The 255,077-nt window shown below is 40.9% G+C and overlaps 1 protein-coding gene across 1 annotated transcript; it reads left to right on the top strand.

Moving 5' to 3' along the window:
- Positions 1-11,642: 11,642 nt before the first annotated feature.
- LOC145394480 (uncharacterized) lies at positions 11,643-121,608 on the top strand. The gene is made up of 11 exons (XM_080268333.1): positions 11,643-11,889; positions 12,032-12,094; positions 12,611-12,693; positions 14,952-15,136; positions 17,621-17,763; positions 26,714-26,883; positions 57,197-57,267; positions 82,379-82,518; positions 110,734-110,861; positions 117,940-118,279; positions 121,475-121,608. Exons 1-11 carry the CDS (start codon positions 11,643-11,645, stop codon positions 121,606-121,608), a joined length of 1,704 nt encoding a protein of 567 aa, XP_080124459.1.
- The last annotated feature ends 133,469 nt before the right edge of the window (positions 121,609-255,077 follow it).

Genomic DNA, 255,077 nt, shown 5'->3' with positions numbered 1-255,077 from the left:
CAATGTCAAAGGGAAAGGCCAAGTGTTAGGGTCGCTGGGCAGGTCAGCTCGAGTGATTTTTGTCAGACTTGAACCAACTTTGTTTGAAGGATTAACGGCTAGTGGAGCATGAAGTAATTCAGTTTTCAGAGTCATCAGTCGAAGGTCAAGGACACAGTCTAATATCTACCTATCTATTGCCAGACTCCTTAATCCCGTAAGGGGTGGCCACAAACAAATCGCCTCCATGTCGCTCTGTCCCCCGCCATTTCACTGTGCTGCTCCCAGCTCACACCCCCCTCTCTCATATACCTCTCCACTCCATCCCTCCATCACATCCTCGGCCTCCCCCTCCCTCTCCCTCCCTCCACCTCACTCACGTATACTCTCCTCATCAGTCTTTCACTCTCCATCATCTCCCCATGGCCAAATCACCTCAATGTGTTTCTCCTAACGCTTCGTATCACATCCACATCCACACCACAAAGCTCCTTTACTTCCTCATTTGTCAGACTGTCTCTCCATGTGACTCCACAGGCTCCTCTCATATAACTCATTTCCACTGCTCTCACTCTTGATTTCTGTCACTCCACCAACGTCCAAGCTTCACTTTCATATGTTAGAGTTGGTATCACAATACTGTCGTGTAGTAGATTTTTCACTTCCATGCTCACTTCCTTGCTTCTTATTACTGTTTTCAAGGAACCAGCAACCTTTCTTCCCTCCTGCACTCTTTCAAGCACTTCATCCTGTAAACTTCCATCCTTACTCATCACACTACCTAAGTACTTAAACGTACTCACGTTCTCCATTTCCTCCCCATCCAAACTCATCGTACAGTACATTCGCTAACTTCACTTCTCTCGAAGACCATAACTTTACTCTTCCCTACATTCACCTTTAGATTCCGTTCATACACACTCTCCCAAACTCATCCACTAAGCCTTGGAGCTCCCCTTCGTCTTCACTTAACAACACAGTATCATCTGCAAACAACAGTACAGGGAGTTTCCAAACACTACTCTCTCTCACCAGGGCCACTCCAATATCCATTGCCCTACCTTGTATCTCTTTTATAACCCCATCCATATTCAGATTGACCATGGAGACATGACACATCCTTGTTTTAATCCAATCTTCAAATAGAATAATTCACTCAGTTCACCATCCACAAGCACTGCACCCTCATACGTACTCTTCACGGCATTCAACAACTTCCCATCAACTCCATATATTCTTAATACTTTCCACAATCCTTGTCTATCCACCCTGTCATATGCTTTCTCCAAATCCATGAAGGCTGCATACAACTTATTTCCCTTCTCTAGAAACATTTCCACTAAGGATCTAAAAATGAACATTGGATCTATACAACCTCTTCCCTTCCTAAAACCTCCCTTTTCTTCTCCAACTAATTCCTCTGTTATTTCCCTAACTCTGTCAAGAAGTAACCAACCATATACCATTCCTATTACACTAAGAAGGCAAATGCCCCTATGATTACCACACACTCCTTTTTCCCTTTTTCCTTTGTACATGGGAACAATTATACCTAACTCCCAGTCCTCCGGGACTCCACCTTCCCCCCAGGCCAATCTGCACGTCTTCCACATCCATTCTACTACTATCTCTCTGCCATGTTTCAGCATTTCACCACACACTCCATCAATTCCTGGGGCTTTCCCCGATTTAACTTTCTTCATGGCTTCCACAACTTCCATCCTACTGATTTCTTCCTCTCTTCTCACATTCCTCCTTCTCCCAGCCATTCCCCAGCCACTTAAACTTGCATTACTTTCATTCTCTGTGTTCAACAATTCATTGAAGTGTTCTCCCCATCTGCTCACTTTTTCTCTCTTCTCCACTGGTAACCTACCATTTTTATCTTTCACTCCCCAGCTAACTTCTTTGGTACCCTGTCTAACTCTCTGTACCTCTTTCCAGTACATTTTCTTTCATTCCCTCCACTTTACACACAGATTCCTTCCAAATTTTTCATCCACCCTCTTCTTACTCTCTCTCGCTAATCTTTTCACCTCTCTCTTCGTCTCTTCATATAACTCTCTCCTCCGTCTCTCAGCTTCTTCCACGCCCGTTTCTCGTCCACTCACTATATGCTTTCTTCTTTTCTGCCACCGACTCTCTCACCTCTTCAGTCCACCATGCTGTTCCCTGCATGCCCTTTCGTCTTCTCTTCAGCCCACACACCACCTCACATGCCGCACAGATTTCTTCCGTGAATATCTTACACACATCTGTCATGTCCCCCATCTGCTCCAGTCTGCACTTAACCAATTGCTCCTCCACTTCCCTCTTGTATTGTCTTTTTTCTATCCTCTTGTAACTTTTCTCCCCTCCTAGTAAGAACTACTTCCTCCTGTCCTTCCCTTCTTCTATTTCTCCATTTTGTTTGGACACTGATTCTGACCACCACTTGGTGGTGGTCAGAAAGTCCACTCCCCCGCCTCTATATACTCTTGCATCCATCACACACCTCATCCTTTAATCCACACTCACATAATCAATCATTGCCTTTCGTTCATTCAGTTCACCATCCACCCTTCTCATCACTCGCCATGTATACCTGTGGATCATTTTGTGCCTGAAGAGGGTATTAGCTATCACCAACCCCCTCCCGGCACAAATGCCCACTAAGGCACTGCCATTATCATCCACCTCTGCAGGCAAACCCAGCTCACCAACTACTCCATCCATCTTCACATTCCCTACTTATCCATTCATATCTCCAATCAAAAACACTCTCTCATTCCTTTAAAACTTGTCCATGCACACTTCCACGTTTGTCCAGAACTCTTCTTTCACTCTGCATACACGATCTTGCGTTGGTGCATACACACACATAATCATCCACATTTGTAGTCCAACTTTCACTCTTACCCACACAATCCTTGAGCCAACTGATCCATACTCTTTTATGTTTTTCTTCCATCTGTTACTCACATCAATACACACTCCTTCTTTTGTCCTCTCATTCTCACCTACTCCTGCACATATACCTCATCCATCCTCCCATTCTCTCATACTCTCACCTCACCATTTAGTTTCATGTAATCCACATACATTCTCTTTCGCGCCCTCAAGCACCTGTACAATCTCTTTCACCTTATCATTCGCACCCCTTACATTCCATGTCGCTACCCATACCAAGTCCTTTGTTCAGTCTTTAGTCGTCATCTTTTGGTCAGTCCTGGTCCGATATGCTGCCCTTAATAGACTTTGTAGTCTTTTTGTGCTGCACTCTTACTGCTCCTTCTTGTTCTTTTTGTATTGCATGATTTTAAGTTAGAAATTAACTTCTTCAACCCTGAGACGTAATATATTTTATTCTTGCTGACTCCACAAGATTTTATTGACCTTCAGATAAACTTTTTCGTTATGGAGTCAGATGTCCTTCATTTACCCTTCATTGCAAGTGGTCTTTCAGAGCTGAAGAAAGGTGTATGCAGATCAATGTTGCCAACCTCAAAAATTTCTTCGCCTTACAGACACTGAAAACGCCCTACATTTCCCTTCAACGCCCTACGGCTCAGGATGAAATTATTATTCTAGAAGTTGGTAGTTTATATAAATATATATACTGACATAAAGGTATTATGGTTTCTGTTGTTCAGTGCAGGAATACACCTACACCTTATCTTCCTATAAACATAATTTTAATAAGTAATGAGTGTGTGCATTGTGTGAGCGCTTGGTCATGGCTACCCTCGTCTTGGGGAAGTCAGCTAGGTATATGTATATGTACAGCATGTACTCATAACCTGTCCTATTCCTGTTCACTTTAGTCACATCAGCGGTCCAGCAGCTGATGCGCTGTCAGCTGCCAGATGCAGTCATTAGTTATCATTTAACCAGTTTTTCTCGAGTGTAATAGAGAATATTAAAAACTACGCCTCTTTTAATCATATTTCCTTCCTGCTTATATAATTTATCTTATGCTGCAAAGTAAATATAACTCGTGCCAAAAATTCAAAATCGCCCTACGTTTTGCTCAGTTTCTGTAAAATCGCCCTACCACCCTACAATCCATGATCTGATTCTTTATCGCCCCACGCGTAGGGCAATTGCCCTACGGTTGGCAACACTGCTGAAGATAACAACAAGATGCAAAAATATGTCATCATTGTAAAGAAGTTAACTGATTCCAACTAGTTTATTTCTGTTGACTGTTTCCTTGAGGCCAATGATAATTTTGCAATGCTTGCATTGTCTAGGCTTTTTAATCTCTTTAGGGAAGCCTGTGCGTACTGGAAGGGTTAGAAATAGTTTCATTAACCCATTAATTCCAATGGCTATACAATATTTCACTTCATTTTTGCTAGCTCCCGACAGCTCACTTCAGCTGAAGTTTTTGTTTCTGTTTTCAGACTGAACCAATGACATGTCTCCATTAACAATTTTACTTCTTTTTTTTTTTTAAATAACAGAACGGAGGAAGGAAAAACAAATGGGAAAAAAAAAAATCCATACACCAGATTACTGGTGTCCTCTGTTCATAAAATATCTGTAACAGTTAGACTTGAACAGTTGTGGGTTGAAATTTGGAGGAAAACAACTCTGGGGAAGCGAGTTCCAGAGAGATGCAGTTCGGGGAATGAAAGAATTCTGATAGGCAGAAGTTCTGCAATATGGTTGAGTGACATTCCAGTCATGAGCGCTACCAGATGCCCGTGTAGCACGAGGGAAGGCATGGAGAGGTGGCACCAAGGACGCAACTTCGTCTGAGCATTTGCCAAAAAAAATATCTGTAAAATAATGCAAGGGAGGCAACATTCCTTCTTACTTGCAGGGGAGGTAGTTTATATGTAATGGCAGGGTTGTTAATGATTCGAACAGCTTTATTCTGAATTTTGCCTAGTTGTCTTAATGCAACCTCTCCACAACCATTCCACAAGGGTGAGCAATATTCAAGCTGAGAGCTCACATGACTCTTATAAATTATAGCTAACTGCTCATCGGCGAAGAAGTTACGGACTCTGTACAATAATCCAAGTTTCTTTGAGGCGGTTTTAGCAAGTGATCTGACATGAGAGGTCCAGCTGAGGGCACTGTTAAGTGAGACACCAAGAATTTCAATATTTTTGGAGATGGGAATATTAGTAGCACTGAAGGTGATGTACGAATCTGGCAATATCTGTCTATTAGTAAACTGTCAGATTACCTGTGTCCTGAATAAAATGTGGACGCAGCGTGGGTAGGCTAAGCGAACGTCATCTGAATGATGTGGCGAAACTCTTTAACAACAACAACAACAACAACAACAACAACACAACTTTTCTAGATTGAACGTCATGGTTTGGAAGAAGCAAGCAAAAATAAATGAAATGCCTCGTTGTATTCAGTGTGTTATAATATAGTTATACTGTTACCAGGTTCTGGCAGAGTCGAGACAATGTAAATGAACATTTGACTCTGGCTTTACAGTCTAGGAAGTTGGAACATGATGATGATGATGATGATAATATGTCCGGGGATGCTGATTATTTACCCTCTTCTATATAGTTATCTTGTGAATTCTTTCATGTTCTTATTTAACTATTTATTTGCTTATTTTTTGTTAATTCTTGAATTTGCAATGAAAAATTTTCAAATGGGGATGGGAGGCTTTTCGAACTTGGAAGTGTAAGATATTAGTCCTCACTAACATAGATTTATCACAAGCTTAACATAATTGTTGTAACACAAATATACTAAAAAATAAATTTCCTCCCCACAGGTGTGAGGGGTCTCGTCTGTTGTCGCGAGGAGAGCTGGTGGTGAGGCATGGGGTCTAGCACGGGTGTGATGTGGGGGATACTGCTTTTGGTGCTGAGTAATCTGTGTATGGCCGGCATGGCGAGTAAGTACTGTATAGTACACACTTTGGCACCTGTGTGTGTGTGTGTGTGTGTGTGTGTGTGTGTGTGTGTGTGTGTGTGTGTGTGTGTGTGTGTCCTTCCTCTTAGGCTAGTATGACTATACTACAATATCTAGGAAGGTAAAGTGGAAACCATACCCATTTTGTAGGATGAGATGCTTAAGATTATGAGACCTGATTAGACTGTATCACACATCACAGACTGTAGATGAGGGGTGGGCAACCCACGGCCAGTGGGCTTGGCCCAGATCATAAACATAATTTGACTGGCCTGCCAGTATGCTTCACAAATTATGCATATATATAGATAAATAGATAGATAGATAGATAGATATAGATATATATCATCATCATCTGGACCTCCTTTCTCACCCTGTGGTGATATATATATATATATATATATATATATATATATATATATATATATATATATATATTATATAGGTGTGTGTGTATTTTTTTAAATAAAATTGTATTCAGTATAATTTTAGGATATATACTTTAAAAAATTCCTATTATTACCGTGTATTCATATATGTTCATATTCATAATCATATTCATATTCATATTATGGTCGCGGCTCACGGCTCTGAGGTTGTCATTATCGTACCCTGGCAACTTACCATTCAAAAGTGCGACCGATTTCGTATCATAATATGCACGAATCAAAACATTAAGCACGAATATATTATACACGAATATTATTATACACGAACATATTATACATGAATCACATGCATCTCATATAATACACAAAATCAGATGTACTTTTGAATGGTAGTTGCCAGGGCACGATAATAACAACCTCAGAGACTCGCGCCGCGACTATAGTATTGGAGGTGGGGACTGTAGTCATTAACCCATGGAGAGCGACCATGGCTCCGTTGGTACCTGCCGTCAAGCAAAGACTTGGCCGAAATTATAAGTCTTACAGAGGTGAAGGAAACACACATCATCGTCTTGGAAATGTTCGCACTCATCTGGCAGTATATATATATATATATATATATATATATATATATATGACCACATAAAGTCATGTGGTGGTGAGATAAGATGGCCAGCAGATGAACAGCCGGTGGCACGAGTTACCCACCACCCACGGTGAGTGAGTTAGGAAGGGCATTGTCCGGCAGCCTACATTTACAATGGCCTTGAGCAAGGATCACGTGATTACTGTATCATCAACCCTCTCTCTCTCTCTCTCTCTCTCTCTCTCTAACTACGATAAATTACCTTACGCACTGCCAACAAAGCATACATTATTGTACAATTTACTCGTAACTCTCTCTCTCTCTCTCTCTCTCAAACTACGATAAATTACTTTACGTACTGCTGAGAAAGCATACATTATACAATTTACCCATCTCTCTCTCTCTCTCTTAGAAAAATGCCCTTTATCTCTCTCCCTCTCTCTCTCTCTCTCTCTCTCTCTCTCTCTCTCTCTCTCTCTGTCTCTCTTAGAAAAATGCCCTTTATCTCTCTCGCTCTCTCTCTCTCTCTCTCTCTCTCAAACTACGATAAATTACGTTACGCACTGCCGACAAATCATACATTATGATACAGTTTACTTGTATCTGTGTGTGTGTGTGTGTGTGTGTGTGGGTGTGTGCGCGCAGGTCCCCTTTCTCACTCTTTCTCTCTCTTTCTCTCTCTCTCTCTCTCTCTCTCTCTCTCTCTCTCTCTCGTGTGTGTGTGTGTGTGTGTGTGTGTGTGTGTGTGTGTGTGTGTGTGTGTGTGCAGGTCCCCTTTCTCTCTCTCGTGTGTGTGTGTGTATGTGTGTGTGTGTGTGTGCATGTGTGTGTGTGTGTGTGTGTGTGTGTGTGTGTGTGTGTGTGTGTGTGTGCAGATCCCCTAGCGCCTGCTGTGTGGTTGGTTGTGTCACGGAGGAAGATTTACGTGCGCACTCCATGATGTCTGCACGCGCATATTCTGAGTGTATATGGGTAGTGCGTTGGTAGTATCGAGAGTTGCCACCTGTCCCTATTTCCCATACAAATTTCAGCCACCTACTCCTCATGGCGCGGTTTTGGTACATCTTTGAAAATCGCACTCATTTGAGGCCTATTGCTTTTGACTCTGATAAGTCCCAAACGAGGCCTATCGCTCTCAACAGGTTAACAGGTTCAAACCATGAGGTCCACCAGCTAAGTAACAATGCAGTTCTGACCCCCAGTCCATCAAAGGTTGCTGAACCCTGCTGTAGATGAACGGTAGGCTACCAAGAAACCAGTCACATTCGATTTTCATCAGATGTTTTCGAATGTCATAAAATATTGTTAGCATGACATCAATAATACATGCATAGTATTTTTTTTTATGAGTTTCTTGTCTGGGTAGCTCCTGGGGTGCAGCACCAAGAAACCATATACTATGTTGGGTCTTATCCATTTAATAAATTCCTGGGTTAAGGGAGAATGAACTTATCCCTTGTATTCACTGTGGGCACAGGTGAAGTGGAGGGAGTGGCAGGGATTAGTAGTACCTCTCCTTCTGTTCCTTATTTGCAGGAGAAATAACAGATTGCCTGGGTTTTCTGTTACTCTATTGACCTTACCTAACTTGATTCCTGTGTTAGAATAAAAGTCAGGAAGATGATGATGATGATGGTAATGATGATGAAATGTGCTTAACCTGCCCTGTGCCAGAGACGTATATGTACATCACACCCTGCATGTGCACAAAATGCCAGCGACGTACATATATGTCATCGATTTGAAATATTTGCCAATATTCAGGAATTCAATTTTTGCATGAGATATTTGCTTCACATACTCCCACACCTGTCTCTGCTTAACCCCTTAACCGCGGGGCATCACTTTCATGACGCTTGGGAGCAAGGGATCATACCGCGGGGCGTCGCTTTTGTGATTCTGTGTTATTTTGAATTCACCTGGGCTTCCAAGTGGGGGCTTGTATCATCTATCAGTACTGCCAATGTCCAACACTAGTCAGCACTCCTAATCTCATCTGTACTCCCATCCATTGTTGACAATTTAGCCATTTCTCCCCGTTCTTGACTCCCCTCCCTACCCCTCCTCCATTACCCTATCCTCTTGCCTGCCCGGCCGTGCTACTCTAAGTAAATCTACCCTGGAATTTTTCACTGATTTCACCCATTGAAATAAGCCCTATGCCCTATTCTTATACCAAATAATATATACAAGAAAGAAATGAGGTAAGTGAGAGTGCCATACACCTGGAATTGGCTAATTATCACCTGACAACACCTCACGTGCACTCGTTCGCTAATTTTCGCTGTTTATTTCCCCTTGAAATATGCCGTATAATCTATTTTCGTAATAAATATACATATAAGGAGGGAAGGGAGAAGCCTAAGTGATATTTACATTCACCTGGAACTACCTAATTTATAATGTATTGTCTAGATTTCTTGCCAGTCATTTCATTGCTATATATAGCTGTTTCAAGAGGCTAACATTGGTAGTAATGAATTTCCCTAGGTAGGCCACCACCCTGGCCCACCCTTATCAGTTCACTCTCATCTTCTAACGTGGAGGTACGTCAGTTCGCTCTTGCTAGCTTCAGGGACTTTTCACCCCCATGCAAAGGGCCCTGTGACCTTTACCCCCTACTAAACCTCGTGTGGAAAGAGGTAAAGGGCTGACAATTGATAAAAGAGTGACTACGATCTTTCTATTGAGTAAAACAGTGCAAGTGGAATTGTAATTAATGTGTAAATATTGTGTAAACAGCAAGTGAAAGTAATGAATGTAAATATACGTGAACAGTGGAATATAGTTTTATAAGTTACTTCAAGTGACAGTGCATAACACAGTGTAAATAAAATAGAAATGTAAATAACGTAAATAAAATAGAGAACGTAAATAGAAATGTAAATGAGTAGTATTATAAGAACACGAGTATATACCCTACGAGTAATGAAAGTGAAAGTTTCACTCTAGCATGTCTGAATACTATGAGTTATGAGAATGAAGGTGAAAGTGACATTCACTCTCAATGCTAGTATACAGGACGAGAAAGTGAATGCTACGTATTTTACTGAAAGAAATTGAATCCCTACAGTGACAATAAACTAATACTACTGAAGGAAACTTATGGATAAAGACTGTAGATATATATATGTTATATAGTAATAGAAATATAAAGTGTGAGGGGTTTTATGAATGATAAATGACAGAGTACGAAGAGCGAACTAGCGCAAGTGCGACGGTCAGACGCGCTCGTAATTTTCATTGCTTTCACAGTGTTTTTTTTTTGGAGTATGGATCCCAAACTACTTGAAAATCATAGAGTAGTGTTTATAGTGTTAATATCTGGCTGTGGTAATCATATTACGGGTTGTCGGGAAGTGTAAAGTGGAGACTTCGTTACCCAACTTCAGAGGTCTCCACAAGTCCTACGGTAACGACGAAGGCTCAACAAACATTCCAGGAGAAAGCTGAAGGTATGTGCCATAAGCATATTTAATTTTAATATTCTAGGACTAATAACTGATTTTTGGCAAATATTTTTTGAGAGTCTGTCGGAGCCCGAATAACCCCGCGGCACACGCAAGTCATTGGTAAACATGCCCGCAGTGTAGGGGTTAATACTCATGCTATGAGTCATCTCTGCATCCCTCCTCCTGCACTGGGCCCCACCAACACAGTCACACTTTGTGAGTGAAAGAGTGAGCACCATGGCACTCCCCAACATGAGACTGGCAAGCTCCTGATGGAGGAAATGATTCTCCAATTAATGATGAAGTTGCTGATTGAGACTTTGTCTAACCTGAGTTGGAATCAAGCAGCAAGGACGAGATTCCATCCCCAAGAAAGACGAGATATATGGCTGTCTGCATGGCTGTATCTCACCCTGCACCACCACCACCACCACCACTTCCCACCTCACCACGCCACTCTCGCTCCATGGACGATTCCTCCTGTGATGAGGAATACGAGGCTGGCTCCTCAGGTGAACATCAGCTGCCTTCTTGGGTAGGATCACCCAGGAAAACCCAGAGGAGTTGGGAAGAACTATTTAGTAAAAAGTATAAGGTGAGCAGTGCTTTGTTCTATTCATGTGGTGTGCGACAATACCCGCCACCTCTAGCCCCACGCCACACTGCTTTTCGCCAACCCAGCACCTGGTGGCACCTGAACCTCCCCACACTTCCTCCCCCGACTTGCTCCCCACACCCTAAAACAATGGGAAAAGGAGCAAAACGTAAAACAAAAGGGAAGGAAAAAGGCAGGGGGAAGAAAAGTGCAAGTTGTGGGGAAAGTGAGGAGGCAAGCTCTATTCCCCAACCTCCTCCCCGACCTACTACCGAATTTCCTCTCCATCCTGACGACAGGTACTGAGGTAGCTCCATTGGTGACAAGGGCGAAACTGAAGAAAGGGATGAAGTCATGGGGGAGTGGGAAGACGTGAGCATTTTCGTTCCCATCATTCATTCCTTCACTGGCAATGATACGGCTGGTTGTACTGTGCCAGAGCTGACTTCTTCCTCAAGGAGAATTGATTTCTTAAAAATGAATTTTTACGAGGGAGCCAGTATTGAGATTCGTTCTCCTCTCCAACATCTATGCCACCTTCTGCCTTGGCACAACCCCACAGACACCCCACAACCAACTCTTCAATGTAGACATAATGAGTAACGAATTGTACTCTTCCTGGCCTTGGTTCTTCTGATGCGACAAATCAGTAAAAATCAATCGCCTTCGTAGTGACCTGATGATCCCCTTATATCGACGCCTTTCTTCGGAAGTTATGGGGCAGAATAGGTTCAAGTACATACTAAGCCGCCTTCATTTTTGCAACAATGAAGACCCCCAGCAACATTGACAACACTGACATGAGGAGGAGGATTAGGCTCGTGTTTGATCATCTGAGGGTGTGGTTCTCTGCCTCTTTCTATCCCTACAGAGACCTGGTCATTGAAGAGTGTCTCATGTTATGGAGAGGAAACATCGTCTTCAGGCAGTATATCCCAAGCCAGAGACACCGCTTCAGGTTCAAGATTTTCATCATGTGTGACTGCAAGACCGGGTATGTACTCCTGTACACAGGTGCGCAGACGTTGTGGAAGATAGAACAGACAGGCTGTCAGGGGCTGTGGTGATGACGATGATGGAGAAGTACCTTCATTGTGGGCACGTCCTGTACCTGGACAACTGGTACTCTGGCCCTATTCTTGCTTGGTGCTTTCAGCAGCAGAATACAGGTACCTGTGGGACAGTAAAGAAAACTCAGAGGCAGAGGCACATGGTACAGGTGGGCTGGAAGCTGCAAAGGAAGGAGGTGGTGTTTTATCAGGCAAACAATATCCTCACTACCACCAGACACCACAACCGAGAAGTGAACTTGTTACCGACGGTTCACCTCCCCATGATGCACTTCACCAAGATCCTGGACTAGTGCAGTGGGAAACAAGTTCAGGTTCACATTTGGAAGCCAGAGCCAGTAACTGATTATAATATCAATATGCTGCAAGTGGACCAGTCTGACGCCATGATTCAAGTGAGGACTGTGCCAGGCCCACGATGAAGTGGTACAAGAAACTTCTCTTCCATCATGTGGATACAAGTACCTGTATAACGGCACTGAACGCCCACCTCCTCCATTCCAGCACCACGGGAACCAGTGAAACTTTTGAGCGATTCATCAGAGCTGTGTAGGGAGCTGATTGGCACCCATGGACCTGATTGTGGGTCTCACTAACATCCACATGGGGATAAATTACCCGTGCGCCTCAATGAACACCACTTTCCTAAACTTATCACTGCACAGGTCACAAAAAAATGTCCCCAACGCAGGTGCCACGACTGCCAGCACAGCACAGCACAGCCACAGACCCAGTGGAAGGACACCAGGTACCAGTGTGTGAAGTGTGATGTAGGGTTGTGCCTAATCCCATGCTTTGAGGAATATAACACCCTCCTCCACTTCTAACTGTTAGAAACCTGTGTTGTATGTGAAAAAAGACTCCTATGGAGTGTTACAGTAATGTATAAATAAATTAGTGCACATTATTTCGTAAGTAACTTTTATGTCTACAGGCATATAAATTAGTGTAAATGATTGCATATTAAGTGCAGTGTAAGTACTTCATATGTAACTTGTGTCTTGTGTGTTCAAGAAAAGCCACACATAGTAAGTACAATGTCCAAGAATAATTCGTTGTGAAAAAAAAAACGCAAATATAAAATATATATATGTAGGCAAACACTTACGTGAAAACTAGAAAATCCAATAATTTGAACATTATCGGAAAAATGCCAGTCACCCACTCAGATGTTGTAATGCGCCCCACAAATAATTATGCTTGAGGACATCTCCCATATCATATACATACCTTCCTAGAGTGTCCTTGGGTCAGCTGGGATACCTATGAAGAAAACGAAGATCTACATCAACTCATTGGGTGTCGGCAGCAGCCGATGAAGTCTATGGGAATTACTCTGAACATTTCATTCACTTACTGAGAGAGAATCTACCTCAAAATCGACTTTCTAGGCTTCTGTTAGTACTTTTATGGTTGTTCTCCATGTTTTTTTTTTTTCATCATTCCGAACCTATCTAGCAAAGAAAAAGTTGAAAATTGGCCGGCACTGGGGTGCCATGAAGGTCCCAAGTTGACTGGCACGCGGTGGGTTAATGCAGAATTACAGCTACTATCTGTGGAAAACATGCCCCAGCAAGCCTCCACCAAAAGTGGAACTGAACCAGCAGTGTGAAAAATGTTGTGATAAAACGGAAATACTGTGATCAGTGTTATGAGTACAGTTTACAGAGGAAGAGTGATACAAAATGTAAACCAGATTTCAGAACTGGTAAGTGATAAATTGAATGGTGCCTGGATTGGTTAATGGTGTGATGTTATATTTACAATAAGGTATATGCTGGAGGAAACTTGATGTGCTACAGAAATTTTATAGCATAATTCGAACTGATTATGTAAAACATTTTACAGCGAACAGCAAGAGGCAATGCAAGGATTTACACATAATAGCTATGAGAGGAAAACTGTTGATGCGATAAATTTTAATTGGTACTTGCAGGCAATACTTGTATCCAGTGGTATACACTACAGTCTAAGGATTAAGCGAAATGATACATTGCGGTACTGATATATATATATAAATATATATATATATACAGTATACATATATATATATATATATATATATATATATATATATATATCATCAGCCGTTTGAGTATCCACTGCAGGACTAGCCTATCCCAACCGAAGTGGGGACGATACAGCCAATGTATCTCTACCAAGTGGCTTAGGCTGTCTGGCAGAGATTGAATGTACGGTGTGAAGTGCTTGTAAGTGTAATTGTTGTGTTGGAGTGGCTTTGGATGTGTCTGTAATCTGTGAACCAAGTGTAATCAGCCCGCACAAGCCGACTGGGTGCAAGCATACTATTATACTAAGCGACACTGGTTCAACCACAGCACCCCTTATGTCCACCAAGCAGTACGTGGCCAGGAGAACGCTCGCCAAGTTTTTTACCCTGGCGGGATGCAAACTCTCACTCTCCAGTGTGCGAAAACGCACTCTTTACCACTGTACGACAGAGGCTCATATATATATATATATATATATATATATAATCACCAGTTTTTATGAAAAGTATCGAGCTGCATTTTATTTTTCGTAAACCAGTAGGTGCAAGAGGATGCGTCTTAGTGGAGGTTGACCTTGAATCATTGTGCGTATTCTTGAACATGTTCAACACCACTGCCGAGCAGTGTGCGGTTGAGGACTTACTCGTCTTGCTCATTGCATGTTCATTATGTCATGATGATTGACCGCTATTCCATAGAATTTTGTCAAAAACATTGTGACACACAATCTGAATCGATCTGGAAAATCCAGTAGGCTTTTGGCTATTAAGCTATGGCTGTTATGGAAAGATTCTGGTACAATGACATAATAAATGGTCAAATGTCAATGGGAAGCAGGAAGCGATCTGTAAGCAGAAATCCAGAAGTGACTGAGAAATCGAGTGCCCAAGTGAAGGAAAACTGCTGTATAATAATAAGAGAAATTGAAAATGAACTCGGTTTTGTTCATGGCTCGACACAAGTAATTTTGATTGAAGTTTTGGGCATGTGCCAGATTGCAGCTAAGTTTGTGCCAAAGCTCCTCACACCTGAGCACCAAGAACTCCGCGTCGATGTCACTGGGAATATGATTAACTCTGCTAATCTGCATTCGGACTTCATGAAGAAGGTAATATCCGGTGATGAGTCTAAGGTGTCTGGATATGACCAAAAAACGAAAGCTCAGTCATCACAATGGAGGTCATAGAAATCACCAAGGTCAAGAAAGGCACGACAGGTTTTGGAGAAAGGTGAATTTCATGCAGACATGTTTTCTTTTATTTTTTTTCTTGAAAAATACCAGGATGTTGTTCATTGCAAGTATTCTCCAGAAGGCCAAACAGTAAGTACTACCTGGGAGTTTTCCATTGCCGATGGAATGCAGAATATCGCAAGAAATGAAAGTTGTGGGAGGCAGAGGACTGACAGCTCCACCATGACAATGCTCTAGCCTACTGATCCCATCTCATCCAGGATTTTTTGGCCAGACACGGGATTACACAGGTCTGACAGGATTCCTGCTCTCCTGACATGGCTCCCTAGGACTTTTGTGAATTTCCCAACCTGAGGATGCTGGTGAAGGGTTTGAGATTTGTGGACAAATTAAATAAATAAATCAAATGCGGCAAAGATCTTGTTGGTGATCCATAAACTGACTTTATAAAAGTTTCCACCATGGAAGGACTCCTTGGCTAAATGTGTTGAGTCCTAAGAGACACTTTAAAGGAGATTAATGTCTGAACTCAGTAAGCTTTTTTTTTTTTTTTTTTTTTTTTTTATAACCAGCTAAAGCACTGATATATATATGCACAAACTTCACTTCACTGTCAAGATATGTATGCAAAATAACCACAGTTATGGGTCATTTCTCCTGTGGTTATTTTGCATATATATATATATATATATATATATATATATATATATATATATATATATATCAACTCATCTCATCAGCCGTTTGAGTGTCCACTGCAGGACCGGCCTATCCCGACCGAAGTGGGAATGATACTGCCAATGTATCTCTACCAAGTGGTTTAGGCTGTCTGGTAGAGACTGTATGTAGGGTGAGAAATGTTTGTAAGTGTAATTGTTGTGTTGGAGTGCCTTTGGATGTGTGTGTAGTCTGTGAACCAAGTGTAATCGGCTCACACAAGCCGACTGGTTGCAAACATACTTTACAGTATGCGACACTCGTTCAACCACAGCACCTCTTGTGTCCGCCAATGCAGTACGTGCTCAGAAGAACGCTCCCAAAGTTTATAACCCTGGCGGGCCGCGAACTCTCGTTCTTCAGTATATGAAAACGCACACCTTACCACTGTACCACAGAGGCTCCATATATATATATATATATATAGATATATATATATATATATATATATATATATATATATATATATATATATATATATATTGTTACGGAACAGAGAAAGATAATGTACACTTTAAGTGAGAATACGAAGAGTCACTACTGTCCCGTAAAGTTCCAGGTTCAAAACAAAAGAGTTAGGTAAAATTACAAGTTAAAGTTTAATGCTTAAATTAACAACAAAACATTCAGGACTCATAAAGATAATGTAATGGCAAATAAACAGGTTAAATATATGGTTAACTGCAATAGCCTCTATTAACACGAAATTAGCAAGAATAAATTTATCTAAGTCAGCCCTGATAAAATGAGATACCAGATAATACTCAGTGAATGCCAGATAAATAATTACAGATACAAACTATTATCAAAAATGACTGACAAAGAACTCCACACGAATTACAAAAACTTCACTAGGCCTACAAATTAAACTTATGCTATACAGTACAAGAAAAAATGCAACAACAGTTATACTCAAATTACACACAGCTGCTAGATGGTTGGAGACTTCTTGAGCACTCACAATAATAATATCTGTACAGGGGAGGACAGAGATGTGAACAAAATGAGGAGCAGATCTAAGTGGCAATGATGCAGAGACTGAGCTCATTATATAGGGGCCGGCAGAGCCTGACACAACTTGTAAGAGGGACGCGCAAATGAAGCGATGGGGACAAACGGTCGACAATCCCGCACTGAATAACAGAAAGGACGACTTACTCTACTATAACGGTAGAAGGGGGGACTGAGGCAGAACACGCTCGCGATCAAACATGCAGCAACTGTGCGTTAAAATTACACAAAGGATGATGAAATCATAGGCTATGTAACAATATATATATATATATATATATATATATATATATATATATATATATATATATACAATCAGGACAAAGGCTAACTATGCTAAACATACATATATGTATATGTATGTATGTTTAGCATAGACTTTGTCCTGATTTTCTGATTTTGCAAGGATTAAACATACTGCTTTTATACTTTACCCCCTTTTATATCGCTTTTCTCTTTTTATTTCTTCCTACTTTTTTAATGTAAACTTATGTTTTGTATCTTTGAAAAACACAGGTTTTATATTCCTCCTGACACTTTTAGACCCACTGATGATGGAGATTGTGTCTCCGAAACGTTAGGATTAATAAAAATGCTGTACATCACAACGTTGGTGCTACTTTTCCTGGCAAGACGGAAATTGTAGAATTGTTTTTGGCATAAATGCATGAATAGCTACTGTCATGATAAAAATTAAAAAGATACTATTGAAAGGTAGTTCAAATGTTTGTGTCATCAAGCAGATATTGCAATAATGATGTTAAGTTCCATAAAGATGTAGAGTCAGCTGTTGATAAGGGAAAGGAAAACTCTGCAGTGATCATGGATGACTTCAATGTTAAAGTAGGACAAAAAGTAGCAGGAGACATTTCAGTTGGGAATAAGGGTATAGACTCATGATATGAAAGATGTCAATCTCTAGTAGAATCTGGGAGGTGAAATATAGTAAACAAACTTGGAACATTCGAGACTGCATAAAAAATGAGACTTATATCATACCACAAACCAAAATGATCCTGTGAAAAATGTAACAGCCACTAATAAATATAAGTAATATTCACAGAATGATTAAACGTGAACTGAAAATTCATTTAAGAACAGAAAGGAATAACCCTGTACAGACGATGCTTCCTGTCTTACCTGACTTGCATAATAGGAAAGCACAAACTAATATCAACATCCATAACAGGTATTCAGTCTTTAACAATGAAGAATGGTTTGATTTTGACCAACTAAATGATAAATTCACCAACATAATGAAGCAGTGTTTGAAATAGCAGGGAAGCCAGTAACGCAAAAGAACAGTAAACTCTCAAACGAAATGAAACTGTCAATGCAGAAGCGTAAAAATGTAGAGGTAATAACTACTAGAAATAATGAGCAGTAGTAGAATTACAAAAATATATATACATATATATATGAAGAATTTCAACATACAGATAATAAACGAAGCTTTAAGTTCAGAAGCTAGTGTAAAGACTGCCAAGAGGAGAATAGAGATATGGAAAAGTCAGATGTATGCTTTAAAGAATGCAAATGGTTTAATAAAATAATTATAACAGAGAAGAAACTAAGGTACCGGTGGAAGAATTCTATGGGCATATATGCAACTCAAACAACAGACCGCATCTAAGGAAGTCCAGTATCTACAGAAGTTCCAGCCATAACTATAGTTAACTATATATATATATATATATATATATATATATATATATATATATATATATACATATATATATATACACCTTTGAGAAGTATGAAGACAGGTAGAGCATCTGGTGAAGAGTTATCACAGTGAATTTAATTAAAGATGCACGAAAGAATGCCCTGAAAATTTTTCAAAATTCTCCATGAAATGTGTCAGAGAAGGAAAAGTCCAAACAGCCGGGAAAAATGCGGTTATAATCTTAATGCATAAGAAAGGATACTTAACGATCTTCAGAACTACCGACCAATTAGCCTGTTGTCAGTTATTTACAAATTATTCACGAATTATATCACCAACAGAATTTCAGACATGCTAGACTCTAACAAGACTAGGGAAGAAGAAGAAGAAGGCTTTCAAAGTGGATACTAAACCATCGACCACATACATGCAAAAAATAAAGGAAATGAGACGACAAATTTGTATAGGAAATCTTGTGTATGGATGTCATTGACTACGAAAAAGCACTCGACTCAGTAAAACCAACAGTAGTCCTGAGTGCAATTCTCAGGAAAAGTGTAGATGAGATGTGCTGTGGAATATTGGAAGACATGTAAAGACAGGACCAGCGACCTTTATGCTCCAAACCAGATACTGGAAAAATCCCGATAAAAATTATGTAAGACAGGGTGATACTATCTCACCAAAACTGTTTATAGCATGTTTAGAAGATGTATTTAGAAAGCCTAACTGGTGTAATAAAAGAAATAAATGTAATCTCAGGTTCGCAGAAAACATTGTCCTCATGAGCAAGTCAATGGGACAACTGCAACAGTTTATGGAAGACTAAACACAGAAAGCCTTTGCTTAGGACTGAAGATGAATAAGAAAAAAAAAAAAAAGGTCATGTTTAATACCCACGTTCAAATTGAGGAAATAAGAATCTTAAATGCAGTCTTAGAATTAAGTGATTAATTTGTATATAGAGTAACCCTTCATTTGAACCTGAAATAGTAGACGTATAAAGCTGGGTTGGAGTATGTTTGGTGGACAAAGTTGCATCTCAAAGGGCACTTTACCATCGTGTTTATTACGGAGATTTTTAATCATTGCATTGTCGTTGTCATGACTTACTGTTCCAAGACATGGGCAATGACCGAACTGCTGGAAATAAATTTAAGAAGTTCCCAGAGGGGTATAGAAAAATCGATGGTTCGAATCATTTTAAGAGATAAGAAAGAATCAGCTTGGATTATCAGACAGGCTGAAGTACAGTATGTATTAAAATCAATCAAAAGAAGAAATGGCAGTAGGCGAGCCATATTTGTATAAAACCTGACAGGAGAAGGACACAGAAAGCCAAAGACTGAGTAATTACTGATTCAAAAAGGTCAAGAGAAAAACAGGGAAGTAGGTGGTGTGAAAAAAAGAAAAAGTTAGGAAATACAAGATCCCAGAAAAAAAGGCACGCGATGAAGACAGAAATTTCGTTTGACACCTTTGGGTTCTGGACTGGAAAGATATAGCTTATGACAGAGATAAGTGTAAATGGTTGGGAGGAGCCTGTGTTCTGCAGTGCAAAGTTACCAGAAAATGTAATAGGAGCGGTAAAGGTTGATGCCAGTTAAGAATGTCAGTGATGGCGTATTACTTGCTAAAAGTGAACAGGATCACTGCAGATTATTTGAGTTTTATATATTGAAATAGTGAGATCTGAAAGCAAACATAAAAAACTCAGGTGCTGATGAGAGAAAAGGGTGACTCACATTTAGATCTGTTATTGGAGAAAGAGAGAGAGAGAGAGAGAGATTTTAGAATTTGTGAAAGAGCTTGTGAACGGAAATTAAGCTATAGCAAATGAATGTTAATTGTAAGGACTTTTATGGTCGAGTTTGTTCTACCCTTTATCATAGCTTGTGTTTGGAAGGGAGAAAAAACGAAAAAATAAAAAAATGAGTATAGAGGCACTGTACAGTACAGTGCAAGTGCCTTCATTTTTGTTTGAATCAGACTTTGGTAAGACAAGAGCAAAAAATAAATAAATAAATAAATAAAATAAGCGTGATTGAGGGTGGTCAGATAAAGTAGCCTGTTTATGTGGTTTATTTACACTGCAGAGGAAGGTATATGTACAGTAAATATCCAGTCTCGTCACAGGTGGTACCAGAGAATCAGAAGCATTGGACACACCAAATTCCTACATGAACCAATTTTCTTTCAAGGATCTCTTTCCTCCATGAACCATCATTGACCCATTTGACATATGTATCATTCTGAGCTCATATCCCCCACGGATGTATCCCCATGGAACTGCATTTCCACGTAGACACATCCCATCCATGGACCTATTTACCTTATTAGTCTGTTCCCCAGTGGACTTAATTTACCTCATCTACCCACCAACCGACCCATATACTTACCCATTCACCCACTTAAGTTAACCCATTCTTGTTTTGCTTGTCCTCTAAAACGATTCACATCAATCCATCCACCCAAAAAGCCTACCCGCCCTCTAAGCACACTTACCCATCCAATAATTTCCACCCTGTCATCCACTAGACCGCCTGAATCCACTCACTCACCCATCCCACTACATCCTGCCGACCCATCATTTCATACATACCCACCCCACACACTCACAACACCCACTTCGCCCACTCCACACACTTGTCCAAGAAATTAACCCACCTTATACACTCCACTCTCTCCATCCTTTCTACCTGTCCTTTCACCCTCCCACCTACGACTCGTCTGCCCACCAACCTACTGACCCGGCCACCAAACTTAGACCACCACAACTTGGCTTGCAACTTTAAACACACACACACACACACACACACACACACACACACACTAAGGGACAGCTTCTATTATAGTACAGAAGAAGCATGCCGTTCTGTTTGCCTATTGTTAAGGCACTCTGAAACTTCTAGGGAAGCTACGTATATTATCTCCATTACTGTGTAGTTGCACTGAAGGACTACTAAATTTCTTGATAACCCAGGATTTATGCAAACTCTATGTTATTTCACTTTTTTTTTTCGGCAGATAAGGAAATTTGAGAAAAACTGCTAAAGTTATAAATATTTCTTGTCATATGCTTTTTAATTACTTGCATAGGTCCACTGCAGTTTTAACAGTTTCCGGGATATTCTAGTTGTGGTGGTTAGTTTGGCGATTTTTGGCATTTGTTTTGATTAATTAACTTTTCTATATACTCTCCAGCGATGTGCGTAGGACCACAGTTTAACACATTACGAGATAACACACGTGTAATTCTTACCTTGAGTATTTTGTTCTTTTGTTGGCTTTGCCTTCTCAGCATTGTGGCGGCTGAATTTCGGAGAGGGTTGATGAGGTGTATGCAGGGATGATTAAGTGTAGTGAAGAGAGCGGAATGAAGTGCTTGTTGGAGATATGTAAGAAGGCATGGATGAGTGAAACTGTGCCAGGAGAGTGAAAAACCCTGTGATTGTACAAAAATAAAGGTGAACGAAGTGAGTGTAAGAATTATCGTGGCATTAGTTTATTGAGTGTTGTAAGAAAGGTGTATGGAAGAATTATTATAGAGCAAGTAAGAGAGATATAAGTCCTAAAGAGTGATGAATAGGGTGGCTTTAAGAGTGGCAGAGGATGTGTGGATCAAATTTTTACAGTGAGACAGATTGTGGAGAAGGCTTGTGAGAAGGACTACAAAATGTTTATGGCATTTATGGATCTGGAAAAAGCGTATGACAAAGTAGACAGAGAAGGATTGTGAAAGGTTTTGCGCATGTGCGGTGTAGATGGTAAGCTGCTAGGTGCCGTCAAGAGTGTTAATTATGGTAGTGAGGCATGTGTAAGGGTAAATGGTCATCTAAGTGAATGGTTCACGATCGTTATCCTCTTCGTATTTTAAGTGGGATGATGAAATGCGCAGACTGGGATCAATGAAGTTTATTGTGAGAGTTATATCGAACTGTGATTTATAGCGTAACGTAGCTTGATGGCAAAGCCTCGTAGCTGACCCTCGTGTTATCGGGCCTTTTCTCCAACCCCTTTTGACCTGAAGGGATTCTCTCCGACATTATATACAGCTTGGAGAGGATGTGTGAGTGTGATCTAATGTCTGGTAGATTTCCATTCACGTGGACTAACCAACTTGGCCTGGTTACCTCACGTGTTTGAATACTTCTTGAAATTCTTGGTAGTCTGGACTACAAAGAGATTGAGATACATCATAGGTTAAGGATTCTTGATGGTCTGGGACAACAAGATTATGTATATACATCATGTGAATTGACATTCGTAGTGAGAAGTTGTGTATGTCTCCAGCAGACACTACATCCTCTACATTGTGTTATAAGATATATACTAGTGCCTATATAATGTACATATATATATAGATATAGATATAGATATAGATAGATAGATAGATAGATAGATATCATCATCATCATCAGCAGCAGCAGCAGCAGCAGCCATTACAAGTCCAATGCAGAACAAAGGCCGCCCCCAACCTTCTCCACGAATTCCATGACTGAGCCAATCTTTGCCACGTTTTCCCTGCAAATTTCTCTATCTCATCTCTCCACCTCCTGTCTGGCCTTTTTCTGCTACGCTTACAGTCTCGGTGTCCAGTCAGTCAACCTCTTGCTCCATCGGTTATCCCTTATTCATGCTCCACGGCCTGCCCACCTCCATTTCAGTTCTTTTATAACTTCTATAATATCTTTGACTTTAGTCTGCTCTCTCAACCAAGTTAATCTTTTGCTGTCTCTTAAAGATATTTCCAACATCGACCTTTTCATTGCCCTCTGAGACCGGATTAATTTACTTTTCATCGATTTTATCAGTTTCCAGGTCTTGCAACCATACATCATAGTGGGAATTATACATTCATTATATACTTTTCGTTTCATACAAACTGGCACGCCACGTTTCATAATGTCTTTATGTTTACCGAAAGTTTTCCACGCAATTGTACTGCAACTTTTTATTTCGCTTCCATTATCTTTCGTTAATTTTAGTATTTGTCCCAAGTAATTGTACTCCTCGACTTCTTCAAGAATTTCTCCGCTTACTCTGATGACGCTGTTTGGTGTTTGTAGAGTGAACATTAGTTTTACTCAGGTTCATCTTTAGCCCTACTTTGAGACTTTCTCTGTTCAGGTCATTTAACATTTCTTGCAATGTCTCTGCTGTTTCTGAGATTAGGACGATGTCATCTACACATCTTAAATGGTTAAGCTTTTCTCCATCTATGTTCACTTCTTTGTTTTCCCAGTCTAGCTTTCTGAAAATACTTTTTAGTCATGCTGTATATAACTTTGGTGAAATTGTATCTCCCGGACGCACACCCTTCTCAATCTTAATTTTTCTGAGTCCTTATGTAATTTAACTGTAGCAGTTCCCGTTTTACATATGATTTCGAGCAATTTTACAATATCCTCATTCACCCTTTGTTCTCGCAATGAAATTATAATTGCTATGTGCTTCACTGAGTCGAAAGCCTTTTCGTAATCACCTAAACCTAAGCACAGTGGTTTATTATATTCTGTAGTTTTCTCCATTAGCTGATTCATTGTGTGTAGATGATCAATGGTCGAATACCCGCTTCGGATTCCTGCCTGTTCACCAGGTTGGTTTTCCTCCAAAATTGCTGTTATTCTGTTCGTAAGGACTTTAGTGAAGAGATTGTACATGGCAGATAAGAAGCTAATGGGTCGATAGTTACTAAGATCTTTTGAGTCACCTTTTTTGTAAAGTAAAATAACTATTGCAGTACACCATGTTTTGGGAATTTTCTTTTCCTTTATAAATTGAGTAAATACGTGGGGAAGCCTATTTGGTACTTCTACTCCTGCATCCATCAGTAAATCTGCTACTATTCCATATTCCCCGGGAGCTTTCCCTCTTTTCATATCTTTAAGAGAAATATTTACTTCGTCTGGTGTTCCCTCAGGTATTTCACTTGTGTCAACTGAAAAGTTAGCTATTGGTACTACGGTCTTTGATGCATACAGTTCTTTGTAAAATTATTCAACTATCTTCAGCATCATATCTCTGCATTTAATGTCTTCACAGTTTTTGTCTTTCAGTGATGTAATTTGTTGCTTTCCTAGTGCCATTTTACGTCGGACCTGATTCAGACATTCCTTTTTTGATGGCTTCTTTTCTCTGATCTGTGTTTCTCTTTCTCTGTTCTTCTCTTTGTTGCTTGTTGAAGAGCTTATTTACTTCCGCTCGTTCTGCTTCATCTTTCTTTGTTTTGATTTTCATTTCTTTTTTTTTTTTTTTCATAAGCTGTAGTGTCTTTTCTGAATACTTCTTGGCTGTGGTTGTATTAGGTTTTCCTACTACTTCCGCTGATTCTCTTAGCACTCTTGCTAGTCTGTCATTCAGCTGATCAATGTCTCATTTAGCATTACTTAGAGTCTGAAATCTGTTCCTAATTTTCAACTGAAACGCTGCTTTGTTTTCGTTTACTATTATTGGGCATATCTTTTTATTTTAATCATCTTTCTTTCACTTCTGAAACTGAATATATATATATATATATATATATATATATATATATATATATATATATATATATATATATATACACGGATAGGATAGGATAGGATAGGATGATGAGAGAAGTAAAAACACGAGTAATGGAGAGAGGGATGGCGTTGGTAATGAATGGTGATGGATGGAATATCTCAAATTTGTTGTATGCTGATGATGCGGTGCAGCTTGCAAGTACTGGACAAGAGCTTGGTAGAGTAATGCAGAATTTTGCTGATGTCTGTGAGCGTCGTGCCTTGAGAGGAAAGTAGAATGACACAGCGAAGAAAAGTAGCTTGTTATATAAAGGCCTTGATAAGAAACAGAGGCTTGTGTGTTGCAGCTGCACGAGGCTTACATGAAGGAGTGTTAGTGTCAGCTTTAATATATGGATGTGAGACAATGGTGTGGCATGAAAATGAAAAGTCAAGAGCGAGAGCAGTGGAGATGGGATTGTTCAGGAATGTATGTGGAGTAGAGAGTGGACAAAACACGAAATAATGTGATTCGCGAAAGATACGGTGTGAGGAAATCTGTGGACACCAGGATCGAAGAGAGCGTACAGAGATGATATGGTCATGTGGAGAAAATAGACGAAAATAGAGTGGTGAGAACGGTACGTCTGAACGAATTTGAAGGAAGATGGAGGGGAGGTAGGCCAATGAGAAGGTGAAGGGATATAGTGGATGAGTGCGTGAGGAAGAGAGGTATGGAAGTCGGTGTGGCTAGGGGAATGACAAGAGTTCGAGCCGGCTGGATGGATGTTGTGTGCATAAGTGCATGATCAGGGATTTGGCACCCCTTTTTAACGTGACAGCCTTCGGATTGACTCTGTCGGATACGTTTATGTGAAGCTACAGAATGTGATGAAAGTTTTTTGGCGTATCAGAGCCAGGATTCCGGGGGCTTGAATGGTGGGCAAATGGAAGCGTGACCCACTGGACTGGGCAAACTTGGGCTGTCTGGACGTTGCTACTCCTCACCGTGCCCTTCTGTGGGAAGCGAGATCAGGATGATGATGATGATGATGATGATCCGTCCAAAGCCAATGGGATTCAACTGTTTTTATATGATATTTGCATTTCCTCTCCCACTAATATTATAATAGCTATAAAATGATAGGTGTTCACGCTGGATGGCTATATTATTTGGGCCTTTGTCGATAAATTTCACGACGACGACAAAGCAATGCATGAATTGTTAAGAGCGCAAGAATTTTCCCCAAGATTCATTAACTGCCTTGACTATCATTTGCCTTGTTTTTACGAAAAGGTACCACTTGCCACAACTACTTAGTTGTAGACAAAGCAGCTTTAAAGTAGGATATGAAAGGTTTGGTTAGGTTAGGGTGGGTTGTGGTCAGCATGCTAAGAAAACTTCGAGGTAGCCAACAACGGGAGCAATGTTGTTTTGTTTTTATACCCAAGAGTATATTTTTCACCCACACATTTTCTCTTATATAATTTCTGAAGATAGTTCTGATTATATAAACCTTAATTACTATACGCCATTGAGCAGTTTGCAACAGAAATGAAGTTCAGAACTGAATGAAAGATAACATAAAATGTCTCCCTCCTCCTACATACAAATTTAAATGGGGCTATAAAAATTGATGATTATACTCAAGCATACGTTAACCGTTTTCACAAACTGTTTCTAGGTAGAGGTGGATCATCGAGGGAGGTGCCTGCCCACAAGCGTCAGTCAGTACAATACTCCACCTTGGTGGGCCCGTCCTTCCTCAACACCTCTGCCCACGCCTACTCCCAGGCACCCATCGGGAAGACTGCCCACCTCACATGCATTGTCAAGAACCTTCATAACCATACAGTAAGGATAGCAATAGAAGTGATGATTCTGGGTTATGGAGCACCTTTTTGTGCCTCATTAATTCTGCATATTAAAATTCAATATCCTTTGGTATGTTGGTGTCCACATCGTTACAGTACATTGCCATACATTAGAGGAAAATGTCATGATGTGTTATGAGCATGCAGGAATATAGGATGCTAAAATTCGTTGTGTGTGTGTGTGTGTGTGTGTGTGTGTGTGTGTGTGTGTGTGTGTGTGTGTGATTTTACTGTTGATCTCATAAAACCATTTTAATGGTCTAAATACAAATAAGTGTCCTGGGGCATTTTAACAATTGTACAAATTTTGATGTAAAGTGGTGGATAGATAAGGCAATGACATGAAACAGAAAAATAATTGGAAGAATGATGCTGTGTAAAATGAGCAGATTTCCACCATAGTATGGCATCATACCGTTACTGTAAGTTGTAACAAGTATAATAAATAATTAGGAAAATGGTGCTACATCCACTTATAACATCAGTCTCTCTTGGCTTTAGGATCCATTTTCATTTCATGCTTCCTGACCTGTTATTTTCTGGTCTACTGGATGCAACGCCTCAGTCGAATTGGTGGTCTTCTACAGGTTCAGTTCTAGTGAGAGGACTAAAGGGTTTTCGATCATGTAATGCCACAAATTGTACTTGACCACAGGGGTTTAGCCCTGAATATATATATATATATATATATATATATATATATATATATATATATATATATATATATATATATATATATATATAATATATATATATATATATATATATATATATATATATATATATATATATATATATATATATATATATATATACAGTATATATATATATATATATATATATCTATCTATCTATCTATCTATATCTATCTATCTATCTATCTATCTATCTATCTATATATATATATATATATATATTGCCATACGCCTCAATCCCGTTTGGGGTGGCCACAAACAAATCGCCTCCAAGTCGCCCTGTCCCCCGCCATTTCACTCCCCTGCTCCCAACTCACACCCCTTCTCTCATATACCTCTCCACCCCATCTCTCCATCTCATCCTCGGCCTCCCCCTCCCTCTTTCCCCCTCCACCTCACTCACATACACTCTCTTCGTCAGTCTTTCACCCTCCATCCTCTCCACATGGCCAAACCACCTCAGTGTGTTCCTCATAACGCTTCCTATCACATCCACATCAACACCACAACGCTCCTTTATATCCGCATTCGTCAGCCTGTCTCTCCATGTGACTCCACAGGCTCCTCTTAAATAACTCATTTCCACGGCTCTCACTCTTGACTTGTGTCCTTCCAACAACGTCCAAGCTTCACTTCCGTACGTTAGAGTTGGTATCACAATACTGTCATGTAGTAACTTTTTCACTTCCATGCTCACTTCCCTGTTTCTTATCACTGCTTTCAAAGAACCAGCAACCTTTCTTCCCTGCTGTACCCTTTCAAGCACTTCACCCTCCAAACCTCCATCCTTACTCATCACACTACCCAAGTACTTAAACGTACTCACATTTTCCAATTCCTCACCATCCAACCTCGCTGTACATTCACTGACTTCACCTCTCTCAAAGACCATCACTTTACTCTTCCCAACATTCACCTTTAGATTCCGTTTCTTACACACTCTCCCAAACTCATCCACCAAGCCTTGCAGCTCCCCTTCGTCTTCACTCAACAACACGGTATCATCTGCAAACAACAGTACACGGAGTTTCCAAACACTATCCTCTCTCACCAGGGCCACTCCAACATCCACTACCCTACCCTGTACCTCTTTTATTACCCCATCCATGTACAGATTGAACAACCATGGAGACATGACACATCCCTGTTTCAACACAACTATCAAAGAGAAAAATTCACATAGTTCACCATCCACACGCACTGCAGCCTTTGCACCATCGTACATACTCTTCACAGCATTCAACAACTTCCCATCTATTCCATATATTCTTAACACTTTCCACAATCCTAGTCTATCCACCCTGTCATATGCTTTCTCCAAATCCATGAAAGCCGCATACAACTTCTTTCCCTTCTCTAGAAACTTTTCCACTACATATATATATATATATATATATATATATATATATATATATATATAATATATAATATATATATATATATATATATATATATATATATATATAATATATATATAATATATATCTATCTATCTATCTATTGCCAGACGCCTTAGTCCCGTTTGGGGTGGCCACAAGCAAATCGCCTCCAAGTCGCCCTGTCCCCCGCCAGTTCACTCCCCCTGCTCCCAACTCACACCCCCTCTCTCATATACCTCTCCACCCCATCCCTCCATCTCATCCTCGGCCTCCTCCTCCCTCTTTCCCCCTCCACCTCACTCACATACACTCTCTTCGTCAGTCTTTCACCCTCCATCCTCTCCACATGGCCAAACCACCTCAGTATGTTCCTCATAACGCTTCCTATCACATCCACATCAACACCACAACGCTCCTTTATATCCTCATTTGTCAGCCTGTCTCTCCATGTGACTCCACAGGCTCCTCTTAAATAACTCATTTCCACTGCTCTCACTCTTGACTTGTGTCCTTCCAACAACGTCCAAGCTTCACTTCCGTACGTTAGAGTTGGTATCACAATACTGTCATGTAGTAACTTTTTCACTTCCATGCTCACTTCCCTGTTTCTTATCACTGCTTTCAAAGAACCAGCAACCTTTCTTCCCTGCTGTACCCTTTCAAGCACTTCACCCTCCAAACCTCCATCCTTACTCATCACACTACCCAAGTACTTAAACGTACTCACATTTTCCAATTCCTCACCATCCAACCTCGCTGTACATTCACTGACTTCACCTCTCTCAAAGACCATCACTTTACTATTCCCTACATTCACCTTTAGATTCCGTTTCTTACACACTCTCCCAAACTCATCCACCAAGCCTTGCAGCTCCCCTTCGTCTTCACTCAACAACGCAGTATCATCTGCAAATAACAGCACAGGGAGTTTCCAAACACTATTCTCTCTCACCAGGGCCACTCCAACATCCACTACCCTACCTTGTACCTCTTTTATTACCCCATCCATGTACAGATTGAACAACCATGGAGACATGACACATCCCTGTTTCAACCCAACTTTCAAAGAGAAAAATTCACTTAGTTCACCATCCACACGCACTGCAGCCTTCGCACCATCGTACATACTCTTCACAGCATTCAACAACTTCCCATCTACTCCATATATTCTTAACACTTTCCACAATCCTAGTCTATCCACCCTGTCATATGCTTTCTCCAAATCCATGAAAGCCGCATACAACTTCTTTCCCTTCTCTAGAAACTTTTCCACTAAAGATCTGAGAATGAATATCTGATCTACACAACCTTTTCCCTTCCTAAAGCCTCCCTGTTCTTCTCCAACTAATTCCTCTGTTCTTTCTCTAACTCTGTCAGTAAGTATCCTACCATACACTTTTCCTATTATACTAAGAAGACAAATGCCGCTATGATTACCACACACTTCTTTTTCCCCTTTTCCTTTGTACAAGGGAATAATTATACCTGACTTCCAATCCTCCGGGACTCTACCTTCCTCCCAGGCCAATCTGCACATCTTCCACATCCATTCTACTACTATCTCTCCCCCATGCTTCAGCATTTCACCACACACTCCATCAATTCCTGGGGCTTTCCCCGATTTAACTTTCTTCATTGCTTCCACAACTTCTATCCTACTGATTTCTTCCTGTCTTCTCACCTCCCTCCTTCTCCCAGCCATTCCCCAGCACTTATACTCGCATTACTTCCATCCTCCACGTTCAACAATTCCTTAAAGTGTTCTCTCCATCTGCTCACTTTTTCTCCCTTCTCCACTAGTAATCTACCATTTTTATCTTTCACTCCCCTGCTAACTTCACTTCCACCCTGTCTTACTCTTTTCACCTCTCTCCAGAACATTTTCTTACAGTCCCTCCACTTTACACTCAAATTCCTTCCAAATTCCTCATCCACTCTCTTCTTACTCTCTCTTACTAATCTTTTCACCTCTCTCTTTCTTTCTACATATAACTCTCTCTTTCGCCTCTCAACCTCTTCCACGCCCCTATTCCTCATCCATTCATTGTATGCTTTCTTCTTTTGTGCCACAGCCTGTTTCACCTCTTCAATCCACCACGCTGTTCCTTGCCACCCCCTCCGTCTTCTCTTCCTTCCACACACCACATCACATGCTGCACATATTTCTTCTGTAAATATTCTACACACACCTTCCACGTCCCCCATCTGCTCCAATTCATATTTGCCCAATCGTTCCTCCACTTCTCTCTTATACTCTGCCTTTTTCTCATCCTCTTGTAACCTTTCCACTCTCCTTGCAACTACTCCTTCCTCTTGTCTTTCCCTTCTTCTGTTCCTCCATCTTACTTGGACTTTAATTCTGGACACCACCAAGTAGTGGTCAGAAAGTCCACTCCCCCAACCTCTATAAACTCTTGCATCCAATATACATCTTCGCATCCTTTCATCCACACACACATAATCAATCATTGCCTTCCTTTCATTCAGTTCACCACCCACCCTTCTCATCACTTGCCATGTATACCTGTGGATCATTTTATGCCTGAAGAGGGTATTGGCTATCACCAACCCCCTCCCAGCACAAATGTCCACTAACGCACTGCCATTCTCATCTATCTCAGCAGGCACACCCCACTCACCAACTATTCCATCTACCTTCACATTCCCAACTTTACCATTCATATCACCAATGAAAAACACTCTCTCATTCCTTCCAAACTTTTCCATGCACACTTCTACATTTGTCCAGAACTCTTCTCTCACTCTTCTAGCACGATCTTGCGTTGGTGCATACACACACACAATCGCCCACATTTGTATTCCAACTTTCAACTTTACCCACACAATCCTTGATCCAACTGATCCATACTGTCTTATGCTCCTCTTCCATCTTTTACTCACAACTATACAAACTCCTTCCTTTGCCCTCTCATTCTCACCTACTCCTGCACATATACCCCATCCATACTCCCATTCTCTCACACTTTCTCCTCTCCATTTTGCAGTTATTCCACATACATCCACTTTCGCATCCTCAAGCACCTGGACAATCTCTCTCTCTTTCACCTCATCATTCGCTCCCCTTACATATATATATATATATATATATATATATATATATATATATATATATATATATATATATATATATATATATTATATATAATATTTATAATGTATATATAGAGATAGATAGACAGATTGAGTGTATATATATATATATATATATATATATATATATATATATATATATATATATATATATATATATATATATAGTCTTAAAAGGTATGAAGATATTCTTGTGGGGAAATACATGTATAAATATGTATGCACACTGACACACTGATGCCTTTTATTGGGAAATCAACAGCATGCACACAAACAGGAGGGATGCACTAAAACTGCTTGTTGTAAATTAATATCAAATTTTAATTTAAATGCATTTCTCTAGTTTCCTAGATCATCAGTTAAAAGTAGTGGTCCAGGAAGATGTGTGCTTCCTACAAGTGATTGATAGCCACTGATATTTGGTATTAATTGTCCACTGTTGTTAGTTTCATTTCGAGTTGTGTGAAGCTTCAGTTGCCCCACTTTCGTAATTCGAAAAAAGGTTCGTTTTTTGAAGCTGTAATTGGTTCAGTGTCTCATAGATCACTGTTCAGTAATTATTTAAATTTACTTATGAAATATTATTCCTTTGATTTTCTTAATATAGGATCATCCCTTTTTACTTTATAGAAGGGCATAATATTGAAGTTTGGAGAACAGTTTTTTGCACATTTAGCTATGTGGGTATTAACATATAAACCTTTACTGTGATTAATATGATCCCTATGTAGGTTAGTACGAAGCCTGAGATTTGAGGTCTCGCCTATATAAATCTCTTTGCATCCACTGCAGCGAAACATCCACTGCAGCGGATTACGTAAATGCAGTTTTGTGTCGAGGATATCATGTTTTCGTTAATTTGGAATGTATAGTTGGCACTGGGAAAAGTAAATTGACTGCCTTCAATTATTTCCATTCAGAGTTTACATTTTTTGTCTTCACATCTTCACTTTCAAACTAGATATGTTATTAAACCTAGCCCTTGTTAAAATTCTTTTTAGATTATTGGGTTGCCGCTTTGCTTAAATTAAGGAGACATCTTTATATATTTCTTGTGTTTCGGATGCTTTTTGAAGGACATTAATTGTACATGAGACTTCTTTAAAGTGATCATCATAATTGAGGTTATAGGTTGTCATATAATTATCGTATTGTGTGTGGATCACTGGCTGTTCCTGGGCCACTACTTTTAATTGATGACCTAGGAAACTAGAGAAATGCATTTTAATAAAACTTTGATTTTCATTTACAATAAACAATTTTAGTACATGCCTCCTTTTTTGTGTGCATGCTGTTGATTTTCTAATAAAAGGCATCAGTGTGCATATATATATATATATATATATATATATATATATATATATATATATCAATCATCTCATCAGCCGTTTGAGTGTCCACTGCAGGACCGGCCTATCCCGACAGGAGTGGGGACAATATAGCCAATGTATCTCTACCAAGTGGCTTAAGATGTCTGGTAGAGATTGTATGCAGAGTAAGAAGTGCTTGTAAGTGTAATTGTTGTGTTGAAATGGCTTTGGATATGTGTGTAGTCTGTGAACCAAGTGCAATCAGCCCGCGCAAGCTGACTGGGTGCAAGAATACTTTAATGTATGCAACACTGGTTCAACCACAGCACCCCTTGTGTCCGCTAATGCAGTACGTGGTCAGAAGAACGCTCCCAAAGTTTATTACCCTGGCGGAACGCGAACCCTCGTTCTTCAGTGTACGAAAACGCACACTTTACCACTATACCACAGAGGTTCCACATATATATATATATATATACCTTATATTTATATATATATATATATATATATATATATATATATATATATATATATATATATATATATATATATATAAAAGTGGTATTTTGATTAAAGCAGTGAGAAAAACCGAAAAATAAACAAAAATATATTTAGTATATATATATATATATATATATATATATATATATATATATATATATATATATATATATATATATATATATATATACTGAATATAGTTTTGTTTATTTTTCGGTTTTTCGCACTGCTTTAATCAAAATTATTTTTCTAAAAGTCATTAAAAAGTCAATAATACACATGTAATATAAACTAACAGTTACTTTTCAAAAGTAGGCTACTGTGTAAAAGACAAAGGGGAAAAATACTGGGTTTTGCTTGACAGACAAGCGGACAATCAGTTATCTCTCTTAACTCATATTTGTGTCACAAGAAAGAGACTAGGAAGAATTCAGGTATATACTCATATATTTTTTACGTTTCCCTAATGTATATGGATTAAACCTGGCGAAAATCCGTAACACGTTTCAGCTCAGTCGATGGAAATATTGGGAGATTAGACGGTTGATTTGACTAGTAACCATGGTTACTCATTCCTGCGACATAACTGAGCTTTTTCGAATTTGACACCTTGTCAACATTATAGTCAGGTTCTGGATGTGACCCAGATACATCAAGCTGTAGTTACGTAAGGGGTTAAGTTTGTCAGTTTTGGTCCACTCATATGCAGATGATTCAACACTTCACAGTTCATTCACACTCAAACACCCATTTACAAAGACTAATATCTCTTACTTTCAACTCAGTACAGCCATCTCCATAAACCAAGACTTATCTATGATCAATGAAAAACAACCTTATCTCATTTAATGCTATTAAAACCAAATATATACAAATTACTAATAGGCAAATATTGCCAGATTCATATATTGTACAGAGTCCGCAACTTCTTGACTGATGAGCAGTTAGCTATAATTTATAAGATTCATGTGCGCGCTCAGCTTGAATATTACTCACCTTTGTGTAATGGATGTGGAGAGGTTGCACTGAAACTACTTGACAAAATTCAGAACAAAGCTGTTGGAATTATTAATAACCTTGCTATTATTAGTAAACTACCTCCCCTACTAGTAAAAAGGGATGTTACGTCTCCCTTGCATTATTTTACAGATATTTTTATGGCAAATACTCAGACAAAATTGCGTCCATTGTACCACCTCTCCATGCCTTCTGTCGTGCTACATGGGCATCTGGCAGCGCTCATGACTGCAATGTCGCACAGCCATATTGCAGAACATCTGCCTATCAGAATTCTTTTATTCCCCGAACTGCATCTTACTGTAACTCGCTTACCCGGAGTTGTTTCCCTCCAAATATATATATATATATATATATATATATATATATATATATATATATAGTCTCTCCAGAGGCATGAGTATGTGGTAGGTGGGGGCTCTCACCATCCACTCACTCGATGTAGTGCTGCTCACGGATGTCTGCCCTTTCCTCTTCTCCATCCTTCTTTCCTTCCATCCTCCTCTGTCTTTCTTTCCTTCATTCTTTCTTCGTCCTTCTGCCTACAGGCAACTCTACACTCTCTCTTCTTTCTTTCCTTCATTTTTTGCTCTTCCTTCTGCATGTGGGTGAATCTACACTGAGCCAAATGGAAATGGTTTCCTGTACACCTGGAAACCATTTACTACACTGGGTGGTAACCACATAACCGAATTATGGCGTCTTGTGGTTTAGTGGGTAATTACGGTGATTCAATCGGATTGAGCCAGTGGAAGTTTGTGTCCAGGGGATGGTTAGGGTTTGTTGCTCTCATGGTGCCACTCTAGTATGAGTTAGGCAGGTCACTCTCATCTCAGATGTCAGGAACAGCTTTTTTTTATACCAGGAAGAAGGAACCAAAGGCCATGAGCCCAAAAACTGTTCCTACCAAGAGAAAAACAAAATAAAAGAGCCAAATTCAAGATCCGATCAGTTCGAGATGCCTGGACACAGTGCGTTTGAAAGGCTGGAGGTCATAGCTAGCAGGAAATACAGACAGAGGGAGACAGTTCCAGAGTTGACCTGTTGCATATGTGAAGGACTGGGAGTAACATTTAATTCTTGCATTAGAGAGTTGGACAGAAAAGGGATGAGAGTTTGCTGCCAGATGGGTGCTGCGCACCCATCATAGATGTGGAGGAATGCAAGCAAACAGTTCGGAGGAATAGTGACCATTGAAGTAGCGATAGAAAAAAGATAAAGATGCAACAGTGCGGCGAAGAGAAGAGGTTGAATGCAGCCAGTAAGAGGAGGAGAGTTAATGTGACGAAAAGCCTTTCACTCCACCTTATTGAGAAGAGTTGTGTGGGGAGTCTCCCCACACATGAGAGTTGTACTCTACACAAGGGCAAATAAAACCCATGTATAGATTCAACAATTGTGCAGGGTAAAGAAGGAACGGAGTTGGCTTAGCACACCCAATCTGTTGGAAGCAAATATGACGAGAGATATAATATGATCTTTCCAAGATAAGTCCCGAGAAATGAAACCCCAAGCATGTTCAAGGATGATGCAGGATTGAGCTGAATATTATTAAACAATGGTGGGTACACTTGTGAAAGATTTTGTCGGGTTGACAGGTGTAAGAACTAAGTCTTTGATGCTTTAAAAACAACAAGATTATTTTTACCCCAGTCAGAGATATGAGCCAAGTCAGACATTAGGTGTGCCATAGCCTCATCCCTTGTTTGTTGAAGTAACTGCTGAGATGGATGTTGCGGGAACAAAATGGAAAGGAGAAGGGTGGAGTCATCAGCGTACGAGTGGATAGGGTTATATGTACAGCTTAGAAGGTCATTGATGAATAAACAGAAGAGAGTTGGTGATAGGGCAGAGCCCTTAGGAACACTACTGTTGATAGATCTAGGAGAAGAACGATGGCTGTCTACAAAAGTGGCTATAGAACGACCAGAAAGAACGCTAGAGATGAAGGCACAGATAGAAGGATAGAAACCGTAAGAGGGCAGTTTGGATGTTAAAGATTAATGCCAGACTCGACCGAAAGCCTTTGAGATGTCAAGTGCAATGGCACTTGACCCGGTGTCTGAAAGGAAGGTGAGAAGATTGCCAGTGGGGCGTCCCTGACGGAACCCATTCTGACGATCAGAAAGAAGGTTGTGATAGGAAAGATGCTATAAAATTTTTCTCTTAAGAATAGACTCGAAAACTTTTGAGATACAGGATGTAAAAGCAATTGGACGATAGTTAGAGGGTTGGGAATGGTCACCCTTCTTTGGGACTGGCTGAATGAGAGCAAACTTCCAGAAAGAAGGAAAGGTACAAGTTAATAGACAAAGGCAAAAGAGTTTACCTAGGCAGGGTGTAAGTACAGAAGCACAGTTCTTGAGGACAACAGGGACTCCATCAGGCCCATATGCCTTGTTAGTATTGAGGCCTGTGATGGCAGAAAATACATCAGCTGAAGAAATTTTAATATCCATGAGAAAGTCAGAGGGGGGAAGTGATGGAAAAACAGCATGAGAATCATCTAAGGTGGAGTTGGAGGAGAAAGTCTGAGGGAAGAGATCTGCTTTATCAGTAGAAGTAATAGCTGCAGAACCATCAGAGTAGAAAATGGGAGGGAAGGACATTGATGTAAAGTTGTTAGAAAGTTTTTTGGCAAGGTGCCAGAAGGAGAGGGAAGAATTCGAGTTGGAGAGTTGAGAGCATTTATTAGGGATGACATTTTTAGCAGAGCGAAGAGCAGACTTAACACGATTCCGGGCAGAAACGTAAAAAAGATGTGATTCAGGGGTGGGTTGGCTCCAGTACCTTTTATAGGCCCTCTCTTTGTTGCGAACAGCATTAGAACAAACGTGATTAAACCAAGGCTTTCTTGCATTAGTCAAAGGATATGAGAAAGGAATGTATGCTTCCATGCCCGAGAGAATAACCTCCATAACGTGCAAGGCACACTCAGATGGCTCACGGCCATGGAAGCAATAATCATTCCAAGGAAAATCAAAGAAGTACTGCCTAAGGGCCTCCCAATCCGCAGCTCCAAAGTGCCACAGACGACGTTTCTTTTGAGGGTCAGCAGGCCGTACTGGAGCGTTAGGACAGGTTAAGGTAAGAAGGCTGTGATCGAAGGAGCCCAACGGAGAGAAAAGATTAACAGTGTATGCAGAAGTGTTAGTTTCAAGGAAGAGATCAAGTATGTTGGAGCTCTCTCCAAGGCGGTCAGGGATACAGGTAGGGTGCTCTACAAGCTGCTCTATGTCATTAAGGATAGAAAAGATGTAGGCTTGTTCACCAGGTGGATCAGTGAAAGGAGAGGAGAGCCAAAGGTGGTGAGGAACATTGAAATGTAGAATGGAGATTTCAGAGAAAGGAGAAATAGATAGAATGTGTTCCTTTGTAGAAGTAAGATAGTCGAAGGATTTTTGATAGTCGGTAGAAATGGGGGATAAGTAAACAGCGCAGATATATTTAGTCAGAGAATGACAGGAAAGCCGAAGCCAGAGTGTAGAGAATTCAGAAGAATCGATTTGAGGAACACGAGAGCAAAATAAGTCGTTGCATATATATACACAACAGCCACCTTTGGCTTTGAAATTAGTATTGAAAAAGAAGGAGGATACAGAAAAGGGTTTGATGTCAGTTGCCTCAGACAGCTGAGTTTCAGTTAGGAAAAGAAGGTGAGGTTTAGAGGAGGAGAGGTGGTGCTCAACGGAGCGAAAGTTAGAGGAAAGGCCGTGAATGTTGGAAAAAATGTAGAAGGAGTCAGGCAGTGCTTCCAGGCAGCTCGAGTCGTCACCACGAGAGGGGCATAAGGTGGGGGCATTTATGGTCCCCTCCCCCCTCTGGGGACTTCGAGGATGTGTGTTGTGAATCCATGATTTGTTTTTGAATGTTCGAAAAGGAAGTGTAGTGTGTACTGTGCACGTATTTTGGTGTTGATAGAGAAACTTGTAGTGGAGAGCATGATGGCCTACTCTATGTGTTACTGAGACACTGAAATAGTTCAGCAAAGGAGGATGGTCAGGAACTAGTCCCGAGGAATGATGAAACGGGAGCTCCAGCTTTCCCTGTCATCAGGTTTCCATCCACCTTGGGAGTACTGCCCTGCTCGACTGGTGCTACAGTCAACGTCTGCTTGCCTGACCCCGGGCTCCTGCGCTTCTCGTGGGGCAACTTAGGATTAGATGATTTTATATATATATATATATATATATATATATATATATATATATATATATATATATATATATATATATATATATATATCCCTTCGTGGGCCAGAGGTTACCAAGTCATATGGAAGGCCAATGGGGTCCTGGTGGACCCCAGAACTTAATGGTGGATTTCTGCCATATACATAAAGTTATATATACTAAACTTTGAACATATGTTGCCCAGAACACGGCACGCAGAGCCAACCCACCAAGTGTCCCTTTCTGTTTTTGGTTTTTTATTATTTAACAAAATTATTTCGTTTTATCAAAATTTTATTAAAGTTTTTTGTATGGAAGGACTGATCCTACACTTATTTGAATGTCTGTTAGTGTTCTTGGAACAGGTTCTCAACATAATAAGTTCATGTAGGAAGTAAATTAGCATGCTCATAAAATAAAACTATCGTTGTAATGTTCAAATTTGATACAAAGATGTTTTGTTTTCAGTATTACACAAATATAAAGAAAACTTAATTCTTTTCAGGAGAAAACAACTAAATGATCAGTACATATCTCATAAATACCAAGAAAATTGACTTCTATAAAGAGATGACAATAGAAAAACTATCCTTATAATGATCAAACTTGATACAAATATTTGTTGTTTTCAGTATTACACGAATATAAAGAAAACTTAATTTTATCAGGAGAAAACAACTAAATGATCAATACACATCTCATAAATACAAAGAAAAGGGACTTCCATAAAGCAAAAACAACAAAACTATCCTTATAATTATCAAATTTATTAAAAAAAAAAAAAATGTTTCACATGGCAGGCCCGATGGGGTCCCGGCGGACCCCACTAATATTTATTGCAATGCCACTCCTAAATGGTGCGAGATATTTTGCTCAAATTTTATGTGCATATAAAATAACCATCTACAATAAAAGTCACGGGAGGCCTGGATGTGAAAATAAAAAATAGCTTAATGGCAACATGTTAAAAATGTGCTGCGGTCATCTATATATATATATATATATATATATATATATATATATATATATATATATATATATATATATATGTGTGTGTGTGTGTGTGTGTGTGTGTGTGTTAGAGAGACACACATTACACGTGTCTGTACAAATGTTTTTTACGTTCTTGACCCATAATCGAACCCCAGACCTCCAGACAGAAGTCAGGCACTGATGCTACTACACCACGACGTAATAAAAGCTGTGACATCTGAATTTTTTGATGAACCAGGTAAATCCATTATGAGAGGATATATTTCAGTCACAACACATTAGGATATTTCACAGCCCCACGCAACTCAGCAAGTGACAGAGCAGTTTTAATCTATCCCAGACACAACACGAGCATCTTTATATGTTGAAGAGACACATTTTATCACGTCGTGGTGTAGTGGCATAAGTGCCTGACTTCTATCTAGAGGTCTGGAGTTCGATCGCCGGTCAGGAGTGTAAAAAAATATTTGTACACACGCGTGTAATGATCTCTCCAATATATATATATATATATATATATATATATATATATATATATATATATATATATATATATATATATATATATATATATATATAATACTAGCAGAGGTACCCAGCATTGCCGGATCAAAAAGGCGAAAACTCAAATCCTATTTGTTTTTAGTTCAATCCTCCTTTCTATTCCAGAAAGACCATGTACCTCTTATGCTTTCTGAGAGGAATTAAAAGAGGTTCAGGAACTTTCCATTTCAGCTTTTGCAGACTAACGCGCAGTATTTGTGCGGACTTGTTTAATTTTACCAGTGAGCTCAAATGACCTCTAAGGTCAACCTCACACAGCCTATGTCTGGACTGGAGGTCATGTGAGTCCCCATGCCAAAAATTGGACTGCTGGGTCCAGTCGTTCGAGCGTGTATTACCAGTGACCTCAAATGACCTCGGAGGCAAACCTCACATAGCCCATGTCCGAAGTGGATGTCATATGAGTCTCCCTGCCAAAAATTGGGCTGTAGAGGCACCCGGCGTTGCCCGTGCCAAAAAGGTGAACACTTTATCGGTGACCTTAAATGTCCCAAATCTGAATTTTGACCCTCCCTAAAACCATCCCTCAGTCATCCTGATTCAGAACATATGTGGGTCTGGGTGTCTCTGGTGCTTGTTTTCGGCGTGACTGAAGGTTAAACAAGCAAACAATCAGTGAGGCTCATTTATATATATGTACTATACATATATATATATATATATATATATATATATATATATATATATATCCCCCCTGTGGGGACTAAGATGCGAATGAATGTGTTTGAATGGATGAGTAAATGGGGAGTGTGTCGTCCTGTCTCGACTACCTCCCTTTCCTTGGGGGAAGCAGCCTAGATATATATATATATATATATATATCTTTCCCCCCTGATTTTATGTATATATATCTATATATATATATATATATATATATATATATATATATATACAGACTTAGGAAGACTTAGGATTTTTTTGGAGGTGCTACCCAAATATTTTTGGGCATTATTCAAGATCCCTTTCGTCTTAATACCCTGATTTTTTTTGCCGAGTAATGTAGTGATCCCCCTTTATTTGTTTTTTATTTACCCTTGGATATTGCAGAAACGGATTAAGTAAAGCTCGAACGAAAATTGAGACACCTGCAGTTTATTGAGCTCAATACTATTCATACGTCATATAGAGAACAAAAAACATATAGTTACATATGTTTATAATAAGGATGCAGACATTCAATAATTCTCAATAGGCCGTAACAAAATAGATTAACCAATCAATTACGATAATCACAAACTGTCAAACTGTGGCATGTAACTGAGCTCCATGTTACATACTCAACTAAATAACACACAATTTGGCTCTTTATTACATTCAACTATTTTGTGCTCACTCATCAGCTTGGTCGGAGAGATACACAAATTGCATTCGTCGGCTGTGTTTCCTTGCCAACACATCAATGACTTGGATTATCAGAGAGTACACGATCGTGGATAATCATTAACGCAGGTCCGTTTAGGCGTTCATTTGTCATCGTGCTCCTGAGTCAAGTCTTCAGCCTACGCATGGCGCTAATACTTCACTCATTCTAACAGTTGGTCGCGGGAGTAGTGCATACAAGGCGTAAGATGATCCTGATGTTTGGATAAAAAATCCTCATCCACAAATGGCAAAGCATCTCGTGGACTGCTAGGTACCTCTTACTTCCATGCTTTCCGTTTTCCCATTTCCTACACCCACAAACTGAGCTCAGCTTCTAGTGCATGCGTCTCTGGAAGATCATGGTTGAATGATGTTACCAGATACTGAGTTAACTCCTTGATTCCAGTATCAGATTTCAGGACAACTGCATTCTTTGAATGGCATTCTTCTCATTCAACAGTTGTTCTAAATGATGAGGATATTAGGATGGTAACATTGCGTTCGTTGATGTCCGTTACAGATTCAGCAGGAGCACTGTTTCGGAGTGTCTGTCTATCTCACCTGCTGGGGATTTTGACGTCCAATTCAAGTGTTCCAGCAATGTCTTTTGCTTGCTCAAAGCATCCATCATGGAAAGAATCTACATCTTCCCTCATTGAACTAACCAAGTGTTTGATATCATTGACATCTTCATAAGCACGGATGATGTCAATGCCACTGGTTTGTAGCTTCATACACAGTCTTTTTGTAGCCGACAACACTTTACTGGTGAGAACACTAATTCAAACTGTGTAATGGACAGGCACAGGCTTCGAGCAGCACTGATAGTTTTCCTGTTCTAATCATTGGGTGAGGTCATTATATCCTCCATGCATGCAGTGATTGTAGGTAGTAGATCCAGGAAAACTTCCTTAGCATCAGACAATTCAATCCAACGTGCTTTTCAAACATTGGGTAGCTTGGTTCGGCTGGATTGGCCGTCATCAGACCTCATTATTGAGCACTCCAAATGATTCTGGCGTTTTGGAGTTATTTAAAAAAATTCTGGCCTTACTGATAACAGTCATCATATTGGACACTGGTATGACTTTGCAAGCCTTCATTATGCATAAGTTCAACTGACTGGATTTGCAGTGAACGTGAATTGCCTCAAGCTCTACTTCCAGACCTTGAGTAGCTGCACCACGTTATTTTCATGCCATGTTGCCTGCTCCAGCATTAGATTGTCCACGGAGATTCGCCATATCGAGTACTAGTTTGGCAGGTATAGTGTACAATATTTTGTCAGCACTGGCACGTTCAGTTGTCCCAGTATCACACTCCGCAAACTCCATGAACACTTCTTGGATGTTATCGAGAGAATCCACAATGGTTGCATATATCTGCTGCCTCATCTGCACAAATCGAGAAATAACGAGCATTATTTTTTGGCAGTGAAGAAAGTATCCTGTATTTGCCGATCAGTTATAGAAATTAGTTCAGTCTTGACTATTTTCGATGTGTTGGCTGCATTCCCAGTGTATTTCTGTAAATAATTCGAGAATTGTTCGTCACCGCTTTTGGCTCGATATCTCAAGCAGGAGATGAAGTTTCCATGATTTCGGTCTGGTTCTTTGAAGATATCTTTCTTTGAATCTACACACCCACGGAGTGCCACATTCTGCTCCCCATTTGACATATTTGGCATAAAATTGTGGAATTTGGCAGTTTTGCTTCTCAGGAATCTGACAAACCTGGCTCTATGGTCACAACTACCCACACACACACACACACACACACACACACACACCGTTGTATCATATGCTCCGCTAAATACTAGCAGTACCGTATGTATGACCTTCTGTCATCGTCTGACATAGTTATTTGCGTACTTTGGCCAGTAGATTGTGTTTGGTAGGTCATTGTTTGTAGTACATAAAGCCGATACACACACACACACACACACACACACACACACACACACACACACACACACACACACACGACAAGCATTCACACTAGCAAGAAAAAAAAAATGCCCGTGCAATGTTAGAGAGTGAAACAAAAAATTTAGTTGGAATGGAAAAATCGCTCCCCCTGTGAAGATAGCTCACTGGGAAAGAAGGGTGTTGCCCGGGCAAGTAGGGCAACACCCCCGCGTCCGTTTCACACACACACATATATATATATATATATATATATATATATATATATATATATATATATATATATATATATATATATATGAACCAGAGGTTTGAATCCACACCTTTATTGTGGCATTTCGAAAGAAGTGGTTGCATCATAGGGCCTGTAAGTCACAACTGTAAAAATGTAAATTAGAGCTTCGAAAAAAAGAAGAAAAATAATATCATTCTTGCCAGCAACACAAAGGACAAACATCCTCATACCCACAAAATACAACGATATCATTATTGTACACCTAAATATTAATGAAAAAGTAAATATTTTAAATAATGATAAAAATACTAGTAACATAGTAGTGACACTGACGACTCACAGTCACCAGTTTCAGGCCTTTGTATGGGCTGAAAAATACTTTGCAAATCGACAGGTCCGTATCACTCCAGTTATGAGCTAAAAGTTTTTATTTTCTTTTTTTGCCCATCGTCCATCGGTGACGAAGCCCCTAGTCATTAGGGCAAATAAATGTATACACACACACACACACACACACACACACACACACACACATATATATATATATATATATATATATATATATATATATATATATATATATATATATACCTAAATATTAATGTTGTTTCATTTGTTTTCATTTTTCTATTATTAATATATTTTTAACAATTTTTCATATTTCAAAACTTACAAAATAAGGAAATAATATATAATTTAATAACCTCAGACTCACAAACTTAACATACAAATGGCAATACTATAGCATAGCCTAAACCTACACTAATGGTGAAAGTACCTCGACCACGAGAACACCATCAACTGCAGATATGTAATGCTTTTCTACATTACACACCTGCACTCATCGCCTTCTGACTGTCAGTCTAGGCACAGGCTAGTATAGGAGACAACCAGGGGAGTCAGGAACTATTCCATATAAATCAGCTGTCGACCCGCATTAGGATAACTTATACAAGATGATTGAAAGTATTTACATATGTACAAAGAGGGAAGCACCTCACCCAACAGAACACCATCGACTGAAAGTGCCCAATACCTTTGTATTTTGCACACTCGCACTCATCAGCTGTTGACTGTCAGGCGAGGCACGGTTTAATGTAGAGGACATCAATATGAGAAACAGATCATTCAGAAGCGGGAACCATTTCAAATGCGTCAACTGTCAACCATAATTAATAATACACTATATACATATTTACAGTCAATAAAAACCAGAACCACAAAGTAATAAAGTCACATCACTCTGATCAATCCGGTCTCTCTCAAGAAAACCAGTAATTTATCAATCATAAAGATATCCCCATCACCCAAGATGGTGCAAAGGCTGAAGGCATCGTCTGCTGCACTGCAGTAATTTGTACGTGAAGCGTGTTCACAAATAAACAGCCAACAGCACAGGATGATAATGATCAATAGATAACACCACACCACAGATGTTACAGTGCGTTGGAAATCGTCTTTCAATGTATGGCAACATATCAGTGAGACGTGAGCAATTCATTCTCTGTCATGCAGACGGTCTCTCTTCAAGGCAAATGGGATGATTTGCTGCAGCCCAGTTGCCTAGAAACGGGTTACATGTTGGAATATTTAGTCCGGTCCACTGACCCTTCTGAGGGAGAGACTCAACTGTACATCACGAGGAATGTCCCAAGTCTCCAAGAGCTCCACAGCCGACGTCGCAAGTAAGTCAGCCTGCTCATTGCCATAAATACGACAATGACCTGGCACCCAAATCAGCGTGAAGGACTTGTTGCATGAATGCATTTTATTTATAATGCGGCCCTGCATCTCGTAAGAATCTTGTGCAAGATGCAATTACATGAAGGGCTGACTTCGAATCTGGGAATATGACAAATGAGTCATACCTAGAATTTAGAGCATAGTCTATGGTTTTATCAATAACAAAAATATCGGAGGTAAACACAGATGTATGAGTCGGCAACCGATACCTGAGGGAATATTCAGTCGACCAGACACTAACACCTACACATTCACTCAACTTGGAGCCATCAGTGAACAGTTGGTGAGACTCCCAGATGACTAAAGATGATGTTACAAAACAAGTGGTGGACTTTCACCTCCGGCGCCTTGGCTTTCGATACTGGGAAGCATGAGACATCAACAGTGAAGCCGGATGGCTCCCAAGGTGCTGTATTTTTAATCGTCAACTAGTCACAGTCACTGAGTTCCACACCAGACTCCTGAGCCAAAAAGTGGAGGAGAACAGCAAGTGGCCGATGAATCCCCCTGCATAAGATGGTGGTATTGATGCAGAAGGGAACAGGCCATATTGCCGATATACTTTTTCTAAATGTTCTTAATCCATTAATCCATAGGACATTGCCACGTGGTCTTTACAGAATTTGAAAAAGGTACCACCTGATTATCCAAAGTCAAAACACAGTTAGGTACGTTAAAATTAGTAAAAACTAGAGCGGCACACTTAGGGATGGAAAACTTAAATCCCCACTGCAAGGCCCACTGGTGGACAGAATCAAGGGCTGCTTGAATCCGCCCAGCTGAAAATTGTGCATTACGGGAAGAGTGCCACATTGCACAATTGTCAGCACGGAGTATTTAAGATTCCTCTGGATTGGGGGCTGATGACAGAGTATCACTGATCATAATGGTAAATAAAGTGGGACTAATCACACTTCCCTGAGGTACTGGATAAATATATCCCATGTTTCATTACGGGGCAAGTTGACAGAAAATTCTGTCCCTCAAGAAATTTGAAATAAAAATAGGCAAATTACCTTGTAAACCATATGTATAGAGCTTCAGTGGTATACCGTGTGACCACGTCATACCGGTGGCTTTATGCATGTCCAAGAACAAACCTATCATGGATTCTATATTGGCAAATGCCTCTGAAAAACAATGTTCCAAACTCATTAAGTGATCTAGTGACCTTTTGTATTTACGGAAACCACACCGTCGATCATTAACAAATTCTTTGGCTCTAAAACAAAAAGAAATCTATTATTAACCATTCGATCCATGACATTACATAGACTAGAAGTGAACACATCAGGACGAAATGAAGTGGGATTCATAACACAACCAGCCTCTCTGGGTATCGGTATATGATGTGCGCAAAGTGCAATGAGTTTGGGAACGTTCAGGATAAACAAAACTCACTGTACAATGCTAACAGCTTCATCACGTTTTCCTGATTATGATGCTGGATTGTAATGTGCGTGCTAGTGTCTGGTAAGGACTGATGTCTACAGGATTTAAGGGCAAGGAGCATTTTGTCTAACGTAAACTCTTGGTTGTATGGGGAGTCTACGTTTTCTGTGGCAGAGAGTCTACGTCTTCTGTGGCAGAGTCTATTTTTTGTTGCTCAGCCGTGCATTTATGGTGTCCAAAACGCTGGTCGTAATTGGCTGAGCTTCTTACATGACAAAAACTCTTGGCGAGAATGTTAGCTATGTCCACGGGATCGTCATGGATTTTATTATTCATTTGCAGTTTGGTAACAGGGATGTAAGGGTTTTTATTATCTAATATTTTAATGGTGGATCAGACTTTACTTAATGGTGTAAAACCATTCACAGTGGGCACAAAAGAAACCAGAAGTCATGCATAGCCCTTCGAATAATTCTCCTTGCCTCAGCACGTGTCAGTTTGTATGCAACAAAGTTTTCCTCAGTTGGCTGACAGTCAAATATCACGCATTTCCTATTACTTTTCCTTAATGTTTGTCGGCAATCTAGCCTCCACTAATCAACTCTATGCTTCGCATGAACTGTAAAAGTCATAGTAATAGCAGCCACATCCCCGTGTAATATGGAATTGGTTTAAATTTCTACTTTTACATTTATGGTCTCCCAAGATATATCTAAATCGGCGATCCTTGAGAAGGATTTCCAGTCTGCTTTCTTATGGTTAAATTTTGGAGGTGCAGGGTTCAAAACAATGTCGCATGTAGCCTATTGGAAAGTCAGATGGATAAATGGTCACTTCCCAAGGAGTCATCATAAGGGTCCTACGAGAGATGTTGACGTATACCTGGGGAGGCCAGAGATAAGTCAATAGCCGAGAAGTTACCAGGACGATTATCTACACGAGCCGCTCTACCATCATTCAGAAGACAGAGCTTGGACTTTGGTATTAGGTCGGCTGTTCCCTCCCCACGACCATCGATCAAGCTACCCCACTGCTAGTGATGGGCGTTAAAGCCGCCCAACACTAACTTATTCCTAGGAAAATGTTCCAAAAGTGAATTCTGAGCATCACTATCAATGGGACCATGTGGTGGACAGTAGAGAGAGCAAACAGATACGTGGCATTAAATTTAACATTGCACGCGACCGCTTCCAGAGTAGAATTTAAAACCACTTTTGTTTGTGGGTGTGATTTGTGTGTGCATATGGCAACTCTGTGACCATCATATCTTCAAAAGGAGTTTTAAAACATCTGAGTCGATATGATAAACCCGGAACGTTAAGGTAGCTACTACAGTCCGTTAAAATGTTAAAGGGACAAATGATGAAAATTTTTTGCTATGCCCAGTGAAAGTGAGCTTACGATATAGGCTACACTCAAAACCATGGTTATTGCGGGTTAACTTAAGCTAAAAAAGTGGGAGAGATTTCTCATGTTCTGTTTCTGAGGTGATCTTAATATCTGAGTGTTAACCATTGAAATAGTTAAGAAAAAGAGGGACATGTTCTAATGGTTTAAAAACAAGAAGCGTGTCATCAGTATATGTTCGATAAAAAAAAGGCTTAAAAGCAAGGGGGTAAATGGCTAGCCATAAGGATTCATAAATGCACAATAGAGCATTGGCTAACGTGGGGCCCACTGGGGACCTATAGCCACACCGTCACAAAGCTTGTAAAATTTACCATTAAACATGAACACTGTGTCCTCAGCTGCTAACCATAATAACTCCTTAAACTGATCACGGTTAATCTCTCTGACACATTCTACTCCCTCAAATAAGTTGTTTATACAAATATTAACAGTTTCGGCTAACTGTATATAGGTAAACAAAAATGTTACATCGAAACAAGCCATAAAGCACTCATTCATAGAGAAATTACAAATATCCTTAACAAATGAAAATTAATAAGTAGTAATATACAGAGCCCTAGTTTTTGGCGATATTAGGGGTACACGAAATTCAGCCAAGTTATAGTTGAAAGTACCGATAGCCGAGAGAATGGGCCGTATGGGAACATGTAGTTTATGAATTTTGTGTAGACCGTACAAAACATCCGGTGAAGAGCCAGTACTGAATGGTAAATAAATTACCAATTAAAAGGAGAGAGAGAGAGAGAGAGAGAGAGAGAGAGAGAGAGGAATATATTGTCAAATACCTCTTGGCTGGTAGTATCTGCATCTCTTAAGGGCACGTCCACACGCGTGCTTAAACAAGTGTTGGCAACATGTGAACGTTTGTTCGTCCAAAGATTCCCTGCACCTATAGTGCAGGCCGGGCCATACATTAGCCCGGTCAGTGGGTTATGGGCTGGTTAAGAAGCAGTAAGTGGGGAAGACAGGACCTAGGGATTGCCCAGCACACACGTCCTGTCTCCTGACTGGCTTTGTGGTGTGTGTAACATGTAAGCAACACAGTAACGAACTCGCTGCAAACATGTTGGGAACAGCAGTGTCCGGATCATGATGGCAACATCATGAAGTCTCAGCTGCCTGGTATGGACACACTTATCCCGTCATCTCTGCTGCCAGTGTTCGAAGCTGCACTGAAACATGTTTGCATACATCTGTCCAAATACTGCTGCAAACATGTTCCCGAACATGTTGCCAGCTGTGTTGCCAACATATGTTCGATTACACGTGTGGAAGCGCCCCAGCTTTCTCAAACACCTATTAATTCTATCCTCAAACTTCAGAATAATAGGGAAAATATCACCAAATACTGAGGATATATATATATATATATATATATATATATATATATATATATATATATATATATATAAAGATATATATATATATATATATTGGAGAGAGAGAGAGATTTTATACTAAACGTAAAAAATCATGTATAATCAACAGGGTAATTCACTTAGCCGTTGAAGTCCGTGACATATATAGTATCATGATTTGGTTTCAGCTGACTATTGTATATAACTGCGGAGATTATTTTCAGCTGTAGTGGTTAGTTATACCTTTCATCACCACATTCACTCAAGGTCCAGTAAATAGCCTGGTAGTTGAAAGAATACTCTAAGAAGGCAAGCTATGAAACCTTATCCAGATTAAGATATCATCAACATCACAAAAATCTTTTAAAGTATAACAAAGAACGTGGTTAACAGAACCGAGGTATTTACATAAATAAAACAGGACACATTCAGATCCTTCTTTGACCTCTTATTTTTGCTTAATACTCGGCAGGACCAAGCAATTTCAATTAAATCCTAGAATTGGAGTACATTTTTAATGCTCGTTTGCTCTGACAAATACTGTGGCATTCCACATGTGTGCATTAGGAGCGCTCCGTAAGTGGATTCCACAATTTATCTATATGGTTAGTCACAAACGTTGAATGGGGTGATAGTGATAAATATGACGGTACAGGACGAGTGCTTTCATAGAATATCGTACATTATATGGACCCAAGAAAAGTTGATCGTTAAATTTTTCATAGTAATTTTGGCATTCAGATATAGCACAAATGTGACATCCCACAAATGTGGATTCCACATTTCGTATAGGTATATCAAATGCTGCCGAGTGCAACTCACGGCGTCCACACTTCGGTTTAACCATACGGCCATTAGCCTCTTCTTGCTGCTTCACCAGCGATAAATTTGTTCTTTGGTGAGACATTTGGATCCGTATGGTTTATACAAATTTCATTATTCTTTCGCCTTTAGAAAGCTCTCCCATCTTGGATAAAATTATTTGGAAATAGTAAGCAAGTATGTGATTGGGCATTTGGACGTGAATTATTCTTCACGCATCACTAGAATCCGAAACTACGTTCTCTCCTGAGCGTTATACATATACCTGTACATATAATGATGTACAACCGAAGGCTGTGTGCATTTACATAATTCAGCATTCTCGATTATCCTGGGATGAGGCACAAGACAGCACGTCAACAATTGGATGAACGACCCTAGTCTCTGACTATCCCTATTGTCTCTGGCATGTAATTCCACTATTGTACTGTACTAACCAGCTGAGCAGAGAACCGTGTCACTTGTATGAACCCCCGCTGTCCCTCAGCATCATATTAATAGAAACAAAGGTATTTACGTCCTCAGGCACATGCCAAATAATAAGAACAACTTGTTTTATACTCGTCTGCGTCTTCTATGACGCGCAGCTTATTTTCTGTCAACTTGTAACTACACCTGTTGAATCACTGTAGAGAATATTGTTAGGAGATACTTTCAAGATAGAGCTGCAGATTGTTCTCGTACAGTACTATTGGCTGATATGCTAATAAGTACGCAGACTTTTGTTGGCAATTACCATTGTTTGAGGCATCCCTATGTTTGTGTTTGTATGTATGTATCTCTCTATGTATGTGTGTGTGTGTGTGTGTGTGTGTGTGTGTGTGTGTGTGTGTGTGGAGAGAGAGAGAGAGAGAGAGAGAGAGAGAGATGATTACCGGTGATCGACGATTAACTAGTTCAAGAATTAAACAAGAAAACACAAGCAGTTCATAAACAGCCTTCAACCCCTTATGTTAGATCACCAAAATTGCCAGCCCGTCTGCTTCATGGTTCGAATCCTGGTGCGGGCAGGCGGCGTCACTCGATTCAGGTCCTCTCACCCTTAATTTGTTGGTAGGTAAAATAAGTTCATAGAGTAACACCCAGGGAAAGTAACTGCAGTAACTAGAATGATGCAGGGCCCTTGTATTCCACTTTATTTGGTGAAAAAACATGCCACAGGCTCAAAGGCCTAGGTTACGGCGAAGAGCACCGCGGCTAAGAGCCTCATGGCGTTGTCCCTCACCTTGAACTTTTGCCGAATGAAAATGTAGTTATAATAATAATAATAATAATAATAAAAATAAAAACAATAATAACAATTATAATGATAATAATAATAAAACCAATAATAATAATAACAATAATAATAATAATAATAATAACAATAACAGCAATAATAATAATAATAATAATAATAATAATAACTGATAAAAATAGTAATGATAATAATAACAATAGTACTCTTATCTATTGCCAGATGCCTTAATCCCATACGGGGTGGCCACAGACAAATCGCCCCCATGTCACCCTGTACCTCGCCATTTCATTGCCCTGCTCCCAGCTCACCCCCTCCCCCTCTCTCATATACCTCTCCACTCCATTCCACCTCATCCTTGGCCTCCTCCTCCCTCTCCCCCCCTCCGCCTCACTCACATACACTCTCCTCGTCAGTCCCTCACTCTCCATCTTCTCCACATGGCCAAACCACCTCAATGTGTTTCTCCTAACGCTTCCTATCACATCCACATCCACACCACAACGCTCCTTCACTTCCTCATTTGTCAGTCTGTGTCTGCATGTGACTCCACATGCTCCTCTCAAATAACTGATTTCCACAGCTCTCACTCTTGACTTCTGTCCCTCCAACAAGGTCCAAGTTTCACTTCCATATGTTTAGTGGAAAAGTTTCTAGAGAAGGGAAAGAAGTTGTATGCGGCTTTCATGGATTTGGAAAAAGCATATGACAGGGTGGATAGACAAGGATTGTGGAAAGTGTTAAGAATAAATGGAGTAGATGGGAAGTTGTTGAATGCTGTGAAGAGTATGTACGATGGTGCGAAGGCTGCAGTGCGTGTGGATGGTGAACTAAGTGAATTTTTCTCTTTGAAAGTTGGATTGAAACAGGCATGTGTCATGTCTCCATGGCTGTTCAATCTGTACATGTATAGGGTAATAAAAGAGGTACAAGGTAGGGTAGTTGATGTTGGAGTGGCCCTGGTGAGAGAGGATAGTGTTTGGAGACTCCCTGTACTGTTGTTTGCAGATGATACTGTGTTGTTGAGTGAAGACGAAAGGGAGCTGCAAGGCTTGGTGGATGAGTTTGGGAGAGTGTGTAAGAAACGGAATCTAAAGGTGAATGTAGGGAAGCGTAAAGTGATGGTCTTTGAGAGAGGTGAAGTCAGTGAATGTACAGCGAGGTTGGATGGTGAGGAATTGGAAAATGTGAGTGCGTTTAAGTACTTGGGTAGTGTGATGAGTAAGGATGGAGGTTTGGAGGGTGAAGTGCTTGAAAGGGTACAGCAGGGAAGAAAGGTTGCTGGTTCTTTGAAAGCAGTGATAAGAATCAGGGAAGTGAGCATGAAAGTGAAAAAGTGACTACATGACAGTATTGTGATACCAGCTCTAACGTACGGAAGTGAAGGTTGGACGTTGCTGGAAGGACACAAGTCAAGAGTGAGAGCTGTGGAAATGAGTTATTTAGGAGGAACTGTGGAGTCACATGGAGAGACAGGCTGACGAATGAGGATATAAAGGAGCGTTGTGGTGTGGATGTGATAGGAAGCGTTATGAGGAACACACTGAGGTGGTTTGGCCATGTGGAGAGGATGGAGGGTGAAAGACTGACGAAGAGAGTGTATATGAGTGAGGTGGAGGGGGGAAGAGGGAGGGGGAGGCCGAGGATGAGATGGAGGGATAGGGTGGAGAGGTATATGAGAGAGGGGGGCGTGAGTTGGGAGCAGGGCACTGAAATTGCGGGGGACAGGGCGACTTGGAGGCGACTTGTTTGTGGCCATCCCAAACAAATCTATCTATTCCGTCTGGCAATAGATAGATAGATAGATGTTACAGTTGATATCACAGTACTGCAATGCAATAGCTTTTTCACTTCCATGATCACTTCCCTGTTTCTTATAACTGCTTTCAAGGAACCAGCAACCTTTCTTCCTTGTCGTACCCTTTCAAGCATTTCACCCTCTAAACTTCCATTCTTACTCATCACACTACCCAAGTACTTAAATGCACTCACATTTTCCATTTCCTCCTCATCCAACCTCACTGTACATTCACTGACTTCAGTTCTCTCGAAGACCATAACTTTACACTTCACTACATTCACCATTAGATTCCATTTCTTACACACTCTCCCAAACTCATCCACCAAGCCTTTGCAGCTCCTCTTCATCTTCACTTAACAACACAGTATCATCTGTAAACAACAGTACAGGGAGTTTTAAAACACTGCCCACTCCCACAAGGGCCGTGGTACCTCAGGCAGTAGAGAGATGACCTGCATCCTACTGGACCCAGGTTCAAATCCCCGCTGGGGCAGGGCACATTTTAAGGATTTGAATTTAATAAAAACAGACTTTACCGATCTACCAGAAGACCCGCCGACATGTCGTAAAAATACCCCCTAATGCCAATACACCAGTCCTGTATGAGACAGCCCTAGCATGTATTCAGTATGGACTGTGGGTGTTAGCGCCGATGTGGTGGCATGTAGAGGTGTAGGTATGTAGGAGGACTACTGGGCTTGGGAGGAGGCAGTGAAGCCTATGCCCAGAGTCGGACACACACACACACACACACAAATCCACTGCCCTACCCTGCATCTCTTTTAATAACCCATCCATATACATATTACCCCATCCATATACAGATTGAACAACGATGGAGACATGACACATTCATGTTTCAATCCAACCTTCAAAGAGAAAAATTCACTCAGTTCACCATCCACACGCACTGCAGCCTTAGCACCCTCAGACTGTATATACTTCACGGCCTTCAATAACTTTCCATCTACTCCATATATTCTTAATACTGTACTTTCCACAATCCTTGTCTATCCACCCTGTAACATGTTTTCTCCAAATCCATGCAGGCCGCATACAACTTGTTTCCCATCTCTAGACACTTTTCCACTAAAGATCAAAGAATGAATATCTGGTCTACACAACCTCTTTTCCTAAAAACCTCCCTATTCTTCTCCAAGTAATTCCTCTGTTATTTCCCTAACTCTGTCGATAAGTATTCTACCATATACTTTTCCTATTATGATAAGAAGACAAATGCCTCTATGATTATCACATACTGTACTTCTTTTTCCCTTTTCCTTTGTACAAGGGAATAATTATACCTGACTTCCAATCCTCCGGGACTCTACCTTCCTCCCAGGCCAATCTGCATATCTTCCACATCCATTCTACTACTATCTCTCCTCCATGCTTCAGCATTTCAGCACACATTCCAATAATTCCTGGGGCTTTCCCCATTTTAACTTTCTTTATTGCTTCCACAACTTCCATCCTATTGATTTCTTCCTTTGTTCTCACATCCCTCCTTCTCCCAGCCATTCCCCAGCCACTTATACTTGCATTACTTTCATTCTTTATGTTCAATAATTCCTTAAAGTGTTTTCTCCATCTGCTCATTTTCCCCCCCCATCTCCATTAGTAATCTACCATTTTTATCTTTCACTCCCCAGCTAACTTGTTTGGCACCCTGTCTAACTTACTTTACCTCTTTCCAGAACATTTTCATACATTCCCTCTACTTTACACTCAGATTCCTTCCCAGGTCCTTATCCACTCTCTTCTTACTCTTACTAATATTTTCGCCTCTCTCCTCCTCTCTACATATAACACTCTCTTCCGTCTCTCAACTTCTTCCACGCCCCTGTTTCTCATCCACTCACTATATGCTTTCTTCTTTAGTGCCACAACCTCTCTCACCTCTTCATTCCACCATGCTGTTCCCTGCATGCCCTTACGTCTTCTCTTCACCCCACACACCACCTCACATGCTGCACAGATTTCTTCTGTGAATATCTTGCTCACACCTTCCACTTCCCCCATCTGCTCCAATCCCTATATCCCCAATCACTCGTCCACTTCCCTCTTATATTCTGCCTTTTTTCCATCCCCTTGTAATCTTTCCACCCTCTGTGTATGCACTACTTCCTCCTGTCCTTCCCTTCTTCTATTTCTCCATTTCATTTGGATTTTTATTATGGCCACCACCAAGTGGTGGTCAGAAAGTCCACTCCCCCAACCTTTATGTACTTTTGCATCCATTACACATCTTTCAACGTTTCATCCACACACACATAACCAGTCATTGCCTTCCGTTCATTCAGTCAGCCACCCACCATTTTCATCACTTGCCACGTATACCTACGGATCACTTTGTGCCTGAAGAGCATATTGGCTATCACCAACCCCCTTCCAGCACAACTGTCCACTAAAGCACTGCCATTCTCATCCATCTCTGCAGGCACATCCCACTCACCAACTACTCTATCCACCTTCACATTCCCTACTTTTCCATTCATATCTCTAATCAAAAACACTTTCTCATTCCTTTTATATTTTTCCATGCACACTTTAACATTTGTCCAGAACTCCTCTCTCACTCTGCTTGACGATCTTGTGTTGGCGCATACGCACACACAATCGCCCACATTTGTAGTCCAACTTTCAGTCTTACCCACACAATCCTTGGGCCAACCGATCCATACTCTCTTATATTCTTCCATCTGTTACCCACAACAATACACACTCTTTTTTTTTTGCCCTCTCATTCTCACCTACTCCCGCACGTATACCCCATCCATACTCCCATTCTCTCACACTCTCACCTCACCATTTAGTTTCATTTAATCCAAATACATCCACTTGCGCACCCTCAAGCATCTGGACAATCTCTCTCTCTTTCACCTCATATTCGCACCCCTTACATTCCTCATAGCTATCCTTACCATGTCCTTTGTTCGGTCCTTAGTCGTCACCTTTTGGTCAGTCCTGGTCCGAGGCTCCTTGTTTTATTTTTAGTTAGTCGTTTTCCAGGAAGGGGCACTAACCCTCCGCCAACCCACTTGTTGTCACGTAGGGAACACGTGTTCGTTGGTTATAAGATTACCACCCAGCGTTGTAAATGCTTTCTTGGTTTACAGGAAATCATTGGGCTTGCCACTCAATATAGAGCTACCCTGAAAAAAGATTACCACTACACTTAGTGTGTGGATGATGTGCGTCCCCACCTACATAATAATAATAATAATAATAATAATAAAGTGTACCATCTTTTGTGGCGGTGACAGGTGTCGTGGGTGAGGGCGAGGGACATACATCTGCTGACAGCCGGCCTTACCACCTACATATCAGACAACAGGTAGGCCCATTATGGCCTGTTTGCGTGTTTTATTGTGTGTATCAGTGTGTGTGTTTTCCTGTCTGTGTGTCTGCCTGCCTTCCTGCTTGGTTACCTGTTTGCCATGGGTGAGAGACAAGGACTTTAACCTGCTGGCAGACGATCTTACCACGTTCACATTTGAATACAGGTGTTCACTGGATCAAAAAATTGTCAGTGATGACTTAGGGGGAAACAATGTGACACTACAGATCGTGGGTGCTGCCAAATCCCAGATAATTCAATTCTATGTTGATATAAATGGTTTCTTAACAGTGGCGTATATATACTGCTTGCTTAACACGTCCTTGACAATACTTTAGCATACATATATCCACATGATAACAGATAAATTATCTCCGAACACCAAGAGCTTTAGTCTTTGTTTAAAATGTCATCGGACCACTCCTTTGCAATATATATATTTTTTATCCAGTGTACCCTAAGGTCCTATGTATGCTGTTTCGTTGTTTACCTCTTTGGTTGTCAGTCTGCTTGCCTGTGTATGAGTTGCCCTATTTGTATGCTGTCTGTTTTCCTCTCTCTGCCTGCCTGCTTGTATGTCTGTCTGTCTCGGATGAGGTCGAGGGACACTGACATACCAGTACTTCCATCGGCCTTACCTTCCGTAGCTTGGGTGATTTATTATGTCTGTTTTATAGTCTGCCTACCCGATTTACCTTAGTGTAAGTCTGTCTGACTTACTGTCTTGCAATTTGTCTGATTTCTTTTTTACTGTCTGTGTTTTTTACCTTAATGTCTCCCTTACTAGCCTGTCTACTTGTTATCTCCACCAACGGAGTTGAAGGAAGTTATGTATTCAGCCCTATTTTTGTTTATTTGTTTCTCCACCAGATTTCTCAGAATACCATTGTTGGATTTCAGTTAAATTTTGTGGATATATGGGTCATGCACCAAGGAAGAATTGAGTATATTTTAGTGATGATCTGAGTTCGAGTCCGTGTCAGTACTCTTTTTGTCTGTGTACAAGATATTACAACTAGTCCAGGGGCTTGTGTAGTTTCGTGTTCAGTGAATGAAGAAAGTTACCAACACATTTTTTTAGTGTCAGTATGGTGCCCTATCACGCAAAATATATGTTTGGAATTTTTTATGTCATGACTTCTGTCAGTATTTACGGAAAAGCAAGATGGCCACCACAAAGTGCATGTAATATTTTGCCATAACTCAGCCAAAGTGCAGCCTTTTTGGACCATTAAATGTTCTAATATGGGGTTTTTGGCCTTTAGCTTTTATTTCTTACACAATCTAAGAATAAATTCTTAAGCCTAATTTACATAAAGCCAAGACAGCCGCCTACAACATTATAATTTCTCATAGCATTGGTCTCAAATGGAATATGTATATTATATCTCATTGCATTTTATTTATATGAAATGGGATATGTAAGTCATTTGAGATTCTAAATTGGTGTTTTAAAACATTAACTTTCCAAATATTCCCTTTCCAATGGCGTTACATTTATTAAACTACTCTAATTTTGCCTTGTATTATCAAGTACACATTCTTTACGGTGAGTCTCAGTCAGGCTTCTGTAGGCTAGACTAAGATCCTGGGACTAAGATGCTGTCAACTTAACTTTAAGTGATACATGACACCAATGGAATCGTCTTAGTTAATATCCTTTATCTTTATTAAAACAACAGATTTATTTAATGAGAAACATGAAATTTGACATCTGTTATACGGATATTTACCACAATAGTATTTTTGGTAGGGAAAATTGTAGAGCAAGTATGTATTTGATGTAATCATATAAACAAGTCTCTTACATTAAAACTTTGATTTTAAAGAACTCAGCAGAAAAAAAAATATTTTATTATTACTGTAACAACAGAAGAGTCAATATCTCTGGTGTGTTATTCCTTGTTACAGTTTGTGATCCAGAACCTAGTAGAACAGCTGTTTTAATGCGTGGGTCAATATGGCTTCCACTCATGATTCATTACTGTCAATTTGCTCCTCAAGTAGGGATTCCAAGTTGTTTTCCATTGTGTTATGGCAAACATTGCTATCAGAGCCACATTTGCACATCTCTGTGCAGTAGAGTTTGTGCTGCTTGGAGGTGCATCGATTTTCACATCTGGATTTGGAACAGTTGCACATTACAAGTTCCAGCACTGCTTTTTGGAGCTGGTGGCTCCAAGGTTGTAACCGGCAGATAGCTTCCTTCTTCCTTTGTCCAGCCATATGTCTCTGGTGGTGGTAGGTTGGGCATTGCTACTGTATTAGATTCCCATATCATTGACTGGTAATGTGCTCGAAGTATTGCTTGTTTGAGAGCTTGTCTTGTCGGTGGCAGTTTCTCTCCCCCCGTTTGCTTATTGCAGAATAGCTTCCAACGTAGATCAGCAACTTGGCGGAGAGGTGTGTTTGGGCCATACAGTTTACAGACAAACTGTTCAAGTTTGTCCTTAACTTCCGGTGAAGGCACATCAGTTTTGCCCAGTTCCTTGAAGGAGTGCTTGATGTCATCAGAGGCTGACTGGAGAGTCTTCCAACATGATAGTTTGTTCTTTCCAGCAAATCTGTCTGTCTGATATGCTCCTGTGAATGCGTGAGAGCCTGGCAATGCTTCTGCTGTCATTTTCTCAATGCTTTCATAAATTTGTTTTAGGGAGATCCTTCTTCTTGAACCTTCATTTCCTATAATGAAGTTGGTTTCTGCAGGTAGTTGGGGATATCTCCTGAGGCTTAAAACCAGCACATCTGTATCAGGGGACTGAATATCGAGTGTGTTGATTCCTCTCTCTGCAGCATCTTTCGCATGTAGAAGAATCTTGGTGTCCATATCTTCATATGAGCTGAATAGATGTTTGGTTGACAGGATCTCAGCATTTGTCACCACAGAATCTCGATATGCCACAACAAAAGCTTGCTGTGAGTCAGTGTAATTATCAATGCCCTGAGCCAGATATGATGTTAACTCATCCTTTGTATGGATGTCTGAGAGGAACTTCTTCACAGTAACCTTTGTCAAAGGGGTACTATCACAAACAGAGTACCTGATAGTCTTCTGGCCACGAACACGTCTCTTGTGGGTTTTCTCCTTGTGTGAATCCGGGAGATCATATCGGTCCACTTCGCCATAGGTAGAAGATTTCTGTTGTAACTTGTTGCAGAAGTGGGTAGCTAAGTCAGAACAGGTTCGTACCCGTTGGGGCTTTCCCATTTCTTGGACCAGTGCCATTCCATCAATATCTGTGCTGGTCAGTCTTCTCTTGTCTCTGGGTTACACTGTTAGGGTCATCACTTTCTGTGCTGTCACCACCAGTACCTTGGTCTGTGCCTTCTTTTGTTGTTGCTTCAAGATGTGCATGATCTTGCTTTTCTCAACCATAGGGAGTAGCTCACCACTGCTGTCAAACGAAGATCTTGGATGGAAGGAAAATTCATATTTGCCTAGGACTTTTCGAATATCGATCTCAGGCCGTGACCTTGCCACAATTAAGCAGCGTGCAAAGAGGTTCCTCTCACCCCTGAGCTGTATGACCTGTGATCCAACTTTGTGTGTCAATGCCTTGTTTGCATATTTCCAGGTGTGAAGGTTCAGGCATTTCATCAGTGCCCACAGGTTGATCTTAGCCTCAGTAATCTTATCTTTTACAAATGATGAGTTAGCCGTATCTCCATGAGCTGTTATATTGCACATGTCCTCTACTACACTGTCCAGCATATATGTCTGACTGACGAAGCTCACAAAGCCTTCCCCGGCAAATGTGAATGGGTTCTGGGCTGAGATAACATTCGGTAGCTGGTTTACTTCTTTGTCCTGGCGCTCTGTCAGACTGAGAGTTCATGATGCCGCTGCCTCTCGTTTACTTGTAAGTGACCATTGTCTCTGCTTCTTCTGCAAGTCGAGCTAACTCAGGTGCTGTGAAGAATAGTCTTATTCTGGCACTCTCATTCAATGTGACCCCAATAAGGCCACCAGAGACTTTCATCCATCTGTTCTCATGCTCTATGGCATGGTCAGGTCCAGTGGCACAATATAGTACTTCATTTTTCTTGATGACAAAGTTTCCATTTTTGAACTCTGACCAAATACCATAGTCTGTCTCTTGTAGTGCTTTCATCTCTACCAAGTACAAGGGGACCATTCTAGCATAATGAATTTTGTCTAGAGCAAAGAAGTATCTTACAAGGCATTCGAGAGATGAAAGGTGGAGGTCCCAGTTTCCTTATCGTGTTGTCCTGATGAAGTTCAGTATCGTCAGGATCAGCTCAATATAGTCAAGGTATACCTTAAACATGGGCTTGTCTGAATTCCTCTGGTTGAAATCATCTAGTCGTTGTTCTTAATGTTCATCTGTTGTGCCATTGACTGATGAGCCTCCAACAAACCAATTCCTTTTTTACATGCCTCCTCCACTGAGTGTTCTAATGTTTGAAACTCTGAGGCAAGGTCTGGGTGATAAGTGAAGAATGCCTTTTCATACAGATGGAGGGGGGGCTTGCAGGCTAACAGTATGTGCATTCAGGGCTCTCTTGTAGTGCCTGCACTCAAGGATCTGCCATACTGTTGCTGGGCCAAATATATCAGCTTCGACCCATGCATCATCAAGTCCACTGGCTTCCATCAAAGTTCCGGCTGCTCTCAATGCTGCCACTGCGTGTGAAGTTCTCTTACCCGAAGCACCCATTGGTTTTTGCAGTCAAGCCTGCTCATCTCTAGTTGCTTGGCTTTCTCATACAGCTGCATGTCAAGTGTAATGACTTCCTGGTCCAACAACTGCAGCATATATGCCCTGTGCCTGCTTAAGAACTGTCAGAAGTGTAAACCAGTCTGATGCAGGAGCCATGAGAAGAGGAAGAGTACAAACTTGTGTGAGTGGTTTGCTCTTTGACATCAGGGAATTGTAGGCAGCCCAGGGGTGGATGTTTCCATGCTGGGTAGCAGTATTTTCAGTTGTAGCAATTGTACCAATTGTCTTGGAAAATAGCCACACCATATCATCCACCCTGTACTGCATGAGAACAGCTTTGTTTTCTCCAGTCACAAATGTTTCATGCGGTGGAGATTGGGGTTTGACTTTGGAAGAAATAGAGCACTGTATTAGAGGAGGTTCATTTGGTGGTAGAAATGACTTTCTTGGAGGTTTCTGTAGGATGATGGCTGGAATGGTATCACCTGGAAACTTCTGTTGAAACACTGCTGTGGCTGTACCATGTGTTGTGCGTTTGCCATCGGGGGTATCTTCGTTGAAGTCAGAGTTATCAATGGCAAAAAAGGTGACGCGTCTCTTTTGGATGGCCTGTGGTACATGCAGACCTCCTACTGTTGTTTGTTGGGCAACAGCTTCAGCTAGCTGTGTCAAGACGCAAAATTCTTGAATAGTCAACATACAGGCCATAAGAATACAAAGGGTCTATTAGCTGCTTGCTTCGGGTGGACTGATGCACTGCAATGCCCAAACTGAGCTGAAGGAGCCATGCTCTATATGAGCGAAATGGTGTCGGTGATTTTTCTGCTTTGCCCTTGTACCCAACTTGTCTATGTGACTTAAAAACTTGCAGAATCACGTCTGAAACTTCCCTGTGAACTTCATCATCGCGATCTTTTGTGTCAAGAGATGAAGTTGAACCAAGCAGAAGCCATCTGAAGAATGAATATTGCTCAGGCGGAACGTGGTCATCAGTGTCTTGGAGTGAGCCTTGAAAGGTCCATCCTGCACAACATTTTTTTTGCCAGGACACTGTGCAGAATTCTTCCACACTTGAAAACAATTTCCATTGTATCGTTTTCTGATGTTGATGTTCTGGACAGCTGCATCACCTACAGATTTGAGAAATATTCGCTCAGACTCTCTAGTATTGGATGGCCTTGCAAACTGGATGTTGCTAAAATATTTCTGCAGCTTGTTTTTTTTTTATTGTTCTTCCGTCCATCTCTCCAGTCTATATGTCATTTGCCGCTCTAATATGTGTGAAGCTCTTTTGGATGGTTGCCATATCAAGTACTAAATCCGCTTGAAGCATATCTTCTATCACACTGATGAATTCGATTTCTGCCAGAACAACCTTTTGTTTTTCAAACTGAATCCCTGAAGCCATAGTTTAATCTACTGATAATTTTGGCCTCGTAATAAAGGATTCTCAACATGAGTCATCCAGCATTTGCGATGATATTTCACATCGATGGCATGGGCATCTGTAGGATCAATGGGAGTAGAGAGTCGGAGAGGGAATCTGAGCCAAACTGGTCCACAGACTTCCTCAGTTTTGTTCCTGCATTGCCAGTCATACCATGAATTTCAGTTTTGGGATCACCTTTTTCGCAGAAGAAGCACAGGTCACTTAAATAAGGTGTTGAAGATCATCTGGTGAATGGTGCTGTAGGGACAGTTTGAGCATTTAAGCACAAAGAGACAGTAGCTGTTGAAGGTCTTCCTGGAACCCTGAGAAGCATGGACTTAACAAACTGTCTTTTTACTGATTCTAATTCTTTTTTTTTTTTTTTTTTTGTGGCATGTCTTGGAGTAGCATTCTTTGTGATAGATTGCAGTTTTCTCCTGTAACCTGCGAGGAGTCACATCTTTCAGCATTTCACTGATAATGTGGGAATGTTCCATCATTGTTATTAGCCCTTTTGCTGATGTATTCTAGTATGTTTTCATACGAGGATATTGTTAGGATTTTCACTTATGTTCCTCCCTTGGTACCTTGACAAATGAAACACTGAGTGTAATCAATGTCCAGTCTTGCTTTTTTCTGGGAATTTCCACTTCCTTGAAAATCCATCATCCCAGGCTGATACTGAAATACCTGATAGAGAAGAAAAAAAGAATTATTAGCTTAGTAGGATTATGTTATTGTTATATACACAGAACTACAAATGGAATAGTGGATAGATGGGTAGGCTGAAAACACAATGCTCAATTACTGAGGCACATATTCAGGTGGAAACTTTAGGAAAGCACTAAAACAATCTCAGCAACAAAGCAAACAATCATTAATGTATGCACAAGCACACTGCGGCAAGGTTCGTCAGGTAGACTACCATACTCGACCGATCATCAGCCATTTTTTCTATAAAGTACAGTATGACATTCCCTGCCTTATTTTACTACTCCTGACATAATTTGATACAAGTACGTGCAAGGAAACAGTGTAGAAAGGATTTCATATAGCAATTCTGAGCCCTCGCTTAGAGAGTTGGGGGTAGGTCACAACAATAGTGAATTAAATCTCCTTAGTGTTTGAGAAAAATTCCCAACATGTATTTTTAAACACCTTAGATGTTAGACAATTAAATGGTACATGTTGTAAATTTTCTTAATCAGTTGCACACGAAGCCATTTTTTGTGACACATGGCCCTACACTAAACCATTATTGATGGCTTTCGATGCAGTTTTCTGGATAGGCCTATGTGCTCATACGCCAAGAATTACATAAATTCTGCTGGTGATCCGAGTTGTCATCTATGGGCCGTCTTGTTTTGTTATTGTTAACTCCGGTCTGTCTAGCTATGTAGACTCATCGGTCACAGGTAAGCAAAGCTTCCTGTGGACCCGTCCCACAGGTACGTTACAGTACATACACCGTGCAGAGAACCGGCACTACTATAAGGTAAACAGCATCTCACAGGGATCGGATCAAGGTACATTCCACGGAGAGATGCAGGGAAAATTGGGAGGTTTGATTCCAGGGTGGACGCAGAAGCTGCACCACCCAGGGTGCACAGCGCCATCACTTGTAATCTACTCGTGAACACCATTATCTGACTCTCCTCCTTAAGATCTGTCTCCCTCCTTTAATATCTGCCTTACTCGTACTGTGTTGCATTTTGCTGTCTTACCTGCCGCACTGTTAGTGATCCTGTCTTAATAATACTGTGTGCCTGTCAAGGTATGTCTGCCTCCCGAGATACCTGTCTGAGTGCCTGTCTAAGTGCATGTCGACTTTTCGATTTTCCTTCCTGTTTGTGGTTGGTGATTGGCCTTACCAACTTCACCTCAGACAACAGGGGAAAGTTCCTTATACGCTGTGACTTGAATTTACAGTGCTATGTATTGTACAAATCAAATTGTAATGCTCAATAGAAACACCATTGTTGAGAAAATAAGAATGTTCTGACCGATTTTGTCAAAGTTGATGAGTCTTCTCAATGAGTATGGATAAAATTTCTCGTTAATTATAATCTCTCGCGTTCTCTGTCTACTTGCCTGCTTTATTGTTTATCTACCATTATTACTGGTTATTTGTCTGTTTTACCATAATATATGTTTCCCGGCTTTACGAACTTTCTGTCCGTATGTTTTAATTTCAGTTTTAATAGATGTTCCTCAGTCTACTTTCTACCAGCCACTCCTGCTGTCGTCCTAACTACTTCCCTGTTATCCATACTGCCGGCTTGTTGGTTATACTGTTTATCTTCCTGCCTTAATGTCTGCTTTCCTGTTTTTCCCTGTGTATTTCTGTCTTTTGCAATCTGCACATCTGCCTTACTGCTTCCCCAACTCTGTGTACCTACATCACCAACGACAGTCCTTTACGACTGTGCGTGCCTGCTCCTTGATCAAACTTTCTGTCTGATTGTCTTCTTGTACCTTATAAAATGTCTAATTTTCTTCCTTTATGTGTGTGTGTCTATGTTTTTATAGCATTCTGTTTGTTTTTCTGCTTTAATGTCTGCCTTCAACAATTGGTTCTTTTCTCTCTGCCTTATTACCTGCCTTGCCTTCTGTCTGTTTACCTAGTTGTCTGCCTTGTTATCTTATTGTATGCCTTTCTACCTCAGTGTCTGCTTTTCTACGGTACTGTTTGCCTCATTCCCTGACTGTCTGCCTCCTTATTTACTCTTTGCCTCTGTACCGTACGTTCCGCCTCTCTCACTATTTACATTTCTGTCTACCTTGTTATCGTCTTTCCGTTTACTATCTGTTAGCCTTATTGTTTACTTTACAGCCTACTTTGCTCTCTGCATTACTGCATGCCTCACTGTTTGCCTTCCTGTCTTCCTTACTGCATATCGTACTGCTTACATTACACGCTATCGTACTGTCGACCTTAATGTCTATATCAATGCCTGCTGCCAATTCGCCAGTGAGGCTGTTTGGATATTAATCATCCATAATATCTGTTTATCTTTCTGTATAAGGAAACACAAATGAAACAGCCAGAGCAGCAGTGATATTAGCTCACGCATTGTACCTCTAGATGATCATGTCAAAATTTTAGAAAATTTGTGCACTTTCATAGGACCAATAATTTCGATTCTGATGAACTTTGAAGGAATCTGAGATGTCTGAAAAAAAAAAAAAAAAGTGAATGGCTGATGATTAATTGCTATTCTAATAATCTTAATTCTTCTATGACTCATGCTTTTGTCTGTAATAAATTACGAAAAGCTTCCTTACTTGGTGATTTGGGATTAAAGGGAATTCCTCGTAGAGTCCTGCATATCTAATGAGTCTACGTAATTAAATGCTGTGGTTATCACAATGTTTCGTTTTAGCTGAACTTGTAACATTAAAGAAAAATATATATAATGTTGCTGGATAAATACGTGAATGATCATTGTGGCCTGGTCCACTGTGCATGCTGTTTGATAGTTCTGCTCATGTGCTTTTTATGCCTCTATACACCAGTGGTGGAAGAGGCATTGATTGGTATGTTCGAGTGTGCGTGTGTGGGTCCGTGTGTCCGTTGCACTTTTCTGGGCGGGATATCTCCTGAACACATCATCAGATTTCCACCAATCTCTTGTCATTTATGCAATATGGGATGATAAACTGATTAGGTCAACAAGATCAACGGGTCAAAGGTCAAGACCATATGGGTGTGGGAACCATATCTCTTGGACTTCGCGACGGATTTCAATCAAGCTTTTGTCAGTGATACAGTATGAAGGGTATGAAGGGACGATGAACTGATTAGGTCAACAAGGGCAAAGGCATATGGGGTCGACTTAGTTTGACTTGAAGCCTGGTAAACATTCGAGTTTTTTTTTTTTTTTTTTTTTACGCTACCACATTCGTGGTCATTACTGTCTATCTATTGCCTGATGCCATAATCCCGTAAGGGGTGGTCATTTGACTCTGAGTTATTTGTTTTACAGGGAGGGGCACTAACCCTCCACCAACCCACTTGTTGACACGTAGGGAGCACCTATGGTTTGGTTATATGGTTACCACCCAGCGTTTAAATGGTTTCTTGGCTTACAGGAAACCATTTGGCTTGTCACTCAATGGAAAGCCACCTGTAAAGGAAAGAAAAGCAATAAGAAGTGACAGGAAAGATGGGAGAAATAGGAAGAGAGGAGGGCAGGCACAGAAAAAGAATAATAAAGGCTAAGGAAGAAGTAGGCAGCACTATATCAAGTGAGTGGATGATGGTCGCCACCACCTACCACTATGTGTACCAATAAAAAAAAATGGAGTTGTTTTTATTAAACTTAAAAGGTATGGACTTAACTCTTAACACTACAGTTTGAAAAAAAAAAAAAAAAAAATAGTGTAATCCTCCAAGGGTAACTAAGGACAATTTTTAAAAAATTAAGTGGGCAGTGGGGGGGTGGGGGGGGGCAGCAGGTCGACTCCCAGTCTCCTGGCAGAAGAACATCGATCTTGTCCATGCACTCGATGTCTAGTACGTAACACATTCGTGGACACTTTCATAGCCCACACCTGTGTTATATGAAAAACCTAGCCAAGGAGTGCACACCAGCTACCTTCACCCGACACAGCGCATCATTTTAGGAAGCTACTGAGAACACCACCCACTTGGGCCACATAGGAAGCAAGGGCCATGTGGCCAAAGTTAGTGTGGGTCACAACAGTGTCCTCGAATGCGTTACAGGGTTCTCATTTTAACCATCCTTTCTTCTCACCTTCCTCCTTCCCTCCACCTCCCTCCTTCTCTCCAACTCTCCTCCCTCTCAAAGGGTATGGGCCAATGCAGCATCCCAGAAGTGGCAGCCCAGTAATCACTGAGCTTCCCTCTGTCCTGTCTTTTTCTCTCCAGTGTGTGTGTGTGTGTGTGTGTGTGTGTGTGTGTGTGTGTGTGTGTCTTTGGCTTGTATTTTCATTGATTTAGGGACTAACTGGCACCTCTTCTTTAATTGTTTAGTTTGGCTATTTTGCCTGTATAAGGCTTAGGTGCCAATATGGATAAATAATATGACAAGAGGGAGGTGGGAGTGAAAGCCATTAACAAATGACAATATGAGCCAGTGATGAGCAGGTGTGGTGGGGGGAGGGTTGTGCATGGGTTTTGATACGGCTATCCTGTCGGGATTTCCGGGGATGACCTGTTGGTGGGGTAATCTGTTTCCCCATCTTGGTCCCAGCTCATCACCCTCCTCCCAGCTTTTTACCTTGCACTTCCTCCACCTGACCAGGTCTAGTATGTCTCCCTTCCCCACCCACCCAAAGCCTCCATCAGGAGTGGTCTGGCTCAGTCCCCTGCCCCAGCCAAGATGGTGGTGCTGGGATGAACCGATTATGTAAAAAAAACTCACGAAGGTTGTATGGTAAGTCCATGCGCAAAGCACTGTGGAGGCATACCGAGTGATGCTTTGCATCGATGGCTCAGGGCCCGAGTTCCTGGGGTTTCATTTATTCTAGGGATCTGTTGATATGTTTTGAATGCCTTTTGCTTATAGATTAATTTTTGTTAGTTATGCCCTATCCTAAATCAAACAATCACCAAAGAACTAATAGGTAAGTTGCTGTATGGTTCGTACTTTGTTTCTGTTACCTGTCTCCCTTCATCTCCCTATCTGGAACTGGGAAGATGTGATGATGATGATGCTGAAGATGGTGTTGGTGGTGGTGGAAGACGCTTCATTCAGTGAGTAAACCTATTCCTTCTTAGAGGAAGAGGTCAAGCATTATGATCACAGGGCTAGGTGAGTCATTATAGCAAAATGAACATCGACAGTTTTAATCATAAGTTGAGCAATATGGGGACAAGTTGAGAAAAGGGCCATAGTGAAGTGGTTAAGTTTTGAGAATAATCATTTAATGTTCACATGGCAATATAAATTTTTGATCCACATGAGTGATTGATAAAAGAATAAATAAAACAGTTAAGATCCGATTTCAGTGAAACATAAGAGGGTGGCCGGGGGTCATCCTATTTTTTTTAAGAACAATAGGTCGAAAATCAAGGTCAAGGGACAAAGTCAACTCAACGTTTTATCAGTCTGAGACTAGAATTTGACCAAAGGATAAAGATACAAGAAGAAAAAAAATCATTCAATTTTGGAAACAATCAAAGGTCAAGGTCATAGGAAAAGATCAAATGCCACGGTCACAGGGTAAGTTCAACAATACAGTTCTGACAGGATTTGAACTTAAGTTTGTGAAGAGTTATAGATCAGGTAAAAATTAAGATATGCACTGTCACGAATTGGCGCGATTCATTATCAAAACAAACTCATGACATTGAACTTCGGTGGAAAACCACTAATTCTAGTGGAATTCCGACTATTTATCACTCAGTTTAACCATCCCCATATTCACCCGATCGGGAGTGTTTTCAGAACATTTTTCACTGTTTCATGAGTGATCGTCCCTGTGCGTGACATTGGCGCTTTCGCTGAGTGAATTGTTGTGGGCATGTATCACTCACATTTTTTCCGTTGGCAGTTAGTGGGTGCGGCTGGTCCCAGCCCTTGCCTCGCAGTTTGAATTCAGTCAGACATTGTGCGCCGTGATAGCAGGTCATTGTTCATTGAGTTCCTGAAATCTCCACTCAGTGTGATCCGGCGTAGAGGTTCAGCGTGGTGCAGCGTCCTTCCTACGTAATGATGCCCAGTTCATCCCACCTAGCCCCTCCCTTTTCTGACCAGTATTTCTTTTCATTTTTCCTAGGCTTAAGAGTTTAGCTGTTGAGTGAGCGAGTGAGTGTGTTCTCCTTATTTTGAATTCATTTGAGACTCATGTAACGTAAATTTATTTAATTGTAATTAATAAATTTACAGTTCTTTTTCTTGAGCTTAATGTAATGTAAACTCGTGTTTTTTTTTCTCCACATTAAGCTTATTTTAGCTGCCGCTCCTAGTTGCACGAACGCTTTGCATTATTCATAACTGGTACTTAAGCCAGTCCTTTTGTATTAAGCTTAAATCTGTTGTCCAGCCAGGAATTAATGCACCAGCAAGAATATTGATTGTCAGGGGTGGAGTCACTTTCTCGAGAGGCTAACAGTACTACAAACAGCACTCGTGAGAAATTAGTCTCTGCTGTGTACTGTTGAGAAAGTTTATAAATTCTCATCCTTAGAGAATCGGCGAAGTAAGCCGCATTAAGTAAAACTGCTTGATTTCACAAGTCAATTTATTGTCCATATTTACAAGCAACATTTTAAAGTATCAAACAATATTCAGTTCTCATAACCCCGTGACATCTGGCAACCTCATTCCAGGATATTAACTCCTAGCTCTTAAGTTATTCATGAGATAATAATTACTCACTCATACTTAGGTATTTATCATTAAAGTCTATAGGCACTATTTTATTGGTGATTATTGAGTTAGTTCTATCAATTTTAAGTAATAGTTTTCACAGTCAGTTTGTTTAAATTTCTTTCTTTACCAGTTTAACTAGATAAAACTGGTCACCACTGACCTGTGCCTATATTCTTTACTCTTGATTATTGGCATTTCTTTGCAAAATAGCAGTCAGTACTTAGTCCTTAGTTCACTCAGACTGAGTTAGCATCATGGCTGCCAACATCTATGTACAGGAAGCTAGAGATATGGGGCTTAGCGACCCTGAGAAAATCCAAAATTAAGTCCTCTCACGGTTTAGTTACGAGTAACAACGTGAGAAAGATGCTCGTGAAGAACGTGAAAGAGAATGTGAACACGAGCGAAAACAATGCGAGGAAAGTGAGAAAGAACGTGAACACAAGCGACAACAACGCGAACTCGAGTTAGAACAAGAGCAACAACAACACAAATTATGGGCAAAAACAACGCGAACTCAAGTTAGAACAAGAGCGAGAACAACGCGAATACGAGTGAGAACAGCGAGAGAGAGAGCAAGAACATGAACGTGCCGAGCAAGAGGCATGTGAAAAACATGAACTTGAGATGCTGAGGCTCAAGCGAGATTCCTTGGCTTCAGACACGTCTGGTGCAGCTGACCCAAGCTCCACGAGAGCTCTCCCTGCAAACGTTTTGGCGACCCCACACATCAAGCTTCCTCCATACAAGGAAGGCGAGCGAATTGAGCCATTCATAGCTCGTTTTGAAGACATGGCTCAATTATACGGTACCAGCTGGATGATGCAGCTACATGGCTCCAGTTCCTTAGCTTGTTTGAGGGCCCTGCTCTCTATATTCTCCACAGAATTCGTGGAGACAATCTCATGTATGAGATGAAGTCCGCACTTGACAAAGCGTACGGTCTCACAGTTGACAACGCCAAGAGTCAGTTTATGAGGGCGCATTTACAAGAAAAAGAGACTGTCATTCAGTTTCTTGACCGGCTTACTGCTTACTTAGGTGAGTGGATGGAGAAAGATGAAACTCCTTCCATGCGTGAGGGGATAATTGACCTTATGCTGCGCATGCAGCTAGAAAAGTCGTGGCCTGCCGAACTTATGGCTCAGCTTAAGATCTGCCAGGTAAGGGATGCCAGCCAAATGGTGGAGAAGCTGATGCATTCTTCACTGCATACGGGTATCAAACTCGTAAGCCTCATACCTGGAACAGGAAAGCTGATAAATCTGGGAAACCGTCTCAGACTGAACCCCAGCAACAAGGCCATTCTCAGAATAATGGCCAAGGTCCAAGCAAATTGCAGAGGAAGGATCAGGGGCAAAATACCCAGAAACCTGAGTGAAAGCGGTACAACAGGAAGAACCCTAACCAGCAGCAGTACTGGTATTTCAAGCAGCAGCAGGGCAAGGACAAACCACGTAACCCTCGATCAGGACAATCGACTCTAGTGTATTGGAGGCAGGATGCAAATGCTGCCTTCATTCCCCAACAAGCACACTGTGGTGCCAACCCCACCAGTACAGGTGCTTCCCCTCAGTTCACTAGCTCCCCAGCAACAGTGAACCCTCCATGTCAGGTGGTCAATGCTCCAGCTCCTCAGATGGTGAGCACTACCCCCAGGCATCAAGTTCTAAGGGCACCACATTTGCTGCATCGTTTGTTCCGCAATCTCACCAATGACTGGCTGCTACCTCCTCAGACCCTTCCACCAGTAACACTGCCTTTCTTGTTCAGCCAAGGTTTGTGGGAGGTATTTCTGTAAATGTCCTGAGAGATAATGGATCCTCAGGTTGCTCTGTCAAGCAAAGTTTAGTACGGCCCGACGAGTACACGGGTAGGCAGATCCAAGTTAGACTTATTAATGGATCAGTGAGATTGTTCCCTGAGGCATGTATCCAGGTGGCATCTTCTTTCTACACTGGCTTGACAGCTGCTATTGCCATGCCAGAGCCCTTGTTTGACCTCATTATCGGCAACATACTGGGCGTCAAAAACAGTTGCGCCGTAGATGTTGCTACTCAGACTTCAGCTGTTGCAGTAACACAAGCCATGGCCAAGGCTCCGAATCGTGTCACCCCGTTGACCATTGCAACGCCGCAAGATTTGATTCGTAGTCAAGATGTTGTCCAAGAACAACAGTCTGACCTGACACTTGCCTCAGTGCATAAGAAGCTGGAGGATAAAGTGATTAAGTATTCACGGGGAGGTCAAGCCAGGTTCCTTCGCAAGCGAGGACGGCTATACCGTGAGTCACAAATACCCCAGGTCGAGGTTTGACTGCAGTTCGTCGTTCCCGGGAAGTATCGCCTGGCAGTGTTCAAATTAGGTCATTGTTCAGTGATGGGAGGTCACATGGGCCAAAAGAAAACCTCTGATCGCATCCATGCAGACTTTTTCTGGCCAGGAATGGAACAGGAAATAAAAAGGCTTGTGCGTTCCTGTGATGTGTGTCAGCGTACCACTGACCAGGGACGTGTCCGTCCTGTGCCATTGAAACCAATGCCTGTAATCTCTGAACCGTTGGAGAGAGTAGCAGTTGACATTGTTGGGCCAATCTCTCCTAGGGCAAGTGATGGATCAAGGTACATCCTCACTATTGTTGATTTCAGCACACGGTGGCCTGAAGCCGTGGCCCTTAAGAATATAGAGGACGTCACTATTCCTGAGGCATTGATTGAAGTGTTCTGTCGTGTAGGTATCCCCAAGGAGATCTTAAGTGACCGGGGTTTGCAGTTCACCTCTGCAATGATGAACGAAGCATTCAGGTTGTTGTCCATCCGAGGCCTGCGAACTACGCCTTATCATCCATTGTGTAATAGGTTGTGTGAGAGGTTCAGTGGGACTCTCAAGAAGATGTTAAAGCGCATGGCCGCCAAACAGCCAAAGGAATGGCTGCAGTTCATTGCTCCTCTTCTATTTGCTTATCAAGAAGCCCCACAGCATTCCTTGAAGTTTTCACCCTTTGAACTGGTGTATGGAAGGTCGGTCCATGGACCACTTCAAGTCCTTTGCAAGTTATGTGACAATGAAGAACCTGACCCTGAAGTCGTGACCACCTACACCTACGTCCTTGATCTAGCTGACTGCCTCCAGTCGACGTGTGAGTTAGCTAAGGAAGAATTGATCAAGGTGCGCAAAGTTCAGAAAGCCTATTATGATAAGAAGGCAAAACTTTGGAAGCTTAGTCCAGGCGATAAGTGCTTGGTGTTACTCCCCACTGCCCAGAACAAGTTGTGGCACAGTGGAAGGGTCCATTTGATGTAGTAGAGCGCATTTCAGACCTCAACTACATAATTCAGATGGGAAATCTTCGCAAAAGGTTCCACATTAACATGTTGAAGGCTTATCATGAGTCAAACCCCGAGGAGACTGGCCTACGAGTAGCTGATGATAGTGACCAGCCACTGGAAGAAACCGGGGCAGCCGCGGTGATCCCAGCTGACGACCATGATGACGAGCCCTTAACTGTTCAGTCCCGTCAGGAGGAGACTGTCGGAGATGTTTTACTTAACACTGACTTAGCATTAGGTGACCAGAATGCCATAAGGTCACTGCTCTGTCAGTATGCTGACGTCTTCTCTGACCAACCTAGACTTGCAAAGGTTGATTGTCACAAAATAGAGCTGACCAGCAATACTCCTGTAAAGGTCAAGCCTTATCCGATTCCCATGTGACTACTGGACGCAGTAGACAACAAAATTGCTGACGTGGAGACTGCAGGTATTATCGAAAAGTCCTCATCTCCTTACTGCAGTCCAATGGTAGTGGTCCACAAGAAGGATGGTGGAGTCAGGATTTGTGGCGACTATAGGAGGCTAAATGCAATCACCAGAGTGGATGCTGAACCGATGGGTGACCACATTGCCATCTTCTCCAAGCTGGCAGGGTCACGATATTTCACAAAGCTTGATTTGGCGAAGGGATTCTTTCAGATTCCCCTTCACCCCAAGAGCTGTCAGTTCACTGCCTTTGCTACTCGTAGGAGGTTGTATCAGTATAAAATCCTCCCATTTGGACTTACCAATTTCCCAGCAGTATTCAATCGTGTCATGAGACAAGTGCTCCATGGTATTGTAGGAGTAGATATGTTCGTTGACGATGTCCTCGTTCATTCTGCCACGTTGGAGGAGAACCTCAGACTCTTGGAAGTTGTCTTCAGTAGACTCCAGAGTTTCAACATGACTGTGAAGCCTAGCAAGTGTAAAAATTGCTCACAGTGAGGTGGAGTTCCTCGGACATATTGTTGGTAACAATCCCTGCAGGTGGCAGGGTGACAAGATCAGGAAGGTTAGAGAAGACCCATGACCAAGAAACAGGTTAGGGCATTCCTTGGCCTAGTGGGGTATTATGGGAGTTTTATCCCCAACTTTGCTCTCGTTACCCAACCGTTGTATGAGGTGCTACGAAAACATGCTCCAAACACCATTGAATGGGGAGAAGCGCAAGAGAGATCTTTTGCCGCCCTTAAGGATATGCTGTGTAAGGAGCCTATCTTGCAGTTGCCTGATTCCAACAAATCTTTCATACTGTGCACTGATGCTTCACAAGATGGAGTAGGTGCCGTATTAATGCACGAATCGGAAGGTGGAATCTTTCCAGTGGCATACCACAGTCGTAAGCTAAAACCCGCCGAGAGGAATTACAGTACCATTGAGATGGAACTCTTGGCCGTGGTTGATGGTGTTAAGAAATATTACAGTTATTTATATGGAGCACCATTCACTCAGGAAACTGATTATATCCCACTAACTAGTCTCAGCACGACTAAGACGGCTAATGCAAGATTAACACACTGGACACTGTATTTGCAGCAGTTTAACTTTGTTGTGAGATACATCAAGGGAAGTGACAACGTAGGTGCAGACCTGATGTCTCACCTGCTAACTGCTGACTAACATGGGCAACAGTTGTATGCTGGGTTCCGTAAGACAGGAGTCCTCAGAGATTTGAGTAATCCAAGGACCAGCCTGGTTCCCAGTTAAAAGTGTACCAGTAATTGCTGACGTCTCGCCCGTTGGTCCCACAGGACACGTTACTTCCAGGACCTGTATATACATGTATACCATAGGTTAAGGGGAAGTTTGAGACCCCCGTAAGGACAATCTGAGGCTGCGTATGAATTACCTTGTGGTGTCTCGAGCTGTGGGCCTTCTCGATAGGATTCCCGGAGAATGTACATTATCCACATGAGTGTTCAAACCCACGGTGGGTGTTAAAATGTGACCTGCTGAGATTGCGTAGGGATTCTCAGCTTCCTAATGTTAATTGTAAGTGTTGATTTAGGTTAACCAGTAAACTGCCCGTTCTGAGAAATTTGAGCAATTCAAGAACTGGCACGTTTCCTGGTTAATAATGCTAGGTTAACCAGTAAACTACAAGGGTCCTGAGAGATTTGTGAATCCTAAGACTACGATTCCTGCTTAATAATAAACATAAGTACTGATTCCTAGGCAGAGAGAGAGAGAGAAATAACACTTTTGATGCTCCACCTTGATTCCTTTCGCAGGTGCAGCTGGCGGGTGCAGCATTGTCGTGCAAATCAGCTGATCGTCCTTGCCATATGCTGCTGCCTCTTCTCTTCTGCCTTGTCGTCTCTTTTCTATTAATTTGTATTATATAATTTTACACATAGGCACAGATACACCACAACTGTCGCACCTACACCGTGTATTACATACATCACGCTACATAACAGTTAGTTGTTAATGTAAATATAGCAAACTTTTCGCTTAGTTTGACCTGAGTACAGGATTTTTCACCATCGCCACAGAGTTTTTTCCTCAAGCTTGCTTCTATTAATGTAAATACGAGTTTTTTACTCTCATGGACGACTGTGACTTTCTCCTGTAGCAGCTTAGCACACACACCACAGTGTGAATCTTGTGTGACTGAGTTAGGATTTATATGTATGTATATTGAAATCTTTCTTTTCCTGAAGAAAAAAAAATTGATTTTGATAGGGCGTCATGTCACAAATTGGAGCGATTCTGTATCTAAACAAACTCTCGACATTGAACTTTGGTGGAAAACCACTAATTCTAGTGGAATTCCCATTGTTTATCACTCAGTTTAACCGTCCCCATATTCACCCGATTGGGAGTGTTTTCAGAAACATTTTTCACTATTTCGTGAGTGATCGTCCTTGTGCACGACATTGGCGCTTTCGCTGAGTGAATTGTTGTGGGCATGCTTTGCTCACATTTTTGCCGTTGGCATTTAGTGGGCGCAGCTGGTTCCAGCCCTTGCCTCGTAGTTTGAATTCAGTCTGATATTGTGCGCCGTGATAGCAGGTCGTTCTTCAGCGAGTTCCTGAAATCTCCACTCAGTGTGATCCGGCATAGAGGTTCAGCGTGGTGCAGCGTCCTTCCTACATAACGACGCCCAGTTCATCCCGCCTAGCGCCCCCCTTTTCTGACCAGTATTTCTTTTCGTTTTTCCTAGGCTTAAGAGTTTAGCTTTTGAGTGAGTGAGTGAGTGTGTTCTTTTTTTGAATTCATTTGAGATTCATGTAACGTAAAATTATTTAATTGTAATTAATAAATTTACAGTATTTTTTCTTGAACTTCTATCTGTCTATAGCCCGACGCCCTAATCCCGCAAAGGGTGGCTGCAGACAAAACGCCTCCAAGTCACTCTGTCACCCACCACTTGACTCCCCTCCCCCCAACTCACCCCCCCCTCCCTCATATACCTCTCAACTCCATCCCTCCACCTCATCCTCGGTCTACCCCTCCCTCTCCCTCCCTCCACCTCACCTACATACACCCTCTTAGTCAGTCTTTCATTCTCCATTCTCTCCACATGTCCAAACCACCTCAGTGTATTTCTCCTAATCTTTTCAACCACATCCACATCTACCCCACAACGTTCCTTCACTTCTTCATTCGTCAACCTGTCCCTCCACGTCACTCCACATGCTCCTCTCAAGTAACTCATTTCCACTGCTCTCACTCTTGACTTGTTCCCCTCTTGCAAGGTCCACGCCTCGCTTCCATACGTCAGGGTAGGGATCACAATACTATCATGCAGTGACTTCTTAACTTCCATACTCACCTCCCCATTTCTCATCACTGCTTTCAGTGTACCAACAACCTTTCTTCCCAGCTGTACCCTTTCACGTACTTCATCCCCCAAAGTTCCATCCTTACTCATCACACTACCCAAGTACTTGAATGCACTCACATTCTCCATATCCTCACCATCCAACCTCACTGCACACTCTGTGACTTCATTCCTCTCAAACACCATAACTTTACTTTTGTTTACATTAACTTTCAGCTTCCTCCTCCTACACACTGTCCCAAATTCATTCACCAAACCTTGCAACTCCCATTCATCTTCACTCAACAATACTGTATCATCAGCAAACAGCAACACCGGAAGCTTCCAAATCTCACCCTCATTCATTAGGGCCACCACCACATCCACTGCCCTACCTTGCACCTCCTTCACAACCCCATCCATATATATATTAAACAGCCATGGAGACATCACACACCCCTGTTTCAGTCCCACATTGAGATCAAAGAACTCACTCAGCTCACCATCCACTCGCACCATAGCCCTAGCTCCCTCGTACATACTCTTCACAGCACTCAACAGTTTCCCTTCCACTCCATATATTCTTAATACCTTCCACATACCTTGCCTATCTATTCTGTCATAAGTTTTCTCCAAGTCCATGAAGGCAGCATACACTTTCCTTCCCTTCTCTAGATACTTCTCCACTAAACATCTTAGAACAAATATCTGATCTACACACCCTTTTCCCTTCCTAAATCCCCCTTGTTCTTCTCCAACTAGCTCCTCTGTCATATGCCTAACCCTATCAATGAGTATTCTACCATATATTTTACCAGTCACACTAAGAAGGCAAATACCCCTATGGTTACCACATACTTCTCTCTCCCCTTTTCCTTTGTACAGAGGAACAATTATACCTGATTTCCAGTCCTCTGGAACCCTTCCCTCTTCCCAAGCCAATCTACACAACTTCCATATCCACTCCACAACAATCTCACCCCCATACCTCAGCATTTCACCACACACTTCATCAATTCCTGGGGCCTTTCCCAGCTTAATCTTCTTCATCGCTTCCACTACTTCCGACCTGCTGATCTCTTCCTCCCTCCTATCATCTCTTCTTCTCCCAGCCATTCCCCAATCACTTATACTCACACTGCTCTCACTCTCTACATTCAACAAATCCTCAAAGTGCTCCTTCCATCTCCTCAGTTTCTCTCTCTTCTCCACCAACAATCTATTATTCCTATCTTTCACTCCCCTACTATTTCCCCTTTCACACTGCCTTACTTTCTTTACCTCCTTCCAAAACAATTTCTTACTCTCCCTCCATTTCACACTCAGATTCCTCCCAAACTCTTCATCCACTTTCTTCTTACTCTCCTTCACCAGTCTCTTAACCTCCCTTCTCCTGCTCACATATACCTCTCTCTTCTCTCTCTCATCTTCTCCCCTACCTCTACTCGCCAACCATTCACCATATGCCTTCTTCTTTTGTTCCACAGCTCGTTTCACCTCATCATTCCACCATGCTGTCCCTTGCACACCCTTGCATCTCCTCCTCACTCCACAAACCGCCTCACACGCTGCACTTATCTCTTCCGTGAATATCTTACATACGTCGTCCACCCCTTCCATCTGCTCTAGCTCATACCTTCCCAATCTTTCTTCCACTATGCTCTTATACTCTGTCCTTTTCTCACTATCTTGCAATTTCTCCACTCTTCTCACAGGAGCTGCTTCCTCCTGTCTTCCCCTTCGTCTCCTCAACCACTTTCTTTGCAGCTCTACCTTGGCCATCACTAAGTGATGGTCCGAGACTCCATTCCCCCACCCTCTCCACACCCTTGCATCCAACACTTGTCTTCTCATTCGCTCATCCACACACACGTAGTCTATCATTGCCTTTCGTTCAACAAGTTCACCATCCATCCTCCTCATTACTCTCCATGTATACTGGTGGATCATCTTATGACGAAAGTAGGTGTTGGCTATTGCCAACCCCTTACCAGCACAGATCTCCACCAAAGCACTACCATTCCCATCTACTTCAGCTGGCACACCCCACTGACCAACCACTCCATCCACTCGTACATTCCCAACTTTGCCATTCATGTCTCCAATCAACAGCACTCTTTTGCTCCTCTCAAACTTTTCCATACATGCTTCTACTCTCGCCCAAAACTCACCTTTCACTCTTGCCACTCGATCCTCTGTTGGAGCATACACACATACAATCGCCCATGCTTGTATACCTACTTTCATCCTCACCCATACAATCCTTGCACCCACTGTTCCATACTCTCTTATATTCTCCTTCCACTTCTTGCTTATCATCAGACATACTCCCTCTCTTGCCCTCTCATTCTCACTGACTCCCGCACATATACCTACACCGTATTCCCATTCTCTCATCCTTTCACCTTTCCATTTAGTTTCAGTCAATCCACATACAGTATATCCACTTTTGCATCCTCAAGCACCTGGACAATCTCTCTTTCACTTCATCATTCACTCCTCTCACATTCCACGTTCCTACCCTCAGAATGTCCTTTGTCCGTTCCTTAGTCGTCAACGTATGGTCCGTCCGGGTCCGAGGCGCTTTATTTGCTTTTTTAGTTAGTTCTTTTTACGGGGTGGGGCACTAACCCACCACCAACCCTTTTAGTCGCCTCGTACGACAAGCAGGGATACTGGGGGAGTATTCTTGAAACCCCCCTACCCCGTAATGTAAACTCGTGTTTTATTTCTCCACATTAAGCTTATTTTAGTTGCTACTCCTAGTTGCATGAATGCTTTGCATTATTCATAACTGGTACTTAAGCCAGTCCTTTTGTATTAAGCTTAAATCCGTTGTCCAACCAGGAGTTAATGCACTGGCAAGAACCTGTTTATTACTATTAGTTTTAGTTATTGATTATCAGGGGTGGAGTCACTTTCTCGAGAGGCTAACAGTACTATAACAGCACTCGTGAGTAATTAGTCTCTGCTGTGTACTGTTGAGAAAGTTTATAAATTCTCATCCTTAGAGAATCGGCGAAGTAAGCCGGCATAAAGTAAAACTGCTTGATTTCACAAGTCAATTATCCATATTTTCAAGCAACATTTTAAAGTATCAAGTAATATTCAATTCTCAAAACCCCGTGACATGCACTTTTGAGAATACCTGGTCAAAGGTCAAGGTCACAGAGCTAGGTCAAAGTTTGAGTTTTGTTTCTGTGAGTGTTAAAAAAATAACTAAATCAAATTTGCGCCAACATAGATTAACCATATGCAAGTTGAGGGTCACCATGGGGTTCGACTTACTGTTCTCGAGAACAATAGGTCAAAGATCAAGGTGACAGACAAAGGCAAAGTCAAGGTCACTGGGCCATGTCAACTCGAACAATTCTCATCTGATATGAAGCAAACTCACCTTAACAGAACTGAAGCAAACTTACCTTAACGGAACTGTTCAGGGCAGAACAAAGGATGGAGCAATTAGGGTTAGACACAGTAATCAACAGAACGTCAGAGTCTAAAATAGAATAATTTGGACCTACACCACTTCGTGGGTGCTGGTGTCATAATCTCTGAATGCTCAGTTTCATTCATTTATTTATTTATTTATCTCTTTGAGGCTCACTATCGCTTTTTTTCCTGCCATTTGTAAATAGGAATTTGAATATCTCTGTTCTTGCAACACCACATGGTCAGTACCTGAAAGAGAAAGAGAGAGAGAGAGAGAGAGTTACATAGGCCGTAACAAATCTCAATGGCTGACCAATTTGTGCATCTGCTATAAGACCGCAGTTTTTATCACAGGCCAGGTAAACACTGTAATACAGGTGCCACACATATGGTGGTACACTGTGAGTCTTTACACTGCATCTGCTAGGCTTGCACACAGCTATTAGTATTTTCAATAATTAGTCTTTTACTCCAGTGCATATTCTTAACATTTATGGCACTTCAGCCACTTTCCTAGCATATTTATCCTAATAAGAGAATTATCTGTCGAAAGAAAACATACCAAACATCTCTCAGCTTTGAATTATTAGCTATCTAAAGAAAGTGAGAAGTAGAAGTAACAGATATTAAGGTAACTTTGTCACTGACCGTATCTGCATCAGTATGGCCACAGCCACATGGTAGTTGGGGGGGTCATTTATTCACCTCTGATATTGCGAATGGGAAGGCAAAACTTCAGTTGTGGCAGACATACAACGCTTTTGGATATAATACCAGCTCGCATGCTACATAGCAAAGCTAAGTCTTGAAATGATATAAAATGGCCAGATACGTTCTACCACTGTAAAATGCTTTAAAAATAATCGTAAAATATTGGAGATTTACCTTCCCTTTCTGATGTATGTTTTAAGCATATGGTTTTTTGTGGCAGTGTAGGTTTCTGGCCTATATCCATATTTTCACGTTTTCTACGGTCATTTTGCTCTTGTAAGGCTACTGTACTGTACTGCACATGCAGATATAGCTTTACATATTCAGGTCAGTGTGTTCATGTATATCAGTGCAAAATGTCCCCATAACTGATATATACACTTGGCCTGACAAAGAATATTAAAACCCTCCTTTTCACTTTTCAACTCTCTCAGGTTCGTGTCAGTGAATCCTGGTGGCGGGTCTCGCTGGGTGCTTCGTATCCACCACGCCCGGTCCAGTGACACCGGCACCTACCTCTGCCAGGTGTCTCTGTCTCCACCCATATCCACCCCTGTCCATCTTCTCATCTCACGTAAGCAAGAACGTACATCTACCTACCTATTCCTCTCTCTCTCTCTCTCTCTCTCTCTCTCTCTCTCTCTCTCTCTGAATATATATATATATATATATATATATATATCTATCTATCTATCTATATATCTATCTATATATATATATATATCTATATATATATATATATATATATATATATATATATTGTTACGGAACAGAATAAGATAATGTACACTTTAAGTGAGAATACTAAAAATCACTACTGTCCCGTAAAGTTCCAGGTTCAAAACAAAAGAGTTAGGTAAAATTACAAGTTAAAGTTTAATGCTCAAACTAACAACAAAACATTCAGGACTCATAAGGATAATGTAATGGCAAAAAACAGGTTAAATATATGGTTAATTGCAATAGCCTCTATTAACACGAAATTAGCATGAGTAAATTTATCTAAGTCAGCCCTGATAAAATGAGAATACCAGATAATACTCAGTGAATGCAAGATATATTATTACAGATACAAAATATTATTAATAAGGGCTGACACCCAAAACACATGAATCACAAAAACCTTACTAGGCCTAAGAATTAACACCTTACGCTACACAGTACAAGAAAAAATGCAATAACAGTTATACTCAAATTACACAGCTGCTAGATGGTTGGAGACTTCCTGAGCACTCACAATAATAACAACTGTACAGGGGAGGACAGAGATGTGAACAAAATGAGGAGTAGATCTAAGTGGCAATAATGCAGAAACTGAGCTCATTATATAGGGGCCGGCAGAGCTTGATACAACTTGTAAGAAGGACGCGCAAATGAAGCCATGGGGACAAAGAGTTGACAATCCTGCTCTGAACAACAGAAAGAACGACTTACTTTACTATAAGGGTAGAAGGGGGGAGTGAGGTAGAACACGCTCGTGATCAAACATGCAGCATACTGTACATTAGAATTACACAAAGGATGTTGAAATCATAGGCTATGTAACACCTCCCCACAAAGAAAAAGAAATTTACAAAGGAAATTTCTTATTACTCTAAAACAATCTGTCTAAAGTCTAGATAAGCAATCTGCAATAACATTTTCTTTCCTCTTGATATGTTGTATGTCTACTGAATACTCCTGAAGAAGTAGACTCCATCTTGTCAATCTCTGATTTTAATCTTTAAACTTACTAAGGAATTTCAGTGGGTTATGATCGGTATAAATGACTATGGGGTCACAACCAGAACACAAATAAAATGAAAAATGCTGTAAACCCAAAATCAAGGCCAAAAGCTCTTTCTCAATAGTTGAGTAGTTCTTTTGAGGTGGAGTGAACTTCTTACTGTAATAAGATACAGGTTGTTCAATACCCTGATCATCCTCTTGAGCAAAACAGCCCCAACACCTGTATCACTTGCGTCAACAGCCATTTTAAAAGGCTTAGCAAAATTTGGAGTAGCGAGCACTGGCTGACTTAATAGCATAGCTTTAAGTTTGCTGAAAGAGGATTCACAGTCATCGGTCCAGACAAATTTAACTCCCTTTTTCAGTAGGTCTGTAAGTGGTGATACAAGAATTGAAAAGTTAAGAACAAATCTCCTGTAATAACCTACCATTCCCAAAAATCTTTGTAGCTCTTTCCTACTTTTAGGACTGGGAAGATCACTTATAACCTGAACCTTAGCTCCTGGTGGTGCAACATGTCCATCACCAATTACGTACCCAAGGTACTGAACTTTAGCTTGACCAAACTCACACTTTGATAAATTAGCTACAAGATTAGCCTGAACCAAACGCTCAAGAAATTTACTGACATGGCATAGGTGATCTTTCCAGTTGTCACTAAAGATTAATACATCATCAGTATAAACAACACACCCTGCCAAACCATCTATTACAACATTCATGAGCTTCTGAAATGTGGCTGGTGCATTCTTCATACCATATGGCATTACAGAACATGCAAAAGTCTTTCCTAGTGTTACAAAACATGAGATCTCCCTAGCACGTTCAGTCATAGGTACTTGCCAGTATCCCTTTAACAAATCGAACTTACTTATGTACCTAGCCTTTCTGATCTTGTCTATGCAATCTTCCACACGAGGGAGAGGGTAAGTGTCTGTTTTGGTTATCTGATTAACACGTCTGTAGTCGATGCAAAGCCGCTGTGACCCACCTGGCCTAGGGACTAGAGTGACAGGAGAACTCCACTCGCTCTGACAGGGCTCAATCATCTTGTGGTCCAACAGGTAGCCAAGCTCCTTCTCGATGAGAGGAACTTTCACTGGGTTCACACGGTAAGGAGGCAGTTTAATTGGCTTTGCGTCTCCAACATCGACATCATGCATCAACACAGTGGTTCTTCCTGGAGTGGCACGGAACACATGCGGGTACTCCTACAGTAATGCCGAAAACTCCTGCCTTTCCTCGGGAGCTAGATGAGAAAGCTTAGTCTGGAGATCATTCATGATATCAGGATTCTTCCCCAAACTATCACTCAGGCTCATGCTGCATGGGAGAAATTCACTTGCAGACTCGGGTGGAACAGCTACAGTGCAGACTGGGTTATTTTCGTCCCGCCTGTGATATAACTTTAGCATGTTGATGTGACAAAGTTGCTTGTTCTTTCTACGATCTGGTGTGGCGATGACATAGTTGACATCACTGAGTTTCTTCTCCACGAAAGAAGGACCACTAAACTTGGCTTGAAGAGGTTGCCCATGCACCGGTAGCAGAATCAAAACCTGATCTGGCTGAAAGTGGCGTAACCTGGACTTCTTATCATACCAAGTTTTCATCTTCTCCTGAGCAGCTCCTAAATTCTCTCTCGCCAGCTGTAAAGCAGTGGACAGCCGTTCTTTGAACTTCATCACATACTCCAGCAGGTTGACGTCATCTTCCTCCGACAGCCAGCATTCATTGAGTAGCTTAAGGGGTCCTCTTACTTCATGGACAAACAGTAGTTCAAAGGGTGAGAAGCCTAGTGATTCATTTGGAGATTCTCTTACGGCAAATACAACGAATGGAAGACCTTTATCCCAGTCTTTCTGATGTTCCAAACAGTAATTCTTGAGCATCGATTTGAGTGTTTGATGATATCTCTCCAACGCTCCTTGGGTCTGGGGATGGTAAGCTGAAAACGTGATCTGGGTGATGCCCAACTCTTTCAGAGACTGCTTGAAAACATTTGACATGAAATTACTTCCCCGGTCTGACTGTACCTCCTTGGGCAGACCAAACTTGGTGAAGAACCCCAGCATTTCCTTAACCACGTTCTTTGCTGAGATATTTCTAAGTGGAATCGCTTCAGGATAACGAGTAGCCATATCAATCAGGGTCAACACATAAGAAAATCCTGAAGAAGTCTTAGGAAGAGGGCCCACAATATCCACCAACACACGGGTGAATGGCGCCTCAAAAGGAGGAATGGGAACTAGAGGTGCAACCTTTTCGGTCTGATTACACTTCCCCACAACTTGACAGGTGTGACAACACTTACAATACCAGGAAACATCTCTGAAGATACCTGGCCAGTAGAAGTGTTTCAAAATGCGTGCCACAGTCTTCCTCACTCCAAGGTGTCCTGCCAAACTGGAATCATGAGCCACTCTAATGATATCCTGCCTACAAACATGAGGGATGACAACTTGATGTACAACCTCCCATTCACAGTCGGCTGATGCTGTTGTGGGTCTCCACTTCCTCATAAGTACTCCTGACTTTATATAATAACAAGTAGAAGCACCAGCTGACTCTTCCTCACTGCAAGCAGAGTTAGCTAGACCTTTCAACTCAGGGTCAGCAACCTGCAACTCAACCAACTCTTGACGAGACAAATTATCAACACTACAGGGTACTGCCTCATCTGGTGAGTGGTCCAAATTAGCAAGAAGTGTGTCAGCTAGGATAACATCATCATCACCATTATCCTCAAAGTCACCAGTAACTTTAGACTTAGCCCTAGTGACAGCACATGCAGAGAACACATCAGGGACATCACAATCCTGGGTCGCAGCCACTGGCTTACTGGACAACTGAGGAGCTGGACTCACTTGACTTCCACCAATATCATTTCCAAGTAAGAAAGTTACACCTGACATTGGGAGTGTCTCAACCAACCCAACCATAACGAAACCATTAACAAAACCAGACTCTAAATTCACTCTGCACGGAGGGACAGAGAAGTAATTATTCCCTACACCTTGTAAGATTACAGTTTCATCAGAGGAATTAACATTAGAGCCTAGAACACTGGTCAGCATAAGGGATTAGCAAGCACCTGTATCACGATATATTTTAACTGATTTCCTGTCATTACTGTCCAGAGGACTGACAAAACCATCAGACAGGAAATTAGCACATGAACTCTTGAGAGTGTCACCCACGTTACTGCTCAAAAGAGGAGCTTCATCATGAGAATTTAATTTACCCCTCAAAGCAGGTTCAGTTAACTCAGTTAAAGAATTCTGGGAACTCTCAAGGGTGGACACTAGACCAATTGACTGAATATTTAAAGACTCCTTTTTGTTCACATCACGCTGTCTCCTGAAACATTTCTCCGTAGTATGACCAAGCTTACTACAATAAGTACATTTACTTTTCTGAAACCTAGAGGTGAAGCTGGTATTTACTTCCTGAGAAACATCATCTTTATTCTCTTTCCTGTTACCTGTACTCTGAGTAGAGGCAACGTACTTACTCTCAGCTTTCCTTTTTTCTTTAGAATATCTCTTGTGAGTGAGAACATATTCATCAGCTAAAACTGCAGCATCAGACAAATTATCTATTCTTCTCTCATCAAGATATAGGCTTACATCTTTATTAATACACCTTTTGAAGTCCTCCAGCAAAATCATCTGCTTAAATTTGTCAAAATCAGAATCCACATTCTTAGAATTTAACCACTGCTCTAACAGATTTTCTTTGACTTTTGCATACTCAACATGGGATTGCTTATCTTGCTTATAAGTTGTCCTAAATTTTACTCTATAGGCTTCAGGAACAAGCTCATAGGCCTTAAGAATCAAGCTCTTAACTACATCATAATTATCAGATTGATCCTGAGGCAAAGATGCATAAGTTACTTGAGCTTTACCGGTGAGAACAGTTTGAAGGAGAACTGGCCATAATTTTTGGGCCAATTAAAACCTGTAGCTACCCTCTCAAACAACTGAAAATACTTTGTTAAATCAGATTCATTAAAAGGAGGGACAAGTTTAACATTCTTAGCCACATCAAAATCATCAGAGCTAGATGATCCAGTTCCACCTTGTTTCATGCGATACTCATGGTCTGCCTGAATCCTAGCAAGTTCAACTTGTGCCTGAAACTCAGCCTCCTTAGCACGAGCCTGAAACTCAGCCTCCTGAATACGAGCCTGAGACTCCACCTCCTTAGCCTGAGACTCAGCCTAAGTATAAGCCTGAAATTCAGCTTCCTTAACACGAGCCTCCTGCAGAGCTAGCTGTAACTTAACTATTTCAATCTGCGTTTGCTCATTTGGAGGAGTTACATTAAACAAGCTTTTATTAATCATGCCAACAATTTGATCTTTAAAATGATGAGAGTGAACTGCAATTCCCAATTGTTGAGCAACAAGCTTAAGTTCATTCTTTGTTCTGTTTTCTATATCACACACTGTTTGCACATTTGATAAAAAATCTTTGGCTTCATCAAGCGTAGTAATAGTAGACATCATGAATAAATCACAGTCACAAAATATCAAGCAATATCCTTATGATAATATCCTGAATATCCTGATAAGAGGTCGCCAAATTTATGTTACGGAACAGAATAAGATAATGTACACTTTAAGTGAGAATATTAAAAATCACTACTGTCCCGTAAAGTTTCAGGTTCAACACAAAAGAGTTAGGTAAAATTACAAGTTAAAGTTTAATGCTCAAACTAACAACAAAGCATTCAGGACTCATAAGGATAATGTAATGGCAAAAAACAGGTTAAATATATGGTTAATTGCAGTAGCCTCTATTAACACGAAATTAGCATGAGTAAATTTATCTAAGTCAGCCCTGATAAAATGAGAATACCAGATAATACTCAGTGAATGCAAGATATATTATTACAGATACAAAATATTATTAATAAGGGCTGACACCCAAAACACATGAATCACAAAAACTTTACTAGGCCTAAGTATTAACACCTTACGCTACACAGTACAAGAAAAAATGCAATAACAGTTATACTCAAATTACACAGCTGCTAGATGGTTGGAGACTTCCTGAGCACTCACAATAATAACAACTGTACAGGGGAGGACAGAGATGTGAACAAAATGAGGAGTAGATCTAGTGGCAATAATGCAGAGACTGAGCTCATTATATAGGGGCCGGCAGAGATTGATACAACTTGTAAGAAGGACGCACAAATGAAGCCATGGGGACAAAGAGTTGACAATCCTGCTCTGAACAACAGAAAGAACGATTTACTTTTCTATAAGGGTAGAAGGGGGGAGTGAGGTAGAACACGCTCGTGATCAAACATGCAGCATACTGTACGTTAGAATTACACAAAGGATGATGAAATCATAGGCTACGTAACAATATATATATATATATATATATATATATATATATATATATATATATATATATATACATACATATATATATATATATATATATATATATATATATATATATATATATATATATATATATATATACACACACACACACACACACACACAAAAGCACGCTCCTGACCTGGAATTGAACCCGAGACTTCAAGATAGAAGTCAGGGACTGATTTCACTACGCCACCGCGCGATAAAAGCTGAGCCACCTGAATTTTTTGACTCACCAAGTATATCCATTATGGGAAGATATATTTCAATCGCAACACATTAGGATTATTGATCAGCCCCAGGCAACTCGGCAAGTGACAGAGCTGTTTTAATCTATCCCAGACAAAACACGAACAACTTTATACGTTGGAGCGAAACACATTACACACGTGTGTACAAATGTTTGTGAAAAAAACATTTGTACACACGCGTGCAATGTGTGTCTCTCCAATATATATATATATATATATATATATATATATATATATATATATATATATATATATATAAAATCCATCCATCATCCAATCCTACATTGCCCCATGAGCAGCGTAGGAGCCCGCGGCTAGGCAATTGGTCTCGACATTTGAGATGAGAGTGACCAGCCTCACTCATCCCTGAGTGGCATTACATGAGCAATCAACCCCAACTACCCCTTGGATATAAACCTTCACCGGCTCAATCCGACTGGAGCGCAATAATTACCCACTAAACCACCAGGCGCCAAAATTTGGTTATATGGTTACCACCCAGCGTAGTAAATGGTTTCCTGGTGCACAGGAAACCATTTGGCTTGTCACTCAGTGTAGAGTCACCCACAAGGTGAAGAAAGTGGAAAGAATGAAGGAAAGAAAGACATAAGAGGGAGTGTAAAGTCACCCGTAGGCAGAAGGACAAGGAAAGAATGAAGGAAAGAAAGACAAAATGGAAGGAAAGAAAAATGGAGAGGAAAGGGCAGACACCCAAGAGCAGCACTACATCGAATGAGTGGATGGTGAGTGCCCCCACCTACCACTATATATATATATATATATATATATATATATATATATATATATATATATATATATATGGGGGAGTATATGTGGGCAAGGTCCCACTGCTACCTGGCACAGTATGTCCCCACGTGGCTTGCAATCTCCTCCACTACGGCGGATGCATAGCACCCGTCGAACAACAAACTCTCATTCCTTTTCTGTCCTACTTCCTAGTGGATAAATTAACCGTTACTCCCAGTCTTTCATGTACAGTATACAACAGGTCAGACCTGGAAATACCTCTCTCATTCTCCATTTCCTAGTGCCTATGATCTCCAGTTTCTCAAAAGCAGTGTATCTAGGCATGTCGAAATGAACGCATCTTGAACTAGGCTCTCTGGTATTTGTTCTTGATTTTTCTTGGGAGGGACAATTTTGTGGGCTCCTGGTCTTTGGTTCCTTCTTTCTTGCATTAGAAAAAGTATATGAGGTACCATCTTAGATGGCAAGGACCATGGGACCCCCTATAGATATACAGGGCTCCACCGAATATACTGAATATGGTGGCACAAAAAATTAGTTCACCAGAAATTATGTGGCAGGAAAGTGAGAGTATTTACCACAATCCCTTCAACCATACATGCATTGTACTGTTAATGATTTCACAGTCATTCCTGTTGGATCAACGTCTAAATGTCCAACAGCACTGCCTCCTGTTCTTACAAGCAGTGTGCACTGAAAATTAATAGGCACTATTTCAGCATATCAGAGACCGGGACATTAAACAAGCTGAAATTCATGAAAATCTACACGTACAATGTAAGACGACTTGCAGAAGATTACAAACTTGATACTTTAATAATTGAATTTGAAAACATTAGTTGGGATATTGTGAGTCTGAGTGAGATCCAGAAAAAAGAAGAAAAACTGACTCATTTCCAAGAGAGCACCCGAGTACTTTACTAAAAGGGAAAGCAAAATGAAAAAGTGAGTGGTGTTGGATTTCTAATTAGCAGATATCTAGCAGAAAACATTTTAAAATTCAGCAGTGTATGTGACAGAGTAGCATGGATTGTAATTAGACTAGGCAAAAGATACACCCTGAATGTAATAGAAGAAAATGCATCGACTTCTCAAAGCTCAGATGAAGAAAGAGAAACATTCTATGATGACATCTCCTAGTTTATGGAAGAAGAAAAGACCAGAAATACTGTACTCACGGTAGACCTCAATGCAAAAGCTAGTAAACCAAAAAATGGGGAAGCATGTATGGGAAAATTCCGAGTAGGAGATAGGAATGACAGAGGTGAAATGGTGGTAAATTTGCTGAAATATTTAACTTGAGAATAATGAACAAATTCTTCCCCAAAAGAACAGGGAGAAAATGAGCCTGGAGAAGCCAAAATGGAGAAACAAAAATGAAATTGACCATCTTGTAGCAAATAAGAGCATCACGATCGCTTATGTCACGATTATTAACAAAGTAAACATAGGATGTGACCACAGAATAGTGCGTTGCACAGCCAAATTCAGTTTAATAAGAGAAAGAAAGAACCTTGTTAAAAACAGAGATATGCTCAATAAAAGTAAGCAATAATAAAGCAGCCTTTCAGGTTATTATGAAGAACAGAGTTCAGGCTATAAGTTATTCTGAGTGTTACAGTGATGAGTTGAATGATAGACTTACAAAAGTGTTAAGGGAATCAGGAGAAGTAGTAGGGAAAGCTACTACAATCCACGTCAACATTGACACTTGACCTCATGGAACGAAGGAAGAAGATGAAACTAAGATGAAAGAAAAATGAAACAGAAAGAGCAGAAATAAATCAGCTTATCAACAAGAGACAGAAAGAAGAAAACGAAAGAGAAATATTGGTAAGATAAAGGACCCCATCATGAATGAAGAAAGTCTGAAACAAGTCTAAGGCAAAAATGACACTAGGAGAGAACCAGATTATATTACTGAAAGACAAAAATAGTGAAGTCATTAAATGTAGAGAAAAGTTGATGAGAGTTGAAGAATTATACAAAGAGCTTTATGCATCAAAGACAAGAGTACCGACTGCTAACTATTCTGTTGACACAAGCGAAGTATCGGAGGTAACACCAGATTAAATAAGCGTTTCTCATAAAAGTATGAAAAGAGGGAAGGCCCCATGACAAGTAGTAGCAGATTTACTGTCGGAAGTAGGAACAGAAGTTTAAGACTGGCTCTCCCATTGATTTACCGATTGCATAAGGAAAAAAAAAGTTCTTGAAACACGGTGTAATGCAAGAGGTATTTTGCCTTACAAGAAAGCAAAAACTATCGACCTAATAGGTTATCATCGGTTATTTACAAACTCTCCACTGAAGTCCTTGTGAACGGAACACAAAAAAATCTGGAAGAAAACCAACCTCGTAAGCAAGGCAGGATTCCGAAGTGGATATTCGACTACTGATCATCTATACGCAGTGAATCAGCTAACTCTGAAAACTACAGAATATAGTACACCACTTTGCTTAGGGTTTGTTGCTTATGAAAAAGCTTTCGACACAGTGAAGCAAATAGCATTTATAAAGTCATTGCGGGAAAAAGAAGTAAATGGAAAATTGTGAAACTACCCGAAAACATAATGAAAGAGGGATCTACTAGAGTTAAGTTACACAAAAGCTCTGAAAAAATTAAGAATGAGAAAGGCGTGCATCAGGAAGATATAGTTCACTAAATTTTTTTACAGCATGCCTTGAAACTATTTTCAGAAAGATAGACTGGAAGAACAAAGGAGTAAATATAGATGGAGGAACCTTATTCCACTTAAGATTTGCGAATGGCATTGTCCTTTTTTCAGTAACACCAGACATTGCAAGAAATGTTAAATGACCAGACAGATACAGACTCTGTGCAGAGTTAAATATGATCCTGAGTACAACTAATGTTTAATCCAACTACACCAAAGAGCGTCATCAGAATAAATGAAGAAATTCTGGATGAAATTGGAGTCCAATGACCTGGAGCAAATACGAAAACAAATGGGAGACCATGACAGCAGAAAAAAAAAAAAAAAAAAAACTATAACTGGATGGAAATCTTTCGGTAAACATAGAGACGTCATGAAAAGTGGCTTGCCAGTGTGTGTGCAATGAAAAGTATATAATGAATGTAAAATCGCAGGTATGATGGACGGTTGTGAGGCGTGGAAACTGACAAAATCGATGGAAATCCAACTAATCCTTTCTCAACGAGGAATGTAAAAGTCAGTGCTGAGAATATCTTTGACAGACAGGAAAAGATCAACTTGGGTAAGACGGCGGACTAAAGTCAAAGACATTGCGGAAGGTATAAAAGAACAAAAATGGAGATGGGCAGGTCATGTAGCAAGAATAAGGGATAACCGATGGAGCAAGAGGCTGACTGACTTGACTCCAAGAGATTCCAAGTGTATCAGAAAAAGGTCAGACAGGAGGTGCAGAGAGGTTAGACAAGTTTGCAGGCAAAGCCTGGCAGTATAGGAATTAGTGGAGAAGGTTGGGGGAAGCCTTTGTTCAGCAGTAGACTTGCAACGGCTGCTTGTGATGATGATAAATATTTATATATATATATATCTATATATATATATATATATATATATATATATATATATATATATATATATGTGTGTGTGTGTGTGTGTGTGTGTGTGTGTGTGTGTGTGTGTGTGTGTGTGTGTGTTTATTTCTGGTGGAATGTCCATTACTAGCAATCAAATGTAGAAGGTTTTGAGAAGATTGGCACGTCAGACTTTTGTGTGTAGTAGGCTACTGGCTCTGACTTAAGAAGTTAAAGTACAACTCTGGGAACCATTGCCTTCCCTGGAACACTTCAGTCAATAATATGTCTCTCAGACCTATGGATCTCTCTCTCTCTCTCTCTCTCTCTCTCTCTCTCTCTCTCTCTCTCTCTCTCTCTCCGTACATTACATGTACATTATAATTTTATATCTACCGTATCTATCTATCTGTCTATAGTTGACGGATAGACATAGGTGTATAGATATATTAAAAAAAAAAATCTTTCACTGTGAATAATACTCTCGCAAGATCTGGGGTGCTGTCAAGGCTGATATAATGATCATTCTTGATATATTGAAGTGAGTATCCTGAAGATCCTGAACACTGGATGTCACAAATGTAAGGAACAAGTAAAATTTGGAAATTTGAATATATTATCATAGACTATACGCATCCTCTGTAAGTCTGTGATTCATATATTAGTAAGCTAGACAAACTGATAATAATCAGATATTACAGTATCTGGCAATGGGTGATGACAATGCACTTACTCTGGTCTACTTACAATGAAAGTATAGTGCATGGAAGTGCTCCCAACGCACTGGCTTCAGGTCATGTATGCACTTGTAATGTTTTCTTTTTTTCATTGAGAGAGAGAGAGAGAGAGAGAATGGGTCGTACCCCACCACACTCTTCCTTCTTTTTTTTTTTCATGGGTACATAATTTAGGTAGGAATAGAAACAGACCGGGAACCAAGAAAACTATAGGATTTGAACACATAACAGTGACACGAAGAAATGACCGAGTTTCTCAGACCCAGGTATACTTGAGGAAGATAATATATGTTTCACCCTGCTGACACTTGGTATGAGAAAGTAGAATATTTAAACAGTACAGTATACTTGGTTGTCGTTTGGGGGGTAGGAAAAGACACAGATATACCATATTTTGCTGCTTGTGGCATCATCAACAAAGGAACATCTGTCGGTCAGTGAAATGGAAATCAAATGACTAAATAATCATTGGTATAATTCACCATTACTGTCCATATATTTCCGATGCAGAGTCCAAAATTTATATCTCTCAGCACACCAGGCCTTAATAGAATTTGAAACATTTAGTAAATGCACATGAAAATAATTCTCTTAGAACAGCGTTCATGGGATTTGACTATATTCTTACAAGCAATGTATGTTTTCATTCCTGCCACGAAATGGGAACCCAAAGGTCTTGTGTGCTGTCGTCTGGCTACCTCTCCCGAAGACTATACGTTCTGCACTGCTATATCTCATGTTTAGTTTTATCCCTGTCAACTTTATGAGATTTTGCTGGTTGTTCAATACACCTTATCGTGATGTAGGTCGTAGTTTGAAACTTCTGAAGCACACCATGAAAACAAATGCAGTTGGATGTGCTGTGTAAAAATCTTCATCAAATGACCACGGGAGGCTTCAGCAACTGACTCGCTCTTTTGATATTATGTTCTCAAGCACTTTTCTAAGATGGACCCGATCATGAAGTGGCACTTTTGTAATACCCCATTCTCTCCATCACCACTCTTTCCCTCTAGCACTTTCTTTTTTTCTTCCTCGCTTTTCTCCGCCGCACCTCTCCAGCTATTGATAGCCAAATATAGAACGACCAGAAAGGAAGCTAGAAATGAAGACACAGATAGAAGGGTAGAGACCGTAAGCGGGTAATTTAGAAATTAAAGATTTATGCCGGACTCGATCGTAAGACTTTTAGACACCAAGTGAAATAGTAAAACTTTATCCGAAGTTCAGAAAGGAAAATGACTTGGAATCTGAAGGGTAGATGACACGATAGCTGGTGCAGCGTCCCTAGCAGAACTCGTACTGATGATCGGGAAGAAGTTTGTGATAGGAAAAGCGCTTTAACATAAGAGTAGATTCAAACCCTTTTAAAATACAGGATGTTAAAGCAATTGAGCGAATTAGAGAGCCGGAAATGGTCACCCTTCTTTAGGACTGGCTGAATGAGAGCAAACTTCCAGTAAGAAGGAAAGGTACAAGTTGACAGAAAAAGGCGAAAGACATTTCCAGGCGGGGTGTAAGCACAGAAGCACAGTTCTTGACAACAACAGGAGAGACCCCATCAGACCCATATGTCCTCTTAATATTGAGACGATGGCCTCAGCCGTGAAATGAGAGGGAGAAGTGATGGATGAACAGCACTGCAATCGTTTATGGTGGAAGTTGAGGGGAAAGTCTGAGGGAAGAGTTCTGCTTTATCAGTAAAGGAGACAATTAAGAGTCATGAGAACGGAAAAGAACAGGGAAGGATGATGAGGTGAAGTTGTTAGAAAGGTTTTTGGCAAGGCACCAGAAGAAAGGGGAAGTATTTGAGTTGGAGAGGTCAGAGATTTTAGTACAAATGAAATTATTTTTAGCACAACAAAGAAAAAACTAAGTACAGTTCCAAGCAGGAACATAAAATATATGGGATTCAGGGGCGGGTTGGCTGTAGTACCTTTTGTAGGCCTTTTCCCTGTTGTGGACAGCATTAAAACAAGTGTAATAAAAATATATATTTTTCTTGGCATTAGTCATATGATAAGAGAAAGGAATGTATGCTTCCAAGCCTGAGAGAATAACCTTCGTAATGTGCAAAGCACATTCAGGTGGCTCTCGGCAATGAAAGCAGTAACCATCCCAGGAAAAATCAAAGTAGTATTGCCTGAGGGCTTCCCAATCAACAGCTCCAAACTGCCACAGCCGCTGCTTCTTTGGAGGGTTCACAGGCCTTACTAGAGAGATGGGACAGGTTATAGTGCTAAGGCTGTGATCGGAGATGCCCAACAGAGAGAAATTATTAACAATGTAAGCAGAAGAATTAGTTGTAAGGAAAAAGTCAAGTATGTTGGAACCCTGTCCTAGCCAGTCAGGGACATGGGTAGGGTGTGGTAAAGCTGCTTTTGGTCATTAACCTTTTAAACACCAGCGTTCCTATTCTTCGTTTCGCTTCATTTATAAAGGCTCCAACTTGGTTGCATGCGTTGGCCTTGGTCACCTAATGACCGCCCTCAATGCTGCTCGATCTCTGGCAGCCTCCCTTTTCAGTCCCTTATTCCTGAGGTCACACTCTATGACCTCATCCCAGGTCTTTTTCGGTCAGCCTCTGGCAACCCAAACCCCAACGTTAATACTTTTCACTTTTCTGCATCCAGCTGTCATTCTCCATCCTCTCCACATGCCCAGACCATCAAATCTACCTCTTCTCATCACAACACCAATACATTGCAGTCCCATCCATCATCTTAACTCTTCCATTGTAAACCTAGCTTTCCCAGGACATGCATTCAAGGACTCACTACACATCCACCTAATCATTATAATTTCTGTGCGTTTGAGCCTACGAATATCCTCTTCATTTACTGCCCAACCCAAGTCTCACTACCACGTACTATTACATTAGTAACACATGCTGCACACAAAGATCCCTTAGGAAGGAGTGAGAGTCCTCTCAGTGTCAGGAGAGGCAACAGCTCCCTGAGCATCTTCCAGCCACTCCTCACTCTAGCCACAGAGATAGCTCCACTACCACCTCCAGCACATAACATGTCTCCCAGGTAACAAATCTCTGCCACACACTAGAGAGACTTAGCAGCACGATCAATCCTTTAAGGCATGGTAATCTCCTCATGCTCTCCCCGACACACCACACACATATAATCATTATATCGCAGGCTATCTCTGTCACCACTAATCTCTTATGTACCGACTTATTACAAAACTGCACAAGTTGGGATTGCTTCCCACGCCCTTGTGGCAGACCGCACATGGCCACTGTCCATCTTCTTTGACGGTACAGCCACCAAACCTAGAAACCAACACCTTTGTTTTATCAGCATTTACTCTCAAGCTCTTGTGCCCAACACCATCTCTCCATTTCTCAAATCTTTCCTCCGCCTCCCCTTCATTCTCAGCAGTTAACACCAAAACACTGGCAAACAACATCTCCAATGAGAGTCCATTCCTGAAGTCAAGTGAGAGGCCTCAAGCGCCATGATATACAAGGGACTCAAGACTGTCCATTGATGCACACCAACATTCATGGAAAACTCATCACTCAAATCTCCATTCACTCTTACCTGTGGGCGAGCACCCACATACAGGGCCTTAACGTCGATCCCGGGGTTCTTCATTGCCCACTTCACCACTTCCCTAGAGACTCTGCCAAATACCTCCTAATCAACATAGACAAATTATACAGATCCCTTTCTTTCCCATATATTTCTCGTGAAGTTGTCGAACAATGAATACGGTGGCATCAGTGGTCTCTTTGGCTGGTATTAACCCAAACTGCATCTCATCAATATTCACTCTTTCTTTAATCACACCCTCTAAAACTCTCTCCATTATTTTCATTATCTGATCCAAAAGTACTATGCCTCGACAATATTCTTTTTCCACAGCATCACCCTCGTACACATTTACCCCCTTGTACAGATTTACAATCACACTCTTGAGCCAATCACCTGGGACAACACACACATATATAATCGTATTTATCAAATCAGTAACTAACCCCACTCCTATATCTCCTGGGGCCTTCAGCATTTCAGCAGTCAACCTAGACAAACCTACCGCCTTCTCCACCTGCACTCTGCCTATTGCCCTGCCCGCAGTAGCAGCACCAATCAAAGGCCAAGGGCCAAACACTGGATCTGTTGACTCCAAACCTTACCTTATCCAGTCAAACTCCTCATTCAGCAACCGGTTATAATGCTTTCTCCTGGCGTGTTTAATATCTTCACTGTTAGTCACTACCTTTCATTCACCATTCTTCACACACTAATCACCTATGATATCCCTGTTTTCCCTCTTCATCTGATTTTCCACCTTAAGTATCATATACTTCATTTCCATATTTTTTATGAAGTAAAAGTCTCTGGGACTCAGATTACTGTATGCTCTGTATACCTCATTTCTAGCCGTTGTGCGTGGCAGCCAAGTATTCCTCTTTGTTACCACTCTTCCATTTCCGGAAAAGTCTTCTTTTCTCCTACTGCAGCTTCCATACCCTCATCCAACCACCATGTTACTTTATGTCTTGAGGTTCCCCTTGTCCGTCCATACACTGAATCAGTAACTCTCAGGAGATTGTTCTTGAGAGCACTCTACAGTACTGTTCATTAACGCTCCTGTCAACAGCTCCCTGTTCAGCGACCACTCTACTCATCTCACTATTGAAGACATCCCTTACTGCTTGTTTTTTCAACGTCCATATTATCTTTCTAGGTGCATAGGTTCTCTTCTTCATCACTCACTCCATGAGCACTCTGTCACATATCAATAATCAGTGTTACTGCGCACACTCTTCGGTCCCTATAAATTCAGCATCACTCACCAACCTACTGTCAACCCTCCTAACCAGGAAACAGTTGATCTGGCTACTATTTCCCCCAGACCAATACGTAATCAACCTACTCTCTCTTTTCCTATAATGCACGTTGCACAATCATGTTCACTGCCTCCCCAAACTGGAGTATCCTTTCCATTTCCTCATTTCTCGTACCATAAGTGCAACCCCCATGTACCCCTTCATATCCTTGAGCTGCTCCACCTACATGACCACTTAATCCCCTCCCCAAACTTCAATCTCATCATCCCCCATACCTTTTCACACGTATTAAGTCACCCCAAAATCTGTTTTTTTTTTTTTTTATTATCCAAGCCAGCATGTGGAGAATACGCCGATACAAATGGAATTGTCAGCCTACTAAACAAAATTTTCACTACAATTATCCTTTCATTCACTCTCATTACATTCATGACATATTCCACCCATTTTTTACTTATCCAGGTAACCCACGCCACCATATCCATCTGCCTTTGCCTGCCAAAATATCTTATATCAACAATCTTTCCCGGCAGCCATTCTGGCTGATCCTCCCCTTTACCTGACCCTGTACACAGCCAACATTCACCCATCTCCTACTCATTGCTTCGACCACTTTCCCCGTTCTGCCCTTCAAACTACTCACATTCCTAGATGCCACTCTGATTCCTTTGGGTGATTTAGTATTATCAGGTTTCTGCTTTTTCTCATTTTTGGTCATAACAATAAATTAAATTGAGGGAGAGACAAACCATATTCCCTGCCCACTTCTACAGTCCCAAGTCCTTTTATGGGATATGAGACACTTAGCCCACCAGCCGTGGCCAGTGACAGTGGCAATGGCCTTGGAGCATCCCGCCAAGACAGCTACAGGGACCCTCCAAGCCTGTCTTGGGACTATACCTGCACCGCCATTATACACTTACTGTTAGGGCAGCCTCGTCGGGCACTATTCCCAGGTTCGGGCCCCTCTCTATTGGGTAGAGTCAGCAGCCTGGAAACCGCAATGTCCTGTACCCTCTAGCACTAATTGGAGCCCCATCCTATCCTGGTTCCCAAAACAATGCTGGCAGACCCCACGTCACACTTCCCTTCAACAGGTCCGCCACTAGATAGTGGGGGCAAAGTTTTCTGGCCACATACCCTTTCTGGCATCTACCCCTGTAACGTAATGGGGTACGATGCATGATATGCAAAGCGCATGTAGAGCAATGCATGAGATAGAGAAAAGTGTTTGGGAGAGTATGATGGTCTACTTTCCATGCTAGTGTCATACAGGTCAACAAAGGGGGATGGCCAGGATATTCTGAAGCATATTGAAAAAGGAGCTCCAGCTGTCCCTACCACCAGCACTCCCATTCCCCTCGGAAGCACCACTCTGATCAGCTGGCGCTACAGCCTACTCATTAAAATAAATATTAATAAACAGGTGACATGTGGAGGTGAAGGAGGACTACTGGGCCTTGGGATAGGCTACTGCCCCCGAGATATAGGCCCTGAAGCCTTTGCCCAGAGTCGGACACATTAAAAAAAAAAAAAAAATCATTTTACTGATGATATTTTATCCTAAGTGCAAAAATAGTATCATTGATGCTTAATTAGTCAAACATATTGAAATAATTATTGTTTATCAAATCTAATACTTCTTTTCGCTCTTCTATTTTCACGCCTTTTTATCTCTCTAATTATTTTTGTTCTTGAATTATTTGTTACTAAAATCTCTGGTCTCTAATCAGCAGATATATATTGAGTATTTCCCTTGAAAAAATTATCCCTCTTTAAATCATCAATGGACTAAACGAGTATAATTTTGTAAAGACGGAGTAACAATTTTTTTGATGTTCCCCAAACATGAACGTTGGCATGTTCCCCTATAAAATTTACTCATGTTCATACAGGAATAAGCAGGTTTCAAGTCTACTACTACGCCACTGCCCTACAGACTGAAACATTCTGATACTCCCTGCAACTGGACTTCCCCAAGATAAATATGCTTACTGGCCCTGCCTCGAATATTACTACATTATTCACTCGTCGTCAGACGCAGATCCCACGAGTCTGCTGAAAAGGAAACATCACAGTTTTACAGGCTGGTTCACTTTGTTTTCTGTCATTCATTATGTGATGCCAGCGATAGCTACAAATCTGATTACTTGAGTAATTGTTTAACTTGACTGATGCTTATTTACATGTAGTGTTTTGAAGAATAAAAGAAAGGCTTGTTGTCTTCATTACTCCATTTCGTATTTACTGTGTGTGAAAACTAATAGTGATATTTGTGATATATTAACTTACACATTATATATAGTACTCCCAATCACCAGCTTTACAATTCATCCATATTGATGTCAAGGATGCGATTCTTTTTTTTCAGTTCTGGAACAGCAGTATCTCGATTCAGATTATCTTCATACAGCCAAAGATGCTGCTGAGAGAAGTAAGAGTCACAAATTGGACCTGATACTTTTGCCTCCGGCTGCAGATCAGCCTATTGACAGTGATCAGGAGGGTGACAATGACATTCTTGACAAGGACTGGATGCAGATGAAGTTAGTGGAGAACTAGAAGTTCAGGAAAAAGTAGAAGAAGAAGATACTGTAGATGAGTGTGATAAAGGAGAAACTCAGTGATGAAGGAAACATGAAAAGCTGTCTCTACAATACCATTCTGAGTCATCAAAGGCGGGTAAGAAGCTCTTTGTCAAGGAACCATATGAAATATTTAGAATATTTTTGGACCAGTTATTATTAAACAGCTGACTGAACAACTTATTTGTATGCAGTGAGAGACAAAAACAATTCAAAGTTCCATGCTTCTGAGGAAGTGATGCGTACATTCTTGCAACTGTTGCCTGTGAGTGGATACCACAATCTGCCACCTGAAAATGATTACTGGTCCACAAGTGAAGACATGGAAGCTCCAGTGTTTGGCAAAACAATGAGCAGGGATAGATTCTGAAACATCAAGACGTATCAGCACTTTGCCTATAATAGCAACCTGGCTGCCTTAAAGATGGCCAAAATGTTGCCTTTGCTTGAAATGCTCAAAATGAATTGTCAGCAGTTTGATGTATTCTGAGTTTATTGTCATTATGTTTTGACTTGCTACCGTATGATGGCAGGACGTTTTGTGACACCGTTGCCATAGCAACGTCGGTGAGAGCCTGGAGTACTTATCGACATATATACAAGTGGGTATGGCATCGCCCTCTGGAGTTAAGGCCAGCAGCCACCATCTTTGTGGTCCCAAGACGATCGTCAACACACTACATTACGCTTTCAACAGTGTGCAGTTTTTGTGTTTCTTGTTTGAAGCTGGGGCTACTCATGCTAGTGTGGAGATAAAACAACCAATATAGTTAATATTCAACACCATGCCATCGTGTGCAGTGATCAGCTGCACTAACAGGCAGTTTATGGACTGTGGACTGATGTTTCATTGTTAAGAATGCCTAGAGCTGATTTATATCAACTACCTACCTGTCTCACTGTATTCTTCCATATTGTGTATCTTAAGGCATCAGGCAATGTGTAAGATGCATACAGTGTCCTGGTTGAGGTATTTTGGAAAAACTGGTTTAATGAGATATCTGAATACAATGTTCAATTGGGCCTTACCATAGGTTCAGGTTATGTATGTGTTCATAGAGAGCAGATTCTGCTGACAGCACTCGAATGTGCTAGAAAATTACTGTGACACAGCATAACATGCACAAGATTCTTTATCAGTGCTTCCCTATTCCTTCTGTCAGTGTATTTCTTGGTTGCATTTTCTAATGGTAGGGAAAACAACAACAACAAAGTATGGCCGTTATGACTGTTTTGATGGTCAACAGCCAAAATGGTTCTCATACATGAGTATGTGTCCCTGACTAATTTGATAGCACTGATTTCAAATCTGATATTAATTTTGTCCTATCGGACCAGGTTTCTTAAATATCAGAATGAAAACATATTCAGTGTGGCGTAACTCATCTCAACCTTGTAACATATATTAAGGCACACACAGATAATGTTGTGATGATTTATAGTAAAAAAAATATGGAAATCCAATTCACATTTTATTAGCAAGCGAGGAAGTTCTAAAAATACTTCTGCATTTTGCTTTTCCGCTTGTTCAGCTGACTCTCTTCACGTTGTAGAATCCAGCAGTAGTCGCCCATCATGTTGGGACTGAATCAGCCTTGATACTTGCTCTCCATTATAGCAATGTCTTGGTGAAACCTTTCACCATGCTCGTCGCTGATGTCTCCGAGGTTGTCTGGGAAGAAACTGAGGTGGGAGTGAAAGAAATGAATCTTCAAGGACATCCGTGATCCCAGAGCCTGATAACTCCAGGACATGCCTGGCACAATTTCTCTGTACTTGTCTGCACGAGGGTTCCCAAGGTAGTTCTGTAAGACATTCACCAATGGTTCCCATGCATACCTCTCCAGCGGGTTTAATGCCTTGATGAATTCCCCATTATTAACCAGCATGCGGAGCTGAGGACCATTCAAGACCCCTGCTTTCAACTTGGCTTCGGATACCACGCCACCAAGCTTCATAGACAAGTACTGGAACGCAGTATCTGTTTGATCCATAGTTTTTATGAAATTTTTTGCCAAGCCCAGCTTGAGATGCAGTGGAGGCCAGAATATGTTTTCTGGATCCACAAGGAGTTTGTGAAGACAGCTGAACCTTCCGGGTGCATCTTTTGGTTTTACTGGCCATTCTTTTCTTTACGTGGTGTTTGGCATTAGTTCTACTGTTTCACAGGCAGAGAAAGCACATGTGCTTTGTGTAACCACTCTTTAGGCCAAGAAGTAGACTGATCACTTTGAGGTACCCCCATATTTTCCACTGATGCTTCTCATACTCGATAGCAGAAAGCACAATCTTAGTAGTTTCATAGCTCTTGGTCATCTTCTCCATGTGTGCTATTGTCACGGATGGAAGCCGATTCCTGTTGTGTAGGAGGACTGCTTTCAGAGTATCTTTTCCTGAATCTATAAACAACATCCAATCATCTGGCTTGTATGGATCAGACTTGCAGAGTTGTTGCATGAGAAACACCATGTCATTGCAGTAGCAAATGTTGTTTGCCATTTTGAAAAACGCAGATAGTTGTCTATGCCGATGACACGCCATAGTGATGCACACTCCATATTCCAGCAGGTTACGCTTCCTCAGTCGTGATCCCAGGAGCTCTGTCTTTTCTTTACAAATCAAGGTCCCTTATGAAATCATGAAGGGCTCCCTGGTTGAATGGTTTGGGCCCACTGTTTCCTAAGTCGTCCTAGTACAGTAGTCATCATCCTTGGGGCTATGACAGGAATCAGATATGCTGCTTAGCTCATGCAGCAGGTGGGTTTGGCACCAGTAGTTCTGCACTGTGTGGCACTGGTTGGATTGCAGCAGAGATATTGGGGTACTGTACTGTTGCTCGTGTCTTGACAGTTATTCCTTTGATGTTCGTGAGACAAAAGTTGGAGTCGTTGCTGTGGTCTTTGGGCTCTTACCATTAGTATAGCGAATGGCAAACCTGAACTTCGTTTTCCACGCACCCATTCGTTCAGGTGATTGACGCAGGACCTACATGCTATGTGAGCTGCCCATTTCTTGTCTTGATCGCCCAACGGACATTTGAAGTTCCTTTTGTAGTTCACTCAAACAGCCTTCATGATGGGTTTCTTGAAGTTTTCCAGGGTGAACGCTCCACAAATGTAACAAAAACCGTCAGGATCGTTTACACATTTGTGGCGTTCCATCTTTTACCACTGTCAAATGACTGAGAATTTCTGCAATAACGGAAGTAGAAACAATAAATGTAACCTGCAACAAATATACAAATTTAATCAATGGAACTAAACAAACAAATGTATGAGTCACATCCTGTGAGCACGATACACCGAGATATTGGTTTTCAAGAACTGGATCTGATATGTCCTTGGTGATGCAATATTCGAGTTCAGCACCTTCGATTACCCTAGAATTAGGATATATCAATTCAGAACCATGAAGAACTTTTTTTTGTTGTTGAACAGTGGAATCAGTGGCCACTCACACCAAAAATTTAATGTCATCAAAATTGTTGCACACTACAAACATTTGTGGTGCCTATTTATTCTCACTTAAACTCTGTTGTTTTATGATTAAACAGGCAGAGTTTGATTAGAGAATATTTGAAAACATTCAAGTATTCCATAAACATTTCAGCCGAAAAATAGTGGAAAACTGTAAGTGCCACCAGCGTCCATGGTGCACAACATTTTTACTGACTATGTTTTTTTATGCAAGTGTGGGGGATTGCCATCAAATTGCTCCCTGATGACTTAGTAAGCACTGAATTATGTGGAAGGTTTCATGGAAATTGAGGATACTTTCTACCCCTGTAGGGTGCCTTGCCACAGTCACTGCACATCACATCAGTGCTTGATACCGCCGTGTTGGACGGCAACAACTGTTTATGCAGTTGAATGGGCATATGTTGGAGAGTCGATCGGACCATAATCATTTATTTGCGGTGATTAAATGTATTGCACCTTGTAATATCAAAATCAGGATGCATTATCAGGTGCTTCACAAAGCTGAATGGACCATCACTTAGGAAACAACTGTCCAAGTTCATCCTATTCAGGCATGAGTGATTGTGTATGATGCTGATATATGCTGGATTATGTTATGACTATTGTATTGCACTATATGTGATCTCTCGCTACTCCACCAATATATAACTTCGTCAGTTACACCTACCTGCTCGCAATAACCTCAGATATTTGGATTCTGCTCTTCAATAAACTGTGATTGTTTGTGTGTAATTTGAGTTCTGAAAAAGGCAGTATGCTATAATAATACTTGGCAGCACGAAAAAGGCCGGAGTAGATGCATCCAGGTAATTGGGAGTTTACCAACAGGACACTGATAGTGATCAGATTGGCGCCATATTATGACACCATGAAGGGCAGGAATGGTATAGTAAGTGGGTTTTTCATTTCCAGTGACTTTATTCATGGTAGTAAATGAGAAACTCCAAGTTTTTGACTTACCTCCCATATATATATATATATATATATATATATATATATATATATATATATATGGTGGCTAAAAAAGACAAATAAAAAGGACGTGCCTGATATAAAGGATTGAAGCTATGTGGATATTGTAATGTGTTAATAACTGGGTTGAGCTTGAAGGAGATGAGCACGCTTCATGAATTTTATAGAGGGGTAACACTGGTTGACCAGTAGATAAATATAACAAAAATAAAGCAGGATATTCTATCTGAGCAAAGACTTGAGTATTACGTCCTTAGCCTACATTTTTTTTTTTTTAATAACAGAACAGAGGAGGGAAAAACAAACAGAAAAAAATCCATATGCCGGATTACTAGTGTCTTTCATTCATTTAAACTCTGTAACAGTTGGACTTGAATAGCTTTAGGTTGAAGTTTGGGGGGAATCAACTCTGGGGATGTGACTTCCAAAGAGATGGGGAATAAAACATTTCTGATAGGCGGAGGTCCTGCAATATGACAGTGTGATATTCCGGTCATGAGCACTGCAAGCTGCCCATGTAGCACAGGGGAAGGCATGGAGAGATGGCACAATGGATGCAACTTCGTCTGAGCACTTCCCATATAAAAGTATCAGAAAAATAATGCAAATAAGGCAACATTTCTTCTTAACTGTAGGGGAGCAGGTACATCAGTAGCAGGGTTATTAAAAATTCCAACAGCTTTGTCCTGAATTTTGTCTAGTTATTTTAGTGCGGCCTCTCCAGCATCAGTTCCACAAGATGGAGCAATATTCCATCTGCGAGTGCACATGACTCTTATAAACTACAGCTAACTGCTCGTCAGTGAAAAACTACGAACTCTGTGCAATAATTCTAATCTCTTTGAGGCAGTTTTATCAAGATAGATGACATGAAGACCAGCTGAGGGCATTGTTAAATGAAACACCGAGAATAGGAGATAGGAATATTACCAGCACTGAAGGTAATATCGGAATCTGGCAACATCTGTCTATTAGTACATTGTATATATTTGGTTTTACTGGCATTAAATGAGACAAGGTTACTTTTTTTTCCAATCAGTGATCCTAGATAAATCTTGATTTATGGAGTTGCCTGTACTGATTTGTGAGTTAGAGATTTTAAACATCGTGGATGAATGTTTAAGTGTCAATGAACAGTGAAGTGCTGAATCATCTGCAAATGAATGGATGTGATTATGGGTGGCAGATAAGAGACAATTACTATGAATTAGGTAAAGGGTTGGAGCCAGAACTGATCCTTGTGGACTACCAACGTTAACTGAGTGAAAATTGGAATATACATCATCTACTTTTACTCTCATTTTTCTGTTGCTGAGGTGAGGAAATCAGAGGAGCAAAAGACGTTAGTTCATAGCAAGGAAGTTTGAATGGCAGGGAACGGTACCATTCTGTCAAAAGCTCTCGAAATATCGAGGGCTACTGCATGAGTTTCTCCGTGGTGGTCAGTTGACTGATGGATGGTGTGAGTCAGGAGATTGAGTAAATCAATGTTGGATCATTCGTGGCAAAAACCCTACTGTGTATCACTAATTAAGTTGTTGGATTCAAGATTTTTAACTATGTGCTTATTCATTACAATTTCAAATACTTTACCAAGACAAGATGTGATAGCCATTGGTCTCTAATCAGAGGTGTCAGAGGAACTTTCGTTCTTCGGAACTGGGTGGAAATTGGCTTCTTTCCAAGAATTAGGGAATGAAGAAGTACATCTGCACAGTCTGAATAATTTAGCTAGAACAGAAGCAAGTTCTGGGGAGCACTTTTTCAAAACAATTGGAGGAATTCCATCTGACCCTGGAACTTTGATGCTTGATAAATTGTCCAGGAAGGATTTTCCATATCTATTATGTATTTTAAGTGAGGTAATATTGGGTGAGTCAAGTTCTAGTCCTCGGACTTTCTGGCTGACTTCCTCTAACGTAGAATTTCTGGCAAATGTATTGACAAGGATATTTGCTTTACCATGCAGCTCATTTGTAATGTTCCCATCTGAAGATATTAGTGGGGGAATAGGTGATGACCTGTTAGTTATTACTGAAAGAATTAAAAGTTGACCAGAACAATATATTGTCATTAGGACTGTGTAGTAGTCTGGATGCTTTGCTGTGGAGAAAGTTTTATTTAGCGAGATTTATTACTGCTTTTGCATTGTTTATAGCAATTTTAAATTAACTGAGTGATTCAGATGTTTTTGATTATAGGTAAGAGTTATATGCTAATGAGTTTTGGGCTGTTACTGTGGCACAATTGCTATCAAACCATTTTGGGGAGTCCGATCATTTGGTGAACTGTTGACTTGGTATGAACAGTTCCATACCAGCTTGTATTAACCTCCTGTGTCCCACTAACGTATGGATACATCACCATATTTTGTCACGGTGACATCCGTTGACGTATCCATATGGTTTGCAATTGTCAGGTCCGTCATTTGCACAGTTTTCAAATTTCGTGCGTGATTTTTGGTACGTATACGCGGAACATCTGGCAGTGGGGACACAGCCTTACCCCGTGTGACCTCCCTCTCCCCCACATGCCATTGTCTCAGCAACTCACCTGTTACCGGTGACCTGGCCAGTAAAGACATGTCGCACCACAGTACAAAACTCAAGGTGGGAGTGATTCTCCAATTGATGACGATGTGGAGGACAAAGATTACGTGGTGCCTGAGGAAGAAACGAGCAGAAGTGATGAGGAGGTAACATTGCCAAGGAAGGTGCAGTATGTTGATGTGTTCAGTGAGTGAAACATTGCTTATACCACCTATATTATTGTGTGAAAACCAATATATTCTTGTACTACATATAAATTCGTACCAAATGAACAAGTATCTACCTTTTCTGAGTGGTTTCCAATAGTTGCCGCCACATAGATAAGGCGACACTCGCAGCACGGCTCCAGAGAACACGGTACCAGGTGTTTAAAGGGTCAACTCTTTAGACCACTTCCAAGCTCACGTGAACACTTTGGGGGCATTTTCCAATGTTTCTTATAAAAAGCTGACGTTTTAGCCAAAAAAAAAATGAACAATCTGCCAGGATTGGGGGGGTCATTGGTGAAAAATCAGTTGGAACGTGGCGGGTTAGGTCATTCATGTGGTACTGGGTAGAACTGATGTCACTAGAGATGAAAGATTGCTGTGCAGTGTCAGCAAGATAACTTCTGAATCCATCCCAGTCTGCCCTATCTAAGTGCCAGCGAGTCACCGTGACTGTTTCAGACCGCGGAGGTTTGGGGGAGCCGAATAATGAGTCTTTGATTAGATTGTGGTCAGAGGATTCAAGTGGTGACAGTACTTCTATCCTGTATTGATCTGGATTATTGTCAGGAGCAGATGCAAGAGACAGGCATAATGGTCATAATTATCTGGTATTCTGCTTGGTTGCTTTACCAACTGCTTGAGATTAAATGATTCTGCAAACAGCTCACATTCTAGACCAGTATCGTCAGCCCTGGCAGAAAGCAATAACCATTCTACATTATGTACGATAAAATCACCCAAAATGGTAATTTCAGTGCTAAGGGTGAGGTTAAGGTTAGTCAACTGTGAGCATATGGAGTCAAGTACACTGAGTTCTGAAGAAGCATTGGGGGAGCGATAGACTACACAGGTATATTTGGTGTTTGTATAAAGTGGTTGCTGGGGATGCTCACCATCCTCTCACTTGATGTAGTGCTGCTCTCGAGTACTCGCCCATTCCTCTCTTCCTTCATACCATGCTTCCTCTTCTGTCTTTCTTTCCTTCATTCTTTCCTCTTCCTTCTGCCTAAGGGTGACTCTACACTGAGTGACAAGCCAAATGGTTTCCTATACAGTACACCAGAAAATTTTTACTCTGCTGGGTGGACACCATGTAACCAAATTATGGCACCTTGTGGTTTAGTGGGCAATTAAGGAGCTCCAATCGGACTGAGCTTGTGCAGGTTTATAGCCAAGGGGTGGCTGGGGTTTATTGCTCAAGTAATGCCATTAAGGGATGAGGGAGGTTGGTTAGTTTCATCTTAAATGTCAGGAGCAACTTGCCTAGCCCCGGTCTCCTACCCTCTTCATGAGGCATCACTGGATTAGATTATGTATGTATGTATGTATGTATGTGTTTATAAACTGAATTATTTATGATATCGCCCCAGGTGGTGCAATTGGTATAGCGCCCGTGTTAGAACACTACGGTTTACATTCCAAGGTTGTCGTCCAACAGGTGGCTAGATTTATTTCTCATATAGACGTCCCCAGGGTTACTGGACAATCTTTTACCCATAAATGTGGCAGTGCATAATGCTATGGTTTATGTGTATAGGCACCAATTTACTCTTCCAGTGTGAGAGGTCATTTATAAGCTTGAATATTAACTTTAGAGGTTATCAAATGAACATGTTAATTTTAAATCAAAACAGACAATGGGAGAGGTTGTAAGGTGGAATTCTCGTTGACTTAGGCTATTTCATAACACCTCTTCCTCAACGATTAATTTTTCATTTTGTATCTTGATATCTTTACATCACTGACAGTTTCCTACTTTCCTTGTCTGCAGAGGCAAGAGCGAGGGTGTACCCTGGTGGAGAGGTGTTCCTGCATGAGGGCAGTGAGGTGGTGCTGGTGTGTGAGGTGAGGGGCTGCCCCTTCCCCGCACATCCAACATGGTACAAAAGTCAACACCAGGTAAGACATGCTTCTATGTAGGACATCAGGCATTACCTTTACAGAGGAAAAATACTTAGTGAAGGTGTTGAAGTTAGCAGAGAGATCATCTTTACTATTCTGTTTTTGATGCGGTGTACTGTACGAAGAATAAGCTATGGAGAATTTTCAACCAGAATAATATATATATATATATATATATATATATATATATATATATATATATATATATATATATACAGTATATATATGCGGCGGCCTCCTGTTGATTTCTTTCAACTTCAGAGAAAAATACTTTTGCATTTAGGGGGTCTATGAAGGTTATAATTATGCCTTTATTAACCTAATTTCAGACGTCTCTAGTGAAGAGAATAAGTTCACCTGGATAAAACAGATGCCGGCAGGGTTTCTGGTGTTGCCTGGTTAAAAAAAAAAAAAAAAAAAACTATGAACGTTCATACAGGCATTAAGTGCAACTCCAGGGTCAACCCCCTATGTGAGACGAGTCCAGGGGTTCCATTATACCCACTGGACCTATGTCCCCAGTTGCGCCCACTTCCCCCATGAATGTATTCATCAGGCACCTATTGCTACCATGGACCTAATCACTCCATGGAACTGTTTTCCCACAATTCACCCTCTCTCCTCACCCAACCCATGCACTTACCCACTCTACCCAGTCACCCACTCACTTACCTGCCAACCCACTCACCCACCCACCCACCCAACCTGCTCGCCTACTCAGTTACACTTACTAGTTTCCACCCACACATCCTGCCCACCCACACTACTGTACCCCGACCCACCACACCCTCCACCCTACCAACTCTTCCCACCCATCTCATCACATGCCCATTTCACTCATCCACCCACCCACCTGACTTATCCGCTCCCCATGCTATCCACTTAGCCACGATTCTCCACCACTTTTTTTTTTTTAGTTGTACTATTTATTAGACCCTATGAAGAAGTTTGAAACTCCAAGATAAATGACCACCAAGTGACACCATGATGACCTGATTTGTTTTACTTAGGGCCAACAGAGGCACCACTTTAGCAACTTTGAACCACACCAATAACTTTCTCATAAAAGGTTACCCTTGTTAGACGCAGTTGGAACCCGCCAGAGAGTTCCTTTAATTTCTACAAAGGACAAACAGAGAGACAGACAGACAAAAGACACCTTTAAAAACACATAGCAGTTAAAGAAGTACGTTATCAGATTGGAGGACTTATTCCAGCTGGCCCAACCTTTTTCTCTCACCAGAGAAATCACTAATTGTGTCACTGTCCATACCATGTTATTCAGTGAAAAACAGGATGTAACTACAATGTCAGTTCAAATATCAAATTTCATCCCAGTGTCTCTGTGGCCTACGCAAAATCACCTACTGTACATCCATTAATATGGTCTGTAATCCACTCCCATCAAGTTCCATTGCAGCCTGCGTACTTAGCATCAGCTACTTTTTTCTTCAATTTACTTGCTGACTTATTCACTTCGTTTTTCGCATGCTTCTTTCTTCTTAGTCATTGCAAGAGGATGCAGTTGGTCACACTTGAACATCGAACAGCATCAATATGTAGAAGAGGCTTGGCATTTGGTAAACATGGCAGCCCTAACGTACTCGCATGTTTGTTGGCAGCAATAACCCGAATGAACGGGGTTCCTAAATATTCGCTTGAAATAGCTAAGTGGGCCTGTCTATTATGGATGAGTGTCAGAAGGTGTAGCTAAACCTCCGGTTGCCATTGATGATGCTCCAGTTTCAGGTGTGGCATTTTATACCATTCCACCATTTCAAGTATCTGAATTTATGAGTCCGTCAGACAGTGAATTACCCTCTTTCTGTGGAAAAAAAAGTCACCATATTCTTAACTCAGTTCCATTTAGAGCTAGTCGCATTTACTGACAAAGTTCTAAATCAGTCTCTCCTTTCCTGTTTCTGTTTCTTCCCTCTCTCCCTGTTCGACTCTCCTTCCATGTTTCATTTTCATCCCTCTCGCCCTGCCTTTTCACCCTCCCTCTTTTTCTCTCCTTTCTTCCCTTCCCTCTCGCCCTGTCTTTTCACCTTCCCTCTTTTTCTCTCCTTCTTCCCTTCCACCCAGCATCTTCTCTCCTCTCTCTGTTTCTCTTACTTTCATCTAGCCACTCCTCATGTCTTTGTCGATGATCTTTCCTTCAGTATTCTTTTCCACCAGATACCTCTTTCTCCCTTGATTATAGCTTTTTCATCTAGACTCCTGAATTCTTCTCCGACTCTTTAAGCCAATCTCAGCACAAGCCGAGCACCTTTTAAGTTAGGGAAGTTCATGATCCTCACTTATATCACGTTTGCCTGTGAGGGTATGGAACAGCTGGACCAGAGGCCGGATTCTGAAAGCTCAAAAATCCTCGCAAGTCCACCATCTTTGGGCGTAAGAGCAATTTTTCACTTAAGTGCAAATTCTGGAGCCCTTGATAACGAGCGCAAACCCTAGGCTGCGTTGTCATTTCTCCTCTTAGAGTTGCGTCATGTGAGGGGCAGTTGTAAGTACCTCGTAAGCCTTATAACTCTCCTGTTTTCAGAAATGTAAGTCAAACAGTTCTAAAATCCATAGAATTAAATCAGGAGTTAAGTAATCCTTAAGAACATACAACTGTTTTGTTTCTACAAAAAATAAAGTACAAGTGGCAGCAAGTACTTTTTCGATATAAGTGGTAAAACTAGCGTTGTTGGCCATTACAGCCTATACTGCAAACAAATTACAGCCTCACGATATAATGCTCATATAAATTCGATTAAACAAGTCAGTGTAAATAAGAAATTCATCTAAAATATGGTGATACATGATACAGTATCGAGAAAATTATGAATCAGCATATTTATTTCTTCCTGTGAGAAATTCGCTGCCCTGCTTCTATGCATAATATTTTGGTGGTCATCCATTGCTTCAATTCAGTCCTGGAAATTATGACTGGCGGTGTGGAAATATCGTCTGCTACGACGGTGACGTCATAGTCTGGTGTACTGTGATTGGTTACTCAGGTTTAAATTGAGAAACCTTCCGCTCCTTGATTGGCCAACACTTGCTCAAGCGCAGACTACAGCTTGCTGGTGCTGGTGTTAAGACTATCGTACAACACTCTCCATAGTACCCGTACCACTTATCAAAACCTCGTTTGCACATCGCAACAATTCCCGTAGATTTTCTCGTAACCTAGACATCTTTCAGAATCCGCTACCAGGGCTTCTGTGATAGTGTGGGGGTGAGGTACCAGGGCTGCTCTTGTGGGTAGGTGGAAGGAGAGGGACCAGCGGTGTTGTGTGAAGGATATGGCCTAGGTTGTAAGAGGGATGGAGAAGGAAAGAGAGAGATGGGAAAGGATATGACTGTGGAGGGGAATGGAGGTGGAGAGAGGAAAGGAGAAGGATGGGCACAATTAAGAGGACGGTGTGAGAAGACAGGATATTGGAAAAGGAAAATGGAGGGTAAGTCAGGAAAGGTTGAAAGAGGACGCGAGAGGAAAACAGGTAGAAAGGAAGTGGAGAAAGGTGAGAGAAAGAGGTGGAAAGGAGAAGGAAAGTAAGTATAAAGGAAATGGGAGGGATATGGCAAGAAGAAAGGAAGGAGGTGGGGTTCAGATGAGAAAAATGAGTGGAAAGGGAGTGAAGAGAGGAAGAAAATGAAGGAAAGAGAGAAAGCAAGGAGGTGGTGAGGGGAAGAGATGTGAAGGCGTTTAAGAAAGTCATAGAAACGTGAAAGGATGGAGAATAGGGAAAGAATGAAAGGGAAAGGGTCATAGAATTTGAAACATGTATGAAGATGGTAGGGAATATACGAGGGGAGGAAGATGCGAAGGGGAAGTCAGTGAGAGGATGAGGGGAGGAGGAAATGGGAAGAATGGGGGAAAGGAGAGGAAGATGGTGAAAAGAAGGGTAATGGAGGATGATGGAAGAGGAAAGTGGCAGGAAGAGGGAAGATGGAGAGGACGTTAAGGAAAGAGGAACATGATGTGCGAAACATAATTGAGTGCGTGCGCTCACATTACGTTGGAAACCAAAGAAAATTTGCACAATATTTTTCATCAGCTAAAATATAAAAATGGTACCAAAAGGTCTAGTTTTTAAATAGAGATTTAAGGGGTAACTTGGGTCAACCTGGTTGTAGCGATAATCTTTTCTTTTAGCGTGATGAGGGTGGATAATCTCGTTTAGTTGCCTTCCTTGAATGAGCACGCACACTTTTCTTCCTTTCCTGTACTACCTGCCAGCTACCCCTACTTCAGTAAAAGTGCTCGTAGCTACAGATTTTTTCATTCACAGGTTTTCTCTATTCTATGTCACTGAACTGCTATTATCACGGGCAATTATGCTTTTCTTAGTCATTGAATACCAATAATCCCTCAATCATATGACATTTTCCCAACTTCTTGCTTTTTTTAGTCGTTTTTATTGCATTTAGTCTGGATCCTTAGTACAAAAAGGATCAGTAAAGGGTATATAATAATTTCTGCAATTCACCATGTGTCTCCAAAACTGATTATAATCATATGAAGACAGCAAAAATAAAATATGTAACACCGCTGCCGTATTGAATATTTAAGATACATTACTAAAATCCCAAGATTCTGTCCACCCAAGTTTGATGTTTTAATTTTCTCAGATGATTTTATAATAAACGCTTGAAAGTTACCCATTGTTAAGAGGTTAATGAAAACTATAGTTAAACTCTACAATTGGAAACGTTTCCTACGCTGAATACAATCACCAGGAAATAGCATGAATAAATTACAAAAAGATGTCATCGCATTGAAGGATCTAATGACTCGAGTCTCATCACTTGCTGAATACATAGAATAAAATCATATTGTTCTCCTCTAGGTTGGTTTGCCTTGTGCGTGAAGCGAATTCGATTACTATGGACTGTTGAAATATCTGAAACTAACAGGAAAAAGATATACTGGATGGCAATTTGCTTACTTCCTTAGATACCTCTAACTCATTAGCTGAATAAAATCATTTGGCGTTGGCTGCAGTTCAGTACTACAGCTGTGTTGACCACAAGGTCAGTGGTAACAATATTGACTCTGTGTAGCCCTTCCACCTTTCTTAGTTGAATAAAATCATCCAGAGTTAGTTGAACGAGAAACCCTTTTTTTTTTTTTTTTTTTTTTATGGTCTGGGATTTACAAAAGTGTTTCTTTGATTTCTGAGTTAAAGACGAAACTCTGGATTATATCAAAATAAGTGACTCCAAAAAAGCAAATATTTTATCAAAAATATTCATAGTCCCTTCCACGTCTAGAAACAGTTTATATTTTCATTTGTTTTCATGTGCACAAGTCTAATAACTAAGGTATATAGCCACATCCCCATCAAAACAAAACGAACGAGTACAGCAAAGAGAAGATAAAGTTTTGGAGCGATAAAGATGAAAGGAAATACAAAGGTAGATAAAAGAGGAAACAGAGGAGAGAGGAGAGTCGGGATTAATTTAAAAAGAATGCCTAATGAACGGATGCTGGTGAGGAGAACCGACTAAGCTTAATACTTATTCGAGTCTGACAAAAGAAAACAAACTTTTCCCATAACAAATTTATTGCTTTACTTACAACTTAGTCAGACTCATTCAAAATACTTCCCTCCATTGTTCAATGTTCCCAACGTCTTCTCCAGTTCTAAAACGCGTCCTGGAAGGTGTTTTCAGGAATGGTATGCAGGTCTCACAGCAAATTTTCTTTATCTCTTCTAACATCTGAAATCTATGACCTTTCAGGGCGGATTTCAACTTGGGGTGAAAAAAGCCTGCAGGGGCCTAATCCAGAGAGTAAGGCGGCTAGTGGACAATTGTCGTCTCATGCTTCTCCAAAAAGTCATGGCTAAGGAGCGACACATGAACAGGTGCACTGTCATGATGCATCATCCAGATTTTGTTTGTCAAAGCCTCTGGCCTATTCACTGGTTGCACCGCCTCCATCAAAGGCTTGAGGACATCCAGTTTAGGGAGTAGACTGTCGCACCTGTCGAGCAGGGCGGTACTCCTACAACATTCGCGGTTTTTCCTCTAACTTTCTCTCTGTTGAACACCATCTCTCTTCCTCTAAACCTCATCTTTTCTTCCTCAATGAGACTCAACCGTCTGAGGCGACTGATAGCAAACCCGTCTCTGTATCCTGCTACTTTCTTTATACTCATTTCAAAGACAAAGGTGGCTGGTGGGTATATGTACTGTACATTGGTAATGCTGAACATGAATCTTCAGAATTTTCTACTCTCTGGCTACGGCTATCCTATCATTGTCTGACTAAATATATCAGTGCTGTATACATATTATTTTTAAATCATTAGATAGTCGACAGGAAAAATGCATTGGCATACCTAGGACAACTCCTAGTGTATTAATGTCGTTGTAGATGGAACAAAGTGCAAACTTATGTGATTAGGGATCAATATCTTTTGCACAGCCTGGCCATTAAAGGATGCACTGTTCGAAATCTGTTTGACAGGATAAATCTGTCATTCAATCTGTGATCTTTCTGAAGTTCACTACGCAGTGCTTCTTATATTTTTGACAGCTTTCTTGTGCTGCGATACATGTGCCCATCTGAAGCAAACAGATTTTGGGAAAGCATATAACTCTTATCTGCTTAAGTACCCTTGGGGCTGTATGTCTGATCTGCATCAAGAAGGAATGGGAAGTCTGATGAATAAACTAAAGTCATTCCGTAGCAGTATAATTCTGTTACTTTTTTGTTCTTACTTTGTGGCTTGAGACTTCTTCCCCTTACACCCGTTATATCTATTTCTTTCATGGTGTTTCAGAGCAACTTGCGCCTTCCTTCCAACAGTCGGAAAATTTAAAAAGTATGAGATACCTTAGCCATGTTATCAGTAATTTCTTTAAACAAATCATGCATTAACGTGTGAAACGTGTGGTTATGCTTCCTGTACTTTTATGCTTTCATTTTCCTTTTGATTACTCAGAAATGTATGTTTTTTATGTCTTTTCACCAATTTACATTGTAAATAGCCCTTTTGATGGTTATAATAATGTTGACAATGGAAAAATGTTATTTTGATATATTTTCATTTAATTTTCATTGTCTCTCTCCCAGATAGAAGAAGGTACAGTCGTATATGAGGGCCGTGTGAGTGAGATGTCTGCTGATCACTCCTTTCCGATCACCAATTTCCTCACCCCCTACCCTCCACTCACTCCATTCAAGTGCTGCAAACACCAGCATCAAACCAGGCCTGTCGTAACTGTGGGGAGGAAGGAGACGACCACACCCACACCCACACCCACGCCTGGCACCACCACCCTCACACCCATCGGTCTGCCCATAGCCAGAGTGACCCTGAAGCGTTATAAAGCTTCCTCCCACCACTCTGGCCTCTACATCTGTACCAATACCTGCACACCCAACATCAGCCTCGCCTTACATGTACTGACAGGTGAGGTGTATCCTCTTAGCATTGGGGATATATATTTTTTTTCATGTTACAGCCAGTTTCCCGGAGCTGAGGGTATGAATAAGACAGTATTGCATTTCTTTATTTTCCACAGGACTTTTTGCGACAAGTATGTTACAGAATCATTTCAACATTCAAAAAAGAGAGATTGCAATATTAGGCTGAGTGAAAATGGACAGAATATAGAGGGTCTTCTGTATATCATTTTACTGTACTTACCTGAGTAATCCGTTCACTACTATAGCGCGTTTTATGTAACCAAACAAAATGCTCTTATCCCTTGCGGCTCAGTAGATGAGTTGTTAGAACAGAGGGTTGATCTGATTTTTAACCGAGTAGCCTCATGCCTACTGTTTATTATCAAGAGTGAGGGCTCATTGGATGTTATAATTTTCTTCCTAACCTCATGCATATCAGACATTTTCCCATTTATTCCCACTTTTGCTATTTCTGGAAGCTCCTGCTGGTTTTCTGTTATCCTTGTCACTGTTAGCTGGGCCTGTGTTTTATTATCAAGACTTCGATAGCACTGCTTAATTTACAGTATGGGAGAAACTTAATGTTTCAACTCGTCGCGAGAAGACAATAAATACAGCATGAGAGGTATTCTTGGTGTCAATTTGCAAAGGAAAGCCTGTAGTTTCGTTTACGATTCTTTTTTCAGTATACCTTCCAGTAAGAACAAAAAAAGAAGTCTACTTAAGGATGAGCAAAAAATGATTTAGGATTGAAAGTAGACCTCTGGCACTGTAGGAATTATGATGGCTATCTGCTACACTCACAGTTTACTAGGTGTGCGCAAACTGAAGAGCAAAATGTAGAGAATGACATGCACACTTCTGAAATGAACTGAATTGGATTATTAAAAATGGCATGGCGCTGCAACTTCTGGGTTATATAGTGCCGAAAATACGTATATATATATATATATATATATATATATATATACAACTATCTCAGGACATGGTAATGAACATAAAAACAGGAAAACCTGTCAAAAATTACACAACTATATTAGGTGGGGGAGGCCCTCCTCCGACAAAAAATTAAAAACTTCGGCTATAACGAAAGAGGCTCCTCCAAAGCATGAGGGACAGACAGCAGGCGCCATCCGCCCCCCTGTGGCTATGGAGGAACCTCCGACGCACGTCCCCCAGACTCGGACACTTAACCAGCAAGTGCCAGATAGTAAGGGGGACCAGGTAGTCATCACAATATGGCTGATGCTCACCACACATCAGGAACCCATGAGTTAACTGGGAGTGCCCAATGCACAGTCTGGTCACAGCAGTGTACAGCCATCTGCCGTTGGAAGGAAGCACCCTATTGATAACCACCATTTCAGTAACCTCCCTTAATTTATTGTCCCTAACAGCATCCCGCCTTGCCTTCCAAGAAACCTGAACTGCAAACTTGCAAGAAAGAATCAAATCTGGGTCAGGAAGGGGGTAAGTAGCTGGGGGTCGATGAGAAGCAGCAGCTTTGGCCAGTGCATCGCCCCTCTCATTACCAGTTACAGCATCATGAGTAGGGACCCTTACCCCCCCCAAAAAAAAAGAAAAAAAAAAAAAACGACGAGTTAACCCTAATGTTCAGTCAGGTAAGGCCACTCGATGATGGCAAGGACCAATGGGTGAGTAGGGTTAAAAGCCTCAAAGGCCAAAAGAACGCTTTGAGAGTCACTAAAAAACGTAAAAGAGATGTCCTGATTAATCAAAATCAATTTTAGAGCCAAACTGATAGCAGACAATTCTGCAGTAAAAATAGATGCATCAACAGGAAGACTACCACCTCGTATAAAACTTGGAAGTAACACCCCAAACCAATGCCAGCATCTGACTTTGAACCAACCACATAAACAGGAACAGTGCTACTGTGGAGAGAAAAATGTTCCAAAAACAAACTGACGAAGGGCTTGAGAAGGGACAGAGGACTTAGAGCCCGTAAAAACCCTGTAGAAATGCAGCTCCAGGAGCAACCATGAAGGAATCTTTGGAGCCCAGACTGGACAGACAGGTGCATGGAAAGACTAAAGTCTCCCATAATCTGCCTAACCCTATACTCAAATGGATATGGAGCACGAGGATGCGAATCACAATAATAAACAATGACTGCTTAGATACACAAACTGTTGTGAGTGAGGCCAGCATGTGTCTCAAGCTAGGGCACACTCCCAACTCCACCAAGGTACAGGTCTCCTGCAGAACCTCCCAGACGTTTGAGGGAGAGACGAAAACCCAGCCTGGCAAGCAACAGATGTGAAGTTCTGATCGAGATCGTCAACACTCTCAAACTAACAAACACAGAATACAAAAGGACAGTGTTCCTGATATTTTGCCCAGCCAGCCTTCTCTAAACTCCACCAAGGAACGTGCTCCACAGGCAGCGAACTTCACGTTTTGACCAAAATCGGGTAATGGTCACTACCACACAAGTCAGGCAAAGTCACACACGAAAAATCCGGTGAATGGTCTGGAGAGGCCAACGTAAGATCAATAACTGAATGGGAACCAGTCTGTGCATGAAAATATAATAGGGTCACCTGTAATCAGAAGAACCAAATCAAAATCCTCAGTCAAAGATGCCAGAAAATCACCTCGGGGATGTGAAATAATATCTCCTCACAAAACATGATGCCCGTTAAAATCACCGAGAAGAAGAAACAGTAGAAGAAGTTGATTGATAAGATGATCAAGGGCGGCATTTGAGACAGGTACAGATGGAAGTAAATAAAAGCAGCAAAACATATATCTTCTCTCCAAGTGTACTTGAACAGCCACAACCTGAAGGGCAGATTTGACAGAATGGGAAGTGAATGGAACATCTGCCTGGCAAAGAATACGACATCCATCTCAGTTAGTACAGCCCATTAAATGATGGGAGTGGAAAATTGTATAGCCACTAGGAGCAGAAAGAGGCCTATCTCTGACCACAGTCTCTTGAAGGTAAACACAGAGAGGGTGAAACTCAGATAGAAGCAACTGAAGTTCCTCCCAGTTAGCTCTAACACCACGACAGCTCCACTGCAAAGAAATATTTATTGGACCAGGGATGGTTGGTTACCGAGAAAGTTTAGGATGGGGAACACTAGATCCACCCAGACGTGGAACGGACGCTAGAAGCCGTACAGGATGTTTGGAAATATGTTTGTTATCATTTACTGGGTTGGCTGTAAAGCTGGAGAAACAAGACCTGACACAGTAGCATTATCAGAGGTAGCAACAGAGGATGCACCAACCCTTGCACCAGCCACCTCCAACACGTCCCTGGGACAAGAACCCCCAGAAGCAGCATCATTAGGCCGCCTCTGATTGACTTCCTTGGCAGAGAGTTTGCTTGGGGGATCCGCCACCAAAACCGACTCAGATGATCCCCTACCATGTTTTGGTGCACCAGAAGGACCATGTTGGGTAGTAGGTGTAAGCTTAGAAGCCTGAGGAATATGTGATCTGCGTAAATAGCTAGATTTAGCAACTGCAAGTTGTGGCTATGTATGATGGTCAGAAAAGGGGACAGGGATTGGAGAAGACTCTGGAGTCGGGGTTGGCAAGACTCGAGCGTCATCACAAACACTGACTAGAGAAGCCTCTTCATTTGAGGGATGGTAAGACTAGTGATATGCACCACAAACAGAGACTGGAGAAGACACTGCATTTGAAGGTTGAGAAGATTCATGAGATACACCACAAACAGAGAATGGAGAAGGGACTGCATTTGACGGTTGTGAAGACTTGAGATTCGTGAGAAGCTGGTTGAACTGGAACTATGTCTGAAGAGGATGCCTCAGAAACAAAACCATTGTCAGAAACAGAAACCTGTGCCACTGAATGTGACTTGGAAGTTGTATCCCAAGAAGAGACCCTTGGACTCAATCTGGAGACTAAAGCAGCAAACGTAACACCTTGGCAAACAAACATCGTTTGCACACGATCCTTAGCCTCAGGAAAACTCTGCCTTTCCTAGGTATGTAGGGTCAAAACTTCCTTCTCAGATCTGTACTGATCACATGACTTAGAAGATGCTCCATGGCTGCCGCCACAGTTAACACAAGACACAGGACCAATGCAATCCTTCCCTTCATGAATGTCCACCCCACATAAAACACACTGAAGGCAGGCCGAGGGCAAGGCACCGACAAGACCGACCAATGTGACCATAACGTTGGCAATGAAAACATCTCTTTGGCATGGGAACATACTCTTGAACTCAAAAACGAAGTCAACCAGCAGTCAAAACCTCAGAAACATGGAGAAGGTCAAATGCAATGATCAGTGTCGGCATTGGAACTATATCATCACACACCTTCTTCTTAATTCTCTCCATCTTTACAACATGTTGATCAGCAAGCTCTCTTGTTAATCGTGTCTCATCATGCATCATCAAATGTCTGGCATAAACTATACCTTTAAAGGAATTTAAGGAATCATGAGGAAAACAAGATACACACTGATTCCCCCAAAAGTTCAGGGACAACATACTAGCACTCGTATCTGCATCAGGCACTTCTACCGTCAAATTACTACCAGCCTAAGTGACAACCTTAGGGGACTTACCACAAATTTCCACCAATCCTCTATGCATGGTGAACACATCACACTTCCTCAGGTCCACCCCTTCTTTGGAGCACATTACCACAAACTTTATGAATGACACTTTGTTTCTCTGGGTCAAGAACAGACCAGATAACTCTAATGGGACGATGGCGGGACCCCCCAGCTGGAGGTCGGCGTCCACTGGCTGCCTCGTAAGGCTCCAGGGTCGCCACAAGAGATAGAGAGTCAAGAGAAGGTCCTTTAGCCATGTCGTGTTGTCGGGTCAGCGGCCAATTCATTTAAGAAATAATCAATTATGTGATACAAACAAAAGGCCTTCATTTCCCCACCACTGAGCCCAGCAAAGGGAGGTCATATGCCAGGGATGACACCACTGGCGACCCCAGAGGTAGTGAGAGAGTATACGCGAGTAACCACTGGGGAACCCGGGCAAGGGTGACTTCAGGACGATAGGAACCACCTGGCACCCCAGTGCCCACTTGACCCTAGCCAACAAGTGACCAGCCAACTGACCTGGCCGAGCCCAACCACGTCGTCTGTCCAGTCAGAATAGAGGACCAAAGAGATGTGTTGCTAGCTGCAGGGCGTATCGCACAGCACTACTCAACGTCCAGGACTCATGTCTCTAAGCAATACGGGACACCACGCACGGCAAACACGTTCGGGGACAAAAACCCCACCCAAATGAAAAATGAGCTGGGATAAGCAACATTGCCAGCCCTCCTCCTGTATGTAGGAGGGATGCTTGGTCCACGAGGCTGACAAATGCCAAGCCCTACAAAGGTAGGCACTCCTCCAGAGTAGGTGGTATGGCTAGCCACGGTTCAAGCCGCACCACCACGTCAAGGTGACCCCTTAAGCGGGGTACACTTCAGATGCCTTCCCTTCACACCATATTTATTTTATTAATTTTATGTTTTGCTATCAATTTCTTGTAAGTACTGTGTAAGTAAATCTGTATGTTTACCTACTGTTTATGAAATGCACAAAGTCGCACTAAGCAACAGTTTCAATTATCTTTCCCAAATAAAAGCCAGCATTGTCATTCACAGTGTTACTGAATGAACACTCAGTATTGCACCGAATTTAAATATATCAACATATTCACATAAAGGAACATATACCGATAAAAACATCGATAATGGAAAATATTCATTTATGGAAAAAAAAAAAAACTTGTCACATCGCTTGAACTATCCTGCAGAACAATAAATAGTATGGTGATGCAAAACTCAGTTACAACCGAAAATTATCAAGAAATCCATACTCCCATTAAAGCGTCACTTCACTCTACATTCTAGTAAATGTGCGTGAGTGAGAACTGCTATAGACTACCACTGCTATTAAATTCTCTCTCTCTCTCTCTCTCTCTCTCTCTCTCTCTCTCTCTCTCTCTCCCCACACACACACACACGTATACAGTATATATATATATATATATATATATATATATATATATATATATATATATATATATATATATATATATATATATATATATATATATATATATATCTTAAAAGTATAAAACAGGGAAAGCCCCAGGAGAAGATGTATTAGTGGCAGATTTACATTCGGATGCAGGAGTAGAAGTACAGAACAGGCTCATACACTTATTTTCTCAGTGTAGAAAGAAAATCCAAAACATGGTGTAATGCAATAGTTATTTTGCTTTACAAGAAAGGTGACTCAAAAGATCTTAGTAACTATCGACTATTAGCTTATTACCAGCTATTTACAAACTCTTGGCTGTAGTCCTTACCAACAGAATAACAACACATTCGGGGGAAAACCAACCTCGTGAGCAGGTAGGATTCCAAGGGAGGTATTCGATTACTGATCATAACAGAATAATATTATGCTATTGTAAAACTGCTCGGAAACATAAATAAAGAGGGAAGCCCCACATTTGAATTACATTGGATATCTGTATAAATTATATATGATATATACATATATATCATCATCATCATCGCCATTGCAAGTACACTGCTGGACAAAGGTCACCCCCCAGACTTTTCCACGAATTCTTGACTGAGCAGATCTCTGCCACGTTTTGCCAGCACACTTCTTTATCTCATTATTCAATCTCCTGACTGGCCTTTTTCTGCTACGCCTTCAGTCTCTTGAAGCCCAGCCCGTCACCTCTGGCTCCATTGGTCATCCCTTATTCTTGCTACGTGACTTGCTCACCTCTGGTCCTGTTATTTTATGCTGTAAGTACTATGATGTCTCTGACTTTAGCCTGTTCTCTCGCTCGAGTTGATCTTTTCCTGTCTATTAAATATATTCCCAACACTGCCCTTTCTGTTACCATTGCCGTACTCTTTGAAACTGATTAGTTGATTTTCCATCTAGTTTGTGAGTTTACAGGTCTCACAACCGTACGTCGTCGCTGAGGTTTCACATTCGTTATATACTTTCATTTTCATATATAATGACAAGCTACTTTTCATGCTGCCTTTATGTTTATCGAAAGCATTCCCTCCAGTTGTCATGGATCTTTTTAATTTGTTGTCATGGTCTTTCGTTACTTTTAGTATTTGTCTCATGTGATTTTACTCCTCGATTCTTCAAGAACTGCTTCGCTTATTCTGATGAAGTTCTTAGGTACACTTGAATTGAACATTTAGTTTTACTCTGAATTATCTATAACCATACTTTGAGGCTTTTTCTCCATTTAGGTCTTTTAACATTTGTAATGTAATGCTTCTGCTGTTTTTGAGAATGGGACAATGTCATCTTTTTTCCATTTAAGTTTACTCCTTTGTCCTCCCAGTCAGCCTTTCTAACAATACTTTCCAGACATACTGTAAATAATTTTCTTTAAACTGTATCTCCATGGTTCACGCCTTTCTCAATCTTATCCCCCCCCCCCCACCTCCCGAGTCTTTATGTAGTGTAACTGGTGCAGTTCCTTTTTTTATATATGTTTTCAAGCAGTTTTACAATGTTCTCATTTACTACTTGTTTCCGCAGTTAATTTGAAAATGCTGTGTGCCTTTTCGTAATCAACAAAACCTAAGCACAGAGACTTATTACATTCTGTAGTTTACTCAGTTACCTGATTCATTGTGTGTAGATGATCAATAGTCGAATGCCTGCTTCGGAATCCTGACAATTCACAAGGTTGGTTTTCTTCCAGATTCATTGTTATTCTGTTCGTATGGACTTCAGTGATTAATTTGTAAATAACTGGTAATAGGCTAAGGAGTCAATAGTTACTAAGATCCTTATCTATCTGACTGTCTGTCTGTCTGTCTGTCTGTCTGTCTGTCTCTCTCTCTCTCTCTCTCTCTCTCTCTCTCTCTCTCTCTCTCTCTTTACAGTGTATATGTATAGATAGATAAATAGATAGATAAGGATCTTAGTAACTATTGACTCATATATAATATATATATATATATATATATATATATATATATATATATATAGTATATGCATTTATATCTATATCTACTGTATATCTGTCTTTCTATCTACCTATTTATCTATATATATATATATCTATATATCTATCTATATATCTATATATATATATATATATATATATATATATATTTATATATATATATATATATATATATATATATATATATATATATATATACATATATATTTATATATATATATATATATATATATATATATATATATATATATATATATATCGGTCACACAATCTTTCATAACATCGTTATTTCTGAAATGTACTAAATTATTTACGTGGCAAATCATATTATGTTAAAATAATCAGTTAACTGAACTGAATAACGAAATTAAAAATCTGACTTCCATAGGCAGTATACCACCTAAACGCCAAATCAGATCAAACCAAAGTCCGATGGAAAATAATGGGCGTTTATTCAGACCAGCTGAACCTGCCCATACTAGCCCTGCCTCAGAACTCATGCTAGTGCTGGAGAGAAGCGGGGCTGCTCATCTTGCTCGACCAAAATCAATATCTTTTGCATGTGATGCTTGCTGAATACTACAAATACCGGTCACGTAGGCCAGGTACACACTTACAATTTCGCTGTTACACATCGTTGGATATAATACTAATATGCATTACTATCAGTCTAGTTTGTAAGAAATTATTAAATCGTTGCCACAAATTTTCCCCGGTTTAGTAAAAATTATCTCTCGTGACACAATGGAGCAAAATGTAAATGGGGAGTCCAGTTGCCTCGAATTTATATGGGGAGTCCAGTTACATCGAGGATGGAGAATTAAATGAATAAAAATGTGGTAGAAAAACAGTGTAGCAAGGCCCCCAAGGCACAGACAAGTATAATAATGGATACTTTAGAATATAAGATACAATGATACAGTGTAAGTAATTCCAATTGGAGAAATATAATATTTATATTATATTTGTATAGCCCTGGTGAAAATTAATAATATGATGGTTAAAAACTGGTGTGAATAATGTTGGTGTTAATAATTATAATCTGTATAAACTATAAAGACATTAAGTTTTTTTTTTTTTTTATGCGAGGAAGAAGGAACCAAAGGCCTAAAGCCCGCAATAAGAGTTCCCTCCAAGAGAAAAACAATATACAAGAGAGAGCCAAATTCAAGATCCATTCATTTCGAGATGCCTGGACACACTGCGTTTGAAAGACTGGAGATCATAGGCAGCAGGAAATACAGACAGAGGGAGACAGTTCCAGAGTTGACCTGTTGCATAAATGAAGGACTGGGAGTAACGCTTAACTCTTGCATTAGAGAGTTGGACAGAAAAGGGATGAGAGTTTGCTGCTAGACGGGTGCTACACGTCCGTCATAAAGGTGAAGGAATGCATGCAGACTGTTCAGAGGTGCAGTGACCATTAACGTAGCGATAGAAAAGAGATAAAGATGCAACAGTGCGGCGAAAAGACAGAGGTTGAAGGGAGTCAGTAAGAGGAGGAGAGTTAATGAGACGAAAAGTCTTTGACTCCACCCTATTGAGAAGAGCTGTATATGGGGAGCCTCCCCACACATGAGAGTTGTACTCCACACAGGGGCGGATAAAACCCCTGTATAGAGTCAACAATTGTGCAGAGGTAAAGAAAGAATGGAGTCGGCTTAGCACACCCAATCTCTTGGAAGCAGATTTTACAAGAGATGTAATATGATCTTGCCAAGATAAGTCCCGAGTAAATGAAACCCCAAGCATGTTCAAGGATGATGAAGGATTAAGCTGAATATTATTAAACATTAGTGGGTATACCTGTGGAAGATTTTGACAGGTTGATAGGTGTAAGAACTGAGTCTTAGATGCATTAAAAACAACAAGATTATTTTTACCCCAGTCAGAGATACGAGCCAAGTCAGACATTAGGTGTGCCATAGCCTTATCCCTTGTTTGTTGAAGTAACTGCTGAGATGGGCGTTGCGGGAACCGAATGGAAAGGTGAAGGGTGGAGTCATCAGCGTATGAGTGGATAGGGTTAGATGTACAGCTTAGAAGGTCATTGATGAATAAAAGGAAGAGAGTTGGTGATAGGACAGAGCCCTGAGGAACACCACTGTTGATAGATCTAGGAGAAGAACGATGGCCGTCTACAACAGCAGATATAGAACGACCAGAAAGGAAGCTAGCGATGAAGGCACAGATAGAAGGATAAAAACCGTAAGAGGGCAGTTTGGAAATTAAAGATTTTTGCCAGACTTCATCGAAAGCCTTTGAGATGTCAAGTGCAATGGCAAAGCTTTCGCCAAAGTCCCGAAAGGAGGATGACCAGGAGTCTGAAAGGTAGGTGAGAAGATCGCCAGTGGAGCGTCCCTGACGGAACCCGTACTGGCGATCAGAAAGAAGGTTGTGACAGGAAAGATGCCTTAAAATATTTCTATTGAGAATTGACTTGAAAACTTTTGAAATACACGACGTTAAAGCAACTGGACGATAGTTGGAGGTTTGGGAGTGGTCACCCTTCTTTGGGACTGGCTGAATGAGAGCAAACTTCCAGCAATAAGGAAAGGTACAAGTTGACAGACAAAGGCGAAAGAGTTTGCCTAGACAGGGTGTAAGCATAGAAGCACAGTTCTTGAGTACAACAGGAGGGACTCCATCAGGCCCATATGCCTTGTTAGTATTGAGGCCAGTGATGGCAGAAAATACATCAGCTGAAGAAATTTTAATGTCAGCCATGAAGAAGTCAGAGGTGGGAAGTGATGGAGGAACAGCACCGGAATTGTCTAAGGTGGAATTGGAGGAGAAAGTCTGTGCGAAGAGATCTGCTTTATCAGTAGAAGAAATAGCTACAGAACCATCAGAGTAGAAAAGAGGAGGGAAGGATGATGAGGTAAAGTTGTTAGAAAGGTTTTTGGCAAGGTGCCAGAAGGAGCGGGAAGAATTCGAGTTGGAGAATTGAGAGCACTTAGTACGGATGAAATTATTTTTAGCAGAGTGAAGAACAGACTTGGCACGATTCCGGGCAGAAACGCAAAGTAGTATACATAATAATAATAATAATAATATTAATAATAATAATAATAATCACAGTGAGTATATAAGTATGATATCGAATTATTTGAAAGGATTAGTAGTATACTTAGCAGTCGTAAGATTACATAATCGCCTCATAATTGAAATCCTTTCTATAAGAACATTATTAGAGAAATACTGTCCAGTTTACCTGCACATGTGACAGTGATAACATGACAGTTGGTTAGCCTAGAGCTGCAACGGTAATGTCTCATAACAACTGAATAATGTTCACACTGTTAATTAGGTGTTCCTGCATTTTCAGACAAATTAAAGCTGCATAATACTGGTTCTTTCCTATAATGTGAGATATTTCCTTTCTCATTATGTCACTTAATTTCCATCTTTCATCACGTCACTTAGTTTCCTCCAACTAACACAAATTTCTCCACTTCAGTAGTAGGTTAAAAGTTCTTTTCATTTCAACTAATCACATCAAACGGCACTCAGTAAGACCAGTTTCAACGTCCTTTGGTGACGTTACTAATCTTGTGGCCACTCTAATTTCTTGCAGTCTCTTTTTCATTCGTCCAACACAGCAATGAACTTCACAAATAGTGATGAGAAATTCGACATAGGAAACAACCACAGGGGGAAACACAAAAGCCGCATTCACCCAGGAACGACCGAAGGCCAACGAAAACTGATGCATGACAAAATCACTCTGAGAAAATCCACCATGCGTAAGTTTTCGGATGTAATGATTAGATTGTCAGAAAGGAGGTGGATGGTTACACTGATGGGTTGAAAAACTTCATATTTGTGGGAGCGAAGTGCACAGTGTTGACGTGTACAGTAGAGTGGGTAACCACAGTTTCTTACTTAAAGGAACAATAATCAGGAGCTTTATACAAGCATCTTGCAAGCACCGAACTTCCAGGAGCTCCATTACAAATCACACTGCAGAGACTGGGGTACTGAAAAAGAAGTATTGGACATGACCAAGACGAGCACTGTGCGCTGAGAGTTCGCGGGCCGGTAAAAAGGAGCAGACAGATTGTACAGAAAAATGACGAACCAAAGCGAATTTGCAGGGAGCAGTGCTACAAGAGAAGATCGCCAGAAGATAGGCAGCACAAGAACGAGAAGTAGGTACATGAGAAGCACACTTGCTGAGGTTGCTTGAGGATGTAAAAGCTCGTGAGATAGGAGGAGATATTCAGAGGAAACAGAGGCCTGCAACAAGAAGTTATTGCATGAGAAAGGGAAAAGGATGATGTGGAAGAGATCGAACGTGACAGAAGAACGGAGAGGGATGTGACCAACAGTGGTTAGTGAGGAAGGTACTACTGGGTAGTAGATCTCTAAAGAGGTGAGGGAGACCACTGGAAATAAGTCAAAAGTAGAGTGAGCCCATTCCAATACAGAGTGATCAGAGATGAGTACTAGGTCTAAAGTGACACGACCACCGTCAGTGTCAATTAGAATTCGAGCGAAGGTTGTGACCTGGTAGAGAAGATAGTAGTCCATAGATCATCGTACAGTAGGTTGTCCAGATGTAGTTTGACATACAGCAACTTAGATACAATATTAACCTCTGAGATTTGTTTCTGTAAAATATCCGAGAAGTGATTTGGAGTTTCTGTTACATCATTTAGATGTACCGTGATCTTCAGCAAAATAGTATACAAAAAACCACACTAGCAGACGAAAAATGTATTTCCAAACAGTTTCGGCGACAGCTGTCTCCCTCTTCAGTGGATCTACAGACCAAGAATGGTACGTTCAGTTACAGAGAAGCTGTTTATATGCAGGGTAACCATTTTTTTTTTTTTTCCAACCATACCTGATGTGACCTCACCTGACTCTCCCTCTACTCTGTCCCAGACCTGAGTGAGGGATCACAAGGGGCAGCAAGGACCTGGTCACTAATCCTCTTATCATTGGATCTAATTTTTACATTCCTTCTCTATGGTTAAAATTATTTTATCTCTACAAATACAGCTTCCACAATCCTACGCTTCTTACGGTTACTACATCTGTACAAAATTTTGCTAAAATTCCAGTCGATTCTATGGTCGTTTTCTGAAGAGTGAACGTACACTGCGTTATTTATGTTGCCTATCTTATAAGCCCACTTGTGTTCCTTACTGCGAGTGTCTAAATTCCTACCCATTTCACTAACATAAACCAAATCATAGTCTCTACATGGAATTTTGTATACCCCTGCATTTTCTTTATTAATCCACTGAAGAGGGCGATGGCTGTCGCAGAAACTATTTCGAAATACATACTTTTTCGTCTGCCAGTGTGGTTTTTGTATCTTATTTCATGGTCACGATAGTGTGACTTTTCAGCTGCAACATAGTGTTGAACATGGAGAACACTGTTTTGAGACTCAAGGGCATTAGCCAACTCGGCAAGGTTTAATTTGAATTCACAGAGGTCGCATGAAGTCACTACACCAAAAAGGCCACCCAGACCCCACGAGATCAAAGAGACCAGGCTTCACACGTGAACGACCAACGGGTGTTTGCTTAGGAAGAGTGTCATTTAAGATCTTTCATGAACATACTCAACCTTCCAATGAACAGATAAATAGAGAGGGTACCAGAAGGCATCCGGGTTGTGTTTCTCCACGATGGTAGACAGAAGGGCCTGTATTTCATCCTGCAGATGTGCGAAGTGGGGTAGGGCGACAGTTACGGAAGCCAGTGGCCCAATGTCGTAGCACAAGGAGACTACATCTTCCACCATTATTACCTCGCCTCCTGAGCCGATCAGAGCCCCGGGTCTTACAGCGCCAGCGTCCTCACCCATCCTGGACTCTTTGAGGGTCAGCACTACCGGCAGATAGGCCCTCAACATATTTCACTCTAAAATAAATCTAAGTTAAAGAAGATGATTGTGAAGAGGACGTGGTTGAGGCGATAATTTTTATGCAAGAAACTGAAGGCTTGTGTGCAGAAAGCAATTTTGAGCAATATTCATTGACAGGAGGGGAAGAACGGGTGTTTGATGGGGTGTCAGAAAAAGTAATGTAAGGTATAAGAGGAGAGGATGGATTTTCTCCATGTGACTCTTCCAACACCTTGGGGCACGCTTAAATTCGTCTGCATTCACTCACTTGATATTTCTTGTGGATAGTTCCTGTATTTAAAGTTTTTTACCCTGCCTGGTTATCACGCGGTGTGGGCCTGTAATTTTGAGATACGTGTAAACAAAAGGGCAAATACTAGATCTCCGACATTGATGCTGATAAATGATGCAGACTTACATTGATGTTTTTGTCTGAAAATCTGACATTTTTATATTCACATAATCATCCAAACTATAAAGTAGGCCAGGGTTGGATGATAGTATGGAAGTAGGGGAGTCTTTGTTGAACCCATATAAGATAACGATTAGAGTTTTGCTGATGGATGCGTTGATCGAACTATTGATAGAAGCCGCAACTTGGGGTATCCACTCATCCCAACACACACTTTGAGAACCTGGGTGCCTCAAACACTTCAAAACTTTTCTGTTTTGTCATTCAACAAGGCCATTGGAAGCTGGATGGTTGGGAATGACATTACATTATTTTGTTGATGTTATACAGCTTACAAATCTCATCAAGGAGACTGTTCTTAAACTGTACCATCATCAGTAATAACATTAGACGGGGTAGTGAACAGACAAATGGCATGATCTATAAGGGCACCTGCGACAGTCCTAACAGTCCTACTTTGGAGAGCCCAGAGGGCACAGTTGCTTGAGAAATGATCGACTGCTATGAACAAATACTCCAGATCGGAGTTTGTAAGAGATAACTTAACCCCTAAACCGCGGGGTTGTTTTTGCCTGCTTTGCGTGTCTCGCGGGCATATTCGCGCTCCGTCAGACTCTCTAAAAATATTTGCCAAAAATCAGTTATTAGTCCTAGAATATTATAATTAATTATGCTTATGGCACATACCTTCAGCTTTCTCATGGGATGTTTGTTGAGCCTTCGTCGAGTACCGTAGGACTTGAGGAGGCCTCTGAAGTTGGGTAATGAAGTCTCCACTTTACACTTCCCGACAACCCGTAATATGATTACCACAGCCTGATATTATCACTAAAAACGCTATTCTATGATTCTCAAATAGTTTGGAATCCATACTTTAAAAAAAACACTGTGAAAACAATGAAAATTACGAGCGCGTATGACCTTCCCACTTGCGATCATTTGCTGCTGGTGTTGTCATTTATTATTCATAAAAACACTCACAGTTTATATTTCTATTACTATATAACACTTATATATATCTACAGTCTTTATCCATAAGTATCCTTCAGTAACAGTAGTTTATTGTCACTGTAGGCATTCAATTTCTCTTTCAGTAAAATACGTAGCATTCACTTTCTCGTCCTGTATACTAGCATTGAGAGTGAATCTGTCACTTTCATTTTCACTTTCATAACTCATAGTATTCATACATACTAGAGTGAATCTTTCATTTTCATTACTCCTAGTATATATACTCGTATTCTTATATTACAACTCATTTCATTTCTATTTACATTCTCTATTTTATTTACATTATTTACATTTCTACTTTATTTACACTGAGTTATGCAGTCACTTGTAGTAACTTATAAAACTATTTTCCATTGTTCACTTATATTTTCATTCATTGCTTTCACTTGCTGTTTACACATTGTTTATACATTATTTACATTTCCACTTGCAGTGTTTTACTCACCAGATAGATCGTAGTCACTGTCTATCATTTTCATTGACAAATTAGCCAGTTCACGTTCCACAGCAGTTACTTAGCCCTTTACCTCTTTCCACACGAGGTTTAGTAGGGGGCAGAGGTCACAGGGCCCTTTGCATGGGGCTAAAAAGCGACAGAATTGGGAAGGTGCGAATCCGACGTGCTTTCACCTTGAAAGACGACAGTTAACTGAATACAGTGTGGTGGCCAGCCTAGGGGGAGTGCAATGCTGCCAATGTCAGCGGGGTGACAGCTGCTAATATATGCGCTATGAAATGATTGGCAGGAAATCTAGACAATACATAATAAATTAGGTAGTTCCAGGTGAATGTAAATATCACTTAGGCTTCTCCCTTCCTATATATTTTTATTACAAGAATGGATTATACGGCATATTTCAAGGGAAAATAAACAGCGAAAATTAGCAAACGAGTGCACTTGAGGTGTTGTCAGGTGATAATTAGCCAATTCCAGGTGTATGGCACTATCACTTACCTTATTTCTTTCTTGTATATATTATTTGGTATATGAATAGGGCACAGGGCTTATATCAATTGAAGAAATCAGTGGAATATTCCAGGGAAGATTTACTTAGCGTAGCACAGCCAGGCAGGCAAGAGGAGAGGGTAATGAAGGGGAGGTAGGGAGGGGAGTCAAGAATGGGGAGAAATGGCTAAATTGTCAACAATGGATGGGAGTACAGATGAGATTAGGTGTGCTGACTAGTGTTGGACATTGGGAGTAGTGATAGATGATACAAGCCACCACTTGAAAGCCTGGGTGAATTCAAAATAACCCAGAATCTCAAAAGTGACGCCCCCCGGTATAATCCCTTGCTCCCAAGCATCACAAAAGTGACGCCCTGCGGTTAACCCCTTAACCGCGGGGCATCACTTTCGTGACGCTTGGGAGCAAGGGATCATACCACGGGGCGTCGCTTTTGTGATTCTGTGTTATTCTGAATTCACCCGGGCTTCCAAGTGGGGGCTTGTATCATCTATCAGTACTGCCAATGTCCAACACTAGTCAGCACTCCTAATCTCATCTGTACTCCCATCCATTGTTGACAATTTAGCCATTTCTCCCCGTTCTTGACTCCCCTCCCTACCCCCCCTCCATTACCCTATCCTCTCGCCTGCCCGGCCGTGCTACGCTAAGTAAATCTTCCCTGGAATTTTTCACTGATTTCATCCATTGAAATAAGCCCTATGTCCTATTCTTATACCAAATAATATATACAAGAAAGAAATAAGGTAAGTGAGAGTGCCATACACCTGGAATTGGCTAATTATCACCTGACAACACCTCACGTGCACTCGTTCGCTAATTTTCGCTGTTTTTTTCCCCTTGAAATATGCCGTATAATCTACTTTCGTATTAAATATACATGTAAGGAGGGAAGAGAGAAGCCTAAGTGATATTTACATTCACCTGGAACTACCTAATTTATAATGTATTGTCTAGATTTCCTGCCAATCATTTCAGTTCTAGACATAGCTGTTTCAAGAGCTAACATTGGTAGCTCTGAATATCCCCTAAGTAGGCCTCTACCCCAGCCCTCCGTTATCAGTTTACTCTCATCTTCCAAAGTGAGGGTACGTATGTTTCTTCTTGCTGACTTCAAGGACTTTTTCACCCCCATGCAAAGGGCCCTGTGACCTTTACCCCCTACTAAACCTCGTGTGGAAAGAGGTAAAGGGCTGACAATTGATAAAAGAGTGACTACGATCTTTCTATTGAGTAAAACAGTGCAAGTGGAATTGTAAATAATGTGTAAATAATGTGTAAACAGCAAGTGAAAGTAATGAATGTAAATATACGTGAACAATGGAAAATAGTTTTATAAGTTACTTCAAGTGACAGTGCATAACACAGTGTAAATAAAATAGAAATGTAAATAACGTAAATAAAATAGAGAACGTAAATAGAAATGTAAATGAGTAGTATTATAAGAATACGAGTATATACCCTAGGAGTAATGAAAGTGAAAGTTTCACTCTAGCATGTCTGAATGCTATGAGTTATGAGAGTGAAGATGAAAGTGACATTCACTCTTAATGCCAGTATACAGGACGAGAAAGTGAATGCTACGTATTTTACTGAAAGAAATTGAATCCCTACAGTGCCAATAAACTAATACTACTGAAGGAAACTTATGGATAAAGACTGTAAATATATATAAGTGTTATATAGTAATAGAAATATAAAGTGTGAGGGGTTTTATGAATAATAAATGACAGAGTACCAAGAGCGAACTAGTGCCAGTGCGACGATCAGACGCGCTCGTAATTTCCATTGCTTTCACAGTGTTTTTTTTTTTTAGTATGGATCCCAAACTACTTGAAAATTGTAGAATAGTGTTTATAGTGTTTGTATCTGGCTGTGGTAATCATATTACGGGTTGTCGGGAAGTGTAAAGTGGAGACTTCGTTACCCTACTTCAGAGGTCTCCACAAGTCCTACGGTAACCGACGAAGGCTCAACAATCATTCCAGGAGAAAGCTGAAGGTATTTGCCATAATCATATGTAATTTTATTATTCTAGGTCTAATAACTGATTTTTGGCAAATATTTTTTGAGAGTCAGTCGGAGCCCATATAACCCCGCGGAACACGCAAGTCATTGGTAAACAAGCCTACGGTGTAGGGGTTAAGGAGGTCGATAGAAACAATCTCTCATGGACGTGATGGAACTGGATATTGCAGAAGTGGGGCAGGTAATCCAGTTGATCCTTCGTGATGATTACAGGAAATACGAGTCGCAGTGAATGTTGTTGTCCTTTCACATAGTAGGCCTATAGTATGAAAGGCGTGCTTGTCTCAAACATAGATAATTACCCAGATGAGATGCATGAGAGGTGACATGAACGATGTGGATCACTGCAGGTATTAGATCAGTAGGGACAACAAGTTAGTGTACTTCTCTATAAGGTATGTCATTTCCTGTAAGCGATGTCTTCCTAGACAAAATACTGCTGCCTAACATGAAATCGTCTACTGGCACTGGGCAGAGTAGGTAAGGTTGAAGTGTGTCCTGATTCCAAGCATTAAATTACTTTAGACCACAGAGGGTCAGGGTGCTGACAGTTATTGACAACATCTGAGGCTACAGTGTATGGAGTTTCATTGGGTTGACATGGTGCTACTGCCGAGGTTATGTGACGTGAAAGAGCAGCTGCAACTACATTATTTATCATGCACGTACTGAAAGGCTGGATTAAATTCTTGACAAATAACTGATCATCGAGGTAGTCGAGCTGTAAGATTCCTTCCTTTGAACAAATCACAAAGAGGGAGCTGATCTGTTTGCATATGCACTGGATAACCCTATATTATATCTCTAAAATGTTTGAAAGACCAAACAGCTGCTAAAGCTTCCCAATCAGTAACATTGTAGTTACTTTCTGCAGTGTTTAGGACACGACTAGCATACACTAATACACGTTTCCCTTTTGCCCGATCATGTTGCATCAGTACCTCATCAGTTCCTACTCCAGATGCATCTGTACACAGAAGAAACGGTTTTTTATACTCAGGGAATGCCAGGACTGAGGCATTTGCAAGTGCTATTTTCAGTGTACCAAAAGCCTGTGACTGATCCTTAGTCCACAAAAAAGGTACATATTTGTTTAGTAATTCAGTCAGAGGAGCAGCGATTTGTGCATATCCTTACCAAATCGTCGACAGTAGCCACAGAGACCAAAAAGCTCCTTACTTCATCAGTACTGGTAGGCTCTGGGAAATTTGAGACTGCTTCAACTTTACCGACTGTGGTATGAATTCCTTCAGCATCAACTACATGTCCAAAAAGTAATTTTCTTGCATAAGAAGTCACATTTACTGAGCTTAATTTTTAGACCTGCCAGTTGAAGGTGATCAAAGTCTTGTCACACCTTGGCAAATGATCAGGGATGGTCTTGCTCACTAGAAACATGTCATCTACGTAGGCAAAAAGAGAATGACTGATCATGCCACAAGAGTACAGAATGAATTAGTCTCATGACCACCAATGGAGCATTTCTAAGGATAAAAGGGAGTCTCTTAAATTGATAATGTCCAGAAGGAGTACTGAATGCAGTTATTGGCCGAGACGACTCTTCCACTTCTACTTGCCAGTAGCCACTAAGTCAAGCGAGGTGAAACTACTTTTTGCTCGCCAAGTGATTGTAGTAAATCTGTTAAAATGGAAATCGATTCGGTACAGTGGCCGAATTTACTTTATGATATTTAACTACTGGTCTAAATTCTCCTCCTTTCTTGGATACTAAGAAAAGTGGACTATTCCATGGACTGACTGAGTGTTCAGTGATGTCCTGATGTAACATATCCAGTACTATTTCATCTGTTTGTTGTTTCACACTGTGTGGTAGTCTACAGTCTATGTTAGGAAATAAATTGGATAAGTACCGGGAACTAATTCCTTTCGATGTTTAAGCAAAGCTGTCTTCCCCATAGGTTCGCCAGGTAAAGCACATCTCTACAGGTCTGCAAAAACTTGACTTATTGCTCTTCATACTGGGGATAATAACCTGAATGAACATGTAAGGCAAGGTCAGATGAAATGTTGGTGTTACGATCCTTAGAATTTTTGGTATATACACCTGGTGGCTTATCACCATCCTCATCATCATCTTTAGTAGATGCAGGGAATGGTACATACTGGCATACCTTTATGGCCGATGGATAGACAAGGAAATGCCTAATCTTTGTACGACTTTTAAGCTTTAATGGAGCATTTTTAACACAAATTATCCTTCAACACTACACAATGTTGACTCATAAGATAAGCCATTCACACAGCACGTTTCAGGTAATGTTAGTGCATCCACTCCTTCTTTCGCACCTACAACACGGAGAGAGACTTCTGTGATTTTCTGCTGGAAAAAAATGTACACTGTTTTGTTACTGCTCGTTTCATCTCTGCATGTTGTAATATAACATCCAGAGTATCTAAGGTAGTTTGATGGGACGTAGATGAGTCAGCCAATGTGTCACTCTTAGGAGGGATGTCATGAGATGTTAGTGAATGCTCCTCCATACTTACAGTTACTGAGTGCTCCTCCTTTCAATAACCGGTGGAGTCACAGTAGACTGAGAGATTGAATTTACATGTGAGAGAACAGGGTGTGGGTAATTCATGCCAGATACAGAAAGTCCTTGTATTTTAATACCACCACTTGCAGGTATCAGTTCAATTAAATACTTAGCCATGGTGTCTACGCCTATTAAATCATCTGCAGGATACCATAGATTGTTTGTGACATGAAACTCAGCTATGAAAGGGTTTAATAATTCATCTAGTTGTATCTCTAAAGTTACCTTGCCCTTCATGTGAAATCCTGAACCATCAACACAGCAAGGACGTATGTCAGGTGGTTCAAGGATCGAGACCCGTTTAATTGTTCCTCTAATACTGTTTTTGGAGGATTCTGATATTAAATTCTCCATTGACACAGAGTCCATGAAGAATGATGTTGTGACTCCTTCACTTTTACCCAGAATAACTATACCTAAATGAGTCAAAGGGCCAATCTTGCGAATGGGGAGCTCGGGTTCTTCTGTCATTATGTAGGATTTCTTCAAAAGGTGCGCAATTCTTCCCCCGACCGACGTCGTGCAAGGTAACGACGTTCACCAGTGGTGCGAGCAGTCGAGTCTTTATGATACAGTACTTGCAATATGCACGGCAGGGTCGCAAAAGTGTATGCTATCGCCACTCCCGATGGGTTCACCCAGTTGCAATAACAGCTTGATTCAAAATGACCAGCTCAGAAGTGGCACAGACAAGGGGAATTTGACTATCTAATTAAAACAAAGCCTTGCAATAGGCTGAGAGAGATCTTGATGTAATGTGATTTCTGCCCAGTGAAGAGATTCAACCAAACGCAGGTGAATGGCAGGAGTATCTATGACTCCCTGGATATGAACCTCATAGTAATGGAGTCAGTAACTATTGCTGTGACCAATGAAAAGGTTACAGCAGTAGGCCAAAGGTATCCACGACCAAGAACAAGGTCCAACTTGAAACTGAGTTCAGACAAGTGTTGAGTCACCAACGCTTTTATTGTTCACCAAATGCATTCAGGTTATGAGTTGGGCCCTAACAGCAGTGCAGATGCTGGGGAGTTTGCCTGTCCTGTCTGTGGGTGGAACATTGAGTCGAAGCATCACCTGGGTGTGCACTATCTCAGTGCACACCCAGACCAATTCTTCTCTGACAAGGAGCCGATATGGTCAAAGGCCAGATGGGCAGATGCAGAGACCTGACTCCTACCCTCTAAGGAGGTAATGGTCCTAGAAGAGTATCCGGATGTTGGATTCCTTCCCAGGCCAGTCTCTGGAGGGTATATGCTCATATAGGAGGTCCGCTGCTCACCGGTCCCTCATTAACCCGCTGCATGCCAGACGACTTGGGACCTTCATGGCACCCTAGTGCCAGCAAATTTTCGACCTTTTATTATTGCTAGATAGGTTACGAATGATGAGAAAACATGGAGAACCATAAAAGTACTCACAGAAGCCTAAAAGGCTGAGGTCAATTCTCTCTCGGCAAGCAGCTGAAATGTTTGGAGTAACGCCCGTACACTTCACTAGCTGCCTTCGACACCTAGAGAGCTGAGGTAGATCTTCGTTTCCTTCATGGGTAAGTATCCCAAATGACCCAGGACCACCCTTGGAAGGTATACTGATGATGTGGGAACTGTCCTCAAACATAATTACATACATTACGCATTTGAGTGAGTGAGTTGCATTTCTCAGGTAATGTTCGTGTTATTAGATGCTCTAGTTTTCACATATTATGTGTTTGTCCACACATATATATTTTCATTTGCGTCTTTTTCGCACAACATATTATTCTTGCACATTATACTCACTGTGTCTTTTCTCAAACACACAAGACATTACACAAGCTATTTATGAAGTACTTACATTGCACTTATTATTAGGAAATCACTTACACTAATAATAGTTATATATACATTACAGTTACTTATGAAATTCTATCTATCAGTCTATCTATTGCCAGACGCCTCAATCCCGTTCGGGGTGGCCACAAACAAATCGCCTCCACGTCGCCCTGTCCCAGCCATTTCACTGCCCCGCTCCCAACTCACACCCCCCTCTCTCATATACCTCTCCACCCCATCCCTCCATCTCATCCTCGGCCTCCCCCTCCCTCTTCCCCCCTCCACCTCACTCACATACACTCTATTCGTCAGTCTTTCATCCTCCATCCTCTCCACATGGCCAAACCACCTCAGTGTATTCCTCCTAATGCTTCCTATCACATCCACATCCACACCACAACGCTCCTTTATATCCTCATTTATCAGCCTGTCTCTCCACATGACTCCACAGCCTCCTCTTAAATAACTCATTTCCACTGCTCTCACTCTTGATTTGTGCCCTTCCCACAACGTCCAGGCTTCACTTCCATACGTTAGAGTTGGTATCACAATACTGTCATGTAGTAACTTTTTCACTTCCATGCTCACTTCCCTGCTTAATATCACTGCTTTCAAGGAACCAGCAACCTTTCTTCCCTGCTGTATCCTTTCAAGCACTACCCTCCAAACTTCCATCCTTACTCATCACACTACCCAAGTACTTAAACGTACTCATATTTTCCAATTCCTCACCATCCAACCTCGCTGTACATTCACTGACTTCACATCTCTCAAAGACCATCACTTTACTCTTCCCTACATTCACCTTTAGATTCCGTTTCTTACACACTCCCCCAAACTCATCCACCAAGCCTTGCAGCTCTCCTTCGTCTTCACTCAGCAACACAGTATCATCTGCAAACAACAGTACAGGGAGTTTCCAAACACTACCCTCTCTCACCAAGGCCACTCCATCATCCACTACCCTACCTTGTACTTCTTTTATTACCCCATCCATGTACAGATTGAACAACCATGGAGACATGACACATCCCTGTTTCAACCCAACCTTCAAAGAGAAAAATTCACTTGTTCACCATCCACACGCACTGCAGCCTTAGCACCGTCATACATACTCTTCACAGCATTCAAGAACTTCCCATCTGCTCCATATATTCTTAATACTTTCCGCAATCCTCTTATGAAATTACTTACACTAATTTTTACGTACATTACAGTAGCATTGATAAGCGTTTTTTTTTCGCACATAACCCAAGTTTCTAACATCTGACAGTGGAGGATGGTGTGATTATCCTCAAAGCATGGAATTAGGCACAACCCTAAGTCACTCCACACATTGATACCTGGTAGCCTATGCTTTTGCTGGGTCTGTTGCCGTGCTGTGCTGTGCTGGCAGACGTGCCACCTGCGTCAGGGACTCCTTTTTGTGCCTTGTGCAGAGATAAGTTTAGGGAAGTGGCATTTGGTGAGGGTAGGGGGTTGTCACCACCGCTTGCATGTTGGCGAGGCTCACAATCATGTCCATGGGTGCCAGTCAGCTCCCTACACAGCTCTCTGATGAACCTCTCGAAGGTCTCGTTGGTTACCGTGGTGCTGGCGTGGAGGAGGTGGGCATTCAGTGATGTATTATCCAGGTGATGGAAGAAAAGTTTCTTGTACCACTTCATTGTGGGCCTGGCACAGTCCACACTTGAAATCATGGCGTCAGAATGGTCAAACACTTGAAAACATGGCATCAGACTGGTCCCCTTGCCACATGTTGATATTATAATCAGTTACAGCCTCCAGCATTCAATCGTGAACCCATTACTCATTGGTCAGTCCACGGTCTTGATGAGGTGCATCAGGGTGTGATGAACCATCGATAATGGGTTCCCATCTCGGTTGTGTTGCCAGGTGGCGGCGAGGATATTGTTCGCCTGTTAAACACCACCTCTTTCCTTTGCAGCTTCCGGCCCACCTGTACCATGTGCCACTGGGTTATCTTTACTGACCTGTAGATACCTGTCTCCTGCTATTGCAAGTACCAAGTGAGAATCAGGCTAGTGTAGTTGTCCAGGTTCAAGACATGCCCATGATGAAGTTACTTCTCCATCATTGTCTTCACCACAGCCCCTTACAGTTCGACTGTTGTATCTTCATAATGTCTGCCTGTGCACCTGTGTACAGGACTATATCCTGCACATACCCGGTATTGCAGTCACACAAGACGAAAATCTTGAACCCAAAGTGATGTCTCTTGCTTGGGATGTACTGCCTGAAGGCAATGTTTCCCCTCCATAACACGAGACTCTCGTCTATGATCAGGTCTCTGTAGAGAGAGAAAGAGGCAGAGAACTGCGCCCTCAGGTGATCAAGCACGAGTCTAATCCTTCTCATCCTGTTAGTGTTGCCACTGTTGCTGGGGTCCTCATTGTCAGAAAAATGAAGGCGGCTTAGTATGTACTGGAACCTATTTCATCCCATAACTATTTTGAAGAAGGGCATCGACATAAGGGGATTGACAGTCCAGTACAAAGGCAATTTTTCTTGATAAGTCCCATCAGGAGAACCAAAACCAGGAAGCGGTACAATTCGTCACTTGTTATGTCTGCATCGAAGAGTTGGCTGTGGAGTGTTGGTGGAGTTGTGCCATGGCAGAAGGCAGCATAGGTGTTGGGAGAGGAGAACGATTCTCAATATTAGCTCTTTCAGAAAAATATTCTTTAAGAAATCGATTCTCCTTGAGGTAAGAGTCAGCTCCGGCACAGTACAACCTGCTGTATCACCACCTGTGAAGGAATAAATGATGGGAACGAAATTGCTTCCATCTTCCCATTCCCACATTACTTCATCCTCTCCTTCGGTTGTGCCCTCATCACCAATGGGGCCACCTCTGTCGTCATCATCAGGATGGGGAGGAAATACTAGTAGTAGGTTGGGGAGGATTTTGGGAAATAGAGCTTACCTCCTCACTTTACCCATGACTCGCACTTTTCTTCCCCCTGCCTTTTCCCTTCCCTTTTACATTACCTTTTGCTCCTTTCCTCACCGTTTTAGGCTGTTGGGAGGAAGTGTGGGGAAGGTGTGGGGAGGGAACGTGGGGAGGTTCAGGCATGGTGGAGGTTCAGGTGCAGTGTAGGTCCTGGATTGGGGATAGGCGGCACGGCATGGAGCTGGAGGCGGCAGGTAACGTCATGCATCACGTGAATAGAACAAAACACTGCTCACCTTGACTTTTTACTAAATAGTTCTTTCCCACTCCTCTGGGTTTTCCTGGGCAATCCTACACACGAAGGTAGCCAATGTTCACCTGAGGGGTTGGCCTCGTATTCCTCATTACTAAAGGAATTGTCCATGGAGCAAAACCAGCGTGGTGAGGTGGAAAGTGGTGGTGGTGGTTGTGGTGCAGGGTGACATACAGCCATGTAGACAGCCATATACCTTGCCTATCTTGGGGATGGAATCTCATCCTTGCTGCTTGATTCTGACTCAGGTTGGACATAGTCTCGATTAGCAACATCATTATCTATGGGGGAATCACTTTCTCCACCAAAGGAGATGATAAGGAGTTCATCAGTCTCATGCTGGGGAATACCATGATGCGCCATGGTGCTCACTCATTTACTGACAAAGTGGGACTTAGTTGGTGGGGCCCCATGCAGGAGGGATTTGGAGATTTCTCATAGGATGGATATTAGGTATAGGCAGATGCGGGAGTACCCCAAGCAAATATCTCATGCCAAAATTTAAATTTTGAATTTTGGCAAATGTTTCTAATCTATCACATATATGTCTGGCATTTTGTGCACATGCAGGGCCCGACATATATATACGTCACTGGCATACGGCAGGTTAATAGCATATTCCGTGCCAGCTCACAGCATGATCAGGGAAGCCTCCCCCATACATAGGGGAACGTGAGAGACACAGGTGTGATTCAGTAAGGTGGAGGAGGAGGTGAACCGCAGATGAGGGAGGTCTAACGATGGTGGAAGAGTAGGAGCCTAAGGAGGAGTTCAGGAGTTCAACTGGAGAGAGGAATTATGGCAGCAATCTCCTCTCTTTGAGATGAATTGTCTCTCCAGGAAATGCATGATCTGGATGAATTGGTTCGTCTGATGCTGGAGGAACTTGCCACTAGGGGAGTTCCGGTGACAGAGAATAGTGACCAAGTCAGGACAAGAACTGGGTAGGCCGCTCCCATGGGTCGCAGAAGGGCACAGAAGCAACTCTTTTCCCACACCCAGGGGAGATTGGCCGAGGCCAGGGGCTGCTCATCCGTGATATCCTGGTGGACACACAACAAGTTGATGACAATGTTTCTAAAGAGAAGACCACCTTCTGGACCAATCTGTATCAAACTCCATTCCACCTTTGGAGTGGTCCAGTGCCCACACTGGTCCATCCTCCGAGATGGGACCTAGTGGCACCCATCCCCGTCAGAGTGGTGGAGAAGGCCTTACGGAAGGCGAAGATTTCCTGGGCGGGAGTTCCTTAGCCGACATACGGGGCCTAGGGCCAGTGAAGGTGGCTCTCCCCTTTAATGGCATTGTAGTTAATGAAAACTTACCTGAACGACTGACAAGAGTAAAGGTCACCTTGGCACTGAAGACATCGAGATCTGAGGGTCCGGCCAGGTTTTGACCCATTGCGGTGTCATCGTATGTCATCAGGGTATTGCACTCGATCTTGGACCCTCAAGTTCAGGGTGCTGACTTTTTCTCTGGTGCATAGTGTGCATTCCAGGCTAGCAACGGTGGTGTAGAGAACATATACCTAATGAGTGCGATCCTGTACCAGGGTTGCAGGAGGTGACATGGTATATGCATGGTGATGCTGGACATCCACAAGGCATTTGGCATCCAGTCCCATGATGCCCTGGGTGCCATTCTCGATAGAGGGGCGTGCCATTTCCCCTAGCCGGGTACATGTCTACTGGCTACAGAACCACTGAGTTGGGCCTCCTATGGACTTCCCTCAGACCCAGTAGAGGGGTCTGACAGGGAGATCCCCTCTCCCATGTTGTTCAATGCTGCTATCGATTATGTACTGGGAGGCTTGGATGAGCAATTAGAGGTCAAGCTTGGCGAGCATTCTGTGGTAGGCTATGCCTTTGCCAGTGACCAAGTCTTGACATTATAAGCCAAGTCAGGCCTCCAGGCCCTAGTTGACTCAGCTGTACTGTATATCAGCTGGGTGAACTGGGCTTGACCGTGAATCCCAAAAAGCACAAATCCCTGGCAGTGGTGCAAGATGAGAAAGCCAAATGCTACATCTATTCTGGCAACCCAGTCCTCACTGCTGATGGAAGTATGATCCCCGCCCTTAACCCTTAGCTGCTGGGGGTTTCCGGCTGTCACCCACTCCTCCTTCTGGCTGGTGATCCATTTACTTGATGTTTCTTAACATTTTTATCATATTCATATAGTTGTCAGTTGTTCTGGTATCCTGTGTTGTGAGAATTATATATCAAAAGTGAGAAAAAGTGACTTTGGGAGGGGCTCTGGAACCAGTTAGATTTATTATCATTGAATTAATACTGTTCGGTTGGCAAAATTTTGGTTTTGCGGAAACCTCATGGTACCAATTAGATGCGAAACTTAAGGGCTCATTGTACTATGATGCCCTGGAAGTGAAAGAGGCAACATGTCGGTGAGCAACAAGGCCTGTGGCCTCCGTTGAGGCTTTGACTCTCAACTGGCGGGGGATGTTGGCATCCAAAAGCACTGGAACCCTTACAGAGTTGGGAGTTGCACTATCGTCTCTAGAGATTCTGGTGGTGAAAACTTTAGAAGGACCAGAGGACATCCTGCAATTTCAGAGAAGAAGGGACTGAAGGAGACAGGACAGTATTCTCCCATGACTACATTCTGTCATCTTGTGACCGCCAGTATGCGTGCTGGATAATAAGTGGGTGGTCCTTGTCCTACACCCCGAGGCCTCGCGTAAGACCTTGGATATAAGAACGGTCCATCAGCGTAGGACAATAGTGCACAGTGTAAGAACCTGGTATACTATGTGAGGCAGCACCAGTCATCTTACATGCAATACAATGGATTCCAATAATGATTAGGCTGATAGTAGATACATCTGAGTTATATGGTTTAAAGCTGCCCCATCTGAGGTTTCCATCAATCAAATAGCCAAATGCCTCGTCATCCCTATGGTAACTTTTCTGACACTTCTTGCTTAAAACTCGGAAAAGTCATAAGGATCAATAGGCATCACACACCCCATGCAGGGAGGTGGGCACGGAGGTGGCCTAAAGTCATTAGAGCATTACAACATTACATCACAAGTGACATCCATCCTGTTGAAGTGCGTTGTTGTTTATTCCATTTATCACAGATTCACTCAGTTTTCTCCATCTCACGCAGTTTTCTCTCCTTCATCATCAAGTTACAGTTTCTTTTCACTTCAGGTAATAACACTGAGCATCACTGGACACGACCAGTTTAAACATCCTGCGGTGGTTGCACTACTCCCACCGCAACCCTAAGTTCGTGTAGGTTCTTCTCCATTCTCCTAGAACAGCAGTGAACTACACAGACAGTAATAAGAAATCCTACAATTAATCAACCACAGGGAGAAACACAGACTGGATGCACCTAAGAATGACTAAAGGCTATTGAGAACTTATGTAGTACAAAATCACTTCCATTGAGGAAGTCTAACATACGTAATTTTTCAGATTTGATAAATAAACTGTCAGAAGGAAGGTGGAAGGACACCTAAATAGGGTGAAAGATTTCATGCGTGTGAGAACGAACTGCATAGAGATGACACATAGGGTAGGTAACCACAGATTCTGACTTAATTGCGCAATAGTCAGATGTTCTATACAAGCCATTAGCAAGAACCGAACAGGCAGGAGCACTGGGAGAGATGGCACCGACAGATATTGGGACACTGAAAAAGAAGTAAAAGAAGTACACCTAACCCCCACTATTCGACAGCGATGCGTTCCATAAAAAGTGGTTGAATAACGAACTAGTCGAATAACGAACCGATTTTTCTTATAAGACTGATAAGAAATAGGGGGGATAGGTTCCTGACGACCTTCGTCACTTAAAAAGTATTCAATAAAAATGGAAAAAATACCGGTAAATATGAAAGAAAGTGACAAGGATTTGAGCTGTCTTCTTATAGACCTACATTCTCAAGGAAAATTATTTTAGCACTGCATACATTTCAGATGACTGACATGATTTTCTATAAAAAATATTGGAGAACAAACAAAATATAACTACTTAGCAATATTAAATAAAACCACCTGAACTCCTGCGATAGAGTGTTTATTATTGCCAACCCGCCGACTGGACATGATGTCACCACACCAAACATACTCAAATGTACTCAATCTAAAACCATAAATAGCAGTGGAAGCCTAACTGGAAACGCTGAAACCTAGCTGAGGGGTTTCGCTTCCAGGACCCCCAGTGAGTATAACCTACCTAACCTAGTGCAAAATAAGCTGTGCATTCCGCAAAACTGGCGCCAAAACAGTATCATGAGTTAAGAGCATTTGTTAATCATTGCCACAGTCATCACCAGCGGTGCCATTTGATATTTTTCATTACCAGTGTGGGCCAATTTGGTACTGGAAATTTCGTTTGGTAATGAGTCAGCATGATCCATTGCCAAATGGATTTTTCACATGTATGAAGATACAGAGGATGGAGAAGGTGGATTGTCTGCTCTCTTTGATTAATCTACTAGCCTACATAGCGCGAAAATAATCAACATCCTGCAAAATATGAGGAGAGCGATTATTTCCATGTGTATATATAACTAGTGAAGAATAAATGCTTGCTTTAAGAATTTGGTAATGAAAAGTTAAATTTGGCAATAAAAATTGAGGAGTTTGATAATGTGGCAGAGTTCAGATCTGGCAAACCTGATCGTCACCCGACCATGCGATGGCAAAATACTCACTCAAGTTGGTGAGCACATGACTGCACTTGACAGGAGTAATAGTAAGGGGCTTGGGTGGAGCCATGGTGGTGCTGCAGTGTACCACGAGTCCAAAAAAGAAAAAAATGCAGACAGATGTAGAGGTAACCAATCAGCAGTGCAAAGCACAGGATAGACAACACAATCAGTCTGTCTGGAGGCACTCGGTTTGATTTGTCGAAATGGCGGTGATAACCATGTCCAACATGGAAAAAGGGTATAGATTTATAAACGCTGAAACACGAACTGTCGAATAGCGATCGGTCAAAAAACGGGGGTTTGGTGTATTGGACATTACCGAGAAGGGCATGATGCAGTGAAAGCTTGGGGGCTGGAACGAAGTAAAAGACAGACTGTACAGAAAGATTACGAACCAGAGCAAATTCGGAAGAAGCGTCACCACTAGGAAAAATAGCACGGACATAGGCCAGGCAAAGACGGGAAGTAGGTAGGAGAGAAGAACATTGACTAAGATCATCAGAGGACGGAAACACATCAAAAACATGATCATGATTTAAAAGGAAATATTCAGATGTGACAGAAGCTTGGAACAAGGAATAATTGAATGAGAAGGAAAAATGGAACAATGCAGAAGAGAGCTAACGTAATAGAACGGATAGGAATGTCAACAAAAATTGCATTAGAAAGGAAGGTAACTTCAAATACAGGATAAAATATTTCTAAAACAGAGTATGGAACCGCTGGAGATCTGGAGATAAGTCAAAAGTAGAATGAGCCCATTCCAGTACAGAACGAAGATCAGAAATAGAAACTAAATCCAATGTAACACAACCACCCACAGTATCAACTAGGAGACGAACGAAGGCTGTGACTAGGGAAAGAAGAGATTCTAGGAAAAGTTGTAAGTTGTCAAGGTGCAACATGACCCATAGCAACTAAGCTACATTAATTTTTGAAGTATGATCCTCTAAAATGCCAGAACAATGTGGAAGAGTTGTTGTCACATCATTAAGATGTGCAGTAATTTTCTGCAACATTGAATGATGAGCCAGGAGTACCTTGTTTTGAGAGCCAACTGATACCAACAGCTCTAGGTAGTAGCGCAGGAAGACTACATCTCCAATCACCAACATCTCGCTTCCTTGGCTGACCAGGGTCCCTGGTCTCAAAGCACCATCGTCCGTGCCCATCCCGGACCCAGTGAGGGTCAGTACTGCTAACAGGTAGTACCACAATAACTTACTAATAAAATAAATCTAAATTAAAGTGGATCATTATGAAGAGAATACGGTTGTGGTGATCATTTTTATGCAAGAAATTGCAGGCTTGTGTGCAGAGAGCAATTCTGAGTGATAACCACTGACAGGAGGGAAAGGATGCTGTGCTTCAGAATGAGAAGGAAAGCTTGGAGAAGTGTCAGAAGAAGGAATAGAAGAAGCATCTCCGAGTGACTTCTCCAACACCAGGCCCTTCAATGCACGCTCAAGATCATCTGCATGTACATATTTGATACCATTAGTAGGTGGTTCCTTTATCTCAAGTTTGTTACTGGCTTGAACGTCAAGATTGATCCCAACTGTCCACACGGGTTTGAGGCTACATTGCTGTGGACTATATTATTACAGATGCGTCGTTCCTGAGATCTGAAACTGAACTGCACATTGAGAGCCGGTGTGCTTCTCTCCCTTTGAACTCGGACAAATTACTCAGCAGAACTGACTGGTGTTGCACAGATCAGCATGCATTCTCTCACGTTCGTCTCTTATGGTTATAAATGCTATGCAGGGCTATATCTTATACATTATTATATATACACTAAAATTTACATAATCTTTAGTTAATAATGGCTAGTTTATAAGAAATCATAAAATCACAAATACATAAAAAGGTCCTATCTTTTGATAGGACATTGACAAACTTCTTTATTAATCCAAGCTTAATATGAAGCGGTGGTAGCAGCACTTTATGTGGATTCACAAAGCAATGTCTAATGATGGTTTTGGCATCAAACTGTAGATTTTTTTCTCTCTCTCTGACAGAGTCAGAGAAGGGTGATGTTATCACTGGAATCAATAGGTGTCCGTCCTTAAAGTTAGGCCGCAGGGTGGCTGGCTGGGTGTTGAGATTTTTTTTTCCAAGCCAGAACACAAAGTAGTCATAAGTCGAGAAATTTCACATAGTTATGTGTCTTATAGTGATATAGTGCCTTTTGATAGGTAGGATGCTGTGACTTAGGTAGTTGTTTGTTTGTTTAATTATGAAAAAGTAAACAATTAAGGGGATTTCAATGCAATGAGTGCAAGGATTCTCAATGGTTCAGGGTATGTGTCCTCGAGGTGTTCTCTTTACGCCCATCTTTAAAACAAAAGTTTCGGGGGGAGGGGGAGGGCCATTATGTGCTTGGTTAGGTGTGCAGGGAGGTGAAGGGTATGTGCTTGGTTTGATGGAGGGTTGCAACAATGTAGCATTGCCTGTGTTTCTGTTTAGCAGTTCCTTCTGAACCTAATGTAAATCCTTGGCTGTGCTGTCCCACTCACAGGCAAAAACGGAATTTTTGTATATCCTGACTGCTGACCCAGTAAGATACACGCATAATTTTCAGGTCCTCACATATGAGCCAAAGGTGTTCATTGTAGCTGGTTTTCTCGAGAAGATTTGCCAAATTCTGGTAAGTTTCTATTAATTGCACAGAATGGGCAACAGGTATTGATGTATATTTATTATCATTATGAAGTACACTTTTCAGGCTTCTTTTAGATGAATAAAGATCCTCCATTCTTGTGAATTATCATATCTGCCAAGTTTTTGCAGTATGCCATCTACATCCGTGCAGTAAACCAAGGATCCATCATTCTTGAAATATGGTGCAAATTCTTTTTCTCTGTTTCTGTACCAATAAAAAGTTGTGTCTGGACGTAATAAGTTTTTATCTTTAAAACTGGACCTCCAGAGCTCTGCAGCATCTTTGGGGAGACTGAGGTCTCTTACTAAATCATAAAGTTCATGCTGAAAGAATGGCTGTGGCTCATTGATTGAACACGTTTGGACAATTTTTTCATCGTCTACTGCAACACTTTCTTCCTCTGATCGAGTTTCTACATAATCAAGGCTATTGGGTGGAGTAGGGATTGGTGGATCAGGTCCATGTGGTTCAGGTCTTACCGCTAGAGGAAGATTAAGATATACAATTTCTTTCTGATTTTTTTGGTTGTATCCTTGAATTTTGCAGGAATAAAAATAACAGCCGTTATGATTTGGGGGGTTCCTTCATATCAGGGCCGGTTTTAGTGGGGGTCACGGGGGGGGGGATGCCCCACCAAATTTTTCAGTTGCCCCCCGAAATGCAAATTATCAATATATGAAATGTGCCGCAGACCACTGTGATCGTTCTCTTTGTAAATGTACGAACAGCACGATAATTATCGTGCGTTTAGCAACACTGAGTGGAACGTTGGCAACAACTCCCATTGGTTTAAATATGCATTATTGTCAACAACTACTGTACACTGTAATGAACATAAGAATAATTCTAAAGTTATTTTTATCCTTGATCCGAATTATGAATGGTTAATGAAAGGTCTTATTTCTAAATAATTATCAAGAACGTTGTTACTGATAAGTGATGAAAATTTATATCTTCAGCTATCAGAGTTGTTGACTTGCTGTTCGTCACTGTTGATATATGACTCATTTTCCGCAGAGGCAGCTGTCAGCAGGGGTTTAGGTAGGACGTCGAACTTATTGCCATTGTTGTATCTTACTGCATTCATAATATACTATATTGGTCACCTTATCAGTACAGTAACGTTACAGATGGAAACATATTTGATTCGCAAACTTACTGTAAGCCTGCCATAGATGCAGCTAGCTATGAGGCACCTTCCACTAGTTCCACCAACTGTATTGAAAACAATGCTTGTCCTCTATCAATTCGGAAATTTGATGATTCTAGCGTTGCAAAGGATGACCTCAATGATGATCGTCCAACACAGCCAGTAGGCTACTAAAATCCTTCACCCAAAAAAATGTTTGGACAGAATGCTAGGGCTTTCAATTCAAGCTGGTACAATTTGAGACCATGGTTAGAATACTCTGCAACACGTGATGCATGCTTCTGTTTCCGTTGTCGCAAGTATGGTGTGGCAAATGACAGATTTAAGTTTTACTAAGCGAGGGTTTTCATATTGGAAAGTTGCATTAGAATGTGAAAAAGGATTCAACAAGCATGCATCAAGCCACTGTCATTTGCAAGCTGCAGCCATCTGGGCAGAGATGAAACAGAAACAATCAGCAGGTGAAACAGTAGCATGTCTCTTAGGATCAACACAAATACAGAACAACCGCTACTATGTGAAAAGCATAGGGGAAGTAATACAGTTTTTTTCTGTCAATGAGCTTGCTTTACGTGGAAGCAATGAAAGGTTTCATAGTAGTGAAGACAAACAAACAGACATCTCCACAGGGCTATTTTTGAATCTCTATGAGTATACCTTTGACTAAGGACAAAAAACTTTCAGAGATAGCTAAGACAGTGCCCAAGAATGCCAAGTACACTTCAAAGGACATACAAAATGAGGTAATCGATAAATTGGCTACTTTAGTTTTCCACGAAGTTAAAAGCAAGTATGAACAGTCAGATACAGTACATCAGGTCTTTGTATTAAAACTGATGGAACAAGGGACAAATATAATCTTTTCATTATGATACGGTTTGTTCGCAATGCCTTGCCTGAGGAACACTTGATTGGTTTGCTTGACTTAAGCCAGTTAAATGCAGAGTGTATAACAACACAAGTACTCAACCATCTGCAAAAAAGAGGTTACAGTACTAAAGATATAATCAGTCAATGCTATGATGTTGCAGCAGTTCTGAGTGGGGCCAACGTTGGAGTAAAAGCACTATTACAAAAAAAAAAAAAAAAAAAAAAAAAAGCTTGGCAGCGATGTTCCATATATTCATTGCTATAATCATGAGCTTCACCTAGCTATAGTCCATGCTAAACAACATGAACCTTGTGGTAAGTCCTTTTTTGAGCTTTCAAGTTCACTACATGCTTTCTTCCATAGGCATTACGTAGCAGAAATTTATAATGCTCCATCGCTAAAAAGGCTCCTAGAAATCCGTTGGACAAGTCATTATGATGTGACAAAGTGCATGGAAGAAAATAAGGATGCTATCCTCAACATTGTGCCTTGAGGTTTCTGAGGATGAAGAAGCAACGGTGAATGTATGTACAGAAGCATCAGGCCTTAAGTACAGCTAAAGAAGCAGAATTTTGTTACAACTGGTCAGTTCCTTCTTCGAGTATTTGGTTCTCTAAAACCAGCTAGTTCCTTGCTGCAGGCTTAGTACGTTGATATGTGCACTGCTAGGGATATTATTGTTGCCAGAACGCTGAAAGGTCTGTGAGATGATTCTTGGTTTGATGGTTTTGAGGCTTCTATATGTAACCCATCTTCAAAGAGGAAAAGAACCATGAGTAAACAACTAGCCGAAAGCATTGTACTCTCCACTGTTGGACATAAGGATTCTGACAATTCCACCATCACTCCTTGTCAGTTTCTTAAAAGATCTCAGCATCCTAGACAGAGCAATAGCCGAGTTGGAAAATTGATTATCTATGAAAAACCTTAATATTTTGAAAGTTGTGTCGCTTTTTGCCTAAGTCAAGTTCATTTCTGGATTTCAGCTCTCTAGGCCCTAGGGAAAGTCTTGTCGATAATAACAAAGAATCTGATTATATGAGTTTGGTAAATGAAATACATGTTGCAAAACCTATGTTACTTAAGACATTTTTCAGCTGCAGTGATGCTTCCATATCTACCATATGTAAATATTGGCAAGAGTACAAACAAGCATTTCTTGAACTGCATAAGGTGTATGTCACAGCCCTAGGTAATGGAGTGTCATCAGCAACATGTGAGAGCTCATTCTCCATGCTGTCACGAGTGCTGACTCCTTTCCGACGAGGTATGCTACATGACAGAAAGAAAAATTTGGTGATCTTGGTCGATGAAAAAACATTAACTATAAGTCTAAATATGGATGAATTTTGCTTTGCAAAAAAAAAAATGCTGACGGTTGGTGCTATAAGCTAAGGATCTTAAGTTCTATGGCAGAAGTTTCTGCTTTGATGTTTGCCTTATTTTATGGGAAAAACAGCATTTCCTGATATGCAGACGGTTAGTGCTGTAAAGTTACTGAAACTTAAATTCTGCTGCATCAGTTTCCGCCTTTATGTTATTTGCCTTATTGTATGGGAAACGGAGAATTTTGTGTTAGGCCTTACGTTTACTATATTAGTGTTTAATTTGTAAAATCAGTAAAAGAAAAAGAAAGGTCTTTTTGTTTTCCCTGCTTGTAATCTGCCTTGATGTTGCTTGCTAGTGCTTCATTATTTTATCAAGGTAAGTGTTATATTGCTGTAATGGAAGTGGTTTATTTCTGTTAAAACAATAAAACAAAATAAGGTCTTCGTTTTCATAGCATGTAAAATGTGAACACTATTTACTTGCTATGGTTGAGATTGTTAGCTCATGTTCATCTTTAAGTGAATCAGTCACAGAAAAAGAGGGAGAAATATCATTATCATCATTACTTGAGCTGAGTTTTGCACGTTTGCCTTCTGCAATGTACAGGATTTTGTATTTATCAAAATTATGTTTAGCAGTTTTCTTATAGCACTTAAAATGCTGTATCTGTTTTTGCATGTGTAAATTAATCTTACTATCATACCACTAATCTGAGGCAGAGGAAGAGAGGTGTGGAGAAACAGGAAGAGATGGACGTATGGAGGAAGGGAGAAAGGGAGAAGTGGAGGAAAAGAGAAATGCCTCCCCTAGCTACACCTTTGTGTCCCATCAAAATGTGTAGTTGCCCCTCCAATTGGAGCAGTCTAGAACCGGCACTGCTCCATATCACTGGAATACCAAAAGCTAGAGAACTTCCTTGCATCTTTTGTCCATTGTCTTAGTTCCTCAGCATTAAAAGTGCAAACACTGTGACGGGCCCTCTTGTAGTCCAGGTCACCCAATTTTAATCCAAAGTAGGCCTTACAAGCTTAACAAAATATGTTATGTTCTATCTTTTATTTTTACTACAAATTTTCCACTAATGTAGCAAAAAAGTTATGGACTGTTCGCACAACCTCTAGACACCATCATATGATTGATAATAGTATAAGAAAAATAATAAATTATCAGTTAAGAAAAAAATAAGGATCACCACTTCTTTAAAGAAACATCAATATTTTCAGTAAAGATCACTGTCATAAAAAAAGAAAGCAGCTCTCCTCTGAAAGTAATTTACATGTGCACTAGTCAACAACTGTATCACACTGAGATATGTTTGCTGCACTCTAATACTAGTATGACTCATCACTGTGTTCTGTTCCAGCTATACTCTGGCTTATTATCATATAAAATAATTGTGATGTTTTAGACATGTATTTTAATATAAAAAATGGTAAATTCAAACCATTGTAATAAAATATCCCTATGTGAATAATTATACAGTGCAAAATGATAAGAAAAAAAAAATGAAAAGTAAACAAAGTGTTTTGTGAAAAAAAAAAAAAAATTAAATTACGTGGTGGAGAAAAATGGTTTTTATTTTTTTATTCGGCGCCCCCAAACATATAAAAGTCGAATGAAATAATAAAAACAAGTTTTTCAGTGTATATCATTGTTACTGGTGGTATCCCTCCAAGAGAACAGTTCTCTAGACAGATGTTATGCACTTAACTTCTTCTATATGCTTCTGTAATAATGAAGTTGTTTCACCTCAGGAGATGAGGAAACAGCGGCCATGCAGCAACCAAGCGGCAGTCTGAGCCTCCACCCAGCTCCTCCCACTATGTTAATCCTCTCAGCACTACTGCTGTGCCACAGTGTCCTGTCCTGAGCCTCACCACACCATCTTTTCGACGGCTGAAGTACGCCGGTGCTGAGTAGAGTAGGTTACTTTCATGTAGATTCAAGTTACCCGTCTGGACCTATTTTTATAAGCCATATTTCTTGTTGTTTTTATGAGACCAACTTTGGGCAGACTTGACACTGTATTCACTAAGGGCCATTATGCCTTCTATGAAAAACATACTCTGATGTCACCACTTGAGAACTGTTATTCACTGCCTGCACTGCAAAGGCTAAGTACTGTACTAAGATTGTCTCATTTATGACTAGTGTCTTGGTACTGGCGAGGATATTTTCATGACATATTGCTGGGTCTTGTTTTAACGAAATTTAGAAAGAGTTCTTTATCCCAGCCATGGTACAAACTCGTTTCCGTCAGACAGCCTACAGCTACTGTGGCCACTTGATCCTGTTTTTCGTTAATTCGTAAAGAGCAATAACAGTGATCATATTTTACTCCTTCAGTACGAGATGCTACCTCTAACCCAGAATCAGTCATGTGTTGGCAGCAAGAAAGTGTTTAACCCGTCACGTCCCGAGCTATTTCGCACCTCTGACACCCCCCAATCCCGAGATATTTTCGAAAACAAAATATTTTGGCTAAAACCTCCACTTTTGGTGAGAAACATCGAAATTTTATTGAGAAATCGCTCACCTGAGGTTTAAAATACTCGATCCAGGTAGCAGTACCTCCCTACCTGACTGGGTTTTCTAACAGGCTGGCACCAAAGAAAACGAGTTATATGGGAGGGTAACTATTTCACACCACTCATAAACGGTATTTATTTATTTCAATCAAATCAATCATTTCCTGTGGCACCCCAAGGGATGCATAGGGCCTCAATGAACTTTCTACACCAAAATTTATCTTTTGCCATCTCCTTCAGGTCCCACCAACACTCTTCTCCTGCTTCTTTTTTCATTGTCCTCAACCAGGTTTCCCTCGGCCTACCTCTACCTCTTCTTCCTCTAGCAGTCCACTCTGGCACATTCTGTATTAAACTACCTTCTTTTCTGTATATGTGCCCCAGCCACTTCCAGGGAGACAGTCTCACATATTCATTAACTGGTTCTACTCTCGTAATAACCCTTACTCTTGCATTTGTAACTCTGTCTTGCCACTTTACCCCAAGAATCCTTCTCAGTATTTTATTCTCAAATCCTAATACTTTCTGATCTGTTGCAATTGTACTGTACCATGACTCATGCCCGTAAATTAAAATTGGTCTAACCATGGACTTGTAAATTTTCACTTTAGTATGTACCGAAAGCATATTATTATTCCAAACAGATTTCAACATTCCAACAGCTCGCCGAGCCTGTCTAATCCTCTCCTCAATTTCCATCGTTTAATGATCCATTAGATGATATAATCGTTCCCAGATATTTAAAGTTTTCTACATTCTTCACCATATTATTCCCAATTACACAATCGATTTAGTTCTCCACATTCATATTAATAATTTCAGTCTTTCCACAATTGATTACCAATCCCACTTTTTCTCCTTCCTCCACCAGACAATCAAGCACCCTCTGCATCTCGTAAATACTTCTGCAAATCAGTACAATATCATCAGCATAGTCCAAATCCATCAGCTTCTTATTTTTTTTCCAGTTAATTCCTGCACCTGTTCTCCTTACAACCTTTTTCATAACATAATCCATAACCAAAACAAACAACAGTGGCAAAAGAACTCCTTGAATCACTCCTGACCTAATTTGAAATGGATCACTCAAAGAACCACCCACCATTACCTTACAAAAAGTACCTTCATGCAGGCTTATTTACTTGGTACGAATTTATATGTAGTACGAGTGTATATTGGTTTTCAAACAGTAATATAGGCATTATAAGCATTGTTTCACTCACTAACTCATCACCATACCTGACCTTCTTTTGCCGCATTACCTGATCATCATTTCTGACTGTTACTCCCTCTAATGCTATGTAAACTTTGCCCTCCACATTGTCATCGATTGGGGAATCACTCTGGCCATTAATGTCTTTATTGGCCAGGTTACTGGTAACAGGTGAATTGCCAAGACAATGGCATGCGGGGGGGAGGGGAAGGTAATGCGGTGTAAGGCATTGTCCCTGCTTGGCATCTTGTAGAGGAATAGAGGAAGGTGTCCCGTGTATACATACGAAAAATCACGTGCAAAAATTGAAAATTGTGCAAATTAGGGACCTTGCAATTGCATGACGCACCAGTACGTCATCGAGACTGACAAATGCAAAATGTTGCAACGTACCCATACGTCGACAAGACGCGGTGGGTTAAACTAATATGTCTGTCGTTTTGGTTTCTTTTATTTGTGGACTTGGTTATAATTTTCATTCGTGCTGACAATTGGAGATTTTGAATATTTTAGGATATGATGAAAGGTTTCGTCGAGACTGTGCTCACATGGTTGAAAATGGTCTTCCTTCTGCTCAAGGATATCATCCGACATTAGCAAAACTCATTGTAATGGAAGAAATTTACCTAACGGCGATGATGGTGTATATTTTTTCTAATTCATGTGATTTTGTTAGTTTCTGTCTTTTCCACTGAATGGTCAGGCAAATGTTATTAACCATTTTTTTTACTTTAGAATCTTTTTTGTGATATGATATTCAGTGATGCTGCCAGTTATTATTATTATTATTATTGAAGGGATATCTGGAGAACACAGGTATAAATCACTTCTCTACGAAGCCGACCCAGGTCATAGGTTATATTTTTCTTTATCAAAACCAAACCGCGCTCCTTCGTGTGGCAAGTAGCGTCACATCCCTCGACATATTGCCGATCGAGTACTGATACCCGGCATCTCAAAATGTGTACAGTACTACGGTTGTTTCATTCCAGATATGTGTGATATATGCGCAGATGTTTGTATAAAAGGTGGCTATTATGAAGGATGAACTATGTTAAGACTGTTTCAACGAAATTTTAATAAGAAAGTTCTTCCCTGCACCAGCCTGGAATCAATCTCACATCTTTTCAAGGGTTAGTTTATTTTTTTTTCACTTGATCACCACCATTGTCTTGAACGTGTTGTTAAAACTGTGCATGTTGTATTAACCACTTCGCAGAAGTGATGTATTTTTATGTTCATTCTGGCTGTATTCATATGATCCATTCGTCCTGAGAAAGATGCTTCAGTCTTATATATATATATATATATATATATATATATTTTTTTTTTTTTCAATAACAGAACAGAGGAAGAGAAAACAAATGAATAAAAAAATAATAATTCATACACCAGATTCCTGGCGTCCTCCATTCATAAAATATTTGTAACAGTTGGACTTGAAGAGCTGCAAGTCGAAGTTTGGGGGGAAACAACTCAGGGGAAGCGAGTTCCAGAGACATGCAGTTCGGGGAATGGAATAATTCTGATAGAAGTTCTACAGTAAGGCTGAGTGACATTCCAGTCATGAGCGCTACCAGATGCCCGTGTAGCACGAGGGAAGGCATGGAGAGGTGGCACAATGGATACAACTTCGTCTGACCATTTGCCATAAAAATATCTGTAAAATAAAGCAAGGGAAGCAACATTCCTTCTTACTTGTAGGGGAGGTAGTTTAGTTATAATAGCAGGGTTGTTAATAATTCCAACAGCTTTGTTCTGTGTATTGTCTAGTTGTTTCAGAGCAACCTCTCCACATCCATTCCACAAGGGTGAACAATATTCAAGCTGAGAGCGCACATGACTCTTAGTAAATTATAGCTAAGTGCTCGTCAGTGAAGAGGTTACGGACTCTGTACAATAATCCAAGTTTCTTTGAGGCGGTTTTAGCACGTGATCTGACATGAGATGTCCAGCTGAGAGCATTGTTAAGTGAGACACCGAGAATTTAAATACTTTTGGAGATGGGAATATTAGTAGCATTGAATGTAATAGATCTGGCAATATCTGTCTATTAGTAAATTGTATATATTTGGTTTTACTAGCATTAAATGAGACAAGGTTGTTTTGTCCACATTCATTGATCGTAGATAAGTCTTGATTTATGGAGATGGCTGTACTGAGTTGAGAGTTAGAGATATCAGACTTTGTAAATGGGTGTTTGAGTGTGAAAGAACTATGAAGTGTTGAGTCATCTGCATATGAATGGATGGGATTGTTGGTGACAGATAAGAGATCATTAATATGAGTCAGGAACAGGGTTGGCACCAGCACTGATCTCTGTGGCACGCCAGTGTTAATTGAGTGGAAATTGTAAAATACATCATATACTTTAATCTTATTTTTCTATCGCTGAGATATGAGGAAAGCAGAGGAACAAAAGACTTTACTCCATAGCAAGGGAGTTTGGACAGCAGGGAACGGTGCCATACTCTGTCAAAAGCTTTAGAAATATCAAGGGCTGCTGCATGTGTTTCTCCATGTATGTCGATCGATTGATGGCTGGTATGAGTCAGGAGGTTGAGTATGTCAATGGTGGATCTTTCGTGGCAAAAACATTATTGTCTATCACTAATTAAGAGTGATTAGAAGTAGCTTTAGTTAGCAATTCACCACCACCACCATCGCTTCACAGACGCTTACGGTGAACAGACACAGCAGATGTGAAAGTAGGTCAGCTCAAACACTGATTCTCTAACTTCCCTTCAACCATAGGAGCCCATGGGGAATGGAAAGGGGAGGTAATTGTATTTGCAGTCTTTATGTATTTTTATATTTTTATTCCTATCGTTTTTCCTTCTTGAGCAGCGTTTTTTTTTTTTTTTTTACTATGAATACTGTAACAATCTTATGTTTTATTTATTTTCATTCATTACAGAAAATAAGTTTTTTTTTTACAAAAACTTTTTATGTATAATACTTAACCACGATATGTAAGTAAAAATTATATATATATATATATATATATATATACCGGTATATATATATATATATATATATTTATATATATATATATATATATATATATATATATATATATACCGGTATATATATATAGATAGATAGATAGATAGATATACCGGGTATAGATAGATAGATAGATAGATACCAGTGGCGATAAAAAATTGTGAGACCAACAAATAGCATTTCCCCCACAAAATCTTTGCAAATACAATTGTCTGTGTTTCTACATGCTGTTAAGGCCACTATGACCAGTTCTGGCCAGAGTGTTGAGAAAATGATTTTTGCATAATTTCCCGTGTCGTGATATCCGAATATTTTGGGCCGTCATGTCGCAAGTGATCGACATTTCTTTTCTGACACTGTTTGCACTTATCCAGGCATAATGCAAAAAGAATTAGTTCGAAATCTAATATCGTTCTCGTGGCAAAAAAACGAACAAACGCACAGACAGACAGACATATTTTTGTCGTGATTTCCAACAATTTCGCTCTGTTGCGTCGCAGGTGATCGCCATTTTTTGTCACCCCCTAGACTTAGCCCTTTACACAAAAACAATGAAGTCGAGATCTATTACCGTTCTTGAAAGAAATGAACAAGTGCACAGACATACAAACATCCAATACACACACACACACACACACACACACACATATATATATATATATATATATATATATATATATATATATATATATATAGATATATAGATATAATATGTATATATATATATATATATATATATATATATATATATATATATATATGTGTGTGTGTGTGTGTGTGTGTACCATTCGAATTGCAAATCTAGTTTCATTATAATGCTGAAAGTGGTCGCAGTATATTTAAAATGAATAGGTGTCGACAAAGTATATTTTCATGAATTATTGTATGAAATTATTTATCTTAATAGAAATATAATAACGATGTTGACAGGGCAAATTATGATAAAAATTATCTCCAAATAGTTGTGTCGTTTCAGTCATTGCAATCAGTCAAGATTCATAAAGAATAGGACGTGGCCTATTGTAGTTTCTTCTTAGTATATGAATACTATTACAAGTATTGTTCTGTGCTGACCCATTGATCCCTGGGGAGTCCGTTTATTTTTGTCCTTGCTATCTCCAGACGATATTATTCACCTATGCATATACTTTTCACTGTAAGAGTTAGGTATACATTTTTCAGTTTGCAGGATTTAGGAATAACCCGTTCATTACAAGATATCCGGTCTGTGCTTTATTTAAAAAAAAAAAAAAAGGATAGTACCAGGAATTAAAATGAAAAACAATAGTCACTTATATCCAGTGGGTTACTTATCTGTTACTTTCCCTACCAAGTGTATTCCTGCTGTTGTGAGTGAGTATTCTATTCTTAGCGGGTTCAGTACCGTCTCATATTTACTGATGACTCACAGCAATTTTTACTTTGTTTAGAAGAATTTTGGTAGTGAGAGAATTAAACAATGATGTATCTAAGGCTACATGTTTCAAATCTCTCCCATTAGGAGAAGAAAATATTATGCAGAAAAAGATTATTTTTTTCTCTCTCTTTCAGCTTAAAGAAGATAATGGTCTTTATTTGCTCAGTGCTCAGAACTTGAACTACTGGGATGACTTTTTTTTTTTCTTTTTTGCTGCTTTCAGATGTTTTTATTCAACACTGAGACACTTTGACAGTGAATCAGTTATATATATACTCGCTGAGAGGCTGCCTTCAGCGGCCTCCGCTGGATGTCAAGTCACTTCCTACCATCCGAAATGAGTCATAACTCATTTCCGGGCCTGATTGGCCCGGAAATTATTTTTACTTTAAGTTAGAACATGTTAACGGTAGCCTAACTTGCTTTAACAAAAATTTGCGTTATACATGCTCCGTTTTTGCTGTGTAATGGTAACAACCCAACAAAATCCAGAAATCAGATCATTATAGTGTAGATTATACTGTATCATTATACAAAAAAAATTTAGGAGTATAAGGAGGGAAAAGGAGAGGCGAGATAGTGATAATGCAAGAAACAAGTCACTTTTCGCTCTAGTGTCATGCCGGTAATTTCAACGCCGGACCAAGGATGAACCCATCTACTGTACTGAAAGTAACAACTAAAGTTGCAACGTAACAAACGGCCAGAATAGAGTCATAACTAGGGAACCAGTGGCCCAACTGGCCTGAAAATTGTATTATTCTTCAAGTTAGAGCATTTTAATGGTACTTTGCCCTAACAAATATTATTTTGCTGTTACAATATCAAACCAACAAACATACTGTAAGAGGATCATTATATATATATATATATCGGTGTCTTTAACCCATTGGAGCCCAGTGTCCAGAGTATTGGACAGAACTAGGATTTTTCAAGTCTTTATAAAGTAGGGAACCCCCTGGTAGGGACCTATGAGTTTCGCGACTATGAGCCGATAGGCGGAGGGCAGTACACTTAGTGCCCTCCCAGTGCAATGCCTCGCCCAGCACCCCTGGGATCCAATGGGATATATATTTCATTTTTTTCCATCACAGCTTGATGTCACTCCATAGTTGAATAAAATCGAATGTTAGTAGAAGGAATAAAATATAAATTTTATCCTCATACTGAAAGAGTTAACACTTACATCACTAACTCTAAACAGATTAATACCATTTGGAATCAGCTTTAATGGAATAATAGAGATGTCCTGACCATGAAAAGGTTTATGATACCCATATTAACACAGACTTCCATGACTAGAGTTGAATAAATTAGCTGGTATTAGCTGGAGCAGAATGGTGAGTTCTCCCGCCCATGAGAAAGTTAATGGTACTAGTAGAAGTAGCAGTGGGGAAAACGGGGGTTGGAGCCCCCCTTTCCCTTCGGTTTTTCTTCGATTTTCCCACAATTCTCGTGTAAAATGTTGGTGATGTAGGGAGCCATGTTTGTGAGCATCATGAGTTTTTGGTGTGTGTCTTTGGTGAAAGTGAGGTGCAGTTGGGATTTTGTTTTGTACAACTCCATCCCACAAGCTGACGTTGGACTGTTTAAAGAGGTGGAAATGTATTGTACAACGCTGCTGATGGACGGCGTTATTGCAAAATATTCAGTACACACTCTAAGGAATATACAGTCGTTTCATTCTTGGTTCATATTTTCCCAACGCATGACGTCACAGGGTCCCGCAGCCGTCAGCTGGCTCGGGGCAACAGTAGCGAGCAGATGTGTCTCCCCTCAGTCTATTCTCACTCCTGCGGGAAGCTCAGACGTACTACATTTGAAAACATGCCGGTTTTATTATGGAATAACTTCCGTAGCTAAAGAAGTCAGAATTAGCTTGTAAAATTTACTTTTTTCAAAGAAAATTTAAGACTATAAAGTTTTATAAAATGATGAGTGACATTTGAAATAAATTATCCAACCACTGTGTTCACCTACGTTCGCATGTTGCTGTACAATACATGCTTGTATTTACTTCAAACGTCACTCATCGATTTATAAAACTTTACAATCATCTTTAATTTTCTTTGATAATGGCAAACTCTTTAACCCGCCCCGTCCCGACCACTTTTTCACCACTGGTACCCCCCAATCCCGACCATTTTTCGACCCTTTTTTTTTTTTGCTAAAACTTTCGCTTTTGGTCAGAAACAATGGTCAGTGACAAGGAAATTGTTCCCCGGGGTCCATAATTACCTTAAACAGGTATGCCTTTGTCCCACCTGGCCCCGTATTCTCCGTAGGCGGTCTGAGCCTCTAACGTTTTCTATGGTATTATAAGTCTGGGAAACCAATGAAAGTAAGTAGATATGTATTTATTACAAGCATAAAAACATGTGATAAAAGAGTATATTGGATTTTATACAAAAATAGAGCTGAAATAAGCATTGTACCATCGTGCAAAACGCTCAAAATCGGCCAACTTGGTCACGATGAATCGCTAACATTCGAAAATCATGATACATATCATTTTTTTTACTTACATAATACTTCCACAATAACATTATACCATTTTACATTTTATTGAACTTTTTTTACGTATTCACAGGCCTTTTGATAACATTTAGCGTAATGTTAGCGCTTATTTACGTAGTGAGTGAACTCGCTGTGACTGTTGTTTCAACTCGTATTGTGTTTTTTCTACTTACATAATACTTTTCTAATAACATTATACGCTTTTCAACTTTATAGAACTGAGATAATTTCAGGCCTTACGTAAATATATAGCGTAATAATAGCGCATAATAACACACACGGTGAAGTCGCTATGACTACTATTTCAACTTACAACCTATTTTTGTACTTATATAATAATTCTCCACTAACATTGCACATGTTTACACTTGATATAATTGATATCACATAATTTCAGAACTTACGATGCAACTGAGCGTCATATTAGCGCGTACTTACACAGGGAGTGTTATCGCGACATCATTTGTTTCATCTTACACTAGTATTCAACTTATAAAATACCTTACTACTAACATTACAACAAATTCCACTTTATATAATTCCTATCACATACTTACTGACCAGAATGTGGGTGTACTCGTGACATCAATTATTACAACTTACACTATTGTTCAACTTATACGTTTTATTCATGCTAACATTACACCCGTTTCCACTTTATATTCTTGCTATCACATATTTACTGACCAGAGTGTTATACTGAGCGTCATATTTTCGCAGATTTACACAGTGGGTGTACTCATGACATCAATTATTACAACTTACACTATTTTTCAACTTATACGTTTTATTCATGCTAACATTACACCCGTTTCCACTTTATATTCTTGCTATCACATATTTACTGACCAGAGTGTTATACTGAGCATCATATTTTTGCAGATTTATATAGTAGGTGTAGTTTTCATATCACTTCGTTCAACTTACACTATTTCTCAACTTATACATTACTTTCCTGCAAACATTACACCCGTTTCAAGTTTATATAAGACTTGGCACATACTGACTGGCCTTACCATTATACTGAGCGTCATATCGCCATCCCACACAGTTTCAGTAGTGTAGGAAGTTATGGTACTCTCTGAAACATGGCTGAAGGCACAACGCAACATTGGTGGTGGTGGGGGAGGTGGAGAGCGGCGCCTTTCATCACTCGCACTTCTCTTCCTTCTCCCTTTTCCTTTACCCTTTCCCTTCCCTTTCCTTCCTTTCCCCACATCCTGGGGCTGTGTGGAGGAAGTTTGGGAATATTGTATGGCGAAAGACGTGCTGGGGAGTGGCTCCACCTCCTCTCCCCGAGGCCTACGTGCACCATGTGCTCGTGCTGCCTCCCTCACACCACTTCCCTTTCACCCACACTCCCACAAAACCACTTTCGCCTTCCCCAGACAAAACACTAGGCCATACTTTATTTGCCTTCTCGCCCCACCTTCTGATCCTCGGGGTGAGATTTTTCCTTCCCCAACAACGAGGCAACATCACGTCCTAAGCCGCCGTCATCGTCATCGTCCTCATCAGAATCTCTCTCTAGGGGATGGAGAGAGGTCCATGCAGGTGTTTTGGGTGCAGGCTGGCCTTCCCTTGCCTTACGATACGTGACATACCGCTTTTTCTCGATCCACCACATCATCATCAAGTGGAGAATCACTATCTCCAGTGAAGGCATCCAGGGCGGATTGTATTTCGTCGTCTGAGAGACCTTTTCGCGCCATGTCTGACCTGGGTCACTGCTAACAGGTGAGTGCCCGAGACAAGGGCGAGCACAGGTCATGCGGGGTCTGGGATGCTGCCTGCCTGGGGGCAGGTAGGGGAGGTTTGGGTACGTGGGCGAATCGAAAATCTCGCCCGAATTTTGAAAATTGTGGAAATTATGAACCTTGCAATTGCAGGACGTTGAAGTACGACAACGGGATTGGCAGTGACATAACGTGAAGACGTGGAAGTACGTCGACGGGACGCCGCGGGTTAAGCTAACTTTGACCTCTTTAGCTTTGGAAATTAGTCCATATTTAAAATGGGTGATTATACTGCAAGCAGTTTACAAATATAAATATGTGTTAAAATAAGAAGAGTTGTAGATTTACCACGCTCCTCAGTGTTGCATTAACCAATGAGCAGTTTTAATTCAAACGTTTCTTGTCTCCAGCCAGCAGGGCTGAGTGAACAAGGTATACTTTCCACACTTCAGCTATCCCTTTACTTCTCGTTTTCTCTCTGTGGGAGGCACTGTGACGTCATCTTCCTGAGCGTGAGATGACTGTATTTGACTTAGACTGTGATTCAGTAGAGAGGGTGAGCCTAAGCCATGGTGGTGAGCTGAGCTGGGTTTAGGGCGTTGTGGTGCTGATCGTCGATGAACGTTTGTGGATCGCGCTTTATTGGAGATGATGTTCATCTTTCCACCATTCGATTCTATATTCACTATGTGGTCAGAAAAGATGAGAGCATAAGCCCTCATTTGTGCCGTGATATTTTTTTTTTTCTTACTTTGCCTCACAACTTATGTCGATGACGATTTTCATAAGGATCTTGTACTGCCGACTAACATCAAGGACTATAGAACACAATTTCTTACATTCGATCAGTAAGATGGGGCAGTCTCCTTTGTGGATAATTGTAATGTTCAGAATTTGCCACCGCTATGCCACCTGTATAATGCTGGAAAAAAAATTTAGACCATCAGTGTAATGTTCAGAATTTTATAGATTATTGGGGAAATAGGGTAGCATGAACTTCTTTGAGAGTTTTAGGGATTTTCAGAAATAGGGTAGCGTGATCTTATTAGACAGGGCGTGAGCAGAATAAATATTAGTACCCTTTGCGGGCCACTCAATCTCGTCTGTACCACTCCTTAGAGGATAGCAAAATTTAAACTCGAAATGACTTAGCCTAAGGATTACTAAGCATTAAAGAACTGAAGGACTGATTACTCTTCAACTGTGAATGAAACAAGGCAGACAAAATATAATCAGGGTCTGTAACAACAGAATTATGATTCTTTACATCCTAAACTAATATTCAAGAACACTGATACACCTGGATATATTAACCCCGTGGTCTCAGTTGGACTCTTCGGGATGAAACCTAAAGATTACCACCAAAGATATTCTCTAAAGACTAAATAGGTACAACTCAAAAACCATATACAACTGAATACAGTATTCAAATGGACAGTAAGCTAATGGACCAGTAATAAAATGGACCAGCGATTAAGTACTTTTATGGCATGAACTAAGAAAAAGGGGAAGGTGATTTAGTGTTAGAGGTTAGGCATTGGCCTGAACGCACAATCTGTGAATGATGAAAAGAGGAGCGGTGATCTCATTATTCAGTACAAGTAAGATCAGAGGAAATATCACCAGTTTAACTCACTAATGTATATGAGAACTTTCATTACACGAGGGAGAAAGGCGGGGGGGAGGATGAGAGTTCAGCACTAACCTGTGAACGATGAAGAGAGGAGCAGCGATCTCATTGTTTGGTGCGGCTCCCCACCTTACGCACTACATCATCACAGTATTTGGGAATCGGCTAAAACTTTAACCCATTACTTTGTAACATTAATGCTTCTACTAAGCTCTCCAAAGAATATGAAAGATACGTTTTCACTCAACATACATAGAAAAGTGACTTACGATGTTTAAAATTTTTGTAATTAGCATAAAGGACCTTTAATCATAACGAAACCAAATCAATTAGGAATCTGAACAATTTTATTACCATGCAAGGTTCTTGTGCCTACGTAACTGTAAACACGACTCCAATAACGTGAATTTAATGCATCACTAATGACTATCATCAACAATATTATTTCAGACAACTCTCAATCCACAACTGCATAGTTCAAAAGGGGAGCACTATTAACACTGACATATAAATCTCTAGATCAGAATACGAAGGAAGACATCGCGATTATTAATCCCTACTAAAATTCACGCCAATACTCAACTAAGTACTATCAATAACAAAATCATGTTCACATTATGAATATCAATTAAAACTAAACTTAAATTTAGGACTTAACGGCTAAGTGACGAACTGTACGAACTATATCAAAACTTAAGCTTAAAATTGCACTTACAGTACTAGTTTATACTCACTTATACTATACTTAAAATTATGGCACTACATAATGTGGTTAGGGTAATCAATTAGCATTTTGTATGCGCTAGTTAAGATTTTCTCCTCGAAATTGAGGTCTAGATCCATATCAGTGTGTCTCTCACTATTCAGGTAAACACTGGTGTAGGTGACAATACAGTGAATGAATGTAGATGTATTTTGCTTTTGAATTTCCTTATTATTCATTCAAAATCCTAGGGTGACGCACCTCAGTTTTTCTACTTTGAATGTGATATTTAACGTCCAGTCAAACTGTTTGTCCACCATTGACATCAGTGCTTTCACATTCTCTTGATCGCTTGAGCAAACTCGCGTCTATTGCAGATTTATTTACGATGTCTTTAGATTATCATCATATTTATCCATTGGTCGAATGCTTGGAATTTGCCAACTGACTTTCGATACTGCATTATCCAGATGATAATCATATTTATCCGTTGACTGTATGCATGGAATTCGCCAACTCACCTTCAGTACTGCTTTTTCCATTGGGAACTATCTGTGCCACTGTTCTGAACCCTAGATTTGGCCATGGCATCATCATGTCTGCTTTCCCTTCTCAGCATTAACTGGTGTTTGATTCCATATAGCACCTATTCATGGTTTTTACAGAATCCGGAAATGTGAATAAGAGGAATAGCACGGCTGAAATTCCCCACATTAGGATAAATATGCTTAACTAGATAGTTGTTCTGCTCTGTACATCCTCTATTTTCAGCACTTGTCAAACTCTTATTCATGTCAGTGTGCCACATAAAGCTCATTCCCTCAGGATACTCCCATGGATAGTGTTAAGAAGCAGGGTTTGGCAGTTATATAGTCTTGATGTTTCTCATTGATTCCCAATGTTTACAGTAGCTAGCTCCAGTGCGAGTCAGAGTTGCCAGTTAGCCTGCTGTTTGTGAGCATAGCTGTTTCTTAAGTTATGCATTAATTTTTATGTTCTTCTTGTCAGTGATGTTTTATTTATGTGATTGTTAAATTATGTAATATAATTTAAGTTTGTATGCCAAATAATTAAGTGTTGTGCAGTGTGTGAGAGCTCTGGCATTTTTTGGTTGTCTCCGAGTTGGTAACTGCGCTTTCTCTCTGGAATACACCAGAACTGTGGAAAAATGTAGAAGTTTCTAGTGTAATACAAGTTTCTATAAAGATAGGGAAGAGACTAGGGCAAGTCAGTCTATTTCAGTTCAGTTTGATTGCAGTTCAGTGTCCATGCAGTGCAGTGTGTATATTTTTGGTACTTGATAAAACAAGGAAGTGTTGGCAAACCGTGAAGTGTAATTGCAGTTTGTGAAGTTCTGTATATATTCCATAATGGAGAAAATACTGAAGAGAAACTGGAAAGCATTATGTGTAATTGTTTGGAAAAGAAAGACAGTGAACTTAAGAAACCAGTGTTTATTTACAACTTCTGAGCTGATCTCGTGTACTGTACATCGAAAGGCTGACCATAGGAAGAACAACTCACTGGGCAACGTCCTTCCTATACTGAACTACTGCTGTTGGAGCCTGTGGCAGTGTGGGGTGGGGACGTAATACTGGTGTCAGGAGTGGGATTTTTAGAAAGGGCTGCAGTGAGGCTAACTTTTGACATGGAAGCATATGGTGTGCAGACAAGGTCTCGAACTGGGCGGGAAGAGGAAATGTCCCTGGCAACAATTGTGAAGCTATTACAGGCACAAACTAAAGAGCTCAAAGAACAATTACATGCACAAACTAAGGAACTGAAAGAACAATTACAGGCACAGAATAAAGGACAGAAAGATCTCAAAGAACTATTACAGGCACAAAGTGTACAATTGCAGCCAAAGAGTGAACAACTAGAGGCACAAGATGACAAACAAAAAGAACGATATGAACAACTTCAAGAGACATCAGAGGAGCAACAGAGGATATTACAACTGAGGATTCAAGGACAGCTAGATACTTTCATGGGAGAAATGAAGGAAGAACAGCAACAGCTTAAGGAGGAAGTAGATGCCAAGCTTCAGCAGCAGAAGTATGAGATGGCAGTGCAGCATGCTACCAGCCTCAAGGGTGCTGCAATGGAAATTCTGGGCTAGATGTCAGTAGAGGAGTGGATGCAGATGGAGGATGCAGATGTGCAACCATTGCTGGAGTGGCTGCAGCAGAGCCCAGTGTGATCCTCTTGGAAAGAAGTTTCCAGCTTAAGCCCTGCAACCAAGAGCTACTGGAGTCAGTGGGACCTTTTTCGTTTGAACAATGGACTACTGGAGCGTCAGTGGGAGACACCCGATGGCCTCAGCAAGTATTGGCAACTGGTGGTTCCAAAGAAGATGAGGTCTGAGATCTAAGACCAGATCACTAGTGGGCACCTGGGAGTGAAGAAAAGCTGGCTGCGACAGACATTTTACTGGACTGGCATGCGTCTGGATGTTGAAGAGTGGTGTCGGGCCTGTGATGTGTGTTGTACCAAGAAGGGACCAAAAATGGTTGTGCTCCTCTCCAGCTGTACCAAGTGGGTGCACCGATGGAAAGAGTCGCGGACCTTTGCCACTGACTGAAAGAGGAAACCGGTATGAATCTATCGCCATGGACTCCTTCACATAGTGGCCAGAAGTCTATGCCATTCTCGATCAAGAGGCTGCGACTGTTGCTCCGGTGTTGGTTGACCAGTTTTTCTGTCGTTTTGGGATGCCACAAGAGCTATATTCAGACCAGGGAAGAAGCTTCGAGTCTGCTGTGTTCCGTGAGTGCTGCAAGTTACTTGGGATCAAGAAGACCAGGACGACCTCACTAAGGCCACAGTCAGATAGGATGGTGGAGAAATTCAGCTGGACCCTAAGACAAGGACTGGCCAAGTAATGCAAAGAGGGACAAACAGAATGGGACCAGAAAATACCTGCACTGCTGATGGCATATCGGTCTGCATCACATGAGTCTACCAGCTACACCCTTGCAAAACTGATGTTGGGCCACGAGATACACTTATCCATTGACTTGTTAATGGAAAGAGCGCCTGACGAAGAGCTGCCCACAGACACATAAAGCGTCTTCAGGAAAGACTGACTAAGGTACATCATCAAGTGCAAGAAGCCCTCAAGTTTTCAGGAAAGGTGATGAAGTGCAAGTATAATGCCAAAGCACGTGAGGTGAGCTTCAAGGATGGTTACCAAGTTTGCTTATATAATCCTCAGCGAAAGGAGGGACAGTCACCAAAGCTGCAGAGCCCATGGAATGTGCCTTATATTGTGCTGGACCGCCTATCAGGCTTAATGTATCGGATTCGGGGAGGCAGGAAGTCTTGGCCAAAGATGGTACACGTGAGCCATCTGTGGCACTACCATGGACCAGGACAGTACAGCTGGGACGTTTCCGAGGAATCGTGCTCACATGCAGCTGAGGATGTTGATGACGACCAAGGAGCTGAAGTGCAAGAGGATGGTGAGTTTCTCCAGGGAAGAAATGAATCAGGAAGAGGACCAAGACCTAAGAGGAGTGGACTGTGTGCAGGAGCAAGGACATCATGGAAGTGGCATAGAAGAAGACCTGATAAGTTGAAGGATTTTTTTGTGTATAGTTAGATGTTTCATTTGTATTAAGGTTTATGCTTGTATATACTGTGTAGTTTTGTCGGGATAACAAAGGACTAGGGAGGGGGTAGTGTTAAGAAGCGAGGTTTGGTAGTTAGGTACTCTCGAAATTTCTCACTGATTCCCAATGTTTACGGTAGCTAGCTCCAGTACGAGTCAGAGTTGCCAGTTAGCTTGCTGTTTGTGAGCGTAGCTGTTTCGTAAGTTATGCATTAATTTTTATGCTCTTTTTCTCAATAATGTTTTATTTATGTGATTGTTTGTTAAATTATGTAATTTAAAGTTTGTATTCTAAATAATTTAGAGTGTTTTGCAGTGTGCGAGAGCTCTGGCATGTTTTGGTTGTCTCCTAGTTCGTAGCTGTGCTCTCTCTCTGGAACTCTGGAATACACCAGAACTGTGGAAAAATGTAGAAGTTTCTAGAGTAATGCAATCTTATATAAAGATGGGGATGAACCTACAGCAAGTCAGTCAGTTTCAGTTCAATTTGAGTGTATTTCAGTGTCAGTACAGTGCAGTGTGTATATTTTCGGTACTTGCAAAAACAGTGAAGTGTTGGCAAACTGTGAAATGTAATTGCAGATAGTGAAGTTTTGTATATATTCCATAATGGTGAAAGTACTGAAGTGAAATTGGAAAGCATTAACTGTAACTGTTTGGAAAATAAAGACCGTGAACTTAAGAAACCAGTGTTTATTTACGTCTGAGCTGATCTTGTGTGCTGTACACCGAAAGGCTGACCGTAAGAGGAACAACTCACTGGGCAACGTCCTTCCTACTGTATACTGAACTACTGCTGTTAGAGCCTGTAGCAGTGTGGGGTGGGGACATAACAATAGGTTATTAGTGACTTCATGATGACCGCCTGTCCAGGGTAAGAATATCCATCAGTAGTTTCGTTTCCATTTTGTACTCGATCCGACTGAAGAGATGGATACAATGGTTATTGGTGAGGTAGATTTAATCATCATAGAGTCGAAATTGCATTTTTTTTCAAAATTCTTTAATGGGAGAAGGTAAAAGGTCCTGGTTTTGGAAAACGATGTGAATGTCGCCTGATTCATTCAAATCAGCGCTCGTGTAGGGCTCAAACTCGTGGTACAGGAAAACCTTGATTCCATTTGAGATAATCTATTTATTTAAGAGGAAAATGTTGATTTCAAATGCAGTTGAAGGGTTATTTTTTCATCTCCAAGATTAAGAGGCTTGTGATTGTAATCCGCTAACCAAGCTGTGTGGAGTTAATCCAAGGATGGGATTGGCTGGTATATCATGGAGATTGGCTTCTCATTGATTTTACAGTTAATAGCGACATCGGGGAAAAACTGTTAAGAAGAGGATATAGCGATCCATTCACATAGGATCCCTCGATGATATCACACTTGACAAGGATTGAGTATAAAGGATGATGACCATCGTGTTTTCTGCCTCTTGTTTTCCAGCACTGTCTAGAATATATTCTCTAAGCCTAAGGAGGTTTCACAGGAGCGAGGACGATTAAAGAATGTTTTGAGGTGGGGTTTCTTAATGTGAATCATACTTTTCACGGTGGTAGTAGTCTCTGTGATGTCAAATGCATGTTCATGACAGATGAGTTGGGGTTGCTTTTGCATTGTAATTAATAGCTTGAATCTCAACAGTTAGAATGGTTGTTGGAATCGTCGATGTTCGGAACCGAGTGGTATATATCTATGTTGAGAAGTGCAGTCTCATGTCTTCCATTACCAGGAAGCTGAATGGATGGATACAAGTTTCACTTAAGTTTGACGTATTGCTGGTCAGGGCGAAACTTTGGAATCGACTCTCATGTATTACAGAAATAAAAACAATAGCCTAATAATTCAACAAAAGTTAGTGAATTTAACATAATGTGTGCACTTTTTAAAAATGTGATTGTTAATAACATTTGCTTCAGAATAATAACAGACCTGTAAGTCCCACCCACATTCACCCAGTTATGGACAGCAGTTAGGGTCAGTAAATCCCACCCACATTCACCCAGTTATGGACAGCAGTTAGGGTCAGTAAATCCCACCCACATTCACCCAGTTATGGACAGCAGTTAGGGTCAGTAAGTCCCACCCACAATCATCCAGTTAAAGGCAGCAGTAAAGATTAGGAAGTGTTAACCATGGATTATGTCCATAACCTAATGCATATGCTCTTTTGTATTTTTTGAGGGGTTAGTCATCTTTAAACTACAGTCCGTAAACTTACCCTAATTATGCTTTAGGTTACAGAGACCGAGATCTTGTGTCTTAGTATTGTCTTTCAGGATACAGCGCTTACCATCCTCCCTGCATATTGTCACTTTATTGGTCTTAGTAGTGAAGATCTCGTTATGTTTTTTCCCGGTCATGTTCACTGAGGGTTTGAGTACTCCACCCTCAAAGAAGGCTTTCTTATATATAATTCCCAATGGGCAAAAAACAATAGATTGCATCTTTACCGCTTTCGCCATCTTCATTTCCTCCTCACTGTGTAGAGTCTGAAGGCATAGAGTTTCGCTCTCAGACCTACGAATTCGGCGATTGGTTTCCTAGTCATATTATCATTCTTTTTCCCGAACACCTTATTCTCGTTCGAGAAGAGATAATGATCTGCCGGGTAGTTGGAGGTGTTAGAGAGGTCTCGTCGATTTTCCATGGTCTTCTACAACTCATCCTTTTGTGCGTGGTAATATTGGGAATCCGACTTGGTGAGAAAGAACTATGCTATTTCTCCATAAACGTTTATCATATACCTGTGGCGGAAATCATACATCAAGATATTGCTGGGCTCTAAGACAGACATGCCTACATATAGTGGTCTATTGTACATTCGCCCCAAGACTTGATGGCAGAGTTTCAGATTGCTTCGGTCACTGTGAGCTGTAATATGTTCAATGAAAACTTAGTGAATGAAGGTAAAAGTTCTGAGCCTTCTTCACGGCATATCAGAAATATATATCACGCTAAAATGATGTAAATGAATAACATGAGACAGTGATATATTAAAAGTTATCACATATACATTTCCCAGTTTGAATGTATGTGTATGTATTATTCAGCGCGCAGGGCACGGCATAACTCAATGTCCCTGATGTATTTGCTTCCCAGGATTTCAGATACAGATGCTCTAGTTTCGAAGACCAATTAAAGAAAATTCTTGTGGCTGCAATATACTACCTTATTTTCAAACGATATGGTGATGATATAGCAACACTAAGGATGCCACAACAGAGATAATACTCTTAGTAAGCATACCTTACCTCCGCTAGCAGCAAGACCATGCACCTTTTTTTATTCCTTGTCTTTCTGGAATGATGATGAGTGTCTGCAGAGTTTTGGAACAAATGTGAATGTGGTAATGATGGGAGATCTGAATGCTAGAGTGGGAAATGTAGCAGTTGAAGGTGTAGTTGGTATGCATGGTGTGCGGGGTAGAAATGAAAATGGGGAACGAATGATAGGGAAATGTGTCGAACGAGAGATGGTAATTGGAAATACCTTGTTTCAGAAGATGATGAAACAGGAGGGTGGAAGGGTTGTTGATAGAGCATTGATGGACTATGTGGTTGTGTCCAGGAATGTAATGGGAAGATTGTTGGATGTGAGAGTTTTGAGAGGGGAGGGTGGAGGTATGTCTGACCACTACCTGGTGGAGGGAAAGTTACGAGTAGGTAAGAGATAGGTGAGAGCTAGGAGAGTTAGGTAACAGGGAGGTTTTGAAAGTGAGTGAGTTGGATAAAAGAGAGAAAATGATGGAGTATCAGGAGAAATAGAACGATGAATGGAACGCAGTGAAAGATCAGGAGAATGGCACTGTGCAGGAGAAATGGCAGTTGTTTAAAGAGTGCTGTGGTAGGGCATGCGTAGGAAGTGTGTAGTGTGAGACGTGTGGGTGGTGGTGTAAGAAAGGGAAGTGAATGGTGGTGCGAGAATGTAAGTATGGCTGTGGCTGAGAAGAGACGTGCATATGAAGTATGGCGGCAAAAAAAGGATGAAGTGTCATATGAGAGATATAAGGAAAAGAGGAATAGGGCGAGAAGGGCTGTGCATGATGCCAAAGTGGCAGCAGATGAGAGGTGGGGTAGGTAGTTGACTGAGAAAATTCAACAGAATAAGAAAATATTTTGGAAGGAAGTGAAAAGGGTGCGAAAGGGAGAGTCTGAGAAGGAAGAGCGAGTAAAAGCAGAGGATGGAAGGATGTTGACTGAGATGGATGCAGTAAGGAAGAGATGGGAGGAGTATTTTGAAAGATTCTTAAACGTAGAAGAGGAAAAGGAGGCTGAGATTGTGGCAGATGGAAGGGTGCAAGGAATAAATGTGTTGGGAAATTTGAATGATTCTTTGATCACGATGGAAGAAGTGCAGGAGGCAGTAATGGAGATGAAAACAGGGAAAGCTGCAGGTATGGATGGGTGTGCTGGGGAATGCCTGTAAGGTGGTGGACCGACTATAGTTGTGTGATCAGTAAGATTGTTGAATGTGTGTTTTGTGAGCGGTATGGTGCCAGTTGACTGGGCAAGTGTTTGTGTGGTTCCATTGTATAAAGGTAAGGGTGATAAGTATGAATCGCACTAGCTCTAGGGGTATAATTCTGTTGAGTGCTGTAGGTAGGGTGTATGGTAGAGTGCTAAGAGAGTTAGTGATTGGTGATGAACAGTGAGGCTTTAGGAGAGGGAGGGGATGCGTGGATCAGGTGTTTGCTGTGAGACAGGCGTGTGAAAAGTATTTAGCGAAAGGTAAGGCTGTGTTTTGTGCGTTTATTGATTTAAAGAAAGCGTATGATAGAACTGATAAGGAGGCTTTGTGGACTCTTTTAAAATTGTATGGACTTAATGGTAAGTTGCCAAAAGGAGTGAAACGTTTTTATATAAATAGTAGAGCGTGTGTAAGAGTGGGAAATACTGTGAGTGATTGATTATCCGTAAGAGTGGGGCTGCAGCAGCGATGTGTGATGTCACTTTGGTTGTTTAATATTTATATGGATGGTGTTGTAAGGGAGGTGAATGCAACAGTGTTAGGTAGAGGTCTGAGTCTGGTGAATGCTGATGGTAGGGAGTGGAATCTGAATCAGCTGCTGTTTGCGGATGATATTGCACTGGTGGCTGATCCAGAGGAGAGTTTGAGACACTTGGTAGAGGAGTTTGGAAGGATGTGTGAAAGGAGGAAGTTGAAAGTAAATAAAGAATAAGAGTAAAGTGATGAGGTGTACGAGGTTGGTAGATGGTAGTGGGATTAATATAGTTTTGAATGGTGAGTTGCTTGAGGAGGTACAGTGTTTTAAGTATTTAGGGTCACGTGTTGCTGTGGATGGAAGAACAGATGCAGAAGTGAAGTTTAGAATGAATGAAGTAGGAAAGGTGCTGGAAGAATGTAAAAGGTTTTTACATGTTGTTCACTTAGAATGGATGTACAGTAAAGAGAAGCCTGCGTGAGAGTGCAGTGGCATGGACTGCATTATATGGGGCTGAAACTTGGAATTTGGGTGTAGCAGAGAGGAAAAGTTTGAATGTAATGGAGATGAGGTGTCTGAGGAGTATGTGTGGAGTGACCCGTATGGATCGAGTGAGAAATGATGAAGTGCGAAGGAGCACTGAAGTTGTGCGGGAGATGGCTGATCGAGTTGAGCAGAGGGTGTTGCGATGGTTTTGGCATATGGAGAGAATGGATGATGAGTGACTGGTGAAAAAGATAAGTGGATCGACTGTGAGATGTGTAAGGCTGAGAGGAAGGCCATGAATAGGAAGGATGGACAGTGTGAAGAGAGCGTTGGATGTGAGAGGGATGTCTTGAGTAAAGAAGAGTGGCTGGACGTGATGGAAATGAATGGAGAAAAATTGTGAATGAATAAATGATAACGCAGCCCTGAGGCGATATTCTCCCGCATTTGGTCTGACCGTCTGACCAACTGATCAGGTCCGGTTCAGTTAAGGGGATGGGTCGATAGTGATGTGGTAGGGGTAAACCAGCTATGCTGTCTGGCCTTGCTGCGGATGTCACTGATTGCACTGTGCAGTTGACCCTCGTGCTGTGTGGTGCAGTGAGGATCTGTCTCTTCTCCCCTTGGGGCTGAGATGCAAATAAATGTGTTTGTGTGGATGAGTAGATTGGGAGTGTGTTGTCCTGTCTCGGCTACCTCCATTTCTTTGGGGGAAGCACCATAGGTATGTAGATAGATAGATAGCTACTGTATCATTAAATGATACAGAAAAAATCAGTAGTAAGGATGTATGACGGATTTTACCTTTTTCTCTTATACAGTACTAGGCAGTAAAAAGGACCAAAACATGCATTTATAAACTTCTGCAATGAAAAAGCAAATACCGGGTACTTTTATTCTGTCTTTTATTCTGTAATATTTTTCTTTTTTAAAAAAGCCGCTATGTCCTGCTTAACTGAAAATACTGATTTGGATGTTTTGAACTCAGTGATTTACTTGTGAATTACTGCATTTTATTACTCTTACCAATCTTTTATGCACTAAGGATACTAGGCTATAACACAAGCTGCCACTTTCCAAGGAGCTCTGGCTACAGGCAAATTTTCGAGGTTCTTTCTTTATATTTCATTCATGGATAGTTCCCTGGCTTTTATTTAATCGTTTGTTATGAGAAGCAAATTCACGTGCTTTTCCTTTTTAGTGCTAGTGATTTGAAAAGGTTTAGCACTTCATCATCGTCTAAGCTGTTCGCACTGACTGATATATTGTTCTGCCTCTCAGTGCTATTAATTTATACTGTCTGAAATTGGCCAGGCATGTTACTTCAGTTATATTTGTGCGTCTCTTCCCATACTCTGGTAGAGATATGGCTCCACTGCACAGTTTAGTAAGTTTACATTTCAACTCCTCGTACTCTGCTATGGTTATAGTGTCGTACTGCACAGCCGTTTGTTTGGATTAATATGGCTGATTCACGAACTAAACAATCGTTCAGTACATTATTTTCATTGGAACTGCTTACTGCTTTAAAGCATGCTAAAACACACACATCAGAAGTCCTGAAGGTAATCTCCTTTTACTAACTGCACACGATTTATTCCAAAATATGTAAATAGACAGCACACTATTTTAGTCCCCAAACTAAGATTCTCTGAAAGCCTGGTTATTCTTTCTTTACAGTTATATATATATATATATATATATATATATATATATATATATATATATATATATATATATATATTTATTTATTTATTTATTTGTACATGCACTTGATTGAATAGGAAAAAATATTCCTATTAATAGGAATATTATTATAAACTTTAGTATTAGATACAATTTCACAGGTCTTTATATCTCGCAAAAATTTTTAATCGAGGCTGGGCGACGCTAGACCACCTGGTGGCAGACATCTAAAACAGGGTTTGGTGAAGCCCCTAATTGGCAAGTTACCTTTCATAATGTTTGTGTTGACCAAAGATTTCTATCCCATTGTAATGAGTCTTTTCCTTTCGCTGTTATGGTCCTTCGTTAATTTTAGTATATGCTTCAGGTAGAGAGAGAGAGAGAGAGAGAGAGAGAGAATTGTCTGTCAATTGCAGGATTATGGGACTGTATATTTAATAATATGCTGCTTACCCTTATCAATTTCGTACCTCAGTTTCCGAAGTTAATTTCATAACCTTGTTGCGTTTTTCTCTCAACAGGCTTTCGACAACAGGTAATTACTCGGCTGACTAAGGAGATAGTTCAATTAGCACGAGTATTAGAACCATAAGGATAAGTATGTACTTGGACATTATCTCATCGGTAAAAATGAAATTAGACACACACACACACACACACACACACACACAATGCACATACCAACTCATACACACACATATGCAAAGGCGGTGGCTCAGTCGGTAGAGAGGTGGCCTTCAGTCCTACCGGACCCGGGTTCAAATCCCCGCTGGAGCAGGGAACAGTTTAAGGATTTGAATTTCATAAAAAGCAGACTATACTGATCTACCAGAAGACCCACCGACATGTAAAAATACCCCCGCTAATACCAATACACCAGTCCTGTATGAGACATCCCTAGCATGTATTCAATATGGACGGTGGGTGTTAGCGCCGAAGTGGTGACATTTAAAGGTGTATGGCATGTATGAGGACTACTGGGCCTTGAAAGAGGTCTGTGAAGCCTATGCCCAGAGACGGACACATAATATATATACAGAGAGAGAGAAAGAGAGAGAGAGAGAAAGAGTAATAAATTTTACTACAAACCTTCAGAGCAACTCTTTTCTATTTAACAAGCACTGGAAACATGGGTACATTGTAAATCTTTATAACATTCCAGCTTTTCAGACTTCATCATAAATTCTGACTTGACTTTTCTGTTTGTATAACAAGTTCCTATTCTAAATAAAGTTTTTGTGGCAAAATCTTAAAAATGTCCTCCGTCTGAAAAGGTTAAAGGATCATGATACAGTGTATTGAAACAGATCATATATTGGTCCTCAGAATATCTCCTTTTCATGAGAGATAATATTTGTTGTATATGAAATTAATATATTTTTAAATATATCAGAATGTTTCCCTTTCCGATGTTGTAGCCACCAAGCATGTGAGAAACAAATACCCGTGATTATAAACAAATTAAAGGTATCTTGACTTTACCAAGTCAGCCTTCTGACTTTCTCACCCATAGAAGGTTAATTTGCACGAAGGAATGGCATCAAATACAACATAAATAAACTCCCCACAATATCAGATGCCATTCTTAATATAGATTTAGTAGCTGATAGCAAAAGTAATAAACTGAAAAAGATATAACTCTCTTTCATTGCATCGGATGCTGACTTATTATTTTTAAAATGTAATTAATAGTCCCTCTAGTAGTTGGCAAAGGCGAAAGTAAGGATTCTGGCAATACTGAGAGGGATTTTCTTAACACTTTAACCGCCTTTGATTTAATGAGTTACAACAAGTACTCTAGTGTTAACCGAAGTAATTACTTGGTGCATTAGTTACAGCAAAAGGTTTACTCTAAACAGTATACTAATATTGACAGCTAGGATTTCCCTGTGGTAAAAACAATCCTCTGCTGCTGACCTGTAAAAAAAAAAAATAATACAAAAATAGCCAATGGACCAACCACTGAAGGGGTGAAACAGGAGCAATGTGCTACCGTAGAAATGGAATTAGCTTCGTTATCCAACTCCGATGACTTAATGTTATTTAAAGGCATATCGGAAAGGAACTGTGGCAACACTGTGAGTCTGCTCCAACTAAATAGTACTGACATGACTAATGGAGAGTTACTGGAGACAGTATCATCACAAAAGCTCATGTAACTCGTCTTAAGCCCAATAATATGGACTTATGTTATTCCAATGAAATGTCAGAGTGAATGCAACCATGAGAACATTAAAGAGGAAGGGTGTTAGGCCAGAAAGTGAGGTAGTCTATATAAGAGAGAAAGAAATGGATGGCTTTTTGAGATAAAGTTGGTTATGATGATTTCTCACATCCTTCTTGCTCCTAGGTCAAACGTACGTTACAGAAAAGGTGTCTTTTAAAGTTCTACTGTTACCTATAAAACCGGTGAGACAACTTCCCTGTATTTACAATACCATATGCATGGTATAACACAGCTCTGACTGGTAACAAAACTTAATGTTTATTCTGTCAACGATTACCTGGATACGTATTGCCGAAGGTAGTACATTATCTTCCAAGGATTACTGGGGACGATTTTCTGACAATAATGCCTTACACACAGGTGACACGGTTCATTTTATCAGACGAGGAGTCAAGGAGTCAGTCAGGTAAGCAGATAGGTAGACAGAAAGCTTGGGTTTCATAATATCATATGTAGAACAAGATGCCCTTGTTATAAAGGGTCGCTGTTGACTATTATTTTTACTCATAACCCTCAGTAAATTACAGAACAATTGACTACAATGCTGCTGCCAAGAAAACTGATTTAACAGCATATCCCGGTTTCCCTCAGATTACAATACAATGTGTATGAAAAAAAAAAATATGATATGTTGGAACATTATTAACGTGTCACGAGGGCTATCTGAATGCGATTTCTAAGGTTTTCAGTGAACAGAAGAAAGAATTTATTTCCATTATTCATGCACCTTAGATACAAATGAGCAGTGATATTGTGATCAATGACTAAATACATTTGATATCAGTAACTGCAGAGCGAGGAAGTTTCCTGATAGAATGGAGAGAAATTAAAGTAAAAAGATATAACTGATAACAGAGATATTCAGAACCATTAAACAAATACAAGGACTTTCCGTACTATGATGCGTAATGCTTTACGATAGTAAGACTGGCAGCAAAGGAGTAGGTTATCCATAGGCTCAAACGTGCGGAGGTAAGAGTGACCACATTGAAGGTGTAGTGCATCTTTGGATGAAAAACCGGGCGAAGAGATGAGAAGCAGGGCTGGGACATGAATGTTTTGGGGTTGTAATGAGAATGGGTAGATTAAGATGGTTTATGTATGTGGAGAACATGGAGAGTGCCAAACCATTCTCTTTATCCTCCAACTTTCTTAACACTCACTTCAAAGCCAAATGTGCCTGTTATGTACATGTACGCAACAACATATCTTGGTTTCGTGTTCCTGAATTTGAATCTTCCGAATTCACTACTCTCTGGCTTCGGCTATCCTGTCATTCTCTGATTGTATATATCTGTACTGTTTATTTATCAACTAATTCTATTGACTATGTTTTTATTTAATATCTCACTTCTAAAATAGAAGGCATCCTATCAATTTCTCCTTTCCCTAAAATATTCATTCATGGTTATTTCAATGTTCACCATCACTTTTGGCTCTCCTCTGCTTTCACCGATCCACCTGGTGAACAGGCCTATAACTGGGACAGCATCCTATCCATATCCCTGACCACCTTGGAGAGAGTTCCAACATACTTGACATTTTACATACAACTAACTCTTTTGCTTATGCTGGTAACTTTTTCTCTCCATTGGGCTCCTCCAAATACAACCGAATCACCTAAACCTATCCTATCACTCAAGTAAGGCCAATGGACCCTGCCAAGAAGTGATACCTGTGGCATTTTGGAGCTGCTGGTTGGGAGGCTCTCAGACAGTACTTTTGTGAATTTCTCTGGAATGAAATTATTGCTTTCATGGCCGAGAGCCATCAGGATGTGCCTCGAGCATTACAGAGTTTCTTTTGGCAGTCCCTCAACCATGTTAAATTAAATGTTTATAGGGTCGCCTCCTCAAAAATCACTCTAACTTCACTGGCTTGTCTCACATATGTGGGGGCGTCACCCACAACGTCTGTGCAGACTAAGAGAGACGCTGTGATAGGCAATGGCTCGGAGAGATGGATAGCTGTGGCCATGCGCAAAAGGGAGGAGCTACCTGAAGTCACAAGACAGACAATTGCTCAGTCAGCCATCGTTTATATATATATATATATATATATATATATATATATATTTTATGGGTTACTTTCCCTCGCGTCATAAAATAAACGCTTACTCATTCAACCACCTCCTATAAGTGTACTTGTAACATTCTCTCACGTCACAAGATAAACACTCAGCCGCCTAACCTCCATTACCTATTGGAGATCATCTACCTTTTGTGTCATATTATTCTGACACTTGAATATTCAAGAAAACTCAAAATATTCAATAACAGTATATATATTTTTTTCTATATTCAAGTGAAGCAACTGCTGCTGACATTATGTCCTAGTACTGTAGAGTATTATATAGACCATGCGGCTACTGAAGTAACAGTACATAGAAGTAAAAATTCGTAAATATGTACAACATAAACAAAACTAATTTCAGTGTTGAATGGGATATATATATATATATATATATATATATATATATATATATATATATATATATATATATATATATATATATATATATATATATCTGTTCTGATATTGTAAGCTTGTTACTACCTGCAGAGAAGGAAGTCTGCCTGTTATGTTCAGGAATCACAACGAACTAGAAAGCACACAGAGAGTACATACCCCCGCCAATGCCATTAAAAAAGGACCCGGAATGGTATGGTGTGGTGGAATGAGGTGTCTCAGTGTGTGTGTGTGTGTGTGTGTGTGTGTGTGTGTGTGTGTGTACGAGTGTTTAGTGTGTGAGTGTGTGGTGTGTGTTTGGTGTGCAAACGTGTGGTGCTGGAGTGTGTATTATGTGAATATGTTGTATGAGTGTGTGGTGTGTGTGTGTGTATTATGTTAATATTTGGTGTAAGAGTGTTTTGCAAACGTGTAGTGCTGGAGTGTACTGTATTGTATGTGAGTGCGTTGTGTGTGAGTGTGTGGTGTGTTAGTATCCTATATGGTGTACCAGTGTGTGGTATGTGAGTGTGTGGTGCATGGGTGTCTGGTGTGTGACAGTGTGGTGTGAGTGTATTTTATGTGAGTGTGTTAGGTGTGACTGTGTGGTGTGTATGTGGTGTGCCAGTGTGTGGTGTGTGAATGTGTGGTGTACCAGTCTGTGGTATGTGAATGTGTGGTGTATGCATGTGTGGTGATGAGTGTGTCGTGTGTGGGTGGGTGGTGTGCTAGCGCTTGGTGTGCGAATGTGTGGTGTGTGTGTCAGGTGTATTAATGTGTCTGTGGCAGTATGTCAGTGTGTAGTGTTGCAATGTGTAGTGTGTTAATGGACTGTGTCGCTGTGAGTAGTGTGGTAATGTGTAGAGTGGGTGTGTGGGGTTAGAAATGTAGCAGTGGTAGAATTTTTTTGTGAGGTGTGTGGCAAAATTGCAGAGAAAAAGAAAGAGAGAGAGAGACTATTCTGCATGTTTTGGTTGAGAGAGATGGGGTGGTGGGTGGGAGAGGAATAGCTGGAAAAGAAGAGGATGGAGGCGAAGAAGGAGAGGAAGAAACGAGAGTAGAAAGAGATAACAATGACAGTGCGGAAAGGAAATCTTATCTGACTCAACTGATGCACAAAGGCATTTACCCACTTCACAGTGTTTTCTATTGATCTCCTTAATTATTATGAATTTTACTGCACTGAAACACACTGAACATTCACATCGCCAGGTTCATAAGAGTGGTTGCTGTGCAGAAGTAACTGGAGGGGAGGAGGGATATGAGAGAAGCAGGAGCATAGGGAGAGAGGAAAATGGAGAGAGGCTGGTTTAGGGGTGAGGGATGTGCGTGGATGAGATGGTTAAGTTACACTGATCACAAACGTACTGGCTATTCTGTTCCTTGTGTTAATGTATGTGACACTTGATGATGGAAATGATGGAAAAGGCTTGTAATTACCTGGGGTTTATTAAGACATTTGGCAATTGAACTGTGTGGAGGAGGGAAGGGGGAAAGGTTATGGTGAGAAGTTGTGAAATATGTGCACAGATACAACCAATAAATATAAAACACATTCTTCACTAACTAACACTAAGTTTCTAAAAATAATATTGATTCATACTGTAATCAGGATGAAATTCTGTGAGTAAGGAGACAGGAAAGATGGCAGTACTATTGTTTTGGTCTTTGTTTTAATCAGCTGAACAATTATTGGCAAACTCATCAGGGAATGTGAGTCGACTGTGTGCTTCTGTGTCCTGGACTGTGACTGATTCTGCTCTTGTAGTGTCGTGCTCGTGGGTGTCTGTATTTTTCTGTTCTTGTCTTTTTTTCTTTTTTTTTCTGCGCGTGTGAAGAGAAGGAAAGGAATATCATGAGCTGAATCATAAGCTCTACAACCTGATGTGGACGTGAGGATGACAATGAAAAGGTCAAGGTGACGATGCAACGTTATGTAAGGTAAGTTAATGAGGAACTGCAGCAGATTGTTAGATATTATCTTGTTAGGACGATACTGCAGCACCACCTTTAATATCAGCTCCATCATTATAATCATCTCGATGTCATAATGTTAAAGATCACCATCATCGCCACTATTACGATCATTCTTTTCCACACAGTGACTATAAATATCATCACGTTTAAACTTGTTGATTATCACCATCATCACCATCATCAGCCCAACAATTAGGAAGGCTACATCTTCAAGGGCACACCTACATTTACAGCATCATTATTAATATGCAAGAGAAGAAAGAGGCTAAATGAAGTAAGGTTGCAAAAATCTCGACATTACTATTATCATCCTCATCATCATAACCCTGATCGTCTTAGTCGCTACTGTCATCATAAACATCATCACAAGTATCCTTATCTATACACTTACTATTCTTTTCATCAAAGCTAACTTTCGTCACCATCACTATCATCGCCATACCATCTCATCATTACCATTGCCACCATCATCGCTGTCACCTCCAAAGTCATCACAGTAAGTATCACTGCCCGTAACATAATTACTAATAGATACAGTCGTTGTATTACAGCAACACAAGCTACAAGAGAGGTAGAAGGGTAGAGGATGTATGGTGGAGCGGCCTGGTACTCTGTTGCAAGAGTAGCCTACCAAGTTGATCCTTACTCCTGTCCATCCCCTTCGATTGTTTCTCATTTCACTCCATATATATCCTTCTCTATCCATTTGTTGCCTCGTTTCTATACTTTTATCTGTCATTCTTTTTTACTTATTTACTCTTCCCCCTTCCTTCGTTCTCTTTCCTTCTTTATTCCTCTCTTGCCCCTCCTTCCTTCTGTGTCCTATTAGTTCATTTTTCTCGCCTCATTTTTTTCTCGTTTTCATTCCATTTCTCGTATTTTTTTCTTTCTATGCTTCCCCTTTTTCTATATGCGATCACCGTGTTTCTGTCCCCTTCTTCCACTATAATACAGCAATAAGACATCAAACACAGGGAGTCAAGCTGAAGAAAGACTGGTGCGGCTTTAGATTCTAGCAAAGGTGTCTCTAATTCGCTCCAGTTTTCACAGATGGCTCATTTTATATTTTACTTCATTTCCCTCTTAGTTTCTCTTTCTTTCCTTCTTTCTCCATTTATTTTCCTTCTGTTGCTTGATTTCTATACTGTGGGTTTTCATTTTGTAATTCCCTTGTGTTACTTTTCATATTTTGTTTTTACGTTTCCTTCCTGGTTTATTCACTTTTCTTTTTTACATTTTGGAGTCTTTCTCCCACACCTTTTTTTTATTTTTATTATTCTTCCACTTTCCTTCTTGAATTTCTTCTTCTCCTTCCTCTCTTTTTTTCTTACACAGTATGCTTTCTATTCTCACCGTCTTTAATGTTCTTTCTTCCCGCTTCATATTTTTTTCATTATACACATGATCCAAGAGATGGTGTATCTTAAGTACACATCTACACCACCACCACCACCACCACCACTACCATCATTATCTATACAGTTATCAATAATTTTGTCTCATCAAAATTGACTTACCATCACCACCATCATCATTACCAACACCATCGTCAGCACCGCAGTCATGATAATAATCATCACAACCACCATCATCATCAGCTACATTGATATAGGCACTAATGTGTATTACATCACTGCACGCTCTATGAGAGATTATCGTGGAATAACCCCTGTTTGTCTGGCCGGGCAGACCCATCAACAGCAGGCAAGCAACTGCCTCTGAAGGGCCGTCCTGTTCAGTAAACCAATACTCCCCTTCAGTGGACTGCAGCACTGGTCGAACAAGGCAGTACTTCTTAGGAGGGTGGAAAGCTGGTGACAGGGAGAACTGAAGCTTCCGTTTCACCAGCATTAGGACTGGCTTTTAAACATTCCCCATTGCTGAAGTTTTTCAGTGTTTCAGTGATACAAGCATTAAGTCTGCATTTTCCTCTATGCACTTTCTTCCGACTACACAACTGCATTTTCTTCTAACTCACTACACCAAACTACATGCTCAGCTCCATCCCTATCCCCAGAAAGGAGGATGGTGGGCTGCAGGATAAGGGCAACTTCAGCCTGCAGTCTACAGGGTTCAAGTTTCAGATGAACCTGGGTCCACACCAACAACGCCAACAAGTAGGATGATGGCTGCTTGGAGTGTATTCTTGGTAGGTGCAGATGATTTTGTTGGAGTTGTGAGGCAGGTGTTGTACTGAAGGGGTTAATGAAGGCTGTATTTAACGCCTTCACTTGCAAGAGTCTCTCCTAAGCTGGTGAGATCGTCTGGAGATAGCAATAACCAAATACAAAATACATCCTCCGGCTGAAGGGGTTACAATGGCATTATTACCTACGACCAGGAGGTTATGTTACTGGCTGGCTTGGTTTGTCTGTCACACTCTTGCCAACATTGTGCCAAAACTATTGCAGGCAATGGCATCTAATTTTTAGTACTAAATTAGCACCATCAGAGAAACAAGTCATTAAATTACGGCGATAAAAGCTTAGAGGTCAAGGTGGGTGTAAATAAAATCAATAAAGCTGGGATGGTGGTGGGTAAGGCTGGGCGGAGAACATAAATGGTGATGGTGGTATTGATGATGACAGTCCTCCTGATGACGGTGGTAATGATGATGTTGATGGTGACACTAGTGTAGGTTATTAATGACACTAATTATGACTGAATGGATAATGATGGTGCCGTTGGTGGTGGTGGTGATGCAGGTTAGTAATGATCATGCCTTATGTTACCTTTTACGCTGCAATAATCATACCTGTAACTGAGAAAGCAAAGAGAAAGTGAGAAGGAAGAAGAAATAGGGAAAATGAAATACAAGAAGAAAAATGGAAGAAAACAAGATGACCAATAATAAGGGAGAGAGAGAGAGAGAGAGAATTAAAAATGGAGATAATATGGTGCACAGGAACAGGAAACAGAAAAAAAATAAGAATGTGGACAAAGACTGATTGACGAGGAAATAAGGCGAAAGGAAAAGAACCAAGAAAAAACACAGAAAAGGGGGAAAATGAGAGAGAGAGAGAGAGAGAGAGAGAGAGAGAGAGAGAGAGAGAGTTACCATTTTTGGATCGACCTTGGGACACGTATGTTAAAATCTAGGACTGCACCACCTCACTTCATCTTGGCTCGTCCTTCCCCTTGTCACTATTTCTGTAAGCTCTTACAGTAGAGAGAGAGAGAGAGAGAGAGAGAGAGAGAGAGAGAGAGAGTGAAGGAAAACGATGAGAGTACAGATAGAAAAAGAAATAACGGAATCAAAAGGAGTGAGTAAGGAGATAAAAGGGTAACAATTGAGAAAAGGTGGGAAGAAAGAGATAAAGAATAAGAAAAGAGCGACAAGGTTGAAAACAAACGTATAACAACCGTGAAAAAAAAGAGAAAGTTAAGTAATCTAAAAAAAAAAAACACACTTCCAGAACGCATACCTCCGCCAAGGATATTTTATTTTAAGATTTATAAACTAACCCTCGTGCAGCATCGTTGGCGGAGGTCATTAACTCTACGGTGTTAGCCTTCCCTCGATATACAATGTCAGAAAAGGCATACCTCCGCCGACACCCTACGTCCGAACCGTGATCCACATCAGCAACTAAATGATGTCTTGACCCACTGCCCATCCATCCACCAGATTTCACTGAATTCCAACAACTTTTTTAAAATACAGTATCTTGTCTACAGTCAGACAGACAAATTAATAGACAGACAGACACACAGACAGACACTGGTGAATACATAACATCCTTCAACATCGCTGGCGGAGGTAATGAGATATAAATGACACAGGTGTTAACTCAGTACACCTGCTGTAAAGTCCCAGGCCGCTCCACCTTCCTTCATCTCACCTACCTCTCTTGTAGCTTGTGCTGCTGTAATATAGTGGAGAAAGAAAGGAACAGGAAAGAAAAAAGAAAGGAAGGAAGTAATGAAGGTAATATTAGGAAACAGAACAAACGAAATAAAAAGAGAAAGAAAATTAGGCAGACCGTCAGACAATGAAACGGGTTAGATAAACAATAAATTACAAATAATGAAAAGTTAGATAAGGGAAAAAAAAAAATTTAAGTAGAAAGGTGAGAAAAAAGAAGCGACCAGAGGAAGATAGGAAATGAGAGTACACAGAAAAAACGGTAATCGATAAAAAGAGAAAAACATAACAAAGAACACTAGAGGCCCCCCAAGGGGAGAATTTCACCAACCGTGAGTTGATTCATACCTGGCGCTGCTCGGAATATGACCTTGACCTTGACCTACTTTCACCAATTTCAAACTCGTCCGAGATTATCATCCATACTACAGACGTGTAAAATTTTGTGATGATATCTTGAGCGGTTGTGAAGTTATCGTGCTAACAGACACACACACACACACACACACACACACACACACACACACACACACACACACACACAAAGTGAAAACAATATCAGCTTCGCTCTCGCGGCTGGTAAAAAAAAATAGGAGCCAAAGGACTATGTAAGGTTGAACTCGAGACACCTTTGACTGTCAGGCAGCTCCGCCTTCCTGCACTTTCCCTCATACTTCTGTTGTTGGTTCATTGATGTAACATAAGAGAAAGAGAGAGAGAGAGAGAGAGAGAGAGAGAGAGAGAGAGAGAGAGGGAGAGAGAGAGAGAGAGAGAGAGAGAGAGAGAGAGAGAGAGAGAGAGAGAGGAGCGGGGGAGTAAATTGAAAAAAAAAAAGTAGAACAGAATGAAAAAGAAGAGATAAAAAAAAAAGACAAACACAAAAGGAAAGAAAAAAATTAAAAAGGACTTGGAAGAGCAAAAGAAAGAAAACGAAAGATGTAAATTTAGAAACAAAGAAGATAAGGCAGGCAAGAATGAAACAAATCGTGAATTAAAGGTGGAGGAAAGAAAGAAAGAGAGGGAAAAAGAAGGGCAATGAATTATGAATGCTAAAAATTATAACTGGGAAAACCTGCGGTACAGTCCCAGGCCGCTCCACCTTACATCATCTCCCCACCTACCTTTAGAACCTTGTGATGTGCTAATATAGTGGACAGAAAACGACAGAAAGAAAGAAAGAAAAGAGGAAGAAACAACGGGAGGAGAACGTGAAGGAAAGAAGCATAAAATCAAGGGAAAACAGGAAAAAAGAATATAGGGGGAAAGAAAAAGAAATACATGAAGGGTACAACGCAAAAGTAAGAGGGAAAGAAAACGAGACAGAAGGAAAATAAATAAAACAGAAAGAAAAAGATAGGAGAAAGAAAAGAAATGGAAGAATGGGGATTGTGGGTGAAGGTTGAACTCGGTACAACCAGTAGTAGTGTCTCAGGGCGATGCACCTTATTTCATCTGACCCTACTAATTCTAAGTCTTCGAATATCCGAATAAAAAAAAAATGGCACAATAAAAAAAAAAATGTAATTCAATCCCATGCAACACGAAATAAGTATTGTTGTTTATGTTTTATATGTACACAAATTTTTACTTCAGTAGCCTCATGCTACATAAAATACTAAGACTTTATCTGTCAGCAGCAGTTGTTTCACCACAAAACACACACACACACACACACACACACCGCTCGCTGGTGCAGTGGTAACGTTCTCGCTTGCCAACTGGTGGACGGGAGTTCGCGCCTCGCTCAGGTTGTGAAAAGTTTCACTGATGAAGTGAGTGGTTACTGTCCCCCTTGAGCAAGGAGACGGGTGTGTGTGTGTGTGAAGGTCACAGCCTTGCCCTTAGATCGGACTATATGAGCTCTCAGCTCCCTTCCAGGAGGGTAAAAAGCTGACGATCACGACCTAAGTCTATTCATACGAAGTCGGATCACTTGCTTCTAAAACTCGTCCAAGTTGGCGCAGGGATCAGAGCATCTGAGTTTTTTTTTTTTTTTTTTTTTTTGTTCGACTCTGGGCATAGGCTTCACAGCCTGCTATCAAGGCCCAACAGTCCTCCTACATACCATACACCTCTACATGTCACCACTTCGGCGCTAACACCCACCGTCCATATTGAATACATGCTAGGGCTGTCTCATACAGGACTGGTGTGTTGGTATTAGCGGTTTTTTTTTTACGACATGTCAGCGGGTCTTCTGGTAGATCAGTAAAGCTTGATTCAATGAAATTCAAATCCTTAAACTGTTCCCTGTCCCAGCGGGGATTTGAACCTGGGTTCATTAGAACGGCATGCCACCTCTCAATCGATTGACCCACGCCTCCCCGACTGGCTGGCACGAACGAATTACGAAACCCCAGTTGGTTCAATTGACTCCCGACCATGGTGGTGAGTGTATGCTTGCTCCACCCACCAGATCATGACACATTTTCAATCTGCGGAAGTGAGGGAAGGGACTGAAATGTGTGAGGGAAGGTGTACGGGTGTGAGGGAACCAACTGCTTTATCATAAAGTTAAACGAGTCCGCATTTCTTCCCCTCCTTCGTTTTCTCTTATTATAAACGTTTAATTTGTGTGTGCCCTTTTATACACTTTCCCTTACTTAAGCCAATGACGTCACACAAGCCACGCTTCCCTGGGCCCTGATGGAAAGTGAACCGACTTGTTATTAGTAGACTTAGATCACGACCATCAAGTGATCCTGACGGACCCGGTGAATTACACACACACACACACACACACACACACACACACACACACACACACACACACACACACACAAAATGTTATTGAATATCATAAATTATGCTATTTGAGTCTCAGAATTTTATGACAGAGAAGGTAAAGAATCTCGAATAGATAATGGAGAGGTTGCTGGCTGAACGAGTTTGTATCTTGTGACGTCCGAGAATGTATCTAGTGTGCTTACTAAAGGTAGATGGCTGAGTAAGTTTTTCTTCTTTTTTATTAGGGAAACGAACTGAGGAACAAAAAGAAGGTAAAAAATCCATACATGAGATTACAAGTGTCCTTCATTCATAAAAAAAACTTGTAACACGTGGATTTGAACTGCTGTAGGTTAAAGTTTGAGGGGAGACTAGAGTATTCTGGGACAGGCGAGTTCCAAAGAGCTGCAGTTCGGGGAATATAAGAATTTTGATAGGCAGAAATTCTGTAATATGGCAATGTGACGTTCCTGTAATGAGCGCTACCAGATGCCCTTGCAGCACGGGAGAAGGCATGGAAAAGTGGCACAATGGATGAAACTTCGTCTGAACATTTGCCATATAATTATATTTTGTACAACAAGAAGAAGTCCCAAGGCACAGCAAACCCGTCCCCGGCAGTCATTTTAGTGCTGACGTATAAAAACAACAGGATATCTAGTCAAAGATGTCATATAGTTGAAAACAATCGGGTGATAATTGACGGTTTTGTGCCTATTTGAAATTTTAGGCCCGACCCACCTGACACTGATCCCCCTACCGCTTGCTCGGGGGTGACCCCCCTTATGTAATGAGGCATGTTATAGAACGCAGAACCGAACGATGCACATTTAGGTTTCATGTCGATATGAAGGATTTGAAAGGGGTTATTGCAAGAAAAAAAAAAAAAACATTTTTTGGCCCTACAGCCTAGGCTATGGCCCAGTTTGGCCCAAAACTTAATCAGGTGATCAGGTCATATCCCATTATCCTTATAATTTTAGTCAATATCGCACCTGTAGTTTTCGCGTAAAGTTGTTAGCAGACAGACAGACACAAACAGACAAACCGAGTGAAAACAATACCCATCCCGGAGCCCTTCCGTGGCGGGGACGGGTAATAATGCAAGGGAAAGCACCTAATATACTATACATGCTAAAGATCGCTAGCTGAGTATGTGTTTACCTTGTGACGCGAGGGAAAGCGGCTTATATAATATACATATAAAAAATGGCTGGCTGAGTATAAGTGTCTGTCCTGTGACGTCAGGTAGCTCCGCCCTCTTGCACATGGCCACAGCTGTTCATCCCTCTGGTCCACTGCCTACCACAGTGTCTTATAGTCTGCAGAGACTTTGTGGGTGACACCCACATTTGTGAAACAAGCTGGTGAAGTTAGTATGATTGTTAGTCTGTGACCTTAGAAACATCAAGAAGTTTAACATGGGTTAGGGAATGGCATAAGAAGAAAGAGTGCTCTGTACATTTACCGTGAACACCAAGATCATATTAAATGCCGCACCTAAAAGTCCGTAAAATTAGAAGTGAGGTACGGTCCCAGTGTGAAGCAGAACTTTCTTGCAAGATTTTTTTTTTTATAGATAATGAATGGAGGATGGAAAAACTAAGGGAAAAAAAATATGTCCATGTACCTAAAGGGATCCTTCATTCATAAAATATTTATAACAACTGGATTTAAATTGAAGTGGATTAAATGTTTGTCGTATATCCCAGGACGTGAATTCCAGGGAGTAGCAGTTCTGGGGATAAATGAATTTTGATAAGCAGAGGTTCTGCATTGCGGGGGAGAGAGTGTGAGATCATAGGCGCTCCCAGATGCCTGAATATTTTGGGAGGAAATGTGAAGAGGAGGCATAACCGAAGCCAGTTCGTCAGAGCATTTACGGTAAAAATATCGATAAAATAATGCTAAAGAAGCAACATTTCTACGTACTGATACTGGGGGAAGGTCCTGCGTAATGGCAGGATTATTTATTAATCTAGTGGTTTTATATTGATTTTTGTCCAACTGCCTCAATGCAACCGCTCTACATCCAATCCACAGTGGTGAACAGTATTCGATCTGAGAACGCACATGACTTTTGTATATTGTGGCCATTTGCTTGTCAGAGAAGAACTCACGAAGTTTGTACATAAGTCAGAATTTTTTAGAAGCATTTTTAGCAAGGGATTTAACATAAACTGTCCAGCTTATGTTGGGGTTTAGAGTAACACCTAGGATATCAATTGTAGTGGATAAGGGAATACTGACATCATTTACAATTATGTGAGAGTCTGAGGGATTCTTTCTGTTGGAGAAATTAATGTATTTAGTTTTCTGAGCATTAAATGAGACCAGATTTGTTTGTCCCCATTGATTAATTTTCGAAAGGTTCTGGTTCAGAGAAATTGCTGTGTTTATTTGGGAATTTATAATTTCATATTGTGTAAAGGAGGTACTAAATGTGAAAGAACTATGAAGGGTCGAGTCCTCAGCATAAGAGTGTATTGGGTTGTGAGTGACTGATAGGTCAGTTATATGAATGAGAAAGGAGGTTGGCGCCAAAACTGATCCCTGAGGTGCGCCAGCATTTATGGAATGAAATTGAAACTAAATTCCATATCTTTCATCCACAGTGTAACCAACCAGTGAGATATTGCTGTGTCCAACTGGTAGGCGTACTTGAAGCGCAAGTGTTCCCTTCTGTTATTAATCCTGATGACACTTGCAGCCGAACTCTCCAGTACCTAAGATAAAATCATTCTAAAACACACACACACACACACACACACACACACACACACACACACACACACACACACACACACTTCCCCTTTATGTGACACGTACCAGCCTTACCAGTAGCCAACTTAGGAGGCACTGACATACGGTTAAACCAGGAAAAGGCGGGGGATTTTCAGAATAAAACCCATCTGGGAAGTCTGCAAGACTTCTACTTACAAAAACCACCACCAATTTAAAATACCCAGAAATGAAAGTACTTCCTCCCAAAAACCACATGAACATAAAATGTATTGTTTCAACACACGATCCTTCCCATCAGTTTTGTTATATGGTACACCATCCCCTAGCATAATGGTGCAACAAACAACTTCCAAACACTACACGAAAATCACGCTAATCCAGCCATTCAACTTTGCTCATTCATTATTGTGAACGAAAGGGTAGGCTTCAATTCTTGTTCACTTTGGAGCATTTGCAACACCTATTACTCAGAAATTTGTTTTGCTTCACACACACACACACACACACACACACACACACACACACATACTGGTATACACATATCTATATCTATATTTCTCTCTCTCTCTCTCTCTCTCTCTCTCTCTCTCTCTCTCTCTCTCTATATATATATATATATATATATATATATACAGTCATCCATCCATCCATCATCCAATCCTACTTTCCCCCATGAGGAGCGTAGGAGCCCGGGGCTAAGCAAGTTGGCTCTGACATTTAAGATGATAGTGGCCAGCCTCACTCATCCCTGAGTGGCATTAAGTGAGCAATAAACCCCAACTATCCCTTGGATATAAACCTGAATCTGCTTAATCCGATTGGAGCGCCTTAATTACTCACTACACCACCAGCACTATAATATGGTAATATGGGAAGTGAGCATGGAAGTGAAAAATGTTACTACAATACATGTGGAGTCACTTGGAGAGACAGACTGACAAATGAGGAAGTGAAGGAGCTTTGTTGTGTGGATGTGGATGCGATAGGAAGCGTTAGGAGAAACACACTGAGACGGTTTGACTATGTGGAAAGGATGGAGGATGAGAGACTGAAGAGGAGAATGTATGTGACTGAAGAGGAGGGTGGGAAAGGGAGGGGGTGGCCAAGGATGAGATGGAGGGTTGGAGTGGAGAGGTAAATGAGAGAGGGGGCGTGAGAGCTGGGAGCAGGTCAGTGAAATGGCTGGGGACAGGGCGACATGGAGGCAATTTGTTTGTAGCCACCCCTTATGGGATTAAGGCGTCTGGCAATAGATAGATAGATAGATAGGTAGGTAGGTTACCACCCAGCACAGTAAATAGTTCCCAGGTGTACAGGCAACCATTTGGCTTGTCACTTAGTGTAGAGTCATCCATAAACAGAAGGAAGAGGAAAGAATGAAGAAAAGAAAGAAGAGGAAGTGTAAAGTCACCTGTAGGCAAAAGGAAGAGGATAGAATGAAGGAAAGAAAGACTGAAGAGGAAGGAAGGATGAGAGGAAAGGGCAGACACCCAAAGCAGCACTACATCAAGTGAGTGGATGATGAGCGTTCCCACCGAAATATACCATTAGGTCGATGAAACACCTAAGATGAGGCTTCTTAGCCGCCTCGCTACTGCGGGCCTAAATATTATGAGAACACCACATATGATAATGTTCGATTTCTGATTCCCACACCCCGACCCATTGCAGTGGAGGCGAATGGAAACATCGCCACATGTGGTGCTCTCACACCTTTAGGTCTGCAGCAGCGAGGAGGCTACTAGGCTTCACTTTTAGAGTTTATTTTTTACGACCTGATTGTATATTGCAAAATGGCATTCTGCATATGTTTGTTAATAGCCATGGCCACATTGACATAAATCCACTGTGGCTCCCACTGCAGTGGGTCAGGGTGTGGGAATCCGAAAGGAAACATCACTATCTCTGGTGCTCTCACACCTCACAGACCCACAGCAACGAGGTAGCTAAGCGACCTCTCCCTAAAAAGTGTTTTATCAACCTGATGGTCTATTGCATCTGTCTATCTATTTAATCTATTTGTTTATCTATCAGTCAATCTATTTATCTATCTATCTATCTATCTGTCTAGAGGCAGACAGACAGATAGATAGATAGATATTCTTTCCATCTGGTCCTTACTTCGTCTCCATGGGTTAGTAACCAACCACCTGCTTCCTTCACACCGTCACACTTCTTTCTGCTTTCACTTCTACAATTCCGCACCTCTTTCCAGAATAACTTCCTATTTTGAGAGTAGTTCGCATTCATTTCTTTTCCGAGATCATCGTTTACCTCTTACTTTTTCCTCTTCACTAGTCTCTTTACGTGTTTCTTGCTCTCGGTATACTTAGTTTTTATTGCAACCGAATCCCTATCCTGTAACCACTTTAGCCACTTCTTCCTCTTTTCCTCCACCGCTCTCTTAACCTCCTCATCGCACCATGCCGTACCCTTCTTGTTTGTTGATACTCTTGCCACACCACACACCACTTTGGCATTCCTAACTAAGCAATCCCTATATATATAGATAGATACATACATACATACATACATACATACATACAAAGCACATACATACATACAATACATAGATACATATATATATATCCATCTACCTATCTCTCTATCTGTCTGTCTGTCTGTCTGTCTGTCTCTCTCTTTATTATCTATCTATCTATCTATCTATCTATATGTACTGTATGTATATACATATATATACATACAGTATACTGAAGAGACACGGACAGTAGGGTGTCAGACAAGATAAATAAGGCTCACTTTTTAGAACAGCCACCTCATTTATTACTGTACTTTTTTTTTTTTTTTTTGGGGGGGGGGGAATGCACAGTGGTTACTTCATGAAATTATTCGAAAAGTATTCAGAACTATGGCAATATTATGACAAATCATTCATTTGCCAATGGCCCATTCTCTGCCGTTGAACTATGCATAACTAACAATACGCTTCAAACATCGTTCACCTACACTCATGAACCACATTCCTTCCATTAGCCAACCACATTTCGCGTGCCCAGACCAACAAAATGTGTGGATATCTCTGAACTTTGGGTGAGAATTCCTAGAGCTATTTTGACTACGCCCATATACTACGCAAAACACTGTCAGATTTAGCTCAGTGAGACAGGACAGGACCAGCATGAGAAGTCCATTGTCTTAAGTTTATAACTTCTATGAGATCAACGGACATATCAGCTTTGGTCTTGATTATTTGCAGCACAATGTAAATGTTCCATCACCTTATTATATGAGTATACAATATATTCAAATACGGTATATTATTTATTTCTTGTTAAAAAATCCCTTAAACAGTGAAGTGATCATAACCAAGATTAAAAATGATGCCATAAATGTTGTGGCAATAAGCAAGGTGGCCATAAGAGAGAAATAGCATGGCTCAGAAGCTTGCCTGTAACGAACGGCGTAGTGACCAACATTCATCATGGCCATAAATGACGTTGTGTCCACCACTGTGGCCACCACTGGTGTTGTGTCCACCACTGTGGCCACCACTGGGGTTGTGTCCACCACTGTTGCCACAGAGGAACCAGTAACAATGAAGAATGATCCTTCAGATGGCGGCTGGGGCTGGGTCGTCACTTTTGCCACTTTTATTATACAGACAAGGCTTTTCTGTCACTTAGAACTATGTGTGAAGCCCCTGGGGTAAAAAAAACAATGGTATTCCAAGGTTGAAATAGCAATGGAGTATAAGAAAAAATAAATAAATTGGATCCAAAAATGGGCTTTAAATGAAAGATGAGGGAACAATATTGAAAGATATAATGATGTGACGATACTGCCAATTAGAAAATAGAGAATATACAGGATGTTCGGGAGAAGAAATGAATGTATACTCATTTGAAAATATTAAAAAAAGGAAAGATCCAGAAATGTAGAAATGGAGGTGAAAATAAGCATGATGGTGTGAGGAATATGAGTGGACGAATATTACCGAATGAATTTGGAACAAGGAGGTAATTGAATGTTTGCTTTGAAAGGTGAGTAAAATGAAGTGATGAGAGTACGATTAACAGGAATGATTTGTACGGTGGTTTGCAATGAAAGAAAGTGGTGCTTAAAATGCGACACTGCTAGAAGTGAAGATTGCTATGAAACTTCAAAAATGAGAATGCTTGAGTTGATAATGAGTATGCAAAGGTGATTTACTGTGGTGGAGAGACTAGAAACAAGAGTTTGTTTGAGGTAGCCTGCGCAAGAAAGGCTGAATCAGTGAAGCCGTACCAGTTGAACGGAAGAACCTGTGACTGTACACGACCAAAAGCAAATGTGTTTGACGGGAATGCAAAAGTGTCCTTGTAGATGAACAAGATGTTAGAAATGAGAAAAAACTGTATAAGTCCGTCGAATGGTGTGTGAAAGGTATATGAAAGACTTGTCCTACAGAATGTAAGGAATGTATAGTATTAAAAGGCCTGTTAGTGACGAACAAGATGGCTTTGTGAGTAATAGATCCGATACTTGGAATTAAAGAGACAGTGAAGATAGTTTGCGAAAGAGACAGTCAGGTATTTATGTCAATCATGGATTGAGGAACTATGAAAGCCAAGGAAATAGAGAGTCTGTGGAAGATTTTATGTGTAAATGGTGTGGATGGAAACCTTCTGAACACTTAAAGAGTCTTAACGATCGCAATGAAGCACTTACATGAAATGGAGAGTGTCTCAGCGATTGGTTTAATATGTATGTTCCTTGCCAAAGGTAAAGAAGAGTTTGTATATTGGAACAGAGTTTGATACCTTTATCATCTTACTTTAAAGGTAAATGCAGGTAATAATAAAACAATGATAACCGAGAGAGATGACTCTCAGTGCGATGAGTTGATGAATGGAAGTTAAAAACAGAACTGTAAGGAGGCTTAAATGCCTTGGTACAGTGATAAGAAATAGAAATAACTGCTCAAGAAAGTGACAAACAGAGTGGTACAGGGAAGGAACGTGGCTGGTGTTATAAAGGCCTTGACACAATACAAATCTGCTTGTTGCAGCTGCAAGAGGAATGCTTTAATGAATGATAATGCCCACAATACCGCAAGAGTGTGAGAATTTAGTGTTCCTTTTAACCTGAGGCGTCCCGTTGACATATGGATACGTTGCAACATTTTGCATTTGCCAGTCCCGACGACGTACTGGTACGTCGCGCAATTGCAAGGTTCATAATTTGCATAATTTTCAATTTCTGCACGTGATTTTTTGTACGTATACATGGGAAACCTTCCTCTATCCTTTACAAGATACCAAGCAAGGACAATGCCTTACACCGCATAACCTCCCCCCCCCCTGCACGCCACTGTCTTGGCAATTCACCTGTTACCAGTGACCTGGCCAATAAAGACATTCAGGGCCAGAGTGATTCCCCAATCGATGACAATGTGGAGGGCAAAGTTTACATAGCATTAGAGGAAGAAACAGTCAGAAATGATGATCAGGTAATGTGGCAAAAAAAGGTCAGGTATGGTGATGAGTTAGTGAGTGAAACAATGGTTATAATGCCAATATTATTATTTGAAAACCAATATACTCTCGTACTACATATAAATTCGTACCAAGTAAATAAATAAATACTGGTTATGAGTGGTGTGAAATAGTTTCCAACCCATAGAACTCGTTTTCTTTGGTGCCAACTGTTAGAAAATCCAGTAAGGTAAAGAGGTACTGCTACCTGGATCGAGTATTTTAAACCTCAGGTGAGCGATTTCTCTATGAGTTTTCGATGTTTCTCACCAAAAGCGGAGGTTTTAGTAAAAAAAAAAAAAAAAATTGAAAATACCTCGGGATTGGGGGGTGTCGGAGGTGCGAAATAGCTCGGGACGTGACGGGTTAAACAAATGGTCAAGAGCTAGAGTACTGGAGCTATAGTAACTGATAAATGTATGTGGAGTGCAGAGGGTAGTAGAGATACTATCATTTATGAAGTAGTACGGAAGTCTGTGGATAATATACTGTAGATAAAGAAAGGTGTGCTTAGATGGTTTGGTCATATGGAAAGAATGGAGAAAATTACGTGAGTGTGTTTGAAGGTGTAAGGTGCAAGGAGGAGTGATTAACAAGTCGCTTTATCATGTTTTCTATTTTCTTTTTTTTTTCTCTCTCTTTTTTCTTTTTTTTGGCCCTACTTCACAGCCCACCTTAGGACTGAAGTAACATTAGCAACGAAATGCAGAAATTTCCTGAAGTTCCCTCTCTAACACAAATACATGTGTTTGGTGGTATTTTTTTGATGCATGAGCCGAAAGAAACACAGACTATGCAAAATTGAAAGCCCGTTCAAGTCAAACTTGCTCAGAATTGTAAAAGTGTTTTAAGCTGAACAGAACACGTAACTCAAGGAGAGTTCTATTGTCTACAGTCGCCCAGCACCTGGACATGAATGTAAGAAAAATGAAAGCAAAGGTAACTGTGGTTGTGAGATGGATGGAGGAGGGGTCAAGGCCATCAGCTCCCCTAGTCTTCCTTCTTCATCACCCCAACACTCTAACACACAGTTGCCAGATAGGCGAATGTCTGACTGATGGTCCATGTTCACTCGCCTCTTGTTCAGTGGTTCGAAGTGGTAGGTGAGTAAATAATGCACAATTTCCCTTGACCGAATCTTTAAACGATTGTTTTGGTGACCAGTGGTTTTGCACCCCTGCTCTGGCAGTTAGTAGCCTGTCATTTTATATTTATTGGGTTCGAATATCACTTTACATGCCATAATTGAAGAACGTAAGATACGTGTCTCGGCATATCAGTTACATGAAAGGTGTAGTAAAGTTTCAGCCAATCAGCCTAGACATGAAGGCATTAGGCAGTGCCAAAAAGCATTGGAAAAATAAAAGAAAAAACAAATATAGTTTTTTTCGAAAAGACTACTGAAAAACAAATAAACTGCTTTTACATATTGAGGCCACTCATCATGCTACCCCAAGCGGTGTATTTTGCACGATATCAGCTCTCGGTGTTTCGTGATCTTCAGCTAATTTCCTCCTCCATCCCGCCGCCACAGGTCTAAACACAGGATCCCTCCCCATTTCTTGCCCGTTCTGACTCTACAATAGACATACTTCCTTCACACCTGTGACCCTCCTTAGCCATTCGCCTTTCTCTCTTCTGTAACTATGACTAAATCTTCAGATCTCTGACATTTCTAGTGCTAAATGGCAATTGTAGTACATTATTCTCAAATATGCCACACAGTGGATCACAGAAGTTCTCACTAATGTGAATTGCAACTGCATGATTCTTTTCTCGTACAGGTGAGGTCCCATTGCCGTACAGCGTAACACTTCATACATATTCATTTTGCAGAGTATTCTTGGAACGAAAGACTAGGGTCAGGTGTTTCCACAATTGGGCTAGTCAATCATTCTTCATCTGCCATACAGCCCAGACTGTGCCCTGCAGAGCCTGACCTGTTCCAGACACTGAGGGATATATGGAACAATATTCAATGAACTGGAGTAGGTGAGAACAGCTGCGGAACCCTCAATCACAGTGCTCTGTGGAGATTTCCCAAACTATATAATGCGTATGTGTATACATTATTATAAGATGTTGGTATGCTACATACTGGCAACACACACACACACACACACACACACACACAAAACAACACAAAATCATAGTTGTTGGCTGACGCACTCAGCTTTCAGCCTCATGTCATTTTCATCTCTCCTCTTTCTCCGGAGTGACTGTATTAACTTCCTTGGTAATATTGTACTCACTGTGCTAGGCAAAGTCCTTACTTTCTCCTGATGCGAATCTGAGACCAAAGGATGAGAGGCCTGAGCTATCCGGTCTCACGCCCAAGAAGTGTACAGTTGACAGCATCCCAGCTCTTTGAGTTGTTGTGGAACGCCGCCTTGAGTACCAGCAAGGTCTGTGTGCAGCCTATGTTGATCTCAAGAAGGCGTTTGACTCAGTAAATCGGGAGGTACAATGGGAACTACAGAGACTCTATGGAATTCCCTCAGGGATAATTCAACTGATTGTTGGTCTGTATTGAAACACGACAGTGCTGCAAAGTATCGAAGTGGAATATCGGACTTCTTACCAGTAAGTACTTGACTAAGAGATGTGTCCTTGCTCCCACGCTGTTCAGCATGTAATTGGGTTGGGTGCTTGGCCGGTCTGCATATTTCCGATTTGTATGGGTATTCATCTCACCACCGGGAATCCTCAGCAAGGAACTACACTCGCCCCGTCGTTTCAAAACTAACCAAAAGTTCTTCTCGAAAACTTGTTCAGTGAGTTTCCCAGGCAAAATTACATTATGAAATCTACCCTAACCTAACATAAGCTAACCAAACCTAACTTATTCCACTAAGGCTGTTTCGCTGAGGTGGCTGGCTGTGATATTGAGACGAATACCCATACAGAACTGAAATATGGGGCCGGGCTGTGTGTCGGATTCACTGTGGCTTATCTATTAGCAATTTCACGGGTAATGACCTTCACTTTTCTGATGAAGCAGTCATTCCAAAGGAGTCGGTGGAGGTAATGCTGAGTGCACTCTAGGAATATAACGAGAATGAGAAGCCATTGGGATTGGAGATCTCTTGAGCCAAGACCAAGGTCAAGGCATTAGGTGGCATGTTGAATTATGCAGATCAGTCAGTCCAAGCATGTTGTGAGAATGTGAAAGTTTTGGAAGATTCACCTGTGTTGGTAGTGTCGTTCATAAGAACAGTATGTCAAATGAGATTCCATGTCTCATTCATTTATTCTATGGAGTTATAAATTCACTCAGCTCTAACATTTGGCATTGGCGTTATTTGTGTAGAGAGACGAAAATTCCCATGTTCAAGTCACTTGGGTTCCCTGTCTTGCTCTATGGCTGTGAGACATGACCACTAAACAGTGACCTGAGGAAGCAGATTGACTTCTGATATACTACGTGCTTCCCAGGATCATGGGATACTGCTGATAACGACCGAATACGTAACGAGCGACTGCCCAAAGAAACTGAATCAAGGCCTATTACCCTCTTATACGTCAGCGCCAGCTCCACTTATATGGGCACTTGGCTAGTTTACCTAAACTTCATTCTGCTCTCAGTGTGATATGTGAGAGAGTTAACACCTGGTGGAGGAGGCCAAATGGAAGACCACGGAGTTTGTAGCTGAAGCAGGTCGATTGTTCCTGTCGGGAGGTATTTAGAAGGGGAAGAGTTGCTGCTGTCTTAAGAGCTGCATGAACAGACCCTCATGGGTGGAGTCTGAGAGTGAGTGAGGCTATGCGCCCTGCTGTGTTTGTTTATATATATATATATATATATATATATATATATATATATATATATATATATATATATGTGTGTGTGTGTGTGTGTGTGTGTGTGTGTGTGTGTGTGTGCATGAGTATATACAGAGAGCTTCGGAAATACTAGGACTCCATTATACATTTCACCAAGCCTTGGGGTCGGGACTGAGGTCAGAGCGAGTTTTGAAAACCTAGGTCAAAGCTGAGACCTCGAAAATTATCTTACTTCAGGCCACGAGACCGAAACCAGGCCCCATGTATCTATAGTCAGACGTCTCACTCTCGTAAGGAGCAGCCGCAAGCAAATTACCTACCTATTACCATATCCTCTTCCAATAGGGTGCCCTTCCTCCAACTCACAGCCCTATTCCTCCTTCTTAATCTAGGTCTCCCCCTCCCCCTACCAGCTTTCACCTCATTCACACTTCTAGTCAGCCTAATCTCGAGATGCGAAATGTGTGCAGTTTCAGGTAACTGATTTCGAAATTTATAAGGATTTGCTAGTCAAGAAATATCTAATTTTCATGACGTTTGCTGCTTACGCCAATCAAGTCAAGAAAGTGTCAGACGCATAAATTTATTATACACGCAACTTGCGAATCGACGGCAGGTCCTAAAGTGAGATAATTACGGGTTTAATATGGAGTTGCTTCATCTGTGAGAGTTACAGCAACCACTCGGGACATAGTGTGGATACCTCAACGCCGGGTGACAAAATTACAACGTCATAAACAAATGCATTCACTGATGGTGCAACTGCATCGTGTCGGTATTAACTTAAGCAAAAAGAAATTATTTGCAGATTCGTGCTACCTAAGGTCCACAGAAGCTTTGCGCATTTTTTTTATATTTCAGGTCAGATCTAGCTTTCTTTTTAAATGTGTAAGGCCCAAGCATATCTGCTGAATATATCGATAACGGTTAGAATGTGATTTGTAATGTTACTGCGTGCTTTATATTTGCGCATATTTACTAATTTTCACAGCCATTCATCGTCAGTATCGGATACTAACTCCTTCCTCATTTTGAATTTTTTTCTGACTGGTCCTAGGGAGTGTGAGCACATTTTGTCGACTCAAATATTTCTTCACAGCGCCTGTGGGCAGCTTATTCTTTCAAGTTAGGTCATAGATTCCAGACTATCCTGTTCAAGAGTTATGGTATAGCTTCCTCAGCTGGTCCTCAGTTTGCATTTTTTTTTTTTTTTGGGGGGGGAGGGGGGAGGGGCGTTCTAATCTCATGGCCATGATACCTATGACGAGTAGAGGATCTTTTTAACATATACAAGTTCGTTGGGTTTGAGGGTCTTCTTGCTAGCTTTATTTCTGTGTTTAGCCCTAGGGTATTAAGAATAAGCAACGTTGCGCTGCTTTGAAACTCGGCCTAAATTGTTCATTTTCTGATACATTTACCTAAATTTTTGCCGCAGCTTCGTACCGGACCACAGAATTAAGTTTCCCGAGCATTTGTGGGAGTTACATCATCGTGGAACTGGCAATCCTCTGTCCTCTTTCTTCGCTCTTAAAATATCGTAGATATACTTTATTCAGTGAGTTAGTGTTGACTAGGAAGTTTGTCTAACTCCTTCGCATGTTGCTGGGCGAGTGTCACTGACCACTTTTCATCTTGTCTTATACACTTTCAGCCAGTCATAAGTTGGGCGGTCCTCGTGAACCCTGAGAAACCTGAACCAGTGGCAATGAAGCACCACACGCGAATGCCTCGTTCGCCCAGCAGATGTCCGTAGGTCATGAGGATGTAAGTGGAGGGGAAGATCTCGGTTGGAGGAGGCCGTCATACCAGGGATTTGGAAACAATGGAAAGAGGATTGAATTTTAAATCTGCTGACCATATAATGATTCCCATAGTGGTTGTTATTGCCAGGCAACAGTTTTCGTTTCAACGACTACCTGCAAAAGTAGAGTATCATTTAGATCTCAAGTAATACTCCTGAGAACACATGGTCAGTGGAATCAGATTTATCGGTATGTAGTATATTCAGTGATCACAAGCTTGAATCATGTGAACTAAAAACTAACATGTTATGCCACAACTAAAGCTAACCACAAATGTACGTAGGTTTTAGAGATAGGGCATTTATAATCATCATACCGCTGAATATTTTGTTATAACAGTTTGTCATCTTTTTTTCTTATCCCTCTGTCATCTTGCCTCGCTACTGGACTTACCGTCGTGCCTTCGCCATCCTCTACAGTAAGTCCGAAACACCAATATGTAGGCTAATACAGAAGGATACAGACGATCAATTAAATCTGGTTCCTACATGTGCGTAATATTAAGCCATTCATGTTGAAGAAAGCAGGAGATACATGTAAAAGTAATTATTATAAATGTAATGTAAGTGTAATATTACATCCATCATACATCACTCTAGTGTCGTAACAAAATACGCACACAAATACAGACAAACATGCATGAACATAATTTCTCAGACCAGTACTTCACGATCTCACGAAAAAAAAAAAGTCACATAAAAAAAAGTATAAATGTAAACAGAAGCACAAAGGCACAGTCACAGACTATACAAACATAGCTAGATAATACACGGAAATTAACAAAAACAGAAACAAATACATAAACATATAGAAACAGACACAAGCATGCACAAACACAGACAAACACAGACACAAACACAAATTATAAGCACAATCATTTCATGCACAGACACAAAAACACAAATACGAACACAAGCGCAGCGAAAAACACAGCTAGAAAAACAAACGCTCACCCACAGAAACACGGACTATCAAACACATACGTTCAGAGAGAGAGAGAGAGAGAGAGAGAGAGAAACACTTGTGTCATACTGTATTGCGATTAATTATTTGAGTCACAAACAAAGAATTATAAACTGTTTCATGACTCCACCACAGTGCCAAGCGGTGCACCTTAACCGAAATGTTTATGCAGTATTCTAATGACCTATGCGTGGCAACGTATGGCTTGCCTTAACTCATTCTTAGGCTGAAATGACACAAAAAGAAGATGAGTGGGGGCACCCATCATCCACTCACTCATTGTAGTGATACTGAATTTCTGGGTAACTCTACAGTCTACAATGAGTGGCAAGCCAAATGATATTCTTTAAATCAGGAAATCATATAATACTCTGGGTGGTAACCTAATAACTAACCAACACGTGTTCCCTACATGTCAACAAGTGGGTTGCTTGAGGGTTAGTGCCCTTCCCCGCAAAACAACCAACTAAAAATAAACAGAATGCCTCGGATTAGGACAGATAAACAGGTGACGATCAAGGACCGGACAAAAGACATGGTACGGATTGCAACATGGAATGTAAGGGGTGCGAATGATGAGAGAGTGTTACGGGGTTTTTAAAATAAATGCAAAATTAAAAGATAATGTTCAATAATCTTAGAGCAGGGACAATGAATTGTCTTGCTAAATCAAGCAATGATTACTTTATACCGGCCCGCTTCGCCGACTCTCTCAGAACGAGAATTTGTAAACTTTCTCAACAGTACACAGCAGAGACTAATTACTCACAGTCGCTGTTTATTAGTACTGTTAGCCTCTGGAGAAAGTGACTTCACCCCTGACAATAAATAACTAATACTATTAATAATATCAGGTTCTTGCTGATGCGTAACTCCTAGAAGGCACAACGGATTTTAAGTTTAATAAAGCAAGACTGGCCTAAGTACCAGTTATGAATAGCAAACGTTTATGCAAGCTAGGAGCTATAAGGGAAATAAGCTTAATTGTGGAGAAATGAAACACGAGTTTACATTACATTAAGCTCAAGAAAAAGAACTGTTAAATTTATTGACTACAAAGAAATAAATTTAACGTTACATCTCAAATTGAATTCAAATAAAGAGATCGTACTCACTCACTCACTCACTCAAAAGCTAAATTCTTAAGCCTAAAAAAAAAAAACATGCGGCGCAGCTGGCCAGCATGTGAGGAAACAGCACACTTAACTAAACTCTTAAACCTAGGAAAATACGAAAAGGAAATACTGGTCAATGAATGTAGTGTATCACCAAGGAAGGGTGGGAGCCTGGAGAACTGTAGTCTAGTGGAGTCTGGGTGCTAGCTGACCTCTCACTCTCTCACTGCTGGAGCACAGAACCTCACTCCGTCACGACAGACACTTGACTAAAATTCAGATACGATGTGTGTGGTAGGAATATGCACAGGCCATTGTAAGAAGGCGTGGCCAACCGTCGAGGCAAGCAGGGGCGAACAATAAAGAAACATTAATATAGCTCAATAGAGCACTTAATGACGTGCATTAGATTGGTCACTTTTGAAACAGTGACGAATGCTTTGAAAAGTATACCACCGAAATGGAGAGAGAAACGGTTAACTGAACGATACACAGTGAGTTTTCCACTAATAGTTCGTGGTTTCTCACAAAAGGAAAATGTCGCGAATTTGATTCGTGACAGAGAGAGATTGTTCAGGTGTTTCAGGGTTTAAAGTGGACATATGTAGATTGACTGACATTAAATGGGGAAGTGAGAGTCCGAGAGAGTGGGAGTATGGATGGGGTATATGTCCTCGAGTAGGTGAGAATGAGAGGGCAAAAGAGGGTGTGTGTATTGGTATGTGCATGAGATGGAAGGAGAATATAAGCGAGTATGGATCAGTTTGTTCAAGGATTGTCTGAGTAAGATTGAAAGTTGGAGTACAAACGGGGGCGATTGCATGTATGGGCCAATGCCAGATCGTGCAAGCAGAGTGAAAGAAGAGCTCTGGGCAAATATGGAAGCATGCATGGGAAAGTTTGAGAGGAATGAGAGAGTGTATTTGATTGGTGATATGAATGGAAAAGTAGGAATGTGGAGGTGGATGGCGTAGTTGGTGAGTGGGGTGTGCCTGCAGAAATGGACGAGATTGACTTTGTTCTAGTGGAGAGTTCTACTGAGAGGGGATTGATGATAACCAATACCCTGTCTGGCACAGAATGATCCACAATTATATGTGGCGAATGATGAGAAGAGTGGGTAGTGAACTGAATGAACGGAAGGTAATGGTTATGTGTGTGTGGATGACAGAATGAGAATGTAGGTAATGGATGCAAGAGCATACAGAGGTTTGGGGTGTGGACTTTCTGACCGCCACTTGGTGATGGTGAAAGTCAAGGTATAAATGCAATGGATGAATAGAGGAAGGGATGGACAGGAGGAAGTAGTCCATACAAGAAGGGTAGAGGGGTTGCAAAAGGAGGAGAAAAAAAAAAAGACAGAAAATAAGAGAGCATTGGAGGAGCGACTGAGTAAATAAGATCTGGAGCAGATGCAGGAGGTGGAAGGTGTGTGCAAGATATTCACAGAAGAAATCTGTGCAGCATGCGAGGTGGCGAGTTGGACGAAGAGAAGACGAAAGAGGGCCCGAGGAACAGTATGGTGGAATGAAGAGGTGAGGCAAGCTGTGTCATCAAAAGAAAAAAAGCATATTGTGAGTGGATGGAAAGCAGAGACATAGAGAAAGTTGAAAAATGATGATAGAGATGTATGTAGGAGGAAGAGAGAGGTGAAAGGATTAGTAAGAGAGAGTAAGAAGAGATTGGATGAAAAATTTGGAAGAAATTTGAGTGTAAAGTGGAGGGAATGTATGAAAATGTTCTGGAAGAAGGTAAAGAGAGTTAGACGGGGCGATAAAGAAGTTAGTAGGGGAGTGAAAGAAGAAAATAGTAAATTGATAGTATAGAATGGAGAAAAAGTGAGCAGATGGATAGAGCAATTTAAAGAGCTATTAAACACAGAGAATGAAAGTAATGAAAGTATAAGTGGCTGGGGAGTGACTGGAAGAAAGAGAGAGGTGAGAGGGGATGAAGAGATTAGTAGGATAGAAGTACTGGAAGAAATGAAGAAAGTCAAAATGGGGAAAGCCCCAGGAATTGATGAAGTGTTTGGTGAAATGCAGAAGCATGGGGGAGAGATAGTACTGTAGTAGAATGGATATGGAAGATGTGCTGATTGGCCTAGGAGGGAGGTAGTCTCGTAGGATTGGAAGTCTAATGTAATTATTCCCCTGTACAAAGGAAATGGGGGAAAAGAAGTTTGTTGTAATCATAGGGGCATTTGTCTTCTTACTGTAACAGGAAAAGTATATGTTAGGATACCTAATGACAGAGTCAGAGAAACGACAGAGGAATTAGTTGGACAAGAACAGAGACGTTTTAGGAAGGGAAGAGGTTGTGTAAATCAGATATTCATCCACAGGTCTTTATGGCGTTCAAGGATTTGGAGAAAGCATATGGCAGAGTGGATAGACAGTTAATGAGGAAAAATATTAAGAATATATGGAGTAAATGAGAAGCTGTTGAATGCTGTGAAGAGTATGCGTGAGGGGGCTAAGGCTGCACTGCTTTTGGACGGTGAAGTGAGTGAATTTTTCTATCTGTATGTTGGTATGGATTTGTCATGTCCCCATGGTTGTTCAATCTGTATATGGGTGGAGTTATAAAAAAGATCCAAAGTAGAGCACTGGAGGCTCGAGCGGCCCTAATGAAAGAGGACAGAGTTGGGAAACTACCTGTACTGTTGTTTGCAGATGATAATGTACTGTTAAGTGAACACAAAGGGGAACTACAAGGTGAATGAGTTTGGGAGACTGTGTAGAAACGGAATCTAGTGGCGAATGTAGGGAAGAGTAAAATTATGGTCTTCGAGAGGAATGAAGTGCACTGAATGTACAGTAAGGTTGGATGATAAGGGAATGGAAAACGTGAGTGCATTGAACCCCTCCGTGGCCAAGGGTGTGTATTTTGTCGGGACCCGCAGGCCGACCCCAGGGCCATTTTTTGAAGCTTCGAAAGGCGGTTTTGATATATTGCCATATTTAAGAGGAACGTCAGATGCGCCTGGCAGTGGATCCCATTCTAGACCCTCTTGTGTTGTGCAATGAAGCACGGAAAGTGCGAAAATTTACGCAGATGATATCGGTCACACCTAGGTGTTGCTGCGATGTTTAGTATTTCTGTTTTAACGGAAAGACAATGTCAGTTGTGGTAAAATGATGTGAAATGACTAGATATGTGTACTTCGAAGTTTATGAGTGCATAATACGTGAGGGTTCAATAAATAAAAATATGAAATTAATATTTTTCGGCTTTATTTGCTTTTTTAGTTAGTTCTTTTTACGGGGTGGGGCACTAACCCACCACCAACCCTTTTAGTCGCCTCGTACGACAAGCAGGGATACTGGGGGAGTATTCTTGAAACCCCCCTACCCCCAGGATGGAGAATGAAAGACTGACTAAGAGGGTGTATGTAGGTGAGGTGGAGGGAGGGAGAGGGAGGGGTAGACCGAAGATGAAGTGGAGGGATGGAGTTGAGAGGTATATGAGGGAGGGGGGGGTGAGTTGGGGGGAGGGGAGTCAAATGGTGGGTGACAGAGTGACTTGGAGGCGTTTTGTCTGCGGCCACCCTTTGCGGGATTAGGGCGTCGGGCTATAGATAGATAGATAGATAGAATATTTTTCGGTGTTTAATGTGTTTATAGTAGTATTCAGTTATTTCTGTACTCTGGGTAATGGAGTTTGTGGGAAAAAGAAGGCGAGAGATTATATTTTTAGACCTAAACGAGATAAAGGTCATCCCTTGAGTGTGCAGGCTGAACAGTGAGGGTTGAAATGCGAAAACATTGCGATTCGCACCTGGCAGGAGATGATTAAGTGAGAGGGGAAGGGAGGCCTTTCCACCAACCAAAACATCACGTGAACACGGCAAACGTTAGTGTAATGTTAGTATGTAAAGTGATCTAAACCACTACAACAAACTTGAGTAAATAGGTAAAGATTCCCCCCCCCCCATATATATATATATATATATATATATATATATATATTGCTACATAGCCTATGATTTCATCATCCTTTGTGTAATTTTAACGCACAGTATGCTGCATGTTTGATCACGAGCGTGTTCTGCCTCAGTTCCCCCCTTCTACCGTTATAGTAGAGTAAGTCGTCCTTTCTGTTGTTCAGAGTAGGATTGTCAGCTCTTTGTGCCCTATGGCTTCATTTGCGCGTCCTTCTTACAAGTTGTATCAAGCTCTGCTGGCCCCTATATAATGAGCTCAGTCTCTGCATTATTGCCACTTAGATCTACTCCTCATTTTGTTCACATCTTTGTCCTCCCCTGTACAGTTGTTATTATTGTGAGTGCTCAGGAAGTCTCCAACCATCTAGCAGCTGTGTAATTTGAGTATAACTGTTATTGCATTTTTTCTTGTACTGTGTAGCGTAAGGTGTTAATTCTTAGGCCTAGTAAGGTTTTCGTGATTCATGTGTTTTGGGTGTCAGCCCTTATTAATAATATTTTGTATCTTTAATAATATATCTTGCATTCACTGAGTATTATCTGGTATTTTCATTTTATCAGGGCTGACTTACATAAATTTACTCTTGCTAATTTCGTGTTAATAGAGGCTATTGCAGTTAACCATATATTTAACCTGTTTTTTGCCATTACATTATCCTTATGAGTCCTGAATGTTTTGTTGTTAGTTTGAGCATTAAACTTTAACTTGTAATTTTACCTAACTCTTTTGTTTTGAACCTGGAACTTTACGGGACAGTAGTGATTTTTAGTATTCTCACTTAAAGTGTACATTATCTTTCTCTGTTCCGTAACATAAATTTGGCGACCTCTTATCAGGATATTCAGGATATTATCATGAGGATATTGCTTGATATTTTGTGACTGTGATTTATTCATGATGTCTACTATTACTACGCTTGATGAAGCCAAAGATTTTTTGTCAAATGTGCAAACAGTGTTGGATGTAGAAAACAGAACAAAGAATGAACTTAAGCTTGTTGCTCAACAATTGGGAATTGCAGTTCACTCTCATCATTCTAAAGATCAAATTGTTGGCATGATTAATAAAAGCTTGTTTAATGTAACTCCTCCAAATGAGCAAACGCAGATTGAATTAGCTAAGTTACGCTAGCCATGCAGGAGGCCCGTGCTAAGGAGGCTGAGGCACAAGTTGAAATTGCTAGGATTCAGGCAGACCATGAGTATCGCATGAAACAAGGTGGAACTGGATCATCTTGCTCTGATGATTTTGATGTGGCTAAAAATGTTAAACTTGTCCCTCCTTTTAATGAATCTGATTTAACAAAGTATTTTCAGTTGTTTGAGAGGGTAGCTACAGGTTTTAATTGGCCCAAAAAGTATTGGCCAGTACTCCTTCAAACTGTTCTCACCGGTAAAGCTCAAGTAACTCATGCATCTTTGCCTCAGGATCAATGTGATAATTATGATGTAGTTAAGAGCTTCATTCTTAAGGCCTGTGAGCTTGTTTCTGAAGCCTATGGAGTAAAATTTAGGACAACTTATAAGCAAGATAAGCAATCCCATGTTGAGTATGCAAAAATCAAAGAAGATCTGTTAGAGCAGTGGTTAAATTCTAAGAATGTGGATTCTGATTTTGGTAAATTTAAGTAGATGATTTTGCTGGAGGACTTCAAAAGGTGTATTTATAAAGATGTAAGCCTATATCTTGATGAGAAAAGAATAGATAATTTGTCTGATGCTGCAGTTTTAGCTGATGAATATGTTCTCACTCACAAGAGATATTCTAAAGAAAAAGGGAAACCTGAGAGTAAGTACGTTGCCTCTACTCAGAGTACAGGTAACAGGAAAGAGAATAAAGATGATGTTTCTCAGGAAGTAAATACCAGCTTCACCTCTAGATTTCAGAAAAGTAAATGTACATATTGTAGTAAGCTTGGTCATACTACGGAGAGATGTTTCAGGAGACAGCGTGATGTGAACAAAAAGGAGTCTTTAAATATTCAGTCAATTGGTCTAGTGTCCACTCTTGAGAGTTCCCAGAATTCTTTAACTGAGTTAACTAAACATGATTTGAGGGGTAACTTAAATTTTATGATGGAGCTCCTCTTTGAGCAGTAACGTGGGTGACACTCTCAAGAGTTCATGTGCTAATTTCCTGTCTGATGGTTTTGTCAGTCCTCTGGACAGTAATGACAGGAAATCAATTAAAATATATCGTGATACAGGTGCTTGCCAATCCCTTATGCTGACCAGTGTTCTAGGCTCTAATGTTACTTCCTCTGATGAAACTGTAATCTTACAAGGTGTAGGGAATAATTACTTCTCTGTCCCTCTGTGCAGAGTGAATTTAGAGTCTGGTTTTGTTAATGGTTCCGTTATGGTTGGGTTGGTTGAGACACTCCCAATGTCAGGTGTAACTTTCTTACTTGGAAATGATATTGCTGGAAGTCAAGTGTGTCCAGCTCCTCAGTTGTCTAGTGAGCCAGTGGCTGCGGCCCAGGATTGTGATGTCCCTGATGTGTTCCCTGCATGTGCTGTCACTAGGGCTAAGTCTAAAGTTACTGGTGACTTAGAGGATAATGATGATGATGATGTTATCCTAGCTGACACTTTTCTTGCTAATTTGGACCACTCACCAGATGAGGCAGTACCCCGAAGTGTTGATAATTTGTCTCGTCAAGAGTTGGTTGAGTTGCAGGTTGCTGACCCTGAGTTGAAAGGTCTAGCTAACTCTGCTTGCAGTGAGGAAGAGTCAGCTGGTGCTTCTACTTGTTATTATATAAAGTCAGGAGTACTTATGAGGAAGTGGAGACCCCCAACAGCATCAGCCGACTGTGAATGGGAGGTTGTACATCAAGTTGTCATCCCTCGTGTTTGTAGGCAGGATATCATTAGAGTGGCTCATGATTCCAGTTTGGCAGGACACCTTGGAGTGAGGAAGACTGTGGCACGCATTTTGAAACACTTCTACTGGCCAGGTATCTTCAGGGATGTTTCCTGGTATTGTAAGTCTTGTCACACCTGTCAAGTTGTGGGGAAGTGTAATCAGACCGAAAAGGTTGCACCTCTAGTTCCCATTCCTCCTTTTGAGGCGCCTTTCACCCGTGTGTTGGTGGATATTGTGGGCCCTCTTCCTAAGACTTCTTCAGGATTTTTCTTATGTGTTGACCCTGATTGATATGGCTACCTCGTTATCCTGAAGCCATTCCACTTAGAAATATCTCAGCAAAGAACGTGGTTAAGGAAATGCTAGGGTTCTTCACAAAGTTTGGTCTGCCCAAGGAGGTACAGTCAGACCGAGGAAGTAATTTCATGTCAAATGTTTTCAAGCAGTCTCTGAAAGAGTTGGGCATCACCCAGATCACGTCTTCAGCTTACCATCCCCAGACCGAAGGAGCGTTGGAGAGATATCATCAAACACTCAAATCGATGCTCAAGAAATACTGTTTGGAACATCAGAAAGACTGGGATAAAGGTCTTCCATTCGTTGTATTTGCCGTAAGAGAATCTCCAAATGAATCACTGGGCTTCTCACCTTTTGAACTACTGTTTGGCCATGAAGTAAGAGGACCCCTTAAGTTACTCAAGGAATGCTGGTTGTCGGAGGAAGATGACGTCAACCTGCTGGAATATGATGAAGTTCAAAAAACGGCTGTCCACTGCTTTACAGCTGGCGAGAGAGAATTTAGGAGCTGCTCAGGAGAAGATGAAGACTTGGTATGATAAGAAGTCCAGGTTACGCCACTTTCAGCCAGGAGATCAGGTTTTGATTCTGCTACCGGTTCATGGGCAACCTCTTCAAGCCAAGTTTAGTGGTCCTTATTTCGTGGAGAAGAAACTCAGTGATGTCAACTATATCATCGCCACACCAGATCGTAGAAAGAGCAAGCAACTATGTCACATCAACATGCTAAAGTTATATCACAGGCGGGACGAAAATAATCCAGTCTGCACCGTAGCTGTTCCACCCGAGTCTGCAAGTGAAGCTCTCCCATGCAGTATGAGCCTGAGTGATAGTTTGGGGAAGAATCCTGATATCATGAATGATCTCCAGACTAAGCTTTCTCATCTACCTCCCGAGGAAAGGCAGGAGTTTTCGGCATTACTGCAGGAGTACCCACAAGTGTTCCGTGCCACTCCAGGAAGAACCACTGTGTTGATGCATGATGTCGATGTTGGAGACGCAAAGCCAATTAAATTGCCTCCCTACCGTGTGAACCCAGTGAAAGTTCCTCTCATCGAGAAGGAGCTTGGCTACCTGTTGGACCACAAGATGATTGAGCCCTGTCAGAGCGAGTAGAGTTCTCCTGTCACTCTAGTCCCTAAGCCAGGTGGGTCACAGCGGCTTTGCATCGACTACAGACGTGTTAATCAGATAACCAAAACAGACACTTACCCTCTCCCTCGTGTGGAAGATTGCATAGACAAGATCGGAAAGGCTAGGTACATAAGTAAGTTTGATTTGTTAAAGGGATACTGGCAAGTACCTATGACTGAACGTGCTAGGGAGATCTCATGTTTTGTAACACTAGGAAAGACTTTTGCATGTTCTGTAATGCCGTATGGTATGAAGAATGCACCAGCCACATTTCAGAAGCTCATGAATGTTGTAACAGAGGGTTTGGCAGGGTGTGTTGTTTATATTGATGATGTATTAATCTTCAGTGACAACTGGAAAGATCACCTATGCCATGTCAGTAAATTTCTTGAGCGTTTGGTTCATGCTAATCTTGTAGCTAATTTATCAAAGTGTGAGTTTGGTCAAGCTAAAGTTCAGTGCCTTGGGTATGTAATTGGTGATGGACATGTTGCACCACCAGGAGCTAAGGTTCAGGTTATAAGTGATCTTCCCAGACCTACAGTAAAAGTAGGAGAGAGCTACAAAGATTTTTGGGAATGGTAGGTTATTACTGGAGATTTGTTCTTAACTTTTCAATTCTTGTATCACCACTTACAGACCTACTGAAAAAGGGAGCTAAATTTGTCTGGACCGATAACTGTGAATCCTCTTTGAACAAACTTAAAGCTATCCTATTAAGTCAGCCAGTGCTCGCTACTCCAAATTTTGCTAAGCCTTTTAAGATGTCTGTTGATGCAAGTGATACAGGAGCTGGGGCTGTTTTGCTGCAAGAGGATGATCAGGGTATTGAACACCCTGTATCTTATTACAGTAAGAAGTTCACTCCACCTCAAAAGAACTACTCAACTATTGAGAAAGAGCTTTTGGCCTTGATTTTGGGTTTAGAGCATTTTTCATTTTATTTGTGTTCTGGTTTTGACCCCATAGTCATTTATACCGATCATAACCCACTGAAATTCCTTAGTAAGTTTAAAGATAAAAATCAGAGATTGACAAGATGGAGTCTACTTCTTCAGTATTCATTAGACATAAAACATGTCAAGGGGAAAGAAAATGTTATTGCAGATTGCTTATCTAGACTTTAGACAGATGTCATAAAGACTTTGTAGTTACTTGTAGAGAAGTATATTTTAGACATGTGGTCGAGCGGCTTTTATATCTTGTAGTAGCTTCCCCACCAGATGTCATGTAGTGACGGGAGAGGTAAAGAATAGTATGGGACTATTTTTATTTGTCTTGGAAATATTAAACAGGTCTCTCACACGGAAAGAGTATAAGTCCCGGGTAGCTACCTCCCTGTCTCGCTATCTCTCTCTCTCTCTCTGTTCTAAGGCTAATCTCCGTCTCGACCTCTCTCTAGGGTCGCTTGTCTCCTTCTAAACTCTCTTTCCTAAAATCTGGTGTAGCAGGGGTGTGTCACGTGTGTTCCTCATGGATGGAAAGCTTAAGGAGCCTGTGTGTGAGTATGTGTGTATATGTGTGTGTGGTTACCAGATCTTTGTTCACGAGAGGACTGCTGACAGCTAACTGCATCATCTCCTTACTGGCCGCTGTCGTCAGCTTTCCTCAGTGTTAAGAGTGTGTAAGCATGTTTAGCACTGCTCGATTCTCGCAGACACAACACCTTCTCATCATCTGACTCCCTGCTTCTATCTGTCTCTCTATCTATCTATTTATCTATCTATCTATTATGTAGTCCTACATTTGCTCGGCCGCGCGAAAATGGCGTACCATCGACATTTAATAGTTATAACATATTAATACATACTACATACACATTATAATGAACTTATAAGCTAATTAAGTGAAATACATAATATTGTAAAGTAACATATTTGTATGAATATTGTATACATATATTATTCATAGTAAATAGTGATTATTCAGTAATATTACATTTTAAATAAGTTGTATACATATTTGAATAAATGCATTAAAGTAAATTATTTAACTGTAATACAGTATGTACTTGGGATATTATAGTGAAATGCATACATGCAAGAATAAAAATAGTTTAAAATTAAGATTATTGTAAGAGTTATTAATATTTCATTCAAAGATAATGGTACTGGTCTGTCATATATGGGTCATTCTTCTTTGTATTATTATTATTATTATTTTTTTTTTATATATATAATTAATACTATATACAAAATATATACACTTCATTCAGGGTGGTTAACTGTGATGTTAACTCTCCCCCCACTAAATAATGACTCCAAATTAGCAATTCTTGCATGCATTCTGTGCAATGCGAACAGCAGTACTGCAACTACAATGCAGACGATTATAAAGACAGAAGGTGCTTGGCTATACACATAATATGGGTTGAACATACTCAAACTCAAATCTTTCTCAGGGCTTCATTGTTTCATTGATCAGCTGCATAGTTTCAAACTTAGGTGAAGTCAGCTTAATACTTGTGCTCATGTTTAAGTTCATATTAGGCAGTGGGTGGAAATGTTTGTGTGTATGGTTGATAATGGCGTAGTGATTGATGGTGGAAAAAGTAGACATGGATGGTGTAAATACCGCACAGTAGTCTGGTGCTATGTATAATCCTGAGGCTGATGTATGAGATGGTGGTATATCTGGACAGACTATGTAAACTGATGTGTTATGAGGGAAATAAAAAAATTGCGAGTGTCCAATGCGTTGATGGTGTACAAGTTTATCTGGAGCAAAAGTGAAGTTGCAATGATGATGAATATTGTTATTGCTGATGATAGCCATTTCACAAGGGACTGTATCAGTAGGCTGAAACGTGAAAATGTACGCAGGACAAAGATGAACAGCATGTAAGGATGTGCGGCACTTTCGCTCAATCGTTGACTCACTTGCGAAAGTGACAGTGTCTCGTCTCTTGGAGACCATGATGAGTTCGGTGTCTGTGTTGATGTTGATGATGACCAAAGTGTTGTTGTTTCTATAGGGGAAGGGGTGTATTTGGTATACTGTGAACAGGTCTTCAGTGATGAATGGTACATGAACTATCACTGATGTTGGTGTTAGTGTTGCTTCTAAGTACGGGTAATATTGCATAAATTCCCTACTGCGGAACAATGGCTTCAATTTATGTTTATGTATGCCTTGACTAACTATCTGACGTAGCTCATGAACTGGGAGTAAGTCATTTGTGATCTTGCCATCACCAGCATTCGAAATTCCTTGCATAAGTGCCCTGAAACGATCTCTAGTGTTCTCTAATTGTAGTAGAATCGTGTCAATATGTTCTGTGATGATGGAGAAATGCTGGAAAAGAGTAACGTTGCCCTCTAACTCATTTATTTTATCTACACTCTCGAGAGCTACGTTTTCTGCTTGTTTCAGATTTTTCACAATTGTCTTCATTGCTGAGTTCTGTCCTGTGATGAATTTATCTTGGTATGTTAGTACCTGAGCTATCTTATTAAATTTGTTGTTTATTTCTTTAAGGTCATCCTCTGTAGCCAATCCGAAGATGTTCCCAAGAACTGCGCCGCCCAGATCGAACAAACCGCGCTTTTGGCGAGTACGTGTGATATTGTTCCTGTCGCTCAGTACCTCCGTTCCATAAGATGGGAGATCTTGGATCATGACGAGCATAGTTGACTTCGCCTGTTCTAGTTTCCATTTCGCTAACTTCACCATTTCATCCACTTCCTTGGTGTTATGTGCTTGTGAAACATAATTCCCTATCTTGAAGTCCAGAGTTCGGATCGGCGTCGCAAGTCTTTCTAGATAAGTAGGTAAGTCATACAAGTAATCTAGACTTATTTCAGTACTCATGACGTCCTTGACGATTGTAGTCGTGGCCGTTGGAGCTATGAGGCATCCTTGTCGTACTATATGCTTGGGGTCTAGGTGCGCATATACTCTTACTATGTATAGGAGAATCCATAGCATAAGTCCCTTCATCGTAACCTACCGAAAAAAAAATCTATTAATTTCCTATAAAGTTGTGGTTGATGATAGTGATGATGTGCGTTACGGTTGGCTGTTATTTCATTTATAGAAGGAGTTTAAATCGATATTTAATTCTCGTAAATGATGTACTGTAGATTTCATTGGAATAGTTGCACCTATGTTCGATTGTTTGGTATATGACCTTAATTTCTTTTTGTAATCATTGTTGTGTTCTTGCTTGGTTTCTTGAGGTACGTTCACCTGTTCGGTTGTATCCAAGGCTGAATAATTATGTGATAATTCCCTTGAAACTCGTTTTAAATGGTCAATATGAACTTGTTTTTCCTCGCCACTTGAAAGTGACTTAATTAAAACTTTGTTTGCTTTTATGTTAATTACTCTGTATGGGCCCTCAAATTTAGGGGATAATGTATTGTCTCTCTTATGAATGACTCCGTAAACAATGTCTCCTAAGCTGATAGGTGAATCTTTTGCCTTCTTGTTAAATGCCTCCGTCATTTCTTCCTTGGACATCGTTAATTGTTTTTTCACTCTTTTGTGAATGTCCTGGAATTCACGTAAACGGAGTTTAGAGTAATCATCGTAATTGTATATAGGCATGCTGTCACCTTCTAGGAGCTCATATGGTAATTTTTTATCTGTGCCATATATAATGAAATGTGGTGTGTCACCAATGGATTTATTTATAGACCCATTAATGGAGGCCTCTACTCTGGGAATCCAATCATCCCAGCTTGCATAATTTTCACTGAGAATGTGTCGTAGCACATCTAATACCTTTTTATTTTGTCTCTCTACCAACCCATTCGATGCTGGGTGATAGGCCAAAACGTTAACCTTTTTGATGTTGTATTGGTTACATATTTCTTGTAAGATCTCAGAATTAAATTCTCCTCCATTATCACTTATTAATACCTTTGGGGTAGTAAAGCGACATATTACATTATCTGTTATTGCCTTTGCTACGGTCTCTGCTGTCTTATCTTTAATTGGAGCTAAAATGACATAACGGGAAAAATGATCCGTTGCTACGAATAACTATAGGTTATTATTGTATGATAATGGCATCTTGAGTAAATCAACAGCGACAACGTCCCATGGTTGATGTGGTACAGGGTAATTACCCATCGGTGCAGGTGTAATTGGGTATCCTTTGTGTTTTGCACATGATTCGCATCTGTCTATATGATTGTTTATATCTCTTCGTAATGAAGGCCAGTAATATAATAGCTGGGCTTGGTTGAATGTCTTATCCTTTCCAGGGTGTCCTGCATGTGGGCTGTCGTGTATCATTCGTAATACTTGGGGTATCATGTCAATAGGTACTACCAACTGGTTAGTATTTCTTTGGCGTTTTGGTTGTTTAGAGTTAATTTTGTATAATGTATTACTGACCATTGTGAATTGTTCAAGTGGGACATGAAGTTTGGGTAATTGTATGTCATCTCCACTTTCTAACTTGTATATTACTTTTGACCATACTGGGTCAAGTCTTTGTGCCTTTGCGATATCCTCGTGGTTTGGGATATTTCCTTTGAGATCTAACGCCGCGACCTGAATTGTGTTCGGGTTCCTAGATAATGCGTCAGCTACTATATTCATTTTACCTTGTATATAATGAATTTGTACATTGTAGTTTTCAACTGTACATTTCCATCTTGCTCTCCTCCCAGAAAGAAGTTTTTCTTTAAACATACCTACCAGTGGTTTATGGTCGGTGAATAAGTGGATTTCGTAAACATATACCAAATCTCGAAACTTTTGTAATGCAAAAATCACTGCAAGTGCCTCTAAGTCTGTAGTGCAATAATTTTTCTCCGCACCTCTTGTTTGTCTGCTGGCAAATGCAATTGGTTGATTCTTTCCTCTTTTATCTTCCTGCATCAGTACAGCCCCTAATCCTTTAACTGATGCGTCTGTACAAATAAGAAATGATTTCGTGTAATTCGGATATGCTAAACAAGGTGCATTTGTTAGTTTAATTTTTAGATTGTTAAATGCCCTTTTTTGTTCTTCTTCCCATTGGAATACAGCATCTTTTTGAGTAGTTGGAATAGAGGGAAGGCTATATGAGAGAACTGTGGTACGAATGACCTATAGTACCCAGCCAGACCTAAAAATTGTCTAACTTCGTCAGTCGTAGTGGGTTCAGGAAAATCTCTCACTGCCTGTATTTTGTCATCAGTGGTGTGAATACCATCAGAACTTAATTTGTGGCCTAAGAAATTTATTTCCTTAAAACAAAATTTGCATTTAGAAAGTTTAATTTTTAATCCAGCATCACTAAGCTTTTGTAAGAGTAAGTCTAATTTCCTGAGATGATCCTTAATATTCTTCTTTGCGATAATAATATCGTCAAGATAAACAAATATTCCTTGTCCTAAAATTCCGGACAAAACGTAATTCATAAGACGCTGGAACGTACCGGGGGCTGTCCTCAGTCCCATTGGCATCCTTGTATATTGATAATGGCCTCTGTTTGTTGAAAAGGCAGTGTATTTACGTGACTCCTGAGATACCGGAATCTGATAGTATCCGTTTAGGAGATCGATGGTCGAGAATATATTATTCTCAGGACCAATATTCTGTAGAACATCACTTAGCAATGGCATGGGAAAACTGTCTGGTATAGTGTGATTATTTAGTTTACGGTAATCTACTACCGCACGCATTTCTCCATTTCGCTTGGGCACAAAGAAAAGGGGGACGTTCCACAGAGAAACTGAAGGCTCAATAATTCCAAGCTTTAACATTTCATCGACATACTGATTTGCAAGTGTACGTTCGGAGTGTGGTATGCGATAAGCTGGTACGAAAATTGGTGGTGTTTCTGAGTGCACATTAATCATGTGATTAATCAAGTTAGTACACCCTAATTGTTCTCCGGGCAATGCTACGGTGTCCCTGTGTGTTTCCAGCAGGGTTAACAAATCATTTTCTTCGTCAAATTCACCTGAGTGAATTAAATTCTCTTTTATTCTTTCTCTATCCGTAGATTTTATCTCACTTGTTACTCCACCAATATTTATTTCCTTCACAGGGGCGAAACATTTTTCAATATTAACTATGCAAGTTCCCTTCTTCAACTGAACTTCCCCATTCATGTGATTAATAATGAATATCTGAGTTAGCCCTTCATCGTTCGTATGATATAATGCGTTTTCTACTGACAATCCCTTTACTTTACATAATTCTTCTAAGACAAGAACAGTACTATTCCGTAATTTGCTCTTTATGGTAACCTTCATGTATGAATTAGGTGGTATAACCAAATCATTAGTGAGATGGGCTGGAAAAATTGATAAATCAGTACTGTTATCAGGGTCACTAATTCTGGAGGATGGGGTTGCTGGTGTAAGTGGATTTATACACTCATCTGTTTGTGTATGTTTGTTTAAGCCTTTAATATTACCAATTCTTTTTGGCTCTCTTCTACCAATCGGTGAGGGCTCTGAAAGTATTTCTTCTATGAATTCATTATCAAAGTCTATTCCATTCATTTGTGGGAGTATAGTTATGTTCTCAGTTCTCATGGATCTTAAGCCCAGTAACATATGAGCTTTAATTGCTAAGTTTTCAACGATATAGAACAATGCAGAGAATGGTCTTGTAGTTTCTGTGAAACTGAGATTTAATCTTATCATACCTTTTACTGTAATCTCTTGACCATCTACTGTGTATAATTCTAAATCAGCTTCATCCAGAAAAGTTACTTTCTTTTTATTTTTAAGAATTCTGTTTAGTTCTTCATGTGTTATTAAGTTCACTGGAGAGCCTGTATCTAAAAATAAGGAAACGTTTTGATTCTCACATACCGCTGGTATCAAGATACACTCATTTCCCAACATGCCTCCTATGTGAAGTTTAACCTTGTTCTTCTTTACGTTTGTTCGTTTTTTGTCATGACTTGGTCTTCCCCCGATTTGAACATAGACACAATTTTTTCTACTGTTTTGCAATCACTAGTCCAGTGCCCTTGGTATCTATGATGCCTACAGTAAGAACCAAATCCTTGTGTCTTTTGATTATCCTCTTTTGCCTTGATAAAGCATTCATACCTTGTGTGTCCTGGTTTTGCACAGTAATGACACAGAATGGACCTATCCCTTGACTGTGACCTACGAGGTGATTTCCCATAAGAAGTGTTGTTTATGGCGCGAGACCTGCTCGGGCTGCGCGAAAACTTATGAAACTGCCTGTAGGAAGGCGTGTGGGAACGAGGTCTAGGCGTCTTTGTTTGTTTGGGCTGCCTCATTTCTGGTCGCGATCGATTTTGTTCTCTGTTTGGGGTCGGTGTAGATGTTTTCACAGCTGATACTGTCTCAGGTACCCTCATTCTACCAGAATGTGCATGTGTGTCGACCACACCTGCTTTACTGCACTGCATCTCTACCTCGTTCATTAAGTCTAGTAAGCACATTCCTGGGGTGTACGCGATCGTTTTGGCGATCTTAAGGGTCCTATCAGGTAATTTACACAAGGCAGCTACATAGCTAATGATGTCCACGACGAGGTCTGGGGACATCTTTCCATCATCTGTTATCCACTTAGAATTCTCCAGAGTAGCTAATAGGATTCTCTTGATTGTGGAGACATCAGCAGTTATTTCACTGAGCACATGGTTTGTAGTGTGCTCCCTTACAAGATCTACAATTTTATGTAATTCTGGAATTATACCTGGCAAGAAGTTCATACCTCCAGAAAATTTCTTCAGAAATTCAGTTTTAAATTCATCATATGTCCTAGCACGATGTAGCTTATCGGAGCGCAATAAATTGCTAGCTGGACATCTTTCCTGGCTTATGCAAGATGAAAAAATAGCAATTTTCTCTTGTTCATCTAGTATGTGGCGCTTGATGAACATTTGTTCGCACTGACTGATTAATGAAATGACATCAATGCGATCTTTGTCTGTGCCAGAGAATTTTGGGGCAGTCTTATCCTCGTGATACACAAAAACGTGAGGTGTGGTTTTTAGATCACCAGTATTTGTTTCTTGATTCATTTTTAATGATTGCCCTGTTAATTCAACTTGTACGAGTTTTTCGTTATGTGAGGGAATGGTGGAATATGTATGACCGGACCGGTGAACCCTGTTAAGTATATTGGCATACGTATGCAAGGCAGCTGCAAAGTCGTCACTCTCTATGTCTGAAGGGGTTTCCCACTCATCATCCGAAACTCCCGTATTTGTTTCTTTATCTTTAACGTGTGGTGAGGGTTGTACAATGGGTGGGCTGTCTCTTAATTGTGAGTCTGATGTGGCAATTTGTGTGTCATCTGGTATTAACGTGGGTGGTGGCGAAAATATTCCTGTCATTAAGATATGATGTTATGAAATATGCCTCTTGTTTATTTATGTCCTAGCAAACTAGATGAATAAATAAGTTGAATATAGCTAATTTTAGCACTGAGAAGAAATGAGCAAGTATAATTTTACCCACTTGATACAGATCGTAGAGGTGTGTCGATACAAAAGTCGATCTCGGAAGAAAATACAGGTTTGATTGAAGATCTCTTGATAATTCTAGTGGTGTGTTGATGGACGATATTACTCAGGAAACTCCATGGCCTGGTATTTGTAGTGGTTAACGGCTGTCCCAGGCAAACCTCAGCATAGAACGTCGAATTTCCAACTTAACTGTGAAAATAAGTGAGTATGAGTAGGAGCTATGTGAATAATGAGTAATGAGTAGTGGGTGAGAAGTGCCTGGTGTCAGTCACACGTTGCTTGGCATGGCAGACTCGCGTTGTGATGTAATCTCAGCACATGGTGACGTCGGCTTCCCACACTGGTAGCTGTGGTGAGTGAATGAGTAGCGATGAGTAACTTGAGTGAAGACAAGTGAGTAAGATGAGTTGTGAGTCGTGTCTCACTCTTCGTTTGTTTGTTCCGTTTTTCTATGTCAATGTTTTCTCGGTCCTTTTCTCTAGTGATTTACTCGTTGTGGGATGAAGACTGCCGCTACTTGTAGGTGCGTGTAGAAGATTATACAGACGACGTAGAGTTGTTAATTGTAGTTGATTGTAGATGGCTGTAGTTCGCTGATTCGTCGTAGACTTGTAGACTATTTGCACTGTAGGCTGTATTTTGTAGGATTCAATGTAGAACTGAAGCTAATCTTGTAGTCTCGGTTGCTTTTGTAGAAATTTGCTTTTAATTCGGAGACGATGTCCGTAGATTTGCTGGTTTGTCGTTAAGCTACTTGCAAGGCGTCGAGTGATCTCTTGACCTCTGCATCAGCGTAATGATCTGGGAGACGGAGGGGGCTGGATGGAGAGAATACTGTCAGGAGCTGATGTTGTTGGTTGTTTTCAATCTTGATATTTTGTAGGAATTTAATGTTGATTCGTAGACGAGGTTCGTATACGTTCGCTGCCACCAAATGTCATAAAGACTTTGTAGTTACTTGTAGAGAAGTATATTTTAGACATGTGGTCGAGCGGCTTTTATATCTTGTAGTAGCTTCCCCACCAGATGTCATGTAGTGACGGGAGAGGTAAAGAATAGTATGGGACTATTTTTATTTGTCTTGGAAATATTAAACAGGTCTCTCACACGGAAAGAGTATAAGTCCCGGGTAGCTATCTCCCTGTCTCGCTATCTCTCTCTCTCTCTCTGTTCTAAGGCTAATCTCCGTCTCGACCTCTCTCTAGGGTCGCTTGTCTCCTTCTCTTTCCTAAAATCTGGTGTAGCAGGGGTGTGTCACGTGTGTTCCTCATGGATGGAAAGCTTAAGCAGCCTGTGTGTATGTGTGTATATGTGTGTGTGGTTACCAGATCTTTGTTCACGAGAGGACTGCTGACAGCTAACTGCATCATCTCCTTACTGGCCGCTGTCGTCAGCTTTCCTCAGTGTTAAGAGTGTGTAAGCATGTTTAGCACTGCTCGATTCTCGCAGACACAACACCTTCTCATCATCTGACTCCCTGCTTCTATCTGTCTCTATCTATCTATTTATCTATCTATCTATTATGTAGTCCTACACAGATTGTTTTAGAGTAATAAGAAATTTCCTTTGTAAATTTCTTTTTCTTTGTGGGGAGGTGTTACATAGCCTATGATTTCATCATCCTTTGTGTAATTTTAACGCACAGTATGCTGCATGTTTGATCACGAGCGTGTTCTGCCTCAGTTCCCCCCTTCTACCGTTATAGTAGAGTAAGTCGTCCTTTCTGTTGTTCAGAGTAGGATTGTCAGCTCTTTGTCCCCTATGGCTTCATTTGCGTGTCCTTCTTACAAGTTGTATCAAGCTCTGCTGGCCCCTATATAATGAGCTCAGTCTCTGCATTATTGCCACTTAGATCTACTCCTCATTTTGTTCACATCTCTGTCCTCCCCTGTACAGTTGTTATTATTGTGAGTGCTCAGGAAGTCTCCAACCATCTAGCAGCTGTGTAATTTGAGTATAACTGTTATTGCATTTTTTCTTGTACTGTGTAGCGTAAGGTGTTAATTCTTAGGCCAAGTAAGGTTTTCGTGATTCATGTGTTTTGGGTGTCAGCCCTTATTAATAATATTTTGTATCTTTAATAATATATCTTGCATTCACTGAGTATTATCTGGTATTTTCATTTTATCAGGGCTGACTTAGATAAATATACTCTTGCTAATTTCGTGTTAATAGAGGCTATTGCAGTTAACCATATATTTAACCTGTTTTTTGCCATTACATTATCCTTATGAGTCCTGAATGTTTTGTTGTTAGTTTGAGCATTAAACTTTAACTTATAATTTTACCTAACTCTTTTGTTTTGAACCTGGAACTTTACGGGACAGTAGTGATTTTTAGTATTCTCACTTGAAGTGTACATTATCTTTCTCTGTTCCGTAACAATATATATATATATATATATATATATATATATATATATATACATACATATATATATTTATATACTTTTTTATGTCTTCTTGGTTTATGCCTGTATTTATTTTTTATTGTAAACAGGGTGGTTGTGTGTTTTTCACAAGGGGGAAGAAAGATGATAGAATCTGGGTCGAAATAATGTGTGTATCTGTGTGTGTTTAGGCATGGCCACGAGCAAAAAAAAAAAAATCATACATCCATTCGTCAAGGCAGCAGGCGCTGAACCGACAGATGGTGTGTGGTGAGCGTGCGGGAGTGATGTGATAGTGTGTCTCATGTCCGAGAAGTACAGTCATTGTCATAAATAATCACCTATCCTCCGGTACCCCGTTCCTCAGGCTGGCTCCTTTATGCGCGGCAAGTCACAGCAGATTAAGAGGGGCTGAGAGGGAGGGGTCAAAGAGAGAAAGGAAGGTGGGTGGGGGGACGTGTGATAGTGTTGAGTGGAGTGAGGCAGGGGAGGGAGGGGAGGTAGGGCAGGGAGAATGAAATGCAAAGTGGTGGTCACATAATTTGTCTATTTTCCCTCATTCAGGGCATGATATAAAGGAATTAATATTTGGTAGAGAATGCTGCATACACTTTGTAATAACTATCTATCTATTTATCTATCTGTCTATCTATCTATCTATATCTATCTATCTATCTATCTATATATATATATATATATATATATATATATATATATATATATAGTGTTAAGGAGAGATTTCTTGTTATGAAATGGTTAATGAAGGTTATAACTAAAGCCTGAAGTTGGAAATAGGGTTCTGAGCAAAATAAATTCGTCTTGAGCCAGCAAGAGTAGAATGATATGAAGGGTCGTGAGATTGCCGGACTAAAGAGATGGGGTGAAGTAACGTCCGAGAAAAGGCACAAAGTAGGACTGTGAAACACCTCAGTAAAACTCACCACAGACATTCACACATCATCCGGCCATTTTAAATCTTGGTTATATCTCTCTTCACTAAACGATCTGAATAAAGTATATTTTTCACGCGTCATGAGCTACGTGATATACGAAAATGGTGTGTGAATCCTTTGTAATTGCTGTTGTTGTTATCGTTGATCTTATTATCGCATAGACAATTGGAGAAGTACAGTTGAATATTCAGGTTCTCATTGAATGACATTATCTGCAACAGCAGTAGCCTAGTGTTACTGCTTAGGAAAAAATAGTTCAGTATGTGCATTGCAGTTTCCTTGTTTTTATTTGATATTCGAAAAAACTTCAACTCACACAGAAATGCACTGCTCTTTTGAGAGCCAATTTTCCACCGTACCTTATTGCTGGTAATATCAGTTGGGATGAAAACACACTGCTGGAAGGTGTTACTTTCCCTAAACTGTCAATGTGTGTGGGTGTTCCTGTGAATAATTTGATTTCATAAACAACTGTAGACAGAAGCAGGGGCAGCCACTAATAACTCAAGTTGCAAATGGTAACATGAAAGTTGCGATGATGAAAAAAAATATATATATATTCGATTACTATGCCTGATCTGCCTACTAAAGCAAAGTCACGCCTTGAGGTTACTCTCCACTACCAGAACGTCACACATGACACGCATTAAACGTGTACGTTACTCTGTAAAGATAAAACAAAAATACATTCCGAGTTCACCAATTCCATACTCACCACTCATTCTCTACGGTGTTTGCTTTTCTTTCTTGAGGTTCGTTGGTCTCAGGTTTTGAGTATTAATATGATGGTTGAATGTAGTGTGAATATTAAGTGAAACTTACAAATTAGAGCGATAGGAGTATTTAACATTTTTATTTCAGCACTTTACTGACGAAGTATAATTAGAAGACCATGCATTTTCGTTTTAATGCAACTCTAGCAGAGCGACAACTCAGCAAACATACCTGACTAAATCAGTCAGTTATATCGTGCAAACTTGTCTAAAAATTAGGATCCACTCTTTCTTCTTCCGTCTTCCCTCTTTTACCCTACCCATATCCTTCCCCTCCTCTTTCCCCTGTTCTGTATAAAGCTCACTGCTCATTCTTGTCCATCTCCCTCCTGCTCCACCTAATTCAGGTCTCTCTCTCTCTCTCTCTCTCTCTCTCTCTCTCTCTCTCTCTCTCTCTCTCTCTCTCTCTCTCTCTCTCTCTCTCTCTCTCTCTCTCTCTCTCTCTCTCTCTCTCTCTCTCTCTCTCTCTCAACTACTTCCGTCTCGTGCGCTTGCTCTCCACCCAACCTCCTCTCTCCTATTCTCTCCTTCTCAACCCGTCTACGTAGTTTAGATGACTTGTGTTACAGTGACAGCTCTTTCCTGGTTGTCCTTTGTTTTTAAATACTCTCAAGAATTCATTAACACATCTGATAGGGAAACTAAAGTATGGTTCTAATACCGCAAGGGAATCTTCTTGCTACAGGGACCTATTATAATATATCGCAGTCGTCGCCGAGCTGTTGTAAATGTGTTGATTTGTTGGGATTTTACGAAAGGAGAGAATGTTCGTTGTACTTGTCGTATACGACAGGAGAAAGATAAAGCTCAGTCTGGGGTTTGATTGCAGTTTATTTTCTTCAACGGGAATATCTCGAGGGAATATCTCAAAGAGAAGTACTGAGGTGAGAGCGGTGTTATGCTGCCCGACTTCACGCTCTCCTTGCCTCTCCTCGCCGTGCCTCTATTTTCTCCTAAACCGCTTCTGACCTGTCTCTCACATTTCTTCCGTATATGACTGGTTGTGTCACGTGTAAGGGTACGGGTGTATGGAACCTTCCCGAGCCTAAGGACTTTCCATCCAGCGTCACACTTTGCTGTGTTTTGACATTCCTAACTGAGAATGTGCGAACGTTATTTCCTCTAGCCCTCTCGCTTAGGTATGACTTTCATCTAACCTATGTATTACATATATACGCTACTAGCTATTATATTGCGTGTTATGATATTTTAGAGTCCAGACACTGTTCCCACGATGGGCAGATGTTTCAGATGAGGCTTCAGTAATACTCAGTGGGTTTATTTCACTCGCACAGTGAGACTTCACCCATTCCCAATGGACCTATATTCAGTTTGAGGGGATCCCTTCCATATCCATCATAGCCCTGTTTCCCCTTACAAGAGATACCAACCTTTCCCTTCTGGATCTACTCCCCCTTATGTGAGGGAAGTCTGTTTCCCCATGGACCTATTTAACTGCTATGGAGGCAGGAGGATATACCTATTCCTCCATCAACTACTGTATATATATCCCTCATGAGGAACGTACATGTTGCCCTATATACATACTATCTCTTCAAAGGACATTTCCGATTTCCCATGGAGCTATGTTCCCGCGATCGGAGGATTTAAATGCTACCATGATGGACCATTTTCACCTTAATGGGATGCTTTACTTACTCCCAACTGCAACTTCTTGTAAATTCTCCGTGATCTAATTAACCACTGAACCTGTTGTCCACGCAGTCAACCACTTATCACCAACCCACACATCCAATGCAATATGTCCCAGCAGCAGCACCAGGAAAAACAACACACACACACACACACACACACACACACACACACACACACAGAACACACACACACACACACACACACACACACACACGCAGAACACGCACGCACACGCGCAGAGAGAGAGAGAGAAAGAGAGAGAGAAAGTAGTTCACAACGACTTCATCCATTAATATTCCTCATTGCTTGTTTTTCCCCGAAGACTGGTACCATGTCTTACGAATTACTATTTGATGGCTGACTGTATAATCTTTCGACTGCATGAACAGTGAGTAATAATGAAACTATGAAAATTATGTTTAATATTTTACTGAATTATTGGTTCATTAATACTACTGCCTACTGGATAACACAGCATGGAATCCCAATAGTAATATATCCATGACAGCTATAATAAAAGGTGTTTGCCGAGGAGACGAAAGTCAATATACAGTGCATGCTGCTATTACAACAGTGGCTCTTAACCTTTATGCCACTGTTACCCTTTGGCAAACAAAGACAGCCTGTTACTACCCCATCCTATGTAAACCGTGAGGAAAAAAAAAACCATACACGTACTGGTAATTTACTTTCCAAATGATCTAACAAGCTATAGAAAGAAATCGGCACCGGTTTTCAGTTACATTAAATTGTTTTCAATAGGATATACACGTGGTTGTGCTACTAATGTTATAGGTGAAACAAAAAATCTTAAATCGGTTTTCCTATGCGTGAATCAGTGAGAGGCAATACCCATCCTGTTTTGTATGTTTCTTGTAGCATAGCAAACGAGCCCTCTTCCATGGTATGCAGTTGCAAAATTCATCGGGATCTTGTGTGCTCATTATGATATAGTGGTGTATTCCTTACCAAACTTTATCCAGAAAGTAGCCCGATCCTGGTCATTATGATATATATTTTTTTTAACTGTCATATTAAAGAGAGAGAGAGAGAGAGAGAGAGAGAGAGAGAGAGAAATATTTTACCGATATTACCCCCTTGAAAAAGCAAACTTACCCCTTTGGGGGGAATTAACCCCAGGATAAGAACCACTATTAAAACAATACTCGACACTTCCACATCTCATCCACCCCCTGCAGCTTTCCCAAATCTTTCCCCTTCCCCTCCCTCCTTCCTTTGCCATCCTTCCGTCTCGTCTTGGTGGTTTCATCTCCCTGTCTCAGCTATTCTCAGTGAATGTCTTCACACGCTTTAAATACTCTCGAGTTCCCATTCCTGTCTTACATGGAGAAACAACAGTGTTGTATGCAGTAATCACTGACAATTATTCTGATTTATACCCTTTCCTGTATGCATTACATAATAAATTAAGAGTGAAAAAAAAAATCTTAAGTCCGACTTTGGCCATAGACTTAACAGCTTCTTGCCTGAGGTCCAGCTGGCTTACGTGTCACAGACTGATCACCCCTTTCGACTTTTGATTTTAACATTACTAATGTGGACACTTTTTTGTAAACCAAATCGTATGTTAGCATAATTTTTGGTGAGTTTGCATAAATTGTCTGTCGACTCAATCACTGCGTGATATAGGAGATGGGATGTCAGCAGAAATTTAAAGGATCCCTGGGGTTAATTACTCCATACTACTTTTCAGTGCAGTTGCAGCCAAGCACACACTTGACTAACGTGTAGCATTTACCACACAAGCTGTTTTACATGTGTACCTTTCCTCTAAACTAAGGTACTGAACACAGCTCACCATCTCTAATCATACGCTTGTGATATCGCTGTACGGTATTCTCCCGTACACACACATACACACACGAAAGCACGAACTAATTATTACTTTGCTAGAGGTGTGCGTGTTTGTGGATGCGTATATCCGTCTGTGCATGTGCGGGTGTATGTGTGTGTGCGTGTCTATGTGTGAGTGTGTTCGTGTCTGGGTGTGTCTGTGTGTGAGTATGTCTGTGTGTGCACGCGCAATGTGCACGTTTCTATGAGTGCGTGTGTCTGTGCCTGTGTGTGTAATTCACCGGGTCGGTCAGGATCACTTGATGGTCGTGATCGTCAGCTTTTACCCTCCCGGAAGGGAGCTGAGAGCTCATATAGTCCGATCTAAGGGCAAGGCTGTGACTTTCACACACGCACACACCCGTCCCCTTGCTCAAGGGGGACAGTAACCACCCACTTCGTCAGTGAAACTTTTCGCAACCTGAGCGAGGCGCGAACTCTTGTCCACCAGTTGGCAAGCGAGAGCGTTACCACTGCACCAGCGAGCGGTGTGTGTCTGTGTATGTGCGCACATGTATGTGTGCACGTGTGTCTTTGTGCCAATGTGTGTTTCTGACTGTGTTTGCATAATTTTTTAGCGTCTGTGTCTTAAGATCTATATTTCTTACTGAGTCTGTGTTACTGGTTCCCCCCTCTTCACTCTCTCTCTCTCTCTCTCTCTCTCTCTCTCTCTCTCTCTCTGTTGATCCCCCACTCGTTCTCTCTCTCTCTCTCTCTCTCTCTCTCTCTCTCTCTTTCTCTGTTGATCCCCCACTCGTTCTCTCTCTCTCTCTCTCTCTCTCTCTCTCTCTCTCTCTCTCTCTCTCTCTGTTGATCCCCCACTCGTCACTTGCAAGTTAACTCGGTGTTTTTTCGATCTTGTTTAACTCAAAGTCCAGAGTGATTTTACGGAAATGTATTTACACAAATTGAACACAGATCTTGCCTCCACCACTTCTGCCTTGTCTCTGAGCAGCAAGCCGGCCCACTCCTAGTTTTCCCTCTTGAAAAAGACTATGTCAGCAAAATTTGATCTAGACCAGACCTTAGGAAAGGGATTTAGGTCACGTACGCCCTACTTTGAACACTTATAGACTACTGGTAGAACATACTTACACCATACTTACATACTACTGTATTACAAGTGGGTACAAATTTCCCTTTCGCTATGGAAAAATTGTGTCTCCTGACACAACTGGGTGAATATTACATAAGCAGCTTAGGTACACAGCTGGTGGAGGCATCAATGAATAATATGGTAAGAGTACAATTAGACAGATAATATAACTAACTTTTGAGTACATGGGAGTATATTAATGAAAGGGGTAGTATACTGTAATGCAAGCAGTTGGATCTAATGGGGAAGGAAATATATTTACTGCACATGGCCACGTTAAAAATGCAATGAAAGTGGTGACTATTTTTGAGTGTAGAATTAGAATGCAATTAATGAATTATAATGTAATAAGTACTGACTTAACAAGGCATGGAGTATGTGACAAGTATAGTAATTGTAGGAACACATAGTCTATAATTTTTCACAAGTTCACAGATGAAGTTCAATATATACTGTATAGGGTAGGTATTGATAATTATAATAATATATGTTATATGGAACAGATAGTGGCTGAGTACACTATAGTTGATTTCACATAGAAAGGCACTGTCTTTGAGAGTGATATCTTTTAAATATTTAGTAATTTCCATACATTTATTATCCTTTTCTAATTTCTATTATATCAGTCTTTATGTTAATGATTCACAGTTCAATGTTTATTTCTATATTGTTATACTTTTGTTTCCTTTACCACTATTTTCACGTATTCACAGTTAGCTGTCCTTCAGTATCAAGTTACATCATCTTCACATCTTAAACAATCATAATGAGTGTCACTGAGAACTACCAGTTTCCAGATCTCGTGGTTGCCGCAATAATCTTGTCGCAATACGGATCTCATGTAGTCTTTTATCTATTCGCTTAACGCAGCAGTAAAGGATACATATAGTAAAAAAAAAAATCCAGTAAGACAAATTTCCACTGGGGGAAACACAAAGACTGGATGTACCCATGAACGGTTAAAGGCTGAAGAAAACTGGTCCATAACGAAATCAATCTCGTTAAGAAAATCCAACATTCGTAGGTTGTCTGATGTGATGGAAAGATTCTCAGCAGGCAGATGGAAGGTAATATTAATAGGTCTGAAGATTTTATATTTGTGGGAGCGAAATGCAAAGTGATGATTTGTAGCATGGGCAACCACAGACTCTGATATTACCGTACAATAATCGGGGGCCTTTTACAAACCAGTTGCAGATACTGAGGAAACAGGAGTTCCAGGACAAATAAGGCTAATAAGAGTTGATACACTATAGAAGAAATAGCGGATATGGTTCAGACGAACATGGTGCACTTGGAGCTTGGGGGCTGGTACAAGGAACAGACAGATTGTACCGAGAAATTACGGACTAAGGCAGATTCTCAAAGAACAGCGCTGCTAGGAACGATTGTCAGAAGGTATGCAGCACAAACTCGAGAATTAAGTGTACGCAAAGCACACCTGTTGAGGTCATTGGAGGATGTGAAAACAACAGAGATATGATCATGTGAGAGAAGGAAGTACTCCGAAGAAACCGTGACCTGTAATAGGGAGTTATTGTACCAGAGAGGAAAAGGAATGATGTGAAAAAGATCGAATGTGATAGAAGAACGAAGAGGGATATTAACAAAAAATTCTTTAGTAAGGAACGTGGCCTCAAGCATTGGGTTGTAGTATTCTAAGAAGGAAAATGAAATCACTGGAGATAAGTCGAAGGTGAAGTGAGGCCATTCCAATGTAGAGCGGAGGTCAGAGATAGGTACTAAATCTACAGTGACACGACCATCGACAGCATTTACTAGAATACGAACTAAGAAACTTGAGAGACAAGAGAGTCCAGAGAAACTTGTTGGTTGTCCATGTGGAGTTTTACATACAAAACTTCTGATACAATATTGAGTTTTGAAATCTCCTTTGTTAGAATTCCTGTGAGGTTGTTTAATGTGTATGAGACATATAAATGGTTTGTGATCTGTAGCGTAGAATGTTGAACATTAATTACTGTGTTTTGAGATTCTAGGGCATTGCTAATTCAACAAGGTCAGATATAAATCCAGAAAGGATACGAGTGGTTGCAACACCAAATAACCCACTTAGAACTTCTCCAAGATCAAAGAGTCCACGTTTCACTCGTGAACGACCTACGGGTGTTTGGTTAGAGAGAGTGTCATGTAGATGAGAGAACTGTAATCTTATATAATCTAATTTCCAGCATATGGGTAGGTAAAGTGGGTACCAAAACACATCCTTTGTATGTTGTTCCTTGATAGCAGACAGAAGGGCCTCTATCTCCTCTAGCTGGTGTGCGAAATTGGGCAAGGCGATGGCCACGGCGGCCAGCGGCTCTTGATCACAGCACAAGGACACTACATCGTTTACCAACGTTGCCTCGCCTCCCGAGCCAAGCAAACCCCGGGTCATACGACACCATCGTCCTCACCCAACCCAGACCCTATTAGGGTCAGCACTGCCAGCACGTGGACCCAAATCTTTCCTACAAAATAAGTTGAATTTAGAGGCGATAGTTATGAAGATTATGATAAGAGTGTGGGATGATAATTTTATGTAAGAGACTTGCTGCCAGAGCACAGCTTTGCACAACAGTTATTAACAGCCGGGGAATGTGGCACCATTCTAGAAGAAGAAGAATGGTCTAAAGAAGTGTCAAAGAAAAGACTGGAAGAAGAAGCATTTCCTGGTTGAGAAGATGAGGCTTCTCCTAATGGCTCGTCCAGTACTATGCCCCTCGGCACACATTTGAGGGCATCGGCATGCACCCATTTGGTCTCTGCTTTAGAAAGATTTTTTATTTCAGATTTATTGCCCTTATGAGAAATGACACAGAAAGGACGCAGGAACTTACTATCAAGTCTTGATTCAAGCTCGTGATCTAGGACAAAAACTAAATCACCTACTTGGATGGTAGCATTGGAGGCAGCTGCGTATTGCTTATGTGCCATTTTTGCATTTGAGAGGGCCAAATTATCCTGAACATACTTATGAATTTTCTGAAAATCTGACAGGTGAACTTCGACATAATCATCGTGATTGTAGATCGGATCAGGCTTAGACTGCAACAAGGAATAAGGTAGTTTCTTGTCAAAGCCATAGATGACAAAGAATGGAGTTTCACCAATTGATATATTGAGAGATCCATTATTTGATGCAGCCACCTGCGGGATCCACTCATCCCAAGTGGAACTCGATCTCCCACCATGTGCTGCAGACTCTCCAATATCTTCCTCTTCTGGCGCTCTACAAGGCCATTAGCGGCTGGGTGATGAGCAGCTAAATTGCAATTCCTAATTCCATATCAATGACAAATTTCTTCCAAGACTGAATTGTTGAACTCTGACCCGTTATCTGTTAGAATGACTTCTGGGGTTGTGAAAAGGCAAATGACTGAATTAACAAAGGCATGGGCAACCACATTAGCAGATTTGTCACGCAATGGAGCCATTATCACGAATCTGGAAAAATGACCGACTACCACTAATAGACAGACTGAGCCAGATTCTGTATGTTGTAGCTTCAGAAGATCAGGGGAGCAGTTTGCCAAGGCCTTGACGATACTGGGTATTGTATTGCAATATAGGAGCAGGTTGACCAACTGCTCCTTTATTACGAGCAGACGATGAACATGCATCGCAGTGCGCTTTTACATCCTTTCGCATAGTGGGCCAATAATACGAAAGATGTGCCTGTCGTAAGCTTCTGTCTTTACTTGGGTGTGATGCGTGAGGGGTGTCATGGATTAAATGAAGAGCAGCAGGAAATAAGTCCGTTGGGATGGCTAGTTGCCTAACTTAATGATAAGGCATGTTGTTACCTGTGAGTACAGAGTTTTTGTAGAGTAAGTCATTATTGAGGAACAAATCAGACACAGGAACTGGTAACTTTGGCAAGGAACAATCATCACTGGACTCAAGAAAGTATATGACCTGAGACCATAGAGGATCAACACGCTGGAGCCCATGAAGTGTGTCATAACTGAACACCAAATTTACTTCACAACCAGTCAAGACTGTGGCAACATGACGAGAGATAGCATCGGCTACAACATTTGACTTTCCTGGAACATATTCAAAAGTTGGATTGTAGGCATTAACAGTAACTGTCCAACGTGCAATATGACCAGTAAGATTATGTCCCGGAAACAGGTCACACAGAGGAGGAGGATCTGTTTGGATGTGAACAGGGTAACCCTAGATGATGTTGCGGAAATGTTTCAGGGACCAGACCACGGCTAGGGCTTCCCAGTGAATTACACTGTAATTCTTTTCTGCGGAGTTTAACACACGGCTGGCATAGGCAATGACACGTTTCTTTCCTTCGGAGTCATCTTGCATGAGAACAGCAACGAGGCCCACTCCGGAAGCCTCAGTACCTAGAAGAAATGGTTTGACATAATCAGGCAATGCCAAGACCGGGGCTTGTGCAAGAGTAGTTTTCAGGATGGTAAACAAGGTAGCTTGCTCATCTGACCACAAAAAAAGGCTTGTCCTTCTTTAATAGTTTTGTTAATGGTGCAGCAATTTGGGCATACCCTTTGATGAAAGGACGATAGTAGCCACTAAGACCGAGAAAACTAGGTACTGCATCTGTGTTGGTGGGAGCAGGGAAGTTTGTTCCTGCACTGACCTTTTCATCTGATGTATGAATTCCGTGAGCATCGACGACATGTCCTAGGAACTGTAGCTTCTTATGTAAAAAATTACACTTTGACAGTAGATTTTAAGCCCAGCTTATTTGAGCCTAGTGAATACCTTGGAGTGATCCTTTACGGAGTGACTAGCGATTCCGACATCGTCAAGATAAGCAAAGACTGAGTGACCTATCATGCCGGCGAAAACTGTATGAAGTAGCTGCATGAACGCCGATGGTGCATTTCTCAAGCCAAATGGGAGTCTACAGAATTGGTAATGACCGGGCATGGTGCTAAAAGCAGTGATTGGACGAGATGATTCCTCCATTTCTACTTGCTAGTAGCCACGCAAAAGACCTAGGGAGGAGAAAACACAATTGTTTTCTCCTAAGGATTCCAACAAATCAGTGAGTACAAGAGTTGGGAATCTATCTGGAACAGTTAGCATATTTACGCGCCTGTATTCTATGACCGGTCGAAACTCACTGCCTTTCTTTGGAACGAGAAATAGTGGACTGTTCCACGGACTGTCAGAGTGTTCGATAACGTCGAATTCCAACTTTTCCTGAATAAGATGATCAGCCTTTTGATGCTGACTCTGAGGTAAACGATTGGTAGAGATACTGTATACTGTACACCAGCTGAGCTTCAGGCTGTAATGTCATAGCGTACTGTACTTGATAAGGCTGGTTTTGCCGATGTTCTCACCTGGTAGGGCTACTACTTCACGATAGTCTCACAAGAGACCAAGCAACTGACTTCTGTACTCAGGAAAATAGCTCTGTTTTACATGAGATTCAAGATTAGATGGGGTGGTAATGTCTGTGGACTGAACAACATCCTTCCCTCCTCTTTTCTACTTTGATGGCTCTGTAGCTATTTCTTCTACTGATAAAGCAGATCTCTTCACTCAGACTTTCTCCTCCAATTCCACCTTAGACAATTCCGGTGCTGTTCCTCCATCACTTCCCCCCTCTGACTTCTTCTTGGCTGACATTAAAATTTCTTCAGCAGATGTATTATCTGCTGTCACAGGCCTCAATACTAACAAGGCATATGGGCCTGATGGAGTCCCTCCTGTTGTTCTCACGAACTGTGCTTCTGTGCTTACACCCTGCCTAGGCAAACTCTTTCGCCTTTGTCTGTCAACTTGTACCTTTCCTTCTTGCTGGAAGTTTGCTCTCATTCAGCCAGTTCCAAAGAAGGGTGACCATTCCCAACCCTCTAACTATCGTCAAATTGCTTTAACATCCTGTATCTCAAAAGTTTTCGAGTCTGTTCTTAATAGAAAAATTTTAAAGCATCTTTCCTATCACAACCTTCTTTCTGATCGTCAGTATGGGTTCCGTCAGGGACGCTCCACCAGCGATCTTCTCACCTACCTTTCATACTCCTGGTCATCCTACTTTCGGGACTTTGGCGAAAGCTTTGCCATTGCACTTGAAATCTCTAAGGCTTTCGATCGAGTCTGGCATAAATCTTTAATTTCCAAACTGCCCTCTTACGGTTTCTATCCCTCTATCTGTGCCTTCATCTCTAGCTTCCTTTCTGGTCGTTCTATAGCCACTGTTGTAGACGGCCATCGTTCTTCTCCTAAATCAATTAACAGTGGTGTTCCTCAGGGCTCTGTCCTATCACCAACTCTCTTCCTTTTATTCATCAATGACCTTCTAAGCTGTACATTTAACCCTATCCACTCATACGCTGATGACTCCACCCTTCACCTTTCCATTCGATTCCCGCAACGTCATCTCAGCAGTTACCTCAACAAACAAGGGATGAGACTATGGCACACCTAATGTCTGACTTGGCTCATATCCCTAACTGGGGTAAAAATAATCTTGTTGTTTTTAATGCATCAAAGGCTCAGTTTTTGCACCTATCAACCCGTCAAAATCTTCCACAGGTATACCCACTAATGTTTGATAATATTCAGCTTAATCCTGCATCATCCTTGAACATGCTTGGGGTTTCATTTACTTGGGACTTGTTTGGAAAGATCATATTACATCTCTTGTAAAATCTGCTTCCAAGAGACTGGGTGTGCTAAGCCGACTCCATTCCTTCTTTACCCCTGCACAATTGTTGACTCTATACAGGGGTTTTATCCGCCCCTGTGTAGAGTACAACTCTCAATTGTGGGGAGGCTCCCCACATACAGCTCTTCTCAATAGGGTGGAGTCAAAGGCTTTTCACCTCATTAACTCTCCTCCTCTTACTGACTCCCTTCAACCTTTGTCTCTTCGCTGCACTGTTGCATTTTTATTTCTTTTCTATCGCTACTTCAATTGTCACTGCTCCTCTGAACTGTCTGCATGCATTCCTCCACCCCTACGACGGGCGCGTAGCACCCGTCTAGCAGCAAACTCTCATCCTTTTTCTGTCCAACTCTCTAATGCAAGAGTTAACCGTTACTCCCAGTCCTTCATTTATGCAACAGGTCAACTCTGGAACTGTCTCCCTCTGTCTGTATTTCCTACTTCCTATGATCTCCAGTTTTTCAAACGCAGTGTGTCCAGGCATCTGGAAATGATCGGATCTTGAATTTGGCTCTCTCTTATATTTTGTTCTTCTCCTGGAAGGAATAGTTTTGCAGGCTCGTTGCCTTTGGTTCCTTCTTCCTAAAAAAAAAAAACACACATCTGCAACACAGAGCGGAAATTCATGGCATACACGTATGACCACTGGGTATACCAGAAAATCACCTATCTGTGTCCTGGTATGCAACTTAAGTGGGGCATTAGTAGTGCTGGCTGAGTACAAATGGCATAAACCATCGTCTGACACAGAGCACATAGTAGACTCGTAACTCAAGCCTGTAACACGACAGGTTTCAGACTTAGATATAGCAGTGACACTGCTAGGTGACCCAACAATCCTCAGAGCAACTTTACTATATATTTTGGGGGGTAAAACCGTGCACCGTTTTACCACCGCCGTGTTTGTTGTAGAGGACTGCATGAGGTCTGCCGGGGGTAATGAGGTAGGTAAAGACGAGTTCAGTGAAGGCTCAGTGCCACAGGATGGTTAACTAAGATAAAGCATGGATGAGCACAGTTCATCGTTATGGCAATCCGAGAAGTCAGCAACTGGATCTGGCAGAGCAGAAGAGGATGGATCTGACGATGGATCATCAGGAGGGGTCATAACTGTGTTTACTTGTGACTGTGAAGCGTGGTCTGGGATACTTGGTACAAACAAACCTTTAACAGTGACTCCCCCTTGTACTGGTAACACACTGATATTTTTGTCTGCCATCGTTTGAACGCTGAGTAATACATCGGCGGGGCAGCTAATCCAGGGTGTAACATAAAAATCAGCAATGATTGGGTCTGCTATATCATTAAATTGAAGCTGGGTATTGTCTTTAATGTCTAAGTATGACCCCTAAATAATCTAATACACGAACTATATTGAGGGGCAGCTCATTGTGTTTGGTGTCTTATACGCTGGGAGTTTTTGAATGTCGCTCTGGTTTTCCCCCGACCGATGACGTGCAAGGTAACGACACTCCTCTGTGGAATGAGTGGTGCAGTCTTTGTGATATTTGCAATAAAGATGCCGTGCTCTGGAAGGTTTACGGTAACATGACTCCTGACGATTTCGTCCATGTTTGTGAGAACAGCTCGATTCACAGTGACCAGGGAAACCGCAGTGCCAGCATATGATTGAGGACTGTTGGCTACGACACATAGGTGACTGGTGAGATTGCTTTGTCTGACGCGCACTGAACTGATCACGGTTATCGGCAGGTGAGCGGCATTGTGAAGGGGAAAGGACGCTAATAATGCCTCTGGTAGTTGGCCGCGAACATGAAGGGTCAATTGAGAACTTGGCAGCTGGTACAGCCCTAGCGGCATCTGTACGATGTGTGGATGTAACATGAGTACTTACTTGACGAGTGATGGGTGACCCTACCCTTTCGGTAACCTCCTTTGAAACTTCAAGCAATTCATCTCCTGGTGCGTACCCTACTTGTAACGCGGTTTCCAACTGCTTTGGGTTTAACCAATTTAGAAATCTAAGGTATCCCAGCAAACGGCTGAAATTTTTTAATTTGATGACCTAATTTCCACTGATGTCAGTAACTCAAGGTGTTAGTCTTAAATGGTGGATTATTTCAGAAATGGTTGCATTCGCTACCGCAGCTGCCTCATATATCTTTGCATGTCTGGGAGGTATGAACATGTCATCTCACATGTTTCTCAAGAGAGCAGGGAAGACAATTAGAGAACCGTCTTTCGAGGAAGCACAGTACAATAAAATTATCTTCTTGCAAAAATCAGCAAATGTTGTGCGTCAAAATAGCCTGATCGCAATCAGGAACCCATGTGCGATTTGCCTTGATCTAACCTGCCTCTAAGATAAGAGATCTATAAGGGATTCGTATCCGTACTGTCTGTTTTCAGTGTCAGTTTCGATTTCACTGAGGAAGTCGTAAATAAAAAAAGAAGGATCCTCAGCAGTGAATTTTGGTCGGTTAACATCATCTAGGAAAACTGACTGTGGAGGTGGAGTTTGGGTTGTCATCGCGGTGTGAGGTTGAGGTAGCAAGAATATGGAAGTAGTCACTGTACTAAGTTGAGATGGAACGTGGGAAGAGACTCTTGTAGTGGCAGTGGTGTGTGCCGGGGTTGATGGTGGCGTATTTGTAGTACTGGAGAAGGTAAGGACAGAGGCTGCGGTGAAGGTTGTGGAAATTCTAGAGAATCAGCTGGGAAAGATGAAATTAAGGTATCTGGTGTCAATTTACCTGGATTTTCTACAGCAGTTGTAGGGTTTGTATAGGTGGTAGTAGGTGTGGTAGGAGTAGTAACAGTAACAGTTGAAGCAGTCAAAGGAGTTGCTTGAGATGTAGTGGACGATATTCCATTACGGAGGTACGTTACACCATCATCACCTACATTATCATCATTTTCACTGTCATATTCAACTGGGGAGAGATCTACTTTCTTTTTAAAAAAAATCATTAATGGGGGAGGAAAGAAAATAAATGAATGAATGAATGAATAAATGAAAACATTTACTGAATATGAAGAAAAATGGTTTATATGCAACGGATGTGAATGGGAATAAATGAGTTATGAATGAGTTATGTACAGCAAAACGTGAAGGTACCTTGGAGAAAATGGAACGAAGTAGGAATGAGTGAACGAAAAAAAGGAATGAATATTGTAATGTAATGAACAATACAGAATTAAATGAATAATATAATCACAATCTATAAAGACAGCATAGCATCTCTGTAGAAAGAAATGGAGTAGTTTGATTAAATAAAAAAAAAATATGAATATTCACATAAAAGAATATTATTCACAGTATATTGTAGGTAAGAACGTGGTTTTATCGAAGGCAGAGCAATGTAGTGTGTGGCGGCAACCTCCTCCTTCCACGGAAGGCATTGATTGGGCAGAGCAGACCGTGACGTAACTGGGAGTCACACAGGCACCAGGCGAGGCAAGAAGCTGACAGGAGCGGAAGACTGTGCCGTAGCCCTCAGTGAATGGCCATGCTTCCTCTTCTGTGACGTCAGGGCGGCTTCGTGCGGGGTAGTGATGATGCACCGAGCTTGGCGGCGGTTGGGGTTGTGAGGGGCTAGATCACTAATCCCGCGCAGTGTGGTAACATAATAACGGATTTTACAGGAGTGGCAGTTCAGGCAGATAGTGAGGCTAGTGGCCTACTGGGGTTGTGGCGGTGTAGTGGCAGGTGGGAATTGGTGTGGGTTAGGTATTCCCGTAGCAAAACCACATCAAAACTGCAAAGAGGCTGGGGGCAGGAACAAACTGTCGTCGTGGAAGGTACAGCCCCGGTCAGATTTTGGTGATACAGTCAGCACTACCAACGCCAAAGCTTCTGGGGTTCAGAGTTTGAGAATTTCGACTCGCGTGTGTGAGACACACACACACACACACACAAACACACACACACACAGTATACGCCTAAGGCATGGTAACGGACATTGAAGGAGCGTCTTCCTATCTCATTACAGTCACGACCAATATTTCTATGAAATATGGAATCTATATATATCCACATACGTAAAAGACTAGTGATTTTATTATTACTTTAATCCCATGTCACACGAATTAATGTGGTTAGGCAGCATAATATTACATTTACCCAGAATATATCCTATGCATGTATAGTCATAGCTAGGAAACGCTGACAGGTAACATTTTACCACATGCCTTGCCCAGTGCAATTGACGTTTTAATTTCAACTGCACTTGTGTAGTTAAATAGATGATGAAAGTATAGCACATCTGTGTCTCGTGAGTAAGCTATGAAACACACGGATGGTCGGGCCTCCTTACATTTTGTCTATGCTGCGGTTTAATCACATAAATGACGGATGCGACCAGAACGTGGATAAGCGTCTTATTTTAAATTATGATTAGTGAAGTGAAATCAATATATTGTTTTCTCTCTTAATAATATTATAATCGTAATAATAAATACTGAAGGTGATGAAAGACTCAATTGCTCTGATATTTCCTATTACCATATTTAATATCCAGTCCACCCAGCCTTTTCTCAATCATTTTTTGTAACCTCCGCATCACTGATGCCACTTGCGTTTGCATCACTTATGGCCTGTGCCTGTGATACTCCCACTGCCGCTGAACGCGGGCCATCAGGGTGTTGGTATTTCTCTCAATTTCCATTTCCCTGCTGTTGATAATCTGGGTCCACACGTGCTCAGTTATATTCATGTCAGTTCCTTTGCTCGGCCAATCAAGGAGCTCAAGGTTGTCCTGCCTCTGACACCACCCCTGTACAGCGTTAGTAGTGTGGGTCGGGCATTTATCTTGAATGAAGAGAACGGGCCACGAGGAAAAGGGTAGGTACTCTCTTTCCCATAGGGAAGGCAGGAAACACTCCTCCAGAATTTCTGTGTATTTGTCAGCTGTGAATCGGCCTTCTATTTGAAACACGTCACACATGCCGTGTTGACACACCCAGTCCCAGACATTGCACGTGACGTGACCAGAGCGGGCCTCCTCCAGAATGTTGGGTCTGCATAGCTGCAGGAGAAAATAGGCGTGATATTATTGTCCTCTCGTATCAGTCATTTGTTTGGTTTCACTCTCATCTTAAATGTCGGGACCAACTGCTTAGCCCCGGGCTCCTACGCTTCTCATGGGGCAATGTGGGATTGGATGATGGATGGATGGATAGTACTTTCTAATTGGCATTATGGGTGTGCATTTAAATAAATATACAGTGTTAATATTTTACCTTTATATGGATCGGTGCAAAAGAGTAAACTAAATTATTACCAAAGAGCCATGATGCACATAGTGTTCATTATTGGGGTAACTCAATATACATATAGGGAAAGTAACTAAAGCTTTCTGTTGTCAAGTGCCAAACTATTCTACTCAAAGAATATTCGTCGTATATATATATATATATATATATATATCTATATCTATCTATATATATATATATAGATAGATAGATAGATAGATGGTTAGATAGATAGATATAGATAGATAGATAGATAGATACATAGATAGATAGATAGATAGATATATCATCTCATCAGCCGTTTGAGTGTCCACTGCAGGAACGGCCTATCCCGACCGAAGTGGGGACGATACAGCCAATGTATCTCTACCAAGTGGCTTATGCTGTGTAGTAGAGATTGTATGTACGGTGAGAAGTGCTTGTAAGTGTAACTGTAGCGTTGGAGTGGCTTTGGATGTGTGTGTAGTCTGTGAACCAAATGTAATCGGCCCGCGCAAGCTGACTGGGTGCAAGCATACTTTATAGTATGCGACACTGGTTCACCACAGCACCCATTATGTCCGCAAATGCAGTACGTGGCCAGAAAAACGCTCCCACAGTTTATTACCCTGGCAGGGCGCGAACCCTCGTTCTTCAGTGTACGAAAACGCACTTTACCACCGTACCATAGAGGCTCCGTATATATATATATATATATATATATATATATATATATATATATATATATATATATATATATATATATATATATATATATATATGTGTCCATCATCTGATCCTATATTGCCCCATAAGGAACGTTGGAACCCGGGGCTAGGCAAGTTGGTCCTGACATTTAAGATGAGAGTGACCAGCCTCACTCATCCCTGAGTGGCACCACCCTTTAAATAAAAGCCTACACCGGCTCAATCCGTTTGGAGTGTAGTAATTACCCAATAAACCACCTGGCGCCTAATCTGCTTACATTGTTACCATCCAGCGTGGTAAATGGTTTCCTGGTGTCTATCTGGCTTGTCACTCAGCGTAGAGTCACCCATTGGCAGAAGGAAGGGGAAAGAATGAAGGAAAGAAAGACAGAAAAGAGAGTGTACAGCCACCCGTAGGCTGAAGAACGAGGAAAGAACGAAGGAAAGAAAGACAGAAGAGGATGGAAGGAAAGAAAGATAGAGGAGAGGAAAGGGCAGACACCCGAGACCCGCGTATATAATGAAAGTCGTGCAAGGGGGAGAAAAAGACGGCGCAATGTGGTAAGGGCGGTGTCGCGACGCTGGTGACCCAGATCCTGTGCGTATAAAACGGCCATTTTTGTTTTATTTTTCCATGTGCTTTGGAACGGACAATGTTGGGCCACAGTAAAAGGTGTTTAGAGTGAAAATGTGATGCGCATGTGGTCCCTTAATCGCCTCATCCCACCAAGGTGGGGTCACAATAAGCCAAAAAACTAAAAAACCATGCAGCTCCGGTCACATTTGCATCACATCCACACTCTCAACACCGTAATACGTTTTTCGGTATTTAAATCTGTGATTATTAATTTACAATACTGCCGTATATATTGGAAGACTGTCGACAGTTCATATCTTGCCGCATATTGTCCCTCCTTCAACAGTGGACTTTGCCATGGGAACTAGAGGAGAAATGCTTTTCATCTGTAAAGATGGCTCTGCTCCATAAGTCATCATCCTGCTCAACATGGAGCTGTGCAAAAGCCAGTCTTCCTGCACGGTGCTGGTCCGTCAGGCATTCCTTCTGAGCTGGAGTGCGATGGTGTATTCCAGCGCGATGTAACCTTCTCCTTACAGTTCTGGCTGACACTTCTAACTGCAAGTCATGCCTTATTGCCGCTGCGTTGGTAAGGGGGTTAGCTTCCGCTGCCGCAATAATGTTCCCATCCTCTACTGGTGTCCTTCTCCTTAGGGTTCCTGTTCTCTCTATTACAAGGAGTTTGCTGTAAACCCAACGAGGTTGTGATGCATTTATTGAGGTGTTCTCAAACGTTACTACTGTATAATAGTTTGCGTGGGTCTTCCCTAAGGACTGTGTAAGGTTTTAGTGCATCCGTCCGACTCCGTGAAACCTGAATGATCTGCATATGCAGTATCGTTTCACGGGGCGAACGTCATTCGCTCACCTTATCAGAGCCACTCAGTGGGGAGATATTGCCATATGCAGGTCGCTTAGTTGTATCTGTCTGGACGAATGGACTACGTTACTACTTCACGTGCTAACAATGTTACCTCCATACAATCCACGAAAGTTTGACAACACATTGTTAACCGGTTGGGACAATTTCCTTATATGATATTACCGACAGAGGAACGTGGTGAACAGGACTGTTAATATTACTCTATACGCTCATTTCTTTTCTCCTCATCCTTTATCTGTTTTACCAATGCTCGCCCCTATTTCGTTAACACTGGTGGAAGTGGAATCACGTAACACTTAGATATGTAGCATAATACGAATCTTTTTGTAATGTTAATGGATCCTAAATGTAGTCGATAGTTTGATCACCAGCTATGCTTAATGTGTGAAACAATGATATGGATTTGTAGTTAAAGGGTATCTAGAGAAACTAATCATCTCCTTTTCATTTCCTATAACATGATCATTTAAGAACGGGAGGGTGGGAGAAATGATAAGGTTATCGGAAGACTAAAGAGGAAGCCAGAGCTACAATAAATTTTGCTCACGTCTTTGCTACAGCCAGGTTCGGATGCATTAAATAAACATAGATAACATGTAAATATGATCTACTACTGTACTATAATGTTACTGTAAGTCATACGTTGCCGTGAACAACACTTAACCATCATAGCACGCTTAACAGCTTAACACAGACCCTCCTTTACTCCAACCCCATTACTGACAGGACTAAATCTCTGATACCCTACACTAACCCACACCAACCAGTAAGGCAGGTCACAAGACAATTGTTGATGATTGTAGATGTAATCGCAATGAATATGTATTTTCGTAGCATATGATTATCTGTATACTGAAAATTTCAATATAATAACTGTAACCTCATAGGTAAAATATTTATAATTGTTCTCATACACTATATCTTACGTATACTCGTACTAGAACAAATGCAAGTATGCACATAGAACTAAAAGACCTTACGCAGGTCGTTTATGTTTCCACTGGCGTTCCACCTCGTAATCCACTTGGCGACGGTCCTTGGTGCCAGGCCGAGTCGCTGAGCGATAGCATGTATAGACAGCCCACTATCGCGAAGAGCGATGATGCTCCCTCTCAACTCCAGGTTTTGCTCCTTCCTTTTCATACCGTATTTTCCCGGAGACTGGTAACCCCAAGATCCGTACGATACATAGAAATCTAGGATGATTTCCTCCCTCCTTCCCTGTCAGTGTCAGACACGCGAGTCGATATTCTTGAACTGATGCAAACGTTTGTGGCATCATTGATGCGGAGGCTATAGAAACTGATTGTGAAAAATGGTGGGTGAACTGGATATTACGTACCGTATGATAATAGTAAATATCAGAGCAATTGAGTCTTTCATCCCCTTCAGTATTTATTATTACGATTACAATATTATTAAGAGAGAAAACAATATATTGATTTCACTTCACTAATCATAATTTAAAATAAGACGCTTATCCACGTTCTGGTCGCATCCGTCATTTATGTGATTAAACCGCAGCATAGACAAAATGTAAGGAGGCCCGACCATCCGTGTGTTTCATAGCTTACTCACGAGACACAGATGTGCTATACTTTCATCATCTATTTAACTACACAAGGGCAGTTGAAATTAAAACGTCAATAGCACTGGGCAAGGCATGTGGTAAAATGTTACCTGTCAGCGTTTCCTAGCTATGACTATACATGCATAGGATGTATTCTGGGTAAATGTAATATTATGCTGCCTAACCACATTAATTCGTGTGACATGGGATTAAAGTAGTAATAAAATCACTAGTCTTTTACATATGTGGATATATATATAGATTCCATATTTCATAGAAATATTGGTCGTGACTGTAATGAGATAGGGAGACGCTCCTTCAATGTCCGTTACCATGCCTTAGGCGTATACTCTGTGTGTGTGTGTGTGTGTGTGTGTGTGTGTGTGTGTGTGTGTGTGTGTGTGTGTGTGTGTGTGTGTGTGTGTGTGTGTGTGTGTGTGTGTGTGTCTCACACACGCGAGTCGAAATTCTCGAACTCTGAACCCCAGAAGCTTTGGCGTTGGTAGTGCTGACTGTATCACCAAAATCTGACCGGAGCTGTACACTACCGTGGACAATGGGACAATTGCACAGAGACTGCCCACAGAAGGCATGAAATGACGTTTGTCCCACTCGCTGTCCACCAACCGTTGATCCCCACTCGTCACTTGCAGGTTAACTCAAAGTCCCGGGTGATTTTACGGAAATGTATTTGCACAAGTTGAACACAGATCTTTCCTCCACCACTTCCGCCTTGTCTCTGAGCAGCAAGCCGGCCCACTCCTAGTTTTCACTCTTGAAAAAGACTATGTCACCAAAATCTGAACCAGACCAGACCTTAGGTAAGGGATTTAGGTCATGTACGCCCTACTTTGATCACTTACAGACCACAGATAGAACATACTTAAACCATACTTACATACTACTGTATTACAAATGGTTACATGTGTGTGTGTGTGTGTGTGTGTGTGTGTGTGTGTGTGTGTGTGTGTGTGTGTGTGTATAGAACATACTTACACCATACTTACATACTACTGTATTACAAATGGTTACATGTGTGTGTGTGTGTGTGTGTGTGTGTGTGTGTGTGTGTGTGTGTGTGTGTGTGTGTTAGGACCAAGTAGTTGGGTGTGTGGGATGGATGAAATTGGAGAGGTGGGTGGAATGGTTCAGTGCATCGCCAGGTTGGGTAAGTGGGCAGGATGGGTGTTAAGGATGGGGTGGGTGGGTTGGGTCGGGTGTGTATAATAGCTTGGAGTGGGTTGTAGGAGTAGATAGGTTGGTAAGTGGATGTGTGGAGTGAGCTGGGTGGGTGAGTGGCAGCAATAAATAGTTTCTAAGGCACAAGAAAGAACACGAACATCAACCAATGCTATGATAGGTGCTTTAGAGCCATGTTGTCATGTAAAATGAGCTGCAGGTAAATAATTCACCCATGAATATCACATTAAAAAAAAAACAAATATATCAAGTAACTGAAAGGACCACTGGGTATATTAATAATTTTTTGGCCTTTCCATATCTTGTTACATGTGTTATACATTATTACCATCTCGGTAGGCATGTATATAAACCAGGTTAAACGAATCAGTAAGTTTTGAAACATTGGATCACAGTTCACTGACATCAGTGTGAACCACTGGGTAAAGATCCACAACGACACGCCATTGTTACCAAGTGCAGTGAGAGCCCTATCACAATGTCTTTCAGCTAGGTGTGCTCGTTCCATCTGGCGGAAACTGAACTGTCATCACTTGGATCCTCCAACCACAATCTTATCAGTCTCAGTCAGTTGTTCCAAACATCCCCATTCTGAACCAGTCAGGATGACCAGATGGCGTTGGAAGACTGAGATGGATTAGAGATTATCTTGCTGAAATTGCATGACAAGCTTTCTTCTCCACTCACACCATTTTCTACCCAGTCCCACATTAATGACTTAATACAAGCTGACAAGGAGCTGTTCATACCCAGCCAACAATAAATTTACTAAAAGACTGGACTCCTTTAGGGTTGCCATACGTCCGGATTTTCCCGGACATGTCCTGCATTTAGCTGTCAAAATCTTCGTCCGGGAGGAATTTTAAAAATTCTCCAAAAGTCTGGAATTTCAGCTTCCATCACTTTTTCTGGAAAAATCTAGTATACTATTATACCCTGTAATGACGAGAGAGAGAGAGAGAGAGAGAGAGAGAGACTCGTTGTTTTCGTCAGTTGGTAAGTGCTGCCAACATGGCAGGTTTAATGCTAGCCTTTTCCTCTGGTTCAGCCACGAGTTTTTTTGTTTTTTTTTTTTCATACTTAGTGCTGTTATAGCCGCAAATTAATTGGTAATTGCACACAATTATTTGCTTAGCTTTCATTTTTACACTGTAGCATTTGTTATTCTTATGATCTTATCCTGCATCTATGGCGATGTTGCATTTTACAGTCATAATCTTGCCGATTCTATACTTTGCCTGTTTTCTAATTTATTGTAAAATGATTCAAGAAGGCGCTTCAGTCGGATTGAGCCTGTGCAGATTTATAGCCAAGGGATGGTTGGGGTTTATTGCTCACGTAATGCCACTCAGGGATGAGTGAGACTGGTCACTCTCATCTTAAATGTCAGAATGATGGATGGATGGATGGATGCAGTACAGTAGCACTGATGTATACTATATATATATATATATATATATATATATATATATATATATATATATATATATAGATAGATAGATAGATAGATAGATAGAGATAGATAGATAGATAGATATAGATAGATAGACAGATAGATAGATAGATAGATAGGTAGATAGATAGATATATATATATATATATATATATATATATATATATATATATATATATATATATATATATTGCCTCAGAAGATTTATTAATTTCTTTCCGAGAGAAACACTCGACCGTAGATCACGAAAAACGTCCCAAGTCTCCTCGAGCTCTACAGCCGACTTTGCAAGTAAGTCAGCATGCTCATTGCCGTAGATGCCACAATGACCAGGCACCTACAGTAGATCAGCGTGAATGACTTGTTGCATGAATGCAACTTATTAACAATGCGGCCCTGGATCTCGTTCGAGTCCGTAGTGCAAGATGCGATTGCCTGAAGGGCTGACTTCGAGTCTGAATATATGACAAATGAGTCATGCTGAGAAATTAGAGCATAGTCTATGGCTTTGTCAACAGCAAAATGTTCGGAGGTAAATACAGATGTATGAGTCGGCAACCGATACCTGAGGGCACATTCAGTCGACCATACACTTGCACCCACACATTCACTCGACTTGGAGCTGTCGATGTACAATTGATGGGACCCCAAATGACGAATGATGATGTTATGAAACAAGTGGTGGGTCGCCTCCGGCGCCTTGGCCTTTGGTGCTGGGAGCCATGATACATCAACAGTAAAGCCGGGTGGCTCCCAAGGCACTATATTTTTAAACACCAACTTGTCACAGTAACTGAGGTCCACACCAAGCTCCTGAGTTAGTACTGTAAGTGGAGACGAATGGCAAGTGGCCAACGCACCCCCCGCAGAAGATGGTATTGACGCAGGGGGGTACAGGCCACATTGCCGATATTACTTTTTCTCAATGATCTAAGTCCATAGGACCAAGCCAGGTGGTCACGGCGAATATGGAGGGGAGACACATTTGCCTCCACTTCCATACGAGCTACACGGGTACACCACA

Source organism: Coenobita brevimanus, chromosome 27 (assembly GCF_032717465.1).
Source record: "Coenobita brevimanus isolate Jiangsu-jjx chromosome 27, ASM3271746v2, whole genome shotgun sequence".
Lineage (NCBI taxonomy): Eukaryota > Metazoa > Arthropoda > Malacostraca > Decapoda > Coenobitidae > Coenobita > Coenobita brevimanus.
Note: the sequence above shows the minus strand (reverse complement) of the source record. Positions and strands in the feature narration are given on the sequence as shown.

Bases quoted from the DNA above. Each gene is read 5' to 3' on its own strand.
- LOC145394480 (XM_080268333.1), top strand. From the start codon at position 11,643: ATGAAGACCCCCAGCAACATTGACAACACTGACATGAGGAGGAGGATT. The intron at 17,764-26,713 runs GTATAGACTCAT...AACTGTTTCTAG, and splicing joins CATTTCAGTTGGGAATAAGG to GTAGAGGTGGATCATCGAGG. The intron at 82,519-110,733 runs GTAAGCAAGAAC...CCTTGTCTGCAG, and splicing joins TGTCCATCTTCTCATCTCAC to AGGCAAGAGCGAGGGTGTAC.